The following is a 217,513-nucleotide window of genomic DNA, read 5'->3' as shown; positions in this document are numbered from 1 at the left end:
TGTGATATTTCGGTTTGTGAAAGGTGGTAAACCTACCGAGAGATTTCACAGCTTTGTACCAATCGTTGATCACACGGCTTGCGGGATATCGGCTGTACTGAAAGAAGTGTTACAGCCTTACAACGCGAAGTCAAAATTGATAGCTCAAACTTATGACGGCGCAGTAGTTATGAGTGGATCGAAACATGGTGTTCAAGTTTATATAGAAGAAGATTTTCCTCATGCGCATTTTTTACATTGTTATGCACACCAATTTAACCTCGTTATTAAAAATATGTGTCTTGATACCCCTCTCGTCCGTATATTTTTTGCAAATGTTTCGGGGTTTTCTTCATTTTTTTCCGTTTTGCCGAAGCGCTCTGACCTCCTTTGCCAGATATGTAGCCGCCGTCTCCCAGCTTGTGCACCAACACGTTGGAACTTCCAATCACGCGTGGTGCAGGGCGTGTCCGAAATCAGGTCTGAGCTCATTGAGTGTTTCAATGGCATTCAGAGCTCTCCGGTTTGGGACGAACGCTCTGTGAGGGAGGCGGCAGGTCTAAAGCGTCTGCTAGAAGATGGTGAGTTTTCATTTTTTCTCCACAATATTCTATCACGTGGATGTATTATACGGCGCATTGCAGTCAAGGCTAATGGATGGAGCGTCTGTGCAGTCGTGTATTTCAGACTGCTGCGATGCTGTATCTCGTATCCGGGAAAAAATAAAATACGACGACACATGGAGTGCTTCTTTACGCCGCGGGCAAACAACGCAGCGTTTGATTTTGTCTGCAAAGGAATGCTGTGACATTCTGGTGAATCAAATAGGCGATCGTCTGCGCACTGAACACCTTGCCGCGTTTTTTTTGATGAACCCCAAAAATTTTTCAAAATTTGCACGTCAATTTCCAATCCATTTGTTGGCTACTGTCTCCAAATTTTACCCCATGATAAACGTGGATAAATTGGAAAATGAATTGCGATGTATATACACCAATCAAACTTTTTTGAACATCACATCAACTTGCGCGCTCTATGGGTTCCTCATAGATAACACTCCAGTAACTATCTTTGCGGCATCTGCAAAATTTCTGGACATCATTTTGACGACGTCTATTTCTTCCGCCGACGCAGAGCGAACATTCAGCACGCTGAAGCGTATTAAAACGTATCTCAGAAACACAATGAAGCAAGATAGATTAAATTCCTTGACTGTTTTATCCATTCACAGAGACGTTATTTCTGGGATCCATGACTTTAATCAGCGCGTTATTGAGCATTTTGCTTCCAAGAAAGCGCGGCGTGCTGCATATATGTTCAAGCAGTGGCGGCGCGTCAATAGGGCCAACCGGGGCAATGCCCCGGTTGTTTTTTCGGTATAATAAAAAATATTCGAGAAATACCTCAACATCGGTTGCACAGACTGTCTACACTAGCCATATTCTCCCGACATGGTTCATTTTTCGCTCGTAAAGCCTTCGCCGAACGTCGACGGGGCGACGCCGATTTTGCCCCGGTTGCTCATTGTATATCGTATTCTCTCTTTTATCTTCCACTCGCCGCGTTTGTCTCGTTTTTTTCTGTTTTTTTTACTAAATCATCGGGGCCGATCGGGGCTAGCCCCGAAATTATGACGACACAATGCCGACGTTTCTTACAACAACGTGTTGACATATTCACGCATTCCTTCTTGTTCGTTGGTTGCTTGAAGAGTTGATAGTTTCCTCGCATTCCTTCTCGTTCGTTGGTTGCTTGAAGAGTTGATAGTTTCTCCTTTTTCGCAGCTGCCGCTGGAACAAAAATTAGAGGTACAACGTCTTGGGCCTTATCAACCAAAAAATTGTTCACTGGAACAATCCCATGACGGAGGAAAGCGTCGGCGTACATTCTGGGCAGAAACTTGGTATAAAAAACACGAATGGTTGTGTTACAGCGAGGACAAAAATGCACTTTTTTGTTTTTATTGCCTACTTTTTGCTACCGCCCGTGACTCACGTTGGTGTAAATTTGGTTTTAGAGATCTTAAACATCTTTCCAAGCGTGCCAGGGATCATCAATCTTCTATGGAGCATCTGGACAATGCAGTAAAGTACCGAACATTCGGAAATGTTAATATTGCAGCACAGTTGGATGAAGGACGCGCGGTTTCTATTCGTCGGCACAACCAAAACGTCGAGAAAAACCGCCATGTTCTCGGTCGATTGATAGATGTTTTAAGTTCATTGGTTGTCACGAGCTGTCCCTCCGTGGGCACGATGAACGGGCTGGCTCTTCTAATAGAGGGGTATTTTTGGATATGGTGGAATACACCGCATCCCTAGATACAGTATTGAGAGATCATCTTGATGCCGCAACTGTTTCGAAAGGGACATCTAAGGATATCCAAAATGATTTGCTCGACTCAATGTATAAAATTTATTTACAACATTTGGCTCTGGAAATTGAGAATTGCCATTTTCTTTCGATTCAGTCTGACGAGACAACTGACATCACGTGCGTTTCCCAACTGGCTGTGATATTTCGGTTTGTGAAAGATGGTAAACCTACCGAGAGATTTCACAGCTTTGTACCAATCGTTGATCACACGGCTTGCGGGATATCGGCTGTACTGAAAGAAGTGTTACAGCCTTACAACGCGAAGTCAAAATTGATAGCTCAAACTTATGACGGCGCGGTAGTTATGAGTGGGTCGAAACATGGTGTTCAAGTTTATATAAAAGAAGATTTTCCTCATGCGCATTTTTTACATTGTTATGCACACCAATTTAACCTCGTTATTAAAAATATGTGTCTTGATACCCCTCTCGTCTGTATATTTTTTGCAAATGTTTCGGGGTTTTCTTCATTCTTTTCCGTTTCGCCGAAGCGCTCTGAGCTCCTTTGCCAGATATGTAGCCGCCGTCTCCCAGCTTGTGCACCAACACGTTGGAACTTCCAATCACGCGTGGTGCAGGGCGTGTCCGAAATCAGGTCTGAGCTCATTGAGTGTTTCAATGGCATTCAGAGCTCTCCGGTTTGGGACGAACGCTCTGTGAGGGAGGCGGCAGGTCTAAAGCGTCTGCTAGAAGATGGTGAATTTTCATTTTTTCTCGCTTTTTTCTCCACAATATTCTATCACGTGGATGTATTATACGGCGCATTGCAGTCAAGGCTAATGGATGGAGCGTCTGTGCAGTCGTGTATTTCAGACTGCTGCGATGCTGTATCTCGTATCCGGGAAACAATAAAATACGACGACACATGGAGTGCTTCTTTACGCCGCGGGCAAACAACGCAGCGTTTAATTTTGTCTGCAAAGGAATGCTGTGACATTCTGGTGAATCAAATGGACGATCGTCTGCGCACCGAACACCTTGCCGCGTTCTCTTTGATGAACCCCAAAAATTTTTCAAAATTTGCACGTCAATTTCTAATCCATTTGTTGGCTACTGTCTCCAAATTTTACCCCATGATAAACGTGGATAAATTGGAAAATGAATTGCGATGTATATACACCAATCAAACTTTTTTGAACATCACATCAACTTGCGCGCTCTATGGGTTCCTCATAGATAACATTCTAGTAACTATCTTTGCGGCATCTGCAAAATTTCTGGACATCATTTTGATGACGTCTATTTCTTCCGCCGACGCAGATCGAACATTCAGCACGCTGAAGCGTATTAAAACGTATCTCAGAAACACAATGAAGCAAGATAGATTAAATTCCTTGGCTGTTTTATCCATTCACAGAGACGTTATTTCTGGGATGCATGACTTTAATCAGCGCGTTATTGAGCATTTTGCTTCCAAGAAAGCGCGGCGTGTTGCATATATGTTCAAGAAGTGGCGGCGCGTCAATTTTGCCAACCGGGGCAATGCCCCGGTTGTTTTTTTGGTATAATAAAAAATATTCGAAAAATACCTCAACATCGGTTGCACAGACTGTCTACACTAGCCATATTCTCCCGACATGGTTCATTTTTCGCTCGCAAAGCCTTCGCCGAACGTCGACGGGGCGACGCCGATTTTGCCCCGGTTGCTCATTGTATATCGTATTCTCTCTTTTATCTTCCACTCGCCGCGTTTGTCTCGTTTTTTTCTGTTTCTTTTACTAAATCATCGGGAATGCCGACGTTTCTTACAACAACGTGTTGACATATTCACGCATTCCTCCTCGTTCTTTGGTTGCTTGAAGAGTTGATAGTTTCCTCGCCTTCGTTTTTGTCGCTTGTTTCGCTATTTGAATCAGTTAGAGACCTTTAGTCCATTTGCTTTCGATTTTCCACATTCCTTTTGAGCTCCTCACTTCTTTCCGGCTTCGCATTTCTTAGCCTTAGACCTCATAATGAATAAGGTTGATGCACTACTTCGCACTCCGTTTTCGCAGCTGCCGCTGGAACAAAAATTAGAGGTACAACGTCTTGGGCCTTATCAACCAAAAAATTGTTCACTGGAACAATCTCATGACGGAGGAAGCGTCGGCGTACATTCTGCGCAGAAACTTGGTATAAAAAACACGAATGGTTGTGTTACAGCGAGGACAAAAATGCACTTTTTTGTTTTTATTGCCTACTTTTTGCTACCGCCCGTGACTCACGCTGGTGTAAATTTGGTTTTAGAGATCTTAAACATCTTTCCGAGCGTTTCAGGGATCATCAATCTTCTATGGAGCATCTGGACAATGCAGTAAAATACCGAACATTCGGAAATGTTAATATTGCAGCACAGTTGGATGAAGGACGCGCAGTTTCTATTCGTCGACACAACCAAAACGTCGAGAAAAACCGCCATGTTCTCGGTCGATTGATAGATGTTTTGAAGTTCATTGGTTGTCACGAGCTGTCCCTCCGTGGGCACGATGAACGGGCTGGCTCTTCTAATAGAGGGGTATTTTTGGATATGGTGGAATACACCGCATCCCTAGATACAGTATTGAGAGATCATCTTGATGCCGCAACTGTTTCGAAAGGGACATCTAAGGATATCCAAAATGATTTGCTCGACTCAATGTATAAAATTTATTTACAACATTTGGCTCTGAAAATTGAGAATTGCCAGTTCCTTTCGATTCAGTCTGACGAGACAACTGACATCACGTGCGTTTCCCATCTGGCTGTGATTTTTCGGTTTGTGAAAGATGGTAAACCTACCGAGAGATTTCACAGCTTTGTACCAATCGTTGATCGCACGGCTTGCGGGATATCGGCTGTACTGAAAGAAGTGTCACAGCCTTACAACGCGAAGTCAAAATTGATAGCTCAAACTTATGACGGCGCGGCAGTCATGAGTGGGTCGAAACATGGTGTTCAAGTTTATATAAAAGAAGATTTTCCTCATGCGCATGTTTTACATTGTTATGCACACCAATTTAACCTCGTTATTAAAAATATGTGTCTTGATACCCCTCTCGTCCGTATATTTTTTGCAAATGTTTCGGGGTTTTCTTCATTTTTTTCCGTTTCGCCGAAGCGCTCTGACCTCCTTTGCCAGATATGTAGCCGCCGTCTCCCAGCTTGTGCACCAACACGTTGGAACTTCCAATCACGCGTGGTGCAGGGCGTGTCCGAAATCAGGTCTGAGCTCATTGAGTGTTTCAATGGCATTCGGAGCTCTCCGGTTTGGGACAAACGCACTGTGAGGGAGGCGACAGGTCTAAAGCGTCTGCTAGAAGATGGTGAGTTTTCATTTTTTCTCGCTTTTTTCTCCACAATATTCTATCACGTGGATGTATTATACGGCGCATTGCAGTCAAGGCTAATGGATGGAGCGTCTGTGCAGTCGTGTATTTCAGACTGCTGCGATGCTGTATCTCGTATCCGGGAAACAATAAAATACGACGACACATGGAGTGCTTCTTTACGCCGCGGGCAAACAACGCAGCGTTTGATTTTGTCTGCAAAGGAATGCTGTGACATTCTGGTGAATCAAATAGGCGATCGTCTGCGCACTGAACACCTTGCCGCGTTCTGTTTGATGAACCCCAAAAATTTTTCAAAATTTGCACGTCAATTTCCCATCCATTTGTTGGCTACTGTCTCCAAATTTTACCCCATGATAAACGTGGATAAATTGGAAAATGAATTGCGATGTATATACACCAATCAAACTTTTTTGAACATCACATCAACTTGCGCGCTCTATGGGTTCCTCATAGATAACACTCTAGTAACTATCTTTGCGGCGTCTGCAAAATTTCTGGACATCATTTTGACGACGTCTATTTCTTCCGCCGACGCAGAGCGAACATTCAGCACGCTGAAGCGTATTAAAACGTATCTCAGAAACACAATGAAGCAAGATAGATTAAATTCCTTGGCTGTTTTATCCATTCACAGAGACGTTATTTCTGGGATGCATGACTTTAATCAGCGCGTTATTGAGCATTTTGCTTCCTAGAAAGCGCGGCGTGTTGCATATATGTTCAAGCAGTGGCGGCGCGTCAATAGGGCCAACCGGGGCAATGCCCCGGTTGTTTTTTGGGTATAATAAAAAATATTCGAAAAATACCTCAACATCAGTTGCACAGACTGTCTACACTAGCCATATTCTCCCGACATGGTTCATTTCTCGCTCGCAAAGCCTTCGCCGAACGTCGACGGGGCGACGCCGATTTTGCCCCGGTTGCTCATTGTATATCGTATTCTCTCTTTTATCTTCCACTCGCCGCGTTTGTCTCGTTTTTTTCTGTTTCTTTTACTAAATCATCGGGAATGCCGACGTTTCTTACAACAACGTGTTGACATATTCACGCATTCCTCCTCGTTCGTTGGTTGCTTGAAGAGTTGATAGTTTCCTCGGCTTCGTTTTTGTCGCTTGTTTCGCTATTTGAATCAGTTAGAGACCTTTAGTCCATTTGCTTTCGATTTTCCACATTCCTTTTGAGCTCCTCACTTCTTTCCGGCTTCGCATTTCTTAGCCTTAGACCTCATAATGAATAAGGTTGATGCACTACTTCGCACTCCGTTTTCGCAGCTGCCGCTGGAACAAAAATTAGAGGTACAACGTCTTGGGCCTTATCAACCAAAAAATTGTTCACTGGAACAATCTCATGACGGAGGAAAGCTTTTGCGTACATTCTGCGCAGAAACTTGGTATAAAAAACACGGATGGTTGTGTTACAGCGAGGACAAAAATGCACTTTTTTGTTTTTATTGCCTACTTTTTGCTACCGCCCGTGACTCACGCTGGTGTAAATTTGGTTTTAGAGATCTTAAACATCTTTCCGAGCGCTCCAGGGATCTTCAATCTTCTATGGAGCATCTGGACAATGCAGTAAAATACCGAACATTCGGAAATGTTAATATTGCAGCACAGTTGGATGAAGGACGCGCGGTTTCTATTCGTCGGCACAACCAAAACGTCGAGAAAAACCGCCATGTTCTCGGTCGATTGATAGATGTTTTGAAGTTCATTGGTTGTCACGAGCTGTCCCTCCGTGGGCACGATGAACGGGCTGGCTCTTCTAATAGAGGGGTATTTTTGGATATGGTGGAATACACCGCATCCCTAGATACAGTATTGAGAGATCATCTTGATGCCGCAACTGTTTCGAAAGGGACATCTAAGGATATCCAAAATGATTTGCTGGACTCAATGTATAAAATTTATTTACAACATTTGGCTCTGAAAATTGAGAATTGCCAGTTCCTTTCGATTCAGTCTGACGAGACAACTGACATCACGTGCGTTTCCCATCTGGCTGTGATTTTTCGGTTCGTGAAAGATGGTAAACCTACCGAGAGATTTCACAGCTTTGTACCAATCGTTGATCGCACGGCTTGCGGGATATCGGCTGTACTGAAAGAAGTGTCACAGCCTTACAACGCGAAGTCAAAATTGATAGCTCAAACTTATGACGGCGCGGCAGTCATGAGTGGGTCGAAACATGGTGTTCAAGTTTATATAAAAGAAGATTTTCCTCATGCGCATTTTATACATTGTTATGCACACCAATTTAACCTCGTTATTAAAAATATGTGTCTTGATACCCCTCTCGTCCGTATATTTTTTGCAAATGTTTCGGGGTTTTCTTCATTTTTTTCCGTTTCGCTGAAGCGCTCTGACCTCCTTTGCCAGATATGTAGCCGCCGTCTCCCAGCTTGTGCACCAACACGTTGGAACTTCCAATCACGCGTGGTGCAGGGCGTGTCCGAAATCAGGTCTGATTTCATTGAGTGTTTCAATGGCATTCAGAGCTCTCCGGTTTGGGACGAACGCTCTGTGAGGGAGGCGGCAGGTCTAAAGCGTCTGCTAGAAGATGGTGAGTTTTCATTTTTTCTCGCTTTTCTCTCCACAATATTCTATCACGTGGATGTATTATACGGCGCATTGCAGTCAAGGCTAATAGATGGAGCGTCTGTGCAGTCGTGTATTTCAGACTGCTGCGATGCTGTATCTCGTATCCGGGAAACAATAAAATACGACGACACATGGAGTGCTTCTTTACGCCGCGGGCAAACAACGCAGCGTTTGATTTTGTCTGCAAAGGAATGCTGTGACATTCTGGTGAATCAAATAGGCGATCGTCTGCGCACTGAACACCTTGCCGCGTTCTGTTTGATGAACCCCAAAAATTTTTTTTAAATTTGCAAGTCAATTTCCCATCCATTTGTTGGCTACTGTCTCCAAATTTTACCTCATGATAAACGTGGATAAATTGGAAAATGAATTGCGATGTATATACACCAATCAAACTTTTTTGAACATCACATCAACTTGCGCGCTCTATGGGTTCCTCATAGATAACACTCTAGTAACTATCTTTGCGGCGTCTGCAAAATTTCTGGACATCATTTTGACGACGTCTATTTCTTCCGCCGACGCAGAGCAAACATTCAGCACGCTGAAGCGTATTAAAACGTATCTCAGAAACACAATGAAGCAAGATACATTAAATTCCTTGGCTGTTTTATCCATTCACAGAGACGTTATTTCTGGGATGCATGACTTTAATCAGCGCGTTATTGAGCATTTTGCTTCCTAGAAAGCGCGGCGTGTTGCATATATGTTCAAGCAGTGGCGGCGCGTCAATAGGGCCAATGCCCCGGTTGTTTTTTCGGTATAATAAAAAATATTCGAAAAATACCTCAACATCAGTTGCACAGACTGTCTACATTAGCCATATTCTCCCGACATGGTTCATTTTTCGCTCGCAAAGCCTTCGCCGAACGTCGACGGGGCGACGCCGATTTTGCCCCGGTTGCTCATTGTATATCGTATTCTCTCTTTTATCTTCCACTCGCCGCGTTTGTCTCGTTTTTTTCTGTTTCTTTTACTAAATCATCGGGGCCAATCGTGGCTAGCCCCGAAATTATGAGGACACAATGCCGACGTTTCTTACAACAACGTGTTGACATATTCACGCATTCCTTCTCGTTCGTTGGTTGCTTGAAGAGTCGATAGTTTCCTCGCCTTCGTTGTTGTCGCTTGTTTCGCTATTTGAATCAGTTAGAGACCTTTAGTTCATTTGCTTTTGATTTTCCACATTCCTTTTGAGCTCCTCACTTCTTTCCGGCTTCGCATTTCTTAGCCTTAGACCTCATAATGAATAAGGTTGATGCACTACTTCGCACTCCGTTTTCGCAGCTGCCGCTGGAACAAAAATTAGAGGTACAACATCTTGGGCCTTATCAACCAAAAAATTGTTCACTGGAACAATCCCATGACGGAGGAAAGCGTTGGCGTACATTCTGCGCAGAAACTTGGTATAAAAAACACGAATGGTTGTGTTACAGCGAGGACAAAAATGCACTTTTTTATTTTTATTGCCTACTTTTTGCTACCGCCCGTGACTCACGTTGGTGTAAATTTGGTTTTAGGGTTCTTAAACATCTTTCCAAGCGTGCCAGGGATCATCAATCTTCTATGGAGCATCTGGACAATGCAGTAAAATACCGAACATTCGGAAATGTTAATATTGCAGCACAGTTGGATGAAGGACGCGCGGTTTCTATTCGTCGGCACAACCAAAACGTCGAGAAAAACCGCCATGTTCTCGGTCGATTGATAGATGTTTGAAGTTCATTGGTTGTCACGAGCTGTCCCTCCGTGGGCACGATGAACGGGCTGGCTCTTCTTATAGAGGGGTATTTTTGGATATGGTGGAATACACCGCATCCCTAGATACAGTATTGAGAGATCATCTTGATGCCGCAACTGTTTCGAAAGGGACATCTAAGGATATCCAAAATGATTTGCTCGACTCAATGTATAAAATTTATTTACAACATTTGGCTCTGGAAATTGAGAATTGCCAGTTCCTTTCGATTCAGTCTGACGAGACAACTGACATCACGTGCGGTTCCCAACTGGCTGTGATATTTCGGTTTGTGAAAGATGCTAAACCTACCGAGAGATTTCACAGCTTTGTACCAATCGTTGATCACACGGCTTGTGGGATATCGGCTGTACTGAAAGAAGTGTTACAGGCTTACAACGCGAAGTCAAAATTGATAGCTCAAACTTATGACGGCGCGGCAATCATGAGTGGGTCGAAACATGGTGTTCAAGTTTATATAAAAGAAGATTTTCCTCATGCGCATTTTTTACATTGTTATGCACACCAATTTAACCTCGTTATTAAAAATATGTGTCTTGATACCCCCCTCGTCCGTATATTTTTTGCAAATGTTTCGGGGTTTTCTTCATTCTTTTCCGTTTCGCCGAAGCGCTCTGACCTCCTTTGCCAGATATGTAGCCGCCGTCTCCCAGCTTGTGCACCAACACGTTGGAACTTCCAATCACGCGTGGTGGAGGGCGTGTCCGAAATTAGGTCTGAGCTCATTGAGTGTTTCAATGGCATTCAGAGCTCTCCGGTTTGGGACGAACGCTCTGTGAGGGAGGCGGCAGGTCTAAAGCTTCTGTTAGAAGATGGTGAGTTTTAATTTTTTCTCGCTTTTTTCTCCACAATATTCTATCACGTGGATGTATTATACGGCGCATTGCAGTCAAGGCTAATGGATGGAGCGTCTGTGCAGTCGTCTATTTCAGACTGCTGCGATGCTGTATCTCGTATCCGGGAAAAAATAAAATACGACGACACATGGAGTGCTTCTTTACGCCGTGGTCAAACAACGCAGCGTTTGATTTTGTCTGCAAAGGAATGCTGTGACATTCTGATGAATCAAATAGGCGATCGTCTGCGCACTGAACACCTTGCCGCGTTTTCTTTGATGAACCCCAAAAATTTTTCAAAATTTGCACGTCAATTTCCAATCCATTTGTTGGCTACTGTCTCCAAATTTTACCCCATGATAAACGTGGATAAATTGGAAAATGAATTGCGATGTATATACACCAATCAAACTTTTTTGAACATCACATCAACTTGCGCGCTCTATGGGTTCCTCATAGATAACATTCTAGTAACTATCTTTGCGGCATCTGCAAAATTTCTGGACATCATTTTGACGACGTCTATTTCTTCCGCCGACGCAGAGCGAACATTCAGCACGCTGAAGCGTATTAAAACGTATCTCAGAAACACAATGAAGCAAGATAGATTAAATTCCTTGGCTGTTTTATCCATTCACAGAGACGTTATTTCTGGGATGCATGACTTTAATCAGCGCGTTATTGAGCATTTTGCTTCCAAGAAAGCGCGGCGTGTTGCATATATGTTCAAACAGTGGCGGCGCGTCAATAAGGCCAACCGGGGCAATGCCCCGGTTGTTTTTTCGGTATAATAAAAAATATTTGAAAAATACCTCAACATCGGTTGCACAGACTGTCTACACTAGCCATATTCTCCCGACATGGTTCATTTTTCGCTCGCAAAGCCTTCGCCGAACGTCGACGGGGCGACGCCGATTTTGCCCCGGTTGCTCATTGTATATCGTATTCTCTCTTTTATCTTCCACTCGCCGCGTTTGTCTCGTTTTTTTCTGTTTCTTTTACTAAATCATCGGAGCCGATCGGGGCTAGCCACGAAATTATGACGACACAATGCCGACGTTTCTTACAACAACGTGTTGACATATTCACGCATTCCTTCTCGTTCGTTGGTTGCTTGAAGAGTTGATAGTTTCCTCGCCTTCGTTTTTGTCGCTTGTTTCGCTATTTGAATCAGTTAGAGACCTTTAGTCCATTTGCTTTCGATTTTCCACATTCCTTTTGAGCTCCTCACTTCTTTCCGGCTTCGCATTTCTTAGCCTTAGACGCTGAAACAAAAATTAGAGGTACAACGTCTTGGGCCATATCAACCAAAAAATTGTTCACTGGAACAATCCCATGACGGAGGAAAGCGTTGGCGTACATTCTGCGCAGAAACTTGGTATAAAAAACACGAATGGTTGTGTTACAGCGAGGACAAAAATGCACTTTTTTTTTTATTGCCTACTTTTTGCTACCGCCCGTGACTCACGATGGTGTAAATTTGGTTTTAGAGATCTTAAACATCTTTCCAAGCGTTCCAGGGATCATCAATCTTCTATGGAGCATCTGGACAATGCAGTAAAATACCGAACATTCGGAAATGTTAATATTGCAGCACAGTTGGATGAAGGACGCGCGGTTTCTATTCGTCGGCACAACTAAAACGTCGAGAAAAACCGCCATGTTCTCGGTCGATTGATAGATGTTTTGAAGTTCATTGGTTGTCACGAGCTGTCCCTCCGTGGGCACGATGAACGGGCTGGCTCTTCTAATAGAGGGGTATTTTTGGATATGGTGGAATACACCGCATCCCTAGATACAGTATTGAGAGATCATCTTGATGCCGCAACTGTTTCGAAAGGGACATCTAAGGATATTCAAAATGATTTGCTCGACTCAATGTATAAAATTTATTCACAGCATTTGGCTCTGACGAGACAACTGACATCACGTGCGTTTCCCATCTGGTTGTGATTTTTCGGTTTGTGAAAGAATTGCGATGTATATACACCAATCAAACTTTTTTGAACATCACATCAATTGCGCGCACTATGGGTTCCTCATAGATAACACTCTAGTAACTACCTTTGCGGCGTCTGCAAAATTCTGGACATCATTTTGACGACGCCTATTTCTTCTGCCGACGCAGAGCGAACATTCAGCACGCTGAAGCGTATTAAAACGTATCTCAGAAACACAATGAAGCAAGATAGATTAAATTCCTTGGCTGTTTTATCCATTCACAGAGACGTTATTTCTGGGATGCATTTTAATCAACTTTAATCAGCGCGTTATTGAGCATTTTGCTTCCAAGAAACCGCTGCGTGTTGCATATATGTTCAAGCAGTAGAAGTCTAGCAGCATATATATCTATGAGTGAGCGACGCATGTCCTTATCTTTGCATTACCTTTCCTTTCTTCATAGTAACGTTTTAAACCTTATTTTAGGTTTTGTCTGCTTTCCCGAAGTTTCTGTTAATATGTCATTGTATTTATCTGGGTAAATATTGGCTTTCCTTTTGAAAGAGGTTTCAAAATAAACTATGTCTATATTTATTAATCCCTTGACTTGGACCGGTTTTAAAGACACTTTCTTATCGTTAAAAATTGTTGCTTTTGCCGATTGGTTGTTACCGATGGAATGGTTTTTATACTCATAAAATGATGGGAGAACTTACAGCGCTCATCCTGTCCCCGTAGATAGGGGTGACTTGGTCCCGCAGTAGCTTGCCCCGGTTGTCAAAATGACCACTCGCCGCCACTGCATAAACTATAATAACATGCTAAATTGAAAACTTCGAAAAGATTTTTAACCAGGAATCTTGCCAGCGCAACATTGGCACCTCTATCTGTCTATAGTCTATCCAGGGGTCCGCAACTACTTTTTAGCGTGACCCAAATTTTTTTTTTCTAATTTCTCGCCACCCAAGCATTCGGTAAATATGTAATTAGTTATCGCTGTTAGAACTATTATTGACACTAGCAATTTTCTTGCACAAAATTATATGAAACTTATCACATAAAATCGTGAATAATAGCGTGATGCGAATTATTAGCTTTGTGTTTTGAACACAACATATTGTAGCGTACCGGCAGTCTATGTAATAATTATCCAAGTTCAGAATATCTTCCAATATGATCTGACGTCAAGTTTCCTCCCAATATTCACTTCAATTTATACTATTTTGTTCTATTTATTAATTACAATCTTAATACAACCAAATACTCCAATGAAATCAATGAAACGAAAAGCATACAATAAAAATAACAAATACCAGGCAGTACAATATGAGAAAACAATAAAAATTAAAGACGGACCCTGAAATCAAAGACAACTTTCAATAGCAGCTGGAATAATCCCTATAATACGGTACACTAAACCAGCTACTTACAATTTGCAAAATAGGCTGAGAGTAACCCATGACGGGCACTTTGAAAAACCACAAACAATTCCACAGGTGCACAAGATTTGAACAGCACTGTTGATAGCCAATTTCATGAATAAACTAAAAATACAACGCCAAAACAACTGTAATTGCACTGTACCGGTACTAAAACCATAATATCATCCTACTGTCTAGCATCAAAATATCTAACAATCCCAATCTAATAGTCATAAAACCAAGAGTAAACATCTTTGATAACCTACTTGAGACTTAGAGGCACTTTTGCAGATATAAAATACTCTTAAACACTCAAAATCTAACTGAAACAATCACAACTGCACTGCTGCAAATCACAGCATAGTGAGACGACCACGTCTATAACTCTGTTTTATTCTGTATGCCCATATTTATTCTTACCACTTGAGTCACTAGTGAGCAACTATGTAACTTTCTCTTTCAGCTGGTTTGTCAGACTGCCGGCAGTGTAGATATTTCTCTGTGTATTAGGTTATTGTTATAGCGTTTTATTGCCGGTAATTTGTGTAATTATTGTTGCAAAATGATATTAGTAGTACAGGTTTACTATTTCTCCAGTTTGGCATAGCTCTGTTCACTAGTTAGTTTGTATTTAACACTTCCGTAAATAGTCTATTTTCGCAGTTTATTTCCTGTGTGATTTCCATATTTCTATGCGTATTTCCATGTATATTACGTGTTTGTCGGTAAGATAGGATTTGTGTTGTATCTTTAGTGTCATACTAGTTATTCTTATGTATATCTAGGTATGTTTTACCCGGTTTTTCATATTCCATTATAAGTAAATAGTTCATGACTGTGACGTCATAGACCAATTCCGTATCTTGTGTTACGTATGTATCCTACGGTATTTGTACTTTGTTTTTTATTTGTTTATTGTATTTCTTATTGGAGTATTTGGTTTCTATTAAGTTCTTACAGGTGTATAATTAATCTAGTTAGTTAACTTAGTTACTCTGCTGTAATTGGAACCGCAAGAAGATTATTTCGTGATTGACATCTAGTGCAACTTCAGTGTCCAATGGACCTTTCCCCGAGCATGGACTTCCTTGTTTACTTCGTGACTTTGGCCAATCAGCAAGATGCAAAAAGTGACGTAACAATGCCCCCTTTTCGCTTCCGCTCAGACACTTTTCTCACTCAGACAGATTTTCAAGCGTGATTGTAAACATTACCTCATTTTCGCGTTTTTGAACTCTATTCGTTAGTTTTCAGTTGTGTTTTGGGAACTTAAATAAAAATCAGATAATTCAATGATCACTCTGTCTTTCTAGGAGTTTTAATTTAATTGCAGTAATAAAAATTAGGCTGTGATAGACTAGCCTGAAATTCTTTACCGGTACTTTTAAAAAACAGATTGTTGTATGCGATGAATCATAATGATGGTTTGAAACACATACCCCATTTTACAGACGCCAACTCGCAAAAGCACTCTTAAAATAGCCTTGACAAATTTGCAATAATAAAGTATAGGGAGAATTTTCCGAGGGTCAAAGGTCGGGGAAAGGTCCATAAGCTGGCAGAAAGAACCTGAGTGGTGGTATCAATTTTGGTACGCCACAATAGGCTAACAGGATACCAAAAAATCGACAGTGTCAAAGCGCCCTCAGTGTTAAAATACAAAATATAGCAATATTATCACATGACAACATTTAAAAGATAAAACAAGGGGCGTCACATTGCCCCCCTCTTCTAGATGGAACATTATGACAGAATGTTTTCATCTTCATTAGAAAAATTAAACAACGAAAGAAGCAGTAGTCAACACAAAATATTTACACAAAGTCTTTAAAATATGCAGGTTGTCTACGCTCACGCTTAGACATCCTTAAAGTTTGTCCTTCTGGATTGGGCAACTCGTAGCAAGGTATTATTTCCTCACAAGGCTGAGGATCCGCCCCTCCTGGTGTGTGTTCCGCAGAATTCGCCTCTTCCGATGTCTGTCCCCCCGAATCCGGCGCTTCTGGTGTGTGTTCCCCCCAATCCGCCGGGCTATCATCTAGGTAAGCACTTGGTTCCTGGGTCTCTTCATGAATAAAAGGTCGCAAATTATCCACATGAACCACACGCGTCTTGTCTCCTGGATTCCGTTGTATCTCATAAGTGTGATTTGAGAGACATCTCCTAACTGTGAAAGGACCCTGCCATGGAGAACTCAGCTTCTTCTTCTTGGGTGGGTTATAGTACCATACAAGGTCTCCCTCTTCAAACTTCTGTGGTTGCACATGAACATCAAAATTTCTCTTCTGTCGCAAGGCAGCTTGATTCAACTGATTTCTGGCACATACAAAAGATTCCTCAGTGACATCTTTAAACCATTCCACATATTCGGTATAACAAGAATGTAGAGGAGTTTGAGTTGGACGTCCATACATGACATCGATAGGGAGGTCAATCTCTCGGCCAAGCATAAGACGATTGGGTGTGAACTGCGTACTTTCATGCACTGTAGCTCTGTAAGCCATGCACAGATAGGGAACATGGTCATCCCAATCGTCTCGATGATCGTTCACATAAGGCTTGAGCATTTGCTGAATCGTTCGATTAAACCTCTCCACTTGTCCATCGGATCGAGGGTGATAAGATGTCGTATGCGTCTTGACTATACCGTACAACTCGCAAATCTCGGTGAACAACCGAGATTCAAAATCTCGACCCTGATCAGTGTGAATAATCCGAGGAACTCCAAATCTTGCGAAGAACTGGGTGACCAGCACATCGGCTGTTACCTCTGCAGTCTGATTGGGAAGTGGATAACACTCCACCCACTTGGTGAAATAATCTGATAGCCCCAGAAGATGTTCATTTCCATTCTTGGTACGTGGTAGTGGTCCCAAGAAATCCATAGCGACCCGTTCCATGAGAGATCCGCAAAGCAGTTGTGGTAGATCCCCCTGTTTGCGCCCGTGAGTCATCTTAGCCGCAGCGCAAGGTTTGCAAAACCGGCACCAGAGCAAAATATCTCTTTTAAAACCAGGCCAGTAAAACGAGCACGAACACTCTTGAATGTTTTAATAGGGCCTAAATGTCCGGAGGTACGGGCACTGTGTAAATGCTGGAAGATTTCTCTTCTCAATGCCTCAGGAATGCAAAATTGATAGGCGGGAGCACTAGTCAATGTTTCGGGTATCCACTTGCGATACAAAATTTCACCAGTCAAATATAGCAAATGCCATTGAGCTAGATAACGCTTGGTCTCTAGAGATTCATGCATATAATCCTGTGGCTGGGGTTCATGATATGAACGGCGCTTCCAGGCAATAACTGCAGAAAGATGAGGGTCCTCGGCTTGGCAAGTTCGAATCCTTTCCTCCGTGTATGTGTCCATCCAGTTACAGCTTGTTGGTATCCCAGGCAAGTCAGCATTATACAGAGGTGCTACTACACGAACATTGATATCAGGTTCCTGTGAAGTAGACACACAATCTGGGCAGTCCGGGCGCTTACAGCGTCTGGTTTGACGAGATAGACCATCGGCATTACCATGTTTAGTCCCTGCTCGATGTTCAATGCTGAAATCATACGTGAACAGTGTAGAGATCCAGAGAGCCACCTTCCCTTCAGGTCCGCGGAAATTTAAAAGCCACTTCAAGGCACCATGATCAGTGCGAATCAAAAAGTGCCTTCCCCACAAATAATGGCGAAAATGTCGTACGGATTGAATCACTGCCAACAACTCCCTTTCAGTGGTACAGTATCGGCGTTCCGTCTTGGATAGAGTTCTGCTGAAATAAGCAATAACATGTTCTTCCCCATCTTGCAATTGTGATAACACAGCACCAGTACCAGAGCCACTTGCGTCGTTGTCCAAAATAAACTCTCCCTGAACCAATGGAAAAGCCAGGATAGGAGCAGATGTCAAAAGACGCTTAATGATTCCAAATGCTTCCTGACAGTCACCACTCCACTCAAACTTCACATTCTTTCGAGTCAAGCGGACTAAAGGCGACGCTATAGTGGCATAACCTGGTACAAAACGTCTATAATAGTTGGCAGTTCCCAAGAAACTTCTAACATCTGATACCCCCTGAGGTGTTTCCCACTCGACTATAGCTGCTACATTGTGAGAATCACAGCGAACCCCTTCAGCAGAAATTTCGTACCCCAGGTAGGTAACTGATCTACGAAACAACTGGCATTTAGTCGGCTTGAGTTTCAAACCAGCACCCTGAAGTCGAAGGAAAACCTCCCGCAAACTGCTCAATGAAGTGTCAAAATCGGATCCGTGGGCTAAAACATCATCCAAATAATTAGAATATCCTTTCCCGATAATTCCACCCAACACTCGATCCATCATCCGCTCGAAGGTTGCAGGTGCATTGGATAGACCAAAGGGCATGACTACAAATTGATAGTGTCCTTTTCCAGGAAGACTGAAAGCAGTTTTCGCTCTGTCCGACGGATCAACTTCCACCTGCCAGTAGCCGCTAGCCAAGTCAAGCGTCGAGAACCAACTTGACCCTCTAAGGGACTCCGCGATGTCATCGATACGAGGTAAAGGGTAAGCGTCCTTGTACGTGATTGAATTAAGTAATCTGAAATCGATACAAAAACGAGTAGTGCCGTCTTTTTTTGGTATCAGAACAATGGGTGACGAGTATGGACTGTCACTCAGCTCAATAACCCCTTGATCCAGCATCTTGTCAACAGCATCCTCTGCTATTTGTCTCCTTGCCCAGCCCAAACGTCGCGGAGCCTGCCGAATAGGCTGCGGTGTTGTAGTTACTATGTGATGGCGAGCAACCGATGTACGCCCGAGTTCTCCATCGGGGCCGACAAATATGTCCTTGAACTCTCTTAACAAAAAAAAACAATTGTCGGTACTGATCAGCCGAAAGTCCTTCCGTCGATGTAATCAAGTCCTGAAGATGGTCAGGTAATCCATTGAATTCTTCCGCCGTTTCAGAGACTGGCGCCACCATTGTTTCACGGACAAAGTATGGTTGAGCTATGCCAATTAAAGATCCTGTGGGTAGGATCATAGTCGGTCTCATTGTTCATCCAAACGGGTACCTCCTTCTTAGACGGGTCAACCAACGTCAGCGAAGCGACCAAATTGAGGTTGCCTATCTCCACTGGCTCAACAACGGCTACTATGTTAGGTCTCTGGACGGGCCACGGCTGTTGTAGCTGAGCGAGTACAATAATTCCAGAGCGTGCCGGTATTACCACATCCTCCTCTACCGTCACACGGCAGCAAGGAACCGATGTTTGGTGCTGCACAGTAACATCTTGTCCCCCAAGAACAAAGCGACCCAACGAGGGATACAGAACACAGTCCCATTTGCCAAGATAGTCCATACCTAGAATGCCCATCCGTGACCCTAGATCAGCGACAACAACCGTGTGCTCCACAGACCAGCTTTCAATCGTCAAGTTGACATCAAGTGCACCATGAGACACTAATGACTCACCACTGGCAGTACGCAGTGGTACTTGAAAAGAATGCAGTTCTGGAATGTACGAATTTTTCTGTAACATCGAGTAAACAGCGGTGTCAATGAGCGAGACACCCGCACCGGTATCAATCAAAAACAAAACAGGCACGTTATTGACCAAAGCCTTGACATGCCATCCATTAGTCCATGTAAGAGAAGAAATCATAGTCGAGAGAAGTGGGTCCATATCATCATCTAAAATCATGTTACACTCTAAGAAATGTTCGGTAAATTTTACCGTCATTTTAGGGGTAAAAAATTAAAAAATGAGGTCGGTAAAATGATTCACCGACAAATGTCGGTAATAATCACCGACATGGGAGGCGTGGCATTAGTCAATGTTGCGCGCGCACACTGGTTAAGGAGAGCAGCCAATCAGACGCTATATTTCAAACGCGTAATTAATCACGCGCGTTTTTTTGTTGCTTTACTCCTTAATTTGTCCGTTTGATTTGACGAATTCCAGACTTTTGGATTTTGATATTTGGTCGGCCGACAGTCATATCTTGGTCGCTTTTGTAATTACTGCAGTATTGCGTTGGCAGTATTTCTGTAAGCCATCTTGGATTCAATAATGTCAGTGTAGGTGTTGTGTTGTTTAGTGCTGGGTATTAATGTATTGTTCAGTGGGATTATGGCAGTATGGGGCAGTCGGGAATTAGAGTAAGATCTATCGTTTCAATTACTGAATTAATATATATATATGATAATATGAATACATACTGGCTATAACAGTACAGCAGTATACGGTACTGGTATAAGGTTGATTGGACTAGCTTACATCAGTACATCCGCAGATCCATGTTACGCCTGTCGATACTTAACACAGCCAGAGCTTGATTCGTATTTCCAAATCTGAATTTTTTTGTCAGTAGACTGGCAAATGTTAAAATGCCGAAACGGCAATACAATATCTGAATATGCCCATTTTACAGCTCTAGACTATGAAATGTTAGCATCTAATTACTGAATCAAGATAAACCTGTAAATCGTCAAAATTATCAACAGCTTTATGATGATCGCAAACTCAGACTACTGGCAGGCTGGACTACAAGAAACACATGAACAGGCAGACAGGAGAGGGGGTGACGTTGCTCTACACCCAGAAACCGTGACTTGAAGAATGTGGCATTAAAAGAAACAGGTATCAATTAATTATATAGGCCTACTCATATAATTATATACTGATTCAGTGATTGAAAATCATCTACAGACAGACAGATTTGTATTTGATTATGATATTTTAAGTTATTGATTCTAGGACTAATTCAGAACAGTTTCATTTGAAAAAGAGCAATTTTAGGCAATTCACATTTAACTGTCATAAAAACACTAGATTTTCTTTTAACTTATGACACTATAAATAGAAAATTAATCAAAACAACATTTATCCACCTTATTCTGCATATTTACCAAAACCAATTCTATAAATTTTGTTGAATTTCTCTTTTGAATAAGATCGAATTCGAACATATTACATATGATGATGGTGGGAATGAATACAATCCTTTTTAACAGTGTTTTCTTTTTAGAAACTGAAGAATTTGATTATGCAGGCATGAACAAATTGTCTGCCCCAACTCTGAACTATGAAAATGTCAATGTCTAAGGCTTCATAATATTTGAGATTCTTACTAACATGTTATTTCAAGGAAGAAGAATTTGAGGTTAGTTATAATGTTAATTTTAAATTGTTAAAAGAGAAACTTTGTCATCTGCTCTGACAATAAAGTATTAGGAGTGTAATTTTTATTATTTAGGGACTTCTGAATAATTTATTCCATTTCAATACTATTTCAGGTAGCCTACCTCTTCCATCTCATCTACAAAGTTTGGTAATACTGGAAAAGTCTGTATCGATTGATTGCCCACAGATTTTTGTCCTTGAACTCCAAGAGGAAAAGAAAATATGAAAATTTATAGAAAGGTGGGATATTGTAAATTTGTAATGAATGCTAGTATATGCAATTGAATAATTTCAGATATTTTCAACTTGCAAAAGAATTAGATTGATTGATTGAATACTACAAAATGTTAAATCTTATTCGAAAATTAAGTAATATTTTTAAATTTTGGAGTTGTTTGGGTAAAACTCTTTGTACATTCCATTTCAGATAACTTGAAGTTATGGAGAAGAAAATACCATGAGTTCCTCAAAGCAAATGGATAATGCAATACAATCAGCATGGGCAACACTAACCCGGAAAGACTCCCCCTCTGCCATAGACTATTCTCTCTTAGAGGCTGTCTATAGAGACTTGTTTAAAGTGACTATGTGAACGGATACCCTGCGAGCATAAACTTCTTCAACGAGAAGTTTCTGTTTACCTCGCATTTCTAACTTTTCACTATACAATTTCTCATTTTTCCAAGTTTTCAATCATTCATTTCACGTTCACTTTTATTTTTTGAATAAACCTTGTTTCATAGAATAGTCTGTGATTTTTACTGATCATATCCTGTAAAATGTAATGCCAGGAGATTTACGGTACTTTTTACCGGGTTCTGAATGTAAATTCACCGAATTTGTAATGTAAATTCACAGGCTAGCGTCGGTAAATATTACTACGCATTGCCGGTAAAAATTACTAGAAAATAATTGTAAGGATTACTAGGAAAATCCTGTAAAATTCACAGGTGTTCAACAGCGATTTTACCGAAAATTCTTGTGATATTTACCTTAAAATCGCATTAAAATTTCACAACTACATTCCAGTAATATGTAATGCCAGGCGATTGCCGGTAAATATTTCTTAGAGTGTAGCAGGGAGTGCGGACCTCATCCCTGCTGTTCCGAGTTTAAAGACTGGTTGGGAGTGGGAGCACTACTTACTGGTCTTTGTTCAGTGGTCTGGGAACAGTTTCGGCTAATATGCCCTGGTTGTCCGCATCGGAAACAAGTCGGTCCACCCGTGTTGTTTGGACAATCTCGAGCCCAATGACCCGTTTGCTTACAGCGGGGACATGGTGTGGACGGTAGTGTATGAGCTTGTGGACTGCGACAATCACTGATCCTATGCTCCACCTGTCCGCATCTGAAACAAGAGGTACGAAAAGTCGGAGATACGCGGGATCTCGACGTTTCCGCAACTAAGGCCTCCAGTTGTGCCAGGCGGTTTAAAATCTCCTGGACTATATCAGCTCCAAATATCACCTCGGCCTTATCGCTAGAAATCTTTGCAACAGTAGCCCTTGGTTTGATCACCTCTTTTGCGGGTTCCCATGACTTCTCATAATATTGATATCTGGTAGCCAACGACATTGCATCTTCCAATGTGGCGGGTTGCAAAAGACCAATGTGCAAACGAACTTTGTCGTCTAATCCTCGCAAAAATTGCGATTTTGCCAAGTCATCTCGGTCAGCGGGTCTCAAGTATGGATAAGCTCGCCTAGCAAGCTGTCTCAATGCAACGCCAAATTCATTATAGGTTTCTCTTGCCAACTTCACGCGCTGACTAAAAGCGGCTCGAAGCGCTTCAATACCACCTTCCAGTTCAAAATACTTCTCAAAATGGCGTGCGATCGACTCAAAACATTCACGCTCATCCATAGACAATTCTAATAAATGACTCAGGCCATCGCCTACCATGCAAAGGCCCAATTCGCTCCCCATCGTGTCCATATCCCAACCATTAGACTTGGCTATAGCTTTAAAAAGATATAGAAATGAGCCCCAAGGCTCCGATCCATCAAACTTCTCCGGCTGTCTTTCTGGCCTGAACATAATCCCACATGCACTAGTACAACCCTTTGTCATAGGGGTAGAAAAACCAACCGGATACCTGGGCATGATAGGTGGAGACTCCATTTCCGGCATAAGTCTACTCCCGCAGTTGTTGTCAAGTGGTGTAACTTTTGACTCAGTGTGCTCTGCCTTGTCACTCTGGTCCTCCCTCATCACATAACTCTGTGGTGCCATTTTGCCTGCCCCTTCAGCTATTCCTCCGGATTCGTTCAAACCGACTTCGGCACTTTTGCTTTTCACTAATGTCTCAATCACGTTCTCCTGAAAACCATGCAGTGTCACTTGCAGCTCCTCTCGCCAATCTCTCACATCTTGATTAAGTACCATCGCACTGTCATAACACTGTTTTACATCATTCCCAAATTCATCTACTGCTCCTTCGATTCCTTCTACTCGCGCTTCCATTGTTGTCCATTTAGCCTCCAGTACCTTCATTCGAGCAACGAAGTCATCCTCTCCCTTCATTTGAGCGTTCTTTCTATTTCTGCGTGACATATTATGTTTAGAAGATATCCTGGCGTGCTCTCGCCAAATTCTGTAGCGTACCGGCAGTCTATGTAATAATTATCCAAGTTCAGAATATCTTCCAATATGATCTGACGTCAAGTTTCCTCCCAATATTCACTTCAATTTATACTATTTTGTTCTATTTATTAATTACAATCTTAATACAACCAAATACACCAATGAAATCAATGAAACGAAAAGCATACAATAAAAATAACAAATACCAGGCAGTACAATATGAGAAAACAATAAAAATTAAAGACGGACCCTGAAATCAAAGACAACTTTCAATAGCAGCTGGAATAATCCCTATAATACGGTACACTAAACCAGCTACTTACAACTTGCAAAATAGGCTGAGAATAACCCATGACGGGCACTTTAAAAAACCACAAACAATTCCACAGGTGCACAAGATTTGAACAGCACTGTTGATAGCCAATTTCATGAATAAACTAAAAATACAACGCCAAAACAACTGTAATTGCACTGTACCGGTACTAAAACCATAATATCATCCTACTGTCTAGCATCAAAATATCTAACAATCCCAATCTAATAGTCATAAAACCAAGAGTAAACATCTTTGATAACCTACTTGAGACTTAGAGGCACTTTTGCAGATATAAAATACTCTTAAACACTCAAAATCTAACTGAAACAATCACAACTGCACTGCTGCAAATCACAGCATAGGCTAACAGGATACCAAAAAAAAAACAAATCGACAGCGCCCTCAGTGTTAAAATACAAAATATAGCAATATTATCACATGACAACATTTAAAAGATAAAACAAGGGGCGTCACAATATCAATTCGAGGTTTAATTTGGGAGACAGCAACTCGAAGATCTTCTTCTACTTTTAGCCTTGATCTGTATTTGTTTTTTATGTATGAAAACTCAGAAAAAGTCTTTTTACATATATAGGTAGTTCCGAATGACAACAGAACATTCATTGCAGCAGCTGATAACTCCGGATATTCTTTTGCAACTGAAATCCAAAATTCAGCCAAACTTGTTTTGCCATCAAATGCGATCTTCAACCCGCGATCACTTGACAGGTCATCCAATTCTTCAATCAAATCCTTATCCAGTCGTGCTGCTGTGGTGTTGTGTTTTCGGGAATATATATATATTTATTAACACTGCGAAAGGTCACGACTATGACTGATTATGGAGTGTTTCACAATGTTTTGACTGAACTCGTTTTCTTCGAGAAAATCGTTCAGCTCAGAAAACATATCCATTCTTTCATTTTCGACTCGGGCAGTCCAGTGTTGAATTTTCTTTTTGAAAGCTTCAATCTTGTTATTCGCTGTTAGAACGTTAATTAATTCACCTTGCAATGACAAATTTGAACTGTTCATCTTGTCAAAAATACAAGATAAACACAGCAGTTTTGTTAACCAGTCAGGGACGATAAGATTAGCAGCAAGTTCGTGTTTTGTTTCCATAAGAAACAAGTATACCTCATTTCGCAGCTCGAACAAACGGGTCAGAATTCTTCTCCGCGATAACCACCTCACTTTTGAATGAAGAAGAAGACTCTAAAGCTCTGAACGAATTTCATCACAGAGAATAGTAAACAGTCTAGTCTGAAGGTGGTCTCGATTTAATATAATTAACAATGTTTACTGCTGAATCGAGAACACATTTTAATTGTTGGTCCAGTGTTTTGCTAGCCAGATTTTCCCTATGAAGAATGTAATGCCTAAAATCGATATGAGGCGCAATTTGTAATAATCTTGCTAAAAAACCTTTATGTTTTCCCGCCATGACCCCAGCCCCATCAGTACAAATACTAGTACTCGTCTCCACTGCTGAGAATATGTCTTTACCAGTGCATGTCCCAGAAAGCGCCTCTTCAAGCTTCCCATTGGCTATATACTTAACGAACACGCTCAACTGCGCTAAACCAGACGTATCCGTGGTTTCGTCCAATTGCAAAGCGTATTTTCCTCTATTGACTCTATCAATCAGTTGACACTTAATATTTTGACCCATTCCGCTGATAGGTCGGCGAATGGTATCTGCAGACATTGGTGATTCTTTCATTTCCTTAGTTACCTTGTCTCCATTCATAATTTGACTAATTGCAATAGCAGCAGGTTTAATTTGTGTTTCTCCAATGGTGTGTGGTTTTTTTTTTTTATCTTTTGCGATTAAATATGCCACTTTATACGATGCCTTTTGAGATTTTCCCAAGATTGTGAGATACTTTTCCATTGTTTTCTTTCCGCTTAAAACAATTCCAGTCCCGTAGTTGCGGATAGGGTTGGGATTTCGGGACCAGTTTTTGAAATCCCGGTATCGGGATATCCCGGGATTGAGTCGTATAATCCCGGGATTTTTCGGAATTAAGTAAAAGATTAAAACAACTTGCATGACAACAAAATCACGTATTTATTTCATGTAATATCGACGCAGAAATATTAGAGCATCTGGGGCAATGGCTTCCAACCTTTTCTTTTTATATCGCGGCACACTATTTAGCTCTTTAAATATTCGCGGCACACTTATCACAAAACGTGAACATTTTCTACCCATAAGGAGTCGAACGCGAACAAATGGTTAATAGTTGCCGATATTAGAACTGTTTTCTTACATTGTAAACGAGAGCGTCTTCGGAGCACCTCACATTATTGTTAAAGGTAGATTGCACGGGTAATACGGGGACTTCGAACGCACCGCTGATCACGCGCTTCGGTTTTGCTCGTCCTTCCCCGTTCCACCCTCATTATTATCGCATGTATTGTCCATTTTTCACAACCAAATTCATTTTTGTTACAATTCAATATGTGTCTTCCATTGCCAAAATCATTCAATAGTGTTATTGTGGACACTTGCGGAAGAAATGAAAAATGCAAACAAACTGTATTTCATTACAATAATTAATTGTTATCGCTAAAAAGGTTTAAAGTAGTTTTCACAGAGAGAGGGAGAGAGAGAGAAAGATTTATTATTCGTCAACCAGAAAAACAAGCATTGCAACAATAATAAAAATATACAACAATAAACGCCAAGTTATTCGGTATAGACAGGGAGGAGCGATACGACCATACACACGGTCATCAGAGCCAGTTCCCCCGATCACAGATGGACGTATCTTTTCACGTTATGAATTTTGTGCAAGGCCCGAGAATAATTTGATGGCAAAAATCGTAGCATTTATTATGTCGAAACGCTTATTCGACTTTTCAGACCACAGAAACTATCCGAAAAAGATAACCGTTCTTGTGTTCGAGGTATGAAATAATCGTCAATTCCACCATGCTTTCGTGAAGTAGTGCAATTTACTAAATTTATGAAGGTTTTATTGAGTTCCATCGCATCAGTGTTGGACTATCACGCGTTTCGCCAGATTACTGACGTGATTACAGATCGCAAGGGTGTCAAAATAGTATCTTTTCATCAAATCGAATAATTTTAACGAATTGTCGAATATCGGATTGATTTCGGGATTTTATTCCAATTTTTAACTTTTGGGTCAACTTTGATCATTCTTGTCAGCGTTTGTAAATTAACTGTCCCAATTTTGAGCTAAAAATATTATCATATCAGACGCCGCAATGCGGATATATATTTATGAAGACGATAGTTGACCATTTTGATTTTACTTTTCAAAAGTGTGGCTGTTTTATTTTCGTATTGAATAGTGAATAAAACCCTGCAAAGTCATTGTGTGAATTCTGAATGCTATTCTGAGTTCAAATTGTGATTAAATAAGTCGGCAATAATGGCAAGTCTACTAGTCAAATAATAATTTCTTGGTACAATTTGAGAAACATTTAGCGCAATAATTCCACTTCCACTCAAACTGCAAGCGTGGATGGCTTATTTATAAATAAATATTAAATAAAATGGTATAACCTACCATTTGTGAGAATATCTATATGTGGATAACAATGCCCTAAAATTCCGGAATTTTTAGGAAATAATTGCGGGATCGGGATTGAAAAAAACAGTCAAAATCCCGGAATTTCGGGGGTCCCAACCCTAGTTGCGGACCCCTGGTCTATACACTGTTGAGAATATGTCTAGGGTTTCACAGATTTTTGATGGCAAGGAGTCAAGATTGGTACTAAAGTAGGCAGAAACTACTACTAATCCCGATTCACGATTTTTGTTAAGATGCATCAACAATAGGATTAGCATGAATTGTTACTCTTTGTATCCTGACATCTGTCATAGGTCTGTATGTTTTCTCTTCCACAGGAAGCATTTCAAGGTCGTCCAGAACCTCGAGTCCACCAATATTACGACCTATAATTTTGTGTCTAAATCCTATCCTTATTACTGTTAACACAGATTCGCCACAATCCAAATATATAACCAACCAAAGCGTGAATTTCAACTTTGTTCTGTCATTCAAAAGAATTTGTAAAATGACCAGAAGATTATACTGTATGACATCACAACGAGAATATCGGTCAGAGACCGAAGACTTATCGATCGAAAGTTAGGGGATCCAAAACAGCGCTCTTACTCCATAGTGACACCTTGTGTCCCATCACTAATTAATTAATAACTCGCTTATATACGACATAATTCGCCCAAAATAGGCTTCTGGTCCGAGATATGTTAAATGCACATGCGAAATCTGGAGCAGATTCAATCTCGCTTTCGGGAGATATCGCGTGCATCTAACAGACAGACAGACAGAAATACAGACAGACAAATACCTATCAACATACTTACCGATTAAAATCGATTATTAATAATATTTTACCATGTATCGTATTTATTTTTATTTTTTTTTATTTTTATTAATAAAAACATCACTTTTTATCCACACGATATAACACATAAAAAACACAATTGGACTTTAAAAAAATGAGTTCATGATAACTTTCCACTTCTTAATGTGGTTCGACAGTTTACATTTTCTAGTTGCAATAATTTTTTCACATTTAAATATACTTTTTATCATATATAAAAATTGATCAAATTGAGGCCTTTCATTACGTAGTTTACATTTATAGATATAATATCTTGCACTCAATAAAACACAGTTTATACCTTGGTTTTGCTCTACCCCCATTAAAATTTCTCTATATGTCAGATTAAGATTTAAACCATATTCAACAGTTAGCCATGCATTAACTATTTCCCAAAATTGTTGCACAAATTCACAGAAATAAAATAAATGTAACACGGTTTCAACATTCCTTTCACAAAATGTACATTTCGGACTTGATGTCTTATTTATCCTAAATAATAGGTCATTTGTAGGTACTGCTCGCAAAGCAAATTTAACATGAAAAGATCGAAGACAGTTCATTTGACCATTTTTCTATTTTCTCCTTAGGCATCAAGATTTTTACATTACGAAGCTTATCATATATGTATCTGGAAGTTTTATCGATGCTTCTAATATCTTCCAATAGACTAAGATGTGGATTGGCTTGAGGGGTTTTTACTAAATTGTTTTTCCATGCTTGGGGTATACATGATAAAACTTTTAAATATGATTGCATGTCATTATAAAAATCAGAAAAGCAATGTATCGTATTAGGAATATGACGTAGACTGTTTTAACTACAGCTTTTCAATTACGGTAGTTAAATTTTCAATATAAATCCGTGAATTGGATTTTCCTACTTATTCAAATTGATTAATTTAATCCGATAAATGATCGAATATTAATTAAAAGTTTCGTGAAAAAATATTCACACTTAAATTGATTTTTCACGCTTGATAACATACGATTGTAAATAACCCACGTGTGCGCTTAGCTCCACAATTCATTCACAAGTTTCACAACAACCGTTGTTTGTGTTCTAGTTGAGTTGCAAAGTTTGGCCTTACTGTAAAAAGAAAATATGTGCAGCAGAGTTCTTGTTTATGGAGGAAAGGGAGCGCTTGGAAGCAAGTGTGTCGAGCTGCTCAAGAAAAACAACGTGTGGGTTGCATCTATTGATCTGGTTGCCAACGATGCCGCTGATTCCAACGTTCTTATCACCAATTTAACGTCTTGGACTGACCAACAAGATGAGGTTGTTACAAAAGTTGAATCCGCACTAAATGGTAATAATGTTGATGCCATACTTTGCGTCGCAGGTGGATGGGCTGGTGGTAATGCCAAGTCTAAAAATTTAGTCAAAAACGCAGACCTGATGTGGAAGCAAAGTGTGTGGAGCTCGACAATAGCAGCTCATCTGGCAACAAAATTTTTAAACTCTGGCGGGATTCTCACTTTTCCGGGGGCATTTGCGGGCACAGAGGGAACTCCTGGCATGATTGGATATGGAATGGCAAAAGCTGCTGTTCATCAGCTATGCAAAAGTGTTGCTTCGCCATCAAGCGGAATTCCAGAAAATACTACAGTAGTCAGCGTTTTACCTATAACACTTGATACTCCGATGAACAGAAAAGGGATGCCAGATGCAGATTTCTCATCTTGGACTTCACTGGATTTTGTTGCCGAACTTCTGCTAAAGTGGGCAAAAGGATCCGACAGACCTGAAAATGGGAGTTTATTGAAACTGGTTACTGAGAAAGGAAATACCAAAGTTGTACCAGTTTAACTGTTAACCGATTTAAAAATAATAAATGTTTTTGTTTGCTTGCTTGTTTTATCTTTTAATTGGTTAAGGGATTATACTCTTTCGTTGTACTGGTGATTATGCTGTTCTAGTCTTGTGGTTCCCAACCAATTATTTTTCGATAAATTTCTCCCTTGGCCTATTTTGAAACTATTGATGTTCTCTTCACTATGCATAAGAAACTCTGGTCACATTATTTGTTCAATCTTCAATACATTCTCAGCTAGTGTTAGACACAAGTGTGTCGTGTATTACAATAATGCTGAAACCAAACAATATTAGGGAAATTAAACAAATACAAAGCAATATTTTTCTTGGTTTGGAAATGCAGTTCTAGTGGAAACATTTGCAATATAACTAAGTAGTGCCTTTTTAATTGAAATTTGTTTAATAAGTTGTATTTCGAGCATTGTTTATCATGATTTTGTAATTGTATTTGGTTGGGGAATAGTGGTGTAATCATAGCGGGAGTTGAGTCTTTTTTCATCTACACCCAATTTTTTTAAACCCCATACGTTTGTATTTTGGAAAGCGTCAAAATTGTGCTTATTACTAATTAATAGAAACTAGCTCGTTTACTGAGTCTGAAGTTTTCCTTTAAACCAGGAAGGAATGCATTTTTGAATGTGTCAGCATCATTCACAACTATGGTACTTGCATTCCTATACCTGATCTATTCTGTGCTGTGAAAATGCATCCTGTGATTTATATTATTTGTTGCTGTTTGCATTCATAATTTGTGTCTTTTGTGAACTTTCGACATGTCATTACTATATTACAATAATAATAATTGGGCAACAAAACTGGCATGCATGGTTTTAAACCTGCCCTGTTCAATGTTAATGTATCAGAGTCTGAACAATCAGTTTGCTCAATGACCATTCTGCGTATTAATACTCTATATGTCAGAACCCATACAAACTAATTTACTATGCGAAAATGGTTTGGCGATTTGAAATTCAGCCGCAATATTTCTTGATTGCTACTTCTAGAGTTCCTATAATTGGCATGTAGTTTTATTTAGTGTATGATCCTAAAATGAAGGTAACATTTTAACCTTAACCTAAAAGTTCATCTTTAGAGCGTTATGCAAATCTTGTGCATGCAAATCATATTGAAATTAATTTGGATAATTGTTTATTTTTTGTTTGCTGTGTTGTTGCCATTGTGAGTTTACAAATGCAATCATGACTATTCAATACAATTGTTGTTTATTGGTGTTTTTGATGCAATAAATAGTGTTTAATATAGTCGATGTCTAATAGTGAATGTTGGGGGAATGAATCAATCCAGACAGGATATATTTGAGTCATCTCATTTATCAACTTTACCTCAATGTGCATTGTTTCTGGGACAGATCGAAGAAGGTAAACTACAGGTCGTTGGTTACATAGTTAGACAACTTTACATCAATTTTGAACTTTTCGAGAAAATACACAACAATCGTATAAATTTGATATAGATGTTCATGTGAATTTGACAAAACATCTGTCTATGTGACCCCATTTTGAAAATATACATTGTACACACAATTTGTCAAAAATACATCAAAATGTTTTAAGATCTGTCAATCACAATGTTATAGCTTCAACATTGTCATTTCACAAAGTACCTTTCTTTGCAAATAACATAATTCCAAATTTGATTTTGATCACATACTACGAAACTAGTACTACAAAGACTTACCTCAAGCTATCTTCGTAATAATTTTTATTATTTTTTTGAATAGAACTGGAAAATGAAAACATATCAACCTTGCTCCACAATCTGAAATTTGCAGAAAATGATGGAAAATTGTTACAAGATTTAAGAAATGTAAGATATTGAGGCTAAGGTTGTTAATTAGGTTCATTTTAGCGTTCCACAACTTATTGCCACTATTATTTTTATCTCATTGCTTCATTAATTAGGTGATTCGAATTATTTTTTACATTCAAATACAACGAGTTGTGCTCAAATATTGCGAATAATGTTCTGTATACTTGTTTTGTTTTTGATAGCTTGGAGTTGGCTATTGAAAGAAAATTTCTTGTAACATAATTTTTAGGTCAGATTACTCAGTTTCTAGGCATGTAAAACAATTTTTTTGAAAACACTGAAGTTTCGGAATTCATTGTCCAATTGTTATTCCATAATGTTATATATTTTATTTTGGTTGGAAGGTTGGAAGCCAATTGATGAACATTGAGCAGAAGCCTCCCGATTGTGTTTTAAATATTTTAGTAAAATATTTTATAATTGCCAATTCAAAACATCCATTCAAAAGAGCAGTAGTAAGGTTAGTATTTGATTATTGGATTATTGCAATAATTAACATAATTGATTTTACTGAAGCTGACTTTTATTTACCTTAAGAGAATTTATAATATCTGATTGTTTTTTCACTTCATTTCTAAATTTTTATTTGTTTCTGGAACTTTGATATTTTGGTCCTAAGTAATGTGATGCTAATAATACATTATTGGTATTTGCCAATTTTACTTATACGCTTGTAAAGAGTTTCAAGGAATTGTTTGAATGTATGTGGAATTTCAACAAGACGTTTTAATCTCGCAGTGTACTTCAAAAGGTGAAAAACCCCTCTGCAAGAAAAAGGATAATTTTTTATATATCAAATGGCTTGAACGATCTTATAAACACTGTGAAGGATGGTGTTTCTGTACAATCTGGAAGACATATCATTGATGTTTTGTTAGCTTGTTTGGAGAATTTTAGTCTGGGGATAGAATCTCTGAAAGATCAATCAAAAAATGGTTGGTATTGAACTTCTGATTATATGTCATTTTCATATTGTCTCACACTCTTTGGTATTTAGATATATAGTAGATATTCAGAGCTAGTTGAAAAGGGCAATGATCTTTTTGGTTTGAGGTTTATCATTAAATTGTACACAATAGCCGAGGCCGAACTTTATTACCCATGATTTCAAAAGAGTCTAATGAATATGCTCATCACAGTATACAGAGTAAATTTCAAATAATTTTCGTAAATCATATAAGCAGAGGTATTATCTCAACTTATTTTTGGAAGAATTTGTTTTGTGCAATTTGTGTCCTTTCTGTATGGTGGTCATTCACTCCTTTCATTCCAAATATGCTTCTACTGATATGTAAGGAGCTTTTATTTTTGGAGCACTAGAATTTTTCTGGATCCACGTTTCGTATATTTTTTTTACCTTGTGAGATGGGGGCCATTGGATTTGAGCCCCATATTTGTAACTTATGATGGCGCGACAGGTTAAGTCTAATGCTTTGAAAGCTAGGCAACATACACTATGCCTTTAAAAAAAATTTGAATTGTTATTGAAACAATAAGCTTGATTCCATCTATCTATTTTTCAGTTTTGTGTTTCATTGACATGTTTCTTGGTTTTTTGCTTCTGGAATCCAACAACACAAATGTAGGATTGGACAATCTTCATTTTGACGTAGCTATAACATTGAAATGTTGTGTATCTATTATCAAAAAATGTATTTCTATGGATCCTAGTTTGGAAATGAGCACTGTCAAACATATTCTACATCATTTAGTAACTAAATGCCAAGAAATTCTTGCATCAGGTAATGTATTTGATATTTAATTCAAGGAGTGAATGTGTTTTGGAGAGATTTAAATAAAAGACTAAGTTTTTTATTTGAAGATTCAAAGTCGGTATGTGCTTTAAAAATATCGCGTATTACTGGGTGACCCAAACTAAACAAAACCCATTGCTAAAAATGAAGAAAATTTATTGAAAACTTAACTTCTGTTTGTGTATGATTATACCAAAAAGTTTCAGTAATCTAGGATGCTCTACATAAAAGTTATGTTCCACCTAAAATATATTCCAAATGACACAGGTCATGTTCTTCAGGGCACCCTGTATGGTATTTATTAAAAACATTTTTCTTCTTGCCAATAATGTTAGTCAAAATATGCTTTCTATAGTACTGAGAAGTGAATCTAATCCTATGAGAGATAAATTATGTCCTCTTAGCTGTTAAAGAGTGGTTAACCTGGCCACTGGTCTGTTAACACTAAGGGTCATGCTCTGCGATATTAATATGCCTTCTTATTGGCTAACATCTTTTGAATTCCATAAATGGAGTTCATAATAATTGGCAATTTCTCATTTGTTAAATATCAGGACATTTTAGTTGGGAATGCTATAGTGCAGCTGGAATGACATGGATCATAATATGGAATACAATATATAAGAAAAATATTTTGATTACAAAGGTTAGTTTTAAATCGGCTGAAGAGACATGAACAAGTAATATGTTTGTTAAAAGGATTGGTTTTAAGATTATTTTAGTATTTCATATTGGTAGGATATTTTATTATATTCTTGCTTGTAAGTTGGCTGTAATGCTAATTATCAAAAAATATTTGATTACGGTACCTTTAAAATATAAATTAGGTTTACTTTGAAAATAAAGTTTGGCAAGTTTCCAAGATGCGGCTAATAGTTTGTGTAATCTACTATGGCATGTTCTTGATGTCAATTGTATGTCATATTTTCTTCATATGAATATTTGTCATCTTGAATGATAATGCAACAACTAAGCAATTCAGATATGCCATATGCAACAATAGTCGAACTAGACTTAATTTTAGATTCAGTTGTTAAAAAGACTTTCCTAAGTCTATTTGAAAAAAATTTAAAAATTAATTACTAATTTTAAATCTATTCATAGTTGAAGTTGATCTGTTTTTTATTCTTTAAGATCAAAAAGCTGTTGAATGGAATGGTTGAATATTCCCAATCTCTCAATTCCAATGATGACTGCATCATTGATTCTCCCATCGACAAATATCCCATTGGAATTGTTTTATCATCAAATGTTTTCGCAGCATTAAGTTTTTGCAATGGTGCTTTAACTATGGTACATACTGATGATTTAGTTTGCGTTGTTGAAACTCAGGATGAAAATTGCAAAAGTGACATTGATGCAACAAAGCAAAAATCTATACTGGTTGATGATATTTTGCATTTCATGTACATAGCTGAAGTAAGGTGAGGCATTAGAAAGCAAAATAATGACTGTTCATGTTAATTTCTTTGGGATGTAAAAAAACTTAATAAGCTTTCTGCTTAAGATTTTTTTGCAATGTTGTGCATTGAAGGCACCATATTTCTTACCTACTCAATAATTGTTCTAGGTTTATTCTTCCTATCAACATTTCATGTTAGGCCTTTGCTACTCAATCTGCCGATGAACGAAACCATTGCAAAGTTTTCCCAATTGTAGAATGCGTTTTCCATATTTCAAGTCAATAGTGAGTGATATAGCATATCATTTCATCATTATAAAAGGGCGATCCAAAAAAAAACAGGTCATTTGAAATATATTCTAGAGAGAGCAGCTTTTGTGCAAAGTGCGCTGAATTATTGAATCATTTGGGTACAATTATGCACAAAAAGAGTTGGGTTCAATAAATTTTCTTCATTTTCATAGAAGTAGTTGAGAAATTAATGGGTTGTGTTGTTTTTTAACACTAATTTACTATATTTAAACTATTCATTTATTCCTAGATGCGAATCTATTTCGAGTCAAGTTGTTGCTTCTAAATGTTTTGTGCAATGGACTTGCACAATTCTGTAAGTTTTTGTTTTGAAATTACGATAATTTGAAGAACTATGAAACTAAACAAGGATCTTGACAACACTTGGTGAAGTGGCTCCAGACAAAGCCACTTGCTTGTATATACAGACATAAAAATAACAATCTAAAATCTATTTCTGAAACCACTTTTTAGATTTTGAAGATTCTAAACCGCAGTGTCAATGACAAGTGACAACCACACATTCATTTTATTTTATATTTTTTGCTTTATAATGCTTGTTTGCTTGATATAGGTCATGATTTTATTATCTGTTTTGAATAAATTCTTTGAGCATCACTCAAAAATATAGAGCCAATAATTTATACTTTAACTTTCAATTTTTTCAGTTGAACAGTTTTTCTACCATGACTGATTAAATGATCACTATGAAGAAAAACTAGACAATAGTGAATGAATGTACTAACCAACCAAAACCATTTTTATCAAATATTATTCATAAAAATAATGCTTTCATTTATATTAAAGAAATGCATCTAAGAAATCGTCATCAAAGAGTTTGAAGCAATTACTATTTGAGAAGAAATCAAGTGAATCCGAGAGTGTTGTTGAGAAACTTTTCAATTACTCACTTGATAAGTTAGAACATCCAACTGATGCAATCCGTCACCAGGCCAATGATATGTTGTCAAACTTGCTTCAAATTGGGACTAATTTAGGTACGACATTTCTTCACGAATACAAGTATTTTTTTTATTCAATACTTGAAGCAAGAAAAAATATTAGGTTGACGTGGTTCGTGTGTTTATATTTTTATGATAAAGTTCAAAGACATGTTGAAACAAACTATCCACTATTTTTCTAATACGCAACTCATTTAATTCACTAAATATTTTGTTTTATTAGGTAATGATGAATTTGCTAAACATCTTGTTCAAAATGTTCTATCACAAAGTTGGGAAAAAAGATCAACTTATACCGCACTTAATCGTTTACTACAACATGTTTGTACGAGTTATGTAATGGAAGAAAAGCCTGATATTCATATGGTCTTGCTCACAGGTAATATTTTAGAACACGATTATATTTTTGTTTTGCTATGCATATAACAATTTTAAATATATTGAAAATCAGAAAACTTTGATGAGAAATATTCCAGAACTTCAAATTATTGGTATGGTGCTGTATAATTAGTTGACTGTTTGCAGAATGGCAAAAACCGAATATTTTACCATCCTATTTGAAGTCACTATATTCAATGAGTTTGAGTTTTTCGCAGCGAATAATAATTCTTTTTGTCTTACCAGTGCTCGGTGAAAAGCTACTGTACGTTTGGTCAGACCCGGAATCTTTGGATTACCCACCCAATTTATTACACCCTTTGTGAGATGGTGGCGTGGGGTTTCAACCAGACATTGGAAACTGTGAATAGTTGGGTCTAACTTTTTAACTCCTATGTCCAAGACAACTTCTTTGTGGCCATTGAACATCCCTTTGAATCTTATACCGCAACTAGGGTGCGATTAACAAGGAAATAAATAATCTGTCTTTTCAGCAATGAAGCATCAATCTCTTGCACCATATGCATCTGAGACATACAAACTTCTTGCAAATAAAAGTACGATAGGAGAAGAAACGAAAATGAAATCAAATGAAAGCTTGCCATACGAGGAAATTCCACAAAACAAGATTGCATTGGATACTATGTTATCTGTAATGTGCGAAACTACTTCACATCATTTGAGGCTTCTTGTCGATGTGAGTTATTGAAGCTATTCTTCTTTAATTGCAATTTCCGAAAGCGTACTCTTGAGTTGAAAGTCTGATATTTTTTTGTTTGAGCTGTAGTATCCCCTAGTGTTCATTGATGATCTTCCATCAGCAGTAAGTTTTGTCCTATTTTGGCTGATACTCCTCTGATTGTACTAAACCTCCTCGAACAAATTAAAAAAAAAATATCAAATATGATTGGCTTTCAATCGTCGACAGAAATGAAAACTCTTTCCCATGCTTCAAGTCTCGTAGCAATCAGTATTTACTAATACGTAATTCCACACTATAATTCTTTATAATGTTATTAGCTCTTGGCATTAAGTGGTTGCCTTTAGCTTTTGCCAGTCAAATTCTATGTAGTTTTTGAATGAGTTCTCGTGATCATGTTTGGAGCAAATTTCTTTAAAAAAGAAAAAAAGTTTGGTTTCTCAGCGGTGGAGGCTGAAGTCTGAGTCAAAGTTTACATCAACCTGGAGTCGGAAAACAAAGTGGAATTAATAAATATTTTGCTTATTATAATTCACTGTGCTGGTTAATCTGAGACTAAGTCAATCATCATTATAGATCTTAAAATATTGTTGATATACGGAACATGTGCTCCTGGTTGAATTTGTGTCATACCTATCTCTATTGATGATAACTCATTATTTTTCAGTATTGCTTTATCAAACTACTACGAGTCAATGGGAAGCATTGTGTTTCCTATATCATGAATGAATTTCTATTGAAACTATCATCAAAATCCGATGACAGAAAACACAATTTCACACAAACTCTTGCAGCATTTTTAGCTTGCTTTAGAGCAGCTTTGTTGAATGGATATTTAAAGAATGACGAGGATTTATGTGGAAATTCGAACTCATCATTTTTGCAGAATTTTCTCAACGCAGCCTTAATTCATCAAGACAGCGAAGTATGTTCAAATGATAATCTAATATTCAGGAATCGTGACTAAAATTTGGGCCAAAAATTAATCCTAGCTAGCTATAGACAGAAATGCCAATTTTCCTGAGGGGGAAATTATGTGCAAGAGGATTGCTGGACTCCTCACTGCTGTTGGGTTGTTCACGTAATCGCTGGGCAGAAAAATTACTTATTACTTATAAAAATTGGTAGCTTCTTGAGCATCAGTCTGTTTTTACAAGTTTGAGTGTTTGTTCGGTTGCTACTTGCCATTGCCATGGTTGGACATATGATCAAGCAATCTTACTGATTTTCCATTCATCTGGAATAAATATGAAAATCCCATCCAATCCTATATTTAGTTAATTTCCTAATTGGATTAATATAAATTTATTTAGTTTATGTCTTGTTATTAATATTACTGGTAATCCTTTTTTTCCTCCAAAAATTAGGGAAATTGTTAATAAGATTTAGATCATGGATCATGATTTTATTTAAAATCGAAATCATATTTCACAGTGATTACTTTCATTAGTGATTATGTAATGTAAGAAAAGCATTCAAAATCATTGATTCTCTTCTAGCCAATGGGCAGTATGCTTTATGTAACTGCCAGTCTGTTATCCTAAGTCTGCATTTGGAACAATTTTTATCCTTTCAATATCCACCCTAGACTGGTAACCAAATAAGAAGTTATATAGCAGTGGTTCTAAACCGGGGGTCCTTATCCCCCCAAGGGGACCACAGAGCAATTGGAGGGGGCCACAATGCTAGGCTCAAAATCATTTTACTTTTCACTCCACAAGAAAACTCCTCGTTCTTCCTAGTTTCGTTGCTTTCTATTTCACAGGGTGTTTTCAGTTTGTTGAGCATTGTTTGAACATTGAAATGTACCAATCGAAATTGCACTCAAAATATCACTGGAATGAGAAACGGGGGCCATGAGTGCAAAAAGCCTGCGGAAAGGGGCCACTGCTATAAAGTCTTCCAAATAATTAGGCTGTTTTAGTAGCTTTTTTCTCTCGAGCATACATATCGGAATCCTATAGAAGTGAAAACTTCACAAGTTGCTTCTTTTTAGATAAGACAATTAGGATTCTCATTATTCTGTGAGTCAGTAAAACCATCCAACCTGATATCGAGGTCAACATTAAATGCTTTGCAACATGCAATACCTTTTAATGTTTCTTCACAAGATCCTGCTTTTAGGCAATGGTTGCTAAATTCTATGAAAAAGGTGTGTATTCTAACTCTACTTAAGGGCTTTGATAAAGGCTTAAGATACCGGTACTTGATTATTTTTTGATAATTTTGTCTTTATAGCATTCAACTAATTATGACTTGTTTATCAATCAAATTCATTTACAGAACTGCCAGATCCGCATGATAACATTAAAAAGTCCTATTTTTTTTATTACCTCTTAAATAAGTAAAAAATCACAATCAAAGTAACTTTACTCTATAACCTTTGTGTGTTTAATAATTTATAATCGTTGAATTTGATAATTTACACTTGCAATTTGCATGGGGCCCATCATAAAGCAGGGCCCACCGTGCACACCAACAGAGTTGTGGAACTCAAATGTTGGCCTGTGTGGGTTTCCTGTTTTTTATAAATATTCTAGAGATATTTTCACATTTAGATATTTATTTTAAATATTGTCAATGATATAAATTATCAGTGAATATTTATAACTATTTCATATTTATATGATACTGAATTTAAAATAAAAAAGTATGTTTAGTTGAATATTTTTGTTGGCGAATATGAACGCAGCTGATACTGAGTTTGTAGATGTGAACACCATGTACCGGTACTCTATTTTTAAGTACTCCCCTAGTATGTGTATACGTGTAGAATGTGTTTTTAGGCCATTATTTTATTCCGATTTTCCTTATTTTAGTTCTATTACGAGTTCGGGAACTGTCGTGTGTTAGCCAAGTGAATAAACCCCCTGCCCATAGGTTTCAGTCCCTTTACACAACTTACTGTAAAGTAGGCGAACAAAATTAGCTACCTCCATATTGGTACACATACTTCTGGAGCGCCGAATTTTTTCCCAATTAAGACTATTAAGACTATTAAATTTTTGAATTTTTTTTTTTTCAGTTTTTAATTCGATTGAAAGGAAACATGTTACAGCTCATGAAAGTGAAAAGTCAAGTTGAAATGAAAGAAGAAAACAATGCAACTTTGTTAACTTATTCTGTGAGTAAATTTTTTAAAACACTCTTCTATCTAGAAAATTTTTTTAAACCATATCACACAGCATTTTACTTATAATAAAGAGGTACAAGAAAACCAATATCTCCATCACAAATTATATGGTGGTACTTCCGATGCAATGCATTTCATATAAGTTATGTCAATATTGAATCAATAACTTTCTATTTTGCTTTTTCATAAACTGTATTTGTGATTAATTTACTTACTTTTTCAGGGGTTTGTTACTTGGCTTGGCATTTTTTGTATTTCGCAACTATATACATCTGCTCCTTATGCAAAACGAGTGACGTCTATCAGTTTGGTCAAACTCATTACTAACACATTCTCAGGTATGATATTAGGATCTGACTGCTTTCGATAAAATTAGGATTTTACCTTGCATATTTACTTCTGGTTATGTATGCATGTTGGGGTCTGCAACGTGGATCAAGAGCATTAATAATTTTATTCGATTGATCATGTCTGAGAGGAGATTGCTGCACTCCTAGAGCTATGGTAAGGTTACCCGATTCGCTCGATTTTCAGGAATTCTTCAATTAGCCCATTTAGGCTTTTGAACAAATTAGGACCGTCCTGTCTTATATGATAAATATAAATTTTTACTTTTTTCGCTATAAACGACGGCTTAATTGTCTGTTGTGTTGTTTTATTTTAGACTCAGAATTTGAAAATCTTGTAAAGTTGGATGAAGTTTTCACACCTGATGCCATTAATATATTATTCGACCTATTATCCGATTCATACGAAGATGTAAAGCAGATTTCTTTTCATCTTTTAACGAATGCTAAATTGAGAGGACATGTTGCGAGTGCGGTATGTATGCTTTATTGATGAGACACCATTTAATTTAAAAATGCTATTGCATACAGTTTATGGACATGGTCAATGTATTTTGTCCTCTAGGTTGGATATTCCATTGTACCAATATAGGTATATACCTTTCTATATTTTATGTTCTTCCAAAAATATAGGGACTTCCTACTGATTTTTCAGAGCCAAGTTTCAAAATTATCATCCATATGATGTGATGTGATAAATTGGGTGGGATATGTTCTAACAAATACTGTTCTTTCCAGAAACATATCAGCTTCCTCATATCATTGCCTGGAGCAGGTCTGGGCAAGTTATGGCCCTATCAGGCCTGTGGCAACGTTTCAACCGGCCCGCGAGCAGATTTCTAGATTAAGACACTTTCTTTTTTATTTACACATAAAATATACTTCAACTGTAAATATTACTATTGTAATAAAAATCAGCGTTCTAGTAGCAATGATATATTAACCATAGTAGCTGCTATCTGTAGTCAACTTTGTGAAAATGTTCAGCACTTGTTTTTGCGTGCCATCACTGATCAATAGAGTAATGAAAGCATGCATTTTGCTAGTATGATTTTGGTAAGTCACAAGATAACCTGACATATAAGGACTTGTTAAAAGCGCAGGAAAGAATACACTCATTTCATTAAATGTAACATTGGTATTATGCTTTGTTTCATTTGAATGTGTAAGAAAATACAATGAAATTGCGCAATGTAGATCAACTTTATCTAGTCCCACCCGCCACTGAATTTTGAATTTAGAATGTGTGAATTTAGAAGTATAATTGCCCAGCCCTGGCCTAGAGCCTGTTTGGAGTGATGGTCTGAAACATCAACAACCACGCTACCAATCAACTGATTTGTGCCTCTCCAGTTCATGTTTAAATACTTTTATCCTCATCTAGATATCTTTGGAGAAAGTATCGGAACTAACTTTAAAAGCAATGTATCGTGCTGCTAGAAGTTCCAAACCAGAGTGGTGTGGGGATGCTGCATACCATTTGCGACTTTGTGCAGTTTTAGGCAACACTGATGTAACACATTCATCAGTTGAATTATTGAGGTTTGGGTTTACGGTACTTGAAATATTTTCCCATCATTCTTGAAAACAAGGGATTAGAGGTCTATCACAAGAGAGGTTCTATGGATTGCAATCAGGGATGTGCTCCAGCATAAACTATTTTTTTTTAGCAAACTCGATGTCTTGCTATTATTATTTCATATCATTTCACCAATTTTGTTTTCATAGGCAATTGAAACTGCTAGCAGCAACTCTCAAGCGGGTGGTTAATGTTAGAGGATTGAGTTTCAGTCTAGGTGCACAAAGACAACAAAAACTAGACTGTGCAATATGTGGAGTAATCCATAATTATTGAATATACTGTGTAAAGGATAAAATTATGCAGCTTTGTTCATGCTATAACCGAGATATTGAAAATATAAGATATTTAAATAAAAGAAAAATTAAATTTTATCTACGCTAAGATAATTCAGATCACCAACAAGCACTGGCATTTGCATTATCTGTTGCAAACAATAATTGTTAGTGATATATTTGTTCTTATTTAAGAATTTGTACAAAGTTATCGGAGTCTCTTAATGAAGGAGTATTGTTGGCTGAAAAAAACCTATTTCTAGCAGCAACTAGTTCACCAATGTATGGGATTCTGCATTGTATAAAATGTTTATTGAAAGAAGTCAACTTCAAGTAAGTTGATCAATAATTGTTATATTTTTTCCTATTGCTGTCACATCAATAGGACTAAAATTCAAAAACTAACTTTTTTGTTGAATAGTATGACTCACTTAAGTGTTTTTTGAGAATGAAAATTTAGTAATGTAATTTAGTAATTGTGGTAGTGGCATTAGAATTACTTGGAAGTTTTTTTGTACAAAAACCCTTCTTGCAGAATTTTTTTTTTGGTTCACACATTTTACAATGTTTTAACTTGAAACTAGTGCAATAATTAAGTATGGCCCAAAAAGACATTTCATATTGAAAAAAATTATTTTTTTAGTTGTGAAATATAAGCTAACTATTTGATAATATATTTTGTTTTTAGGAATATGAACAACAGTGACAAACGAAATTGGCATGAACTTATTTCTCGTATTGTTGATACCTGTTTTCAAGTAACAAAAGCAGTGTTGCCAGTTGTTGGTAGTGTTTCTCCTGAAGGTCTTCTTCCTGATATAACTCCTACACCAGTTGAAGACAATATTGATGGCGGTCCTGACGACGGTTGGAATGAGTTACCTGATGCCATGAAATCACTTGTAATTGATGGAAATAATTCGGGTAAAAATTAAGTATTGAATGATAGGGAATTCTCGTTTTGATCTGTTGATTTTTAACTGGATTTACTGAACATGGTCGTAAGCTCATATAAAAAATAAACAACACAGACCAAAGCAACCAGACGATCTGGAAAATAGGCAAAACCTAGAAAAAGGTTTATATCAACTAACAAGTGCTGTAATTAGCGCCTGTACTCATTCATTGATGTGGAAAACACATCAATTCCACAGAGGAGAGAAAATACGTAATCGAAAATAATACTCGCAAAAGGGACCTCCTGAAGTATGAACTCGAGTTGTGTACCAGGTTAAGGTTCAGGTGATGCGACATCTCGGTGCGCATACTTCAGGAGCATTCACAAAAGAATACACAAGAAGCCGTGGATGTGCTAAAAGCTACATATTTTTATGAGGCCTAACATTCTTATATAAACAATGCCTAAGACAAGTAATCTCTGATATGTAAATAGCTATAATTTTTGGTAAGGATAGCATCTGTATGCTTCTTCATTGTCAGCCCAATTAACTTTGTGTGAGGTATCAGGGTTCAATCCGAGATCTTCAAACCGCAATGTCATGCTCTAACTACTGTGCCAATGGGCCCACCATATAGTAAATATGGCTTAGTGATTGAAGCACTTCAAGTTAATATTATTAGAAAACGAGATTCCGAGAAAAATGAGATGGTTGATAAACATGAACTAATATTTTCTGAAATAGCAAAATAAAGCGACAATTTGATGACAAGAGAGCTTGTTCTAATCAGAATCTTTGTGAAATTGTATCATAATACTAAGGATCTGTTAATGCTCAAAACTTGTTACAAAAACATATTATTTCATACTGCCCATTCGCGTTTTTCGTTCCAAAACAGGCGTTGTACAGTTCACAGCTCACTGATATGTGAGGAGCTTCTATCTTTGGAAGAATTGGAATCTTTTCTCTTCTGCATTGCCTACCCAATTTTTTACACCCTTGGTGTGGTGGTGGGCATGACATTTAAACCTGAGATGTGTAATCTTCGATGCCAATACAGTTACTTCGATGCCATTGCAGTTAACGCTCTAATTGCAAAGTCACTGCAACTGCGAAGAGAAAGAACAACATTATGCATCTGAATTTGATTTTGAATTAGGAATATTTCCAATGTATCCTCAAATATATATTCCAGAAAATTTTGATGAAATGAAAACTAGAGCACTCGCTCAGACTGTGCTGATATGTTGTTGGAGAAGTGCTAAAGAATCAGCTTTACTTTTACAAGAAATCACTTCGTCATATGTTCCTCTGGATAGTTCAAACATGTCATCAGATGGTGTACTGTCATGGAAACAGGTGAATTGCACAATATTACTTCATATTCGATTCTTTATGTCTATGATTTTTCAATTATATCATCAGTATTTACTCATTGACATTGTTTTCTGTTTATAATTATTCAGGAATTTTACTCTGATATATGTTTACACTGTATTTCATACTCAACATTGCCACCACCATAGCTTGTTTTTTTATATTTTTGTGTTGGAGCAGAAGTCAAAATTATGAGTTTTTTTTTAAGAGTTAGCAGATATAATGGTGGTAATGAAATTCAAAATTTTTGACAAAAACTTGAAAAATAATTACTAATTAGGTATCCTGAAACTTTTTAACACCATTGATAAATTTTTCTTAATATCAAATGATATTTGATAACGTGAATAGAAAGTTTATGAGTTTTTAGTTTAAAGTGCTAAACATATTTTAAAATTTCCCAATGCATACATAGTTTTAAACTATTTATTTGTTCTTATTACGATGATTTTTTCCAATTTTGTTAGTTTTATAAAATTTTAAGATGAAATAATATCACTATTGGCATATTATTATGAATTGTCGGCTTTATGTAAAAAAACAGGTGAATTGCACAATATTACTTCATATTCGATTCTTTATGTCTATGATTTTTCAATTATATCATCAGTATTTACTCATTGACATTGTTTTCTGTTTATAATTATTCAGGAATTTTACTCTGATATATGTTTACACTGTATTTCATACTCAACATTGCCACCACCATAGCTTGTTTTTTTATATTTTTGTGTTGGAGCAGAAGTCAAAATTATGAGTTTTTTTTTAAGAGTTAGCAGCTATAATGGTGGTAATGAAATTCAAAATTTTTGACAAAAACTTGAAAAATAATTACTAATTAGGTATCCTGAAACTTTTTAACACCATTGATAAATTTTTCTTAATATCAAATGATATTTGGATTTGCACTTTTTGTGTTCCCTACATTTCCCCTATTCAGATTTTCATGAGTTATCTGTCTCATTTCATTATCAAAATTATTGAAATTATTTTAAAATTCAAGTTGCAAGATATTGGAGATCATTTACTTAAACAACTGATGGGAGCAAGACATAGAGGAGCATTTGAAATTGCATATTCTGCATTTAAAGCTTGCTGTGCCAGGTTATGGAGGTGAGAAAAATAGTGCCCCCTTTGTCAGTGCTTGTAGTCACTTTCTTTCAGTGAAAGTAGCAATACTAGAAATATCCTGTCATTTAAACATATTCATATGCCGGATTTTGTTTGTATATATTGTACAACTTTTTAACGCTTAGGGGTCGGTCGATCTTGCTGACCTTGCATTTTTGCCTGCCGAATATATTTTATGATTATTGTTTATTCTTTTTACTGCAAAGTGTACGTGGATGATGTATTCTGAAATAAATATTTATCTTACTCTTTGTTCCTTGTATAACTTAATGTTAGATTTCTTAATGGGCGTGCGTCCCTGCTCGATAACCATTACTGGTTTCTTGTGCCCCCTTCTCCCCTGGAATACTATTGTTACTTTATTTTGTATGTACAGTGTATATTTTTAGAATGACGAAAAAATGATTACAGACAGATTTCATCCTGTTTTATTTCTTGATAACAATCTCACTCTTCTTCATATTCATATTACTAGCAATGCAATGTGCAATTTCTACTTTTGTTTATCTGGTACGTACTTATGATACAGGATAGGATTATCATATTTGACCTGTGGGAGAGGAAAAACAATAAGATGGCGTACATAGGCTTCTAACATTACCAGTTAATGTCTAATATGGGACTAGTTAGCCAGTTATTTGTTTCGGATTTGTTTTGTCTGATTAATTTTTTATTATATTTTGAATACAGTATCGAACATACTGAATTGAGTTGTATTCCTGAGAAATGGTTGCACAGTATACTCTTAGATATTGAAGACCCGTCTCGTTCAAAAGATCTTTGTGCCACAAGGAGAAGTGCGGGACTACCATTCTTCATTCAGGTTTTCTGTTTTTGTATTCATATTTAAGAATAATCGGTTTACTTATTCTTTTCAACAGAACAGATTATCTCAGAGAAACAATTAAAAATATAATCAGGAATTTGTTTACCGGTACATAAATTATAAATCTTGTGTTGGGCAATTTTCAATATGAGAGCTTTTTATTTAATTGGTTTAAAAAGTAGTTTATGAAGGTGAATGCGGCTTCACATCCAATTAGGATGAGTACAATGAGTTGAACACTTCGAAATACACCTAATTCAAGCTACAGATATTTTGAACTTTTTCATGCTCTGATTTACCAGCGAATGCCAGTTTAAAGACATATCATATTCATTTATTGATTCCAGGCTCTCTTATCTGGAAACAAAAGTACAAAAGGAAAAAAACATCTTCATCTTGTTATGTCTAAGTTATTATCACTGTGCAATTTAAGGGATGAAACTTCTCTGGTACCAAAGGTAAACTTTTATGGTTGATATTATTTGCGGGTATGAACTGTCAACTTTATTTCTTGAATTATTTCTATAAATGTCATGTCATTGAATGATGTTAAAATATCATGTTGTGAAAAAAAATCTATGAATGTTTGATTTTAATTTTTTTTCTACTTTTCAGGTTCATTCTTTGAATGTACTTCGTGGTTTGATAAAAGATTCATCATTAGGAGAAGAAATATTACCATATGTATCTCAATGCACACAAGTTTCTATAATTGGTAACGTGAATAGAAAGTTTATGAGTTTTTAGTTTAAAGTGCTAAACATATTTTAAAATTTCCCAATGCATACATAGTTTTAAACTATTTATTTGTTCTTATTACGATGATTTTTTCCAATTTTGTTAGTTTTATAAAATTTTAAGATGAAATAATATCACTATTGGCATATTATTATGAATTGTCGGCTTTATGTAAAAAGATAGCTCACGATTGGTACTCCTGAAGTACGCGCACCAAGATGACGCATAACCTGAACCCTAACATTGTACACAACCTGAGTTCAAGTTCTGCGCCATCTTGGTGCGCATACTTCACGAGGTCCCCACGATTACAAGCTTAATGAATTTTTTCAATCAGGTTTTGCATCGTCAGTGTGGGCTGTCCGCAATTCATCAACCCTTCTCTTTTCTGCTTTGGTGACAAGGATATTCGGTGTCAAGAGAGATAAAAATGATTATTTTTGTATGAAAAATAGGTAGATTCAATTTCTAATTTACTAATTTATAGATGTATTGTAAAATGTCATTCGAATCATCTGAAATTTCAAGCATTCGTGGGATACCAAACTAAACCTTTTGTTTTCAATTTTCTCGTCCTACTCCATGGTGAAAACTGACAGTTTCTTACCACTATTAACTATTGAAATTCTTCATTTGAACTAAAATTGACAGTATTGAGTGGGTATTATTTTCATACAGCGCAATTAAGCAGTGTGCATAATAATTTCATATAATCTTTACATTACTAGGTTATCTGCTAATGAATTTTTCTCGAGACTACAGGGGCTGCATTCATTTCTTCTCCAACAACTTGAAAAAATTTGCAACAATCTTGATAAAGGTTAGATTTCATATCTTTCCCTGATAAAGTTTGCATCAAATTTGAAAACAGTACTGTTCATAAGATCTTGTTTTTACCCACATCAATAATGTCCGATAACACCATTGCAACACTTTGGATTTGATAGGATTTCATAGTCGCTCGTTCTACTATTCAGCGGTACACAGCTGAGTTTTTTATTGTGATGATTTGTTATAGGAAGTCATCATGCACTCTGTCCAACATTACATCCGATTCTCCTGCTTTTATCAAGAATATATCCTTCTACTATGCAACCAACATCTGGAATCAGTTTGACAGGATTCATTCCACTTTTGATCAGGTATTGCAAGGCTTGTCCATGAGACATATTTTATCTGTCTCATCCCATCTCAAAGCAATTTATGCCGTTTCCAGACTGCCATTTTCCCCGGAATTGTGTTCGCTACAGCGCTCTAGATCTAGAATGTATTATTACGCCATACGCGCAACGATTTCTGATTGCGTATTCGCGCTGCCACTTTACCTCACCGTCAAGTTGAAACCGCGCCGGTAGTGACAGAATGTTAATTTTGTTGACGCACAAAACGCAATCTTATATAAAATTGCCCCAGTTGTCTTACGAGTCCCGCTAGTTCGTAATTGCCCCGCCAGTCCACTTGTCTAACGTGTCTCATGGGAAATACAAATATGAGTCGTCCCATCCAATGTGAATCCCATTCTCATGGTCAAGCCTGGGTATTGCAGAAGATAGACTTGGTAGTAATAGATCATGGTAATCATGGGAGCAACGTTTACTGCCCAGACAAAGATCTTTTTGTCAAGATCTTTTGCTATATTCCGTCCATGTTGGGTGTGGGAATCTGTAATCGTTTGAGATTCCTGGACTCGATTCTGAAAGAAGTCGTAAACAACCAGCCATTACATGATTTGACTCTTCGATTTATTTCACATGGGCTTCAAACCTGTAAAGCGCCACAATGAGCCTGTTGTCGAGCTGTTTATGTTTTGACTTGTGATATCAGCTAATATAATAATGTTATTGATACCCTTCAAGCAATTTAAACCACTAAAGTACAAAAAAGTAACGTTTTTGGTAATTTTATTCTTGTTTTCGTTGACTTTTTTTGCAGATGTAGAGCTTCTGCAGTATATAAATCACGAGTTTCTGCAGCCGTTGCATTAGCAAGTGTGTTGACCTGGGATCGAAGAATAAATGTAATGAAAATATGCTGCGATAATTTGAAAAATGATGCTGTTATTGTACAAGGAAAATCATCAAATAATGAAGGAATATTTTCTTCTGCGCAAAATCGTATTCATGGTGGTTTGTTGCAGGTAATTTAGAATATAGTCCGAATTTAATGACAGAAAATATGTGGTTTTCAACCAAAATAGGGCGAGGCATAATAGAGTGAACCTCTAAAAGGATCTAAGGCTTGAATATATTAACTAGATGATGATGATCCGGAAAAATTCCTGTGCTTAAACATTCGCTAGCTCGATGCATCCGTGAATGTTTGTCTTGGTATTTTTAGGCAATAGGGCGTGAAAGTGATATGAAAAACAATGAACAAACCTTATAGTAAACTTTTATTTCATCTTGTCCATCTGTGTCGTTGTAAACAAGATGTTATTACATCTTGTATTATCCTACGGAAAATACACAAGCTTCCACAGCCTTGTGTCGCAGGTTAGTGTCAGAGAGCTTCGGTTCGGCGCTAAGGAGAAATGATCTTCATGTGTCGTCCTGGGCCATATGCTTACTACGACAATATAAGCATGTATAGAGAATGTATTTTACTACACTGCACCATTGCAATTCACTGTTTATGGCCCAACTCATTCATAACCTACACAATATTTACATTTATGATGTCACTATGAAGATGGCATCGACATTTTTGCATATCGCATTGCTTGACTGTGTTCTTCTCTCGTTTTATGTTTTTTCTTTTGATTTTTCAGATCAGTGAAATTCTAAATAGTGAGATTCGCTATAACCAGCTCTCTACTGCCAACCTGCGTATACTGATTGATCTTGTAATTTCAACTTTAAACGAATTGGCAGAAGCTGTTGTAACCAAGTACGTAGTCTCTCCCATCGTTATATATTGTTATATATTAATGGATATGAACTTCCATGCAATTGTTTCATTATTCCATCCATATTTTTTGTATGCAGTGATTGTGAGCAGTGCCTCATAAATATCGTGTACCACTTGTGCCACACTTGGTCCTTTCAAACACACTTGTTCCGCACTTTTCTCACGTGTCCCGCACTTATTCCACGTTTAATGGCTAATCCTGCCCTGAGCAATGCTCTATATCGTTAAACACTTTTTCTCGTCCGTATCTTAACGGATAACTGTAATGACTTTTTTTGTTGTTGTTATAAAAACAACGATTTTTCAATATTCTGATTAAAGTTGCTACTCAAATTGTTGAATTCGCGAAATTTCGAAAAATAATAGCGTTGTATTTTAGACTTTGGTGGGATAGTGAAAGTGTTTTATTTTGTGGTATACAATTCTACAACGTAGATGTCTTAATTTAGTATTCTTGTGTTGATCAAATTCCCTCTTTCCGGTCGGTACCGTATCAAAATATCTCTTAAATTCGGAGAACTCCCTAAACGATTTTAATTATCTGCCAGACCCCTTTCCAAGAATAGGAACTATTTCTTAGAATTAGGCCATTAGAGAATTGAAATAACTCCCATTAGTTTTTCTTGGAATAATGTGGTCGATCGGTATTTCCGTTCATTGGGTGTGTATTACACCTTTAGTTATTTCGTATTAGCAACTTCAAGAGAGGTAATTTTATTTATATTTTGGCGCTCCAGAAGTATGTGTACCAATATGGAGATAACTAATTTTGTTTGCCTACTTCACATCAAGTTGTGTAAAGGGACTGAAACATATGGACAGGCTTTATTCACTTGGCTAACACAGACTGTCCCAAACTCGAAATAGAACTAAAATAGGAAAGATCGGAATAAAATTATGGCCTAACCCTAACCTGGTACACATACTACGGGAGTATCGATTTGCGCACACACATGAAAATTCTCTCCAACCATGAAATGTGTTTAATTCCTTAAATTAGATAGAAGCCGGCTTTACTATATTCATTATCAATCCCGATTCCGAGATCTTCACTAAGTCTACTTTGACAATATAAAAATGAGTCCCACCCATTCGAACGTTTTTCTTTTAGGCGAATTTAGCTTTCTTCAGAAATGCATCAAAATCTTACTCTTCCACGTATTATGAATATATGCCACTGATTTTTAAACTATGTTCGAACGCGATTAATTTGTCATGCAACGTGTAAGACCCAATAAATACTGACGGTGGAAGATTCCACAAAACTTCTTTGGCACGAAGTGAACCACTGGGTCATTTTGATAAATTGTTATTGTTGTTAATAACTTCTCTGGACTAATCAATTTTGAATTTTCGGCATTTAAAGATGCAAAGGCTATCACTTTTATGTTTTTTGACTACTAAAGTTTTATGGGGTCAATATCATGCACCGAAGGTTGCTGACGTTTCTGTGGTCACACCAGTCCATACATTTGATTATTCTTCCTTAATAGTTAGTAAGGAGTATCAGCTATATTCTGCTGATGTAAATGATGACATAAAACGATGCGTAATTGCCAGTAAATAATTTCAATCAAGTATGGCGAGGCACTATACTGCACTAGAATAAAGTTGCATATCATAGTGTACTCCTTTATAAATTCACAATTTCTCAATCCCTTTATTAGCTTTGTCTGGTATGTTAGCGGTTAAAACAGGGCAAAATTTTTGCACCAGGGGCCAAAAATGTACCCCACCTAGACCAGCGGGCCATGTAAGTGTGACGTAGAAAGTTACATTTTAGAACAATTTTTGCAGTGTTACAATAGCGGAAAACAATAAACTTCGTGCCAAACTAAATTTAATCGCAATGTTAACAAATTCCTTGGGCTATTTTTTAGGTAAATCATCAAAATTTGGTTTTAGTTTGGTTGGGGCACCATCAGGCGGGCCATATTAAGCATGAACTGTGGTTGTTTAGACGGACTTGATTATCATCTATAATACTTGCCCAAATCACTCCCTTCTCATCGATCTCACTTTAAATCTGGAAAACCGCTTTTCTATTCCAATTTTTTTCTGTCCGGATTTTGAACCGGCGTCTGATTTTTATTTGACTTGGCATTGTGTTCGAACACAACTTGATGTACCGGATGAATAAACTTTATTTTTGGAACAAGATAATAACATATTGACGGGCGTAATATTTTTTTGTAAATTAACTTCGTATATTTTATTTTTTAGAAAAAACAATTGCCCGCTTACGAGATCTACAGCTGTTCAATTATTTATTTTTATTCGCGATTTGAAAACTAAGAATTCATTCAAAGGTGAGTATCTCAATAATCATTGAATATTGGGTACTTTACGTTCGGACCTGGATCAATCGTTGTCTCGAGTGTCAATGCACAACTTGCACTGTGTTTACTCCCTTTGTCTCACTTTTCCCTCTCATACCACTGTGCCACACAGTTGTACCTTATTTTTCCATTTTCCCTCTTGTGCCACTTTTCCACGTGTACCACACTTGCACCTCGTCTGCTTTAGTTTCCCTCGTGTACCACATTTGCATCTTATTTGTCGCACTTTTCCCTCTTTTACCACTTGTACCAAACTTACACCTCATTTGTGTCACTTTTATCTTTTGTACCACTTTCCAACTTGTGCCTTAGTTGTTTGTCTCACTTTTCTCTCTTGTACAGTTTTACGACGTGTACCTCATTTGTCTCACTTTCCCCCTTTGTGCTACATTTACAACTTGTACCACAATTTCCACTTCTGCAACTCTTGCAATTCATTCGACTCACTTTTACCTCGTACCTGATTTGTAGCACTTCTCCCGGCTAGGGTGGTATAAATTTAAAACAACTGGTTAAGTAATCTTATGAAGTAGGAATCATACAATTGGGATAAAATGAACAATTGGGACATCACAACCTCTTCCAAGTACCAAAAGATGTAATCGAACTTTCAATTAGTGTTAGCTTTGTATAGAATCAGCTTTTTTTCATTTTGCATATGAACTGGTTGAAAGGGCCTCAAAGATATTCATCAAATTATTCCAATTTAGATACGAATGACTGGAATGAGTTGTTAGCTGTGATCAAACATTCTTCTTTATTGGAATTGGAATCAGTTACTCGTAATAATATGTTCGATATACCTGGATATTCGTTTCTTCTTCAAAGTATTGCTCAAGTTTTAGTTTTGTTGTGTTCAAATAGGTATGGCTTATTTCAATGTTAGTATACAAATATTTATGATTAATGATTATAATCTTGGATAATTATCCATTTAGTGCCATTAGCCTGACCTCATTGTAGTTATTCGATATAGATTATAGACTTTGACCACAAAGATGACTACAAGTATTCAGGCACGATGGGATTTAAAAGAAATAACTAGCTATATGTGATTGCAATTCAATTCCGATAAAACAGAACTTATTTGTACATACCTAATTGCTACATATTCAAACAAACATGCATTTCGACATAAAGGAGAAACTTATTGTTGGTGCATTCAGTTTATGATCACTATGTCTACGACTCTTCATGTTGAAGAATGATATTGAAAATGAATATCAATCCTAATCTGAAACCTGGTCCAACTTCAATCAATAAATCTTCTAACAACTAGTCGATCGATCGTACAAATTTTTTGGGCAAAAATGATTTTTTCGGCTATTCTATCCGTTAAATTGATGCTTTTCGAATCAAAAACAATGTTGAAAAAGTGATTTTCGTCGTTTTGAATAATAAAAATACCTACTTGTCATCGGTGAATATGTCTTCCCTTCCACAGTTAGGAGTAATCTTCAATTTTTTTTAAGATTTTCTTCAATAAATAGAACGAATCGAGCTTTCACATTAAAGAAAGCACTTGTGTAGGATGAATAAGGAATTATTTCGATATACATATAAATTACAATGTAGTGTTTTATTTCTGACAGGCTTTCAGAGTTGCTACCATTGTTGGAAAAAGTGTTTTCCACCGTTAACTATGATATCATAGATTGTGTTGTCGGGGACATAGTAAAAAGTTGGGACAAGGAAATTGCAGCTTCTTTCAACAGCGAAGGTACTTTTCATTTATTTTATATTGGTCTAGCCTGGGTCATATGTGAAGACTAGTTTGGTGCCCGGCGAATGTATGTGCCGAGTTTGTACACAAAAATTATGATTGGTTTCAGCAAATCTCATAATCGTGGTCATTGTACAGAAAATACCTCGAAGTCTGGAATCGGGTGCTCTATATGTGAGTTGTTTGTCAGTCGATTTCCTTGTTTTATTTCTTATTTTACTCTTTCGTCTAATTGAGGTTAGCATGGGTTAGACCTAATAACGAGTCATTCGGTTACCTCGTCGAGTGGGCAAAAATAAAACTTTTTTTTGTAGTTCAAATGAAATTCTGGTGACCGTACCTTGTTCTGGTAATGATTTACAGCAGTGGTTTCCAAAACGCGGCCCGCGGACCAGTTACGGGCCGTCACACAACACACAATTTTGTCCCCCAATCAATTAACTTTGGGAACCACTGCTTTACAGCAATCCTGATTGTGTAATCATGTGTATATTTATTTATAGACTTTTTAACCGCTTATTTTCTTTTTCGAAAAGTCTAACGAGTGGGTTAATCGTCTTATGTGTTTACACCCACGCATATTCTAAATTAAACTAACAAAAATTTCCAGTTTATTCAAAACTTCCAGTATAGATAGAAATTCGCTACCTACATTCGCTTTTAAACATACTGCATTGATTCTGTCCTTTACATTGTGTCAGTTTGCTACATGAAAAATCATAATATTTCACTGAAAATTTAAGAGTGTGTTTTCAGTTTTTATAAACCACGAAAAATGAGGAAATCCTGATTCGATCACGTTTTTGGTTAGAGCTTGGAATTTTGGTCAACCATCGTAAAACCGCACATTAAGTAGAATATTATTTTGTTGTTGAAATGCGTGTTTATTTGCTCTAGCCAGCCAGTCAATAATGACAAGGATTACACGGTGGTCCATTTCTGTGCTACCATGATCTTGTTGGAATCGCTAGATATCCGGTACATGGCCTAGCAGTGACAACCCGTGGTTTGGCCGTTCATCTTTACATTAGTCATAAATATCGGATTTGATCGTTGGTTTGATGCCCACCACAACATAACCCATATAGAACGGAATGCGTACTGAAAGGACAGCGGTCATTTTAAAAAACAGTAGTACCTCGAGTACGGAGTGCTTTCTCGTACAGAGCCTTGTTTAGAGCGACTGCTTTCATAAAACCTTTTTAAAGCGACTTCCCACAGAGCTTGGTAAATAAATTGGTAGATTTACAATCTTCTTCCTTGTACAATTTGCTATTGTTTAATCCGAAAGCTTTCGGTGCTATAGAGCAGGCGTTTCCCAACCAATGTATGCCTAGCGACCCAAAATTGGGTCGACTGTGAATCCTCTTTGGTAGCTTGTTTTTTAAAAAATCTATTCATCTCATTTTATAGTATTTTTTCTGTTTCTTTTTAATTTTTCTGTTTTTTTTGTGTTGCTCAATTCTATATGTGGGAAATATCGCAGTGCAAAAACTTGGGAACATCTGTTTTGCTAAAGTAAAACCACGCTAGGGTTCAAAAACTCGCTGATAGCAGACAAGCGCGACTTCCTCAATTTGGAGTCATTTCTGGTAAAAGAAATGTTATAAAAAACGATAGTTTTGTATTGATGAACAAGAGAGCTAAGCTCAAATATATGGGCACGTCACAAGGTGTCGCTATTATTTTATTCTGACACATAAAAAACGAATCTCTTGAAGTGGAGAGAAATTTGGAAATAAGTAAAAGTAATAGTCTTCTGGCGAAAAAATCAATCTTTAAACACTGAAAATTTTCAAAGCAATTGGTCCAGTATTCGAAGAGAAAAGCGATTTTTTGATGATAATAACAAAGAATAATATTACAATAACAACAACATAATATTGAAACCATCGTTATGTACACTGACGTGTCGAATTAATTTTGCGACCACAAAATAACTACATGCCGCTTAGTATTTGAGCATATACTTGGTTCGCGAGATTTTACAAAATTTATTTTTCAAAAAATTTGGGTTGCTTGAAAAAAAGGTTGAGAACCACTGCTATAAAGTCTATACCGTAGTAATTAGTTGACATCGCGTGAGTGTACTCATCTAAGTCCTGGTTTAGAGAAACGATGTGAATCAAAGGCATATTTTCTGGTGTGTGTGGGGTCTCCTGTGGCTTACTCTGAAATTTAATCTGTGATTACGCTACCTCACAACCTTACTTATATAACATCAGCTCGGAGTTCATTACGTATTGATTATAGACGTAATCTGATTTTTGAACTATTTTAAATAAACGTATCTTTTGCGAAACATTTTTGTCTTGTTTCCTATACTGTGCTTCGGATTTATCAAAAGCAATAGTTTTTCTCAATTCACAACAATCACAAATTAAATTGTTGATCAATTATTAATCGTAATTTTTTTTCAAGCAGAACAAACCGCCTTTTAAAATATTAATCTCGCCAATACATTTGCAGTCAAAAATCTTGGCAATCTGATGTTGAGATTTACATACTTATCCTATTGTCTTATACTTATCCTGAAATGTTACTAATCTACACCTACAGCAGGTATTATTTTTAGGAATCTAGTGTTATTATATCAAATCCAAATGGCGTCCATTTTTTCGAATTACCGATACAACCCCTTTTTTTTATATTTACAGATGCGATTCAGTTCGAAGAGAAAATTGTTCAATATATGATGGAACGACGCTATAATTTCAAAATTACAGAATTAGTAAGTGCATATTTCCAGTCCATAGTTTCCAAGAAGGTTATTTGCTTCCCTTCCCTATTGTTCAGTTGTACTTTGCATAAAATTAGGTGACCATTGATCGGTTTAACATGCCGAGATTATGCTCAGAAAACACCCTCAGAATGGCAATGCTCATTTCTATCACCTCATACAGGTTTCATATTGCTTGCTTTTTCATGGCGATAATATAATATTTAAATAATACATTTATTAGGGCGTGGTCGTATTTCGTGTATCATGAAAAAAATATACATCTCAGTTTCGCTTTTCATTAGTTTCACATTGCCTTGGCTCTCAGCGTTTCCCAATTGGTGGAAATTCTTTCCATTGAGAATTTGAATGTTTTTTCTTTTGTTGGGGGGGGGGGGATTTCCCATTGCGGCGTTTGCGTGTAGTTTGACTATTCTTATTTACGACTTTAGTATTATTGTTTTGCATATGTATACATACGTCATGAGATGCCTTAGCTAAATATATGATTAGATGCACTAAAAAGTTTGTTTTATCCTGTGCCGGACTGGTACAATGTCATTTACTTCATAATGCGAAACTACATTTACCCTAATATTTTAGTAGGTTTTACATTTTTATTCCCCAATTGTATTTTTAAATGAATACTTAGAATATTTAATATTTATAAGTCTTATCGAAAAATTCTTTCGAAGTTTCGAAGCAAAAAATAAAATTATAAAAAATTGTCAGCAAATTGCATTGATAAAAATTTATGTCTTTCGCTATCTAAAGCAAAATATGAAATGATATTAGATTCTAATCTATTCAGAGAGGTTTTGTAACTTCGTCGAATTATTAAAATAGTTGTTTTGTCTGAATTACAATTTTTATGAATAGATATCTATGTTTCAAAGAAAATGAATGTTCTGGTCGAAAATTGTAAGATAAAATCATACCGACGTCAAAAAATGTACGGAATTTGTGTTTTGATGTTATAAGCAAAAAAAAATTTTGTGGAAAATATAACTTCCATATAATTTATTCTTTGTCAAACACACTCTATAGATGGACCGCGTATGGCGTATGTTTGGCCTGGTATTATTAATATGATGTTCTATTCATCACAGATTGGTAATATAAAAATTAATGAGAGTTAAGAAAACTAAATTTTGCGATATTTCGAAATTTGTACATATTATGTAGCTGGCAATTTCCAATAAATTTGATTTCGTGGACTGTTGATAGGAAATAAATTAAAATAGTTATCAAACAAAAAAAATGTATTGTATTTTGAAACAACCAATCAAATAAGTTTAAATCTTTATTTGGTCTATAAGCGCCATATTATCCTTATTTGTGCTTTACCTGAACTATCTAAAACAGGTGTACTACAACGTTTTTTGTCTGCGGACCTAAAAACCTAACTTCAGGCAGCTAGCTGGACCACATAAACAAAATAGATTTTCCATGTACACGATTAATCGCAGCGACAAGAGCAAAAACATGTATTTTTACCCATGTGAGCGGCTTTTTAAACATGAACTGTCGGATTACTAACTTGTTATAAAAAGCCTTTGTACCTGTACCGGAATAGCATTACGTCATGCGTATTATTTCAAAAGAAAAACAAACGCGACAGAAAATTAGTTAATCCTTATAAGGCGGGTTATTATGTGTTCAACGATCTTGCTTTTGGCGATACGCTGTTCACAAATTAGTCCTCGCAATTCTAGACACATCGTCTCGCTTCGACATTTTCTGCGTTCGGTAACGTCACTGCGGCTCTTTCGTCTTGTATTACAATCCGAACATTCAATTTCACTATGCCGGGATAACCATGGACCGTCCGTATTGTTACGACTTTAGAGTGATACAACTAAGGCCGAATGTAACAAGATAATTGGTTTAAAATACAATGCATCTCATTCATTCGATCTTGCGGGTTCAAGTCGTGCGCAAATTTGCGTCGTTGACGAAGTTTTTGTGCTCTCGGAAAACTTATCGCAGCATTACAAGTGTGGCTAAACATAGGTAATCTATTTTTCTTTTCTCTTCGTTATTTATGTTTTTCTTTTGTGTTTATGAGACCTATTTGTTCAAAACAAAGTGGATTTTGGAAGTAGGGGAGTTAATCGTCATAATTTTGAGGAAAAAAATATTTTCAAATCCTAACCGTTTTCCAAATTGTTTCTTAAAACAGACACAGACGAACGATATACTCTTATTTTCATTTCAAAACAATCCTTCTATCCTTAAGCTGAATTCAGTTCATTGATGACATTTGGTTGGGTTCTGTCCTTTTTCGGGAAAACCTTTTGTTAGCGAACATACTTGAATTGAGCAGAAGTCAATTGAAACAATTGTCGATCTCATTATATTCAGCGAGATATATTGTGCGAGAGGACTCTTCGTTGTCGCAGAGCGGTTTTCTTTAATGCTGGTCGGTTACGGCTTACTCCACCACCAATGCAATGCATGAATATGAAAGCTCTCTTATGTTTAGACTAGTGTTTAGTAGGTCTGAAAGCAACGTGTGATAAAATACATCTCGACGTACATAAAGTACCGAGATCCCATATGATTCGGTGTAATAAATTGCGAATAAATACCTGATCATAATTTTTTCGAAATTAATAAAATTTTCGCCCAGGTGATATACGATACGCTTTCGACTTCTGTCAAGGAAACTGTACAATACGTCTGTACCGTAGAAGCAAGCTATAAGTGCTTCCTTAAAATCACTTATCCAATCACCGTTTATATCCCTCCGCAGTGGAGGGTTATTGGCCTGGACCTATCATTTAACATAAGAGGATTAGAGGTTCGTGGTATGGCATTCCATGTTTCAGCCTGGTAATAAAGCAATATTGAATGTTGTTTTGAAGCATTGAGGTCCATGATCGCCTTTAATCACATCAGAAGACCACGAACTAAATAAGTTACGAACTCGAAAGCCCGATTTTTGTTCGGTGGAATGTTTACCTTGAATGGAGCTGCTAAGCGATACACGAACTTTTTCCGTAAGAGTCAAGTTAAATCGAGTTCATTTTACTTTTTTAACGCAATATATCTTATAAACAGATTCATTTAAACTAGAATTCCGAAAAGATTTATTTTCTATATTTTGCTACCAGGCTTCGGATATTGACATTTCTTTAGTGTTAGTTTGATATAAACAATCTTGAACAGAATTTTGATTTTAGTAATTAGCTTGCTATTTTAGAATATGATATTAAGCATAATACATAGATAAAACTCAATTTATCTTCGAACTATGATTGGTTGTTTTACTAATATAGACACTGTTGAGGTATTTTAAAATAATTACAAAAAATATTGATTACCGGTACCGTACATGTTTTTTTTTCAACAATGTTTCTGCGAATTTGTTTTTTCCGAGATTGGGACATACGACGAACGCGCATTCCATGTATGTCTCAAGATCGGCCAATTTAATTTTTACGCGCTTCGTCGCACCACTATTCGTCATTACCCATCTTCCTACTACCAACCCGTGATATTTAGATAACATGATTTTTGAAAAGGTCGAATTGTTGTTGTACTTCAACCATATTTTTTTTGTTTGTAGCGTAACTAGAAATGACCTTTACGGTCGACCGCAATTTGGTTATTTTTGTACCGTTATACGCAAACCGAATATTGGAATTTTGTTGTCTCGTGTTTATCCTGATTTTGCGTAAAAAAAATCTTTTTCGTTTTGGCCCAATATTCTAATGATAGGTTTTCAGTGGTGAAATAAATCTGTTAAAATGTCGTAAATGTAAATAATAACCTTTTTATTTGTAATTTTGATGCATTTTGAACTTCTGGGGCGTTGGAAAAATGAATAAAATTCGTTCGCTTTTGGAATTTAGCCCTATTTCGACTGTAGCTTCTTTGATTTATGGAAACTGTTGCTTGGTATATGGATAACATCTATTCCCTTGATCGTATTTCTATTCTTTACAGTATTATCAAGGTGATAATGGAGAATATGCTTTATTGTCGTTGTGATATTGCGCCTTAAACTTGTGAATATTTGTTTTGACCGCATTGTTCGATCTTATACAAAATTACATTTGTCCACAAGATGGCGGTATAGAACCATGAAACAAAAAAAATTCTATTTCTTTGCCCAAGTAAGATCTCCGCTAGGATTTTGGATATTCCACAGTATACGTAGTGGACAATATTTTATCATAATAGACAAGTTTAATCCTTTCAAAGTTTCCTCAATAATTTTCGAATACGTGCATGTTATTCACTCTCTTCAAAAAAAAAAAAAATTTTCAGGAAATACAATGCAGAAATGAAAAAAACATTAACAATATCCTGAATCTGCACTGCCTGATGCACTGCCTGATTTTAGATCCGTCGCGGCCTTTATGAACTTTGTGTTTTAACGGTTTTGCTTGTCTCACTGATATATCAAAAATAAATACTGATATTCACCTTTTATTTTAATTTTAAGAATCGATTGTGAAATATATTTTTACATTTTACTCTCAGTTTGTAACGCTGAATGTTTTTCTTCACGTTGCTTTTTTAGTTGATTTCCTGATTATTTGTATATTTTTGTTAATTTTTCAGATGTACGATATATTGAACAAACTGCCTACGTGCTCCAGCGCAAATAAGTTGTTTCAACGTTCAATGGATATTTCGGAATCTTGTAACCCATCACAATCATCATATCTCCGCACTCTTATCAATTTTCAATCGAAGTGTATGAAACATCTTATTTCATCTCAGTCGGTTTGTGTTTAAATTCTTTTCTTTTTTTTGCAAAATTTGGTTTTGCTTCTGGTATTTCATTGAATTTAAAATGCCTTTTGACCATTCCTATTGGAAATTATTTTTTTGCTATAGCGGATTTGTTTAGGCTGCTTAAATTGAGTGCATAAATTTGGCCATAACTCATGTTAAAATTTTGAGCTTTTTTGTTGGTATAACATCATGGAATTCTAAATTTTTATTTTCGTTTCAATAGTTCTATCAGATCAATATTCTGTTATAAAACAACCAGCAATTCTGTGATTTCAAGTGGAAGTTTATTCATAGCCTTGTTCACGTATAGAAGTTCCTATTTAAAGAAAAATCTTCTTGTTATTTATCATTGAACTTGTTTTATCGTCTTCTCCAACACCAATCATGGATATGGCGGTCTCAAACTAAATATTACATATTAGAGATCAGCCGTGCCCGATTTTGATATATCTAAATGGGTGTATTTTACAGTTTAATAGGATATATCTGAAATATCATTAGATAATTCATTGAAATAATATTATTTATTTACATATTTCGTTTAATCTGTATTCAGCTATAATATAATTGAATGTATAGCACGACCGAAAATTTTTTAGACGAAATAGTTTAGAAATATTTTTTTGCTTCCAACGCTAAAATCTTCTGTTATCTTCTTGGAAGAACTGTTCGCCCCGTTTCAACTATTTTATTTTTTATTTTTCAAAATTGTTTTACCATAAAGTTGCAAATTCGCAATGGAAAAATACAGTAAATATACAAAATCAAACATTATTTCGACATCCATTAACCTCGTTATGATTCAACAGGACAATGAATGAGTCATGAGGTCAAGTACACGCTACGGCAAAATAACATTTGGGGATTGCGAAATTCAGTCACTAACATTGAATTAGCTGGCCCGAATTATATTTATGACTGAAACGATTTACAAGGTTGGAGATGTATTTGTGGCATATTGTGATTGATACACACCCTAAATTCGGATATTTGAGATTTACCGATATCTCTCGATATTGTCGATCAAATATTGATACCAATATTAATAAAATGACCGTTTTTGCCGATACGATATATTCAGGCTGACCCCAAAACAGAACCCCTAATTTTTTTAATTACTTCTATGGAAATGAAAAAAATATATATTCAACCCTAACTTCTGTTTGTGTATGATTATGCCTAAAAGTTCCAGTTATCTAGGGCGCTTTGCACAAAAGTTTGCACTGTGTTCTGTTTTATTCGGTAATACTGTATGTACATAGAATCCTCATCGAATTTGACGTGTTCGATTAAAAACATAAGGAACAAATTCCCAATACAGAACAAGGAACTTAAAGCGAACTGCTTGTCTGAGGATATCTGATTTTGGCCGTAAACGTTACAGAATTACATTTATGTTAGTGTGCAACATGAATCTTGAATTGCACGAATAATATGGTCATGTTTATTCCTGCTACAGCAGGCTTGTAATATACGGACCCACTAGCGCTGACATGGGCGAACTACGGCCCGCGGGCCAAATCCGATAAATTCTTTTTATTGAATCATTGGTACGTGCAATTCCACATCGTGCATGAAATGGAAATTTACTTTCAAAAATTTCTGTTAAGTTGATTATTATTTCAATATTAGTATAAATTTCAATCGGTGTTCTTATCGTATAAAATACAGCCCTTTTTATATTGTTCATTAGGAATGGCCATGCTTGTCAGGGAAAAGATATACAAAAGAAAATGACGACTTGAAATGACTACCAAAAACCATCAAATTTTGATAATTTTTCTATTGTAATCGTGTCATGTATACTGTTAATCAAAATTGACGTATGCGTGCTCAAGTTCGAGGTTGTATTCAATCGTCATTTGATACAAGAAATGCGATTATTTGTGTAAAATGATGCGATGCGAGTTCCCTTGAGTTTGAATTTCGCTGGTATTCCAGCTTTGTCCGTAAAATTCTTTTTTCATTGCGTCATTGAAACATATCCAGTGCAGAGCGTTATCCATAAATAATTCGCTATTGCGCAATAAGGCAGGGTGCGATACGTTCATTCATGCGGACGTGTTATGGCACCGAGGGTTTATACCTTCAAGTATGGCCATTTTTATTCCGTATGTAGCTGAAGATAATTTCTACTTTTTTCATTCTTAATTTAAATATGTTTCTCACTAAACTGGAGATGTAATTTGCCATTATATCGAAAATTTATACATATTTCATTGCCAAAGCGTAGTTGATCGTGTCGTATCCTCCATCACACTCGTGATTGGAAAGAGGAACGACCCAAATCGGCCTCGCAAATACCATTTTTTCGTATAATTCTACGTACCGGTAATCATTTTCCCGGTATAAACATCAATACATTTTCTTGGAAGTATGTGTTTACTTTTTTTTGCCAAAGTCAAGTTGGCTGAGTCTGATTTCCATTATGTATTAAATTGGGTTTTAATTCAGTTTTGAGCTTGCTTTGGTCAGTAAATCACTATGTGTACCTTGTTAATGCATTTATTTTGAAATTACATTTTCAGATTAAAATTATAACAAATCCACAGAAATATTTATTTACAATTGCTAGGAATTTCATGTTGAACTCTTTGCACATTACCATTAGGAGCACTGTTGCAATAACACCACGAATATATAACTTTAGATTGTTTCGCAGGTTCGAATCTCACGGGAGATAATTATTTGCGTATATACATACGTATTAGTCGGTTACTGCGCTTCCTTACCACCCGACCGAATTGTGGACTGGTAGTCAGGCGGTAGGCTGCAGTTCACCACATGATTGATTCGTCTGACAGCTCATTTCCACACGAGATAAATATGAAAATCCTGTCCCACGCGCATTTTATTCAATGCTCCCATATGTAACTTAATGGAAATAAGTCCCGGACAATCAAATCGTATGTTCCTCGCGCCTGTAGTTGATTTGTTGTTGTGATTGATCGTATAAAATATAATTTTCAGAAAATGCCTCCAGATTTTTCTGTTATTGTTGACAAATGGATCAAAGTGCTGTCGTCTGCCTGTCAATCATACGAGAATTCCGATGACGTCAGATTAGCTGTAGCGAATTCCATTTCAGAGAACGCCGAAGAGGTTTTACTTGACCCTGGAAATAAATTTGGTGAGTGATGGCATGTAAATTTATAGCATCTTTTTGCTGAAAAAGCTCATTAAAAAAATTATTCAGTTGTCTCTGGAAGCTAATGCCATTTTGAGTTTGCAGTACAATATGGGGCTATTTATGGTCTCGCACAGATCGTGTATTATGAACAAACTAACACAAATAATTCAAACAAAAACGAAATTGCCGGAACACAATTTTTTACGACTATTCATAGGCAATTTTACTGTCTATGCTTATTACAGAAAAAATTTCGCAAACAGAATTGTAATTATGGATTATTCCCCGATTCACTAATCGATTTTTGAGTTAAGTTTGTATGAAACATATATCTTTCCAGTTGACATTCACACACCACCATACAACAGTTCATCGCTATTTCATTTTTGAGCCAGATTCAAACTAAGCTTGCGTTTAAAATGCGAGACACTTACAACTGGGGTTACAAGGCTGTCACGATATGTATATTCTTAGAACTAAATGTCAGTTAGTGCAAGTACAGCATTACATTGCACTTTGTAGACAATACGTCTACTGCTGTATACCTGGAATATTTTATAGATGATTTGGCTTTGTATGAACCATACATAACGCACGATGTTTAGTGTATATTATCCATGACCCATAGATGTGCTTAAATTGTATTTATCACCCTCAAAGCAAAGAATGATTGTCTTTCACCCCAACTAATTGGATCCGCTGTGGCTTAGAATCTCTAAAAATAGACCCATTAACAATAAACCGGGATCGCCAACAAAAACGGCGAAAACAATTTTCGGCAAGGGCTGTTTTCAGTTTTTTTGTTTCTAATCCTAGCCGATCGGGTGTTAAGCTTTTTCCGTAATTGAACCCACACTTTCCAGCTTGCATGCAAGTTTGCCAACAAATTTAGGAAGCAGCGCGACCGCGATTAGGAAGCGGTAATTCTGGTTTGTCATGGATTTTACAGCCAGATAAATGTGATTGGGTATATTCCAAGCTGTCGCATTTCCCGTATTACAAAACAAATTAGAACTCAGGAAAACACTAAATGTACTAGAATTTTTTTGTTTCTAATCTTAACTTCAAAAACTTTATCACCTTTTGCGATGATACACTGATATATAGATGTTTGGTGCATTTGTAACATTTCCTCTACGAATGGTTCATTTGCTTATTTCAATTCTGAAACCTGATTATTACAGTTTGAATACCAGTGGATGACTAAACAAATTCATGCCGTTTGTCAACAGCCAATATTTCCAAAACATCCATTTAAATTCTTTTTATTTTGCAGTCATGTACTTCATTGTGTATGTAAAAGAGCGGCTTATTATCGTGTTATTAATTGTGGCAAAGCAGTTACGCGGCGGAAATTTTGCTCAACATTGGTAAAAAATCTTGACGATCAAGATCATGTCTTGGCGCACCCTCGCTTTCACCCATCCCATTTTCAACGATATGAGATCATTAACTATTTTTCTACCGTTTTCTTTGTACCTTTGAAAGAAGTTCTTTTAGAGCAGTTTATCTTAATCCCGAAAACTGAATTTATAAGTCGTAAGCATGGGCCTGTTAAACGCCATTCGAGGTGTGTTTGTTACGATCTCCCCACGTAAAGACTATGAAAATTCTTAGCGGAGCGAAATTGCACGTTATCAAGTTAAAATTAGTGATTTGATTTTGCAGTCCAAGAATGGGCCATACGTATTCGGACATTACATATATGGCCATGCATGAAAGTGTAAATATTTTCGAACATGCTACAGTTCCACTTCGATGGAGCGGATCGCTAAAAGCTAATCCCACCGATTCATTGGTAGTCCGAACTAATATCCTGTCGTATTACGAAGGCTTAATCTAATTGAGGGGTCAAATTTCTTAATACCCGCGTTAGGCTACAGTTAAGCTCATCAAGGAGACGAGGCAGGTCTTTTGGGTTTGTAGCCTATTTTACTCCGCCAGGATGAATCCTTTTAATTCTCTGAATACATGAGGTCAAATGTAAAACTGCCCCGTGCTGGGAGATTTTCTATAATCACGTTGACAAAAGAATATTATTACAGCGTTTACGAAATTCGTAACGTACCGCAATGCGATAAATATATATTTTTTTCCATTGAAGCTCATGATTTGAAAATTATCACTTTCCTATACTATTCGATTATTTTGGACAATGGTATTTTTGTTTTTGTTCGGACGCATTTTATTTCACGGAAGCAATCGTTCTCTTTAATTCTTCTTATTCAATTTCTGTCGCCGTATTGTTCATGACTGCATGAAACGAATATATGTTTTAAGGACGCTTCAATTTAAATTATTGCTGAGCACGTAAACATGTGTCTATCCTGCTACCTCAAAAATCTCTTCTCCATTGAAGAGTTCAGATAAGATCCATGGTGCAGGCTGATCATCCTTACCTTGGTCTAGCGGTTATGGTGTTCTATACAATTTTATCTTGCTATTAAAATTTTCGCAAATTTAATACAAATCATGCTGTCGTTGCAACATGGCAATTTGTGGGGATATATATGAACTTGGTGGTCTGAATTTCAAAAGAATTGCTTTCAAATGACATTATTTTCATTTTCGCCTAAACTATATTATTTATAAATTTCTGATATGATACCTTTTCACAATTTTTTCACGGGCAAGCTTTTAGATGTTTGGATATTAGTGACCATTTTTGAGTATTTAATTGCTCTCTTATTTCTTATTGTTTGCAGATAGCCAAAGTTCGTCGTTATCCCTTTTTCCCTCGTCTCCTGGAAGTTTATACTTATCGTTCATTTTACTTATATTCAATTTCCCTCATTTTATGTCCGTAATATGCTTGTCAAGTATGATGGAAGATTATATTGTTTTAATAAAGCCATTTTATCTTTGGCCCACTCAAACTTGTTCGTTGAGTTTAAGCGCCATATTACGTGAGGGTCAATTGAACATGAATTTTGTTTTCACCACAAATTCGTTTGTGAGTGAATATTTCTAGCGCGAACGCATTTATCTTGTTACTGATTAAACGATTCGAACTGGTAAATTCAGGAGAGTTAGCGAAGTAATTTGGCTTATCATTATATCTATCATTGTACCTCATTCGTGCCCAATCTGTCCCAATTGTATGAATATCACTTAATATGCTTACTCTAAAACCTTCCGAACAAAGTATTAAATCTATCCTAGCCCAGAAAATAGCACCTGTTTCACAGGCTTTCCAGATTAAAGATGGGACGAGTATTACACGAAATTTCTGTTATGTTAAGAAGTGATGTGAAAGTTGTTTTTGTACAGTTTCTCGCAAGCCTGCGCGCAAGCCCAACCGATCTAGACACTTGGACAAGTTTGGTAATCGTCGCGTTCGCGCTTTTTTATTTTTCTGAGCATTTCGGAAATTCTGATGACAAAACAAGGATTGTTTGTTACCGAAATATTGCGCCGATGTGCCATGACCGTTTGGAATTTTTATTATTTGAATTCAAGGATATGTCGATAGTATGGGCCAAAAGGCACCAAACCGAAATCTGAATTTGTGATTTTTGGATTTCCATATGTCTTTTATGCACTTCAGAATGAGATCTAGTTTTTTTGTATTACTAGTCGTCACGAAATGACTGGTGCGCAAAAGCATTGGACCCTATCGTCATCGTAGGTTTTCAAATCTCATGCTACCACCCACCCATGGTGTATTAGATATTGTTAGTTAAGTCGAACCGAAAAGATTCTGTGTATTTCAAACCTTATAATATAACAACACCCAAAAGAACAAGCTACTGCGTTGATTATTATAAATCAAAACGTTTAAACAAGAGCGATCGTTGACGTACGTAGTTGCTAGGCGTGGAAAAACTTGAAGCTTCCATGTTTGAGCGCATAACAATCATTTTAATGAAATTGAGTGTGTTTGGGCTATCCATTGGAGAAATTAGAGCCAAATTTTCCGACCAGCGATTCTAAATCATCCACATATTATTGATTCATACAGTGAAATTTACTTTTGCACTTACGGTAAGTTAGAATGTTATGGAAATGCAAGTTGTTTACAGATATCTTGAATCCGGTAGTATTGGAATACGATACGATCGTCATCAGCCAAACCGAATTTGGTATATTTCAGACATTTGCCAAACGACCCATAGTTCCTGTTCGTGTTCAATAAATCTTCCGTATCTCATTGACCCCGGGTGAAATCTGACGTCATAGATGGTTTACAATTCCCGGAAAGAAACATCCCAATCACGTACGTCATCATCCGTCGAGCTGTAAACATCTGAAATGTGCGCTTCGTGTCATTTATACCAGCATACTTGCAACGGAAAACGTGAATTTCATAAGAATTTTGTATTTATTAGCAATTGACCTTTATAAGTCCTGCGTCTAATAGGGTGACCCGGATTCCGAGTCCATGAACCTAACTTTACTGCGAATGTAAGTTGGAATCCAGGGCTCTAGCCGTGGTCAGCCCATTACTCAACATCATCTAACACGAGGGAAATTTCTCAGGCTACACCGAACTCGAAAGTTGCGTGAATTTCAACCCATCGGTTTCGTGATAGCTTGCTTAAAGCTTTGTTTGGGGTGAATGCTAAAAGGAATATAACCGTAACGTTGACTTTTCCTTAGTTCATTGAATTTTTGCTAGAAGTTGTTCATATAAAATTATTGACTGTCACGTTAGCGATACTTGATATGACCTAACAATTTAATCTGATTGTTGCATTTTGACGTCACAATAGTATTGCTGTAAATTTTTAAGTTTTCAACGCCGCAATTCTCCTTTCAATTGCATAGTTCATCAGTCGTATACATTCACCGCATTTATGTTGCGATGCTCCTTCCTACCGCATTTATGTTGCGAATTTCTCCCTTTCCGGATCAAGTTCATTTCTAGTTCAATTTGTATTACACAACGTATTTTGTGGTTATTAGGAAGTTATACTAACTCCGTTGGGTCTTTGAGGTCAATACGATCTGGTGGTACATTATTAATTCTTCGCTCATAAACATGATTAAACCGCTGTTTACCGGCATCAAGCGCCTTGTTGCAAAACGTTTGGCACATTATATCAGCCTGGTAACCTTTGCGCCGATTGAAATGAGGTAAACCTAACTCAGTCCATAACAGCGTGCCAGAATTTTTGATGGTTTTCATAGAGGCGTCCGACATACGATTTATATATGTTTTATAAATACTTTTTAGATAATGACGAGAAAGGGAAATATTTTGACATACATACGTCACTATTAAGCTAGGTCGTGGAGGGGCAAACTACGGCCCGCGGGCCCCGTCGAAGACTTGTGTAAAAAAAAATTTCATGAACATTAACTGATAATGAGCTACTTGATTTGTCAGAAAATTTGTGCGGGTGGATGCTTTTACTTTTACATCTAATCCAATATATTCCTTCAATAATCTTTAATTCGGGATATTGACATTTTAAATTTAAATTAACGAAATATCTTTTGAAAAAATGATGTACTTTTTTCAATTCGGCCTTTCGCAAAATCGATTTTCTGAATACGGCCCGTGTTAAACAGCAAGTTTGGCCATCCCTGAGCTAGGCTGTACTGTTTCGAACAACTTTCCGGTTCCGACTCTATGCATCATTATGCGTAATATACACTCTTATTATCTACTAGGTGAAAGTGCATATTGGTATCTGGATTTTAACCGCGAACCTGTCACCCGATTCCATATTATTACAGATCAGTTGCGCAAGATAATTACCGCAAATTGACTCTTCCCTAGAGTATACAGCTAACTAACATAATGTATTTATGTGTGACAATTTGCATCTTGTGAAACGCATTTTATCGCAGACAGCGTTTACGATTTTTCAATTTATATGGATATAATATAATCCTTGTTATAAACTTGTCATGTATGTCAAAGTGCGTCCATATTTCGATTATCAGAATAGAATTCCCCTGCCATAACCTAACGCGTATTCAAGCTTGCCTCGGACGTTATTTTATCCATGGCCCAAACTTAAAAAAAGATTATTGATTAATGAGTCTTTCCTACGTCAAATATTTGTGGATTGTATTGTTTCATAATTTTAGTTTATTCCAACATGTACATTCGGTTGGATTGTTTATTCTATTTATAGAATCGTTTATTGACACAATACCTAATTTATAGTTGAAATAATGACCGAAAGTAGGTCAGGTGCCACCATCACGGCAAGTCTGTTGTAGATCGTGATTGTCTTTAAATATCCAATTTCTGAGCGGCATTCAAATATATTAATTAAATTAATAAATGACAAAATGATGACAGATTTGAAACTAGAAAGTCATGAAATATACAAATTGACCTATTTAAATATTTTTTACCGGGATGTGACTGTAAAAGGGGCATAAACATGTACGAACCAGTTACGCACCATCAAATAAATACACAGATTGTAAACAATGTATCTTTTCATGAAGTCAAGCTGAGGAGGAAAATATTTTTTTACATTGAAAAGGAGGAGTCTCGAATCCAGCCCTGTTTTATCAGACGTAAATACCGAGAAGGCCGATTTCTAAAAAGACGATACAAGTATTATTTGTTAGTTAGAAAATACTGTTTTTTTTGTGATTGGTTATATTAAACTATCTATTTTTGCGGAATTGGATTATTGGCAATATCGACCTCTCCCGAGACCCAGTCAAAGAATGCCATGTGTTCCTCCATTGATATATTTTAGTATAATTTAGAATTGTGCTCTGGCACTCACACAAAGTCGTCTGCAATCCCCCTAATTACTCTGTTTACAAATTCCATCTCTGTATCTTTAACCCGAGCCTGACTCTATTTGACATCTGACACCGTGGTCACTATACCTCACTAGCGCTTTGGTTGACCTTTGACCCAGAAAATTGAAATTCTCTTCGGCTATTTAATTTAATAGCTTGGCCTTAGATGACTTTGCTTTAAATTACTTTATATCTTTTGCTCACGCACTGCCGATAATGATATGACTAAACAATATACCTTGTCAATATTTTGTCGCCATCGTGAATAGAAAATAATATCGTCATTTATAAAATTTTGAAAAGTAAATTTGTGTTGGGGTTGTTTGTTCATTGTTTGTAGGTGGCGCATATCAAACAATTAGGTTGGCGGTTCCTAACCCCGTCTTCAGTACTGTCAAAGAAAATTATTCAGGTTGACGTCATAATTTTTGTTACGTCATGCACTAATTTGTTTTACGTTTTTCCTCAAACTTTCAAGTTCATTATTTCACATGTTTTTCGAACACTAAAAATAGAGTAATTTCGATATTACAGGACGCATTATGTTGTGTACAAATGAAATGTATTTTATTTTTAGATCTTGTTATAATTTTGATTTTGAATATTTTGGGCAAAATGTTCATGTTACCAAATATTGTTTTATAAAATTTCACACGACCTTAATTTCACTACTAAAATGAAAACTATTGCAGGTTAATTATTGAAGGTTCGAATCCTGGTTAATATTGTTCAACCTGTTTCATTGTGCAAGGAACCGAATTATAGATTCGAATTTTAATTACATATTTCTTTCTGTTGAGTGACTGCTTTCACAGAGCCTTGTTTCGAGTGAATGTGGAAGATATCTAATTATTTAAATTACATGAATTTTCAAGCAGAGTTTTATATTTTTAATGACACCTGTAATTTCGAATTTTATGGTACTGAATTCTTTAGATACTAATATCGACCACAACCGTACCATTTTAGACACCGTTGTGGTATTAAATTCAGCAGATTAAAATTTTTGAAATCTGTTTTGAGTATCATTAAATTCTATTTGTAAGTCTTGCATCACTTTTGAGACTGACTATTTGTTTTTCATCCTTAGTAACGCCATAGGTCATATGAGGAGGACTGACTAATTCCTTACTTCCACTGTAAGTATAGACACGAGTCATCGTCGAATATTAATTCCCTGGAAGGAGTGTCATTGATTAAAGAATTAGCTCATTATATTGGCTTGTTTTGCGCGATGACTACCGGTACATATCTCATGTAATTGAGAATAATATTAGACGGAATTGAAAGTCTAACTGTTGTTTGCGATAGGTTCTTAGTAAAAAATATAGTTCGTGCGTGCTGAAATGGGCTTCACATAGGCAGAAAACACAACAACATCCTAGCCCAACATCCCAGAACAGCGGTGTACGTGACATTCATAACGTTACTAATCGCTGTTGAATGACAATATTTTGAAAGTTTGACTCGGATTTCCCTTCCTATCGGAATTTTTAGGAATTCGAAGTTCATACCTATTTATGTGAACAGTATAATGCTTGTGAGTAATTCACAAAGGGCTTTAATTAAGACATGATCAAAATGAATAATTTCCTAATCGGAATGCATTCGATTCGATCGAATCGAACATATTATACCAGCTTGAAATTTTCTTGGATAATGAAATGCACACCTTTTATTTGTAATCATAATACTTAATCTCTATAGTGATGTACTGCAGATTGATGTGGTTTCAATTTTTTTTTGTAGTGGAAAAAGTAGGATTTCGGTTCGAACATATATTAGTTTAATGGCAAGTAATCACATTTTGCAAATAATAATATTCTAACTTATTCTTAAAATCAAGAATCAACTTTTTGAATATAACTAAGTTCGAATATGATCGAATCAAATCGCTTTTTATATGCTTCTTGACCTCCCGCAACCTTCATATTTTGGCCTGGTCTCTAAGTACTTCTGAATATTTCTGTTTGTTTATACGCCGTTAACACACCTTATTAAACGCCCATCTTTACTTTATTATTACTTGTTCGTAACCTTTACTGAAATACATCACGAAATATTATCAAATTGAAACCGCTGAAAGAATGTTGCAAATAGGACTTCGTGACTTATATGCAAATGTTCGATTTTATCTATAGCTGAACTTCCAACTGAACGTTTTTGCCTTTTTTCGAAAAAATCCAGAGTGAAGCCTATCAATTTTATGTAATTGTTTATTGTGTTCACACCCCCAATCCCAAAGTGCTGTAAATCTATCTTTCAAATATTTTTAAAATTCTTGTCGATATGTTTTAGTAGTTAGTAGTTGAAAACCCAAGCTAAAATACACATTTATACTCCCGGTCAAGCGAAAGTTTTTTTTAGGAGATCTTGATCAGAGAACAAGACCCAGTGGATATCGTTATCATGTTCTTAACACTAGCCGGTTTCGCTTATCTCGCCGTTTAAGGTTGTTTTTTATAAGTTGTTTTGATACATTCACTACAAACAAGCTTAAAGATTCAGGTTCGTTGATTTTCTTCCAAGTGCCCACTTCTTGAGTTTCAGCAATATTTACCAACCTGCTGCACTTTCTCGCTACAATAAGCAAGACCCTAATTTGGCAAAGTGGGGATTCCAATTCCAAACTATGTACCTGCTGGTTATGGCAAAGTGGAGGGTTTATTCATAAATTTAAAGTCAACTAAATCTTTGTTTTGTCGAGTAACATTGAAATGTCTACGTGTAAGTTAGTCACCTGGGTTGACATTTGTACATAGATATCCAATGCACTTCTTTTGACCTTTTCCCATAATCTTTGTTAAATTAATTGTGATTAATCGTAAAAATTTATTTATTTCTTTACTATCGAGACAAATTTTCGCCACGATACGTGAAGATTTTATCTCAATTTTACATTAAACACTGGTTTTATCGATCGAAGTTCTCAAAACACATTTAAAAATTCATGAATTCACTCATATTTGTCAGTAAATTTAAATTGTGGTCTCATCAAAACGTACTACCAATTGTTTTACCTGAATTAGTGGATAGGATGGACCTTACGTATACCACGTTAAATTAAGCTGATAGATTTGGTAACCTTTATATGACGCTCGGTATATCAGTTTTAATCAGAAAGCGCGGGAAAATGAATTTAAAATCAAATTTGAATTTTTGTCTTTCGGCCTCTTCTTTTTTCTGGCCATTTAGAATTATTACAAAAAAAAAGAATTGGATAATTCTTCGTTATTATTAAACTGGAACTATATATTAAATATTTCGTGCTCTAGCTTTATTCAGTACAAAGCTAACACGTAAAGTTATTTAGAATTTAATCATTATTTTCGTAATGATGAAAATGGAAAATTCCTCGCATATATAAAACTTGTTTTTCCTGAAACATGTATTTATCGCCTATTTCGTGTGTTATGATTTCTTATCGGGATTCATGTGCCGACATCGAACTAAACATTACCAGGAAATCCTACTACTAAATCTATGATCATTTTTTCTTTCATTTAAGATAAACAAAAGCAACGCATTGGTTGTCGACCAATCACATACACACACCCAATCGTGCTCCACGCCATCATTAACCATGAATGAAAGCCATATTAAGATAGGGCTGTGAATTTTCGCCATCCGAATGGAGATGAAAACTCTATATACTTTACGTTTTTTGATGATCACCATCTGATAGACTACGGCCAGACGATTGCCGGTGGAGTACTGTTAATATCCTGGCAATACATTTCGCAGTCGCCATCGATACGCAAAGCCCTCTTTTGGGAGTACCATTATGTCACTGATTTGGCATTGGTGATTACCAAATTTCAAAACACAAATGGTGGGGGGTAAGGCATGGGCTTCAACTTCGCAGTTTTCAGCCTGCGACGTCAACATACCTAACAACTAGATTTTATTGCGCTTGTTTTCCAGTGTTGCTAACAATACTGTAATATTGGCATCGTCAATAACAGTGTTCTGTCACGTCCGATTGACCTATGTTATTCCTTCGTTGATACGTGCAGCTATGAGCAGAAGCACCCGATTAGAAATTGTTATTCCCGCCGATTAACGCGCTTGTGGTCGCAAACCAAATACAATGCGGGACATTCTGCCGTCAAAACCGTATTGTATCAGACGTAAACACATATTGGATTTCAAAAATCGCCGAGTTTGCCTGCGTCTTTTGGTTATTGCTAAGATTTGATTTTTAATACAAACGGCCTCGATACACGAGGTCAAGACAACGGGACAACTGAGTGACAAATGTGATTGAAAAGTTCAATTTTGACTGTTTTTTTTTTTATATATACCCTAGTCCCTAATATTTTTAATTATTATGATGATGTTTTGTGCTTGGCCTCTCACATATTACACTGTAAATATTTATTGTTTTACATACAAATCCATTACTACATTGTATATATATTTTAAAATATGCAACATTTGAAAAATAGTCATCTGTATTTTTTAACAATAGCAATATACAGTTATGCGAGACCTGGAAATATAATTTCCAATTAGTGATACGGATGTGAAAGATTGTTTATTTATGATAATATTCATTCGTTCGTTCAAATAACCGTATTTCATATTGCAATCACGATAGCACCATTATGAAACAGCGGGGAATATGGATTGGTATATGATTCTCATCGTCATTTGAATGACTTCCTTCATAGAAAGCTATTTGGTTGTCATATATACCTATAAATACCTATGTCCTATAATAATAAAAGATGCATATAGTTCTTCAAAATTTATACCTTCATACATGGTATCATTGTTTTGTATATAACCAGTTAGTTAACTTCGTACACGTTACTGTCGGAATTATTAAGACATATATAATCATAGTACTCGATTTCAGTACACACGTTGTCTGCCGCAAAAATCGAATGTTCCGCTGTCTGAATGTCATTCAAATGGCATTTGGGACCGTATATCCATTCCTATATTACTAACTGGAAAATTCCAGTAATTTCTTACATCATACGCATATTTTCACCAATGATGATTCAATTTTTACTTTCATTCAGCGATACTTCGATGAGAACGATAAAGTCCCTTCAGGCAGTGTGATTCACCACCAAAACTCGATTCGTGGTTATTTCTTATGTTAGATTAGCCATCCCACGATGTGTAAGATTATGTTCTTATGTATTAATAACGATTTTCATATTAGTGCACAGTATATATTTTGCACATAAACAATCAACTGATTAATAATAACTCACGGACCACAAAATGCCTTCAGGAAAAGGCTTAGGTTAGTTGATGCCATACTATAGGTATTTCTCAGAGTTGTTGTTATCTTGTTAATATGAATGCTGATCACGATGCCCTTTATTGCTCACGCTCGCTCATAATCAGGCTCTGGGCAGAAACAGCTTTATACTCATCCTGAGTGTTTTTACATTATTACTCGCCACTAATTTTCTGATCTGATTTTTTTTTAATTCTGTTAGATCAGGTAAGTTAGATTAGGGTAATCCAACCCAGGGGTGTGTAACATTTTTCTTGGTGGGTCAACTTTTAGCCGGGCCCCACACAAAACAAGTTTTTTTCTCATGTACACAACGAATTGAAAAAATTATCACAATACAAAATTTTATTTTTTAACATTAATTGGACACTTGAAATTTTGAGTTCTTGCATAGTTTGTTAATATCAGCTTTGACAATAGTTAAATTTATACTTATGGGGGAGTATGTGAGTGCTGACAAGGGCCACACTAAATGGCTTGGTGGCCCGCGGGCCGCCTGTTGCACACCTCTGTCCAACCTGACCTAAATTTTACTGAATTAAAGAAAACATATCAAAGTATTGGTGATAGGGCAATACTAGTATATATAGTACCGCGACCCGAATATGTTTATCCTATTTACCGTTTGTAATCCTTGTTATTATTTTTTGAAAGTAGATCAGGTAGCGTATAAAAATTCTTGCTGTTTACAGGTATTTTGCCTGTAATTCCAACACTGTTGGTCAACCCACTGTTTCTCTGTTGGCGATTTAATACTGAGCTGAGTTTTATTGTTTCATTGTATATGTTTGTTTACGAATTAGTGTGATTAGAAAATAATTTTCCATTGTAGTACACTGGACTTATTTCTATTTAGACATTTAAATAGATGGAATCGCCCAAATGGAGCCCAAGTTATGATGAAATTTCCATGGTGTTTCCCTTGGCGTACCCTTTTCTGTTTATTGATTCAAGTGTGATGATAGTTCTAATAGGTTCCTTGAGATGTGAATAAAGGCACGTAGCCCGCCCGATTGACACCATCTCCCCCAGACTAAAAGGCGTTCAAGATCAATCCGACCAAGTTCGAAACTATTGGGAGCATTTTTCCCAGAACCAACTCGAATAGCGCAACCCCGATTTAATAAAAATGCATTTGTTTTCAAGTTTTGAACATATATTTGTAATATTAAAGAAATGTAGAATTGAGCAGAAATCGTCTATTTTTACGAAAAAGATCAATTTAACAAGACCCGAAAATTTTTGATTATATGAATCATTGAATAATAAATTTCCAGGTTAAAATATGTTCAATACAGTATATATTCTATTTTGGCATTCTTACTTTATAGCGAGCATAGTCTACATCCCGCCCCAAGTATACTTAGATTAAATCTATATGGTCGGTGATTAACGAGTGAAAATTTTTGCATTACGTAACCGTAACCAAAGGCAAGTTAAAATTCTAAGCTTGTTTATAGTATGAATCACTCGATTTGGTAATGACCTTGAAGGCTTCTTTATACCCAAGTTCATGCCAGTGTTATCTTACACCAACCTGTATAAAAGGTTATAATATTAGGTATTAATACAAATTTGCGGCCAAAGGAAGAAATCCCATGAGAGTGATTCACCCTAACAGACAAAAAGGAATTTTAACTTTAACATTTATTTAAAAGGTTGTTTGTTACTCATGTTTCAAAATTCCGTTTTCTCCGTCAGACACGGCCATGTAAATGTATAGATAGATATGAAAATTGCGTTATTATGCAACAAGGCACTTAAATGATTTTTCTAAGGGAGTTTAACAACATCCATATTTAAAAGCAATTATGTTTATATGACAAATAAATTAGTGGTTCCTATGTTGTAAATCGAAAACACTTGTTTTTCCGAATAGAGGAATGTATATGATATACGCAGAATCGTTCGCATGGTTGAAACTTGAATTGAAAGTAATTCTGACACAATTTTGTGATTTGAACCCAGCACGAACTCGTACATTCTATCCAGAATGAAAATACAAAAATATATATTTGTATACCACTTTGTGCCACTTGTATGTCTAAAGCTATAAAACCAAATTAGCCAATTATTTTTTATCTTCGAATCGAGTATGTTCTGTAATACAAAATTGGGCGCTCCAGTATGTGTACCAATATGGAAGTAACTAATTTTGGACGCCTACTTTACATCAAGTTGTGTAAAGGGACTGAAACCTATGGGCAGAGGGTGTATTCACGTGGCTAAAACAGACATCCCGAACTCGTAATAGAACTAAAATAAGGAAATCGGAATAAAATTATAGCATATCCTTAACCTGGTACACATACTACGGGAGTACCCAAAATTGTATATTAACCATGTTAGGACAAACGAGTTCTTTTTTTCCGAATAATTATTTTCTTATATAATACTGGGAAAATATTACAAAAGAAAAAAAAATGCTCAAGAAAAATAAATCTGTGTTCTTTGGATACTTTTCCTTATTTGTCATATGGTTTATGATTTTGGTGCTGGTACCACTTCGTTACCTGAAGGATAATGATGCTACTCAACATATTAATTATAGAAAGACGAACTAGTAAATCATTTTACTCATCTATTTCTGATATCATCTCATTTTTTTTCTTTTTGGTACCTGGTAGTGTCATTCTATACCAGGATGTATTGAAAATGCAATTTGTAATTTTATGATGATTTATTTATTAAATAAACATTACTATTGTTTATGCTTTGATAAGATAAGATATCAAGCGTACCAATTTTTACAGTTTCACATACAGGATTTTCCGGTCTGATTTATGTTTTTACAATGCGTAACATAGATCAAGTACAACGCATTGCCTTGATTATTGTTTCATAAGTGGGTGCGTGGTACAGTATCTTATAGAATCCTACTTTTTTATTTCAAAGCATAAACAAAGGCAGGATAAATGAATCATGACTCGTGCCTGGAATGCCTGGCTAAATTTTTGAATATGGGACCTCAAAGTTTTCTATGCACCAACAGTGTCGGCATTGTGAAACAAAGCACTCGAGTCGTAGTCGATTCACTGGCCATCTATGTTTTAGCAAAAACTTAAGTGATTTTTTTCACCCAACCTTTGGAACAAGTGCAGTTTTAAGTATTCTGTGGCGTCTGCAGCTGCCGCAAAACCATGGCGGTATTTCCATACCATGGCCGCTACGGCCAAACCTATGGCGACTGACTTTTTAGCTGCCACAAACCAATGACGAGCTGCCGTTACCGCGGCAGCAAATTGAAAACCAATGGCAGGTAAAATTTTGCTGCCGTAACCACGGCAGGTGGGCCGTAAAGACAGGGCTGTCCCTTATGGTGATAAATATTGGGTGGGTAAGTTGGAACGTCTTTCTTATGGATACAGTTTTGATGGACTTGGGGTTAGGGTTAGGGTTTGAGTAGATATAATTCCGCATGATCGATTGAAATCGGGTACATTCATTTGTGAATATACCTGTAATACTGATTACTGAATACTGAATAGCGCTATAAAACCATGGCAAGAGCTGCGCGGTTCGTTCGTGGCAGGAGCTGCCATGAAGTGGTAAGAACTGCGCCTCCGTTTGAATACGTGGTTATTTTTTGTATTGCACTTATTTATCATTCAGGGTGTTGATATTGTCTTAATTTTTGATACCATACATAGTTTGTTGGCCCAAACAGGTATATCAAATGACGTAAAGGTCGTATCCGTGTTGTATCAAGTCCATGCATCTAAAACAAATAACTGACTAACTAATCCCATACCCGACATGGACTGGTAACCGGACAAGAGGCCTTGATTCACCATGTGATTAAGCCGTATTAACGGCTTTCCTCTCCTCCGGGATAAAGATGTAAATCCTATTTTATGCTAAAAACTCAAATACTGAATAAAATAAAACAATCCTGGTTGAGATAGATTGAGAAAACCGACTTCATACCAAAAAATTGAAATTGTAACGGTTCTCTATGAACACCATGTGTGTATAAAGCCCACTCTCATAACATATAGTCTGTCCAAGTTAGCTATTTAACTAAAATTCAATTTTCATTATATCATCTCTGATTCAGGTTTCAAAAGCGTCGATGCTTGGATTGTCGTATTCACCCTACTGTGTGACGAAGAAGTTGACATCCGCAAGGTGGCGTCCACCGCTATTCATCTTGTATCTTCAGAGGTCGGAAAAGAAAAAGGTATTTACGTTAATATTTTAAGGTTGCATTTGACTTTGTACCAAGTAATAGTTGAATAGTGCATTGAAGCCATAATTTTTGAATATCGTTTAATATGAAATTGTCATCTCCGATGGAGTATTGAAAGCGTTTGTTTTTTGTTGGGTTCCTTTTTTTAGAAATTAAATAGCGTTTACTGTAGTCGACTATATATGTGTCTCAGAGATGGAGAAATGACTGCAAGTTCAATTTACACTCAAAACTGATCAAAATCCAAAAAAACTGACCCGACTTACAACTCTGACTGAATTTCTATGTTTAGTATTATTTTTTCGTAAGCCGCGTGTTTAAATTTTTTCATTTTATTTTTATTTCATTTATTTTTTTATTATTTAAAATTGTTACAGAAGATCGTATTACAGATTACTTAGTATTCGCTTATGTAAATAGTACGGTATATTCAATTCAATATATCATTATAATCACGACCTGTGTCATCTGTTTTGCATAGAGTGAAAACCAAAAACTTCATAATTGTTGCCACAAATTTCGCTGAATATTTTTTATAAAAAAAATTCTAAAATCGGCCAGCTGTTTAAACGATGCGTTAAAGGTTATAAATGTAGTCGAGATTTTTTTTGAAAACCGACAAAACTGTTTATTTTTATATTGTAAATACGTCATATGATCTAAATATTTTCAACGTTTTATTTACGAATAGTTTTGCACAAAGTGTGTGATCGCTATTCAAAAGTCGACCATATTTGATCGATTAAAATTCTACGCTGTGCAAGACAGCGATTACCCGTAAATATCAGTAAATACTGTGCTCTTTTATAATAGTACCAGTAAATGCAAATGCCGAGATCTATTTCGTAGCTTAATTCTTGCCTCAGGCGAATCGATATATCTCCTATATTATCTCCTTTATTAAAGTTTTTGAATAAAGCTGGTAAAAAATACTACTCTTTTCCTAGAAATAATTCTCTCGGTATCTTGTTGTTTTGTTTAAATTCATTTTGACAGTTGGCCGTACATATATCCTGTTTCGTGTTTCACTAGCACGAATCAATTTTCGCATGACTATTTTTGTATGCGTAGATATTGCGACTAGATAGTAACGGCAAATTGGATTTGACGTTTTTCTCGTATTTTTTCTCTTTTCAATTTCATGCCTAATCTCGTCTCAAGATCGAAAGACTAGTAATTTTTTACTTTTAATTCCTGCGATTCCAACTCCCCGAGATTGTTATGGTGCTAACGGCCATCCCGTTGGCTAATAATGATAACGCTAATCCGATGAGTGGCGTTGTTCATCTTCGGTTCTCAAATTTCGTATTTTCTACTTTATTTCTCTCGTTTGAATTGGCGTCTGTATTTGAGGATACGATTATTTCTATTGTCGGCATTGGCCTTAGATTCTTTGCATTGAATCCATTTTGAGCCTGTGAAGGTAAAAGCGTTCAGCTCTATCCAACTTTTACGAAGCTTTAAGTAAAAAAACTGTAAAAATGTATTTTTAGAATGAATAATAATTTCGATTATCGGAAATCTCGATTATATATTTTTTTCGGAAAGCCCATATTTTAGATTTCATTTCGTCTAAATTAAATTAACGTTCCAAACAAGTGTCATAATAGTATGGACTGATTTTTGATCTATTCGGTATGTGACGGCAAAATAAATGCCGAAAAGAGTTAGTATCACAAATGTATGTAGGTTTATATTTCAATACAACTCCTGCAAAAGGATCCTAGTCAAAATTAAATCAATTATTCAGAATTTGGGGCTCAACGAACATAAAACAGTGGGTCAACGGTTCCAAATATTGATAAATTGCCCCACTTAAATATGACTCCTACCAAACTCCTACCTCTTTGTAACTCCTACCAAATTTATGATGTGGACGTTTGTTGTCTTCTGATGGTAGATGCTTGTTTGACGAATTTTATAAACAAATAAAAAATGGTCAGCTTGACAAATCACCGCATCATATACACTTATTAAAAGGTAAAACTCGATTTTTAGTACTTTTTTTACAACTCTCACCGTGTATATTTGTAAATAAGTATAATTTGTTACACTGACGATCTCATTCCTATTAATTACCCTAAAATAACATTAAAATTGGTGTATTTTTCAACAATGTGTGACTTGGTTTATTTCTGCCACTGTCGTGGTATCAGAGAACACAGCCTCACTATTTGCCGAAAACCGCTATGAATGCTCTGGGCATGAGTGATTCATTCTAATCTGAAAAGAATCATCGTAGCGGTAAGAGAAATCGAGCGCACTAATTTGTAATCTATTCAACCATTTATCTGTGACCTAATGATGAACTGTTAAAACTAATGTAATTTTTAAAATTACCATATTGTCAAAGCTGAGGTCTAGCGTGCATATTTATTTGGGCCGTTTGTTAGTGGATCGTTATATTCCAACTCCACAATTACTGTTGCAAGAATCAATTCGACCATACTGAGGTGTTCGAAGGGATTTTATTTTATAAATCATAGTCTATCGGTAGATGGCGTTCTTGCAAGCCTCCTCACGCGAACAACAACTAACCTACAACAGTGTGGACCTCTACTTCACTTTAGGTTAAATTTTTTGCTCTTTTTCGTGTCACCCTGTCTCCGAGCGTGTCTTTTATCAAAGCATATTTGAAATATATTTCACGCATGTCACTGTACAAAATCGGTACTCCCGTGTACCAGGTTAGGGTTAAATAATAATTTTATTCCTATTTTCCTTATTTTAGTTCTATTATGAATTCGGGGTCTGTTTGTGTTAGCCAAGTGAATATACCCCCTGCCCATAGGCTTCCGTCCCTTTACACAACTTGTTGTAAAGTAGGTGAACAAAATTAGTTACCTTCATATTGGACTATTGGTACACAAGCTTCTGGAGCGCCACAAAATCTGTGCCAGTCCGTTGTTCTGTAAAACATTGGTTGATAACCCACAAGATCTGACATGGAGAATGTTCTTAGCGATAAATAGGTTTAACTATTTTTGAGTTGTGATTATATATATATATATATATATATTCAAAAAGGGATCCGTCATAGAATTGCGGGTTGCTCAATCATTCCAATTGTAAATAAGGTTACTAAATTCGTTCTGGAAGTTTGTCCAAGGCGGCGAAACCTACACAGTTAGTGTGGTCAACAAAGGTGTGATATCTAATAAAAATAAGAAAATAAGAAAATTTATATCTGAAACAAAATACATGGCGAACCAAACGTAAGCTAATGGTACATAATAAATAATTAATTTAATAGCGCTTAACCTACTTTTGCGTCAACCCTGCATAAAGTTTTACACTTTTGCTGAGTGTCTTTTAGTTGGATTTTTCATAAAATTATCTTTCACATTGCTAGTCACTTATGTCGGCCCAGTCGATTAATTGAATTTAATAAATAGCGTGAGATGGAAAATTTATATTAAAGTTTATCAAGCGTTGATTAGGAGAGGAATTGAATGAATATTATCCTAACCGTTATTTCTTGTCGAAGAGGGTATTGGGATATCATATAGACCGGTAGTTCCCAAACCTTTTTTCAAGCGACACAAATTGAAAAAAATAGATTTTGTAAAATATCGTGACCGAAGGATATGCTCAAATACTAGTCGTGTGGTACTTTTATGACAAAAATTAAATGAATAATATAAAATAATCAATTTTATATAGCATTTATTTCCCTATAAATTACTTTATAGTGATATGGCATCAGCGAGTTTTTGGCTTTACTTAAGAAAAAAAAATGCTGCAAGGTTTTTACGCTGTGATACTTCCCACACATGTAATTACTATTGAGCAACACTTCAATACCAAATATAAAAGAAACAATAAAATTTACTATAAAATGAAAGTAGTAACTTTTAGGTTTTTCATTAAAAAAAAAAAAATCGACACAAGAAATTTTTTTAGGCGATCCCGTTTTGGGTCGCGACCCATAGGTTGAAAAACACTGATGTGGACAATGAGTTCGAATTTTGAAGTCTTTCGGGTCTTCAATACAAGAGCGCAAAATAAATTTATTTACAAGAAATTGAAAATAAATGTTTAAATTCGTAGTGGAAGCTGACCCGACTCACAACTCTATGGGAAATTGCTATTAATTTTGGTTTAATTTCGAAGTCTCAACATCATTTGTCAAGTTACCCATCTTGCTGTGACATCACTTATTTACGAAAAGGGTTGGTGTTGTCCAGCGATCAACTCTCGTCTCGTTCGTTAGTCAGCTGTTTCACTTTCACATGGTTACATCATTTTGTCTGTTGAGTTGCACCATACTTTTCTGTCAGTGGATGGGTGTTTGGCCTAGCATTTGCCATAGATGACCGCGCCTCGGTAAATATTTTCGATCCAGGAATTGATTCTGTATGTTATCGTATTCTTAGAAGAAGACATTGACCAGTCACCGGTATTATAGGTAGCTTTTTACATTCAGTTATTCGACTTAGATATGGGTAAATATTTTGTGAAAAAAAAAATTTTTATGCGCTCGCGTGGTTTCAATAATTCATGGATTCTAATTAAACCCTGGTGACTGGTGGTGCAATGTCTCAGTTTATTTCAAGGTCGTCATGTCAACGAAGTGACGACACCTCAAAGAATTTTGTTGATGAGCATACGTGCAAATTCTCATATTCCTGATACGGATTGTATTCAGGCGGATCCGCCACTGGTGCAATTTCGAGAAAGCTCTCGTCGACTTTATCTGGACGAAAAGTCTTTTTTTAGCCTTCTGATGTTCTGATACCAGACTCTTGTGGTTTTAGCAAATTTTAGCAAAATGTCTTTCTTTGTTAAAATTTACGTCATTATTAGGCACTTCAATCAATTCGGGCTTGGCATTAAACGTAAAACATTCCCCGAACCCGATTACACCTGTCTCGTTTATTACACAGACATGATGTAACACATAACGTCTATCGCGTGGGTGTGGATTTGTTGGCTTTTCTTAGTTTAGATTACTATTAAAAAATTTGTGGGAATCATAGAACATTTCAGGATTATTTATCCACTGCAACAGTATTTGATATACAGGAGTGTGGATTGGTCGTCTGTCTGATAATCGTTCTATTTTACTATTGCCTGAATTGAATGGAATACATTAATACCGCATGAAACTTAAAACTGCTATCTTCTTGAAATACTTAAAAATTGTAGTGAGTCTTACACTTTTTTCATAGTATAATAATATTAGGATAATAGCGATACCTTCACTCTCTTAGCCATCCCGAGATTATCCTATTTCATGACTAATCCCAGTACATGCAAATTCCGCCTACGAGATCAAAATGTGTCAGGCGTGGTTGTGTCGAACGTACCACTAACGCCTTTTACGTTTCAGATCTGACCTGGAACGTCTCCGTTATTCTGTATATGGTAGAGGTTGCCACTAAGAAGAGGAGCTCCCAGACATTACGTTTTAACATATAAAATACCACAGCGTTTCATATTTGACCTGGAACGCCTACGTTATTCTGTATATGGTAGATGTTGTCACTAAGAAGAGGAGCTCCCAGACATTACGTTTTAACATATAAGTCCCCGGTTTATCTGCGGTGTCAAGACAATTATAGATTGTTATGATGGCCTTTCACGAAATTCCACTTGTCCGACCCATAATCCAATCGCTTTAGGAACGCGGCGGTGTGGTTTGTGTCTGCTACATTATGGCACATCACCGCCATTTTTATTTGAGATGGAGATACCGAAATATTATCAAACATAACGAAACGGGTATATACATAGTAGTTTTTGACGTCAGGATTCCGTGGCACCTTAGGTTTCCGCCAGTGCAGTCTATAGGTTTCGCAAATTTACATTCATATCATATTCATATTATTGCATGTATATTGCTTAAATATAATCGAATACCTTGGGTTTGCCACTATTATAAAACTTGCTACACCTCTAAGATCATTTTGTTTTGCCGTAGCAGATTTGCTTTTATACATTTATATGTTCTTCAATTCTTCGCGTGTTTCTGTCAAAAACACCGCCCAATTTTATAAAGTTGTGCAAGAAACATCAGGCTCAAGTTTCTCATTGATTGTTTTATGAAAATAGTTATTTTACAGTTTGCATTTTAAGATCATTAAACCATTTCACAGAAGTTCCTATAGTCTCTAGACGTTTTACTAGGGTTCAGCTCCACCAAAATTATAAACACCAGTGTTACACATAATCAGGACTCGCGTGGCATTGCATATTTCAGCTGCCTTGAAATCATAACTACTAGTTATGAATCGACTTTATCTGGGTCACTTGAACGATGCCTGCGAGACTATAAGCCTAGCACATGCTAGGCTAGGGACCTGACATGGGCAAACTACGGCCTGCATGCCAAATCGGCTTGTTGGGTACATCAATATGGCCCGCTTGATGCTGCCACAACCAAACTAAAACCATATAAAAAAAAAGCTCAAGGAATTTGTTGAGATTGCGATTAAATTTCGTTTTGGCACGAAGCTGTTTTCCACTTTTGCTTTTGTAACACTGTAAATATTGTTCATCAAATGTAACTTTTTACGTCACACTTACATGGCCCGCCAATTAAGGTGGGCGAAATTTTTGGCCCCCGATCCAAAAACCTTATTCTCCCTTGCATAGACCCATCCACTGACAGAGAAGTATGGTGCAACTCAACAGACGAAATTATGTAACCCTGTGAAAAAAAAACAGTTGGCTAAAGAACGAGACGAGAGTTGATTGCCAATACCAAGCCTCTATCGAGCCGTCGCAGATTGGATGCCTCAGATTTGAAAAACATTGAAAACTATCATCCACATTTCGAACTCCCGCTTGGTTCTGGAAGTCTGCCCTTCTAATGTTTTGCATATAATTTCATTCGTTTCAAGGCTTCTGTCCAAATGTATGTACGTATATTATCTGTCCGGAACTTTAGTCCTCTTATTTTATTCTTGAGTGTTCGGCTCAATCGAACCCTATTCTTGTTTATCTTAACCTATCCGTAGATTGTATTCTATATTGTGTTGTAAAAATAAAATTCTGACATTTACGTCTATCTCGCCTCCAGCTACGCAAACAACGTTACGACGTACGCAAATTCTGATACGTTTTATTACGATCGATCGGGAGGTTGTCTGAAATAACAAATCGAATCGTATTTTTAGAATAAAAAACTTATGTACTTTGTAAAATATGAAAATCAAATACTTAAAGTCCCGTTTCTGATGACCTATCATTTTTTGATATGTAGACTCTTCTAATACACGTAATGCACATGCAATGGGGCTAGCTACCTGGTGAATACCACAATAGCGTGATAAGACTAGCATCACAATCCATGTCCGAAGACTTTGGCAAGTCCGTCTTTCTGTGATCTTACCCGTGATCAACCGCCTCCGTCAGCAGTGCTTAAAAATTGATGGTGTCTTCCACAAGGGCCTGCTTGTAGTTCCTTTGCATAGATAAAGTTACATTGCTCAAATTTTAATAAAGGTCATGAAGTCATACGACTGCATATTAATGACAGATTTAAGGTTGTAGGGGTGATGACTTCCATAACATCAAACGGTCTGGAACGAACTCCGTGAATAACCATATTCTTATAATTTTGTTTCTAATCATAAAGTTTTGCTCGCAAATTTTTAGTATACTAGAATTTGCAAATAGATTTAACGAGTTAAATGCGTATATTCAAGGTTTTTATCCTCTACGTGATAAATTTCAACTTCATTTATTGACCTTTTCCAAATGTTTTCCATCCAAGTTTGCGTGCCTTTAAACTACTTTGCGTATTGGATAAATGCTATCTGCGAGTCACGTTACTTGACGTACGCGACGTCAAATTTAGATCGCCGATCACACAAATGCCGACAAACGATCCATATTCGCCTATTTTCAACTCATGAGAATATGAATATTATATTATAAGTTCAACGCCCAGCGACGGCCCGTTTTCTAACTGTCATGTTCTACCTATGGCCGTATCCGAATGTAATATATTTTAAACTTCTCATTTTTTTTTAATTGTTTATGTTACGGTGTCGAACTTGTTTGAATAACAAATTTTTTTTTTAAGTGATCGTGTGGTTTCGATACGAAGATCGTTCAAGGGATAATTGACATTTTGTTATCAGCCCGTTGCGTCACGGCGACCTTTCCAAAATGAACATTTTCAAAGTTTTTAGACTTAGATGAAGTAAATTTGTAACTGAAAAGGTCACAATAATAATCACTTATTCACGCCTTATACGCAAGATACAAATATAGCCTCACGCAAAAGTGGATGGTGACATTTTAAACCAACAGGAAGATTTGAAAACATCCTTGTTTATATGCGTCAACGTACGCTTTTTTCGTTTAAATTTTTAGGTGCCGATAGCGAAATAACAGTTCTGACCAAATATTTATCTTTGATACTGACTGAAATATCCACACAGAACTTGGCTTTTCTGGTGCTAGCACAAATTTCGGGACTTGAAACTCAATGTAAAATATAGTTATTTTATTCCCCACTAACTAATCTTGACGTCTCCACACGGTTTTAAAATTACAGTGAAATTCCTTTATTAGTTGCCCGTTTTTATCAGTAATATCTGTAAGCGTGAGCCAATGTCGGATCACGTTTCTGTGGTGTATTCCATCAACAATGCATTACCAAACTAATATTGTGCAACAAGTTAATTGCCTTCAAATGGAATTTAAAAATTAACGTTGCATGTTTAGAATTATGATTAAACTAAATGAAAATTGTAGGTTTTTTTTTTAAATAAAGCGAGTCCGAAAATCACCGTGTATGATTTGACTCAAAAGCGCTACCAGTACTTTTGTGTAAAGCATGTCACTTTGAGATACATTTTCTGTGTTACGAAATATTAAAACTGGGAATTCTGGTGAAAATTAAGTTTTTTTTTTATATGCTTACCTGCCAATAACCCCAAAACTATACAGAGATTTTACAACAACTTTTGTGCGTGCCATTTGGGTGCATGACTCCACAAATGGAAATTTTTTTTATTTTTTGCTATAACGCTTCTATAAGAGACGTCAAGTGTATGTTTGAAAATATATATAAGAAGTCCAAGACATAAATCTTTTTTTTAATTGCAGTGTTTTTCACAGTTGTAGCAACAGCACATTTTAATAATTCAATCTCATTAAGTTCGTAACTGTACAATATTATTTATGTCGATTTCATTTCGTTAAACTTGATAGAAATTACTACTTCACCCCAATAATTGCAAATTTAAAAAATAAAAAAAAACTTGAATGAGTGAATACTAAACTAAAGCCTTTTTGAATAGTGTTAATTTCATTTTTGTTTTATTAAATGTTTTGGCACAAATACTGTTGCTCTGCTAAAAATGTAACTCGATGATTTGCGTGCAAACTTCCACAGATGTGCATTTGCGTAATCTATATTTTTGATCAATTAGATATAATTAATCTACTAATATCAGAAATAACATCAATTATTTTCTCCTGCTATTGTTGACGTGTTCTGGACAATTGCCCGAGACATTTGCGCGTTTGCAATTTAAAATATTAATAGTATAATAAGTTAACAAATATTAAAATGTCACCGAAAGCATCAATTGGTCTGATGGCATGACGCCCATGGTAGGGAAATTTTCACAAAAATAACTTTATATTACATATAAAAAACGTACTTGCAAATAGATTAATGGATATACTATATAAAAACAAGCCATAATTGATGTTTATAAATAATGTTTTGCGTTTGGATACAATTGCAAAATACAAACCATAAGAATTGACGTCCATTTATGAAGTATGCCATTATCGACAAATGCTTGTATCTGCGTCACGAAGGCGTATTGTTACGCCATTTCAACTTTCTGATGTATTGTCCGATTACCACTGCGTATTATCTAAATACAACGTTATCGAAGTGTGATATTTTTATTACCCCATATGGGTCTGACGTAATACATGGTCTGATGAACTTTGCGTGATTTTTTTAAACTTGGTGAACTTGAATGACTGTATGTGGTGAACTCGACAAAGACGTTTTCAGCGAAAAATAAACTGACTTTAAAGGTGAAGTAAGTCTCAAGTTCATTTTTTTCTGTTGTCAAATCTTGAGAAATAGCCGTGATTCACGAAAACCGCTCTATAGCTCTCTGCAAAAAAAAACAGAATACAGGAATGTGGAAGATATTCTAGAGAGAACATAACTTTTGTGCAAAGCGTCTGGAACTTTTTGAGTACAATCATACACAAGCAAAATTTTGAGTACTATATATATTTTCTTCACCCTCGTAGAAGTAATCAAAAATTGATGGGTTCTATTTTCAGGGTCACCCTGTATAAGAACTGTAAAATAGTTGTTTTTTTCCTGGTGTCATTTGCAAATGTAATTATTTAAGTTAATACGTCCATTATACATAAAAAAGAAAGGATGCAAGACATCAATCAAATTATTGAATTTTCAGCGGGCTATCAGTTATTTACCTTGTCTATGTGCGGTTTGACTAAAAGGGATTGTATTGTGTTTATTCGGTCAAATATGACAGCCTAAAATTATGGAAATCTGTCTTCCTTATAAACGAAAGTCTATTTGGTTTTCTATGACGATTCTAAACTACCACTCATGCTGTAAAAGAATCATATTGCCATCTAAATATATCCATCGTTTGCATTTGCTCAAATCATAATGTGGTAAAGTTCGCGCCATTGATGTCTGAACCCCGTCCTTCATTTGACTCTTGAGGTTCTTTGGAAATCCTTGTTCAAACTACTCCATGGAAATTGGGAGCTACTTAGGAGTTATGTAACTCAAATTATTGCGACAATGTACGATACGTGACTCCGGTCGTGTATAAAGACACGTATGTGTAGTATATTAGTTTGTATTTATAGCATTGTTTGTGCTCATGTTTACTTTGCTATATCGAATCGGACCACATAATTTTGACACTGGGGGAAATATAGGTTTGTCGGTTTATTCTCACTCATAGTTACTGATCACGACCAAAAGTTTTTAATAATGTAAACTGCCAAATCCTATCCTACAGCAAACCAATGTTTTGGAAAATCATAGAATTCAACATAGTCACATGAAGTACTTGCTTGGTATCAAATCTTGTGCAGCCGTACGAAAAAATATAGCTCTCTGTCTTAATGGCAGCCTGATAGTCTGATACAGGAAAATTCATTCAAATGACGATTTGAGCCATACACATAAAGTCATATTTCCAACCTGCTGTTTGTATGGAAGCCCTATAGCTCTCCGATGAGGCCGTTCATATGAAGATTTAAAACATGCCTACTCATATATGGCCTGTTGTTGAGAAAATAAGTAAACGTATATTTGCATGACGACAACTTTTAGCCATTAATCGTTGTTATTCCTGAATACCAGTATATTCACTACGAGGTGGTTGACCATAGCTTCCGTCAATGTCCAATACCAGCCAAATGCACTTTTGCCCGCGTGGCCGAAAACACGGCCGGATTATTATGTATGTAACAATGTTTATTGCGGTGTACGCCCGGTACTTTCTGTATCAACCTTTAGAGTTCAGAGTTTTAGACCATGCGAATATTCGCCTTCGAGAATAAATATCTTTTTTACGATATTTTATCTGAATAATAATGTGGGGTTTCCAATTTTTCTAGCAATTTCGCTCTTTTATTTCTGGATGAGTACAAACAATCTTTTCGACTTGTTAGGACAAGTTTTACATTTCTCTCCCTATAATAGAACCGTATTTAAATACTAAATATGCTACTTAGATTCTGTGACTTGTGATTTTTTGCTATTATGCGCTATTATTGAACGCGAATGTGAGACTATACTTAGTCGATACGATTTTAAGAAGGAATCTGTATTTTTCCAATATCATAGTCTTGATATCTAATCCCAGTACAGTTCATTCATATCGAAAATACCAGTGTGTTGACCCCCCTTGAGAGAGGGGGGTAATTTCAGTCCAATATAGGCATGTTCACGGAAAATCCTAAGATGGGAATTTATTGTAAACGAATTTAATATTATTGTCGTGCCTGTTTCTTTTTTAATGTAACGGGTGTCGTATCGAGGTTAAATTTACTTGTGATAAAATCTGACACACTCCATGATTTTGATTCAAAATATATTCATTAGTATCGATATCCGTACTCCAATTAATTGCAACTTATCATAAGGATAAATTTTGTGAACAAACTATAGTATTTGATTTTTGTATCTTCCCACTTAGCTTCTAAAATATTGTTTATACCACAAATATTAAAGTATCAAATTCATTTTAAAATTTGTTATGTCAATTATTGAATATTGCAGTTATATTTGTAGAACGCGCATTTTTTGTACTGTCACCAACGTACAAGATTTCTTTTGTTAGCTGCATTACGTTATTCTAATAAGCAACCTAAGACGCTGACGCGCACGTTCCGGTATTGTCTTCCGGAATATTTAAAAATAAAATTACTTTTGCAGGCTATCCAAGCGTTGACACACGCGCACTTCAGCAAGCAGCATTGACGCTTATTTTGACGCACGGTAGACGTCACACTGACGCTTGCCGTCACGCTCTGCAAAATTTGGCGAGAAGCCAATCCAAAGAAGTCCCAATCAGCGTCACTGAAGTAAGTATTGCGTGTCCGCTTGTTTGTTTGCTTTCATTTTATTATTGTGACGTAAATATTATATTTTTGTAATTGTCGTAGATGTAAATCGCGGCGTAGTTGCATGAACAATTATATTTCAGCACAAGTAATTCCATTATACTTTGCATGCCGATTGATACTAAACACAGCTAGGTCTAGGGTATTGTTATATTTTTGAATTTGATAAATCAACCCACCAAAATGCCACCATGATAGATATTTCCATGCCAACAGATAAAACATTTAATTTACTCTTTGTATACCTTAGCAGGGCTACTCAACTATTTTTACCGAAGATCCGCATACAAAACTTCAAAAATATTGGGTCCGGTCTTTCCAGAAATTATATTTTGGCATCCTTAAACACGCGCTTCCTCGGTCAGCTAATGATTATTAGCTAATCAAGATTGTTTATTATGGCGTTATAGTTATTTCTAAGGAAAATCTGAAATAAAATCATGGCAAGAATCATCTGAATAAAATCAGAATAGTCCTATTAGCTATTTGAATGGCATCTACGGTAAAGCAGATGAGACCGATTATAATTTGTATCTATATTCTGAGTTTTCATCCCTTTTCTAAATCGGCAGACGGCCATATATATCACAAATGAAAACAATGTTAAATATAGGGAAATGTATCGGATCGCATCGGTGGCGACACGGTAAGGCATGAGAGCACTCAGTTCGTTGAAAAGATCGACGGACAACCAATATCCAATATCGACGCAATCGAGAATAAAAAAAACTTTCGCCTTTATATGAAAATATAACAGCAATATTTTTGGAAAATATCGGATCGCATATAGGACTCGAGAAAATTTGTAAAAAAAAAACCATTAATCCTCTCTATCTTAAAATACTGAAATTTGAAGTCGAAGGGTCCATAAATTTCGATGCAGCTCTTTCTATTTGTACATAAATACGATTTGATGAGTTAGATGAGTTAGATGATGAGTTAGAAACTCGAGAAAATTTGTAAAAAAAAAAACCATTAATCCTCTCTATCTTAAAATACTGAAATTTGAAGTCGAAGGGTCCATAAATTTCGATGCAGCTCTTTCTATTTGTACATAAATACAATTTGATGAGTTAGAAATCTGTATGGTTAATCATTCATTGTCATGGTCTGTCTCATCGGAACGTTTTTAAGCTATGGTGAACCATCGTCTGCAAGGAAGTTTGAGTCATTCAAGTAAACTTGTTTAATGGTTATCCAACATGAATTTATGAGTTGTTTGCTACAGCATACCAATGAAATCGAATCTCATTTTTAATTGGCTGAAATGCCGTTAAATCGAAATCCTATTTGTATTGTTTTATAGTCACATTCATGTAAAAATTTAAAGACCGTGACATTTGCTTTAAGAGAAATTGTTTTCTCGTTGAAGGCTACGCTGGTTAAACGTTTGTATGCTTTTATTACACCAAAGGAATCTGGTTAGGTTGCCATCATTATTCTGCCCGTATTATTTTTGTCCCGGCCAACACGGGATTGCTGGCATTATTTAGCGAGGGCGGGGTCCAACCATCCCTTTCGTGTCTTGATACATTTTTAGAAAGACATTGCGCCATTTCCCGTGGGGAAAATATTACTACTCACTAATGACATCCTATTTGAAAAAATAATTTGGCTTGTCATATTCATGAACTATGAAGCCAGGTCGAAAAAATTTAAGACGATGTTAGCGAAAAAATTTATGAGGGCATTCAGAAATCTCTCATGGAGAGCCTAGATGACTCAATGTTACCAGATGTATCTTTAGGTTTAAGATTTTGTATTGGATTGATGTTATACCGTGATTATAACGTTCCAAAATAGGAGTTGTTAGATTTAAATTCGACCGACTATTTTGTTTTATTGGATTGTTAGGCTGTTTTCGGAATTGAAACAGCCAATAGAAAGAGCTTTTGGTTCGTGTGCTCGAGTGACTTTACTTTATCGGCCACCTCTCGATCGAATTATTTTCAGTATTTATCAGTATATAACCACGTTATGGCAATTTAATTTGAAACTGTCTCTGGTCTGCTATTATTCCATTCAGCATAATAATACACATGAGTACGTAATCAACGGTGCGCGTTATCTATGACTGATACTCGATCGTGCAAATTTACCGAATGGATTAATTCAACATTTATGTCATCAAACAATTAACACGATAATGTGCATTCCAACACTACAATCCGTCCTTGTATTTTATCAACATATCTAACATACTTGATCGCTTCCAATATATACAAGTTATGGTCATCGACGTCCGATCTCCCAAGGGCTGGTGTATGAAGATTAACTTATTGGAACCTCTATGTCACTTTATCAGTCCCACTGCTACCTTTTTAGTATTTTTAATCGTAGCTTTCCATTCTCCCAAACAGATGTTGTTTACCACACATTGAAAAGTATAATCACGCGCCGCACAATCTCCATTTTTGTCGACGCGTAAATAGCGTGTAATTATTACAATTGTGTTCCCGTGATTGTATGTACAAGAATTTAAAAAAAGCGCTAACGCGAGTTTTGCCTGGCTTTTAAAGGCTTTGTTAATGACCTTTTGTGAGTTAGCGTAGGATGAGTTAAGTGATATGTGCTATATAACGTTAAAACTATTTTTTCACTTTTAGCTAACACCTTAAAACCGTTTGATTTGTGGATAAATCTCCGAATATTATATTTATACTTCAACCCGCACATGAAGTACCAAATTAATCGCGACGGAAATGTCCAAATATGCCATCGATACATTTTCATCTTATAAGTCGTCCTTAAGAACGAAGTACGTGATATGTACGTGACCACATGCATTCGCGTTACGACACTGACCGCTCTTGACCTCTTACTGATACAAACTGATATAAAATGACGCGATCGGAATCTAAAAGTAACTGCTTTCTAGGATGATAAAAGGGGTTAGGCAAGCATAATTGTCCAATTATGGCTTGATGAATTTTATGTGCATTTGCGTTTATGATTTCACTACACACAAAATCAAATTTAAATGAAAAAAAATTTAATTTTAAAAATTATAAAAACCGCTCTTTTTGAATGATATCAATTCTCTCGAATAGAATATCTTGACTTTCCATATTTCAACGAATTACCCCACTTCCCATATATGACAATTTTATCACATTTACGTCTTTTTTTCCAATTTGTTACTTGAAAATAAAGCAACATTATCCCTGCGCCCTTTTCGAATTGACCAGGCGCTAGTTATCATGATACCGGAAGGTGCACGTATTCATTTACAACAGTAATAAAAGAACTAATTTCGATTCTATACAAAGACGTGATATATTTTAGATTGAACCCGTGGTCAGTGCATTGCACCATGCTGCCTAATTTGTTTAACTTCGAAGTTCTGATGCCAAATAGTAATGCATTTTTGTGACAAGTTTCGACTTCCTTATGACGCATAATCCTCAATATATATTTGATGTTCTTTCTTTGTTTTGTCACTTTTTCGATAGCCATACTTTATTATTGCTAAGAAAATATAACCGATAATATTCCCTGACCTGAAAATACGTCACATAAACTAAAATTAATTAAGAGATTGTGTTCATTAATGTATTGCATACTGGTTGCATGTCAGTCAGTGAGGCATTCCATACAAATAATGAACTGTACTCATCTGTCGAATTGGAAAATTTCTAAAACCATTGTATGGTTTCTACAGTAGTCAATATTTCTTCATTTCCGGCTTCTTTGTCAAAAGCGTTTTGAAAATGCCTTGGCTGCTACTTATCTATATCTGCTTCCTTTAAGGTAGTTTTTTGATACTCCCGAAGTATGTGAACAAAGATGGCGAACACCGAACGTAGTATGTGTACCAGGTTAGGGTTCGGCCATAATTTTATTCCAATTTTTCTTATTTTAGTTCTATAACGAGTTCGGTGACGAGCCAAGTGACTCCCGTAATATTTGTACCTGAAATTACGGCCTAACCCAAACCTGGTACACTTACTACGTTCCGGTGTCCACCATCTTGGTTCACATACTTCGGGTCAATCGGGAGTACCGTTTTTACCTATAATAAAAGTGTTAAGGTTTTATTTTATTTGTCACTATTTTTGCTGAAGGCATTGTCTTTCCCACAAACCATACCAAATGATTGATAAAAAACCATGCTATGGATCTTGGAGTTTTGCCAAAATGTCTTGTATTTTTACATAACTTGACTCGAACAGAGTGTTGCGTTATCAATTTTACTTGCCACAAAATACAATAACACGATACTGTTGTTTCATTAATTTAACATTACATCACACTTAGGAGTTTTGGAAACCGCCCACAACACACCTCCTATTATTGGCAACCAAAACGGAGGTGGTTCGATTTTGTGACCGGTGAATCACGTGACGGTTGCGCCACAAACTAGGATGAATAGCTTGTCTAACTTATTGTGAAATAGTGACAAAAATATATACGCAGTATGTATTTATAATTACTTCCGGCGTTAGCAAATGATGAAAATATCGTTCTTTCATGCACAAACAAGTCATATTTTACATAGGAATTTGAACGTATCATATGATCCATATTTATAGTATAATATTCTATTAAATAGGCATTTTTTACAACGTTATGTTAAAAACTCAAGTAGTGCTCAGAGGGCCGTAGGGCCATGGATTGTATTTTGGCAGAAAACAAGACCCCGATTGAAATATCTATCAGATAGTTTTGCTCGACTTTTAATCTACCGCTTACGATACACGCATGGCCCAGTGTCTACGCAAGATAGATTTTTTTTGGTGGGAAAGGTTCCAGTTGCTCCGTAAATATGACTGCCCATAAGCTAAGACGATGATTGTATAGCTAGAATATACCACAACATTATTATTAATAGAATTGGATGAAAAACTCATATCATCATTTCGGTGACCCCGAATAGAAATGGGTATTGAGCTGCTGCATTAACAGCTCATTATGCTTAACTGTTGTTGGGCGCTCTTCCGTCGAAGAATCGCGATCGCGAACATGCCATTTATACAAAACCTAACAAAATCCTTAGGAACGATTTACCACACATCTAAAAATATTGTTTCACACTCAGGGGCGTAGCTTTTCGGGAGCCGTGTCATCTATCAGTCATTTGCGAATAATTATATATTCAACATTTATTATAATACCTCAAAAATCGCACGAATGAAGCTATAAACAATTAAAATTATTTCTTCCTATATGCTGTTCTTGCGCCTTTAATACGAAAGTATATAGATGACATCATTTTTCCCGCGATTGAAGGTTCTTTCGAAATATCGTTTCCTGAAGGTCAATTGTCCGACCTTTTAAATAAGTTTATCATTTGATTACGTCATACGCAGTCATCCTATTCAATATATTATATTGAAAGTTGGGCCATGTTAGAAATTTAAACGGGTTTATGAAGGTATTAGATTGCATATAACTTGCCATTTAATGAGAGATATTACGTGTATTTTCTAACCTTGAATGTGTTTGCCATTTGTAAAATATTCAAAAATCGTTGACATTTATATGATTTAAATGCAAAGCTGTTTCTAATCACGTATTTGTACAAAATTGGAGTTTTTCAAACACTAAACATAGATGAACAACACGTCAGGATTAGGATTTATCAAATTTATTTAATTTTAATAAATTTTCATTTTAAATTTATTGAATTTTATTTTTACAGTATGACATTGTGATATTTTTATATCTAGTAGTGTTAGATTCAAGTAAATTTTAAAACTAACTGCTTTTGCATGTGATTTGTAATTATTGCCCAATTTGCTTATGGATGCTGATTTGCATGTCATTATGGATGCGGATTTGCATGTCAGTTTCGTGAATTCTTTTTAACACAAATCTTTTTACATTTTGAATTGATTGTAAATCAATCAGAAATATTGTTTACTTTTATAACAAAAATGTCCTCATTTTTGTCATTTTTCGCGCAAAAACAATATTTCATTGCTAAATTGCGTTTATATGGAATGTCTAACGTGGGGTTTTTGTACGCTTCCATCTTCTATTATTAATAATTTTCAGTCTGACAACACCGCTCGAAATACTCTTTTTATTGATCACCGCTCTCATTCACTGTCCACTTAAAAACAACCCCATGAGATCGTCCCAGACTTGTACTCAGATTTCTTGAAGTTCCATTTTATATGCGCATTACATCCCATTTCAATGACTGAATCAGCCATAAATGCCCATGGAAATGTGAAATCATTTGCAGAATCGCACCCTACACACATTTTCAATTGACTGGTCTCGAGTTAGGCCTATAAAAATGCTATTACAAATATATAAAGTCTTTGCTATACTTCACATAGGTATACGATCAAGATGGCAAGACGATAAAAACTAAATCGCAGCATATTCACAAACTCCCTGGACTCTTCGATAGAAGTGAGACCAACACATATCTGGACCCCGTAGAGGTTTCACGGATTGGAACAATTGGCTTATCCGTTCTGGATGATTTCCTGGAAGAACGGTTGCCAGTAAATAACATCGAATCACAACAAAAGATTTTAGATCGGTTTCACATGAATCAACGCTTTTTAGCGAAATAAATTGATACATTTCAATCTTAGATATATATGGCTCTACAAGACGCATTTCATTGCGTGATCTAACCATGCACTCGGAAATAGAGTGCTTATGCTCAACTAAGAATTATCAAATGTTTTGAAATCTGGCATCGTTCAATTAATTTTCACAACGTTGCTCTGCTAAACAATCTCCGTCGATCATGTTTTTTATATGTATATTTTAGTGCGTTTTAATGCAAAAACCACAAAAAACATGTAAATGTAAGGGTTTGTATTGTGTGAAGCACATCGCAAGAGTAGTGCTAACTATAAGTATTGTTTTGGAGTTATAGAAACCATTATATTAATATTTGTAGTGATTCATTCAAAATTATTCGTAACGAATGAAATGGCTGTGACACAAATCCAGCATAAGTCTTGTCGATTTCAAGTCTAAAGCATTCATGTTATTCTGTCTTCATATATTGATAGTCTGTTCCATTTTTTGAAGACCATGTCAGATTTTCCTTAACGCCATTAATATTATTACTAAATGGAGGTAAATGACAATGCAAATTCATTACTACATTCTCACAAAACAAATTTACATATTTGTATATCGAATCTATCATTATTAACTGAAGTACATAATTCGGTGCAATTGTATCAACTTTTCTAAAATTTTATTACGTCTTTCGATAGTAGGATTTGTGTTTTGTGCGTGCCTGTTCTCAATAAATATTAATAATGAAAAAAAATTATTCTTTATTGATACATGATTTTTCTTCGTTGAGTAGTGCAGTGCTTGGACTAGAAGGACATTTGACGCCCATTGTAACCACTACCCTGCTGAGATTCTCCGGCAGCAATTTCAGTTTCATCCTACCAGAATACCTGTTTTACGTTGAAAGAACTGCGCTGAAGTATTGTCTATTCAAGCCTTTTTTTAACATTTTGATTACGTCGCCATGTGATTTATCCCCTTTCTCTTCAATTGTTTACGGCCTTCACTACAAATTTCAAACCCCGTGCATCGATGATTTCATATTCAAATCTAATATTTTTTCTTATATCAATTGAATATTGTAATTGTAATTTTGAAATGGCAAACTATTCGGGTGCCTTCTCTTTGCAAAGCGTGATGTATTCGTGTTTGTTCTTCGCTTGGCGTGTATAATAAAATAAAAAAATACAATACACTACAGCTCGAATTTATTTTATGAGATGTTAAACCATCTGCCACAGACGTTTATGAATTTTATAAAGTTAATAAAAACACCCACTCGTCCTTTTTATTATTTACCTACGATTTATTTATAGATTTTAACAACGATATCTAACCAGCAATTATGCTCTTGAAAAAAAGAGAAATTTAAACGTTCAGTCAGCTTTGGAGAAATCAATCTTTTATGTTAGAATTTTTCGATTGGTATTGCTGATATTCCTAGCAGTACTATCCTTAAATGATGCAAAAAATAAACCATGCCTTGACAACAATTTCTCATGTTAGCAATAAATCTTAAATAAATTCATAATAAATATTTCGAATCCAATTTTTGTTCAGTCAATGTTCAAATGTCAATAATGCGGTCTGTTCAGTTTCCGAGTAGATATTTTAACTTCTATATTTTTTACGATCCGTTTTGTAGAAAATAGGCCATGTTATTGTGGAAAGTGTTCGAGTTTTGTATTAAATTCAATAAAAAAAGTTGTTAATAAGGTGTGTTAAATGAGGTAAAACAAACCTGGTTAAGATATAGTGAGAACTGGTTTTATAAAAAAAAAACTGTAAGTCCAACAGGACTTTTTGAACAACCCACACTGCAAGTGAGGGTTCTATCTGCAAAATTTATAGGATCTGGTAACTGATAATACTCGAACACGAATCATGGGATTCGAACAATGTATCCAGGCAACCAATGTCTGTTATCGAGCTTACTTAGTAATGATACACGTATACAACTAAATGGAAGCAGACGATACGGTTTAGCGAACGTTACATTGCTCTGATGAAATGAGTTTGTATATACGTTGGTTGGAAACTATGGTCGTTTGCGTTTTCCCATTTTAAAGGCAATTTTGCGCGCACACACTCGGAATATTACCACACATCTAAAAATGTTGTTTGACACTCTGGGCCTGTCCGAGCCGTCAATAAGCTATAAACAATTGAAATTTATTTTCTTCCTATATGCTATTCTTGCTCCCTTAAAACGAAAGTATATAGATAAATAACAAATACAGGTGTGTTAAATGCAAGACAAAAGTGGGACAAGCAGAGCAAGTGTGAGACAAGCAAGACTCGTTTGATTTGTTCAGGACGACCTTGTGACAAACAATTTGATGTATCTAGGTGTCATGTTGGATTTTTTCATTATATTTGTTCAATTGCGCCGTTAGAGCGATACGCGACCTGTTCCTATGACTACAAGATTTCATAATACATTTGGGCGATTCTAGGCCGTCGATAGACGCCTAATCTAAATTGATATTGCGTGCGGTTTCCATATTTGCGTGACTCTCGGATTATGTTTAACATAATTTCTTGGTTTGTTCTATATTCCATTTAAGGTTATCGGCCACAAAATCGATTAAAATTTGCTTCAAAATTTATCATATATGTTACTGGTATTTTGTTGTTATTGCAGCCAGAAACTGTTTCTGTGTATTTTGATCACCTGTACAATGTTAACGGCACTTGCTACTGTCAAATGATACATTAATACATACAACAGGCACGCATTTTATCAATATCCCTTGTTTGATTTACTGCGAAAAATGTATAATTTACCTTTTTCATAATATTAATGAACGATACATCACGATTTGTCAGCATTATTGCGAAATATTTACCACACTAGAATAATTATCGATTGTAAATCAAATAAGGCAAAATACTGGTAGATACTATTTTAAAACCGTTCTGGAATTTAATTTTAAAAAAGAAAGTAGAAGTGATAATTGTTTGAAGAATTAACTCCTTGAAAGATAACCAATTTATTAATATTGATTATTCATTATTTTAGGCATTACTCAGCACAATTATCACAATTACTCGAAAAAATTATTATTCATTTTCTGGAATTCTATTAGTATTCCATCCAATGATCCGAGAGCTTTCATTTCACACCGGAATATTCGACACGGAAGGATCACAACATAATTATGGTAAATATTGCAACTCCATGAAAACTCTTGCATAAGAATCTTAGATATGTTGTCTATACCCCCATGATATGAATTTATCAGTGAATGTTCGCACAAAGCCATATTAGGAAAGAAGTTGCAAACGACCCAGGTGTACAATTGTTTGTTTTAGCTAATTCAAAATGAACATATTACTTCATTAATAAACTGATCAAACAATTTCTCTGATCAAAATTTGCTACTCCCTTAGTGTGTGTAGCAGGTTAGGGTTAGGCCATAATTTTATTCCGATTTTCCTTATTTTAGTTCTATTACGAGTTCGGGGATAGTTTGTGCTAGCCACGTGGACATACTCCCTGCCCGTAGGTTTGGTACACACACTTCTGGAACGCCCAAAATTGTGAGATCAGCACCTTTCTATGTTTTGAGGAAAACTAGGTGTTGATTCATTTTACTCTGTATTGCTAAACACGACTCCTCCCACTCTTTCTCTCTACTGGTTCATCCTTGCAAAAATCACATCATCCGATTTGTGGTAAATTAATCCCACGATTGAATGCTTTAGAGTTAGACGACTAATGGTTGGTGCAAAAAACCCGTTGGTAGGATATAAAAAACCACCCTATGTTCTGCATCGATGGTTTGTCCTTTCTCGATAAACTCCACGTACACGGTCATGAGTTACATAATGACTACATAAAGCATGACTTGTTGCCTAAAATTTTAGTGCTTTAAATTATATCTAATGTTGCATATGCAGATTCGCCCAAAGTCTAAGAGTATCGCGTTTGCACCAAATTTTGTTGAAATACCATAATTAATTAACGCAAAAAAAATATAACACGAAGAAATTTGCTCTTACTTTATATCATTTTATCTTATGGGTTTTACGAATATTGTGGCATATCGGAAGTGCCTTCGAGTTGAATATGGACCTATGTAGCACTCGTATTCGCTTGGTTATATTCTGTATCAGTATGCATACTTGATTTAGCAATGGCGGTATTGTTGAAAAAAAATATATTTATATATATATATATGTACGCCCACTTCACAATAGAGAATATAGAGTAAAACAACGAAGACAAGACATTCCTTTATCTGTTTATCATGTATTTTCCTATAATTTTCGGTTGAAAAAATTTTAAGTATTTGTCAAATATTTGAATAATCGGCCAAACCACATTTTAAATTTCATTTTTGATATTTGCCCGATCAAAAATTGTCAGATACAATAGTTGTATATACATTTAATGATTCAGGCCATATGCCACACAATCGATGGACACGGGGTTGTGTCTACTTTTTTTTAGCTGATCTCTATTCATTTGCCACTTGGAATTCTTGGCATTTTCGGGTTTCTCGTTTGATCTCGAAGTCCACTCTTCTCTGGAAAATGTCAACCAGAAATTGACTGGATTAAATGGGAACACTCATTTATTGCCGCGCATAAATACAAACACCATTATTCCAATTACTAAGTTCTGTTGTTGTGTTTAATTAAAGCAAAGTCTTGATTAAAACATAGAAATGAAAAATTCATATTAACCCAATTTTTCGTACTGGAACATTAAAATTTACCCATCAAATTGCTGCTAATCGGAACTCGCATTTTCGCTTGTTGTTTTTGTTTAAAACACAATCGTAACCTTTGGCGTGCTGTTTTTTCCTGTTATGACGGAAAATAGGTTCTGTAGATAGGATTTTGTACGAAGCCCTGATTTTACCTAGAAGATTTTATCTAGAAAGCGATGTTCATGGGAAAATTGTTGACTCTATTTCTAAATCGGAGTACTGATACTTTCCTATTTTGAATCACCATACTGGTTTTCTGGTCAGATGGACATTCATATCGTTTTCCGGTATTTTTTATCCAGCATGTCAGACATGCCATCGAAATAGTTCATCCTGAAAGTGACTTGGAAGTGCAAACTTCCATATGTACGTGCAAGATTGCATTAGCTGACATAGATGTTTCTAATTTGTTAAGTCGTATGAAATAGGTCGAAAGATTAAATTTGCATTATTAAACACTCTTTATAAGTCATTGTGTTGTCACAATTAATCAAAAAATTAATTTTTAAACAACCCCATGTGAACCTCACTTAAACCACGTGATTGTTCATTTCTCATCATTGTCGTAAACTGCCTATCTTATTCGAGAAAGTCTGATATTGATCAGACGAAACGTTGAAAAATTTGTGAAAGTGTCATGCAAAATCACCGAATATAGCAGCTACACCGTTCTAGTAGCCAGTGCATACGGATTCGCTATAACATAGGCAGCAAAGGAGCGGTTATTACAACACTCTGTCAAATAAGCCCTATAAACACTATACAATCCAAACATATGACGTTATAACTATGATGTCACTATTGCGCCATACCACGTGATACCATCTTGTGTTTCTAATTAATTTTTCATGTCTTTATGATGTCATAGTCAAAATAAACTCCAATCAAAATTTTAATCCTTTAATGATGATCAATTACATAGATTTAGCGGAGGGAGCAAATAACAAAAATTCGCAACGAAGCATCGTCCATATAAGGTTCGCACTTGGCTAAATATTTGATTGGATATCTCGAATTCCTCAGCATAATAATTTTCTGTCCGCGTTACCGTTCACAACCACTGTGACTGCTAATTATTTCAATTTTTATAAATTCAATAATTGTACGTGTTGGAATTTCAGTTTCGTGTTTGCGCAAAGATAGCACAGTAGCGAGTTAGCAAGAATCCAATTATAATTCTGATAAAATGGAATGTATGTACCACGATGTAGTGATTGATATATATCATTTTGTAGTAATTACGATCACGAGTCTTTATTTTACACATTGTGACATTTTATATTTTTCTTTTTTGGGTAATATTGGTGTATATAATAGGATCTAAAAATGAGGAGGCCATTGATTAAATTGAATAAAAAAGACAATGACGACACCAAATTATGGCGTCATAATATAAATAAAAGCGTCAATGACTTAGCTAAATTATGACGTCGTAAAACTGTTTTGAGTTCTGATGAAGCATTTCTCAATATTCTACCAATTCGAAGGTAATAATAATATTTATATAATATTTGCAATCACACTGCAAGGTGATTTCCACATTCAGGCGAGTTCCTTTAACCCCAGTGAAAGCAAACATCTATAAACACAACGATGTTGAAAGAAAGATTGAACAAAAGAGATCTTAGTTTGACTACATCTATGAAAAAACGTTTCTTGCTAATAATAAATCATGCAGTGACGGAGTGTTAGGTATCTGATAAAATGTCGGATACCGGATATTGAAGATAGCAGATGACCCGGCTGAGTACATTTTTAAATATGATACTTGGAAGTCAAAATATCACATTAACTTGTAAATTTATCAGGTCCCACGCTGTTGAAGTGATCCACCTACTTACCCTAAGGCGAATTGCCGGTTGAGTATTTCGTCAAATCTTTTAGATGTATTTTATTCATACTACACTTGGTTATCTTTATATGGACATTCAAGCTGCCGAACCAAGCCGTTAATCGCATCGAATCGACTTCAGCATTTGTTAAAGCTGTGTGCTTTGTGATAAATATATTCAGCAATTTAAATAATAATGGTTACACCTATTAGTGTATATATATTTTAAACGTCAGTTTTTACATGTTTTTATTTTATACGTAACATTTTCAGTATGATCAAGGCTCTGTGCATGCAAGCAAGGTAAGAATTTATCTCCTGATCGAGGTTGTGGGAATTGGTATTGAACTAATATCTTCAACCAGCGATGCCTGCCTGCACGCTAACGCTCCAACCACTAAAATCCAATTTTTCATTTCTTCCATTAGAGTTGTGCGTCAGAAAAGAAATTCAGTATAAATTTTGATTATATAAATTTAGCGGGACACGATATGGGCTTGGGTCGAGAATAATGCAACTTCAATCAAACAAAGAAGAACACCACCGCTTGAAGACTTTCAGTTTGGAACCGTACCGTATTTTGTAACCTACAAGTTCCTAATTGTATACGAAGTCTTTCCTTTTGTATATATTATCGAAACAATAACAGAAAGATGAAATTTTGAATTTGATATGAACAGGGATTCGCCTACATACAGCATATATTACCTTGTTTTTCAGCCTACTTGCATCACAGTTTGACGTGTTTCAGACTACAATTCGGTGTAATGAAATTTTCAAATTTTAATTGTATATGCCAGTTTGATTTCCATATTCAGTTGTTCAAATAAGTTAGTATGATCAATCAGGGGATTTTGTTTCACTACAAGCAAAATGGAAAGTTCAATTGTATTCCATTTCTAGTACCTGACTAACGACGAAAGTTCAAACAACATAGAAGTAAAAAATCGTGGTCTGTAATTTCGCCTAAACTAACTGGTCACTTATTGTGAGTTCATTTTATTGCACTTGCAACCTGCCTTTACAACAGAAACAACAAAGCAGATCTTAAATATATTCTTACATAACTTATATATATTTGATTGACCTACAAGTTTGCTGAACATGATTTAGATGGATTTGTGAAAACCCTTGTTAAATACCATTTAATTATCATTGTTCAGTTACTTGCTATTTTATGTCTTTATTATCCTGGAATACACTAATAATTAAGAACTATTATTTACTCCCTTGCTTAGGATCAATTCACCTTATCACCCATCCAAATAAACGAACCGAAGAATTATGTGTTTATCCTATATACAAATTTGTCAGTTCTTATTTCCCAAATACGATTTTTGTAGATATAAAATAATTCTTACGATAACATAAACTTTTATCACCACAATATTTTGTAGCCTAGAGAACACCAACAAATACATCGACATAAACAAGCCTAATTTTTAGATAAAATCACCTAGTCATACTAAAACACTATATGCTAATATTAGATGTTATTGTGTTGAATGTTGGTGTTGTATTGAAAACCATGTCAAAATTGGGGTGTGTATTACGCTATATATCGAAAAGCTTTTATGCGAACATGATTCATAAGATCCTATTTTTTAATTTGAACCCAGAAAAAAACCTTGTGTTCCCTTGTGTTGTAGAGTTTATTTACTGTGAAATCCCATTAGTTACATATTTAATTTATGAAAATTGTAGAGAAAATAATAAGACTTTTGAAAAAATCAAGTTCGTGTGTATAATAAGTATAACAATGAGACCTGAATGTTTTTGGCAGCATTTGTCAAATCTTTTTTTGGAAACTCGTTTTATTGGAAAAATTCTGCTCGTAAAATAATTCAACCCTCGGTGGTTGCCATTTTCAGTTTGATCATAACATTGAGTATTCTTCAAAGTATAAATGGTCCTGACTTTTTTTTCTCATTTTTATACCTTCTGTCAAAACCTGTCCTAAAAATGGAAATATATATATTGTATTTTTTGATATATATTGAGCAATAATATTATGTAATTAATCAATAAATATTTCGATGTCATATAAAGGTTAGTATCACAATATGTATTGTCCGATAATATTGGAGGGAATTTTTTTGACTGCAACTTCCACTAAAATGATTATTTAAAAATACAGTTCCAGCTGTATATTACGTGATGATATACGTATACTGTACATGCGACTAATCTACACCAAACGGTTATTTCCCTCAATTAAGTGCAATAAGTATGGTTGTATTAATAGATATGGTAAATATACATACGACAGAATTCTTGGAACAAAAATTAGAATAACATGCAAGGATAATATTCAAAAAGTGCAGTTAATATTTATAAAAATGTACTTATTCGTGTTCTGAGCCAATTGTTTTTCTAAAACATTTTTTCAATAGAAATATATCTGTGATATTTATTGCATTTGGTATGGACTACTTTAATTCCATGGAGATAAAGTACACTTTATCCCATCTTATCACGATTGTAGTCGTAATACTGTCTTCATGCGATATTGCTAATTTAGGAATAATCCTAGACTTCCGAAACTGTATTCTCAAAGCAAAATCAAAGCATGCAAAATATCTTAACTTGGACAATCACAGAATAATTGGTTTGGTGCTTCTTTAGTCGGTTTTTCAGTTTGTTAATCCCCTTGGTAGTTTTGCGTAAGGGGACGACCATGAGCTAAACACTCCTCTATCGAAAATAAATCCAAACCTAAAGGGAGCGCGATTTGAAGGATCCATCAGGTCATATCTAGTGGGTCCGGCATCTTCATCCAGTGTCTTGGGACGCTGCTCAATAGTCCTCCAGTTAGTCATGTAAATAGTTTGGAAAACTATGTTTTTATGATAACATAAACGATCAGATTTGAATAAGGACGATTTTTAGTGAAAAAGTGCATTTCATTACAAAGCGTTGTGCTGGTATTTATTTGGTTATTTCAACTCCAAAGCTTTTTTCGTTTGTGACATGGTTCGATATTAACCACAACTGAGCTTCTACCAAGTTTGGAGCGCGTGTGAATGCCGTTTGAAAATTGCGTTCGAGGCCCATGTATACTGACCAATTCTTCCTATCAATTCTGGCATCGCATGGCAGGCTAATCTAATGAATATTACGTTGCAGTCAATAACGTGACAACAATAGGCTATTTTTGTTTGGCGATTTGCACAGTAGATAAAATGCAGTTGACCAAACTTTGAAAGAATGCGTTTGCATTTAACGAATCGATTAATAAAGTTGGCAAATTTCCTTAACAAAGAAAAGCGCGAACGGGCCGGACTGTCGATAGCAATCATAATGATCGCAAATCACCAAAACTATCAAGAAAAAGATTTGTTTTTCTTACGGAAGCTACCGGTCATTTTCTATTTTGGTTTGCGGTTCATTGGTGGATTTAAGCGCAAATTGCCGGTCTCATTTTGCTGTTGATATAAACGCTACACACTCATTACTGCTTGTGACGTATTTGGCCTTAAAAATACTACTTATATGATAGTTTTGTGAAAATTTTCAGTTTTTTATTGCAATTCAATATAGCAGTAGCACTACACTATCTGTTCGCCTATTCTCTCTATTGTAATGTACGGAAATTAGCTATTTGTTTATATTTATTTAAATTTCTCCAAATATTGGTCAAGTATTTTGCAAGTCATGTAACCTAAATCTTTCATTATTCTGTGGATGTCAGGGTTAACACTAATGGTTTTTGAAATAAACTAATAGGTATATGTTGCCAAAATTAATTTAACAAATTGAAATAAACTGAAATACACGATATCGATATCACGTATTAGATCGATTTTTATCGTCTGGAATATACCACATAAAAATCCTAATTTGAATTTAGTGATTGAAAATAAATATTTTGAAAGCCACAAAATCGGGTGTACGCGGACATTGTAACGTTAATGAACGTTCTTCCTCAAAAATATATTCAGAAAAATATTTTTTTTTTTCGTCATACGGATTGAGTCAATAGTTGGAAATGGAGGTCTCTTAAGGTTTTTCAAGAAAACTAAAGTGTGGAAGCCAAGTAGAACCAACAAATCTTTTTGGTCCAGATCAGTGGTCTCAACCTTTTTTCTTCTGTGGCCCACTTTCGTTTTACCAGAAATTTTGTGGTTCTACAACAAAACTACAAGAAAAACTAAAAATTCTTCTCGCAAATATAAGCACTTCCCCTAAATAATTGAATTGAAAATGACCAATCAACAGCGAAAAACAGCATTATCATATTTCATTTCTATAATACAATTTTTAACAGATTTGTGTGCCCACCTGAAAATGTTTCGTCTCCCAACAGTAAGCTATGGCCTACTGGTTGAGAACCGGTGGTTTGAACTTCATAAAGATTAAATTATAAATTCCCGATTTCGACCTGCGTGGCACATTTTTCTCAGAAATCCTTTGTTTCATAATGCCAAATGCAATCAATTCTATTCGATATTCATTCAAGCCGTCCGGGATACCTATATGGAAATCCAATCGTGTTTATTCTGAATTCAAAAATATATTTTTTGAATTTTGACCTATAGTTGTGTCGGGTTTAGTCAAGTTCATGCCAAAGTGAGTTCATTTATAGCAGTTGTAGTATAGAAACTGCTTATCGTTGTTGAATTATTCGCTCTTCTGAATATTGAAGTCATTCTAAGTCCCGTGGTGGCCTAGCAGATGAAGCATCAGACTTAACTGTGTTGGCATCGCAGATTACACATATTGAGTTCAAATTCCATACCCTTCTTGCAAGGGGATAATAAACTGGAAACCGAAACCCCTTTCAAATAATAAGTAGCTGCTTACATAACATTAAATATCTGAGGCAACTTGCATAGTGCCTTGTTTAGAGCGAAGAGCGTGGATAGGCGTCGGTTTTACCTTTGTCAACCGTGGATCGAACAATAATTGACAAATGATCTGCAGATCAAATCAATGGTATAATTAATAGAATGTTGACAGCCTTTTAATTGTTTTTAATGATTTTAAGCCGATATGAATTGAATATATATGTTGCCGTCTAATTTCATCTGTCGGATTACATCGAACAAACTAATAACAAGATTCGATCGTGATGATATATTCAATATTATTGCAGGTGCAGGTGACAGGGTATCGATTTTATATACAAAAATGAATAAAAATACAAGACGTCATTAAATATTATTATCAATTTTTTTGAAAATTGAAAAAGGGGCTTTGTGGTATATGGCTAGAATAAATCTATCAATCAGTTTTTAGAAAAAATATTTTAATAAATTTTACTCGTATCAAAGTACTGATGTGTTTTACAAAAGAATCGTGCGCTCGAACCACCAAATTTTACGTGAATCCGTCTTCCAACGTTTAGTCCAACCATCTGCCTAAAATTTGATACCTAATCTAAGCCAGGACGTGGAATAAAATACAAATTTACATAAAAGCAATAGGCTTCATTTTGACTGTTCGCGGAAAGAGTCTTCGCGCAAAAAGACTATTCCAGATTTTATTGAACTCCGTATTATTTGGAATCCTGTTACTTTGAATCTCATAGAGCCAAACGCAAATATGGGCGTGTCCCGTACTTATGAGGGCGTGATCAACCGTGCCCGTCATCAGCTGAGGTTCCTTAAAAACTGTATGACTAATGACATAACGCATTAGACATGTTGAGTTTTTAACCAAACAAAGCAATAAACTCCATGCGTAATATCACTCATAAGTTTTGTTCCAAAAGCATATGTAAGTTATTTCTGAAACAATACTATAAAAAATGTTATAAAACAACTTTACTTTATACGTTTTTGTGATGCTCTTATAGGTTCCATTGGTAGAGATAAATCATTGGCCAATTATGGTGGGTTTGTATCATTCCATGCATGATCATTATATAATGAAATTTGTAAATATGGTCCACCCGTGAGCAAAACATCGATATGAATTCAAAATTTCGAAAGCACGAAATGCACGAAATCATTCTCATTTATGCAATGGCTATATGACTACTGCCCCTAACCGCCAAAATTTTCCTTATGTGTCAATAGAAGCTTTCTAAAGTACAAGTGAATATTAATAGACTTCGATTGTTTTTTCCGGTGTACATTGTGATGTCACAGAGGATAATTGCCTTCTTTAAATTGTTCTCCCGCCAAAATACGCTTAATAATACCCTAGTACTCTTATAAATGTAAATGAATTTGCTTAAGTATAGCTTTTCGGATTTAAATTAAATGAATAGGTTTGAAATTTTGATAAACGAAGCATTAAATTACCACCTGGGAGCTATCAAGCGTATTAACAGATGATAAATCATGGCCTTTCGGGTTGTTTTGACCGAAAAGGGATCTATTTAATCTATCTTAAGTGATGGAAAATACAGCAATTTTGTGTCCATATTTTGTTCTTTCCTAGCCTTGAATTGGGTTTTCAATTCTAAGCGTTCACAAAATAGCTAAAATCGAAAACCACGATAATTCTATAATTAAGATAGCTGCATTGAATAAATCTAGTGGTCATCATCAAACAAGGATAAAATCATGATTTTATTGGGTGGGCAATACAGAGTTATAGGGGCAAAGGGCATTGGAGATTTTTTCATCCATAATCCCATACGCCCAAATTTCAATTGCAGTGCAATTATGCACTGTATTTGTAATGATCCTAAACTCCGGGTCGATTGCCAATGCAAATATTTTCATCATTGTGTGTTGTCGCGTTAAATGTACATGTTCCCCATTTATTGATATTTAATCCGCAGTCGAGAGTTAGAGAAGCCTCAAAACTTTGCTCAATTTTGAGCTCAAATCAAAAATAAAGTAAGATAATTCGTGCCAGCGAGTAATCATGTTACCCGCAACATTTTTCTTACTTTAGATGGGATATTTACATACACCATCAAATAGTATTGCTATTTGTTTAATATTGATTTATCATTCTGACCTCTTTCGGCCCCAAAATATGCCATCAATATTCAAACGGTTTATTACATTTTTATACTTCCTTATCGCCATGTCCAATTCATCTTCAATTTTAATATTAAATAATTTCTGACCAGCTCATTTTATCAAACCGGAAAGATCCTAAATTATGTCATAATTAATATAATCTATTCTTTATAATTAATACAGAGAAGGAACTGCCATCGGATAACGTTTTGTCTATTTAAAACTCGCAGTTTGTTAATCATACGTTCTACTCGGCAAATAAGTGAAATTACTCAATAATTCATTTCATTACTTTCTATCCGCAACCGAAAAGATTCTTATCCAACAAGAGAGCGAAATGACCCACAAGTTAGCACGTTTGATCAACTCTTGTATTGTCGCATATGTTAAAGATTTCGCTTTCCGATACTCTTGTGTATTAACTAGGATAGGATGTGTCGAACAAGAAAATTTAATCCTAAGTGATTCAAGAGTCATTTATTAATTTCATATTTAATTCATTAAATTCTTTGGAAAATGGGATTGAATTAGCGAATGAAAATGATAAGAATGATAGCCTTGTTTGGATGATTTTGTTATATACTTGCTTCTCAACACTATCAAGTTTTTTTTTGGAATATACTAAAACTGAATGAATATGAAGTAAATGACTGGGCATTTCGAGTATTGTTTAATCATTGGATTTTCGGTCTTTTGTCAGTTTATATGTCTCTTATGAAATTCCCTACAAATCTTCCATATAAACAACCCAGTCCATCAAATCAATACAAAATCATTCTGAATTTGTCAAAGCAATGTAATAAACATCAATTTTCTCTTCAGGGGAAAAAGAAATCAAAATTCATAATGAATATCTATAAAATTGAATTTTAATTATTCATTTCTTATAGATTCTATTTAACAGTCAATATATATCCAATTTGTCAGAGCGTGTCGTCAATAATGAATCAGAAACACCGAATAAATTATAACACAGCCGACCATGCGCTGTTGCTGTAGTACCTTCTAATTAATGGCTTGGCTTTACTCCCAGGTTGGATTTGGCAACCCATTGATTGTATTAACAAGCGAGCAAAATTATGTAACTGGGCATGGATTCAGCTGGAATCACATCTTCCCACAAGATTATAATATTTTGTTATAAATAAATATTTTTCCGTGGCTTTGATTGATTTGAAATATGATATAATTTCAGTAATCTTGCTAATTTTTCTTTGTTATGTAACGCTGTTTTTTTTCTACATTAACAGTGACGTCACTGCATAATTATTTATTTGGATATACCAACAATACCAGCATCTAAGAAGTATGCTTTCTTGTTTTGTTGATTTGAGTTTTTACTCTTTACGCCCATGGGATCACATACCCTTGTTGCTCAGTATTTACATCACAAACAAGCGTCAATCGATGATCAGATAACAAAATATAAAACAGTATTAATTCCGCCTATTTCTGCTTAAAAGCAAGATTGGAATCTTTGCATCGTGTAACCATATTATGAATGCCAAATATAATTGACGTTAAATTTTGGAATGTATTTGTATTTGTTTAAAAATCAATGAAACGGAGAATTGACCTGAAGTTTTGAAATCGCAAGGCCTAATTTCATACGGATTTAGATACTCTTATGATATAGCTAGCACTTAGCTCACCAGAGTTTTATAAATAGAGATAGAGAAATATATGGTACCATTTGAATTGCCTTCTCTGTAGTAGATAATTGGGATGTCACACAGACACATATGCATCCTAAATCGGTAATAGTAACTTTTTCATTTTTCGTATTCGGGTGATATATTCCGCGTTGGGATACTTTTTCCCCAGTCACAGATGGTCGCGGCACAAATTTCGAAGGTTTGGCAATCCAACTCCATTTTTCCACATGGTACGTGACTGATTCTTTCAATTCGGACTGATTCTAATGACTGTCATCTTGGGTATCGATTTCGTGTTTCATGTTCAGTGTAACACTCCCAATACAATGCAATATAAAATTTTCTATGCGGAAATGACGTTTTTGAGCAAGAATCAGCAGCGGTATATGACAAGTATAAATCTTTCATGATTGTGATGTCACACACGAAATGAATGATTCACGAAACACGACATAATGAATAGACTGTGATGTCACCATCACCTGATATTGCGCATTTCGCTGTCATAAAGCAATTTAGTCTTATTTAATTTTCTAAATAGATTACGAAAGAGCCTGGCAAATAAATATTTAACATAATGTCGTTTCATAACTGAAAAGACAAAATCTCAATCTTTTCAAAGAGTTGAAATCCTTTTTATTGACGCCGCTAAACCCGAGCTTCCGGATTTGTTTGTAAGATTATTTTAACGCTGTCCATATACCTCAGAGCTGATGAAAATTTCGAGTCAGACTGAAACAAGACCAACTGTTTCGAGACGGACTTTTGTTGAACAAGGAATCTGATTACAATTGTGTAATAAATACACCATCACACGAGGTTAGTGTGTCAAGAGCCAAATATGAATATACACCGAAAAATCCAGTGCAAAGGTTTTCGCTCGCCCGCGTATGGTTTTGAAACTGGAAATCAAAAATTAACTCCCCTTTGAACAATGCGTTAGTTGGGAACCGATGAGTTCCAAACCGTCACGACATTGCCTTGAACACATAAACTATGTACACTGGCAATCTATAGGTTCGAAGTTCATCTGGACACACCTTATAAGTGACGTTGAATTATTTGATTGACTGGGTCATTTCGCTTCCGGAAATACTTCGGGCTTCCTGTTTCAGGTCGGATTCGAGCATGTAGCAAACTCAATTACAGCATGCTTTTGATACAACACTCGCTTTATGAATCGACTTTGAAACTTCCGAAATATTCGTAGTAATTAGTCTACTTGATAAAATAATCTATTCTATTGATCGACTGGATTACGATATTTATGCTGATCATATATGTATCGCTTGTTGATCACGTTTGAATCATAGTTTCATTCCATGTTTTGTAGCGACTGGCAGTAATGCGGCGGATTCTGCTATTGTTCTTTAAAACACCCATTTACTCGTACTCACGGCGCCTCGTCCTCAGTATGACAATACTTTACTTGAGCTTTAAAAGTTATGAGCTCCTAAAATGCTAAAATGGTTTGCTCTGTTACCAAGGAGATATAAAAAGTAAGGATGAATTGGCAAAAAATTCACGTCTAGACATGGGGCATTTTATTTTTCTTTGTGAAGTGGTTAAAACATAAGTTTATTATATCGTAAAATGCAAAGTCGTCTTTTAACATGACTGTCATCGCAACTATTTCCGACGAGCAACTGAAGCCAAGCATCCGTTTTGTTCTATCGGATATATGGTCGTTTCATTCAAAATTAGGTTACAATTAGCAGCGAATATGCGGTGCTCCCATTTTCTTTGCGTTCACAACCAACTAGAATTTCAAACGAGTTGACTATGCTGTGAAGCCACATAGATATTCATAGCATCATACTGACAAGAATTTATCAATCTCTTGTAAGGGATAACGACGTGTTGGATTTATTACATATAATTTGTTATGCTGTTAGTAAATGCCGGGAAAATTTATAGTAATTTTTAAGTGAAATGATGAGATAAGAGTGGGATCGCTACGGCCCATGTATGGTTCATATCTGACTACCGTCAATGGTGTTCCAAACAGATTGCGAAATAATGTTTTCTTAGCAACCTGAACCAAAATTAAATTGCGTAATATGGAACTCTTCAAAGTACATATAGAGTGAAACCAGGCTTATTCAGTACCACGGTAATCCGTATTCGGTAAAACTGCGTAAAGAGAAAATATGTGTTTTAACTCGATAGCTCGTGAGCGTAAAAGCTTCAAGTACTTCTCACAAGATCGTCGCGAGCCCGGTGCGTGCTCTACAGAGTTAATCCCTTTGGTCAAAATCATCCACCCCTTGTCGACTAGCGGCCATTTAAAAGTGTGTTTGAAGCGCAGAATAGAGAGCGATGGGGTCAAACAGTAAATTGGCTTACGCTTACCAACATACAATGTTAAGAAGAACCATGGAAGTTATGCTGCCATTTTATAGTAATTCAAAATTCTAAAATGAGTACAAGCGATGCGATTCCCCAAGAAACTTACACTTTTTTTTGTTAAATGAGTTTCTCCAAGTTATGATTCGTATTTCCAACGATTCTCTGAAAAGTTCATTTTTTTCATTACGAAAAAATTCTATCCGAGTTAAGTTTTGCAATCTACGGCATGTGATTCAACTATTGAATATTAATTTGAAGTATTTTAAATGGATTCCATCAATACGTTAACAGCGGTGCTGACGTTTATTGGTACACAGCGCATTTAATCATTGTACAGGAATTTCCATTCAATCTTTTGCCACGGTCTTCTTGAAATCTGTACGTGAATCTGGGGGGCGTAGAACTTTGATGACTTATTACGAATATGTCCAGTGGTTTTGTTGGTTATGCTTCTCCATATTCAATCAAATTACTTCCCATTTTTTCGATTTATTTGTGGACCGTTGGATGATGCTTCATCCATTAGAAATTTCATTCGCTTCATGATGACACGTTTTCTGCAGGCTTCATTCGTGCTATGATTAAAACCTGTTGTCCGGTTGCTACAATATGACCTCAAGAAGCGCTTGCAACGTCTATTTTATTTTGTCCACTCATACGCGGATATCGATTTTGTGACGCAACTTGTCTACTCACAAAGGAAAACGTGGTCACTTATTTCTGATTGTGGGTTTTCTCGATTGAGCATGATGACCGTTGTCATTGAAGTAACTTCCTTAATATCGAATTCAATCAGAACTATTTGGGAAAGTTTGCTACTTTCAATATCCAAATTCGGTTGTTCATTGGACGAAGCTATAACTGCCAGTTCAGCGTTCTAGGTATATATATTCTTTGGAAACAAGCACACAGTAATCCAAAGCAAATCTCTAAAATGACAGCATTCTGCGATGATAAGAAAAATATTGATATGTGAGTGAGTGAATGAATAATATGAATTTGCTCTTCTCCCTAATATCATAATGCACCTGGACCCTAAATTGCAAGCAACCGACATTGCTTCAGATACACGCTCTATTTGCTTTCTAGAAAATGTTGCCATCTTGGTGCCGTTTCTGAGTGCTCTAATTTTAATTTTCAATCAATACTCATGCTACATATCATGTTTTGACGGGCTCTCATAATGCACGAATTTTATTCGCATTCGGACAAAGGCGCCATTGTCATCTCATTGATTAAATTCCAGTGACCATACAAATATTCATCAGAATAGTCATCAATCATTGTAAGTGCACGTATTCCAATTGAGTTTTCGAATAGATTGCATATGGTCATTTTCAGTATAGATATATTCGAATATTAGTGTAAATATAAGTATACATATATGAGTGTTTGGCACAAAGTCTTGATTTACACTATGATAATCATACACCATACCATGGGTCTACTAATACAGCATTAAATTAACGAGTACGTACCTTTTTCTCATGGAAGCATCTTGTGATGACATATGGTTGATCGTGTGATTCTTAGATCCGATGGCATATTCTGATTATTATGAGATTATGTGCAACTCAGGCGATGGTGTCTCACATTTGAACCAAGCAATTTATTTAGATTGGCCCTACGAATCGAAATTTTGAGCAATGTGTTATTGTGTAAAACTCACAATCGAAAGGAAAATATAATCTTTTATGTAATTACATAATATTTTCAAATTGCGACTTGTAATTGTATTTATCCTAATAAAAAGATGTATTCTTGCTAGACGTCCCATATCCTTCCTTCGATTTTTATTGGCACAATGACACTTCGAATATAGTGACCGTACATTCGAACCCACGTACATTTGAACCCATGTACATTTGAACCCATGTGTATATCCGCGGGTTCAATCTGCATGCGGGTGCTAAAACCCATGGGTTAGGGTTAGTATGAGTTCAAATATCCGTAAAACAAAAAAAATCTCCGTAGGTACAATAGTATGCAGGTGCATTGTCGTGGGTTCAAATGTACATGGGTTCAAATGTAATGGAACCGTCGAATATACCTTTTGCGATAGCGGTATGGGCCATCTTCTTATAATTTTCAGTCTTGGCCAATGCCTTAAGGCTTTGTATTTCAATTTATTGCAATGTCGTGGAGTACATGGGTGGCTGTCTCAACCTGACGATTACGAGAATGTACGTCCGTTAAACCTAAAATATTGCGAAATGTGAACTGCCAACCATATCGTAAATCATCGTACGCATTTCATTTGGCGTTTGCAAACTCCGTTTGATTCTTATGTTATGAATGATAATTGATCCTAAAATAGTTGCATCCCTACAACGTGGAACAGTTTAGTTACTTGTCACCAACTACCTCCTTCCTTTACACCAAACAATTTTCCTTTTAACCAGCTTGGAAGGTGGCTCAGCAAGTTCAGCACAGTTGGTAACAGTTTTTGGCGGTAAGTTGGTTTAGCTGCATACTCGCGCCATGTTTACCTGTGTCTCGATTTTCTTTTGCTTGTATGTGAAATTTTTGAGGCCAATGTTGTTCAACATACACCTTTTGCAAAGGAATGATTTATCGCTAATTCAGACCAAAAGCGAGTACCCATCCATAAAGTACAGAGGTGGCGTCACTGATTCAGAGCAGGAAAAAATACAAAAGAAGAGCACTCGCTTTATGGATTTGTTGACTAACTTGAAGGCTTTCATCGGATAAACTCGCCAACGAAAATCTGTGCCTTTATTCGTCTGTGTATGGGACTCTTCATGACGCATTCATAATCAATATATTTTAAACGAAGCGCTGTTTTCAGCGTCCCAGAGCAAACAGTATTCCATTCAAGAATGTGTGTCCACAACCAACAAACTAAGCATGTCTGTGGATCTAGCTATATTACAAAAAAAGATTACGCGAATGAGAGAATTATTTGCGGCAATTCGACTTGTAGACCTCTAGGACTTAACGCGGGAATGCAACACAATACCGGTACGGCGCATATTTAATATATTCAAACTTCAGCGTTTTGTGGACACGGTTCAAAGTCAGGCCTTATCGTTCCATTACCTCGGGGACCAAGCAGCTCGTAAACAACTTGTACGGAACGCCGCGAGTTGCGCACAGTCAGAAGACGTCAGCAACGTGTGTGCCTTGGAAAAAGCGCGTTGTTCCAACACCCTACGATTTCCCCAACAGTCCAATATGGTACCGGCTTCGAACAGCATGTTTATTAGAATTATGTAGATTTTAGTTGGCACTAATTTAGAAAATATACATCTTTAATGCATCTGTTCACGCATTATTTGTCATTATAATTTCTACCGGATGTACAAAATAGGTAGCTTATTTTAGCATTCAACTGAGAATTCCACACAACCAAACATTAGCAACTAATCGAACCTTATATTAGAACCAAGTTGATAATACGATTAGAAATGAAATGTTTGTTCAAGTATAACGATTTTTCGTGACTGCGAAGGAAAATATTTAGCTAGGAAATAATTATACGTTGAAACAACGTGATATCAAAAAAAAAACAAGATTGCTCTAAATTAGCTATATATATTTCCGTGCCGGTTTTAGCCTGGAGGCACTGGTGTTTGTTCCGATTGAGATTGAACAGTTACCAACAGCGTAACTGATAGTTTGCGTAACTGAGATCTCTCATTGTGGTATTGTCGCTCGCTCCCCAAGTCCAAGTACAACTTCGCGGAGTTAATTTACGGAAACAATGCGGATATACCACATGCTGCGCCCAGGCCTATCCAAGCATTATTTCGGGGGAACTCAAGCGTACTCGTCGTCGTCGTCAACATAATTTATGTGTACACGGTATGGCCTATCGTGGAGGTTCAAATGCGGAGAATAGCCATAAATGACCATAAACCGCCCTCATAAATTAATCCACAGTTGACTACTAATGACTTCGACAAGGCCTTAATGTCACTTTTCGTATACGTCAAATCGCAAGAAGGTAAAGAAGCTCGTTGTCAGCTCACAAACGGCGAAGTGCTAATCTGGCCTGCGGCCAGTTTTATAAAGCCTGTTTAAACTGTACCCAACAATCTCCTGCCTACGAAAATATCAAGTTTTCCTTCCATCTTTACTGAAAAAAACTTGACCCTTGCCAACTGGCAAGTTGAGCTGAACACTGAAGCATGCAATTTATTTTGATCGTTTCTTTTTATTGTATTCGCGTTGAAAAGCACGTGACAGGAAAAATATTATCCACAATATGATGTAAATGTAGAAACATGAGTGAAATATTTCTTTGTGATATGAAATAGGCAGAAAACAGCAATACTCTAAACACTAAACAATTACTGCTGCCATAAAAATTACAATCTTCCAAAATTTTGTGCGCCACAAGAAAATAACAAATTCACAACAGTGCAGTCGGATGGCGCGCTGTAATATCACGATTGCATACGTATTGCAACAAGTGAAATGTCGACAGCACCCTGACGGATGAAACGCATTACAGTGGTATGATATTCAGCTTGTATGGCGCTATTCGAAATTTGTCGAAGTCCAAATAGTTGCTATTATTTTTTATCATGGTTTGAAATTTAATTTTCTATTCAATCGAAGGTGACAAATACCAGGCAGCGTAAAATGTTTGATCGCTTACTGAATCGACCGTGCGACTTGGAATTGTGAGGCTTTGTCAGCGCTCTGTCTTCCTGAAACAGTCGCAGAACGTGCACCACCGCGCACACACACCAACACGAAAACCAAGCAAACAAGACATCGTGTTGAGAGGGCTCGGGCATCACGTGACGGGATGTATACTCGCGGCGCGCTAATACAATAAAAATATTTAAACCACGAGACTCTATCAGCGTGGTTGCTCAATGGTGTTCGTATGCGGCAAATGCAGCAATTGCATTCATAATGCAACTCGGCACATCAAAATTAACGAATGAAAACACTATTTTCAATCACAGCGTTTTCGAACACGCACATAGTGTAAATTTACGTTAACGCAAAAATAAAACCCATCACTCGCGCCTCATTAAGAACATAAATTATGATTAAGTTAAATAAGCGGATAAAGGAATGCGTTCGAGCAACTTATGAATAAAAAATGACAATAAATAGAAACTGTAATATATTGTTGAAAAAACGATAATAACGTATACACTTGAGCATAGTAAATGGGATATATCATAAGCGGGAAAAAAAATGGGCAACAGCACAAAACAGCAATCAACACTAAGGTTAGTATAGTGTGTTTTTCAAGAAAAAAGCAATAACTTATGACGCCAAAAATATAAATACTACAATCGTAGGCCTTCAAAACACAGGGAATTGATTTCCCTCACACCTTATGCTTCACCATTTGGCCGAGACATTTCCAAAAACTAAAGCTAAATAAAATAGGCATAAAAATAAACGTAATATTTCATTTTTCCTATTAATTTAAAAATGATTTACAGTGCTTGCTGGTGAGACGGACGCGAAAACTTTGCTAGTCCTTCCGGCCGTTCAAATCGTCGAACTACCATTCTGGCAGCCATATGCATGCATATACGCTCAGCAGCGGATACAGAACTTGTACCAGACTAAAATATACCAACCCACCGCGCCGTGCGTCTTGGCGAAGCACCGTAGTCAACTGCATTTAAAATCGCATCATTATGACATAAGAATTTATTATTAATATTATTATCAACACAGTGGTTACAAATATATCAAGTCGCTTTATGGCAGTTTAAAATACGCATGCACAGCCAAATGTGTGCCATATATGTATGGGTCGTCCGAGACAAAAACCATAGTTGGCTTATGCTTGACAAACAAGAACAATACTGAAAATCAATTCTACTTTTACCGCGAAGACCATTCTAAACACCACCAATATGTCAATACATCTTTTGTGGGGTTGTGGGCTTTTGTCAATACAACACTAACATACTATACAACATGACAGGTGCCTTGAAGTTAAATGGGCTTGTCGTTCTAAACCAGTTAAAACTGCAACCCACTCTGGCAAAAGGCATGGCAGATGCAGCAATCACGAGCAGCTAGTATACGGTATACTTTGTTTGTATGGAAAAATACAAGTACTATAAATTAGTGACAATAGAAGCAACAAATAAAATAAATGAAAACAAATAGAAAGTGGCTATTCGACAAAAGCGTAATAAACTGGTTTAAAATTGAACATTGTAGTACTGGAAACAGACAAAGTCACTAAAAGTCTTGGCAAAAAAAAACAAAATACCAAAAGTTGTGATCGTTAGTGAAAAAACTGTTGACAATGACAGTAATCGGGATGCGATATCCAACGCAGGCTAATTTTGTTGTAATTGCCCAAATATGCCGAAGTGCATTTTTATCTACAGAATCACAATATTAATAATTTAACATCAAAAGAAAATTTCAAGAAAGGCACTTACAGTTCGTCTGCACTGCTCAGCAAATCCCTTGAGAAATAAAATAAAACACAATAAAAAAATGCCCGATTCCGTCTTTCCCATTTGACGGGTTACTCGAAGTATAATAGCGAGCTAAATCGAGCATGTCACTAGAAACTGAAGTCACTAGCAAACTGCACCTTTGCCAATCAGTGGCCCGACACGAGTTACTCCGACTGTGAAAGACATCTAAAAATTGGAAGCCTTTGCTTTTCGGGTGGAGATCCCGTCAAAGATTCACGGTCAGAGTCGGGCGGTGTTTCGAAGGCGCTATCGTCATTCACGGTGGTTTCTTGGATTCCCTGAGAGCGAAACATATCAAAAGTGGACATGGTTGGTGGCGAATGCTGCATTTCATATTGTGGCATTCCTGACAGCATACTAGCTAGGTCACTAGCAGTGGAGGGTATTCGATCATTCTGAAACGGAATATTGAAGTTGAACATACTTCCGTTTGTAGCAGAATTCGGCGAAGTGGGTGACATGAGAACGGTCGAACCGATGTCTCCATGATAATAAGGCGGCGAGTTGTTTGGTGGGCTCAGTGATGGCTGAGGATACGACATACCGCCGAAGTTAGATCCAGCTTCGAGTTGCTTCAAAAGGTCCAGTTGTGAAGGTCGGTGATTGAAATGATTTCTTTCGGATATGTGTGGTTGTGGAACAGCGACGGGGGCACACCTTGGCATCATTGCGGCTCCAAATGCATTGCTCTGAACTGCCTGATGAGTTAAGTTTCCGGTCGATGTCGGTCCATTCTGCATTTTGTTAGGGGGAAGGTTCGTAGTATCTTCTTGGTTGTGGATAAAATGACATCGAGGTCCGTATGGGCAGAAACCGCTTGTGTGGAATGTACGACAGAGTTCGGTTTTGTATTTTGGATGCCTAACCATTTGTCGCAATTCTTGCTTTCCGTGTGCAAACTGGCATTTGTCACCGTACTTGCATTTTCCATTTTCTTCGAATGGCCTACATAATTCAGTCTTATACCGGCTTGATGCAATCGGTTGTTGCTGAGGTTGCAATGCGTTTTCAATAGACAACGAGTTAGCTCCCTCACTGTAGGCCCGCCCACGAAAACTGTCTTCCGTTGGTGGAATTGAACTTAAAATTGATGCAGCAGCTGTAATAGTTGCAGTGCTCGCTTCAGGTATAATATTAGCTATTGAAGTTAACGGGCTTGTATTCAGTCTATTCCTTGTCGCGGCGATTGAAGAAACAGAAGAGGTAGAATTGCGTCGGGTTAGGTCCGGCCGTTGAATAGACCACATGCCGGCCAAGGAGGCGTTGTTCATCAGCGAGAAGGCATCTTTGTTCCCGAGCGTCTTCAAAGCGTATGCCAGGTCGATGCCGTCTGAGCCAGCCAATTTAGCCTGTAAAAGAAATCTTTGTGTTAGATTTTTGCATTGGAAGGACTAAATTGTAAACAGTGCGTATTGATATGACTGTACCGTTATTATTTTCATTTAATTACTTATTTGCTCCTATAGGTTGCACAACATATTTTACAAGCCATCTAAGTGCAATCGAGTTTTTCAGCACATATCATAAAACTCATTTTAAACATTCTTACAACTGAGTACCAACCTGAAAATCTTTTTGAAACTCCGCCGATGTGTATGTCGACATGATGAAATTTTCCATGCAATACAGAGCACGTCGCAGCACAGACAATAAGTTGATATAACAGTTTTAGTCTATATTAGACAATCTGTTGAAACGGAAAAAAAATTTTAAAATTCTGATACTAACTAGCGTTCATAAGCGATGCATTCGAGAGCAACCGCTCGAACTGACGAAAACCAGATGTGCACCGGTAACCGGCGAATGGAATGAGTATCTAGCCGGCGCGACATCTTCTTATATAGCGACAAACTTCTTTTCCTTTCTCTCGTTACTTCTCTTCGTTTTCTTGCCTTTCTCTCTTGTACAAAATATATTCATCACTAGGGGCGTATTTGCGCTACCACAGTGCCAAAGAATTTTTGTAGTTTTTCAATCACGCGGTACGATATTTATGTCAACCATCCGTTGTCAGAATTTTCAGTTTTGCGCCATCGGATGCCAACGTTAAATATCACGCCATTCAAAATTTACATACTGCATAATTATGAAATCTAATATTAACCGCTTACTTTTCGGGTTTATTTGTTTAAGAATACACATTAAATACAGGTATGTCTTCATTCAGAGCTTACCCAGTTAACGCTCGTTGATCGGATCTAGTCCTATTAAAAAGTAGGTGAATCCGTAATTTGAAAATTCTGTTTACTCACCTGATTTGTCTTCTTGACCTTATTATACCTAAATAAATCTTTCGATGGTGAATTCACTTCAGCATTGCGCAACACAAAAATTTAATAAGATATATGAATCATTTAGTGAATGTTTGACAATGCATGGGTATTGATATGCTACATACTCGATTGGGACATGTTAGCCTATCGATATCAATCCCATCTCAAGATATGTATGGTTGCGTAACTTTGTATAGAAAATTGATTTGCTGATGTCATTGTGCAAAGCATCTGGCGTAAAGCAGCCAATAATCGAGTGTCCGAAAGCAAATTCAGTCATTTCACGCAATCGTACACGGATTAACAAGGTGAGCGCAACATGTACGCAATAATACAAATTTAATCACATATTTGAACATTATGCACGTAAAATACATCACATAGGCAGTATATCCTGCCGAGAAGACTAATTGATTTGTTTTTATCGGTAATTATTGTCATTAACAACGGCTTGTGAAACAATGCCGGCATAAGAATATTGACGTTTGAATTGATGTAAATATCATTGCGCAAATATATGAGCGGGACCGTGTATCACAGGTATCATGAATAAATTCTAGTTAGTGATTTATTTCAAAAGTACAGTACGATTTCAAACGCAATCATGTTTCATCTATTATTACATCTCAAAGTAATCTATTGGCAGAAAAATTCGCCTTTCTCCTAAATTTTGCTACTCTAAACAATTGAATGAATTTCGAATACACCCTGTAATAATTTCCATTTTCGAACTATGAAAAATGAGTCAAAATGATTATATAATTGCACGAAAATAAAATTTCATAATTAGTGCACATAGATCTCTTTATTGTATGCATTCCTATGCCAGGTCGAATGCAACAAATACACATAATTCTATTCAAGTGTTGAGATATAACAAACATACTTTTTATTACTATAGTTCCACTGTAATAAGTTTTCCAAGTCATATTTGGACCACTACCTCGCTAAAAGAACTCCTTTTTATCATGCATAAATTTGAATTTTGTGAGCGCTTATAATTGGTTCTCCAATGCTGCAACTCCCTGATTGCTACGTAACGTTTGAACTATCATATCAATGAAAGACTGCCTTTCAGATTTCGGTCGTTACTTCTGAACTGAATCGCTTGGAATGCGTGGATATAATTGTGTTGCTTCATTAACAACCAAAACTTTGCCAACCAAGTGCTATAAAAACATCTGCGAACTATCATTAGCAATGGTCATGATCTATTTCAAACAAATTTGGCTGAATATTGGGAATAGTAATAACTAATACAGAAACTGTGTGCAACCAACTTGAAATCTTTGTTTTCGAAATACCTTGTATATACCATTGTCGAAATAATGTTTATAATGAGCTATTTTCTGAATGGAAATGCCATTTGAAAACTGCCGAACGGAAGGATTTACAGGCTTCCGAGGAACTATTAGCATTGGTTTGTTGACCACGAATAATATGCGAGATCACGAGCTGGCTTATAGTCCGATAACGGCGTGTATAATTATCGATCTTTTCAATGAGCAAAGCGGCTTTCTGCACTATGAAAGCGTCCTCAATACAACTTATCGCATATATCTCGAACTCTGTGTATTTACTAGAAAGAAAATCGAAGTTTTGAGCAAATCGGTCGAGGCCATTCTCATGGCATATATATAGCCTCGTGTGTGATGTCGTGTGATTTCATGAACACTTCCCGTTTGTGAATACTAAATTTGAATGTGTGCAATGTTCTAAAAAACACTAGCCACAACATGGTTACTTTATAAATACTCAAATACATAGTATGTAAAAATATTTATCCTTGACAAAGTAACGTTTGCCAAAATGTGAATGATACATTTTTTTATCATTGTATTTTATTTCCATATAGTGCATCCGATTTGTAATTTCCAATGATACAACACAAAGTCATGGTGAATTTAACTAAAATTCTTAGAAGCATGCAACTTCCTACCAAGGGGAGTCATTTTGTACCTATTTTGCTTCTCGGTAACTTAATTTCCTAAATATATCGAACAGTACACCGTTTATAGAATACAATATCCTACCAGCGATAAAGTTTTGTTCAATCGTACTGAATAAACTAGTTCACGATGTTTACTTCCGGGGTAAATGACTTCATCTTAATTCAATTAGGGAATACATTTGGTGCGAAAGGATATCCTACTACCATCAGATAGTCATCGATCATTTCAAAGTGTCGCGATTAAACAAAATCTACTTTGTGGATCCAAAGGTACCGCGATTACTGACGTCATCCGTGTATGTCGAATTAGACGTATCACCGTATATTTGTTTATTTATTTATCATTTTTCGAAAGATGAATCGGAAGTACATTGTAATCGAGTTCTTTGATATTCGTAATATAACTTTCTTAATTAACGATGTTGGTGTACCTATCTTGAAGGAGGAGGCGAATTTGTATTATCTTCGACCTTCGCATATCAAATTGTCGTGCAAACAAATTTATTTCAAGTTTCAATCTTCACATCAATCGTTTGCCGTCTTCTCGCTTTTATTGACTACTTATGTCCTTCAACTGAGCAAATCATTAAACAAAAATCATAGATTGTTATATTATATATGCATGATATACGCCAAATTTCGCTTACCATAATTGTACTGTTTATAAATTTTTAGTATCAAAGTGTCTTAGAACTCACATTGGTAAATTTAACAAATTTATCCCCCCCTTCTATTAGTATCAGTAAATCAGCTGATACAGCTTTATACACAACGTAATACATTTGCCGGATGAAATTGTTGTTTTATCGCTGCAGTTTGTTTTGCCTTGTGTTAGACGCTCTTAAAACTCGCTTCGGTATAGTAGCATAAAATTTGTGAATGTGTAAAAATTTCTGGAACAGTTTCAGAAAATAGGTTGCCCTTCTCGAGTTCATTATATATAGAACATATGTTAGGTATGTACTAATTATTTAACGCGTTTCGTTTTTAGGTTTGGAAGAACATTTGTATACAAGTAGGTTTATTTCACCTAGGCAAACGAAATGAACAATCGACCGTTATTATTGCAGCACATGCTCTGTGTTACTATATGCACTCAATAAAACACCGGATATGTTTTTGACATGCAAGCTCCGAGCCGGCGTAGTAAACACATTACGTATCATGTTCCCCATGCTGAAATACGAAATACAATAACTCGTTTGTGTGCTGCACGATTTGATCATTATACAGATCAAATTTGAATGATGTGGTGTGATATGATACTAATACTAATTTGCTTTGGCGATAAAAATAATTTCAACTTGGACGAAAAAAGAATTCGTAGAATTTCAGTAATAGTTCAAAAGTTCGAACTCCTTATTTTTGAATCTGGGTCCTCACTTTTAGTGAGCAAAAACACTTTGGCAACATAGAAAGACGGATATCTTTTTTAAATAATGAAACACAAAAAAGAACGTTTACAGCGTGTGTTTGTCTCTCCGCTTATTTTGTAATTGTATATAACCAATATTTTTATTGCACATCGCGACATATTCCCGCAATAGGCGTGATCATTGATCAATATTCAGAAGTTAGCTCCAATTAATTCGCTTAGCCAGGAATAGTACGATTTATAGTTCATTGTCATTTTCGGTGCACGCCAGGTCAGAATACAATATGTCAACAAACACCTAAAAGAATTTAAAAGGGGAACACTTCAATATGCATCATTGTAAATCATACGTGCAATATACCTGCACCGGTGCAAATGAGTACATTCGAGCGTGCACATGCTTCGGTTGACATAATTTTTTCATTCATCAGCCAACGAGAACGTATGCATTTTCGTTCCGCGAACACAAAGCTGCTAGGCGCGACAGAAACAGTACACGCTTTTCCTTTTTCCGTTAATTAAGCTCTATTCATATCAAACGTAATGAATATAATATAACCCGTTTCACAAAGGGCGGAAAATTGCCCGATAAGCCGAAGCTCAGATTTTAAAATGGTAAGCGTTAACCTAACGCACTTGAAGGTCAATTTTTAACTTCTGCGTAGGGTGTTTGCTCAAGAATTGCGGATGTTACGTCGATCGTATGACTACCCGCCATGCTTATTACTGATGTAGAGCGCCGACAGTTTACGAAATATGACCCTGGTTTTTGCATCTGATTTTCGCCTTCAATGGGATTACGCTAATCACTCATTATGGAATTACTTCCCTGCAGGAGAAATCCAAGACGCTTGCACAATATTTCAAATGTGCCGCGTAATTACACAGTTCAAAATTGAATTTGTCTATACGGGAGGATTGTGCTGGGGATACTAAAATTACATTTGTGCCAAAATAAAGAAATGCATTGCCGTTTTGTGGCGTTATTGTTTTAAATATACTACTTTTTATGTATTGTATTCTAACAAAATTGTAAGTGCTTCTCGACTCTTTGTATGCTAAATCCAGTTACAGGTATTACACCAAGCAAGAGGTTTACCATACTGATGCGTAATAGGTTTTTAAATCTATTATAAATGCGGAGTAAAGAAAACAATATCGAGTCGAGCGTGGGATCCAAGCTATCTGCGGAAAGGGTAACTTGACGCCTATATCGAGCCCGGGACGCCGATATTTGAGCTTGTTTTGACGGTATCGAGTTCCCCCTTTTTCTTGTTGCTTTAAAGTGAAGTGAAAGTTGTATACTTAGAACACAGCATACTTCGTCCCGATTCGAGCAAAAAATTACCCGAACGATGACATCAATCAGTAACTAATATTGATTAAAACATTACCAGATTACATCTCCAGCTTACAACTGGTTGTGTACTATGGAATACATGGTTCTGATAAGGTATATGTGATGCGGCTAATTACTGTAAACATAAATGCAATGGAAATGATTTACTATTTTATCGAGACTTATTATGAGATTTTGTGCTGTGAAATCCCGACCATTTAAATTGCTTTTGCGTAAGTAAGTATACCTCATATTATGTTATTAATATAGTTCGCGGGGGAGATATTGTTGACCACTTCTATTCGTCATGGAACCACGAGCTATGAATTAAAGTATTTTTTATACACTGTGTATACCTATAGTAGATATATTTGACACTCTTCACAGCACAAACATCATGAATATGTCACAGGCGTAATAAATAGAATGATATAAAATATTTGGAGAAGTAATAAATCCGATCGTCGTATTTACAATACAAGTAGTCTAAGGGTCAGTGAAAACTCACTCCGATACCCGGCGATAACCAAAGTAAACAGGGGGAAGAAATGGCTAATGAAAACAACGTATCATTGTGACCTGTATCTACATTCCCCAGTAAAATTAACTTCCCTTGCACGTTAAATGTTTGAGTATATTTTTCGATATAATCATAGCTAGGGGTAACAAAAGTTTAAAAGACTTCGAATGCCCTGAAATATTGTTGTGCACATGTCCACATGGGATATTTTAGTTATTATGATATACTGCTGACGGTTAAATCACCCCAAAAACGCCAATAAAAAAGTTTTTTTTAAAAGTGTATAGAATCCGTATGGGAATCTTTCTGTGTGTTATTGGGAGGTTGTGTTTGGCGCTATCAGTTTCTATCGAGTGAGAGTACTTCATTTAATTTGTGTTTCAAGCGAGACAAAAGCCAGGCACCTCGCCTTTGTCAGCTTTACTTGATTAGTTGACAAAAGAGGAGTGCAATCTAGGTGGTGGCGAATGACGACGACCAGCCTTTCCAACGGGCATGGGAAAACGAGTACCGTCATCCCTACTATTATAGAAAATTTCGACGGACAAACGACAGATACATTTTCACTCTGGATATGTAAACATTATCAAACAATGGCCGATATTACATTTATATTTATTTGGGAATGGGAATATTCCACGTACACAAACAGTCGTATTTTGGATGATTCATGCATTGATAACAAGAAAAACTTTTTGTAGGTGTTTTATTACCAATTTAATTACACGTCCCTGGTCAAAGGGTTTTAAAGCTATTTGATTGCGTACGGATTTCGTGACTACAGAAAAATGATCGTTCTAAACTAAAAATATAAAAGAGAAAAATAAGAAAATAAATTTATTATATCCACGTTTCTATGGTATTATTTTTGAAATCTTTCCAGAAAACGTACAAAAACCATGTTGTTCATTTGTTTATTATTTCCATATAGGATATAACATATCACAGGTAGACAATCCTGTGCAAGGGGAATTAACCAATAGTTTCAATTAATTTGCGTACAAAATCTTTTACATACAAAAAGTTCATTGATTTCTACAATTGTAGTTTTTGTAATCACGCGCACCTCATGCAATACCATGTGACAGACGTACCTATACTGTATTTCCAACGAGGCGTTAAATTTTGATTGCGGAGTGGAGAATCCCCAATCTTATGCGGATATCGTTATTGGTAGAAATATTTCTCGTGTCATGCTTATTCACTACATGTACGGAAGAATTATTATCACCGAAACCACACCACTATCTCTGATTACTTATAAAATCACACAAGATAGTGAAACTGGAAGAAAGACTACTCCCGTATAGGGTGAATATAGTGCAATCGAAATTCAAATACTCGTACGAAAGAAGTTAGTCACAATACTTGTGTGACTATGAGACTGTATACCTTTCTTGGTCAATCGAACGATATGGCTAAAATCACGTGTTTATGAGTCGGTGTAACTCTTCATTGGGTTCTATTTATACAGCAGTAAAAATACTAAAATCTAATAGGTTTGCCGGCAACGCCCATCTATCCGTGAATAGATATAAAAATAAAATACAAAATTTCCCCGTAATATTTTGAAAGTACCATATATTGGAATGGTAAGTAAATGGAAAGAGGCTCAAAGATTCTGTCCACAGTACGTCTACAGTTTGCAAAAATATCCCACGTGATGATTATATACTTCTTGTCGTTAGACTTTAGTTACCTATTGGCTGATTCCCACTGTTGTTTCTTTTTCCTTGTGTGGTCCTATAATGGCGTATCAAGTTTCAACCGATTACATGTGCTCCAACTTGGAAGAATAATTAGATATTCTGAAAACAAAAGTGCTGGTTTCTTTAGTTTGTTTAACACCTTGTAATGAATACATATGTGATAACCATATAATATGAATTTGCTGGTTTGTAATTCGATTCTTCAACTATACGTTTTGATGTGTTTTTTCATAAAGTTTCCAGACATAGAAATAATAAAATGATGTAATTTTGTTAATCTCTTTTCATGTGATTAACGTGATATGTTGAATTGTTTATAATCGATGTTCGGATTTCACCCTAATACGGTAATTCTACCGGCGTCATGAGACACCATCATACCCAAACGACGCATGAACCCACCCGCTGACGCTGCGGCTATTTTTAGCGATTACGCATATATCAAACGTCTGGTGCAACATGGAGTGGCTTCAAATTAGAGCTCTTTGTTCAGCGTTCGCCGTAATCTATAGAAATGTTTAAAAGATTAGTGTTTATTTTATGGCGGGATAGAAAAGTTTAATGACTGAATCATATGATTACGTAATAGTAACACATGTGTTCAGTCTCCTTGGTGAAAATTTTCACCTGAAACATAAATCTTCTGCCTTTTTCATTATATAACACCGATATGCTTTGATTATTGCAGGCATCCACATGCACTGAAAGGTCGTTTCAATTACGACGTCCCCTTTTTTAATATTATAAATAAGGTATTTAAAACATTGTATCAGACATCCTATCCCATCGTATTTTGAAGTCATAAAAATCACACGCAAATTATTGACATAATTTTAAAGTTTGGTAACAGAACTAAGATATTCTAATACATATATATATTCAGTATAAATGCAACTGGACAGGAGTGATATTGTACTTTCCACGTTAGCCAATCGCTCTGTTATGTGAGATTAATTTGTATATCCGCATGGGGGTAAAATAAACTCTATGGGTGGCTGTTTTTCGCTGAAAGTTACGCATTTGAAATGCGAAAAATTTAGACTAACTCTCTAAAGAATATTTTAATGAGCAATAACTTTTATTCTAATGGAATGTTTTTAGCATTGGTATGTAATACCTGAACTATTCATGTATTTGTCTGTGGTATATATTTGTAACATTCAAATGCTGTTGAATTTGGGTTTGCGAGTTGATAGCACTTATAGGCGCCTGGGATTGTATACCACAAATAGTATTAACGGGCAACGATGGAATTTCTGCAAAGTTTGTTGACTATTTATTGACTTTTAACGAATACATCTGCACAAAGTACAGTTGTATGAAATGTGACATTTTTGATTTACTCGCCCCTCGCTTCTTTATCAAACGCCACATATTTCTTACAGCATACTTCTAAGTATACCAAGAGATTGCTAGATTTGTGCTAGAAAGTCATCAATTTTTTCATGTTTTATCAATGATGACTCGTACTACGGCAGCCGTGGTGCGATTACCACCCTCACGTGTTTTCGTGAGTTTCTAAGGTTCTGTCTACTTTGGGTAACATTCCTGATTTATCGGTATTCAATTACGTACTTGACCCATTATAAGTAGTTCATTTGTGTATTAATCAGTTTAGATGTCCGCTAGAAGTTTATCACAATAAACTCGCTTGCGAGCTTGCCTCGGATAAGAGAGTGCGGGCGCTTTATCCAGGTTGTTTGGTATTCTTTTACAAAATAGGACACACCCCCTCACACCCCTCTAAACTTACTGAGTCGTAAATCAGTATTCCACCACCAACTATTTTCGGGGAGTATTTCGTCATCATGCGTCTATTTGAATTAACGTAACCTACTATGTCGATTTTTATGGAATCCTTGTTTCATTTGAATTAGTTTTACGACGTAAAACGTACGTGTTATTCGGTTACAATTATTTATTCCATGCATATAATTGAAAATATAATACTATCGACAGATATTTGGACATGCATAATGTTAACATTAATTATAACTCACCATGAGAATATTTGATCGATTCATCGTTTTCGCTCAAATCAATTTTGGTCAACAAAAGTATATCAATTTACAATTGCGTGATAAAATCGTTATCCCGGAAAATCGCATTCATAGAACAATAAATATTGTGCCTAGCACGGTAAATACTACAAAACAAAACAAATGAAATATAGGTTTGGAGGCTTTCTCAAAACTCTGATTTTTTTTTCAAATCGAGATGTAATTTTTAAACTGTTGAAGTGTATTTACTGTAAACTCAATTCGTATGCTTATCTTAAGATCCGTTTTAGCAGATTACACAAATTTTTTCACTGATCAGGGCGTTGTTAATATTATTTCTGATTCCTCTTTTGAGTCATGATTTGTGCGGGACTTGCTGTTATAAACATTCAAAGTTCCTCGAAATTGTCCCGATCAAATCAGAAATACCCAGTGACACAATTATCTTGGGAATAATGTAAAGTAGCATATAACAGATGATTGCTTGTTTTATCAGTAGACATTTTGTTATCAACGACCTGACTGCAAAAGATGTATTTACTGTGTATTTGTTGTCGCGTATTATTTTTTAGTACTCCAAAATGCTAGTTATTAAACATTTTTTTTGCATTCGTTGTACATATTATTCTGACAGTTCGTCGATACAATAAATAACGTAAATTGAACTAAATCGGTCGATTTTGTCATTGATTTTGAAATGTGATTTGCACGCATTCTTTATTCTAATCGTGTTTGTTGTTTGCAATGGTTAGAAAATTTACAAATCCATTTCGATCGATTCTAGTTAGAAAAGATGTCTAACTAATGTGATTTCCACTGTCATCATATCATTTAGTACAGGGGTTCTCAAACTTTGGTGTTATGGAGCTCGCGAAGAGGTTGACTATTATTCACGGATCCCCACAATAATTTTATAAAATAAAAACAAAAAAAAACATTGCTACCGATTAATGTCCCTGAGTAGATTAAAATTACTTTGTTTAATTACTGGGATGTATTTATTTCTTTTTTATACTGTTAAAAATACCACCGGTAAGTCAGTATTTGAATAAGTAAACGAATGGCTCGCTGTGCCTCTAGGCCAGGGGTTTCCAAAATGCGGCCCGCGGGCCAAATCCGGCCCGCAAAACGATTTAAAGTGGCCCGCCGAGCTTAAGTGAAATGGCGTTAAACAGATTTCGTTTCTACCTGTTTGCGATTTTAAATACCGGCAGTTGCTATGTCATTATAACATTATAAGCACGTGCTTATCGTAACAATTCAATTATACCGGTATCTCAATTATACGTACCGGTATTAGGATTAGATAGGGCAGTAATTTAGTTATCAGTCACATAAGAAAGCTTAGAGATATCAAAAAGCAAACCAAAACTAGACGCTGAAAACAGACGTTCCTTGGATAAATGTCAGCGTTTGTATTTCTGCATTGAAAAGAATCAAACTTCAGCGATTTGTCTTCTTTGCTAACGAACTATTCCACTTATGAGGGAATAAAGCATTAAGCGCAAATATGAGTCAAACAAACATGTTTCAAAAAATGTCAAATGAAAGTAAATCGACAGAACCCCATAGAAACCGTCGCAAAATTTAGGTCGCTACACTCCTCTGGCCCGCGAACTTTGTTCCGATTCTAATTTTGGCCCGCGCCCAATAAAGTTTGGGAACCCCTGCGCCTAGGCGTATCCCACGAACCCTTGGGGCTCTGTATGGAGCCCATGATTTAGTAGATAATAACTGCACCCGTTGAATATATTCGATGTCATATTTAGTGTGCAAAGCAAGTAATGCATCATAGTCAAAGTTAGATCTCACATCGACTTATACTGTACATATTCACGATATTATTGTAACCAGCCACGCTATATTAAGCGTAAGTTAATTTTCATTCATTTTAAATTTATCACCCTTGGTGACATGAAACTAAATGTTTCACGAGAAGGATATAACATAATACTGTCATGTTCCGACGAAGTAAGTATAACGTGCTATATGATTGGCATGGGAAACGTGGTCATTTCAATAATTAATGTTGTTTTGGTAATTCGGCGCGGTTTAATGCGATACCACGTGTGAATTCTTATAGTGATACCAATAAACAATATGTAAAATGCAAATTTTTTGGCTTTCTTTCTCTGTAGGTATGCATTTCGCTTTTAGGATAGGACCGATCACGAAATAAATTGTGAAATATCATGCGCGTAGAGTTATTTATAAACTGTCGCGAGCCATCAAAAACTCGAGTTATTAATATTATCACGGATACAGCTTCTACAGAAAGGTTACTATTACCCATCTCTAATTTTCTGATCTTTTCCCCTCGATTCTGGTTATCTTACGTTGGGTTATGATAAGTTAAATTGAGCAAAATTATTGAACAACATAATATAAATAAAGACAATAATCAAATCTTTATCCCAACCTGACCATGATAAACAGAATCGATCAAAATTTTGTTGACAATCTGGAATCTTCACACAGCCTTAGCTAATGAATGAAAAATCCTAAATGGTAATTAAATGGGTTATCGGAATAATACATATATATGCGAGAAATGAAATCGGAAATTTTTATATGTATAATATTGATATACAGTGTTACAAAGTATAACTTAATGCTTATTATATACAGGTAAATGGTAATAACATCCGTGATAGAATTGTCATCAACACAAGCGACTTGATATAAATTTCATGATTAATACGAATGAAGACACGGAGTCCATATTTATATTTTCGTGAATAGAAAATGACAGATACGATTGGAACATATGTATAATATGTGTCTAATAAATTAAAAGTTTGTCGATATGCTGGAGATCAAGATCTTTTGTGTTTTGTTCCTAAGTTCATTAACTTAATATCGAGACTCGATGAAGGATATTTGACAGTCTAATACGATATAAAGTGGTATCTAGGGAAATAACATGAAATACAAATATCGAGCCTATGTTTGTCAACGAACTTAAATAGAAAAGTATTGCACACGAATCCTTGCATGTGTCTTCACTTTGAAAAACATTTTCTACGCACCAAGTGAAATCAAAGACATTGGTTTCGGCTAATGAAATTCTATAGAAGATGTAAGGTCGCGAAATCCTTCAAGTGCGCTTTGTATCACGTTCCGTAAAAATAAATACAGCATTGTATGTTGTGTTTCGTAAATCAATATATTTGGTTGAAAGTTCCTGACAGTATCCTCTAACTAACACAAGGATGGATAACCTTTTTTACTTAATGGGTCACACATTATATTTTCATGACCAAAAAGAAAAATTGAGATCATAAATTTCAATATTGTCTGCATTGATGAGAAACTTGTCGCTGCATCTTTTCCATGCACTAGTCCAATACTTTTATAGGTTAGAATAGTGTTGTTTTTAAATTCACAAATGCAGCGCCCTTTGTTAGAATGCCTCCCCATTCAAAACTTTATCAAGATTCATTTATTTACTCTTTGAATGATCAAATATAGAGGTGAAGTCACTTTTTGGCTTCAAGTTTGACTCCAATCTCGACCAACCTCAACGCTCGTGCAACACAGTCACGTTCTGTAACTTGTTTTTGACATTTGATAAACCACGTACTATCACGATGTCATGACACTGAAAGGCACGCAAATTAAAATTACATATATGCTGCAATGACAACGGTACTGAAGTAGAAATTTTCCGACATATCAAAGCGAATAAATTATTAGATAGACCATTGCTCATACTCAATAATTAAAAATACAGCCCAGCGCGAAATAAATTAATATTGAGTTTCTCAAAAATGTTGGACATTTTTACAGCATCTTACCCCCACTATTACCGAATTTTCAAATTGAATTATATCAAAATAGAACTGATAAATTTACTTAAATTTCAAAGTTATTTACTTATTTATCAATCTGTTTTCAATGCATTTTTAACTTGGGGGCATCACTTTTTCTGGAAACGAACCTTCTATGATTAGGTATGCCGTATTAGATGAAATTTTGCTGCTATTTTTTTATGGTCAGAAAATGAATTATTTGAACTTTAATCCGAACTAGCTAATGACAAACCACCTTACCCAGGGTGTGATTATTACCCTTAGTACAAACCCCAATTTTATGTAAATAAATTCCCACAATATACTTGCATCTTGTACAATGTTTTTGTTTCAGACGTCTTCAAACAAGAAGTGATACACAATTTCTCTTCAACACAAACTCTGTTCATCAAACAAACAAGATTTTGTTTTCGAAATTTCTATGTATCATTGATATGATGTCGGACCAGAAACAACACAAAAGGCGACACAAATCTCCTAGTTCTTGTAATAAAAGATTGTAAACACGCTCTTCAAAGTGCTCAACCAATATCGAAACCGGAAAACAATAATTTAATAATCCCCGTCGAGTATCATCGCAATGTATTCAACTACATTGCTCATCCCATGTAGGATGTCATCATAGTGCCCAGTATCAATTGACCACTGCGTCACATTTGGTTAAGTATGATGTGGTCATCGACTTTGATAAATACATAATTTCAGACTTGGAAAGTATGTTTAGAAAACTCAAAATCGAATTTATGGCATATTGTTTCAACTTACAAATGTTGTATCTCAAAAAATTATAAGCTAGCAAGCTCTAATTTGGAAGTATGTCATAAAATCGCCACATGGAAATATAAAATTTTTTGTAGACGTTTCGATTCATTTTTCAGTCATACAATGCTAACAGAGTTTCCTTAGCCTGATTGTGAGTCAATCTCAGCACTTATTTGTTATTGTACAATTTTGGATCATTCCTGAAGTATTATCGAAGTCCTGTTTTCCATCAAGCTGATGATATTATATCATACGTATTGAACCAAAACTGTAATCAGAGCAAGATAATTCCCCTCATTTAGTTTGTTTTTAGGGCAGTGAGGAACCTGCCTCGCACTCTGCGATGTGATTAACAAAACACAGGTCCCACGATGTTGAGTTTCAAATAAACAAATGTGACGCAATCTGACTAATACCGGCCGGTGTGGTGAGGTAAAATAACGGACTTAAGACTTATTTCGGTCCCTGATGACCTCTGAGGAGTTCGTTTTGAGGTCAACAACACGAAAAACAAACAATGGATGTATGTCTAATATACCGGTAACTCATGGTTGTTTTTCCAAAGGTTTCTGCTAAAGAATGTGGGCAAGCGCTTCATCTGTTTTAAAACCGAGAGTTATATATATGGTAAAATTTTGAACTTCAAAAGGCACGTAATCATTTTCCGTCATTTCCAATCGGAATTGTGCGTTTGCCTTGAAAATGTAAAGAAAAGCTCATGGTCAGTGACGGGATTCAAAAATTTAGGAACAGTTCCTCTCATTTCAGATAACCATGCCAAACTGAAAGCTTAAAAAACAAAAATGGGTTTCGTTGATGTCGGGACATTCCAAGGACGGGTTCGCCCGCACCTCTTGAATCCCACCACAGCTTATGGCTAAATATTCAGATTTTTTATAATACAATTTGTCTGTCTTATTCATAAATCATTACTAAATTTATTGCGATTGTTCACAGATGTAAAATAAAAATGAGCTCCCTCATATTTATGAAATTATTTTTGATGCGTAATGTAAAATTAGAAAAGGTTTGTGAAAACTACCAATATTCATAAAAATGCCATCAAAAACATAGTTGAAAATATAATATTATTGGGTGGCATGTAAAAATTGTCTGTGTCTCTCATACTGGTGCAACGGTTCGTAAATGCCCGTATACTTATTTTCCAGGTATTGTAACTCTTGTTTACTTGTCTGTAGTAACATTATCTCTGATAAAACACGGCCACTCGCATCACGGGTGTTATATTTGTGAATCAGATATTTACCATACCAAGTTGAGCTAAGTACACACACGTCAGCCGAAATAACACTATCTAGGAGAAAACATAACTGGTATTGACTTGAACCAAATAAATATTCTCGTTTTTTTCTGGATAAGCATATAAGTGGAAGCAGTTGTTTACTGTAGATTATGAAAAGTTACAAATGATTTCCTATTTGAGTTTTAGAAACAACCGCAATATACAACCCCTGGTGTCCTCAATTTCTTCCTAAAGTTGGCAAGTAAGTCGAACTTGAAAATCTGGTTTTCATCCTCATGAAATTGAATTAACTTTGTTGCTTTTTTAGCACAGTTTCAAACAATCGTGATTACCATTCGCATTATAGGTTGTGAGAAGACTGAATAAACACAGGAGAGGAACTGTATAAACTAACTATCTCGCGGGAAAAACGCTTAATATTTCTATAATACTGTTTGTTGAAACAAGAATGACGTAAATAGAGCGAGACCCGAAGTAAACCTATCTTTGTCATTCATTATGATTATAAAGAAGACTGCCATGAAAAACAACACAGTTGTCGAGATAGAGAGTTAAACACTGCGTGGTTGTGTCAATATTATTTTAAGCTGAAGACTGACATAGAAGTAATTCGGTCAAATTTATTGCCAACTCGAAAAATCTGGCCATACACTGACAATTATGGACAACCGTATATGATATTGGGATGAATTTTCCTATAGTTTGGATATTGGTCTGTTTTAACCCAAACCATGGCCAATAACTGCCTATTTTTAATACTGTTGTAGAATGTATTTGATAAAAGTTCAGAATTCAATTGTTTGTTTATTTAAAGTTACATAAAAAAAGCTTTGTTCGAACTGAATGCGTGGAGGGGCCTCATAAAATTCAACCTGCTCTACATACTGCCACCAATTATTTAACTCTGAAAATACCAATGATTTTGATATAAAATTGTAATAGCAGAAATTTTCACCATCATGTTTGCAGTATTGCGCAATTTAAAAAAAATACTGTTTCATATATACGTTGATATATTCGTTAAAAAAAAGTTGTCAACAACCAACATCATATTTTAATTCATTTATATATTAATATATCTTTATGCTAGAACGAAATATATAGATTACCAAATATCATTTCTGGCCTTTAAAATAATATTTGAAATGTTGATATGTGTGTCGTATTTCGCCATCTTCGTCAATAGATCGAGCTCAATAAATCATACGATTAAGCCGTCATCTGCGTTTCGTCTCGCTGTCTTTCAATGGGTGGTTTTGTTGGTAAAAGTCATCAAAACAATGGCTTTCGTGCGTAAACCACGATAAAAACCTCTGGAGAACTTTTATTGCTGGGCAATATAGCATCCAAGCGCAGGATTACCTTTATGCTCCTGATTTTGTTCGTTTCAAAGCCAGTTTTGTTTTTAGTTTCGACGCTATGTACACCCATGCAAACTTAGTCCCTCGGTAGAACAAAACGTGAAAATAAGTGTTCTGTGTGTACAAACAGGGGGAGAGATGTTTCCAACGAATCCCAAATTTACTTGTCTGTGGGGCATCAAATCTATAAGCTGAAAATAGAAAAAGCTGTGTTTTGTGATTTCAGTCGATATTCATGTTCATAATCTTGGCAACTCAATTTTTTGATCAAAATTATTAATAAATTTTGTTTGCCTCTATCCGTATGTTTATTAACGAACATCATTATTCCTAAACTGTTTTGCGATCTCGCAAGAATAAATCATCTCCGAGTAAGATCAATATAGTTTGTTGTAAAAATAATGTACGAGTGAATAATTTTCTCTTCAATATTTTGCTCATTGGTAGCCATAAAAATGTTGAACTTGTTTACTTTTCCTACGACTTTAAAATTGAGGTCTTTAGTATTCATAACACAGCGGGAAGCGGAGTAAATAGACCTCATTCGAGGCTCTTCTACGAATTTGGCCGCTTTTTCACGCTCAGTGGTTCTCGTTCATCATCACGTTGAAAATCTATTTTAGCTTGCTGACTTTTGCACGGTTCGCCGGTGACCCTTATCTTTATCCCACGCAAAGCTCCATTTGTTTTATTAAGGTTTTAAGCAAAAGCCAGTTGATTTAAAGTTCTCTATCTCCATTCAAGTTCCCAGGCATTAATCTCGCGGTTCCGCACTTCGAGCTTTTATTGAGTTCGCGCTTGACTTCACTTCATATATTTTTTAACCTGTAATGCGCTGACGAAATTTTGAATCATTTTCGCTGCAATTTCTAATACTTTGCAAGAAAAGTGTTAAATTTTTGGGATTTGCCTCATAGAAAAACAGCTTTTTGTAATAGAGGATGGTTGTTTGAGTTTTGATTTTTTTATTCAAACTATTCAACGTCGCCAATGGCAGAGTTGATTTAGTCACGGAGTGTTACAATCTAAAGCTGTTTCGAAAAATCAACTCAACTGCACCGTGTTTTTATGAGCCCGCACTTTCAAAACATTTTTTGAGAGAATCAAATTCAGATGTGGTTTTTACAATGTAAAAAATTGTAATATTACTCGGATTTTACGCTGATTCGATATTTCTAAATTTATTGACAAATGGAGTTCTCGTCGTTTAAAATATTCATTTTCGATGTTTTTGCTTGCTTAGAACACTGTTAATGTGAACGTATTATTGCCATAAATATGATATTGCGTGGATATTACTGCTGGAAGACGAACACTGGTCCCTGGTATTTACGTGTGTTGTTCAGGGTGTCGTCTGTTGCACTTGACTTTTTGATATAATTTCACTGTTTTCACTTGTATTTATACCCTGAATGCCCGATCTACATACAAATATTGTTAATCCGTATATAATCAAGCAAACCCTTTTGCCGTGCAAGATACTACACTGCTAGATTGACGACAATATATTTATTGCACATAATTTGGGTTCGCTTTTGCAATAAGTCAAAATGAGATACCCGAAAGTTCGCCGTTTTCTCGTGAGGATACATTTTCATTAGCGATAGATTTATATATATTTTACAATTCCGCGATTCTCTTGTGGTACAGTTTTCTATTTCTCCGATATTTGGTTAAAATCTGGTATGATATGGTATATTTTATTCACCCGGCTAGATCACCACATTGGGTCGCTTATTGAACGTCAATGCTTGATGTCATCCGGGTAATATGATATTTGAATACCATAGTGTTTTTTGTTTTGATAAAATATGGTAATTTCATCGTCACGGATTTAACCACCTGTATTTCGCAATCTTTGCAAGCGCTGTTCGAGAATTGCCTTCGTTGAAATGCTTAATACGTCCATATAATATAACACGCCCATAGCTGTACTCTATTATAAAAAGTATGTTTTCTTGTACTTGTAATATTTCATGACTGAGAGCTTATATGCTGCATAACACATGTAATGCGTTACTACCTTTGCTGATGCTTTTATAACTTAATCTGCAATGATACGCAAAAAATTGTGTAACATGCCATGTACATTTTCTGATGAAATTTTGCGAGGAAGAGGTATTATAATAAGTTCATATGGGAGAATCATGTTTCCTATATTCAATTTCTCTTGTTTCATGTTATGTTTAGCTTGTATGTTTATGTTCATCGCATCAGCATACCGGTATTACAAAAGCTTTAATCCAATTCGCTACTGTTGATTCCCCGGGAGAAAATCATTGTTGCTATTATCCTATTTTTTTGTAATATAATATATAACTCTACTTGAACTGGTCGACATATACAATTTGTGATAATTGGAAGACGATCCCAAACCCAAACTTGAGCGGAGTCAAACATACCCAAACTTGATATTCTATTCATTTATGTTGCACTCTATAACAGTAACACCATTTCATATAATTATTTTGTAATATAGTATGGTTTTCTGTATTTTGTCAATCAAATTTTTGTATTATTGCTATTTTTGTCTCCTTCAGAGTACAAAAGATGAGAAAATTTATAACGCAAATTACTGTAATATTTAATAAAATAAAATGACGTATAGTGTTATTTACTATCAGGTGCTGGTATTGGCGAGGTGATTACCCCCATATAAACCCATGTAAATTCATTTGTTGCGTTCACAATCGCATGATTTAAAGTACAATCTGCTAATCGAAGTTATCTGGGTTCGCAGATATGATTATGCAGCCCACAAGAAAAATCTCGTGACGGTTACGTACTCGCGCACTGCTATGCCACAAATTAAGAAAGAAATATCCAACTTTTCTTTAGGCAATTAATGGAACTCGTCGTTAGTTTTTAAGAAAGGGACCGAAATAACCTCAAACCAATTTTAAAGTCCAAGTTTTCCTTGGCAAGCGTAATATATATTCCTGTTTGCTTGTCCCATGCATGGCCCAAGTATATTTACAAGTCAGGATGTTGGAAGGGATGAATGTCAGACTGCCATTTTCAAGCTGGTAATACAGGCGAATTGTATTTCCGGTATATGAAGTCACACGACCTTTTTATCGAATTCAATTTTTCGTGGTAGAACGTCACGCCTTTTCAAATTACCAATCGGCATTCAGCAGTCATTTTGAATGACCATTGTATTATATTGTCACGAAGGATTTTTGAAAGAAAGAACTCGTTGAGAGAAGGTTACATATTGAATATGATATTTCCGGAGACAACCACGAAAAACAATGAATAATTTTACCAATACCACAAAATGTCCTTCACGTTATTGCATTGAATTGAGAAAGGGATATTTCTAATGAAAATATAGCTCCATTAAAATTTTCAAAATTTCGATTTAAACGAAAAAAAATTGTAAATATTATGTCTGTTATTGTAGTATAAATTTATCAACCGCCCAATTTAATTGAGATTTGATTTCGAAATTGGTCTTAGTCTAATATGAGTATGCGAGACAATAATTTGTTAATGAAAAAGGGAGGTTCAACAGATACAGCGAATAATGAACCACAATTTGAATGTTGTCATTCTGTTGATTAGTATGCATTAGGATTTAAATCGTTTCATGCCCCTCAATCCACCCCTCCCCCTAGATCCTTCCTTGTGCTATAGGCGTGTCGCTTATATTCAAACCTTCGTATTGTCACTGGTATCAACTTATCGCCCGTAGCGATAGCTTACAATAGAACACCATCACTCTACACGGGCGTATCTGACTTCTTCAATTAAGCCTGAATGACTCAACTTATGAAAATTAAGCCTTTTTTCATATCGCACATGCTATTAATCTGGCCCAGAATTAGATCTCAATCGATTGATAAGGGTTGTTTGCCAGAATAGGATTGATTGATTGTTTTACTAGTCGACGTCAAGCCTCTCCAAAGCAATCGTACTGCCCATTTCTAGATGGATTGCCTCGCATTATAGTTATCGGAAAGTTCTTCCCACGAATCGAATATTATCAAAAAATTGTAGTAAAATTTACTTTAATTTTGGTTCAGTTTCTATCGAGTTTATGTTTTCTATTTACCATTCTTAATCGTTCACGATATTATGACAAAGGGGGCGTTTTCCAAACGTTGTTCTATCTTTGGCAAATCCCGGACCATCTTCGTGTCGGAAACTGGGTTCACAAAAGAATTATGAAGTAGGCCTGCTGTGCCAAATTATTTTACAGCCAAGGATAATGGCGCATTTGACATGTACATTGAGTTCAGTATTGATTTTGCATTAGCCCGTATAGTTTATACTTGCCCTCCCGTCGTTTTAAAGTTATTATGCATTTTGGCGCGCAAATAAAATCGCTCTTGAACATTTTGCCGTTCGTTGGTTAACGTGAACCCTTTCTTTGGTTCATGTCAATATTGACAAGTTGGTAGACTAATTCTGCAGTGGTTATGACTCATACAATCAATGCAAGTATCATTGTTATCTTAATATTGTGACATTCAATAGGCCAATGACGCAGAAAAGGAGCCACTGGTGATCATGTGCAGTTTATTTTCAGATTTTTTACATGGCACTTTCCGATTTCGTCTGTATGCGGATTCTTAAACGCTCTGCAACAATGTGTAAATAGAAGTTTGCATGGCTTATGAGACGCTGACTATGTACGAAAGCAGAGCAACCAGCAGTCTATCTTGTTAATACGATGACGGTAGATTTGGTTCAAAATCCTGTTGTAGAGTCGGCCTTTATTAGTTACTTTGTACGCCAACTTACGATCGTATTTTTTTTAATTCTGACTTGTTTTCATATTTTGGCAATATTTAGTAAAAATTAGTAATATTTAGTAAATAGCAAAATTCCGAAACGTTATTTTCTAATTATGATTTTATGTTTGCGTGAATGGAGTTCAAATAAATAGCTCTGATGTTTACATTTGCGCAAAGTATACCAATACATTCAGATTGACTCAAGATATATAATTTAAACCATCTATATCTGCGAAAGCAGAAAAGGTTTCTGACGTAGGTCACACAAAATCGAGTACAGAATATAAAAACCCATTTTTGGTAATCGAAAGCAAATTTCAAAATACCAGAGTCCATTAAAATGGGATATCATGTCAAAAACAGCTGTAAGGTTATCCGGGTTCATACCTAATATTAGAAGTAATAAAGCACTTGTGATTCTGTATTAATTAATTGAAATCGTGACATCATTAATCTCGTGTGACCCAGGGTATACGCGATATAATGATGAAAAACTTCAGATCATCGGAGGGCGAATTATATCGTTCTCATTCTAAATGACAAATGATAAAAATTTCAGCGTTGGGTCGTTGAATAATACTCCCAGACGAACAATCAAACAAATGAATAAGCTTACTGTATATGACAGCCGAATATCATTCTGCGGAGAAAATCATTCAGACGGCGATTCAATATTCATATACCCACCGTAATTCCTAACTATATCCCGATTTGCGATCGTTTTCAGGCGACATTTTTCACGTACATAATCATACAAAATATTTATTTGTATTTAAGACTTAAGCTTAACAATAAACACTTATGGGGTGATTATATCGACCAGGGACGTTTTAATCGACTGTGGGATGAACTTTTAAGAGCCTTCATTAATAGGTATTTGGATTATACCGTAATCGTGGTAAATTTTCAAGTCCATAATCTTTCCACAAAGTATGGGAAACTGGGAACGGTATTTTATGCGGATATATCCCAACTATCATTACTTCAGTACAAATTCCCTCTAACTATTATTAGAATTACACACACAATATTTTATTTTACTCTGATAATTTGGTATTTTATTGTAGTGTAGTAAATATCAATGTATACAACCATACGAAATATATTATTTATACCATATTTATATTCCGATAAAATTTTCACCCTTTTTTATGTAACAAATATATTTAGTGATGACGGAACTACAATCTACTATCTGGGCTGCGATGTAACATCCATTATTATGCAGTTCGCATTAGCAAAAAATGTTTCCAAAATACCGGAAAGATTGACGGAAGCATCGTATTTTGTGCTGTGACCGCATCGGCGGAATTACAGATGTTCTATTTTTAGTAACTGACAAGAGGATTCGTTGATGTGGTTGAGTGAGTTTTGCTGTTTTCTTTTTTAATTTCAAAGTTATTGCTCTCGCATGATACAGACGAAAAGATTTATATCGCAAGCAAGGATAGTTTATGACACTCAATCATTTTTATGTCCCGTAATGACTTGGTAAATGATTGGGTTTTGAACTGTATTTATGGACCACGTAAAATCAGACATTTTAACCTGACGATTTGTATTTATTGCATTTGCTTATGATATTACATTGTTATTTATCATGATAACACTGTGGTGAATTGAATTGCGTACGTAAAGTTGTGAATTAAAACTATGGTTGCCTTATCATGGTTCATCAACTTTTTATATCAAAATGCGTTTAAAAGTTGCAACAACAATAAAATACCTTTTGGTACTATACTTTTATTGCCCTACAACTAATCTTCTGATCTTTTTTTTATTTTATTTTGATTGGTTAGGTTGAGATCAGTCAGATTATTGCCACACATAAAAGCAAAGTAAAATAAATAGAATCCAAGAAAATAGATTTAAAAATTAGTGGTTGTGTGGTAACAGAATACTACTACCCTCATAGTTTTCAACTGTATCTATAATTCTACGGGTCTTGGACATGCGATACACTACAGTATATCAAATTATTGTTATACAAATAAACTTCTTGACTATGGCGTGGAAACAAATTAGTAGGCATGTTTTTCTGCTATGGTATTTTGCACTGTTGAAAATTTCAATATCTATTTACTGTTCAATCAATGATTTGTAATGCGATTTCTGCAAACATTACATAATTTCAGTAACGAAACTATTCTATAATTTATATTGAATAAATAAAATTTGTATTATATAATTTACCAATGGAAATCGAAATTTAGATATTTCGTGTTATTATTCCAACTACCTTTATCAGCAAACAATTTTATACAGTCTTTTAATATTTATTCTTCAAACACTAACGATATGTTATAGGGGCAAATATGCTATGATAGCAAACAGCATATTCTCTCAGAGTTGCCAAAACAACTCAACTGTTCCGTTTTACTTGCCTTTATTGACTAAATAAACCGTGTTTATTCAACATATCAATAAATTGCCTACGGTTATAGAAAATTGTGATGAACAACATCGAAAGTTCCTCTTCACTAAAATAAATTTTTCGGATTATGCCGATTTTGTACGGATTAAAGCACAATCGCGGTTTTTCGCGGTTCCGCCATGAAAAAAATTCCCATGGTGATTATTCATGAATTTGTCAAAAATTGCTAAAAACCGGAAGTCGGGCGAACAAAGGTTATTCAATGAACAAAAAATAAGCCTTGAATTTCCAGTATGTGGCCCATTAAATAATTGTCCTTGGTTGTCGTAGAATTATGTAAATGAGTTAGATTTTATGGGGCGTTTTCACACTTTCTCTTGAAATAAGGCTCTGTATAAGCAGCCATTGATATGTGAAGAGTTGCTATGTTTGGAAAGACAGGATAAACAATAAACATAACACTTTTCAACCTATCCATATCTATTGAAAATTTTGAAGTTCATACTCGGGGTACAAAATATAATCTGCGATATGTTTTTAATCCATTTTTGACATTTAATCAGGCCTACCATATGCGTTACGAAGGAAAAATAAATGCATGAAATAAATTCAAATTTAACCAAATCCTGAAAAAATGAGAACAAATATCACGACTTTTTCTCCACACTTTTTGTACTATGCACGTTAAGCAAAGAATATTCAAATTATCTTAAATTTGAGATGGTAGCCGGTATTCCTATTTTGCAAATTTGATGATTTTATTGACCAGCCAAAAATATTTGGTTAGCATAGGTTTAAAATCCTAAGTAAATGGCACAAAGACGTGATCTGCCATCGTCAAAATCTTACAAGTCGTGACACAGGAAAGAATTTACAAATTTGATGGAGTGAGAAATGCGCAACTATCTGAACGTGTGCCAGTTTCAAATGTCAAAAGACTGGACTCGTGTTTCGGACGCCAAATGAGGTAATTCCCTAACATAGATGCCTTTTTACGTGACGATGAAGGTGGTGTATGCTGCAAATGCATGCTGTACTGACGTTACAGATTCGAAATGTATGTTTGGATATGTACCTCAGCGCCAAGGAAACCGAATAACAAAACAGAACGACATTTGAAATCTCTTCCAACCAAAAATACTCACTTTTGACAGTGGCTCAAGCTCCACAAATATATATATATATATATATATATATTCATATTATTATCAAAAAAATTTACTTAAATACTATAGCTAAGATCTGGCAACACAGTATTGAATAGAGAAATGTTTTCAGAAGGTACTGAGTAATGGTAGCAGGGAATTGTGGAAGTAGTCTGTCAATAACAGTACCTCCTTTCAATGATGTAAAATATATATATTAATAAAGTCAACCAGATGCATTTAATATAGAATAGCTTAAACCTTCTGCAAATCACAATATGCGTTAATTGCTACTTGAATTGTTTAAAATTTAAGTAAATTAATGAAAAAAAAATTTTACAATGTCATATTCTCTCTTTTCTTCACTAGTCAAGCCCAATAAATTCATAAAGCGCTTTCTGGCGTCATTTCATGTTCTCAAAACCTCATTAATCAAATGATGTTTCAGTAGTAGTAATTATATCATGCAGTTTACTTCTCATTTATTTTCTGATCTGATTTAAATTCCGCGTTGCTTTTAAGCACGATTTCATGTAAGATTGCATGTGCATCTGCAAATCTAATTCATATTGCATGCGTATATCTGCCAATACGATTACATGCTGCACATTTGAAATTAATATAGCTACGAGCAAATGAGTGTACTATTATTATTTATTAAATTCAAATTCTGTTATGTTATGTGCTTATTGATTATTGCAAACCATATGCGCGTACATACAAATTAATTGATATAAATTAAATTCCTAAATATAGAGCAAAATATCAAAGATTAATTGCGTAACTATGTTTAGATCGTGTTAGTAAATGTAAACTGAAATGAAGTTATGTTTTCGAAAAGAATTTCTCAACAATGTATTAATTAATAGATTTGGTTTTAATTTTGGTGAACTTATTTGTGGAAGGAGAAATAAAAATTAGGAATCAAAACTCTCCGAGTTTTTTTTAAACTCAAAATTCTCATTGAACTTTTTTTCATTTGAACCTGGATGTTTTGATCGCATATTTTAATGAAATATTTCACTGGTCGAAAATGGTCATTCACATAGCTTGGGATTTGACATCGCATGTCAACACCTCTGGGCACATAAATAAATATTGGTCATACATAAAAAATGGGCTGAAAATCCGAATTTGATGGTCTGTCCTATTTACTGATCACAGTCTGCGACATAACTGATTCGACAGTAAATTTTGGGTCCTGTTTTCTCATGAATTTAGCACTTAAATCTGAAATGAGTAAAAAAGCACATATGATCACTTCTGTAATATTTCGTCTTCATGGTATTACGGGCCACAATTTTCAGGTTTACGCTTTGAGGAATTAGCCCGAGACGGATAGCCCTAAAAATGTATCAAATTTGCACTGTTACACTAAATTAAACAATATTGAATTGTCACTGAAAATTAACATGTTCATTTGCAGCAACACTAATGTTTGTTCAGTGCCGACAATGCAACGATATAATTATTATTTTTCATAAACAGCTCGTAATATGTCCCATCCATTTCCGTTTTGTTTAATTATAGCCTTATAAAGCATATATGAATATTTATAACGTTGAAAATTTATGTTATTTATGTTCATCCCACAGCGTTTGTGGTGCTTCTGAATTTTTTTTAAAAGGAAATACAGTATAGTATTTTTCTCGAAAATGAGCTCACTTCAGTTTACCATGAGTGTTATGATTGAATTAAGTAGTAAAAAAGTTCAGTTCAGCTTTACTTAGACCTATTGGCCTTAGATGGGCCAGATATAAGTCACCTCTCATTCGCATTATCCTTCGTCATCAAAAGCTTGTCGAATATCCAAATATAACTTGTCCGACAGGGCGTTACCGGTAGTATTGGATCGACACCGGCGAAATTCCCCCGTGTATTTTAATTTCACTCTAGTCGTATTTTTATCGCTTGGTTATCCTTTTGAATATGTCGGCAGTTCTTTTTATTTGCTAACTTAAGTTGGCAAAAGAATGTGTGGGATTTTTTTCTCGAAATCACCGCAGTCCTTTGGAATACCTAACCAGGTAAAATCCCCACAATCTCGGCGTGCTAGACAAAGAACGCCAGTGACGTAACACACGATTCGAGAGTCTCTGTTTACATTACGACTGCACCGCTTCATCAAAATTCGTACCGAGCCGGTTCTTCAGCTGAGAGGGTAATCTCACGATAAATAGGCTTGGAGTTTAAACTTACGAAGGACCATGAATTACTTATCATACTTCATACGTACTATTTATAGGTTTCCTGTAGTAATCAACAATACCCATGTCTGGATCTCAAATTGGACTAGAGTCCTGAATAACCTTTTAGTAAAGTTTTGAATAAGTTGGCGCGTAAAATGTGTTTTCAGGTCTAAACATTTACATCGCTGCCCAGAGGTCAGACCCAGCCAATATGGCAGACCAATAGCTCTCCACGGAGGAAGGTATTCGACGGGCGATTGGGATAATATATACACACCTACTCCTAATTGCATCAAATGTTTAAATATAAAATCGAGGCAATACTCTCTAAACCATTTCGACATGTTGCATAGTCTTGCTTCCAATGTGAAACTATATTTCTGAGCAGTATTCCATTTACCAGTCGGCGGCCAATATGATATACTGATGGACAATATTTTGCTCTGTAATAACATCATCGAAAAAATAAATTTCAATTTAGTTATTTTCATTATCTCGTACAATCACCCATTCTTTCCCCTTTACTGAAACCAAAATCTACAATACGAGCTGGAACTGAAACACAAGGATCAGGAAAACGACGTCTATTGACACACACTTATTTCAGTTCCTCATAGACAGCCCGGCCCAATTGAATTTGATTCATTCGACTTCCTAAATAAAATAGGAGTTGTGTGAATCCCTCGTTTGTAACTAATGATAGATGTTTGCAGTTGTTTTACAAACTTATTAATAACGAGTTTGTTTTTTCTTGTTCATTTATTTTTTAGATTCATTAGTTTTTTCCAGTAGCTGTAGAACCACACCCTCAGAACACACCCACATGAGGAAATAACCGCACTTGTCAAGATAAGATTAAAAAATCCTGCTGCGAGTTGTACCCGTCACTTGTTCGATAATGCGTCCATCAGTTACACACATAAGAGTCGCCAAACCACAATCCCACCTGAAACATACTATTAAGTTATCAGTGTTGTTTGGTAATCCTTTGCTGTTGACGAAAAATCGTGAATCAAACTTACTTTACGCATATTTTGCTACCGTTTAAATCGAACTTATACTTATCCGATAATTGTAAAGCTCCAGTGTCTTCATTTCGAAAAAATTTAAAATAAAATTATAGTCGATTTACACAGTTTTAAAAAACCGCACGTTTAATTTGATACCTTCAGTTGTTTCTAAAATATTTTCCCTTCCGCCATTAAAATACAAAAACATGTCGAAACATAATTAAGTATTTTTCCACATTTCGTTTATAGTAGCTGAAGTTTTTGCTTTGCCTTTTAGTTGGTAGCCGGATTAATATAGTGTGGTACCCTTTCATAACACATTGGTCTCACCATGTAAGCAATTTCTTCAGTACTTAGTAGTGTCATGACCATTTAATAATATCACCTCTGCAGGTTCATTTTTCTAATTCTATTCATTGTCCAAGGCCGAATGCCACCCTCATTTTTAAGTTGTGCGTCACATGGATCTGGGCATAATAGGATAATGTTACGATAGACACAGCCGGTAAATGGAGTTTTCACTCACAATCAACCCATTCACAAAATTCCGCATGTATTCTCTTACTACTGTTGAAAAAATTATATATGATTTCATCATATTTTACAGTATTTCGCGTACGCATTGAAGAGTCGTAAATCTGATTACCGTTGCTTGAAGCTGGAATAGTAGTTGCAATCCACGGGGCGGTAAATATGATATCTCTCAGCTGCGAAATTCAGAAATTCGATTCAAATTTTGAAGTATACTATTGTAGTTAATACCTTCAAATAAAGGTTAATTTACTTGATTTTGCAAGGTGGCCTAAATTTAGGATCATTCATCGAACTACAATTAGATGTTTCAATCGGTCTTGAAATTTATCCAACTCAATGAGTTTTAATAATATTACATTCGATAGCACACTACCCCTCTCAATGTCATTTATATTTTGATTTGCACCTGTGGGTAAGTGGGGTCGTCGCGTGGGTGTAAGATTTCGTTCTTTATGTCTGTACGGGGGCAAGAATTTGAACCCTTCTTTTAATGATATCGTGATTGACTGGGTTGAAATTGCGACCCCACGAAGAGACCCATTGATATGAGATAGCATCTCTTGTTTTCGACAAGACCCCGAAAATAATTACGTTGGCAATTTAGAATCCATTTGTCGAAAGAGAACCGGAACTGTGCGCGGTTTACGACAAACAAGAACCGAAATAAAGGTATCTTGGCATTAGTGTTGTGGTTTCTCAGCTGCGAGGCTTTGGTACAATTTAAACGCTATGAATTTCACGCTAATAAAATAATTCAGCAAATTTACTGATAAAGACAGGTAATTTTGACTTGGTCTGTAATTATTCTGCCGACATATAATAATAAAACTCGGAGGTGGAGTATTGTTTACCACAATCAGCATGAAATATTCTTATTTACCGATTTTTCGGAGTGTCTTTCACAGCGGTAGCCAAACTCATCAGCATACATAAATATTTCAAAATCTGTCTAGATTACAGTCTACTTATTTGAGAAACCATTTAATATGAGTAATAGATGATTTATTTTCACAAAATATTATGTAGTTGGGCCTCTTTTCCTATAAAAAGTTGGATTGCCAACTGTGATAGTTCACAAGTACTGGACAGTGACACTGCATTATGCTATTTTAATTTTTTTTTTCAATTACACTGTGCGACCAATCATCCACATGAGTGTCGCTAGATATGATGTTAGCAATTAAGTAATTGTTGAAATTACACAATGGCCCAGAAATATACCAACTTTGTGTTAATCAGTAATAGATTGTTCTATGATTGTTACGTACATCATGTCACGTGATTGATCACGTGATAATGAATTGTGATTTACGGCTGAATATTCTAGAAATACAGAGTCATATGATCATCGGTAGTTTTGTTTTTATTTTGAAACAGAAATTGATGTGACGTTGCTAATACGATTAAAAATACTCCATGATTCAAAAATAAATATTTAATTCGTGATTTCATCGTAACACCAATGTAATGGGTGACCTTGTGACTTTACTCTTTATTAGCAAAAGTTATTACAATTACATAACCAAAAACGATAAATAAATTTATTGCAATACAAATGAGAACAAAAATAATCAAATGAATAATAGGTGAACAACTGACTACATTTAATTTTAAACAAAATAGACAGAGTAAATGAGATTCAGACCCGTAGGCATAAAACAGCTTTAAAAAATTTAGATTTATCATTCAGATAATCTTTCCATGAAAATAAAAAATATAAACAGATTATTCTGACGACGTGGGCGTAAAGGAAGAAGATACCTGAATGGTATCATTGTCAGCTGTTCTGTAAACTCAATAATCCAATACCAATGTTACACTGATCTTGTTCCGTTTCCAATATATTTAATGAATCGATTAATACAATGCAATCTTTGAGGTTAGTAATACTCATTTCGTGCATATTACGAGAAGTAATCGATAAAAGTAGACCTTGGATTTGGACCTCCATACCCATGCTGCAAATAGTTGTCCATTTCAAGATACGACATTGTAATAACGCACCACTGAAGATATTGGCCATCCTTGGAACTGCGTCGAGGCCTGTATTACCATTTTTATTCAAATAGAATCGTGACGTATTTTCAGAAATTGCTTCGATTCGAATTGGTGTTAATTCGAATTGCCTCGATTCGAAAGTGTGGCATAAGCTTCAGGAAAGTAAAATTTGGCACACTTACGGTGAGAGAAATATGTAATGAGCGCATAGTTTGTGATACAAAAACTTTCTCGACCACATAATGATGCTTTCTTATATATTTTTTGTCATTGTTGTAACTCAATTCCAGTTTGGTTTTGGTTTGTCTACTTAGCGGTTACAAATGTTTATCTGATTAGAGGCATTATGTTCTTATTTCGGGAGAAAAGATCACGTCGTGCGCTTCGATACCATCGAAATAAGAAGAACATTTATGTTCAGGGTCACGATTGCTGTTATCTACGAAAAGTAACGAGCGCGACCGCGAAAGGGATTTGAATATATCACTCAACCAAACAGATGAGCCTATTTTTACGCAGCTAAATACCTATCCCAGATGTACCACACATTCAAGTGGTTGTTGGTTTATAGATCGTTTTCCGCAATAATCTGTGAAATGTGTAAATATCGTAAGAATGTGCGCTAAAAAATTTATTGATTTTACAATCAGGCCCATAGGACAATTGTTAGGTTTTTAGCAAATCCACAAATTTCCAAATAAGGATATATATTCGTGTATCTCCCTAGTACATAGTTTCCCCGTTGAAACCAGATTACGCCACCAATTTCATGGTGTGCGTATGTTATACTGAGATCTCCCTTGAAAGGTGATTCCACCTCGAGTTAAGAGGCCTACCATGTTGATCATCTAATTAATACCTTTTTAGGCCATACTTCAGTGAATTTTCATTTTCAGTCTTTTTTCTGCTTACCGCAGATATTGTCTGACCGACTTACCTCTGCTATGATAGGATTTTTCAATTATCCCAGCAAGAGTAGGAAGCGAAAAAGCGCGCAAATCACGTGTTCCGGTTACTATTGACTACTGGAAATCTGACTATTGGTTTAGTTCAGTTGGAAACCCGACTTGAACGACTCACAGTTACGTGAACCATCCGGTATTCTAGTTTGAACTGTGTATTGAATCTAACCTCATGTCGATTTAAATGGTGGTCGTTCCAAGTCTTACTCATCGGTTCCGCCTGTAACCAGAAAAAAACAAGATCTAAACCAGAAATATTAGCCTTGAGCCAAATAAGAAACTATAGTTTAGCAGTGACCTAATCAGCCGATGTTATTCGGTGAGATTACTCGCAAAGTTTTATAAATCTGCAAATGCTCGTTAGAGAAATAGTGACTTGAAAATTGTAAAATAAAATATAATTTAGAAATGTTGTTCGCCTACCAAATCTTGAACTGGCTTTTACTCAAGCACGTAGCAGCATGATCCCCTGCACGAATTAAGCTCTATTTCTCTGAGTAATATATGATTTACAGGGAAATACTAAACATGCTGTTAGTACAGCGGTGACATAAATCCGGTGCTTTAAGAATAACTAGATAGAAACTGAATACTATTTGGCGATTGACCACCATTACTAGGGAATATACCCTCATTTGACCTTTGAATAATTTCATTCTTAGCTCCTTGGAATCAAATTTCCAGGAAAACCGAAATAAATTTTTGTCGGTCGATCGGCTTTCAAGTACATTCAAAAATTGAACCGAAATGCACTCGATTTTGCATAAATTATGCACGAGCTGCACGCAAGGCGGAAGTTTTGAGCACGGGTATTGACATGATTCTTCCGGTAAAGGATTGTCGACGAGGATCAAGGCGGCTTCAACTACTAGATATGTGCATAAATTTGAACATGGTAGTATTGGTTACGTTTGTTGTTATTCGTTCAATCGTAAAATACACAATTTTGTCGCTTGGTCCGTTTTGTTTGTGTTTTATTTTTAATTTATTCAAATTATTCATCATTGTTTACTCAGTCAATACAACGCATAAACAAAGGCAGCATAACCACATACCAAACAATCGTTTAGCCTATTTTTTTCTTTATGCAGTAATAATTGTGGTACTCGTATTACAGTCCCGTCGAACGGTCTCTACCACCTCATTTCTCTATCAGAGTGATTTAAGATGTAATTTCAGTGTCAAGCGTCAAATGAGCCATCGTATATTAGGACAACCAATAACTGATAAATAAATAAACTTTGAGGTTCAAATTAACCTGGAATTTCATCTTCATCAGTTTATAATTTCTAAACGCATCAAACGATTCACTTTTGATACCGGTGCCTATTTTGGGCTTATTTTTGTTTGCAAACGATACCGGTATCTAACTCTGTTTAATCTTGTTATAGTAACTTTGACTTAAGGTATCCATCATTCACGCTAATTTGTAGATGCTCCGATAACGACGTTGAAAATAAAAATAAATACTCTCTTTATCTCAACATCATTGAAAATAGTTGTAAAAGTTACTGAGAATTTTTGATTCAGTTCTTAGGTCAATGTTTCGTTATAAGGCTTGTTCTATAGTGAATTTCTATAATATCGTTATACTGTTTTTTTTGATATTTAAACGTGAATGCTTATGAAGCCCGAGGCAAATTTGAATGAAGGATTTATATCTGTAATAACGCCATTTCTCACCTTAACAACGCTCGCATATAATATATTTAATAGTTGATCGACATTTGGTTAATTATTTTGAACTATAGAATGAATAGCGGTTCTGAGTGAAAAAGCGCCTCATTTGAGCTCATGGTGTGTATTATGCAAACCCTGATCTAACACAGGCATGCTTATTAGCAAAGATTTATTATTTCAGATGTCAGAAATGACATACGAGCTAACTGTTTGAAACGAAGGAATTAATGATTGTTCCAACTATCATAAATCAATTTTTGATGCATTTTTATATTTCTTTTTAAACGAGTTGTCTTATTCCTTTGGCATGGTGGTATTGCAAGTCAGATCCACTATTAGCCATTTTACTATATGCTCTCCCGCTAGACTTTCAGTTAGCAGAATTTTTGGTTGTAATCTTATGGATAAACTGAATAGGAAATATAAGAAACCAGTATTCTATTCGTTCATAGCCATTTAAGGCCCTTGTCTGGAAATTAGACACACGTGAAAGGATTCCGACGACAGGTAAAATGATATCTCCATAAGCTATTGTCGATAACTTGATGGCTGTATCTCGTGAAATTCTTGCAAATTTTGAGCCGAAAAGCTGAAGATATTATCTGAGTTACAACAGCTTTAGTTTCTCTTCACAAATAAGCTAATAACTATGATGGCTTTGGTGCATCATAAAAAAAAATCGTAAAATTACATGGTTTGCATGCATGAATCTGTTATTTAGTCACCTCAGTCACTTATATAGTCAACGTGAATTTAAGTTCAATTCGATTTTAGTGCATTTTACTTTTTCGTTTTAACTGTTAAGGCTTACTAGCCACCAAAAGGTATTACATAAAGCTTTACTGATATCGTATTCTATTTGTCAGCACACAATAATTTTCAACATAATTTGAATTTTACCACATGCACCTGTTTTTTTAGTAATTTATTTGCCTTTTGTTTAACGTCTAATCCTTATTAGCTACAGAAAGATGTTACGTAAATCTATATTAATATCGTATTATATTTGTCAGCGCACAAAATGTCTCATAATACATTAAATTACTACAAACATTATATTTATCCACATTTTAAAGGAAATTCGATTCTAAAATCTGCCGAATTAATCGAAATCTGAAATTGCAGTAATTGAAATATTGTTTTACCAGATTTCCGTGTCCAATGTGTTAAGCTTCTTATTTTTCAGCGTCGTGGGTTGCTAAAAACACATTTTTGAGAAATGGATAATTTTACTCCTATATGACATCAATTATATCCTTAGCCAATATAAATTAAGCCATGGTTGAATTGCACGCGTGGCTCGATTTATACTTGTTCCACACTTGATTGGTAGTGATAAAATCATGCTGAATCGGAATTATTACTATCGTCAAATATATATTTAATATGAATACAATTAATGAAACCAAATGATAACCAAATGATGTTGCTTGTCACAATCTGGAAATAATGCACTGTTAAAAAGCGGCTATCTTGAGTTGATTTTTCGTGTTATTCGAATGTCGGTTCGTGCATCACATCTTTGAGCTAAGTATAGTAAACCTTAATCAACAAGAAAATGTCAAGTCGTCAGGTGTTTCCAATCTTGACTAATAGAAACTGAGCATATAGTTGTTGATTATATATTTCTTCAGATTAATGCATGCTGAAGTATACCAATTTCGGCCAATAATATACGCTGTGAAGTTCTAGTCTGTTTCCTTGGCAGTGGTAAATTGAATTGTTTGAAGTCATCCGCATTCCACTGTCCTTTCTCTTGCAAGAATATATATTTCTGTACTCGCTTGCAACTTCTGACAGTACTCTTTCCAGTTTTCGTTGAAGGCTCGTATTTTATTTTGCAAAAATCATAACCTAATAACAAAATTTTGCAGTTTTTGATGCAAAGGACTAAAAATCGAAGTCAGGGTGTTTCGAAAAATCACCTTTTTCGACATTATTGGCAGTACAAGCTTTGGTTCTGAAAAACATGTTTTCGTACTAGTAAAAATTCTTGCCCTTAATTTTCATGTAACATGAGAAATAGTTTATTACGTTTTTAATATTACTGGAAAATTCTTCTAACCTTGTTCTATTTTCAATTAAATAGAAAAATGAAGCCAATGAGCCTTGAACCCATCGCGTTTATGGCTTTCGCATCGATCCGAAATAATGTTTACCCTTTCGGTAAGCGAATAAAGGGACTCATCTTAATTAGATTTCGGAATGGAGAAACGTCCTGGAATGTGCAACTGGATCCTAATACGGGTAGACGATGCCGATGGTGACTTTTACATTCACGATCACGTTTTTTTTTCAAATATGGTAGATTTTGATATATTTAACAAAACAGGACTGTTTTACCGTATTAATAAATAACGCAATGGATATATTACGTGCATCTATTACCTTGTATGGTTCTTGATAGGACTGAATTCATTTCCTGGCTTATTACGCACCACCATGATCTATTAAGTTTCAGTAGCTCAATGACATTTCAGGAATCGCTCTTTGCTCATCGTTTGGTCCTCTTTACTTCTGGGTGTGTACTTGTAATCGTGCTTAGATCAAATTATTTGAAAAAGTAAAAATGGAATCATTTATCAAATAAAAAGCCCAATTTGGACATTTGCACACACACACACACACACACACATGCTCAGTATTTAGCAGCACTTCATACGAGATCCTGAACCGCATCTACCGCATTTCATAATAAAAAAAACTTCCCGATTTTCTTATACCAAAACCAGTAGTACTGCCTGAGTTGAATGGTATCGGGAAATACCATCTTTTTTTTTTCAATTATCTAATCAAGTTTGCACCTGGTTAAATAACCGCGTTATATTTACATGAATTTGGTGGACATGAACTGGTAACTGGGCGAGAAACCGTCGTTTGCAATATCATGAAGCCGTATTATCAGCTTTCCTATCCCGGGGATAAATAAGAAATTTTTTATTCTATATGCTAACAACAATCGTTGTACGTGATAAAAGCACGTGGCATAATTTTTCCTGCGAATATATTTAACTACGCTTTTTATGCTTGAGCGCAACATGAGTGGGAATGATGATCCATAATTAATGGCGAAGAGCTATTTTAATCGAATTGGCATTGCATCCGATAGTTTGCATCTTTTGCCGAAGAAAAATTTGCATATATTTCCTTGCACAATGACTTGACAATTTGAATAATTTTCTCCTCTCTCCCTCTTTTTTCTTTATTTCGGGGACAACAATGGAAGGAAAGAAACGGTAAGTTAAAAATGGCTACTTGAAGCAGTAATGTTTTTATTTTTCCGTTTTTAAGATTGAAGATTAATAAAACCTCAACTCTCAAATACGATCTAATTTGGAAGGATGTTCCACGAAAAGCATTTATTTAGATAGAATAGGCTGCATATCTTTATTGCAGAACTAAAAAGCTCGGATTTATATGAAGCAAGAGCTAAAATTTGGTATTTTCTTCCGCATAAGATCTGAACAATAGCAGTTCGCCTGTGTAATGCTAACAGCATCTATATGCGAAATACATTCCAAATGGAACATGATATGATTTAAACATATGCTAGCATAAGGTTTAGTTGTAGAGAGCATGCTTTCAGTACGTTTGTAACAACCGGCCTACGTATTCTTCTTATCGAGGCCATAAACAAGATTTAAACTTGCCATCCATAGCCACCATATTCAATTAAATGTTGTGATAATTCAGGAAACTCACAACCAACTGTATGCACCGAATAATGATAGACATGTCAGATCAACCCTGTTCAACAGATATCTTTCTGATATTTGAGATATACATATGCCGTACCGGTTGTGGAATGTTTTCGCTTGTTTTGGAGTCTGTCGAAGACAGGGCCGTACTTACAAAATTTTTAACTTTTTAAAGTCGGGTAATCAGATCCATTATATCAAGGCCAGTTAGAAGTCACTAATTCCACATGAAACAGTAAAGCTTGTTGAAAGTAAAGTTTCGCAGTCAAAAATATTGCCAACGCAGATGCCGACATTGTAATTCATTGCACTCCTCTTATTGCAGCAATTTCGTCATGTTATTTCACGCGATACATGGTGCAATGCTAATCGAGGTAAGTGGGTGGATAGGGGGAGTGTCAAAAAATTGTTTTGACGCTTTTTATATTTCATTAAAATTGTATAAAAACAGTTTCATAAATTCCACATGCCCAGGCAATAAGGCTATATTAAGCATATTACTTTATGGTATTAAAATACTCTGCAAACAATATAATAAAGAGCAAACATTGGTAAATTGTGTTCCGTTTCATTAATAACAAAAGAATGATAGATTTCGCCTTTGGCGTATTAACGTAAGGTTTGCTTTTTGTGATATATTGGCTAGTCGCGTCTTAAAGTGAAGCACATGATAGTAATTTGAACAAAAATCAACATAGATCCAAAATATATCTTGACAATATAATAATTTATTACTTTATGTTGTAAGTCTTTCCACACTATAATAAAAATGCAGATATTCAACTGGTAATGTACTGTCGCACTATGTTAACATCTGTAGTGTTCCCGGAAAATTTTGCTTGACTTTTCAAGTTTGGTTGGGTTTGAATACTATATATATACCACGATAGCGCTCGTTGTTTTCAGTCAAATTCAGCGCAAAATTGTGAAATGTTAGAAACTTGAATCCCCGCCTTTACTAATGTAATTTAAACTTCTATATGTGATATTGCTATTGCAGAAATACATCAAATTTCACTTGAATATATGGGTAAATTGATTTAAGTGTACTACAAAATGAAAGAAGCATGAAATAAATAAATAAATGAAACTTTTACACTTAAATATGTCTTCGATGATAACGTATTTTAAAAGATTCAAATGACTTCCGCTTGCATATTTGTAATGCTTCACTTGGTATATCAATTACTGATAAATTTTATACACTTTTACCAGATTTCGATGTGTGCTTAGCCTCGCGATCGTCAAATAGGCCGAGAATAAATGGCGTCGTTGTCCTCAGCCTGACAAGCGCCAATGAACAAACACTTCCATGGATTAGTATCATCTCCAATATTTGCTTTGCAGTTTCGTAAATATTTTCCTTTGGGTCAGTCAAATACTGGATAACGGAGGATGATTATGACTGAGCTTCTCTGTTTTAGTCGAGTTCACATCTTATGAGTACAATTTATTTAAATTTTTTGACATAAGTTGCTTTCGGAATTGTCACCATCAATTTTCGCCCTAAGAATTAATGTAGATGCTTTTGATATATGAGTTTAAATAGGCCCGCATACCGATGGCATACAAATACCCATTTGTGTAACATGTCATTTATGAAAGGCAAGTAAATTTATTGAAAATACATTTTAATTTGTTGAAAAAATGGCAGTTCCAAGCCAGAAGACTATCAACAAAAAAGGTCAACGAATAATTGTACCAATAGTACAACCCAGAATAACATAATATAGCTTCTATACTCTGTTGCTTGTTTTCTCCATTTCCGTATGGCCACCGTATACGATCAATAAACAATCATATGTGGTATATTCACCAACTTCCGGGTCAATCGGCCTTCGATAGGTTATCTCGCAAGAGGATCTCTATTTAGTGATGTGGTTTAAGTTGAAATTCTCAAATAAGTAGCAAAAACAACAACTTTTTCTTCTAACAATTTGTATTGCTTTTCTCCTGCTCAAAAATGCATTCTTAAGCATGTGGTGTAAATTTCTGCATAAAACTGGTTGAAAGCATGTTTCGAGTGACACCGTTTTTTATTTCGTCATCTTGAAATTGGAGAAACCTCGTCGCGGGAGAGTAGAGTCGAGTACTAATGGAATTACTCGTGCCGGAAGTGTTTGTTTGAAGGCGGCCTAGAACGAAATGGTATATCCACCTATAATACAGGTCGATGCATTTGTCACTGAACCACAACGGTTGAGCATGCCTAATCGAACAGTTGGCGCCCGCTACAACGCTAGATTTCGTTTTACCGCTCTTTTTACGTAATGCAGCCTGAAACTTTATACCCATATGCCCCATTGGTAATCTGTGGTTAGGACAAATATAGTTACACCCGCTCATATTTACCACAGTGGTATTTATGTCAGGCCAAAATGGGCAGGATGCTAAGAATGTGAGCAATACACGTTTTATGTATGAGTAATACTTCCTAGACTTTACTTACACGATCCGATTTCTGTACTTTAGTGTTCTTTGCAATCTAGTACGTACAGTACTTGTTGAAATCTAATATAATTTATCGCATGAAAGTTGATTTTGCGGGCGATGCCAGTTCGACGAATTGACGAAAAAGGTATAAAATTTTGCTTTGATACTGTTAAAAATTTGGTTGAATTATATTCTTGCCCATCATCGCATAGACTTGGCCCAATCAGTCTGTATTGTGAGCGTCGATTTTTTTCGCATGATACTATACCCCAGCCTGTTTAGCACACGCTTGTCCATCGATATTTGAGCAATCATGATTATCTGGTCAGTTTGGGATGTTTCAATCACCAGCTAATTCTATTGTGGGACTTTGTCTCAGTCTTTCTCAAGTTTATTTGAAGATATGTAATGAAAATACAAGTAAAAACCAAACAATAATACCAACGGTCGCGAGGATTTGCCGCCCTGCACTTCCGTCATATCCCAGATGTCACATACGATACTTGTGCGGAATCGAGTAAACAAAATTCTTCGAAATGACCCCTTCAGTTCAAGTAACATCCATTCTGAAATAAGACTCGATAAACACGATTAAAATGTGATATCAAACCACAATTAATTCCCACGGGCTTCTTAAATTCTTTTTATTAAAACAAGTCGACCAATTTAAAAAAATCACAGTTGAAATTGAATCTAAATTAGAAGAGCCATAAGATAAGGACTAAGGATGAGTATTTCAATCTTCGGAGGCACATTGGTCTTCGAAGTCTTGGCATCTCTGATATCAAGATTACTTCGAAATATTAAAAATTTCAAATTTTTTGTTAATATGTCTCACTCAAAAATTCTACAGTGCGTTTTAGTCTTATATTGTCCGTTGTACTTGGTAATATTGACTCATAAATCTCATTATAGGACTTGCTGACATCGTACATTCCTTGCAGACTAAAATTGTTTCGGTTCTTTTATATTAGAAAAGCGAATAACTTAACGCATACAACAGATGAATTCGAGGCTACGAGCCTTGATATAATCAGAAGTAAATTCTACTTGAAAGGCGATATTTTATTTTTTAATTGCAAACAAAGTTCAAAATAAAATTTTAAATGACTGTAATTTCAATATGTGTGAAATTTACTATTTTATCAATAAAATTATTTAAGCTGCTCTCCTGCTATAGTCTTACAAATATTTTTTTCATTATGTATATACTACGTTAGATTGGAATAAGCTGCTGGGTTAGCTTGGGCTATTTACCCACCTTTGATAACCCCAACTTATGGTAACGTAACCAACGAGTATCGAGGAAAACAGATCAGAAATATATTTATTCGGAACTGCATTTTGGCGTACTTGACTAACCAGTCATTTTCAATACGAAGCATAATTACTGATAAATTCCATTGAATTGTGGAATATTTCCAATATAGTGTACAGATAAATTTCCAGAACCTGAACGACCTTGGCGTTTTAAGTGATCGGAATCCCATTGCGGATATTTTGTATTTATTTCACGTTCGTCGTGGATATACGGTTTCACCGGTGTAGCGTAAACGAGCTTAAAATTGCACCGTCGGCGAAAATTGCGTTAAGGTTAAAATTCCGCGAAGTGGAGGATTTTCTCCATTTGCCCTGTATTTGGATTTATGCCAATCGCACAAGCAAGTCGATTTAGCGCGTTTATTGTTGTTTTTACCATCGGAGAGAATAAAAAAAGAAAAAAAAGTAAGAAAAAAAGAGAGAATAACATTCCGACGAGTTCATCTCTCTTCTTTGTTCTTGTTATCTCGAATCCGACCGCAAACTTAAAATCTCTCTTCGGCTTAAATAGATTGACGGATCGACAAGCAAATAAACCGTAAAAAGGCTGAAACCCAATTTTGGGCACATCGACGGAAACGATCGTCCAAGCTTGACATAGGTTAATTATGTAATGTTTGTGTAAATAGCAAGCGAGCTATAGAATTTCATTTCGTTTTAGCGCGAACGCATATTATTGCCGGTACGTCCATTTTTGCTACAAACTTTGAGACAATGATCCGAACGTTTGCACGTTAACGGTTACTTATAAGTCCGGTTTTCGAAGATATCTTATTAATTAAGGACTTTTGTGGTTATCATGTTATGAGAATACATGACTTATGACCTCATAGTTATTAAACTTGACGACACAATGTCACTCGAAGGCTTCAAGCAGCCTGATCCAACTCTAATACTATGTGTTTATGCATCTCTGAATTTTACAGACGGTGGCACCATATATTATAATGAACCTTTGTAACACAAACTTTGGCATTCATATTCACCAATTTTTAAAATTTAATACAAAATCAAATATCGGGTGAACTATTTGCTGGTCTGAACCTAATTTAGATATTGAGTTCAGCATATGCATTCAGTTTTTAGTTCCAATGTCATTCATAGTAGAGAGGATATAAAAACGGGTTCGCGCTGATTTTATTCTTTTTTTTTCATATTTTGCGTTACGCTCAATTGCCTTCTTGCTATCTTGCTTAACCATCTTCATCGCCTGCCTAGAGCGCAAAAACAGAATGAGATCGCGCTTATTATACGTTATATCGGCGTAATCCCCGTCAGTGACGTAAATCGCGCTAGATTCTAATACGATTCGACGGCGAATTTGTTTACGTTCAGATTCTTGCAAAACAAATAGAATCGACGTCACACACAGCTCTGCATAATATTGTAACATCATAATGTTGTTTTCGTCCATTACGTATGTTTTTTCATCTTTAATTGACAGTGGGGAATCGGAGAATATTCCACCGGTACTTTCGGAGAATAAATAACTGGGTTTACTGCGGTCGGGCAAATAACAAAAGTCGGTCGCTGGATAATGGCGATTGATTTAACGATTTTACGTGTTTTTGTTTACGACTAAACCCTACTTCCGGCCCATTTCCTTGTTTGTTGCAGAATAGCGGCATCACGTGATACATCTTGGCGGCAAATATTTTGAACCCATTTGTACCAGAGAAAAGTTCGTTATTATACTTCAGACAGTTTATAAATTATGCAAGCCTGGGTACCGGCATTGCTTTGTCATCGTCGACCATACTGTTGGTGCAAGTACGAATCGCGCCTTGTTTACGAACTCCAGTTGTGGGCCCATTCTAAGATTAATTTCAGGCCTAATAAAGAGTAATTGACAAAAATTCATTCTGCTCGCTTTCATTTAGAATGATGGTTAGAATTAGCAACATATTACAGTGCCTGGCTGTTACTCAGTGTTGATCCGTTTCTGAGGTATACCAAAGTATTTTGACGAATATTGAATGGGGTCACAACTGCATGACTAATTGGTCTTTACATGACTAATCAGGTTGACTCCTCGCGCGATCTAGAGTTATGAAATAAATTGATGTTTAATAATAAGATCCAGAACCCAACCTGAGTTTCATCCAGCCGGCGTTTCTAGCCTGGTAATGTTGTCACAACTATGCAACATTTACTCGCACCCCTCGTTTATCTGGTCAGCCAAAAAATATCATCTTTCACCAATTAAATCCATTCGAAAAACTAGGCCCGACTTACAATTTTGTTATCCATGGTTATGGCCATTGACAATACCATGTCGGATAGAAGGTTTCATAGATACATATCAAGGTTTATGTGTTTCAAATTGTGACATCATATAGATAATGAATGTACATTATAACTAGAACTTTATTTGATATACTGGTCTTTTTTGAGAAGTATAACGTAAGGTTCCCCTTTCGTGTTTTAAAATATTGTCAAACACAGTTTTATCATAATTTACGCGAAATATTAATAAATTTGAATATTTGTCGAAAACAAATGATCAAATGACATCCGTGTGAATCACGGATACAAATGCGTCACTTTCTAAGTCGCACTTCTCGTAATTTTAGTAAATACGACCGTAAATAGTGGTTTCGACATTGTTTTGACCCATATTATTGAAAAAAACTTATAATATTGAAGTTGTGCTCATCTAAACACTTGGCGTTTTTGGTTCATTTTTGTTCAGATTGCTTATTTGAAGCGACGACATTGTTCAAGATTGTTGAACTGCAAGCTGGAAGCAAAGCAAGTTCATTTTCTCGAAGATTTCTAAAGTGCATATTGCATTTATCAAGGTAATGTATCGTGCGTATCATCAAGGAAGGACTGTAAGTAAAAAGTCTATAGCAAAATGTAAAATATAAACACAGTTTGCCGAACAAATCTTCAAAGATAATTTTTTGTTAATTTCTTGGCTTCATGACCCAGCCAAGATCGAACAAGATTGAGTTAAACGAACCTCTAGACCAAATTTTATATTTGGAAACCGCTATGCTAATGAACATTCTGATTACGGTGGTACAGACTGTTTCTCCTGCAATATTTAAAGCACTATATGAAAACGACTGTAAATTGAAGTCTTGTTTTATCTCGGAACTATAAATACACACTGATATGCATTACACTGGACACGATACTCCCTGTTACTCCTTTCACAAACAAATATGAATGCAATACATATTTGTGTTGTCACGTCACGCCATTAAAAACCAACGACGTTGAATTCACAAAATAAATTTGAATTTTATGGTGCTTTCTACAAAGCTTAGTTATTTTAATAGAAATTAAAAAAGCTCATGAAACTTTTTACAACTCAATATGTGTTGAGTGAATGAGTTTTATTTTGTGAATGATTCAACAGCTTGCGTAATGATATTTGCACACCTGTTCACTGGATAAATTTAATGGATGGTAGAAATTTGAGTACCTGTATACCTTACAAACAGATAAATGATTATATTGCATATGGATATATTGTTGTATACACACACTGTCAAAAGTTCATAGTAAATTTTATAGCATATGGTAGTAAATGAAACGAATCTATATGAATGGGTATTTTAATAAGTTTGAAACACAGCTGTAAATTGAACCCACTGGACCACAATGAAAAGATGAGATTTGTGCTCAATCTATCGTCTCGGATTTTCTCTTTGGAAATTTTTCATCATTTCATTCATTTTTTGGTACTCCTGAAGTATGCGCACCAAGATGTCGCACAACCTGAGTTCAGTTTGTGCGCCATCTTGATGCGCATACTTCAGGAGGTCCCATTTTTTTCACAATAGAAAATGGACTACATGAAGTGTAACGCATACCTGGTTTATTCTTTCGTACTCTTTCTTGTGCACTATTTTAAACGATAGTAACTTACTCATTCAAGCCTTGGGGAATTTATGACGAGCTGTCCAATTCATGACCGTTTGTGTAAAATGACCGAGCGATCTTATAATATCTTACTGCCTTTATGTTAACATCATGGTAAGAAAGAATCAGAAATGAATCTTTCAGGCCATGTTGAGGCGGAGAAGTAATCTATTTTGATTCAAAAAAACGAATTAATCAGTCATCCAATTTTATTACCTGCCTGCTAGTGGGATATCATTCTAAGAACAACCTCATAGATGTTAGTAAACGCTATCAATACACCCAGATATTAAAATTGCATATATGCATGCACTTCAATATCAATACATACAAAATTCAATTTAAATGATAATACGTTTTTGTTAACTAGATCATTGTACTGAATATTACATAAACCAGTACTATCAGGCATTCAATAAAATCCAGTGGGTCCATATCTAATTCCAACATTCAAGTGCGATTGTTTTATCAGAAATCTGCTTTTGTCATGAGCACGTCATAGATTTGCTATACCTGGAACCAACACTTTCCTTTCCTGCTTTTATTTGTTATTACCTTGACCTTGATTACTGAGATGAATCAATGTTTAATCAATGACCAGTCTAAACAAATATTATGAAAATGTTTTTGAGTATCCAAACGAGGAACCGAAATTACTGAATTGTTTTTATGAATGTTTGCTCTTACTCAAAGTCAACAGATAATTTAATTTCGATTGTCATGACAATAAATAAAATAGATTTAAATTTACTTAGATTAGAAGACACTTGGTAGATCCTATTCTAATAATATAACTGTTTATCAACAGTTGACTGCGGATAAAATACTTGCACTTTTATTTTTAAATATGATTATATTCCTGAAATATTCTTTGCTTCTCGGGATTTTCAATATCACTTATCACTTTATAATAATATTTGGCAATAATATTTAATAAAAATTTTTTTTTTCATTTTTTAACACGTATTTCCGTATGACAGATTTGTCGTTCAGTAATTACTAATTCATATACTCGGAATTTACACGCCTTAGTTGAGTTTGCACATTTAAAGTGAGATATATGGAAACAGTATTTCAGTTTCAGTATTTCAGCCCTTGGCAGAATAAGGTATGAGTGAGTCGTTTTATTGCGGAACAGAAGTATAGAACATACTCTAATATTTAAACTATTTAAACACACACATAAGTTGGACTAAAGATAATGTCATTACCAACGGTGATAGCAGATTTCAGTTTATTACAACACTTTCGACAAACGGTTGACCTCATCGTGATACTATTTTTGCATACGTGAATACTAGCATAAGCCTTCGGCAAATATTGCGCCATTCAATAGGAAGTTACATGCACTTAAATCGATTCTACTTCGAACCAGGGGAACAACCGATTCTCAGTTTAGGTGATTCCCCATGTTACAAAGATTTAATATATTCAGCAAACAGAAAGACTATTTTCAGTTCAAATGAACGTGAATTGGCTCAATAATGTACGATAAAAAAGTCCATAAAAACGACACAAATATCACATCACGACACAAACATGCCATTACCCGCAAAGCATAACCTACAAATAACAATCCTTGTTGCAATAACTTTTCCGAGAAACCATTTTCATGTTATGCTCGTTTGCTTTTTTCTTTTTCGCTTTTATTACGGGATTTGTTGTTACCAAAGTATTATGCAATTGAGTTTAGATCAACTGGAAAATGATTTTTGCCCACATTATGTATTTTGTTTGGGATGAAATACTTTTTGTTAATTCTAGTCAGAAGTTTATTTCGCCACGACTCGGTTGTGTAAAATCAAATATTGCTATATAGCGTTTAAAATGAAACAGCTATGGTTCCAATTCGTCTCACGAAATTGATGCTACGAACTGATTTGCTTGATAACTATTCTGCAAGAAAACACCTGCGACAACCGGTATTTGCTTACAGTTGTGTAACATGGATAACCATAAGAGAGTGAGCTAACTTAACAAATCAGTACTTTTAGCTTATGACCTCGACCTTGCATTGGAAAAAAACTGAAAAATACTTTTATGGCAGTCAGTCCTACCAACTAAGATGAAGATACATATTTTAACATATTTTAATTTCCAATCCAAATGAAAAACGATGGACTGAGTTAAATCTTCTTGAAAAAACCCGTTATACAAAAATGTAATGATTTTGTATAGTATGTATTATATTATAGTATGCGACATGATCGAAAATGATACAAACACACAGTATTTTAAAAACAACGAGGAATTCTCAGCAAAAGTTTAATGAAAGAATCAATCAATTCATGACTCAATACTATTTAATTCCCCCGCAAGAAATGATGAATGTTGTAATAGAACTCAATCTACCAATTACCTGTGACTAATTTTTTTGTTTCCAGAATTCCTAATCACAGTCATCAGCAATTGATACACCACTTTCACAACAACTCAATAACACCGAAAACGGTAACGGTTACAATTGGGTCTTTTTCGTCATTTGAATGTTCTCCATACCACACAAGAAAAACAGAACAGCACACGGTACAAAATTATATGACGAATAATTCTGCAGAACAATAAATCATATTACAAAATACATACAAGATGTTTTGTGACAGAATACATATTGCGATCGTGAATTTTCCACTTCAAAAAAAGGCAACTCTAACATCGGCTCTGCATTTTCATGCGTATAGCCCAAAAGTGTGATAATCATTAATCCGTAAACGGCAACGAGACGCACATTTAAATTGAAGAGGTATCACGGTATAGGAGCAATTCGCGTTGAGTAATTAGAATACATGTAGAGAGATACAAGCTATCTCAGTAGATGAATTACTGACAAAAACAAGTAAACTGAACATATTTTTTTCATCGGGTGTTATGATCTTCGAATTTTATTTTCTGTTTCTGTCGTCTTCTGATCACGTGACTTCGAGAAAACATTCCATTGTGTGGTTATAGGAATTTGACAAAGGAGCTACAGACCGTTCAGTTGATTTGACGCACCGAGGGTGGGTGTAAATACACAGCTAAGACATTGGTGGATGACGTCTACAGGCCTTAGTCAATCTTTACCGTTTGACGCATTTGTACCCATTCATATTCATTCAACTTGTGAGTCGTTGACCGGTTCTCTGGCTGTCAACAACACTGAACGTTTCCTGTTTTAAATACAAAATAGAGGAAGCGGCAATGGCTCAAGTAAAAACGAAAGTTTTTTGTAGATAAAAATAAACTAGTTCTTCAGAAATGAACTGGACCATGTTTTTATTAAAAATAGCTAGTTGCGACAGGATCGGTCTACAATATAAGCCATGCTCACTTCAATCCAATGATCTTGTAATACATAACTATGAGTGGGATGGTGGTCGTCTTCTGTAAACTCGATTGGCGCCATTCAACTCTATTGTTTTATTATGGAATACGTATTAAACATTGAAAAACACGTGTTATCATATTCATAGTGGGCGTATAAAAACAGCAATAATAAATATGGCATATATTGACCGAGCATGATATATAGATAAGAATGGTGTGTTGGATTAATGGACCATTCAAGTTATGTTTGTGACGTCATAATATCCGAATCGTTTGTTCTTCCGCCGAGGATATGAATTTATGAATTCATCTTTCTTTTTGTTTCATACAATGTGTCAACCTGACTTCCAGACCTATATTATATTGAAGAACAAAGAAAGATTTTTGTCATATGTGGAATGTCTGTTCATCAGCTGTAAAGACAATGAAATTCCACTGGACTATACACTGACGTCCAATTGGAATGTTGATCAAAATTCAAAGCAACATTATTTTGGCAACTTGTATGTGCAATCATGTATTAGAATAACAGGAAAGGGCTATTTTTATATTCGTTTCAGGTTAAGGAAGTAAATTTTATTATGGTTTTGTTTAATATATTCTATACAACAGCTACTCACCGAGCGTATTATAAACTAAGACTTTTTTTATTTAATGCCTTCTCATATATATTACTCCATTTCACTTTAAATATGCAGCCCGGATTACTAATAAAATTGGACCAATTCCTAGAATTTCTGTGAAACATTTGGTATTTAGTGACCCTTTCAGTCGCAATCAAACACCAATTGTTGAATTTCTGCCTGAAATGTTACCGTTGAACTCCAACCCCGAGAAGTTTGGAACCAAATGCGGAAAATTTAAAGTGAAATTTGTCTTCAACGTCATAACAAAAAGAGCTGAATTTCGGCTCTCCATCGCTGCATATGGTACGATTGTTCCCAGCCCCGAATAGGGTTATCAAGGTCGACAACGAAGTCTATCCAACCCTTGATAGTGCGTTTATTTGTGTTCATTTATAAATGAGAAAAGTGCTAATGTTTTTGAATTCTGGCCTAGCAAGTATTGTTTTATGCGCACAAGGGATATTCATTAGTTTGCATCATACTTTCCTCCTGCAGAATCTATGTCGCAATAAAACCATTATGATAATTAGACAAAATTCAATTACCTTAATTGTCGATCGTCATACGCAAACAAAATCAATCGAGCGTGTGATAATTATATGAACATGAATTCGTTAGTTAGAGAACTTAATTTTGTGTCACATATTACACGTAATGTGGAAATTCATCAGTGGGTCACGTAAAACCTTTTTGCGTCCAATGGTGCCTGACTACTTGATTTAACCCTTCCCGAGTGAATGATTAGATTGGTCACTATATAGCTTCAATGAGTTTTGTATGTGACCTCACTATTTGGGTACTGAACCCGAAAAATTATTTCTTCGTTCTGGGCTACAAAGTCACAAGCGTTTATTCAGATGAAGTTTGACAGTGTAAGTATAGACTTCCATGCCAAATGATAACATAGAATTGAAATAAAACGTTTTAAACAAGTTCAAATCTCAATTTTAAACCCAGATTTGACCCCGAATGACCCATAACTTACAACTCCAGTAAAAAATCAGTTATTTCAGCCTCATAGAGGAGTAAATATTGCATCATGTATCCTATTATATCACATTATATTTTCGTTTATTAGATTAGCAGAAACCCCCGTAAGGTATAATATCCTCATACATAGCCTCTGCTTGTTTTCATGGACCTCAGAGTGTTTGTTTAGAAGATGTTGAATAACAATTTTATATATAAGTACTTCAATATAAGCCAGTGTCCGTGATCTTGCCTTGAGCAAACATTCATAATCGAATAAAGTAAACTTTATGCTTGTTTGAACTTGTGCTTTATGAAACTTATTCCCATAAAAAGTTCTTCTTCCAGTAAACTCTCAGCTAACCATCTGGAATGCGATTCATTTTAAGCCTATGGTCAAAAGAGCTATATATATAGTTCACGTCCTTACTTTGATGTTGGCTTTGGAATTTATGCTAATCTTCTGACAGTGTGCCATATATTCCTCATCGAATCGCCAATTCAATGGACTTGAAATAGGGTGGCAGCTGGACCTTCTTAAGAGCAATTTGTGACGCATTAGCTAACTGCTCGAACCTTTAGTGAAAGTATATAAGGGCGGTTAAGTCGATACTCATCCAGGGTAATTTGAAAACCCGAAACCAAAAAAGTGGGGTGAAGGACCACTTTGACAAAGGACACACACTATTAAAAATTATTTTGCTCAAGCTATAGGAGACAAAGCGTTGCATAAGAGACCACTTGAACAGAGATATAGAGTCAAAAATAGTGTTCAATAGATTTATCATTTGCTTGACGGCACATATTGTTTTTGCATGTTCGTGTTCATGTCGACTCCGATTGGTTTATTAAAAATAGTTTGACTCTATATCTTATATAAATAATTGAATGGCGTGTGTTTATATCTTAGATAGCAGCATTTTAAATAATTTTCATTTTATTTGAATTATACAGAATAACACCAATCATCCACGAAATAGGGTGATTTTATGCTTCCAGTAATTCCTGAAATCTTATCAGAAATTTCTCCATAATTTCTCTCTTGTTGTCAGCTTCCCATCGCTCGAATTTTGCCAATTCGAGACTATAAATTTCAAGTTCTAATAATTCCAACGTAATATAGACTCAGAAATCTTGTTATTGCGTTTGAAAACCTTTCATTATAGGAAGAGAGAATTGAAAATGGTGATAAATTGACCGTTATCGATGGCATGATACAATAAGTAACGACCGTCATTCTTCACACCCGAATACACGCGCCTTTTATATAGAAAAACTGTTTTGATTCTCTTTGGTGTATGTCATGACGTAAAAAGCAAAAGTGCGATCCCAAGTACCGGTCCAAAGTGACGTAAAGAACACTTGGAAATCACTTTAACGTGGGTGTTTACGGTTGTCGATAATACTTACTTTATGTTTTTGTACGATCGAGTGACATGCAAATATTTGTGCGGCTAGAGCACGAATACTATTAAAAATACTGTAAAATCAAAAACATTTTAAAGGTATTCAATTCAGAAATGTAAATTCTCAGATTCCTAAGAATTTTCCCTGTAAAAGTCTTGGTCTTTAATTAAAATGTGAACTAACCACCGAACAAATTTGGCAAAACAAAAAATGATGAATAGCTGTTCCTGAATGACCTCCATATCGATAATTTTCTGATTTTTGCTAACCCTAGTCTGTTACAATATTCTTATCTGTTGAGGGGTTTATATTTGCTTTAGAAAATAAAGGTTTATATTGGAACGAGGTTTCAATTTCATAGCACGTGTCCGTGGCTTCGAATCATATCTACTTCTAAAGTACTTTATGTTTATCCCACTTCAGAATTTTTTTTTTATTTGAACGAGTTCAGAAGTACAAGATTGACTGTGTTAAATTTGAAACATCAAATTAGAATAATGTTGGTATATCCGCCTTCTTTGGTGCATTATTTTACCAGCTTCCGCAGTTACAATATTGATGCAATCACAGTCGTGGCATTTTGTTCACTGCTTGAAACTGAATCCGATATGAAAAATAAATTGCAATCCAGAAACCTCAAAACTACGTTGAAGTGAGTGTTTATCAAAGCAAAGTCGCGAACTCTATTCTTGCAACAAACCTATTACATATGACAGAAGAGATGCAAATGCCACCAAAACATTAAAAATGCCGTGATGACTTACGCGTCATTTTTGACTGAAGCAAATTGTTCTTTAGTTTTATACGATTTATTACGCCCTGAATGATGTGGTGGGCATGGGATACGTTAGGATTTGTTATGATGTAATAAAAACCATATTTTACATATACGGATGCAATGAGATGACTTCTTTTCTGTATTTAACTATGATGTTTTATCATGACCAGCGGCCTAGAAACGCTGACCTGCCATTAAGTACGTTGGTAATAAATAACGACGAAGGTATTTTTGAATGCAGAATAGAAATGTGTGCATGTGTCATTTTTTGACATTTAACGAAGTGCTAGGGCTAGAGTATATCACGTTAGACTTTTACGGCTGGCACTATGTTAGACTTGCCTTTGAACTTTATGTGGCATTCATCAACAATCTAACTAATGTTTTTATTCAATCACACAAACGTGTTTTTGAAAAGCCGGAATTCCTAAATGTGGCGTTAAAAAGCCAAACTGGTAACGCTGATGGGAATATGTCTGTTCCATATTTTGACATTTTACGAAGTGCTATAGTATATCACGTTAGACTTTTCTTCTGCATTATGTTAGATTTGCCTATATGTGGCAATTATCAACATTCTAACAAAGGTTTTCAATGAAGCATCCATATGTATAATATTGCATAACCTATGTACATTTGCAGTAAAATCAAGACATATTACAAATTTCGTTCATAAAAGTTGTCGTATATTCATTCCATCACAAAAAAGATAAATCCACCATTCCCCCCATCAAAAATAATAATAAAAAATAATTAGGCGAAGATTTATTGAAATATCTTCTTTTCAAATGGAATTATTTTGGAGTTCCGTTATATAAAATTTTTTGACATCCCCACGCACAAGAGAACTCATAATATTTTTCCTATGTTGGAATATTGGGAAATTTAACTGAATTTATAGACCACCATTTTTCATCAAAGTCTATTATCGGACATACTGTACGATTCGGTTTCCAGCACCACTGTGCAGAATATTATAATCTTGATAGCGACTGTCTTAAATTCAATCACGCTGATCAAATTCTGTCTAGGACAAATATAGATCCATCAATCGTTTCATATAATAGTACGATTATTGTATAATATACCATAATAATATGTATATATTATTAATAAATAAGCATAAAACATGAAAGGTCAATACTGGAGACCGGTCTATCAGGCACAAGGGGAATGCTAAAGTTTTTTAAAGCGACAATTCTGGCAAATTATCTGTGCATGTATGCAAATTATCTGTGCATGTATGCAAATTAGAAATGAAATAGCATCAAATACGTGAAATTCGAATAAAACGAGTTAAATTTATTTCAATGTAATATTTATATGTACGCAGTGTTTAGAAATTGAGACCACTATGTATAATTTACATATACTATAAGAAATAACGCTCATTTGATATTCATATTCTCAATCTCATGAATTGAATATAAATGAAATATGACACCGATTTATTTTTATGTTTTAATTTTACGTCAGGTGACAACGCCACCGTTACGCATTATGACGTTCGTTTCTCCGTATGGGGCTATCCATTGTTGCGTCAGTATAGTTCTACGTAAAGTTTACGTTTTTGCGGAATTCATTTATAAACTATACTTACGCAATTGTGTGTGTTTGTTTATTCTTTTTTTCATTATAGTCTACGTAATATTTCGTTACCGGCTACTTTAGGACTGTGTATAGACAATTTCAGTGCCAATGTCTCTGTTCTACAAAACTGTCAAAATGTTCTAAAGTGGATATATCGGATGATGAGAGTATCAAGCTTGTTACATACATCGAAACATGTATTCTGCTGATTATCTTTGTACTATACATGTTCCTCTCTGCAATGAATAGAATCAATTATGTCATACAAGCACGGTTTGTGTATAACCTATTTGAAATTTATGTTTACTCCGAGTATGGATAGTGAATATTTGGACATGAAAATGTCATTAAATTTGACCTTTGTTTTACTCGTCACGATTTATTCCAAAATCTTTTTTTTCCAATTCTGTCATTACATGTTCTACGAATGATTGGTGAAAAATTCCACAAAATAAAATGTTAAAAAACAATATTTTGATCATATAACATGACGTAACACAGTACAGTTTACTGCTGTACATTAGAAAATGATGTATTCGGGATATTATCAATCTGAAGATAATTCCAACTCCTATCCCACTGGGAGAATGTAATCAACTAGACTTTACTAGAGTCTAGACTTCTAAGAAGCAGGATAATAATACTTCTGGCGAAACCCATCAAGCCACACACCCACAACCTAATTGTTTATTGCCCGTTGTCTATATTTCAGCCCTACATCGCTTTTCAGAGGAAAACGATTCAAATAGCGGGGTCATAAGAAACATAACATATAATTTCATAAACAGATTTTATAACAAGGTGAGGTGACGTAACTAACGTAATGTATCTAAAACCATACATATATGGTACATATCGCCATAGAAACGAAATATCTCTGTTACTGTACAAAGCTGTTTCTCAAAAAATCAATTTCCGTGTTCTGCAATTCCCTTGTCGGTGGGTGGATAAGGGGCGTTGCCATCGTATTTACTACAATGTTGCCATAGTGACATCTTAGATACGCGAAGTACAATGGTTTACGTCAAAGAAAACCGCAAATTTGATTTCCTCGACAGCATACGTTGCATATTCGTCAAGTTTACTTTGGTTTTTCGTCGTACCTCGTTGAAGATAATGAGAATATTTAACCAGGCCTGCGTAATGTTTTTCACCTCGCCAAGTAAGTGGTAAAACCGTCTTTCGGAATTTTTTGTCATAAGCTATAGCAGACAAATTAAATTAATTGATATGTAGTAGTTTTCAAATCTTTCAAGAACAGTAGAAAATTTTATGGAATCACAGCACCAATAGACAAACCTGACTGGGACAATCTGGACAAAGGAATTTTTCCAACGTTATCGATTTATATGGCTTAATGTACGAAATTCTGAAAAAATGAATTCAAAATCTTTCATGAAAAAATACAGAGGCAGATCTACTCGCAACGGAAACAGAACGATTTCTCATTCTCATGATAGATGAGCATGATAGATACTGCAGTTGGCAAAATGACGTCCGGCCCACATATTTATATTTATGATTTCGTCCAATAATCTCACTTTATATGAATACTCTAACCCACTGCCAAAGCATAATATCTATCATACTCCAGAGAATATCATGAATTCATCCATATGCGTACTTAAATCATTTCCCCATAATGCATATCTATCCTAAAACAATGAGACAAGCACGTGCGGGCAAGTGCGACAAGGGAAACAACTGTGAGACAATTGGGCAAATGTGGGATAAATAAAAACTGCGGCGAGGATGGCAAAGAGGTAAAGGTAACAGATGTGGGGCAAGGTATATCCAATCATTAAAATAGATTCAGGAATAATAAATACACACACGAACCATTCTAAACAAAAGCTTTTAGTAACGTATTTGCTTGTGCTATTAATCCAACCACACTTGTGTTTTTTGTTGAAAATGAAATCGAATTTCCAAAATGATAAACAAACTTCAGTTTGATTATCTTAGGGCCATTACACGTCAAGTCTATTTTCACTCCTGGAAGAATGCACTTAATACAGAATTGTACTTTACATAATCCCCGTTGCCAGAATATATCATGATACACAACGTAGATAGCCGGCGTTGTCACATTCATCATAAGTTATATCTAAACTATTTTCCATTTGTTGGCAACCACTTTCTAATGTTCCAAGTCTAGTTGGTCCTATCAAGGCGGGCTTACTTTCAGATTTAGATAGTACTTCCTCATAGTCACCATCTTGGTCGTGAGAATAGAGTGCCATAACCCGCCAAGGATTACGCAGGCCTTCAAAAAGATCGTTTCATTTCAAATATTGACTTCGGAAAAACTTTCTGGGTTCTCTCAAGTTTACTTAAAACTTCCAATTTTTGAGCTGGGGTCAGAATTTGAAAATACACCTTTGGGTTTAAATTACATGTATTTATAGTTCATTGACCAATCTCTTGAAACCATCAAAAATTCGAGACTTAATTTATCAATTTTATTTGTAAGATATCAATAATTTTATTACTTTTTTTGTGCTATTATTTCCTTTTCCTTAAAAAAAAATTGAAATTTTAATTTTTGTACTAGGCATTATACTTTTATCACTCAATATTTACGTAATCTGATTTCTACACAATAGGAAGCTTTTACAATGCGATCTTAAATAAATCGTTCACCAAATTATCCCCTTTACAACGAAATTGTACAGAAAACGTCAAGCACAAAAGCCAATTTTTCAACCTAGTTTTGATTCTTTAATCCTTTCTGTAGACGGTAAGTCTGGGATTTCATTATTCTTAGGACAACAATCGTAATTCATAAACCCATATAAACCATCACCATTTAAATTTGTATTGAAAAAAAATGTTTGAAAATTTTGTAGGCATGTACTTGCATTCTCCAGTGATTTTTGTAACGGAACTTCCATATTTTGCATTTTAGCACGTATTCGGAGTACGATCAATATTCCGGTGGATCCGGCTAATCTAAGCTTGCCAACCAGGCATGGTGAAACTAAATTCGCAGTATTTTAAATTTGATTTAGTTTCATTATTTTTTCACTATTTGTCGGTGTTTTGGTGTTACTCCCGTAGTGTGTGTACCAGATTAGGGTTAGGCCATAATTTTATTTCGATTTTCCCTATTTTCTATTACGAGTTTGGAGACTGTCTGTATTAGCCAAGTGAATATACCCCCTGCAAATAGGCTTCCGTCTCTTTACACAACTTGATGTAAAGTAGGCCAACAAAATCAGTTATCTCCATATTGGTACACACACTACTGGAGCGCCGTTTCGTCCCGTTAATTAATGTAAAACTTATAAATCTACATTTAACACATGACCGGCATCATACATTGCGTCATCTCAATGCAACTTACTTTCGAAATTACTCGTATAAACAAATTAACTCTCCGAGTAGTTTCAAATGTTCATGAATTCAAATGAATTCTTTTGTTAGCGTGTATTTTAATGAAATGCTATTTATACTTGAATTGACCGTGAATTACTTACGTTTATTTTATTTTTTATTATCGTTTCGAACTATACGTAAGATTTAAATATAAAACAGGTCAATGTATTCTCAAAATAACAATAGGTCGTAGCCCTAATACGGACCGCAAAGATATTTTGAAAATACGAGGTAGATATATATAGGATAATTCTTTGTATTGTAAGAATTTTATCCACTTTTCAATCATACAACATAGCGTGCTTTATCACTGTTTAAAATTTCGTTAAATTGACTTGTAAGTTGGTGTTAAATTCAACAAATGGTGTGAATGAAATCGTTGGAGAAGACATAAACGAACTGATTTCTTATGTATGAAAACCTTTTTCGAGTGTACAATTTTCTTCTTGATACCTATTTCCTCCCGTATAAAGCTTTGTTAAAACGATTCGCCCTCGATGAATATCTTAATAACAAATTGAAATTCCACGAAATGATAGTTATTTTACTGTATTTGTTTACAACAGACTTTTTGATATCGCTCTCATTTTTTTGACTCAAGTTATAAAAATCCAGTTTAATTGTCGACGATTTCTAGTAAATGACGGAATGCCGACAATAACGACAGAGTCACTCGATATATTTACCGTTAAATTCGTACTAATATTAGTAAAATTTCAAAAATTTCGATTTTTTCAAATGTTCTTTCTCTTCAGGTTTTAATTAACAACTGACGCAAATTCTATATTTAGATTGATAAATATCTTCAAAACTTACAGAAGTCGAGATACGTTGTCGCGACTTTTGGTTAATTTTAGAACAGCCTATAATTAGCAGTGCGATATTTAGATTAGGAATGAAAAATCTATTTTAAATACTGTAAAAATAGATTGCGTGTTACCTGTGTTAGACATATCAAAACTGTATTTTTTTGTTATTCGATAATTCAGAATTGATTTGTCAACGCGCAGTCGTGACTCGATAAAATTGACGACATCGAAACTTGCGTAGCGCCAAATTACGTCTTGAATACAAAACATTTTTTAATCCATATAGTTTCGCGTTTTCATTTTCTATTATATCTTATATATTAATGCTTATTGAGCAATGACGAACGAAAACGAAGCTTGTGGCAATCATGCAGACTGCGTAGTCAAGACTTTTTTTTTCAATTTTGTACTTTTTATTTATAATTCTCATGATATGCTACAAAAAGTTTTTCGCTGCAAAAAGCAATTTTAGGTTATCCATCGGCCACTCGGCCACATAAGAAGCATAAGAAACAACATTGTTACGCGATAAAACACGAATCTCTACGCTTTTAATATGCTAGTAGTACATGAGTTCTCAAACTTTATTCTTTTCTTTATGCCATTTGCAAATTCCAACAGTTGTATAGCTTCTTTGAAAGCCTTTAATGCAGTCGTTTTTAACCAGGATTCAGTCAGTACGGTACAGATGTTCCACAATTCCTAATTCAAATCCGAAAAACTCTATTCAAATCTATATTTTTAAATGTGTATTGTTAAAATATAATTAAATACAAGGGTATATTATTCCATATATTAAGTATGTTTTACAGTGTTCCGCAGAAGTCAGGTTTCCGCGTTAAATTGTTGTTTCACATGTTTTCGATTCGTACTGATTTACGACAACAAGCATACGTATGATCAAACGATTGCACACAGTTTCCTCGAGCATCTGGAATATTTCATTGGAATTACGCTCCACAAAAAAGGTTGAAAAAATGCCCTAATGACTCATGGCGTGAAAAAGTCGTTTGAAGTAAGAACAATGTGAAATCATTTGTACCACTCAAATGGTCGAATTCTTGAATTCTCATTTAAATTTGAGTCTGTCTATACAGGTGCTAATTCTGAATATTCGAAGTAGAAAATGATTTGCAAGGGAAGTTCTACGATATTAGAATATACGACGTCTTTAACGTATTTGTGACAGACCTATCGAGATAACTTTTGTGTCGACACAACTGTGCATTACTCAGATATTTTAATGCTTGAGAAAATTAATCCAGCATTGCTTACAATCAAGAAAGACATTTCTGTCAAATTGCACAATTATTTGTTGTTTTTTGCGCGCCGTAATTTAGCTAAAAAAAAGTAATTCACAAGATAATGACTAGAATAACCCAATTTCTCTCTAGATTTTAGAAGGTTGAAAGCCGACTTAGCGTGTTCGATGTCATGCCGAATTCAACTTCTCGATTTCTATGATTTGTATCATTGTTTTGATTGCTATGTAAGCTTTTTACTTTTTCATCCTCTTATAAAAAGTATCATGTCAAATACATTCTATTACAACATCCTTGTATAATAATTGCTACTGTGCAAAAACAAGACTGGGAAGTGGGACAATAAGGAAATTTGTATTTTCGAATTGCCAGTTTCCATTGTTTTGATTGTCGAATATCCATTCAGCAATTTAGCCAATATCCGACATATCAAGTGCATGGATGGTCGTGTGTTTTCATCGCTTTCCTCGGTGAATAAAATATAATATAGGCCATTGATAGAAGCATAATATTTCCCATTGAAAATGTCGGAATCAAATTTTGGCGACGGTGAAACAAAAAGGCGTCCTGTTCTGTAACAGCCGTAACTGCCAGCTCAATATGCATCAATAGATTACGTATTGGACTTCCTTTGCGAGGTGTTAACCAAGTATGTATGGTCAAGTGATCACAGTTCATCAAATTATATGCAAATGTTCATAGAACTGAAATAGCATCACTCCCACGTATATAGGCAAATTCACCTCCTCTTGACTAAAGGAATGCCGCTCCTTTTCCGGCTGACAATAAATCAAAAATCATTCTGGCCTATTTGTTTCAAAAAGGCGGGTTTACTGTGGGCTTGCTTCATAAAAACAAAATTCAATCTCCGTTTGGCATTGGTTCACCTCAGTTTCCCATCGAAATTGCCCCCCGGCGATTGATTACAGGCGAGAGGGCTCTGTGACAATGGACAAAACCGCGATAAGACGGCAATGGTATTTTTATATTTTTGCTGAAAAGAGGGAGTAGACTAATTGTCAGAGACCTGCCAAGTTTTATTGAAAAATTGCCTATTTCGACTATTCGGGATTTACCAATAAAAACAACCAGACTGAAGATGGTTTTGAGTTTCAAATGTCATGCAAAAATAGCAAAGTTTACCAAGCATGGGGTATGGATGGATCGCGTCTTTTATCAATACTCTATTCCTGGCTAGCCGTTAAATAAATATCCACGTAAAGCTAATTCGGGAAAGGTTTGCCGCAAAGCCGAGCCTATCATTCATTTTATACGTTATGTGTATTCAGTCTACGAAGGAAGTGGGTGGCCATTAGCATGGAGTGCGTAAACAAACTCAGAGGGTCACGATCCGCTTGTTTTATCCTGGTATTACCACGTGTATATTGTTCCCATTCATATCGAGTATTTCAGGAAATATCTCTATTGCTTGCGCATCCTGTTGTTTAATCATAGGCAAATATGACTCCTATAATAGGAAGTTTGTTATTATTATTGATGCAACCCATACATTCATTATCTTAGCTTTTGCAAACGTAGTTAATTTCTGAATGAAATTTGAAACGAAGTCATTTCCATTAGTATCTATTTAAATCTGTACTTCAGTGCTAACGCGAACTTTACAGGGCCAAAATAATTTATCTAATAGGTGGAAAGTATATTATTCAAGTTTTGCAAAAGCTCTAACATATAACCGATCGGTGTTAGTTAATTAAAAAAATGAAAACCACAATTTTTATAACAGGCATTTGTACACATTCATTCCTAATAAAGCTGTGTACTATCAGCCACTGATACATAAGGAGTTCCGGAAGTAGCGGAATCTTCTCGGTTTGGCATTACCCTAATCTTAATGCATTAAAATCTGGACGGGTGGTGGGCTCGGTGTTTGAACTTTGAACCCGAGGTCATTAACCTGCAAAGATAATCAGTTTTGGTTCACCGCCCTAACCACTAGGCCCTATAGGTTCTCAAAGTGGATCATATGGAGCCTCCGTAGCCCCTACAATAGAAACTTAAGGACTCCGCGATCTATTTGTTTAATTATTAAAATACTGATTTGGCACATTTTTTAACTGTCCAAAGGAATTTAACAACGGTAGCGTCGAAATGTGAAGAATTATCTATAAGTTCCAATGGATAATTACCCCCTTGTTTTTACATTTGGACACTACTTTATGTGCGTAATATGCGCGTCAAGCGTATTTTGCAAATATCATCTCAACATTTCGTAATTTGTTCTCCAGTACAAGATCATTAACATGTCCTTATCCTGAAAATTTCATCAAATAACTAAATGTCTGAAAGTACTAGTTTAGAAAGAATGCTTAAGGTGAATGCTATTTGAAAATATACTTTTTACGAATTTAGATATTATAAATTACTCATTCGTTTTGTGAAATTTGTCAGCTTCAGTAAAAGCATGATTTATTTGACATATATCTTGATTTCGCGAAAAAGGAGGTCATTTAGGTTTTTTTAAATTAAAAGTAATGGCAAAATTTCAGAATACCAACCATTCATATATGGCCTTCTATATAAATAACAGAATCTCTTTTATATGAATTATATTAGTATTATCTAAAAATTAAATCTATTTTCTCACGACATATATCGATTTTTTATTATCGATTATAGAATCGTTGAAAAAGTTTTCTTTGAATGAATTCCCAATTGCATACCCCGCTTTCAAGTTTTACTTTTGGGATTCTGAACGTGGACTAATCCGATAACTTTGATACTATTACTATTTAAAAATCGAACAAAAACATATTCCCAACAACTTAGTAGGATTATATGTCAAGTTTACCTCATTGATTCACGACATCACACTTTGAACCTGAATGTTAAGCTTTAAATCCTATTCTAGCGTGCTGATTTTGATACTTGATTTCCCTATAGATATTGACGTTTCTTGCAATATAATCTGCGCATAATCTGAAATTTTGATTTATTCATTTCGAGATTTAACTTCGTGTGAAAATAGTTGAGAGACGCGAAAGGAGGTTAGGTACTAATTTTTATACAAGGTTACTCGAATAAAGCCGCCATCAATTGAATGTGGAAATCTGCAAAACAGCCACTGTTACACTAATACAGTATAAATCCCTGCAACAATAATGCCTGTCGTTCAAAGATTAGAAGCAATATTTCGCGGGCCTGGTGATTAGAGCGAACTGTGGTATCGAATTTATCGGGTTCAAATTACATGCCCAATACCTCGCCCAGAATGTGAAAAATCGGCTATATGCAATACCGAAGGTATATATAAGCAAACACTGTTTAGGGGTAAAAAATTTGTGGTGTTGCCTGTCATGTATTTATCTCGCTTACTTGCCAACAGTTTATATCTCTGCAATGTGAAGCGCTGAACTATTCGTATACGTTGTGTTACCTACCTACCCGGTTAATTTCAATAATCATCTTAAGTGGTAATTTATTATATTGTAAACCTCGAATAATTATAATGAAATTTTGACTTGAAGATTTTATTTAGTCAATTTAATCAAAACAAAAACCTACCAAACAAGGCAAACTCTAACTGAAAGACTTATTGCTCATAAAACAGTATTGAAACAATCAATATGAAAATGTACAGCAACTTTTTTATACGTAGTTTAAAAGAGTTCAATATACTATAACATCTTCAATGAGAAAATGAAAACTTCACGGCTGTTCGTGAATTGTTTGTAGTATTGACCTTTGTGTACTTCTGTGTAGTAGAAAATTAACGAACAAAAGCAAATCATAGGTGCCGATAATGCATTAGGATTAGTTTGCCGTCGGGATGGCTAATCCATGGTATATTAATAGAAAAGCGTCATACACATGCGGATTAATTATATTTTATAGTCCGAGTGACTTCTGGGGTCATCACATGAAGCATGAGTGGATGAAATTTTCCTGTTTTACAACGTATATTGTATTTAATAGAAATATCAAACTCACAGTTAAAGTTTGGTATGTTGTATACATGTATATATGAATAAAACCACTAAGGTTCCATTATCCGCTAAAGATGATCATAAGTCAAAGGCATAGATTTCACTGAATCTACCTTTATTTTCAGTTGTTCCATCTCCAATGCCGACTTTTTCAAGTAAATTGCGGGTCATTTACCGCAATGCTACGTTTTCATTGATCTTTCATGATAAATTTACACATTTCCTAGGTTAAATAGATGATATTTATCTGGGCTTAAACAGAAAGTTGCTTCAGAACCTTGGTGTTGCATCAAAATGTCAGAGCTTTTCTGAAATGAGAACTATTCATTTGAGTGTATAGGTGTGCCAAATAATTCCTAAACCAAGAATAGTGATGGTATCTATATCCATTATGGGCTTATTACTTCGAAAGCCACAATGTTCCTATATTTCTGGTCTCTATATAAAAAATCTATTGAGTCTTAAAACAGAAGATTGTACTATTATTACATCGACTTCGTGCATATATTTGATTAATAGCTAGTTTTGACCAGCTCATTTTCTAATTTTATCCTATTCTGGTTCATTTTTGACTCTATAAACAAAGTTTATATATAGAAAAGGCAAGTCTTTTTTATATCCTTTTCAAGTCGCGTGGATTTCTAACGCCTGCCATTACGGTAAGATACTGTTGAAAAATCGATAAATTTTTCTAAATTTTGGATTAATACTAGGATACATAACAGTTAAAGTTATATTTATATTATCACTTTTGTTTAACAGTGATATTCCAAGGCCGATATTAAGGACGTTTCTAAAGATAGGTTCTGCGTTAACACACGAACGGAAAGAGAAATGAAAAATGGCGGGTGCGGTAATGTAAATGAACGTTAAGTAGCAGCTGTCAGTATCTTTCAATATTACAGTAATAACATAAAGTTAAGTAGGTCCACCACACCCTAAAACATATTATCCTTAATTAAAGAACAGTACAGCGCAAACACTACGGGTTTTATCACTGGATTGGTTGTAAAACGTTTATTTGATTCTTATCGACACGTTCTTATGATAAATATCTGAAATTGCAGAGTTTGATTGCCCCTCCTTCGTCTTCTTCGACTTGTCATGGGTTTGGCGCAGAAAAGTTACAAAGAAACAGTTGTTGGAATTGACTGGATTGTGAGACTTGATTGAAAATTAAATATTTTCCTGATGTGTTGTAATGGAAAGATCGCTTTCGGACGAAAAAAAAAATGCCACAGCTATTAGTGCTAACGCAAATAAGAAAATCTTGCTTTACGAAGGAATTACATTTGCCCAATTTATACCGATGGTGCAAAAATATATCAGCATTTAATCGGAATTTTTATTCTCAAGGAAACATTGTACTTGTATCTCGAAAACTGTTTATATTTTGTATAGATGAAATCACAAATAATTGGATAAACTCTAGTCTACGACAGACTTTTTACGAAATTTCAAATTAAACTTTGGTGGATATATAGTTTAATGAAGTTTTTGCGAGTAGATAATTATAAAACTAAGTGAGATAAATGAAACGTAAAGCCGTGGTTTTCAAACTATCCAGCTATTTTCACAGGACATTGGCTTATAAAAGTCGTTTTTGGAGCCGAACGTTTCCTTCCAAACAAACGCTCCTTATAATTTGTCACACACGGTACATCGCCCATTTATGAATACCCCACGTATGATCGACATCGCCTTTCATTTTGAAAGCAATTACACATGTCTGGGCTTGATAAAATCAAAAGTATAATTCTATATCTATTCCATTTCGAATATTACTTGTTAAATATTGGATATTCGCTCAAGATAGTAAATATCAAGGACACACTATCTAAACATTCAACATGTGTATAATATCGAAGAAAATGTCGTAAACGACGTTTGGTGAATGAGCTAATTGTGCTCAAGTCGACAAAGCGTGGCTTCATAAGGAAAGCATCACGTATTGCAAACACATTGAAACGACATTTCTAACAACTAGATAGACAAAATGCAATTGAATGGAAGTTTGGAAATTAACTATGAAAAAACATTGAGAAATCTTCTAAAATTAGACTGTAATTCAACAATAGTTATTTGAATTTACATTTGTCCACTAAAGCAGGAAATACTTAAACATGACCATTTTTGATTCATACTTGAATGCTTCTTGGCTCGAATAATATTGTGTATGGAGGCGTTTATGTGAACAATATTTACGATTCATATTTGTTCATGCTGGGTCGATCGTCTGTGTTACATCACTGATAAAGGGATCATCCAGTTACATAAAAATGTGATGAATTTTGCTGATATGACGAAAGTATACTCAACGCTGAGGCGGCGTCGACAGACAAAGACTTCATTATCCCAGGACGGGAAACAGAAAGTGCAAATCTTTGGCTTTCGTCAAATTTGAGGCTTAAATTTCGGTTTAATATAAATATTACAATTGAAATATATTTAGATAGTCAATCCGTGGTGAAAGTAAATTTATACAATAACGCATTCTTTGTTACGCCTCAATATTTCACAATGGCTCATAAATTTCGGTTGTTTTATTTTTTTGAAACAAGAGAGGTTTAAATTCCGAGGTGCGATGGTAATGTACATGTGCGGTAAGTTAACAAAGTAGGAGTGTTACTTTGTTACGTCTCCCCATCACTTTTATAATTGTATTTTTCTGTTCAAATGTTTACCAAATTACCTTTATATGTTTTAATGTGATTCGTCGTTCTTTGAAGTCATCGATATGAAGTGAAAACGTAGATCTACTAAGTGGCATTACTGTATAGCGTGGTTCCCAAAGGTTTAAGTAATCTAGGATGCAAAAACGAACTAATTTTACCTTTTTTTCATTAATAAAGTTGTTCATTGTGCGTGGGTGCTAATCTGGGTTTAATTACCGTAATTTAAAAACCATGTTTTGAACACTAATTTTGAACGATTTGATCAAAGAATGTTTTACCGAAATATGTTGATTGATTTACACCGACGTAAAAGTGTATTCGTTTTTTTAAGAATTAACCTTTAAACCACCCAAAACGTGATTCATCTTGACCTCTGTCACGCAGGTTCTAAAATTCAAACCTTGTCTACGAAATATAATCAACAGTGCGAAAGAAGGTTATAAGCTCGTAACGTAATTTGTTCATTAGGAAAGAACTATATCCAAAAATAATAAGATCTGCTCTTGTAGAGCCTTGTTCGTAGTTCAGAATAAGGGTGTTACTCCAAAAAAAATAAAAATAATATAAAAATATAAAAATTTCACCACAACTGAAAAAAGGAATATTTTTTGTCATAAAAATAAATTTTACTTCGTCTTGTTTCTGTTTATTGAATAAATTCTGTGCTCTGAAGTTACTGTAATTTTGCTGTTTTTTTATGAGAATTTGCTGCATCTCAATTTTCATTCTTTCAAAATGAAATTTTTAAATTGACAGTCAGTACTATTGCATATCGTAACGAATGAGTTTGTATGAGGTTTCATCGCCTTTTTTACATTCTAAACCTTTTAACCCGAGCTGCGATATGTGCGGCTATATTGGGAAGCTTTGGTTGATGAAAGCAAACCCCATCGTTTGAAACCACAAACATCAATTTTCGTTTAGTAGTTTTTGTGGTTTGTAAAACAAAACTAATATTATACTCAAAATGATCAAGTTAATTTAATTTACTTTCAACGCAGAATCAACATCTCGTAATTGGGCGGAGAAACCCTCATTCGTCATTTTTGAATTTTATCACTTAATTTGGGGTGAATTTTTGACTGATCTTATGAAACCGGAAGTTTCGATGTCATTTCCTATGACCCTACAAGAGTTGAAACTGTTAGAACTTATTCCGGTAATACGTCAGTACCGGTTTATTTATGTAACATTTAAAAAAAATTTTATACAGTGATTTTTACAAGAAAGTTTCTTCTGGAAAATGACCTAAACAGGCAGCCCTGCGCCAGGTCAGTGATTAAACCAATCGGTGAGGGACTTCATCTGCGGAGGCATATAGCAAACGCAGAGTGGCGGGGAATTGAGTTCGAAATCAACATTATAACGATTTTTGTACAAAAATTCAATGTGAACCAATTTTATGAATACATCACTCTCACTGATAAAAATGTAAACAGTGATTAGAAAATGTATGATGTGTTCTGGCATACATAGGTTATTCTAGTGTTTTAAATGAATAATTCTTCGTGTTTAGTGTTCAAAAACTATAAACTTAGACACAAAGTTGAGCCCACGACCCCAATTTAGCTAAACAATGAAATAGTATATTATTACAAAAATCAGTTGTTTATGTTAATGCTAAAATGCGGTTTGGCTTTTTTTGACATCCCCACCCGCGTTGACAATGACGGAGTGAAGTTAATATATTGATATTCAAGACAGGGAGAAAATCTACGGCTTTTTCTATAATTTGTTTTGCATTCGATGTTCAAGCTAAGTTGAAAGAAAACGACAGGTTTGGAATTAATTATACTAAAACCATCTTGTTTTGACATCAACTTATTTTTACTTCAACTGTATGATGATTACTTTCCATTAGTTGACTACGCACTGCAAATAAAATTCAGATAATGTACTCGCAGTTAGGAGTATTTATAATGAATCGCATTTAAAAATAGGAGCTTACTGTGAAAAGTTGTTCTATTTGAAAACCAAAACATCGTTTGTCCAATACGGCAGTTTGAATAACCCCATAATCTCTTTAAATTGCTTCCTCTTTTTTATAGTAAAGTCAGTTGAGTTTGATTGGGGTTTTTAAATAGCCAGTTAACTCAAACAAACATCAATTAAGAGCGTTATTCATCACGTAGCCCTTTGCCTTGATTTACGCGCTAATTGACGGGCAAAGGTCTCCCTCAGCGTCATTCGTCATCGGCGCGTGGTTATTTTTATTAATGTTTGTTTAGAGTGGTACAAACGTTCGGAAATCTGTAAGATAAACATAAGCTACGTTTCAACTTACTTCTTGAGTTGGTGTATCCGGGATTTTTATGTGATAAAAATATTTGTTTATAGTACAAAAAGCCTGTTAGAGGAATATGCCATAAACAAATTCATAATTTGATCAAATTGAAAATTATGTAAAACGGGTCTGATTGGATTACGTAGATGGGCAGCTATTTTTTATTTGTATATTCGTACAGATTAATATTGGTTACAAATTTCAATTACATGGATCTCGGCGCATTCAACACCATTTTATGTTTGTGGAAGCGTTAGATTGTATTTTCTATATTTAGTATATATTTATAAACTTTCGTTCCGAATTTTTCTATCTTCCCTAGCACTATATAACTTTCACTTAAATAGATGAACGAATTATGTATTGTAAAATGGATTGTTTTTTCCTGTTTGATTTTTAGTATGGATTAAGGTGTGTAAGAGGCGTTATTCTTTCGCTTCATTTCAACCTATATGAACGATTCTGTTGTCACGACTTACGGAAAATGATATTATGTTTCTGGCAAATGACGATCGTTTCACAAGTGTAATTTATAGTTACGAATAAAATTAATTTGATTTCCTACGAATTACCAAGCGCAAATAAACAGCTAACGTATTATTAGAGAAAATATTTCAAACCAATAATAGGCGCTGGTAGCCGTTTTTAATGCCAAAAACGTTTTAGGCAATCTAAATGGATTTTAAGTCATGGGCAGTCTCAATTCACAGAAATAAAGTTTTTCAGCAAGTTCAACTTGAACATGAGATTAATTGTTAACACTCATGGCATTTAACAATTCTTGTTCCATCGGGATATTTCAGGGTCCAGCGTGTCGTCATGATATCAATTTGAAAAAGCTCTTTCAGAAATGGGAATTGAAGATGTGGTTTTGTGGCAGTGTTTTCAATTAGTATATTTTTAATTTTTAAATTGCACTCAAAATGTGTATTTGAATTAGCTGTTACCTAATAAAGTACCATTATCCTAGATCACCTTCAGTAATTAAAGTGTTTTTCTTAGAAAGACTACCCGATAAAATTTTTAGTACAGTGTTACTCTCATCTCCAGGTTAATAAAATGAAGTTATTTTGGATATTTTGGTCTGCATTTTTTTCATCTTCAAATATGGTTAGCTAATTATTTCAATCAGATTCTTTTTCGGGTTCAAAATTTATATTCATCGCTTTTTACGTCATTCCCTACTGGACAAGTGTACAATATTTACTGATCGGGTGTAGTGAATAAGTGTAGAATATAGCTCCAATTTTGTGTAGTTGCTACGTAATTTAAACGGGTTTATTGGTTTTTCATGAATCATTATAATTTGAAGTGGTCCTAATTTGGGTCATTAAATACGGTTAGGAACATCATTTGTTTTAATTGGGAGATAATCATATGTTTCCATAATTATATTTTATAAAATATTCTGATGGATTGTTGAAATCTCTGTAAATAGAATCTCAACAAACAAAAAAAATTACGTCATTCCGTACGAGGGCTTTGGATTGTTAAAAGTGTAATGAATTTTTTGAAATTTAAAAGTTTCATCAAACGAAATACCATGGCAAAAATAGGTTTCAGGGCGAGAACCTGAACAATTCATTAAATTCCAAGTGCATAAACATAAATTTCACTTTAAACGCAGGAACTGGTATGAACTTAAATCTAAACGAACTAATTTGACCTAACTATAAATTCCAATGAATATGATATAGAAAATGAATCATTTATAATCCAACAGGTCAGTGAAATGCACAGATGTGTAACCAATTCAAAACCACCATTAAGTCGCTATGGGATGATGGAATTGTTGATTTAATATCTTTGTGTTGTGTGCGTGTTGTCATGGGTTGCTTTGAATGTGACGCATTTGATAACCGTTCTTTCTAATTAAGTCCAATTTCTCATTACAAGTAATAATATATGTTGTTAAGGCATCGTTTATTACTCATTATAAGTTGTTTATTGCTATTGCCAGATTCGAAGACGATGGATAACTCATCTTGAAGTAATAATGTGTCAGCCCGGTGCGGTAAGGTGCTTTGTACATATACAATTTTCAATTTGACTATCTCGTTGTTGTTTTTTTTATCTTTGAAAGATGTCAAAAAACCGTTGTTCTTTGAAATGTTTTGTAAAATTACCGCAGAATATACATTTTAAAACCGCCCTTGACTTAGCCTAGTTCGCATCACGGGTTAAAAATTCGATTGCGAACCCAATGCAAATCACATTGACCAGGGTGTAGCGATATGGTACATAGGCTACGGAGTTCTATTCTCAACACAAATATAATAACTCATGGCATATCACTAGTGGCACTTTTATTTTTGATTCAACTCAAACTAGGTAATAATGGAATAAGCTTGTTTCTTTTTAATTGTGTGAGATAATTCGTTATTTCACGTGATCTGAGTGTGGTATATAGTACATTATTTACAACAAAAAATAGGTTTCGTGACTTCTCACAGCATTACATATCTAAAAAGGATATACAAAACCTAAAACAGCTGACAGCATTGCATTTGACGTCATTGTACGTTCGTGGTAATGCGTCAGTTCGGAGAAAACGCGTTTGAAAGTACACGGACTCCTGTTGATAAGCGATTTAAAGAGCGTTTCTCCTTAACAAAACAAATTCAAAACACCATTGGAGGACACTTCATATCTCTAAGCCAAAGCCATGATAAATGCTGAAAAGGCCTGTTCAAGCTTAGCAATATGTTATATTGTTAAACGGAGTCATATATGAACATCTGTTTATTATGGGCCGTATATAAAACACAGATATATTCAAACCTTACAGTGAGACTGAACTGAGGCCAGGAATGTCCCTTCAATTACATAAGCATTTAAAAAGCGTGTGTACGTGATGTATTCTCGAATTACAAGAGCTATTTTGCTGCACTTAGCAAGTAATTATAACGAGAAGTAGCTCACGATTTTGTAATCTGGTGATTCACCACACACCAAAAGTGAAACAAAAAGCAGCAATTTTTCGCAGGTTATTTGACATAAGAAATCTTTTTTTGGTTGTAATTGGGTTCTATTGATGTATTTTAGACTACGAGATCATTTTTTACCATAAACGGAGAATCTGGCATGTATGGTAGCACTCACCAGTTGGATTTTGTTCAGGTTTGAAGAGATCAAGTAAAAATGACGTTGTAACAAGATTGCTCCATTTCAGAAAATGACAAATTGTTCATAATGGTTACCCCCGAAACCAACATCCAGGCGATTTGGAACCGCCCTCGATTCCTCAAACTTTTGGCTATCATCATACACAAACAAAAATGTTGATCAAATTTTCTTCATTTTTGTAGAAGTAATTAATAAATTTATGAATACTGCTTTTGGGGATCGGCCTGTAAATCAATGCGTATTTTCAATGCGTTGATTCTGTGATTCTTAGGCACAGTACTATAGCTTCTCGACAGTGAATTCCTATACGACAAAAATCACCTGTAATTTTCATTTTTTTATGTGGAATATCAGTAAATATTTTACACAGTGGTAGAGTCTTTTGGTCGAGGGGTAAAACCGCGTCTTTCTTTTACCCGATGTTTTTCTTCCAATGTTGAGAATCCGGGAAAATTTGATTAAATCGAGCACTCATAAACCACATTGCTTTTCTGTTCTCTCGTTCGAAGTGATTTTTAATAGACTTGAACTCGGTCGAATGTTTTTATAAGTGTTTGTTCGGAATTTTTTTCTCCCGTGGGACGCACTTACCGGTATAACTGAATATTTTGTGCGCTCAGTCAAATGAAATTAAACTCCTCTTGTTTTCGTGTCCTCCGTCCGTGGACTTGGCATTGGTACAATAGGATTCTCTCTTGGGATCGCGGAGCATTTGAAATGATATTTTTGGAACTGTTCTCCCTTCGAGATTTGATTATTAAGACGTTAAATCTATTTATGAAAACGACTTTGGGAATAAGATTATCGCAGACCAGGCAAGGGCTGGGAAGGGTTTGTGACTCTAATACATGATTTATTAATGAGACATACTCGATTGAAGATATCATTTTGATATTGTTCAATTGTGTTTTTGTCAAATGATTATTTGAGTGTTGGAAGTCTAGTCGGAAGCCGTTGAAGACAACTCGATCCACAGCCGTTTTGCGCGTTTAAACAATCATCAGTGGTGAAAGATTAAACCCCTGAAGAATTCTTGTGGAACATTTCAATGCGATTTCTGCCAAATGTATGTTCACACAATCGTGATAACTTAAACTCGCAAGGTTCAAATTTTGCCTTGCTGAGCATTTCTTGACATTTTCTTGATATTCGATGAAATATATAAAAATCTAACCATTTTCAATTTCAATTCATATTGCAATAGCAGGGTTGTGCAATCGTAAAAATCTTACTCGATTTCGATCCATTTTACTTCAAATAAGAAACTTATACTTTTAAAAAGTTGTCTTACAGGCTGGGACGAATCCAGGACTCCCGTACAACAAACCTTCACTACGAAGACTTCGGCGTTTACTAGCTTTTGTTTTATTTTCAGTTAGAGATTGCCATTCTGATCAGCCCCGACATTGAGAAGTCTGCAATCTTGATTCTAACCGACTATCAGGAGTTCAAAATTTTGACTCCGATTCCCAAATCCGGAAATCTGGGAAGACGACTCCGACTCCACTACCTGCTTAAAAACGTTACATTCTTGCGTATATGAAATTCTTTGTTCATCGGGCTGTGTTGATTCTAATTCTATACAGTAATCATTCGAAATGAGCTTTGAATATAAATAGCTGTGACCATGTTTCATGTATATGACTTGATTTTTCTGCTTTTATCATAGATCTAAAAGCAAAAAAAAAAACGATTTAAATCTCGTTTTCAGCTTGCGATGTAGCTTCAATGTAACAATCAAGAAGAAATATCGTCCCTACAATTGAAATATTCTTCAAGACCTTTCCACATATTCTTCACTATTTTGAAATCGCTAAATTACGAAGATGTGTGCTGCAATATAACGCATGCTTATGGGAATTCAAAGGTTATAGGTCATTTGTATAGAAGCTGTTGATTAATGAAATGTTGTTACTATATTATCCTGACATATTCACTCTCCTATATAGTCGCCAAATTAACTTCAACTTCGAAGTTTGTTTAAATATACCCCATTTCTGTAATTCTTAAATTTATCCATGGCAGTAATGAATGGCAGCATGAATGCAAGTAAAATTACGTGTCAATTTTTAAACCTTAACCCTATGTCACTTAATGTTAAATAAAGGCAACACTGGATGAAACGTGTTAACGCCTTTTTCCAGCGATGATTTAAGTTGAAACCGACTTTGGCGTCTCGTTTTTTCAGTACTCCATACTTGTTCGTGTATGTATGAAAAGTGTTTTCTTATTAGGGACTATAATTATAGGAATTTTTCATAACTATATTATTTACGACCTCTTAGTTAATTAACGTGGGAAGGGTAGCGAAATTATCCTTTCCTCATCTATGCCGTATCAAGCGTGATTCATAGGAAAATTGCAACATCGAAGGTGCGGTCCATTCATGAAATATGCTTGATAAATGTGAGTGGTGTACAAATACGTGGAGCTGCCAAAATCAGCTAACGACAGTAACGTCATCATCAAATCTCACGGGACAAATATGCAATGTTTACTACGCGCTCTCCGTAGAACTGAAAATTTCAATCTACGTCATCGCAAAATTCACGGGAGACATGTATTATGTTTTATTGTGAGCTACCTATAGGGTTGTTGAGGAATGTTTGTCTCTGTCTGTGGACAAATAAGGTAATTATCAGTCATAACGCTAAATATTTGCCATTGTGAGGTCACTGCCGTGCATGATGGCGTTACGACTCTATTTATTTGTCACGTTCGCTCCTAACACAGCTTTTAACATAAACGGACAACCCGGCCCGCCAAGCCATTTAGTGTGGCACTTATCAACACTCAGACATCAATCACAAAATCCTAAATCGACAGTTTATGTTATAAAAGGCGCTCACATGGAGCAAATTACATAATGTTTTTTGCTCTTGTCGCTGCGTTAATAAATCTTTCGCTGCATCTCCCTGTGCTTTTATTACTATAAGACTAAGCGATAGCCGCATTCTTTTCTCTCGCCTTTCCCGCTAAATTTTTTGTGTGGCGCAGTTAGATGTCTGAAGTTGGTTACATGGCCCACCGACAAAAAATATTGTACACACCTTTCACTGCTTACTTTACTTCCAATTTTTTTACTCACCAATTTCGGCTATCCCGTGCAAATGCACTTCGAAACTTAGGCAGAAAAAAACAAAAGTTGGTGTCATCAGAATCTCGCCATTCCAGTTTTGCAGGATGAAATATCGTAACATCATTGCGATACGTGTATGATTATGATTCAATATTTATTTTACTTCTAAAAATCAGCGACAGGTCATATAGCCACGTTAATTTTTCTCCGTATCGATCTCATCATAACTCGCTTCATGCAGCAATTACGTAAAAATTGATTAAAACTGTGTTTTGTCGACCGCCCATACAGACCGGCGATACCGATATAATGAGGATGTATTCAATTTACTGAAAAAAAGAAGAAAATATAACATTTCCGCTGGACGAGACCTTTTGCATAATAACAAAAGTGATTGTTCTAAACCTTTGCCAGACAGGATCATGACATTGGATCGTCGTTTTGCAAAGAGGATTTGGAATGGCGTCGATCAACATAAGCACACATCGGATACAAATTAAAATTATTGCGAAAGAGTATTCATTTTGACGTTTTTTTAGAATGCATAAATTCTCCTGACTCAAAATATGTTCTCGTGTTTGCATTTCAAACGGAAATAATTTTATCTGCATTTCACAACCGCACAGGTGGGAGTGTATTGTTGAAACTAAAAACATTTTATCGTTTTTAACAAATTGTTTATAGTTTATTGCGAATTTCTCCTTTCAGGATATTTCATGATTTTTCGTCATATATTTTTCGACAATATAATGGTTTTATCGCCTCTTTGTATCTGGGTAGTTGTCGTAACCTTGTCTTGAATAAATTGGTATGGTAAACGAATCTAGAAATAACAGTCAAAAACATAAACTAAGGAAATTCCCCAATCTATATGCGATCTGTGGTTAGTGATGGAAAACCTTTTCAATTCCGAGGTAACATACTTTCATCACTTCGTGCTTTCAACGTCTAAAATGGAAGTTGAACCTTGAAATTAAAAATAAAATTCTCGCTTTGCCGGTCACAACGGGACATTCCTTCTCTGGTGAGGCATGCCGCCGAACATAGAATCCCCACGGCCTGTAACATCATAAATGAAAATGATTTCGGCATGATGACGCATTACAGCGCCTAAACAACGCGACAATCGTCAATCAATGACGTACACATAAATATCCATACCCGGTTTAGATCTATTCCGTCATAGGTGCGGCACAAGGAAGTATTTCGCTAGCGCACCACAACGTCACAGCGGTTGTGATGAAAAATGCTTCATAAGAACAAAGTATTTCCAGATTCAACAATTGAACTTGTACCAAGACTGGCATAACTAGGCATGGATTGAGGGTATACCTTCGAAGGTCATTTTTTAAACTTGAGAATTTAGAGCGAAATTCACATTAACTTTTTGAATTGTTTTGTCAGTGTACCGGCGTATTTCTGGGAATCTAAAACGTTCGCGTAAACAAAATTCCAATAGGGTTTCAATAGCAGGCGATAGGAAATTAGTTCATTTTGACTAAGTCGAGTATGGTCCATCGATAAAACATGCCTACAAACCAATGTTGATCTTTTGCTCGTGCTCGGGAAAAAAATAGTCAGAAGTCGAAATTTGACACAAAATTCGTCTCAAGTGATTATTTCAGATTCATTTTATGAGATATTATTCTGTAATAGACGAACAATCGCCGCACTACCTTTAAAATTGATTAAATAATTCTATTGATCAAAATTCTATCTGATTTGACAAACACTTTCAGTAACTTAATTTGTGTTACAAGTAAAGACTCAAAAATAATTTACTCTGACGCTTATTTTTTCTGAGGTGCCAAATTTTCTCTAGAATTTTCAGTTTGATTTTCAGATAGATTCATTGAGAAGCGTGCAATATTAATCAACTTTGTTCATAATTTAGCAGCTAGTGAGTTTGAAAAATATAAATATGACTGATTCACCTCTGATCAAAATGGTGGGAATTCTACTATCATTATGCTCGCTACAGTCTAAAACCAAGATGTGTACATCGCTTTCCACTGTGACCCACTCGTGATATCAGTCCAGGATATTTTCATTTTATTTAATTTTTAAACGAATCTATCCCATAATTCACAAGTTTGCAGCAGCATTTTTCATCGTATTTATAGAACGCTAGTTGACAGCCAACAATGATAATTGATGTTATTTATGTAGTTCATATACCACACGTCAAGTTTAGAAAACATTAACAAATTCGGTATTTTGAGTTTGATTTTACAGAAAGAATTACAATCTTTCGCGGTTTTGGTTAATATTAAGAAATTTCTCCTTTTGGGGAAGATCATTGATCGCCTGCGATTTATGACAGGAATTTACAATCAAGTGTGATACATACTTGTTCCTGAGAATGTCATCTCTGACTCATGACAAAATGATTTTAACTTGATAGTTGAGGGTATTTAGGTTATTGCGGCATATCTATGAATAAATCTATATATTAACTTACATAAGTCAAATTCCAATTAGTCTACACATGCCTAACACGACAATTTATCCAAAGAATTCATTATCTTTATAAATTCTCTTGAGGTCTTACGCTCCCTGTGAGGTCGCGTATATTTTGAAGGGGGTAAACCTGGTCGTCTGACATTTGCATTCTTGGTCGCATATTAAACCATTCCCATTCTTAACTATGATGCGCTTATTCTTGACGGATGAATCATTCAAACAAGTAAATTGAATTGAGGTAACGCAATAACTGATAAAATATTCAAGAATTTGAACCCCGATTAGGGTCATCTGCAATAAAATACGATGTCCTTCGCTTCGCTAATTAAAGTATAATCATTGTGCATGATATTATATTAATTTCTTTATTGTTTAAATCGATCTTACTATGTGTTTCACGTTTTTCTTGCCTGGGAGGCAAGATAACGTAACACTTTTTATTTTTTTATTTCTACGTTACATTTTACAACGACAGTTAAACTCCACTGGGATATTTTAAAATATAATGAAATTGTTCGTTTAGGTTTCCATTCTGATGATTTTATTCGCATCTCTGGGCATTACAAACGTTTTTATCCCCAAATTAGTGATTTTGATATGGCTTTGAACTTTGTACAGCAATAGGTATTACACAGTCCGAAGACAAGACCCTTTTTGGTCCAGTTGGAAAGCTGATCTGAAGATTAAATTTCACACTTCACGGCATTTTCTTTTTCAATTTCAGAAGGAAAATATGCTCCGATCAAAATCTGAATTTCTAGTAAATTGAGGCTCTTGGAAAACCTTCCAAATTATTGCCCATTAAGAGCGCTCGTATAATCATTTAGACAGTGAGAATATTGAAAAAAAATTCAACTGAAACAATTTTGTAGAAAGGTTGAGAACCATTGTTCTAGCCTACGTGCTATAACAGGATCTGCCATCCATCAATTTTTCGGAATTACTGGAAGCTTCAATTTAGTTTAATATGGTTTTCATATTGTTTTTGTATTTGGTACTAACAAAATCAGTATATATGTTCATTTGCTTGGAGATGTTGGACTCACATCCGTTGATTGCTCACAATGGTCTTCGTGGGCGAGCAGTCGTTTAAGGCAAGTCCGAAATTGCGCAATACTGGTATACCAACAATGACAGGAAATGGTGTCCATCGGTGTCATTTTCTCCTTCTCAAATCAGAATGAAATCGCATTCATTTGAATGATATACATTAAAACATTATATATCTAAATTAAGGATATTTTTGAACATAGTGCCGATGGACATTGAGTTTATTACGCAGAAACGGATGCAAAACCACATAAGGTTTTGTTGAATAATGTTCCACATAATGTAGTATAGCTGTGAGGAGTAATCTTCAACAACAGATTAGATGCGATGAGAATCACACAGTCGGTTAGGTAAATGTAGTCTACAATACATAAGAGTCCCAAGTTAAACCACGTTGTTGCTCGTCCCATGTTCAAACCGAGTGAAAGTTTGTTTGAAACTCCCAAAAAAAGTACCGTGGAACAGATAGACACTCCGTTTAAATTGACCAACGTTATTTAATGCAATAGTCTTTTCGTCTTCTAATTCTAAATTACATCAAATAAATGATTATTCGTGTTCGGGCTTTTTACTTTTGGTTCCAAATCTAAAAAGTTATCACGCTTACAAATATGATCTACTCTACATTATCGAGGGCACCGAACCTATACGAATTCGTAAAAACAGATAAAAATCCGAAATCCAACTTATACGTTGAATAGGATCTAATTCGTCCTAAGATTTCATTCACAAATTTGCTTTTTTATAAATCTGAATCCTAGTTTTCCATGCATTTGAAACGCATGTATCTAGCCCCATTCCCGGCATGAACTGGTATCGGGACGCGCCATATGACTGAACTGACTTATCAGCTTTCCTGTTTCCTCGAATTAAATGTGAAATTCCTCTCCTATACCTAAAAAAGAATCTCGTTGAAATTTTATTAACATATAAATATATCAAATCGGAATCAGATCTCATTTGAACCTGCGTCACCCACCGCGAAGCAGTCGAGTGTTGTTTTGTGATGGCACAACGACTTGAGTGCATACTCCAAAAACCAATTCCGATAGGAACGAAATTGCTTTTGCCGAACAAAAATAAATTTCCGGCAATGGAGTGTTTGCTGTGCTAACTTTAGCTCCAAAGTTATATGTTTTAATACAGCTTTGTATCTTTTAATATTGATATATATAATAACCATCGGAAGAACAAGTTGAAAAGCGAACTATGGGATATAATTTATGGCCACCCAATTAAAAAATGAGAAAGCTATCGCTCTATTCCAGAAGCCAGCTTTCAGATCTTGGCAATAACGTAAAATATAAAGGACGAAGTTATAACACACCCTACTTCATATGATAGTAAGAAATATGTATTGAATATTAAATCAACTACAGCTATCCAGCCAAACCCTTTTTTCAATATGCCAGCTATTTTCAGGCATTCAAACTACTTGACGAAAATTTTGTCAATTATAATGTGGCTGAAATCTGGTAGTTTTGGCATTGCTGATTTGTGAGAATTTAAGACATATTATGAGACAACAATTATCATCTCACAGTATTGTACTAAAGAATAAAATTTACTTCAAGCTAATGAATGTAAACATGGTTGCCTCCCATGAATTCATAAATCATTGAAAAATAAAAATGTCAACCACGGCCCAATCTGCTTAAAATACATTTCCGTGTTACTTCATACCTGATTTATGGGATGGTTGAATCTGAATTACACTCAGTATTATTGCGAAATATACAGTAAAGAAAATCAGAAATTCAACCAAAATATGTTAGTCCTAAGTAACATACCATTCTGGTGAAAATTAAGGTTTACGGTGACGTAAAGTATGACCCCAAAACGCAGTATTAATTTACTTTGTATAAATATAGGAGTACTGCGATAATATGTGAAAGCATAATGCATTTGAATGTTGTAATTTTTTTTTAACAGGGTCTGTACCTCTGTGGTTGTGATGAATTCTATTTTCATCGTCAATCGGAATGACAATGAAATACGGCTAAAATAATACGGCCAGCTGTTACAACAAAATACCATATTCAATAAGAATTTTTGAATAGAAATAAACCAACAACAAAAAGCGGAGCTAAAGCAAATTTATTCGCTTGCTTATAATGAAAACCGATCGTGAGACTGAGCTCAATATTCTAGAATAAGTATGCAAAGAATGGATGCAAGGAATTACATAAAACTTTCAAGTATAATCACCATATTATGTTGTCAAGTCGGCTGCTAAATTTAAATTTTAAGAGGTCTTTTTTTGAATATGTTGTCCCAATAACTACAATGTGTCAAGGGTGCGCAAAAAGTTTTTGTTGTTCCAATATTTAAAAAAAATTAAATTGCGCCTATTGCATGTATTCCCTGGGTGCATGAATTCTCAGCAAGAAGAATACTTTTCTTGGATAAGCTGAATATGAAATTTACTTATTGCCGTGATCTCTTCTGACATTATTCGTCTATAAATAAGTCCAGATTATTTCTAATTCTGATCTAAATTGAACAACCTATAAATATAAGTGAAGTTCACGTTTATGTTGTTTGAAGAGTAATGAAAGAACATGTACGTGCTCCAGAAGAACACTGCCATTGTGGTCATGATAAATATTTAAACAGAATATATGAAATGAGCATTTTCAATGAGATCATGTTGACAAAGCACTTGGGACCGCGTCAATAAACTTCCAAAAAATACATGTTATAAATAATTCTCGATTTAAAAAAAATCCACAGCGACAGTTATCAGTGGGAAAACTCAGAGATATAGTGTAATTTGTCAGAGATATGATATAATTTGTCAAAACCGGTCGGGTAATACAATAGGTCCTGCACGCGACATGCACGACAATTCCGGAACTCAATCCTTTATAATAAAATTTCAATGTTCTGTAACTTGTAGAGAAATGAGCTATTTTGCCGGGGTAGGAAAATCAGCTATTCTCGTCTGCTTACATATTTAGTAATGTATTTTTTTTAGGAGGTGTAGATCTTTCGTACGAAATCCCCAGCAAAAAACAAACACTCCCGCCACCGCTCCAAATATGAAAATTACTAATTATTCAGTTAAGGATGGGGTTATGGTTGGGAATGCAGATTGTGCAGGTAATTGAAATTTTCAAATCATTTCTAACCCTAACTGGATAAATACTAATTTGTTGTTTTAAAACGTGGCTGGGTGTCTTTCTCTAATCTCACATTTTTGCAATAATGGCTGGAGCTTTGTTCAAAAGATCCAAAGGTGTGATCGGTTCAAATTGATAATATTGCAAGCATGATTTTCAGCTTGTCGGAGTAACGGACTTGGTTTGTAGTAATATACAATGAATACAAGGTTGTGATTTAAGCATGCTCACTTTATGAAGATTGAAACCGACCATAAGGCAAACATCCAACCATGATGCCGCTCTGAAACTGAAATAATTATTTGTGTGCCCATGAGTGAAAATAGTACAATAAATATTACATAACTAAAACTGCCTACACCACCGAAGCTTGTACTGTACACTTGAGATAGGATTTGCAGTATTATTCATGAGTTACGCTACATTTTTTTTCCATAAATGACATTAACCTGATAAAGATACCAATTTTATTAAATTGTTTTGTAACAATGCATTTTCTCCTTCGTCAGATTCATGTCATTCACCCTATGTTTACAATCCCAGCACAGTATTTCATTACCTAATCATATATTAAAGCCAAAATACGTCACAACAAAGACTGTTTGATTAGTATTTATTTGTGTCTAGGCTGAAAATTTTACGACAGATTACCATTTTCTCCTAACCTGCGTCCTCGACAAGGTATGCCAAAAAGCGATTGTTTGACGTCGAATGTACGGATGTTTTGGACTTTGGAAACATAATTATAATATCCATAACGAATGCATTTTTATAGTAATCTGAGCTAATGAAAACATCCAAAATACAGACGGAAACGATTTAATGTAAAGTATGTTATGGTGTTCGAAAGTTGTTTCGAATGTTTCTACATTTTAGCGAGCAGGCCATTGTTTGTAAACAATGCGAAACAAGTACTGCAACCTGCAATTATACTGATGTTTCCCATTTTTTATGAATCATTAAAGAGGAAAAAGTTAGGAATATACGTCGCGTGCTTTGTTTAGCAATAACAAAATTTTCATATTTAACGCAGAACGTTGCAGTATATAAATACTTATAGGACAACTGAGTGATTTGGTTTACAATTCGGGGTCAAATACCCTCTAAAATCACGACAAGTTCAAGCGTGGCTTACCTAGATCTGAAACTAAAACTTGCTTTCAAATGCCAGTTACGCACACACCATCAGCGGATGAGGATCATAATTCCATCTATTTTCTCACCAAATAACTGATAGATATGCATTATAAAAATAACTCCCGTCTCAACATAGGGATTTGATGAGATGCATATTTATTAGGGCAGGGTATGTGGTTTGTAACTCGGTTACATTACCCGAAATTTGCTCTAAGCTAAACTTCCAAAATTTGAAGTAGAATGAAAATGACATTTTTGTATTTCCATGTGCAGTAGGACCCAATCGATATACTAACGAAGTTGAAGAAGGATTAAATGGTTAAGTGAAGCTATGTTTGACCCATTTAATAGAGCCGAGTTTCTGGAGTGGAGGTATGCTGATTGAATGAAATATAATTCGCGATATTAATACGCCGAATAAAATGTTTGTTTCCGTTTCGCCGTCGCATCAAGTGTAGTTTACATAGCCACATTCGAGACGAAAACAGGATGTTAAAAACATATGTGGCGCCATTTTCGCGCTTTTTTGGTGGACTTGAGTGACCTTTTAAATTACATTTTGGTTACGGTTGGCTGATTCTATATCTGGTCATGTCGATTTGTGTACTGATCTAACCTTGTGATCAGCAAACGACTTGAAGATGGTTGGAATGGTTCGATTTATAACAGCGCTAATCACCTCCCAAATCTTGAACTTTGGAAGGCATATTTCCTTCAAGAGTCAAGTTAAGCGCAACTATTTTGGACATCACCATTCTTGTAGTGTTTACCTGCTTCGAGATTCGTTAATGTTTGTGTCTTTTACACGCACATAACTAATATTGGGGCAAGTTTTGAGCTTTTGATTTTGGGCTGTACATACGAATATCACCAAAATAAGGTTGCCAGCATTTTCAGATCGGTTTCTTTGGCGGAAAAATGACGTTGTGTACCTTTACATTGTGTTTCAAGGAAAAAAATGACACAAAATTTTGTTTCCATTAAGACCAACTCTTAATGTAAAATAAAACGGAAATAATTCAAAGAGCGCGCTAACAAACCTCCGCCGGGAGCACCGACCTCGCTCTGCAAAAACGAGTCATCGCGCGGCATCTCGCTCCTGGTGGTGTGATGTTTTTGAGAAAAAATGTAGGTTACTAGCGGTTAGGCGGAAGAGCACGTGTTTCGTCTGTTCTCGCAATCCCGGCAAAATATTTATTCGGGCGCACATAACATTATCGGGTGGAGTACCTCGGGATAAAATAAAATATTTTTTTTATTGACCTACAGTTAGTTCTATGCCATTACGTCAGCCTACTTGATTGAAAGAAATATCCGAACGATAATTCGTAGCGTTACACCGAGCTTATCCTGTACTTATATGGAAAACACGTACAAAATTCTCGAGGAATTTATATCCTCAACCAGAAGTCTTTTTAACAAGCATAGACGTATTGGTAAATGCGTTTTGCAATTGCTGTAGGAAACCATAACATAATAGGATATAATATGATGTCTCGATCTTAAATACCAGAGATGGGAAATTGATGAAGTTTTTGGCCTTTTCGCAAATCATGGCAACTCTTCTCATACTACGTGCTTGTTATTGTCATAGGAAACCCCAAGAACAACATATATACTTGTATGTGATATGGATTTTTGGCGAATATTAATGGCATTATGCAATATTCTTTTTAAATAGTCTGGCCATAGGCCGAAACAGTTTGGAATAGAGATAGATATATGTCCCTAAACGCTATTTAAAATGACATCCTCCGAAAAAGATTTTTAGTCTGACGTGTATTACCTTCTGCTATTACAAGCGATGTTGCCAACAGAAGTACATTGAAAATGCAAACTGCATTTTGGGGCAAGAAGCTAAGATTGTTCGGATCACTGAATACTTCGTAGAATTTCCTAGAAGCGAAGATTTTATTGTGTTTTATCAACAATTGGTATAGCTAATCGGTGTTGTCGTTGGTTGTTTTCGCAGGGCGAAATAACTTTGTGGGCGGAATAGAAACGGGTCATTAGTTCACGCCTAATGATTCAGCTGCCTACTAAACAAATCGTCGTTTTGCTCGGTCATGCCTTTATTGGCGGAAAAAATGAAATATTCATTCAAGTGGCGTGGAAACATCGCCAGATCACCATTTGTCGACATGGCTTGAGTAGGTATCGATGGATCGACAAATTTGCCGAGTGTATACTGAACTAATATCGTGGCCCTGGATGACCTGGGGAATCTCTGAATCGGCACGCCAACTTTTTAACTCGCTGATTCCTAGAGTTACACGACACATTCACAGTTCAGCGGTTCTTTTATGAGATTTTGAATACCATGGCAATTATATCTGAATAAAAACAGAAACTAGGAAATGATATTTCTTAACTTCACAGGCCCTGGCGGGCATTCGCTCTAATACGTCACTCTCCATAGTTTAAGAAGGCGTTGCTGATTTCCATGCATGCACAAACGAATTGCTTCTCAGTAATATTATATTTCTTCGAGAGTTTTAAACATTAATTCAGTGCGATATGTGGTAGATAAAGCGTGCAATTTTGCAAACAGCTATACAGATTTTATATCTTTGCGTATAATTTTATGATCATCTGTGGCAGACAAAGCGTGCAATTTTGCAAATATTGTTATTAGAATAGTTTTAAAATCAGATTTTCGTCAAACTGCACTCGATGAGGCGTTATAAATAATTAATCTCGCGGTATAGCACGAAACACAGCCACAATAATTCTTTCGATCAACGTCATCGCCATGTGGTTTCAATTTCATTCTTTGTCGTACATTGTATTGCAGGTTATCTGACACCTAATCGCCGATTTGAATTTCTATCCAATCCAAGGTCGGATAAATTTCTAATCACACATAGAAATCAAGTGTTATATTGCAATCACCATTCTGAATGAAACTTGATTCCAACTTTATTCGCTAATACCAAGTTAATATGAGATAAACCGAGGTCGTGGCGCTAAAATTGACCCCATTGTCTTCGAATCACTGTTATTAACGCAACCGTTGTAATACTATACCGCCGCCAAGCGATGCTATCGAAAACCTACCAGATTATCTTTTATACCACGGGCTGAATGGCTTGTCAAAACAAAATTGCTTCGTTCAGACTTGCTTTGAATGTATTGAATATAAACGACATGAAAAATGACGAATCGTTCGTTTTCAAGTGTGGCTCATAGATATAAGCGCCCTTACCTACTTTCGTTTTTAAATTACTTTGATTGACAGCGTGGTCGCATCTTGTAATCGACACCAAATCAGATTATTTTGCCATCGGTCTTTAAGCTACATGAACGAAAACAGTTTTGTGAAAAAATATGAATATAAGACCCAACTTGAAAAACACAAAATTTCAATCACAACTGGGGGTATGTAATAGCAAAATGTTAACGGTATAATATCCATTTAGCGACGTATTTGAGTAATACACAGAAAGTACCCACAACTCTATATTAGAATTGCATTGTATGTAGTACAAGTCAAAGATGGACCTCATTACAATATGTTTCCTACCCATGTAGCCATTCTAAAAGTGAGCATAATCATCTGCACGGATTTCGGTATGTATTTTATCGTTTTGCATATTTTTTTAGTTTTATCATCAGCGACATGGTCTTATAGGCAGGTATAGACAGCGTTTATTAAACTGTGGTGATGCTAATATATGACGATCTATGACGGAAAGGTATTTATTTAGAAGCGTACAATTCCAAGGGCAGTTAATATTTTACTGCCAAACCACAGTATAATTGGCATTTTTTTCGACAGCAGATATTGTTGTTCCATATAATTGAAGCGAACTGGGTTCAGTGACGGCATCAACCAATTTTGACCAATCATCTTGAAGCTTAATTAAATGACCTAGGAAAAAAGGAAATTTAGATATAACATACATTATGAAAGTACCTTGGTAGGTTTTACTGTGCGACTACTCGTGATACAGATTCTTGAAACAAACAGGTCCTTCTTTTCAAACATTATTTCAAGACACTGTTCCCAATTACTACGGTGGGCAAGTTAAATATACGAAATGGTCGAATGTACAACTTCGTGTGGCGCAATTTACAGACTAAGATTAACTATTTGTTGAGTACAAGTTTTGCAATGGAAGTAAGTAAAAGCTTCTGGAACGACGGGAGGGTTAATAATCATCCTTTCAGCGATGTTTACAAACCGGGCGTGTCCATGTTTGGTGAAAGCGATTATTCATCCTAAGTTAATATTATACCCCTGTTGAGAACATCAGAAGAAGGAATACAGCAATGACTGCGGCGTACATGTATGTTCCGTTTTCATCCATGTTTTGGCCGACGATCAATATTTACAAGACGAAACGTGGGCAGTTTTTGCTATACTGGTGACTACATATAGCCGGAATATGGTATTAGTTCGATTGAAGTATTTTAATTTATTGTTTCTAACCTATCGCTTGGGTGATGTACATACTATTTTTTCTTTGTTCATTAAAAACTAATGTTTACTATGAAAAACTGGGAGTGATACGAAATTGTGTAATGTATTCGTTTTCTAACTTAACACACACACACACACACACTTTCCATTTCTATTAGGACCGTTTATGGGAATTTTGAAGTGGATAAAGTCGCTTTGTTGATTATGATTCTGTCTGGACCTATGGGTGGTTATTGGACACAAAGCTTGGCTAAATTGTTGTTGTTGTTGAGACAATAATTCACTTGCGACTATTTGACCAATTAATTTTCAACACTTAAAGATGGAAGCCGCTAGAAAGCTATTACTTCTATTTTCTCCTTTGATTATATGGGACCCGATAAAAATACTAGAAATTGTTGTTTTATTTTAATTCAAGTGAACACTTTTATACGATATATGGGAACATTTTATATGACATTTGACTATCGTGTCCATGTGTATGAGCATTACTCTCTTGTTTATATAGGAACTGAAGCATTTACATCTCAAAGTGAATTGGACTGAAAAGGCGGACGGTAAGCTATTTACAGAAATAGGATAAGATGAGACCTTTCAAGTGAATCTATAGTTACAAAACGAACCAAAAATATCTCCTGGTCAGCCCTGTATGTTGACCGTTTCATGTTGTCAGTTCATTGCCATTACTCATCTCCAACGTCGTTAAACTGTCATATACACTTTAATGCACCATATCATATTAGATCATTTTTATCTGAAAAATAAAATGAAAAATAGGTTAGATCATACATGAAATAATCATATGATGGTGTAAGTGCCTGGGTTTGTGTGATATTTCGAAATTCGTAGTGGTTGCAGATAAGGTTATTTAAAAATATTGCAGTACAGCTGGAGTCAATGTGTAAGACATATACGAGAAATAAAAAGTATGAAGTATGTTTTGAAGGCCATTAAATTTGCTTAAAATTTTTGCCCCATGCCACAAATGGGTTCTAATATTTTTCAAACCTAGTCCTAACCCTAACTAATTGTATCTACGTCTGTATTGTTACTTGTGTCCAGTACAATTTACTACAAAAACACAGAAATAAATATACTGTATTTTCACATACGAAACCGATCTCAGATAGGCCGAACGGTATGAAACAAGAGGGGTCACATCCTGGGTCAAGCTGCGTCGCCATAACAATCTATGGCATTAAGTGGACGTTCAAGTGTCGTCATATGTTTGTTACATTGATGACCAACGAATCAAAATCGTGTCACGAGTCACTCAAATTGACCATCAAACGACTGACGACGAAGGACTCATAGTTAGTCAACAAGTCGGAAAATGAACAACAAATAATGGGGAAATTTGTTGTTTTAAATATAAGCTTCACACTTTCCGTTCACGTAATCCTTTTAGTAATAAGGAATTTGACATTTCAAATGCATTACACTCTATTAATATTAAAACTACATTTTATATATATTAGGTTCAAATCTCTACTAATTAGTTGAATACAAGTCTAAATTTTTAGTGAAGAAAATGTTATTTTGTATTTATTCATTCTTTTAATTGTAAAGTAATACATGTTTATTCTCACATTATAAACGATTCAAAACCTGCGTGCAAATTGCGCTTATCACCAGTTATTAAGGACTCATGATTGAACGTCAAACAGAAACGGAGTTTTTGTGCATAGAAAAGGGGAAAGAAGAGTTTCAAATACAGTATAGGCAAGGCAGGAGTGCATCAAAAAAGGTTGAGTACCACTAAATGTGGCGAAGGTTTTTGTACACTAGCAAGTTCGGTATCGTTATACCATGATGTAGGATTCACAAACAAAAACAACTGAATGTGGTGAAGATAAGTCACACATATTTAAATTATTAATATGAATATTATCACACAATTATTAGAAAATGGCGGATATTCTGCTCGTTATTTACCACCAGTTTGTAATCAAATTAGAGTCTCTAGAATTGTTCTCGGCATTTAGAATGTTTTAGACCTCATCATCATACACTTTGTAACTCCATTGGACGGAAGCATGCTACGCACTGTTCTTTTTTCATCCTCCAGTTTCGTATTCACCACAATCTCTCAAAATTAAATATACTTCGAAAGTATTATGAAATATATGCAAATTCGTTTTTATTAACGGTTTCATTCGTCAAAAATACCATTTTGTCACTATTGGCTTATAGTTTTATACCGTCAGCTCCATTAGGTATGGAACATGTATGAACAGAACTACTATATATATTTGACATAAAATAGAATTGAGGTAATATTGCTAAATCATGAGTTTTCGTAATGAATTCAGACCAAGGATAGCAAAAGCAAACGAAAATATACTCCACTCATATTTTATATTTTACTCTTCATGTCACTTATTATATGAACTACTCACATACACGCTGATTTAAAAATATTTCGAAGCGAATTTGAATTGTCATCGTCTTTCAAGTTACGGCCACACGGAAGCATAAATATTTTCGGAAACCAGTGAATGACACGCATATCGATTATTTATTAGGGGTCACTCACAGTTTTAATGGAACGGCAAAATCACGAGAAGGTTTTTTTAAAACGATATTCGCGCCTCTTCCACACATCGGTCTTACTACTCACTGAATACAGCGCGAAACACCGCAAAGAGCGCAAAATAGCGCGAAACAGCGCAAAACAGAGGGAAACAGCGCAAAACAGTGGGGAAACAGCGCGAAAGAGCGCAAAACAGAGGGAGACAGTGTGAAGCGGAAAATTTTTTTGCAATGAGTTCGGGGCACCTTGTTTTGAGTTGGAGTACCACGGCAGCAAATTAAAAACACAAACCAACGTATGTAGCCAGTAATGCTGTAATGGCAGGAATGCCCCTGCTGGTGACACATTTTGGGTACCATAATTTAGAACATTTTCCATATGAATATGATTGGCTTTAGGGTTAGGTAAAAAGGGACCTCCAGAAGTATGTGCACCAAGGTGGCGCACAACCTGAAAATAGTATGTGTGTGTGTGTGTGTAGCGAATTCAGGTTGTGCGACATATTGCTGCACATACTTCTGGAGCACCAAAAAGGTAGATAAAATTTCGCATGATGACCTATAATCCGGTACATAACCTTGTAAATATACCGGAAATAGCGCCATAAAACCATGGCGAGAGGCGCCGTGGTTCTTTCGTGGCAGGAGGTGGTAATGACTGCGTCTCCTGTTTTGCGCTGTTTCCTTCTGTTTTGCGCTGGTTTCCTTCTGTTTCGCGCTGTTTTCCTCTGTTTTGCGCTGTTTCGCGCTCTTTGACTACGTTTGACAGGACTGGAATCGATTCAAGGCACCCCGAGTTATATTAATTACAAGACTGATAGGCCAGTTTGCTAGTGCCAAGATGGATCTTGGCCCGTAATCCATATTTCCGTAGATTGAACGCTAGATAATCCCTCAGATTGTATGACGAACTTGTTTTCAAATTTCTGAACAATGTGACTAACTCGTACTTATTATGTCAGTGAAGAATGACGCAGTTGTATCAGAATTATTGTGAGAAGAGATTGTCACGTACCGCGTTAATCAAAGCCGTTTGTACGTTTGTAATTGACTCAAAACACAAAGTATGGAGTAACAATCTAACGGAAAGCACTTCTTTTTAACTGATCTAAGCACATCTGAACTAGATATGTAAACTTTGTTGATTGTAGACCATTTCGCTGCGCGTGAATATACTGTCGAAATAGTCTTTTAAGCCAGTGGTCGGCAACCAGCGGGTTGCGGCTAGATGTCCGTCCGCGAGAAGCTCGCTACCGGCATTAATAGCTTTGTAGGTTATATTACATTTGAACCCACGTACATTTGAACCCACGACAATTGCACCTGCATACCATTACACCTATGGATTTTTTTTTCACGAATATTTGAACCCATACTAACCCTAACCCATGGGTTTCAGCACCCGCATATAGATTGAACCCGCGGATATACGCATGGGTTCAAATGTACGTGGGTTCAAATGTACGGTCACCAGCTTTGTACACTGGATCCGCCGAACGTAATGTAGAAATAAACTTTGTTGCCAGATTTTCAACATCTTGTAATGAAATAACGCAGTTAACAATGTAAATTTATCGTTAATCAACGTCGAACATTTGAGTTTGCTTCGTTATGAGGTTACCATTACCGTTTTAAATCATGCAAGTAAATACATCCATTGCGAAGTTTATGCTTGGTAAAATATGAAATTTTAGCGGATTGATTTTTCCAAGTGTGTTGTCGACATGATATTTGTTTTTGTATAAAGATCCCAAACTATTATTCAAACTGAAAAAGCTTTGACTTTTAATAAGCTGTTGTGACTTGAACAACTGTAAATGGTTAATTTGCCGTTTTAGCGAAACCCCAAAAGCCGAAGTAGCCACCTTTAGCAGGACGATAAATGTGCATCTTTTACTTTGTGAATGGTTTTGGGTTACGTGAAAGATAATAAGATAGCTTTACCCTGGCGGCTGTTGCATCCATCTATTAAGTCTCAGTTTTTTTTTTGCTCAGGCTAGTTATGTCGCAATCTGCTCTCTTAAAAAATCACCAATCCCTACAGGAAATTGTAATATACGTTATCTTAAATATTGGAACGCCTATGAGCCCCATAGCGTCAATAATGTTGATTAATTCCTTCATTCAACGGTTTCGAAAATTCCCAATTTCTTCCTTTTTGTGTTTCGTAGTAAATAGAATGACGTGGAACGTCTGAGTAGTAAAGTTTGAGACAGACTTTTCTCAATTCTAGTATTGGGTTACCAACGTGTCGGAAACACCCACATGATCATACGACCCACGGGTCGAAATATACGGACCCGTGCGCTCTCTCAGTACAAAATCTCTTCATCGGTACCAAAAATAGCATAAAAAGGGCATTCGTGTGGAAAAAATCTCGCCGGATAAACGT

General features: G+C 35.4%; 4 protein-coding genes and 1 long non-coding RNA gene across 6 annotated transcripts; 3 read left to right on the top strand and 2 right to left on the bottom strand.

Annotated features, from left to right (window-relative positions):
- Positions 1–21,238: 21,238 nt before the first annotated feature.
- On the top strand, positions 21,239–22,220 carry LOC144421874 (uncharacterized). Its single transcript, XR_013475006.1, has 3 exons — positions 21,239–21,360; positions 21,494–21,620; positions 21,808–22,220. It is a non-coding gene; the product is annotated as an uncharacterized LOC144421874 (long non-coding RNA).
- A 3,317-nt stretch (positions 22,221–25,537) lies between these two features.
- Positions 25,538–26,173, bottom strand: LOC144421950 (protein FAM200C-like). The gene has a single exon (XM_078111575.1). The coding sequence runs from the start codon at positions 26,171–26,173 to the stop codon at positions 25,538–25,540; it is 636 nt and encodes a 211-aa protein (XP_077967701.1).
- A 3,489-nt stretch (positions 26,174–29,662) lies between these two features.
- Positions 29,663–31,731, top strand: LOC120326497 (dihydropteridine reductase-like). Its single transcript, XM_039392806.2, has one exon. The coding sequence runs from the start codon at positions 29,770–29,772 to the stop codon at positions 30,472–30,474; it is 705 nt and encodes a 234-aa protein (XP_039248740.1). The 5' UTR covers positions 29,663–29,769; the 3' UTR covers positions 30,475–31,731.
- A 7-nt stretch (positions 31,732–31,738) lies between these two features.
- On the top strand, positions 31,739–140,652 carry LOC120326992 (tRNA (32-2'-O)-methyltransferase regulator THADA-like). Of its 2 annotated transcripts, none has more exons than XM_078111477.1 (38): positions 31,739–31,859; positions 32,222–32,307; positions 32,655–32,770; positions 33,049–33,245; positions 33,834–34,052; positions 34,619–34,710; positions 35,199–35,488; positions 36,008–36,073; positions 36,565–36,755; positions 36,943–37,098; positions 37,592–37,794; positions 38,465–38,722; positions 39,794–39,949; positions 40,823–40,921; positions 41,154–41,268; positions 41,595–41,752; positions 42,662–42,819; positions 43,327–43,464; positions 43,820–44,055; positions 45,226–45,389; positions 46,411–46,520; positions 47,229–47,361; positions 47,712–47,822; positions 47,980–48,079; positions 48,440–48,557; positions 48,831–48,922; positions 49,121–49,244; positions 50,035–50,239; positions 50,870–50,988; positions 53,233–53,318; positions 54,059–54,212; positions 54,941–55,068; positions 57,729–57,802; positions 62,363–62,527; positions 65,510–65,669; positions 81,701–81,823; positions 94,248–94,396; positions 140,151–140,652. In XM_078111477.1, exons 1-38 carry the CDS (start codon positions 31,772–31,774, stop codon positions 140,169–140,171), a joined length of 5,358 nt encoding a protein of 1,785 aa, XP_077967603.1. In that variant the 5' UTR covers positions 31,739–31,771; the 3' UTR covers positions 140,172–140,652. The 2 variants fall into 2 exon arrangements, with proteins under 2 accessions (XP_077967603.1, XP_077967602.1); XM_078111476.1 differs by lacking the exon at positions 140,151–140,652 and adding an exon at positions 100,723–102,642.
- Positions 123,492–126,619, bottom strand: LOC120326993 (uncharacterized). The gene is made up of 2 exons (XM_039393356.2): positions 126,401–126,619; positions 123,492–126,186 (listed from the first exon to the last, which is right to left on the bottom strand). The coding sequence occupies exons 1-2, from the start codon at positions 126,455–126,457 to the stop codon at positions 124,981–124,983; spliced, it is 1,263 nt and encodes a 420-aa protein (XP_039249290.1). The 5' UTR covers positions 126,458–126,619; the 3' UTR covers positions 123,492–124,980.
- Positions 140,653–217,513: the final 76,861 nt, after the last annotated feature.

Source organism: Styela clava, chromosome 4 (genome assembly GCF_964204865.1).
Source record: "Styela clava chromosome 4, kaStyClav1.hap1.2, whole genome shotgun sequence".
NCBI lineage: Eukaryota > Metazoa > Chordata > Ascidiacea > Stolidobranchia > Styelidae > Styela > Styela clava.
This window is presented reverse-complemented; position numbering and strand designations above follow the sequence as displayed.

Bases quoted from the DNA above. Each gene is read 5' to 3' on its own strand.
- LOC120326993 (XM_039393356.2), bottom strand. From the start codon at position 126,457: ATGGAAAATTTCATCATGTCGACATACACATCGGCGGAGTTTCAAAAA. The intron at 126,187-126,400 runs GTTGGTACTCAG...TTTCTTTTACAG, and splicing joins AGTTTCAAAAAGATTTTCAG to GCTAAATTGGCTGGCTCAGA.
- LOC144421950 (XM_078111575.1), bottom strand. From the start codon at position 26,173: ATGGAAAAGTATCTCACAATCTTGGGAAAATCTCAAAAGGCATCGTAT.
- LOC120326992 (XM_078111476.1), top strand. From the start codon at position 31,772: ATGAATCAATCCAGACAGGATATATTTGAGTCATCTCATTTATCAACT. The intron at 38,723-39,793 runs GTATGTTCAAAT...GCTTCTTTTTAG, and splicing joins TAATTCATCAAGACAGCGAA to ATAAGACAATTAGGATTCTC. The intron at 50,989-53,232 runs GTACGTAGTCTC...TTTATTTTTTAG, and splicing joins GCAGAAGCTGTTGTAACCAA to AAAAAACAATTGCCCGCTTA.
- LOC120326497 (XM_039392806.2), top strand. From the start codon at position 29,770: ATGTGCAGCAGAGTTCTTGTTTATGGAGGAAAGGGAGCGCTTGGAAGC.